The sequence below is a fragment of the Haliotis rufescens genome, unplaced genomic scaffold (genome assembly GCF_023055435.1).
Source record: "Haliotis rufescens isolate VD_foot unplaced genomic scaffold, xgHalRufe1.0.p SCAF_13, whole genome shotgun sequence".
In the NCBI taxonomy this organism is placed as follows: domain Eukaryota; kingdom Metazoa; phylum Mollusca; class Gastropoda; order Lepetellida; family Haliotidae; genus Haliotis; species Haliotis rufescens.
The window spans coordinates 18,917,002-19,205,359 of NW_025963813.1; the positions used below are offsets into that span (position 1 = coordinate 18,917,002).

Sequence of the window (288,358 nt, forward strand, 5' to 3'; positions counted from 1 at the left end):
ATGGGAGTGATTTTTCTCTCACATTGTTATCGCCCCTGTATCCATGACTACAAAATGGCGGCAACTGACCATGCTGAGTAATATTCACTCTAGTTTGTAAAAAAAGGATCTGCATGTACAATCAGTGTCAATCAGTGTCAAATCAGTGTCAAACACTTTCGGTACCAATATATCGCAAAAAGTATTGCAATACAGACACCTGTATCTCGTTATATTGTAATACAATTATTTTGCCAATACACAGCCCTAACATTAAGTAATTCAAAATTACTGGCACAAATTTATCACAAAATAATCAATACTGATAAAATCAAATTTGTTCTTTCACAAGTATCACAAATCCATTTTATTATCATAAGATGCTGTACACTGTCACCTGTAGTGACGTTTGTGCAGAACACAAAGAGAGTTCTGTAAAGACACATGCTTGTTTGCCAGTGTTTGATGTTCTTTATGGGGTGTGGCTTTTGTTTTCTTGTACAACCTCAACAATGATGGTAGCAAAGTCCACAATTTCATCTTTCACAATTTTCGTAATGAGAGACAGATTCTCTAAAATCTGAAAAATTGAATAGAAGTGCAAACACTGCCATATTATGACATTCATGTATATCAATGATTATTTTCATGAAGAAAATTAAACTATATATGCTGTGAGAAAACCTACTTCCTTGACTAGAAATATACAAACCAACATCATCCCTTCCAAAGTGTAAAATGACTTGTCAATATATGATGTAAGTAATTTTATACTTTTAATGTTGCTTAAAAGATATACAAAAAGATTTTAAATTCCTATAGTCTGAAAGTTTCTTACTTACTTACTTACTTACTTTGGAGATTTAACGTGCGCTTTCCGACTGATGCGTATTTCGCACACGGGCCCGGCCAGGCCATTTAATGTGTTTCCGAAAGGGGCGAAGGTGGTCTGTGCAACCCAAGAGGGGGGTTTTAGGGGTTGCTTATATAGAATTTGGAAATTTTGAGATTTGGAATAGATGCCGATGGGATTGGGGAGGAGAACTAAGGGAGCTGGGTATGGTGGATGTTTGTTTGTTTATGTGATTTTGATTTGGTGAGTTATTGTGTTTTTAGATGCGTTTTATTAGTTCCGTTTTGATTAAGAATACGCCTAAGGCCTTGAAGTTTTCTAGTTTATTTTGTGGGTTTAGTATTGCTTCTAGAGTTAGAGCCTTGTTTAGATTGAGGGTGGTTTGTAATGCGGTTCGATGTGTTAGGTAGTGTGTGCAGTGGATGAGTGCGTGTTCTGGGGTTTCTGGTTGTTTGCAGTGTGGGCAGTTACCTGTAGTGTGTTTTTTAATTTTTTTTAGGTGGTTATTTAGGTTGGTGTGTCCTGTTTGGAGTTTAGTGATTACTCTGTCGATTTTTTTGGATGGATGGAGAATTTTTGGTTTGGTTAGTGGTTTGCTGAGCACTTTTTTGATTTGGCTATTTGAGTTTAGATATAGGTTATGCCATTTTTTGGTGATTTTTTGCTTGTTTACACTTTTAATTTCTGATTTTGAGATGGGTAAGTTTAAGCTTATTTCTGGGATTTTGAGGGATAGTTTAGCTGCTTTATCGGCGTTTTCATTACCGTATAAAGTTTCTCAAATTAAGACTCTTTATCAGTGCTCTGTTGACATCACGTTTAATGCGTTCATACATCCAGCTTTGAATGGCAAGGGACAGATTCAGTGAAAGGGCTTGTTTTGTTTGGAGAACAGTCATGAGGGGCACCTGTCTAACAACATCACCATTTTCAGTGTTTAATGTAGATAAGAATTGTAATCCTCATCGACCTCAGTATAAAGACAATGACATTTAATTGGAACAGTATTGCAATAGTTTAAAAAAGAAGTGTGATACTAGTGCACTAGCTGTAACACAAACAAGGTGTGTTGTTGATAGAACAGCTGGTAAAGTACTTACAAGGTTGGTGGTTATAAGTATTTTCAGTACATCTATGAAACAATTAAGTCTAGCATGGTATCAGTGTCAACTATTCAAATGCACTCAGCCTATGGACAAGTAGATTGTCCAATCCCTAGAGCGAGTACTCACAGTGTCCGTGGTTGACATGTCCATGATGAAAGCAGAGGCGGTGATCACTGCTGTCCCCAGCAGCAGCATGTCACTCAGCATCTCACTCACCCTAGGGAATACAACCACATTGTATGAGTGCATATCTTACATGGTTCATACACTCACCCTAGGGAATACAACCATATTGTATGAGTGCATATCTTACATGGTTCATACACTCACCCTAGGGAATACAACCATATTGTATGAGTGCATATCTTACATGGTTCATACACTCACTCTACTGAAAACAACCATATTGTATGAGTGCATATCTTACATGGTTCATACACTCACCCTAGGGAATACAACCATATTGTATGAGTGCATGTCTTACATGGTTCATACACTCACCCTAGGGAATACAACCATATTGTATGAGTGCATATCTTACATGGTTCATACACTCACCCTAGGGAATACAACCATATTGTATGAGTGCATGTCTTACATGGTTCATACACTCACCCTAGGGAATACAACCATATTGTATGAGTGCATATCTTACATGGTTCATACACTCACCCTAGGGAATACAACCATATTGAATGAGTGCATATCTTACATGGTTCATACACTCACCATAGGGAAAACAACCATATTGTATGAGTGCATATCTTACATGGTTCATACACTCACTCTAGGGAATACAACCATATTGTATGAGTGCATATCTTACATGGTTCATACACTCACTCTAGGGAATACAACCATATAGTATGAGTGCATATCTTACATGGTTCATACACTCACCCTAGGGAATACAACCATATTGTATGAGTGCATATCTTACATGGTTCATACACTCACCATAGGGAAAACAACCATATTGTATGAGTGCATATCTTACATGGTTCATACACTCACCCTAGGGAATACAACCATATAGTATGAGTGCATATCTTACATGGTTCATACACTCACCCTAGGGAATACAACCATATTGTATGCGTGCATATCTAATACGGGTCATACACTAACCCTAGGGAAAACAACCATATTGTATGAGTGCATATCTTACATGGTTCATACACTCACTCTAGGGAATACAACCACATTGTATGAGTGCATATCTTACATGGTTCATACACTCACTCTAGGGAATACAACCATATAGTATGAGTGCATATCTTACATCGTTCATACACTCACTCTAGGGAATACAACCATATTGTATGAGTGCATATCTTACATGGTTCATACACTCACCATAGGGAAAACAACCATATTGTATGAGTGCATATCTTACATGGTTCATACACTCACTCTAGGGAATACAACCATATTGTATGAGTGCATATCTTACATAGTTCATACACTCACCCTAGGGAATACAACCATATTGTATGAGTGCATATCTTACATGGTTCATACACTCACCCTGGGGAATACAACCATATTGTATGAGTGCATATCTTACATGGTTCATACACTCACCATAGGGAAAACAACCATATTGTATGAGTGCATATCTTACATGGTTCATATACTCACTCTAGGGAATACAACCATATTGTATGAGTGCATATCTTACATTGTTCATACACTCACTCTAAGGAATACAACCATATTGAATGAGTGCATATCTTACATGGTTCATACACTCACCATAGGGAAAACAACCATATTGTATGAGTGCATATCTTACATCGTTCATACACTCACTCTAGGGAATACAACCATATTGTATGAGTGCATATCTTACATGGTTCATACACTCACCATAGGGAAAACAACCATATTGTATGAGTGCATATCTTACATGGTTCATACACTCACTCTAGGGAATACAACCATATTGTATGAGTGCATATCTTACATAGTTCATACACTCACCCTAGGGAATACAACCATATTGTATGAGTGCATATCTTACATGGTTCATACACTCACCCTGGGGAATACAACCATATTGTATGAGTGCATATCTTACATGGTTCATACACTCACCATAGGGAAAACAACCATATTGTATGAGTGCATATCTTACATGGTTCATATACTCACTCTAGGGAATACAACCATATTGTATGAGTGCATATCTTACATTGTTCATACACTCACTCTAAGGAATACAACCATATTGAATGAGTGCATATCTTACATGGTTCATACACTCACCATAGGGAAAACAACCATATTGTATGAGTGCATATCTTACATGGTTCATACACTCACTCTAGGGAATACAACCATATTGTATGAGTGCATATCTTACATGGTTCATACACTCACTCTAGGGAATACAACCATATAGTATGAGTGCATATATTACATGGTACATACACTCACCCTAGGGAATACAACCATATTGTATGAGTGCATATCTTACATGGTTCATACACTCACCCTAGGGAAAACAACCATATTGTATGAGTGCATATCTTACATGGTTCATACACTCACCCTAGGGAATACAACCATATTGTATGCGTGCATATCTAATATGGGTCATACACTAACCCTAGGGAAAACAACCATATTGTATGAGTGCATATCTTACATGGTTCATACACTCACTCTAGGGAATACAACCACATTGTATGAGTGCATATCTTACATGGTTCATACACTCACTCTAGGGAATACAACCATATAGTATGAGTGCATATCTTACATCGTTCATACACTCACCCTAGGGAATACAACCATATTGTATGAGTGCATATCTTACATGGTTCACATACTCACTCTAGGGAATACAACCATATTGTATGAGTGCATATCTTACATTGTTCATACACTCACTCTAAGGAATACAACCATATAGTATGAGTGCATATCTTACATGGTTCATACACTCACCCTAGGGAATACAACCATATTGTATGAGTGCATATCTTACATGGTTCATACACTCACTCTAGGGAATACAACCATATTGTATGAGTGCATATCTTACATGGTTCATACACTCACCATAGGGAAAACAACCATATTGTATGAGTGCATATCTTACATGGTTCATACACTCACCCTAATGAAAACAACCATATTGTATGAGTGCATATCTTACATGGTTCATACACTCACTCTAGGGAATACAACCATATTGTATGAGTGCATGTCTTACATGGTTCATACACTCACCCTAGGGAATACAACCATATTGTATGAGTGCATATCTTACATGGTTCATACACTCACCCTAGGGAATACAACCATATTGTATGAGTGCATATCTTACATGGTTCATATACTCACTCTAGGGAATACAACCATATTGTATAAGTGCATATCTTACATTGTTCATAAACTCACTCTAAGGAATACAACCATATAGTATGAGTGCATATCTTACATGGTTCATACACTCACCCTAGGGAAAACAACCATATTGTATGAGTGCATATCTTACATGGTTCATACACTCACTCTAGGGAATACAACCATATTGTATGAGTGCATATCTTACATGGTTCATACACTCACCCTAGGGAATACAACCATATTGTATGAGTGCATATCTTACATGGTTCATACACTCACCATAGGGAAAACAACCATATTGTATGAGTGCATATCTTACATGGTTCATACACTCACCCTAATGAAAACAACCATATTGTATGAGTGCATATCTTACATGGTTCATACACTCACTCTAGGGAATACAACCATATTGTATGAGTGCATGTCTTACATGGTTCATACACTCACCCTAGGGAATACAACCATATTGTATGAGTGCATATCTTACATGGTTCATACACTCACCCTAGGGAATACAACCATATTGTATGAGTGCATATCTTACATGGTTCATATACTCACTCTAGGGAATACAACCATATTGTATAAGTGCATATCTTACATTGTTCATAAACTCACTCTAAGGAATACAACCATATAGTATGAGTGCATATCTTACATGGTTCATACACTCACCCTAGGGAAAACAACCATATTGTATGAGTGCATATCTTACATGGTTCATACACTCACTCTAGGGAATACAACCATATTGTATGAGTGCATATCTTACATGGTTCATACACTCACCCTAGGGAATACAACCATATTGTATGAGTGCATATCTTACATGGTTCATACACTCACTCTAGGGAATACAACCATATTGTATGAGTGCATATCTTACATGGTTCATACACTCACCATAGGGAAAACAACCATATTGTATGAGTGCATATCTTACATGGTTCATATACTCACTCTAGGGAATACAACCATATTGTATGAGTGCATATCTTACATTGTTCATACACTCACTCTAAGGAATACAACCATATTGAATGAGTGCATATCTTACATGGTTCATACACTCACCATAGGGAAAACAACCATATTGTATGAGTGCATATCTTACATGGTTCATACACTCACTCTAGGGAATACAACCATATTGTATGAGTGCATATTTACATGGTTCATACACTCACTCTAGGGAATACAACCATATAGTATGAGTGCATATCTTACATGGTACATACACTCACCCTAGGGAATACAACCATATTGTATGAGTGCATATCTTACATGGTTCATACACTCACCCTAGGGAAAACAACCATATTGTATGAGTGCATATCTTACATGGTTCATACACTCACTCTAGGGAATACAACCATATTGTATGAGTGCATGTCTTACATGGTTCATACACTCACCCTAGGGAATACAACCATATTGTATGAGTGCATATCTTACATGGTTCATACACTCACCCTAGGGAATACAACCATATTGTATGAGTGCATATCTTACATGGTTCATATACTCACTCTAGGGAATACAACCATATTGTATAAGTGCATATCTTACATTGTTCATAAACTCACTCTAAGGAATACAACCATATAGTATGAGTGCATATCTTACATGGTTCATACACTCACCCTAGGGAAAACAACCATATTGTATGAGTGCATATCTTACATGGTTCATACACTCACTCTAGGGAATACAACCATATTGTATGAGTGCATATCTTACATGGTTCATACACTCACCCTAGGGAATACAACCATATTGTATGAGTGCATATCTTACATGGTTCATACACTCACTCTAGGGAATACAACCATATTGTATGAGTGCATATCTTACATGGTTCATACACTCACCATAGGGAAAACAACCATATTGTATGAGTGCATATCTTACATGGTTCATATACTCACTCTAGGGAATACAACCATATTGTATGAGTGCATATCTTACATTGTTCATACACTCACTCTAAGGAATACAACCATATTGAATGAGTGCATATCTTACATGGTTCATACACTCACCATAGGGAAAACAACCATATTGTATGAGTGCATATCTTACATGGTTCATACACTCACTCTAGGGAATACAACCATATTGTATGAGTGCATATTTACATGGTTCATACACTCACTCTAGGGAATACAACCATATAGTATGAGTGCATATCTTACATGGTACATACACTCACCCTAGGGAATACAACCATATTGTATGAGTGCATATCTTACATGGTTCATACACTCACCCTAGGGAAAACAACCATATTGTATGAGTGCATATCTTACATGGTTCATACATTTACCCTAATGAAAACAACCATATTGTATGAGTGCATATCTTACATGGTTCATACACTCACCCTAGGGAATACAACCATATTGTATGCGTGCATATCTAATATGGGTCATACACTAACCCTAGGGAAAACAACCATATTGTATGAGTGCATATCTTACATGGTTCATACACTCACTCTAGGGAATACAACCATATAGTATGAGTGCATATCTTACATGGTTCATACACTCACCCTAGGGAATACAACCATATTGTATGAGTGCATATCTTACATGGTTCATACACTCACCCTAGGGAATACAACCATATTGTATGAGTGCATATCTTACATGGTTCATACACTCACCCTAGGGAATACAACCATATTGTATGAGTGCATATCTTACATGGTTCATACACTCACCATAGGGAAAACAACCATATTGTATGAGTGCATATCTTACATGGTTCATACACTCACCATAGGGAATACAACCATATTGTATGAGTGCATATCTTACATGGTTCATACACTCACTCTAGGGAATACAACCATATTGTATGAGTGCATATCTTACATGGTTCATACACTCACCCTAGGGAATACAACCATATTGTATGAGTGCATATCTTCCATGGTTCATACACTCACTCTAGAGAATACAACCATATAGTATGAGTGCATATCTTACATGGTTCATACACTCACTCTAGGGAATACAACCATATTGTATGAGTGCATATCTTACATGGTTCATACACTCACTCTAGGGAATACAACCATATTGTATGAGTGCATATCTTACATGGTTCATACACTCACTCTAGGGAATACAACCATATAGTATGAGTGCATATCTTACATCGTTCATACACTCACCCTAGGGAAAACAACCATATTGTATGAGTGCATGTCTTACATGATTCATACACTCATTCTAGGGAATACAACCATATAGTATGAGTGCATATCTTACATGGTTCATACACTCACCATAGGGAAAACAACCATATTGTATGAGTGCATATCTTACATGGTTCATACACTCACTCTAGGGAATACAACCATATTGTATGAGTGCATATCTTACATGGTTCATACACTCACCCTAGGGAAAACAACCATATTGTATGAGTGCATATCTTACATGGTTCATACACTCACCCTAATGAAAACAACCATATTGTATGAGTGCATATCTTACATGGTTCATACACTCACTCTAGGGAATACAACCATATTGTATGAGTGCATATCTTACATGGTTCATACACTCACTCTAAGGAATACAACCATATTGTATGAGTGCATATCTTACATGGTTCATACACTCACCATAGGGAAAACAACCATATTGTATGAGTGCATATCTTACATGGTTCATACACTCACCCTAATGAAAACAACCATATTGTATGAGTGCATATCTTACATGGTTCATACACTCACTCTAGGGAATACAACCATATTGTATGAGTGCATGTCTTACATGGTTCATACACTCACCCTAGGGAATACAACCATATTGTATGAGTGCATATCTTACATGGTTCATACACTCACCCTAGGGAATACAACCATATTGTATGAGTGCATATCTTACATGGTTCATATACTCACTCTAGGGAATACAACCATATTGTATAAGTGCATATCTTACATTGTTCATAAACTCACTCTAAGGAATACAACCATATAGTATGAGTGCATATCTTACATGGTTCATACACTCACCCTAGGGAAAACAACCATATTGTATGAGTGCATATCTTACATGGTTCATACACTCACTCTAGGGAATACAACCATATTGTATGAGTGCATATCTTACATGGTTCATACACTCACCCTAGGGAATACAACCATATTGTATGAGTGCATATCTTACATGGTTCATACACTCACTCTAGGGAATACAACCATATTGTATGAGTGCATATCTTACATGGTTCATACACTCACCATAGGGAAAACAACCATATTGTATGAGTGCATATCTTACATGGTTCATATACTCACTCTAGGGAATACAACCATATTGTATGAGTGCATATCTTACATTGTTCATACACTCACTCTAAGGAATACAACCATATTGAATGAGTGCATATCTTACATGGTTCATACACTCACCATAGGGAAAACAACCATATTGTATGAGTGCATATCTTACATGGTTCATACACTCACTCTAGGGAATACAACCATATTGTATGAGTGCATATTTACATGGTTCATACACTCACTCTAGGGAATACAACCATATAGTATGAGTGCATATCTTACATGGTACATACACTCACCCTAGGGAATACAACCATATTGTATGAGTGCATATCTTACATGGTTCATACACTCACCCTAGGGAAAACAACCATATTGTATGAGTGCATATCTTACATGGTTCATACATTTACCCTAATGAAAACAACCATATTGTATGAGTGCATATCTTACATGGTTCATACACTCACCCTAGGGAATACAACCATATTGTATGCGTGCATATCTAATATGGGTCATACACTAACCCTAGGGAAAACAACCATATTGTATGAGTGCATATCTTACATGGTTCATACACTCACTCTAGGGAATACAACCATATAGTATGAGTGCATATCTTACATGGTTCATACACTCACCCTAGGGAATACAACCATATTGTATGAGTGCATATCTTACATGGTTCATACACTCACCCTAGGGAATACAACCATATTGTATGAGTGCATATCTTACATGGTTCATACACTCACCCTAGGGAATACAACCATATTGTATGAGTGCATATCTTACATGGTTCATACACTCACCATAGGGAAAACAACCATATTGTATGAGTGCATATCTTACATGGTTCATACACTCACCATAGGGAATACAACCATATTGTATGAGTGCATATCTTACATGGTTCATACACTCACTCTAGGGAATACAACCATATTGTATGAGTGCATATCTTACATGGTTCATACACTCACCCTAGGGAATACAACCATATTGTATGAGTGCATATCTTCCATGGTTCATACACTCACTCTAGAGAATACAACCATATAGTATGAGTGCATATCTTACATGGTTCATACACTCACTCTAGGGAATACAACCATATTGTATGAGTGCATATCTTACATGGTTCATACACTCACTCTAGGGAATACAACCATATTGTATGAGTGCATATCTTACATGGTTCATACACTCACTCTAGGGAATACAACCATATAGTATGAGTGCATATCTTACATCGTTCATACACTCACCCTAGGGAAAACAACCATATTGTATGAGTGCATGTCTTACATGATTCATACACTCATTCTAGGGAATACAACCATATAGTATGAGTGCATATCTTACATGGTTCATACACTCACCATAGGGAAAACAACCATATTGTATGAGTGCATATCTTACATGGTTCATACACTCACTCTAGGGAATACAACCATATTGTATGAGTGCATATCTTACATGGTTCATACACTCACCCTAGGGAAAACAACCATATTGTATGAGTGCATATCTTACATGGTTCATACACTCACCCTAATGAAAACAACCATATTGTATGAGTGCATATCTTACATGGTTCATACACTCACTCTAGGGAATACAACCATATAGTATGAGTGCATATCTTACATGGTTCATACACTCACTCTAGGGAATACAACCATATTGTATGAGTGCATATCTTACATGGTTCATACACTCACTCTAGGGAATACAACCATATAGTATGAGTGCATATCTTACATTGTTCATACACTCACCCGAGGGAATACAACCATATTGTATGAGTGCATATCTTACATGGTTCATACACTCACCATAGGGAAAACAACCATATTGTATGAGTGCATATCTTACATGGTTCATATACTCACTCTAGGGAATACAACCATATTGTATGAGTGCATATCTTACATTGTTCATACACTCACTCTAAGGAATACAACCATATTGAATGAGTGCATATCTTACATGGTTCATACACTCACCATAGGGAAAACAACCATATTGTATGAGTGCATATCTTACATGGTTCATACACTCACTCTAGGGAATACAACCATATTGTATGAGTGCATATTTACATGGTTCATACACTCACTCTAGGGAATACAACCATATAGTATGAGTGCATATCTTACATGGTACATACACTCACCCTAGGGAATACAACCATATTGTATGAGTGCATATCTTACATGGTTCATACACTCACCCTAGGGAAAACAACCATATTGTATGAGTGCATATCTTACATGGTTCATACATTTACCCTAATGAAAACAACCATATTGTATGAGTGCATATCTTACATGGTTCATACACTCACCCTAGGGAATACAACCATATTGTATGCGTGCATATCTAATATGGGTCATACACTAACCCTAGGGAAAACAACCATATTGTATGAGTGCATATCTTACATGGTTCATACACTCACTCTAGGGAATACAACCATATAGTATGAGTGCATATCTTACATGGTTCATACACTCACCCTAGGGAATACAACCATATTGTATGAGTGCATATCTTACATGGTTCATACACTCACCCTAGGGAATACAACCATATTGTATGAGTGCATATCTTACATGGTTCATACACTCACCCTAGGGAATACAACCATATTGTATGAGTGCATATCTTACATGGTTCATACACTCACCATAGGGAAAACAACCATATTGTATGAGTGCATATCTTACATGGTTCATACACTCACCATAGGGAATACAACCATATTGTATGAGTGCATATCTTACATGGTTCATACACTCACTCTAGGGAATACAACCATATTGTATGAGTGCATATCTTACATGGTTCATACACTCACCCTAGGGAATACAACCATATTGTATGAGTGCATATCTTCCATGGTTCATACACTCACTCTAGAGAATACAACCATATAGTATGAGTGCATATCTTACATGGTTCATACACTCACTCTAGGGAATACAACCATATTGTATGAGTGCATATCTTACATGGTTCATACACTCACTCTAGGGAATACAACCATATTGTATGAGTGCATATCTTACATGGTTCATACACTCACTCTAGGGAATACAACCATATAGTATGAGTGCATATCTTACATCGTTCATACACTCACCCTAGGGAAAACAACCATATTGTATGAGTGCATGTCTTACATGATTCATACACTCATTCTAGGGAATACAACCATATAGTATGAGTGCATATCTTACATGGTTCATACACTCACCATAGGGAAAACAACCATATTGTATGAGTGCATATCTTACATGGTTCATACACTCACTCTAGGGAATACAACCATATTGTATGAGTGCATATCTTACATGGTTCATACACTCACCCTAGGGAAAACAACCATATTGTATGAGTGCATATCTTACATGGTTCATACACCCACCCTAATGAAAACAACCATATTGTATGAGTGCATATCTTACATGGTTCATACACTCACTCTAGGGAATACAACCATATAGTATGAGTGCATATCTTACATGGTTCATACACTCACTCTAGGGAATACAACCATATTGTATGAGTGCATATCTTACATGGTTCATACACTCACTCTAGGGAATACAACCATATAGTATGAGTGCATATCTTACATTGTTCATACACTCACCCGAGGGAAAACAACGATATTGTATGAGTGCATATCTTACATGGTTCATACACTCACCATAGGGAAAACAACCATATTGTATGAGTGCATATCTTACATGGTTCATACACTCATTCTAGGGAATACAACCATATAGTATGAGTGCATAACTTACATGGTTCATACACTCACCCTAATGAAAACAACGATACTGTATGAGTGCATATCTTACATGGTTCATACACTCATTCTAGGGAATACAACCATATAGTATGAGTGCATAACTTACATGGTTCATACACTCACCCTAGGGAAAACAACGATATTGTATGAGTGCATATCTTACATGGTTCATACACTCACCCTAGGGAAAACAACCATATTGTATGAGTGCATATCTTACATGGTTCATACACTCATTCTAGGGAATACAACCATATAGTATGAGTGCATATATTACATGGTCCATACACTCACTCTAGGAAATACAACCATATTGTATGAGTGCATATTTACATGGTTCATACACTCACTCTAGGGAATACAACCATATAGTATGAGTGCATAACTTACATGGTTCATACACTCACCCTAATGAAAACAACGATACTGTATGAGTGCATATCTTACATGGTTCATACACTCATTCTAGGGAATACAACCATATAGTATGAGTGCATAACTTACATGGTTCATACACTCACCCTAGGGAAAACAACGATATTGTATGAGTGCATATTTTACATGGTTCATACACTCACCCTAGGGAAAACAACCATATTGTATGAGTGCATATCTTACATGGTTCATACACTCATTCTAGGGAATACAACCATATAGTATGAGTGCATATATTACATGGTTCATACACTCACTCTAGGAAATACAACCATATTGTATGAGTGCATATTTACATGGTTCATACACTCACTCTAGGGAATACAACCATATAGTATGAGTGCATATCTTACATGGTTCATACACTCACCCTAGGGAATACGACCATATTGTATGCGTGCATATCTAACATGGTTCATACAGATATGGAACACTACAATTCAAGGCCTTTTCATGGCTTTTCAAGTCTCAAATTCAAGGTTGGTTGTTGGTTGGTTTGTTGTTTAACGCCGCACTCAGCAATATTCCAGCTATATGACGGCGGTCTGTAAATAATCGAGTCTTGACCAGACAATCCAGTGGTTAATATCATGAGCATCGATCCACGCAATTGGGATCGATGGCATGCATCAACCAAGTCAGCGAGCCTGACCACCCGATCCCGTTAGTCGCCTTTTACGACAAGCATAGTCACCCTTTACAGCAAGCATGGGTTGCTGAAAACCTATTCTACCCCGGAATCTTCACGGGTCCTCAATTTCAAGGCCTGATTAGTTGGATTATTAGCGTCAGTCTGTCAGTATTTCATTAAATCCAGCATACTGTATATTAGTCATAAAACCAAACAGTCCTAAGAACCCAAAAGTAGGATGAATTTTCAAATAAGATTGATTTTTACAACCAACAAATAAGATTCAGGATTAGATCTTATCGTTCATGCCTTGCGGGAGGATGGTTTTGAGATCGAATATCCATTTAAGTTCAATGGACCGGCGTCTAGCCGTGCTCTGGGCTGACTCAGGGTCTGTTTTGAGCTGTTGTATGATTTGGTAGTGTAGGTCTCTGGTTGAGTGTCCTACAGAATTGAAGTGTTTGGCAACAGGTTTGTCCCTTTGGTGATTTATATCTGCAAAGTGTTCTTTGAGTCTGATACAGAAGTGTCGTTTGGTCTCACCTACATATTGTTTGCCACATTTGGTGCAGTTAAGCAGATAGATTATGTTTCTGCTTTTGCAAGTGAAATGCGGATGGCATTTATATTTTTTGCCTGTTGTGTGGCTATTGAAGGTGTTGACCGATTTCATGTTTGTGCAGATTTTGCAAGCCTGTTTGTGACAGCTATCATCTAAATTGGGCATCGTTCGGCCACTAATTTGTGGTTTAAGTGGAGGATATGTAATTGCCGCTTTCATGAGGATATCTCTGAGGGTGCGGTTTTTCCTGTATGCTGTGATGTGTGGGACTCGGAAAGTGTCTTTGCAGGTGTCTGATCCTAGGAGTAGGTGCCAGGATTTTTTAATCATGGAGCTAACCTTGAGTGCAGTGGGGTTGTAATCTGTAATAAAGATCACTGGTTTAGTGTCTTTAGGGGGTGTCTGTTTGGGTGTTAAGAGGGATTTTCTCTCTTTGGCGTTTGCTTTTGTTTCATTGTCCAAGAGAATTTTCTTTGGATAACCTCTGTTGAGGTAATACTTTACTAGATTGTTGCTGTGGAACTCATATTGTGATTGCGAGCTGCATATCTTTTTGAGTCGGAGGAATTGACTGTATGGTCCCTTGACTTTGATGTGTCGTGGGTGGCAGGAGGTGTATAGCAGATAGGAGTGTGTATCTGTAGGTTTGCAATATAGGTCAAAATCCAATTGATTTGTTTTTGATTGAATATGACCCATGTGTCTAGGAAAGCTACTTTTTCTCTAGAGAATTCGGCAGTGAATTTAATTGTGGGATGTGATTGGTTCATTTCTTTGATGAAAGATTCTAACCTAGTGTAGCCTAGAGTCCAAATAAGGAAGATGTCGTCTATGAATCTGACGTAGAGGTTGGGGCTATCAGTGGTTTTGTTGAGAAGTTTTCCTTCTAGTTCTCCCATAAAAATGTTTGCGTATGATGGGGCTAATTTGGTACCCATAGCTGTGCCTCCGATTTGCACAAAATGTTCATTGTTGAAAACAAAATTGTTTTTGTATAGAACAAGTCTAAGTAAAGAGAGTAAGCTAGTGGGGCTAATGGACCAGTCAGGTTTGTGGCGTCTAATGGCCTGAGCTACTGCACGGAGGCCTTCCGTGTTGGGTATGTTAGTGTAGAGGGATGTGACGTCCATGGTGACCAGAATGATGTCACTATTGGGTGGTAGGTGGGTTGAACCTACGGTTTGGATGAAATGAGTGGTGTCCCTCATGTAACTGGGATAGTGTTTGACGAACTCTTTTATGTGTTCGTCAACGAAGCTGCTGATCAATTCAGTGGTGGTGCCGTTTCCGCTTATGATTGGGCGGCCCGGTACTTTGCCAGGTGTTAGGTTTTTATGTATTTTGGGCAGGAGGTAGAACCGACCCAGTTTGGGGTCTTTGGGTAACAGTCCATTGAATATTTTGTAAGTAATCTCTTCTTTGGTGAAGATTTTGGTGAGAAGTTGTGTTATCTCATTAGCGAAATCCATGGTTGGGTCATGGTCTGTTTTAAGATAAAAGTTGGTGTCAGTGAGTTGAGTGTGGCCTCTTGTATGTAATCAGTAGTGTTGAGAATAACGACTGCTGATCCTTTATCGGCTTTTTTTATGACGATTTCTGGGTTGTTTTTGAGACTATTGATTGCCGTTCTCTGTGCACGTGTGAGACTGTTGCGTGTGAACGGGATGGTGTTCATTTTGAGAAATTGGTGTTTAACTGATTTGATAAAGGCATCGAGCGTCAGGTCTATGCCTGGGTTAGGGGTCCAGGTGCTTCGTGGGCCAAACTTACGCTCTAGATCATTGAAGTTATCAACTGTGTCTGTTTTGTTTGTCTCATGGAAGAAGTGAGAGATTCTCATTCTCCGAAAAAAGGCTTTGAGATCTGTGTATATTTTGCTAAGATCCGTATCTAAGGGTGTAGGGCTAAATGTAAGGCCCTTGCTAAGAACACTAAGTTCTGTCTCATTACATTGATAATCAGACAGATTGACCACAAAGGCATTTTTGTAAAGTTCAGGATTTTTATTTGAACTGTTATTGTTAAGATTCAAATATGACAATTGATTGCTAATGTCTGTGTTGTTATTGTAGCTCACATTGAGGGCATTGGCAAGCTGCCGTAGGACCTTTTCCAGTTGGAAATTTCCTGACTGGTTCCGGGTCTTCCTTTTGAAGGTCTGTCTTGATTTGTTGTTGAACCGATTCAGGGGCCTGACGTGTCTGGGCTCCTGGCGGCGTGGACCCCATGGCGGTTGCGTGGAGTGGTGGTGGGTGCCATGAAGAGTTTAGGATCGTATGGGTTCCTCTCGTTGAACTCTGTTTTGAGTTCATTGAATCGTTTATCCAGTTTCGTGTGCCAATTTGTAGACTCCCGGGTGGAGATTGTTTGGCACGCGGCAAGTATAGTATCCAGTGACGTTTTGTCCGCATCCTTCTGGAGTTTGTTTCTCTCCATAGTGGCCTGATCTCTCAACTCACAGATGTTTACTTGTAGTTGAGAGATGTGCGTTTCCATTAATTTCAAGGCGCATGTTTTTGCCGCCTCGCTCCTGATTTTAGCCAATTCTTGATTGTAATTGGTTTGGTGTTGCAGGATGAATGGTCTGAACGACCTAGGTATCAGACATTTTTCCTTGCATGCGATTGTAAATTCCAGTTGCATGTTGTTACGGGCGATTTTGCTCGTGAGATTCCTGTATGTCTTGTAAGGACTGACTAGATTGTCGGGTAAGTCCACCGCTTTTGCGATGTTCTCAGTTGATTTGGATTCGATTGTTCCAAACTCAACTCTCTTCCTCTTACTAGATGGTTCGACTTGAACCACTGTAGTAATGGAGCAGCTCTCTAAGCTGCTAAAGGAGGAAGAAGGAGTTATTTCAGCCATAGCTCTTAGGTGATAGAGAGATGTGTGAAATAATAAATGGTTTTGGGCTAAAACCCAAGAGCAATCTTTGTGACGTCATAGTGATGAATGTCACTGTTATTAGACCTGTGACGTCACAACTCATGAGTTGGTTGTGACGTCATGTTCTGATTAGTTTATCAGAAGCGGGTTTGTGAAGAGGGAGGCTGTGTGATTTAATGCTGTCATTCCAGAAAAGAAAACAGAATAGGTGAGTGGGTTGGGGAAATCCAGGATTAGATCTTATCGTTCATGCCTTGCGGGGGGATGGTTTTGAGATCGAATATCCATTTAAGTTCAATGGACCGGTGTCTAGCCGTGCTCTGGGCTGACTCAGGGTCTGTTTTGAGCTGTTGTATGATTTGGTAGTGTAGGTCTCTGGTTGAGTGTCCTACAGAATTGAAGTGTTTGGCAACAGGTTTGTCCCTTTGGTGATTTATATCTGCAAAGTGTTCTTTGAGTCTGATACAGAAGTGTCGTTTGGTCTCACCTACATATTGTTTGCCACATTTGGTGCAGTTAAGCAGATAGATTATGTTTCTGCTTTTGCAAGTGAAATGTGGATGGCATTTATATTTTTTGCCTGTTGTGTGGCTATTGAAGGTGTTGACCGATTTCATGTTTGTGCAGATTTTGCAAGCCTGTTTGTGACAGCTATCATCTAAATTGGGCATCGTTCGGCCACTAATTTGTGGTTTAAGTGGAGGATATGTAATTGCCGCTTTCATGAGGATATCTCTGAGGGTGCGGTTTTTCCTGTATGCTGTGATGTGTGGGACTCGGAAAGTGTCTTTGCAGGTGTCTGATCCTAGGAGTAGGTGCCAGGATTTTTTAATCATGGAGCTAACCTTGAGTGCAGTGGGGTTGTAATCTGTAATAAAGATCACTGGTTTAGTGTCTTTAGGGGGTGTCTGTTTGGGTGTTAAGAGGGATTTTCTCTCTTTGGCGTTTGCTTTTGTTTCATTGTCCAAGAGAATTTTCTTTGGATAACCTCTGTTGAGGTAATACTTTACTAGATTGTTGCTGTGGAACTCATATTGTGATTGCGAGCTGCATATCTTTTTGAGTCGGAGGAATTGACTGTATGGTCCCTTGACTTTGATGTGTCGTGGGTGGCAGGAGGTGTATAGCAGATAGGAGTGTGTATCTGTAGGTTTGCAATATAGGTCAAAATCCAATTGATTTGTTTTTTGATTGAATATGACCCATGTGTCTAGGAAAGCTACTTTTTCTCTAGAGAATTCGGCAGTGAATTTAATTGTGGGATGTGATTGGTTCATTTCTTTGATGAAAGATTCTAACCTAGTGTAGCCTAGAGTCCAAATAAGGAAGATGTCGTCTATGAATCTGACGTAGAGGTTGGGGCTATCAGTGGTTTTGTTGAGAAGTTTTCCAATGTATGGGTACATAACTATTAGACCTGTGAAGATTCGGGTTAGAATAGGTCTTCAGCAACCCATGCTTGCCGTAAAAAGGCAACTTTGTTTGTTGTAAGACACAACTAAAGGCTTGGGTGGTCTGGCTCGCTGACTTGGCTGATGCATGTCATCGTATCCCAATTCTGTAAATCAATGCTCACAATGTCAGTCACTGGATTGTCTGGTCCAGTCTTGACTACTTACAGACTGACGTCATATAGCTGGAATACTGCTGAGTGCGGCGTAAACAACCAACAAACAAGCATAACTATTAATACTTTTAGAAACAAGTTAATGTCATTTTGTACAAATTCAAGGCTTTTCAAGTTATTTTGGTGATTTTCAAGGCCTTTCAAGTTTGACACAAAAAATAAACGCTTTTCAACAGGGACCTTAATAATCAAGACCTTTTCAAGCTGTGCGAACCTTGTCTTAACAAGCTCTTGGACAAGTTTCTTCATGACAGGTTGAAATACATTTTTAAACTAACATATTCAATTTGATTACAACTGAAGCAGAATTCAAAAGCACTTTGCAAGTCAATATAGTTGGGATAATTGAAACCTTGCTATGTCAAAGGATAGGACAAAACTAGATTGTTTTAGGGTAATTTCCGTACATAAGGCTCACAGGCCAAGCAAATGTGAAAACTCCAATTTTCTTTCTCTCCACCTCCATCCCCAGTACGATATAACAGGTCTTATGGTTTCGTTAGGTTTGTTTGTTGTTTTATGCTGCACTCAGCAATATTCCAGCTATATGACGGCGGTCTGTAAATAATCGAGTCTTGACCAGACAATCCAGTGATTGATATCATGAGCATTGATCCACGCAATTGGGTTGCTGAAGACCTATTCTAACCCGGATCTTCACGGGTCTTATGGTACATACTTTTATATAAAGACAGTTGCATATAAATCAACCAGCTATGATTCTTTCATATGAACTAAAGAAATGACTATGTGAGCGTTGTATTACTATCAGTTAACATTATAGTTGTTCCGAATATAATTATATGTGTGGTGTTATTTCTGATTATACTCTATATGGACAAAAAACAAAGATTGTAACATTAACAAATCACTTCAAACCTGACAGAAGCAAACACTTCCTTTGACAGACATTGATTTGTCATTCACCTGATGATGAAATGGTTAAATACCATTACTTAGGCGAAGTACCACCCAACTATCTTGCACATATCAACATGTCGATCCTAGTGGTTGTTCACCACTGTGGTCTTATATGACTATGATAAAGAAGTTTCCAGTTCTTGAGGTGTAAAACTGAATAACACAAAGCAACAAGATTCTGCAGCTCACCTGACTTAGGAAGAAATAAGTATTATCATGTTTAAAATCGGATCAGAATTTCTTTGGAAATAATTTGTGACATCACAGCTGACATCAACAAAGTTTCAGCTCCATGGGCCTTGGAGTTTCAGTTGGAAAGTAAGAAATGCAGTAACTCGAAAAAACAGAGGTACCAGCAGGTCAAAAGGTCACAGCTTGGTCATACAAAAATCAGATAATATGCTTTCAGTCAGGAGAGCTGAAGAAATATATCAAATATTACTCAGTATGTAAAAATATGTTTGCTGTAAAATTGAAACAGCACTAATGTGGTTTTGAACGTTCCACTTGCTACTGGCTAGCATATTTTCTTTCAGTCTTTTATGTACTTCTTGTAAATCAAGAGAACAGAGACTATTCCTGCCTACTCTGTGATACCCTGTCGGTGAGGATGTCTGTATTTTCATTGCTTAGATACATCAAAGTTTGCCATTGGTTTCAGATGGCAAAGTTTCAATGCACCTTGTAAGACATACCATATTTAGTTCTGAAAAAATTCAATTAGATAATTTCATAACCCCTGCTTTCTTGATAGAATTATTCATTAGCACTGACACTTGGGGGCAGACTAATCTAACCTGTTCTGTAGTTGTGTATTCTCTGAAGTGCATACAGTCTTGAATAGCTTGTCACATATTTCCGACCTCTTCAAGTTAAACAAATACAAAAGTTTGATGGCTGTTGAGTGATACAACTTTACATCTGTTCCTTTGTCATTATGCCCTGAAATGAAAATAGGCATAAACAATAAAAGTGTCAAGTACTGTTATGATAGAACTAACAGTTTTTGTCCACTAGTCCTCATATTGATAACACACAGCAAAACCCTTAAAAATGGCAAATTCTAGTAGTCCTTATGATACCTTTACTATTGAGTGAGTAAGTTTGATTTTACGACGCATTAAGCAATATTCCAGCAATATCACGACGGGGTACACCAGAAACAGGCTTCACGCATTGTACTCATATCAGGAATCGAACCCAGGTCTTCGGCGTGACGAGGAACGCTTTAACAACTAGTCTACCCGACTGCCCCTCTTAACTATTGGGCAGTTTAACAAATGTTATATTTGGGATAGTAAAGTACAGATTCCTGTACTTTTTTGGGTTGAGTGCCATCTGGGATTCAAACCCACACTTCCACCCACCTAATCGCCAGCACACAAACTCAGCAATCTAACCCACTTAGCCACTGAGGCTTCCACAATAATGAAAGTCCGACAACTTGCACTGTGTATTAATATTGGGCAGTTTGGCAGTTTCTATGACTGTATTGACAATAATATGAACCTACACATAATGGGTAAATAATATGTGAAGATGAAGAAAGAAAAAGAAAACAAGAGCAGCGCTTTACTTTTGCATGCAAACAACTTTAACCACTTGTAAGATAAGGAAGCATCTTCACTTGGTAATTGGTGTAACAGCAGACTTATGGCGACTGGGTGGTTACAATGTGAGACCTGGCTGTATGTGCATCAATGTAACAGGACATTCGTAACAAATGTAATAGTGCTAGTACCGAAAACAAAATAAGACAATAGTCCAAGGATAGGCTTTGGAAAATGCACATTGGATGACACTCTTTTGTCAACATGCCATTAGTTCCTATGATGGCTTTAAGCAATATATTTTGATTTATTATCTTAAATCTATTGTTGCTACATCTGATTTCAACACTTAATCATTATATTCAATCAGAATAAAACAAAAAAAACAAAAAAACACAGTGTCTAAAAGTCTTGTTAATGTCCAGTATAATAGGGTTTCACTGGGAACAGTCCAGATTAATGGTGTACAATCAGGGAGTAACAATTACAAAACATTGTACCAAAATGGTCAAAGCTTCTATTGATTTTAAACATTCTATAATGAAAAGACCTGAAAACACCATAATAGTTCAATAAAATGTGCACAAACAATGCCTTAACTGCACTAATAAACAGGAATTTCAGCTTAATATTTCATGTACCTTTCCTAACACCTTTAGGCCATGAGAATATTTATGAACAAAAGTTGAAGTCTAGGACATATTTCCATAAGCCAAGTCTAAATCCACCACCAACCCTAAATTATGAAGAATTAAGTTACAATGTCTGGTAGAAATTAAGAAGATGCTTTTATAAACAAATTCCTATTTATGAATTTTCACTGGGAACAGTCCAGATTAATGGGGTTTCGCTGGGAATAGTCCAGATTAATGAGGTTTCACTGGGTACAGTCCAGATTGATGAGGTTTCACTGGGAATAGTCCAGATTAATGAGGTTTCACTGGGAACAGTCCAGATTGATGGGGTTTCATTGGGAACAGTCCAGATTAATGGGGTTTCACTGGGAACAGTCCAGATTGATGGGGTTTCACTGGGAACAGTCCAGATTGATGGGGTTTCATTGGGAACAGTCCAGATTGATAGGGTTTCATTGGGAACAGTCCAGATTGATGAGGTTTCACTGGGAATAGTCGTGATTAATGAGGTTTCACTGGGAATAGTCCAGATTAATGAGGTTTCACTGGGAACAGTCCAGATTGATGGGGTTTCACTGGGAACAGTCCAGATTGATGGGGTTTCACTGGGAACAGTCCAGATTGATGGGGTTTCACTGGGAACAGTCCAGATTGATTGGGTTTTATTGGGAACAGTCCAGATTAATGGGGTTTCATTGGGAACAGTCCAGATTGATGGGGTTTTACTGGGAACAGTCCAGATTGATGGGGTTTCATTGGGAACAGTCCAGATTGATGGGGTTTCATTGGGAACACTCCAGGTTGATGGGGTTTCACTGGGAACAGTCCAGATTAATGAGGTTTCACTGGGAACAGTTCAGATTGATGAGGTTTCACTGGGAACAGTCCAGATTAATAAGGTTTCACTGGGAACAGTCCAGATTAATGAGGTTTCACTGGGAACAGTCCAGATTGATGAAGTTCACTGGGAAAAGTCCAGATTGATGAGGTTTCACTAGATAAAGTCTATATTATTGGGGTTTCAATGGGAACAGTCCAGATTGATGAGGTTTCACTAGATAAAGTCTATATTATTGGGGTTTCACTGGGAACAGTTCAGATTGATGAGGTTTCACTGGGAACAGTCCAGATTAATGAGGTTTCACTGGGAACAGTCCAGATTAATGAGGTTTCACTGGGAACAGTCCAGATTGATGAAGTTCACTGGATAAAGTCCAGATTGATGAGGTTTCACTAGATAAAGTCTATATTATTGGGGTTTCACTGGGAACAGTCCAGATTGATGAGGTTTAACTAGATAAAGTCTATATTATTGGGGTTTCACTGGGAACAGTCCAGATTGATGAGGTTTCACTGGGAACAGTCCAGATTAATGAGGTTTCACTGGGAACAGTCCAGATTGATGAAGTTCACTGGGAAAAGTCTAGATTGATGAGGTTTCACTGGGAACAGTCCAGATTAATGAGGTTTCACTGGGAACAGTTCAGATTGATGAGGTTTCACTGGGAACAGTCCAGATTAATAAGGTTTCACTGGGAACAGTCCAGATTAATGAGGTTTCACTGGGAACAGTCCAGATTGATGAAGTTCACTGGGAAAAGTCCAGATTGATGAGGTTTCACTAGATAAAGTCTATATCATTTGGGTTTCACTGGGAACAGTCCAGATTGATGAGGTTTAACTAGATAAAGTCTATATTATTGGGGTTTTACTGGGAACAGTCCAGATTGATGAGGTTTCACTAGATAAAGTCTATATCATTTGGGTTTCACTGGGAACAGTCCAGATTGATGAGGTTTAACTAGATAAAGTCTATATTATTGGGGTTTCACTGGGAACAGTCCAGATTGATGAGGTTTCAATGGGAAAAGTCCAGATTGATGAGGTTTCACTAGATAAAGTCTATATTATTGGGGTTTCACTGGGAACAGTCCAGATTGATGAGGTTTCACTGGGAATAGTCCAGATTAATGAGGTTTCACTGGGAACAGTCAAGATTGATGAGGTTTCACTGGGAACAGTCCAGATTGATGAGGTTTCACTAGATAAAGTCTATATTATTGGGGTTTCACTGGGAACAGTCCAGATTGATGAGGTTTCACTAGATAAAGTCTATATTATTGGGGTTTCACTGGGAACAGTCCAGATTGATGAGGTTTCACTAGATAAAGTCTATATCATTGGGGTTTCACTGGGAACAGTCCAGATTGATGAGGTTTCACTGGGAATAGTCCAGATTAATCAGGTTTCACTGGGAACAGTCCAGATTGATGAAGTTCACTGGGAAAAGCCCAGATTGATGAGGTTTCACTAGATAAAGTCTATATTATTGGGGTTTCACTGGGAACAGTCCAGATTGATGAGGTTTCACTAGATAAAGTCTATATTTTTGGGGTTTCACTGGGAACAGTCCAGATTGATGAGGTTTCACTAGATAAAGTCTATATCATTTGGGTTTCACTGGGAACAGTCCAGATTGATGAGGTTTAACTAGATAAAGTCTATATTATTGGGGTTTCACTGGGAACAGTCCAGATTGATGAGGTTTCAATGGGAAAAGTCCAGATTGATGAGGTTTCATTAGATAAAGTCTATATTATTGGGGTTTCACTGGGAACAGTCCAGATTGATGAGGTTTCACTGGGAATAGTCCAGATTAATGAGGTTTCACTGGGAACAGTCAAGATTGATGAGGTTTCACTGGGAACAGTCCAGATTGATGAGGTTTCACTAGATAAAGTCTATATTATTGGGGTTTCACTGGTAACAGTCCAGATTGATGAGGTTTCACTAGATAGAGTCTATATTATTGGGGTTTCACTGGGAACAGTCCAGATTGATGAGGTTTCAATGGGAACAGTCCAGATTGATGAGGTTTCACTTGGAACAATCTAGATTAAAGGGGTTTCACTGGGAACTGTTCAGGTTAATGGGTTTCACTGGGAACTGTCCACATTGATGGGGTTAGCTTCATCTGTGTCTCACGCACCTATAATTTCCAGTAGAGTCTCCACATACTGCAAGGGTGACAGAACTGCAAGTTTGAACTCAAGAGTTTTCAGAATGCGTAATTCTGATTGAAGAATACTGCCTGCAGTGTAGTTATGGCCAAGTTCACATAAGAATCTACGGGCTCTGTTAACTGATATTATCTGAAATGAAAGAGGAGTAGTTTAATGTGTGATTAAACAACACATAAGTTTCTTCTTTATGGAAGCAGCACAAAAGACAATCAGAGGTAAACAAAACAATCTACTATTTACCTATGGAAGGAATTGATACACAGGTTAAAAAGCAAGGACAAGAATGACATTTTCAAATTGTGTATGTTACTATCCATACAGACCTTCACTGGGTTGATCTGTTGACAGAACCACGAGGATGACTTTTGGGTGTCATCTTGAAAACTGGAAGTCTGAGACTCAGTCTAATAAAATGAAGTCTGGGCTTGCATACTAACTAAAGCATAACATTCTGAGAATATGGATGTTTTTTATAATCATACTTTTGATGTTGATAAGAACAAAATGTCAACATTTCAAAGATGTGATTTTCATACTGTATTTCGGCCATATTGCATACATGAGGAGACTGCCCCATGGCCTAGTGGTAGGGCATCTGCCCGTAGAGTGGAAGGGGTTTGATCCCTGTCCATGTCATACTAAAAGATGTTAAAAGATGGTACTTGTTGTTACCATGCCTGCCACTCAGCATTAAGGGGATAAAACAAGGACTGGTCAGCTTGGAGTCGGTATACTGTGTTTTCAAGTAAAACTGCGGATTTAGGATCTCAATGTGCTAGATAATAAAAGGTCAGACTAGCACACACACGCACGCCGCAATACAAGTGCAATAATCTTTAACATGACGTTAAACCACACTTCACCTAACCATATGTGCCGAAACAAACATTTACAATAAGAAGTTGCACATCTTCAGGACAAAACAATGCGTTTTCTGGCTGATTAACAAAATGCGGACGCCACAAAGACTTCATTGACATGTCTTAGTATTCTTCAAATCACTGATGATGACACTCTTGAATTCCATGAGTCTGTCTGTATAACTGTATTTGAGCAAAATGAATTGGAAAGATGTTTTTATTCTCATTTCTTCCAAGATGAATGTACTTCTACTGATAAGTGTGCTGTTATTTTTGTTGAGAGCCGTCACAGCCATTATAACTTGACAATAACTTAGTTCATATTACATCAAATATCATATGTTGTTAAAAAATACAGATAATTAGGCAATTTTAATTAGAAGTATAGAAGCTAAATTCCTGCATTTGTTTTAGAAATAGGGAAACTTCAAAGCGGTAACGTTTTTTTAAATGTAAATTGCAGCCATCAATCCTAAAAATCAAATTTGAGTTTCTACAAATGAGGTAATACAGATTCTTATATTTTAGTATTATTAGCAATTTAATAGTTTTGCAAGCATTATTCATAACTATTACCATTTTAATGCTGTCCAGAAAATTACAAATTAGAACCAATACAACTTATTTATAAACATGACCCGATATTATACAGCCATTTATTGTCTGTTATTATATTTTAGTCCATGATTATCTGCTGCATCACTCATTCTAACTAATTACTATAAATATGCCATTAACAGAATCCTGATACATGACAACTAAAGTTCAGCAGTGAAAACAAAATCCTAACAGAAGACATCCTTAGGTGTCTGGTTAGTACGAATCAAGCAGCCATACTGATGTTAACTAATTTTTATACAGTTGCGCCTTTTTTCATATTTTATAATACATCTGTTAAACCTAGCAGTGAATGGGTACCCAGTAGAATGCGATGGTTATGTGACTGGTAACCTTCTAGCACCTCACAGGCAGCATGGGTTGTATACTCCCTAGGGAGATGAGAAAGAAAATTGAATGTACACGGATGCAGTAATAATGGGTGTTGGTGCTTTGACCGTCAATGGATGGCCCATGCACATTACAAATATCCATTTCTTATCATATTATTATTAATAAGGCACCAACAAAAACATGTCTGCATTTTAAAGCACACAAAAACACAGTACCCTGTGGTGGGATGTGAGTTTGCTTGCAATCTGACAACAAGAGGTAATCCGAAGAGCTTGCTGCTTGATGATCCTCTCTAAGATCTTGTCCCAGTCCGACCTCTTGGTTTGGCTGTCTGATGTAAGGACATGATTATACAGCTCCTCAATGTGTCTGGTCATGAACCTGGGCACACAAAGAACACACAGCATGAACATGGTGAGATGCAGGTGGTACTCCTGCAGGAATTCTGCAGGTTTCACTTCCAAAAGACTATAGTACTCACTGTAGTGCTTTCCTTACATATACAGACAAGCGTAAAGACTTTACAGTCAAACTGTATATTATTTCAAAGTAGCTTTGGCTACTATAGCTTATCTAGTACAAACAGAGCTGTATCATTTCTGTGCATACGATAACTTGTCCAGCAAAAAAAATTGGTGAAGCACCAGACTAATTATATTTCACTGTAACTCATGAACTAACTCATGAACCAAACAAATAAACTGTCACAACTAACATTGTACTTGTAGCATTCTAACACATTGTTGTCTCCACAATATTAAGATTTGAATATCAAAACTATGATTTATTTAACTAGAAAAAATATATTGAAAAAACATTGAAGTACTGTTATTATCATTCTTTTTCATACTTTACTTCAGAATGGATTTAAATGGCAACTGGTTAGTTAAACAAATGTGCCAGCTGGTGGATAATGTTGACAATGTACCCCAATGGTATGGATTATTGCTTATGGTACCAACTACTGAATTTGCTTGGCCAAGGGTCGAGGCAGCTGTGAAGGTTGTCTCGCCAAACAACTATACGCCATAATCTCTACACTTAGTTAAAACAACAAAAGCAAACTACCCACTTAGTGAAATAGTTCAGGAGTAGGGATTAGATAGAGAGGAACAAACTGAGAGCGATGAAGCTAAGAAGGATGCCCATATGTTAACTTGAAGTTGGTTTCTTTACAAGTAACTATATTCATATAACAACTTGATAAGATAAAGTTTAGAGTATCTTTGAAAAAAAATACAAACATACATGACCATATATTTCATATAAGAGATTAAATGAGGTGAGTCAACCAATTAAAAGTAAGTAATCGAATTAAAAAGATATTAAAGTAACACTGGTATAAATATGTAACATTCCCCTTGCCACTCTTAAAACAAGAATTGCAGGTAGATCAGCTATCTATCAGAGATCTCCTAAAGCTAAGAGAAGCAATAATGAAGGCCAAAATAACTCTATTTCTGAAAGATGGCCAGCTACTCGAAGGTATCTAAACAGATCAGCCAATTTCTTTCAATTTATGAAAATAAAAAATGAATTCATATCAATACGAAAAAACAAATCTTATCAAAAACATAAATCTTTTTTATACGAAAAATACCAATAGATATGTATGTACCCTACTCACACACGATTCCCAAAGAGTGGCACGGATCAACCAAAATTGCTTAGGCAGCAGATGACCTCTTAATTCTCTCAACACTACCGTCAAACCCAATTGTCACCAACCGAGCCCCTGCTGTTGAATCCATTTTATCATAACTTTTTGTTCAGCAATGAAAAGAAAATACTCAAGTTCCTTAATTTCTACAAACTAGCGACTTTGGGTTTTTAATTAATTATAAACAAAAACAATCTGGATCGTCCTATCATTGATTGGATGAAATGGACACAATAATGGCAACAGCGGTAAACTCCACATGCAGCATGATCCCATATTACGAGTATTACAAATTACAATCTTTTGTTTTATTTAACTCGATTTTCTAGAATTATTTACATTGATAAAATTTTGTAAAATTATTCTCATATATAATCAGGATGATTTTTTGTCGATAAAGGAAATATAAATATTAACTCAGTTTAATATAATAATGTTAATATAAAAATCTTCTGACTCATGAAAAAACCATTCTATTTTAATCATTCAGTTTTCATGTTGTTAGACTAGTCCACTTCAGGATAAAGGGAACAGGCAGCTGCCCAGCTTTATGGTTTTTGACTCTGATGATTTTGTCATGTACAGAATTTGGGAGGATACCGCTGTGGTTGTGAACTAGCTGACATAGTAATACACCACGTGGGAACGCGGTTTCATAGTTCAAATGCAGTAGAACATGAGTTCCACGTCTTTACAAACTGTCCTTTACATTATTTAAATTATGCCAAAACATGAAAACTGTTTTTGGATTTTAGAAACAATATTTTATAATGTAGCTACGTAGCTACGTGGGAACGCGGTTTCATAGTCCAAATGCAGTAGAATATGAGTTCCACGTCTTTACGAACTGTCCTTTACATTATTTAAATTTATGCCAAAACATGAAAACTGTTTTTGGATTTTAGAAAAAATATTTTATATTGTAGCTACAAATTTTGAATATATTTTAAGGTATTTTATTTTACCTGCTTTTTATTATCAATTATTTTAGAAGTCTCTCCATTCCACATGGCTCAAATCACATCTTATTGTATTTGATTTGTATTCTATCTGAGGTGAGACCGGAATATATTATGTCTGACTGTGATATGCTTGAATACTGCTTATAACATTCAGTTACTGTGCTTTCTGAAAACATGCAGAATAAGTGCTTGAAATATTTATCTATTTATCTATTCTTATTTTGCTTTATTAGTCTAAACATTACAGTAAAACTGAATCTACTTTCAATCACATTTTAGCATTAAAATAATTGTTCTAAATAACCTCAATATTTTATTTTTAGAAATAGCAAAAGCTTCGCATCTGGGAAACATTTTCTGCAAATTTCATTGTTCCCACACACATATATACTCAATAGTTCTTCTTCACCGCTTTAATTATTTGTTTCACTGAAAGAGCTCACCTATTGAATATTTCCACTGCTAAAAGCTTTACTTGAGCTGACATTTTCATCCTGTCACATGCCTTGTAGAGCAAATCAACATGCTTGAAACTCTTAAAGCAATCCTACAACAAACATCAGTACATCAAGCTTGACATATTAGTAAATGAGTATAAATTGTAATATTTTCACCTAAGATATCCTTCTAGTCAAGTAATGTAGGGAATGCAAAAGGTTTTAAGTACCATTGGGCACCCTGGTCAGACCCTCAGCACACTCGCCACTTGAAATAGAATCACAAATATCATGATTATTAATTATAGAAGATAACTGCATGTGTGTTAATACTTATAAAATAAAAACAAGCCATCAGGCGATAAGGAATACTAGTAAGAGTAATGATAAGAATTGAAAAGTACGCTTTTTAAGAAATATCCATTTTGTGATGAACATTATCATTGAGTTTTGATCACGTGGTTACAATCTGGTTGGGATCAGTAGTCAGGTATTAGCACACATAAGCTATCTTTGTTAAATAATAAATGTGATATTTCATTATTCGAGGATGAGGACAATAGTCATAAGAAGTTATCTGGATCTGGTGGTTTGGTTTGGTGACGGCATGTCACCTGACAGTGTGGGTGTTCATCAGGACCATGTGCAGAAAGGTAACCTTATCGGCTCGGTATGATTCAGAAGCCATTCCCCTCCATCCATATAGAGTATTGTAGGTTAGTATTTAATTTTTTTTTGTATTTTATTGATTAACGCTGCACTCAGCAATTAGTTAGTTGGCCACCAGTGGAAAAGAGGCTTAGTTTAGATTTTTGTTCCCACATTTTCCTGTATACCGCCGTCATAAAGAAGCTGGAATATTTAGTCAGGGGTGAAAAACAAGATTTTCGTTCCCACATTTTCCTGTATACCTTAAACCTTTGCTATTGCATAAAGGAGGTATCTGTTCACAATTTTCATTGGGTAGTAAGCTTGCAAGTGTGTGTGGAGTTTTCAGGAAGTAAAAAATTGCATAAATTGAAGGGAAAATGCATAATTTGACAAAATTGGCTGTAACATTTTTATTAAGTCATTAAACTATCCAAATTATGTCTTTGATTACAGGTAATGTGTTCGCTTATCTCAATTTGGCAAACATTTTGTTTCATATAACTGTTATTCTAATTCACAGTGGAAACATTGATAAAAATAATGTTTTTTTACTTCATTTTCAAATCGTGTGAGTAGGTTAAACACTAATTCCATTGAATTGTGACAATAAAAAAACCACTATAACTGGGTATCAAAATCTGCCTGAACCATTGTACTATCCTATACACAAAACAAAATGAAAATATATTACATAGGGGCTGAGATATTGTATACAATACACACCAAAAAAACCAATTTGGACGAAAATTGCTTATTGAGATATGGTGGTAGATTATGTTGATGTAGTGGATGAGTGGGATAATTGCAACAATGCTTAAAAACACCAAACAAGTAAACTCATAAAGAAAAATGATGTTTCAAGTTTTTCTGTGAACATCTACGATTTCAAGATGGCCGACATTTTGACCTGTTTTCAAAATCAAGATCTAATATATAGTTCTTCAACATGGTCATGTAATATATCATATGAAAGCTTTTTTCATTGTCTTTTCAATGATGTACATTATTCACTGACTTCTGTGGTAAATTGATCCCCAACAATGAATAAAAATAAAAATTGAAAGCTAATTTCTCTAGCGACTTCAACCAATACCCAAATTTAGATTTAAATTAAATCGACATATTTTCAATGCAGATATACTGCACTTTTTTGTGAGCATTTCACTAGTTTATCATTTGAGTGAAGAAACAAACATGAGAATACTTGAAGTATAATAAAATGTATTAAAAATAAAATATGAAATAATGTCACCTCTAGTGCCCTTCATCTGGAGAGGTAGGTAAGTTGTTTCTGTTTAGGCATGACATAGCACAACTGCATCCAAGGGAACATCCCATGTTGTTCTTGGCACAGCCACACCTGGATGAGGAGCATCTGCCTGTTGTGCATTTACAGGTGAGCTTTCGTTTCTGGGTCATTGGGATGGGTTCTATGACAGACGTCCATCTATACTCTTCTGGTGGTGGAATGTCAGCCTTTCCTTTGTGTGCAGAACACCACGTGATGCAAATGTGCTGACATCTGAGTAGAGGTTGTGTGGTGGGAGTATCACAACTGCATCCATGGGAACATCCCATGATGTTCTTGGCGCAGCTACACCTGGATGAGGAGCATCTGCCTGTTGTGCATTTACGGGTGAGCAATTCTAGACACAGTGCTGGCTTTCGTTTCTGGGTCTTTGGGATGGGTTCTATGACCTCCTCAGTAGACGACCACCTATACTCTTCTGGTGGTGGAATGTCAGCCTTTCCTTTGTGTGCAGAACACCACGTGATGCACTGGTGCTGACATCTGAGTAGAATTTGTGTGGTGGGAGTTCCTCAAGGTCTCCAACTCTGTGGAACATGTCAGCTGTAAGTGTATTAATGCTAGTTGCAGTCGATGCTGGATTGTACACTTTGATGACAAATGGTTCTGTCTTTTTTATGTTGAAGGCACCAGTTTCTTGGTTTCTGTTGGTTGCAACATATATGGTTGGGCGATAAATATGTTCCAGGTCGACTTCTTGCCAAAACCACTGAACTGGCTATTTGTTCATGGCTACAACCATGACCGCATGGAATGCTGGTATAGCTGCTACAACATCTGGAGTGAGAGATTGATGTACATTATCAACTTGTATCAATAACACATCAGTGCCTCGGTTGTGAATGACAATGTGGTCGTACACATTGCATGAGGCATCCATGACATTCATCATCATTCGTGTATCTGCCTCTTCATGTGTTTAAAGTAGATTTGGTATTGCTGCAGATTGGTCTAAGGAAGATATTACATCATCAACTGGTATGAATCGAGGTGACAAGCTTTTGTTACAGTTCATTAGAGTTTGTTAGAGTATAACATAAAAAGGACAGAATCATTTGGAGGTTGGTTGGTGTTGCTAGAGAAATTAGCTTTCGATTTATCATTTGTTTTATTGTTGGGGATAAGATTACCACATAAGTCAGTGAATAAGGTACATCATTGAAAGGACAATGTAAAAAGCTTTCATATGATATATAACATGACCATGACTATATTAGATCTTGATTTTGAAAACAGGTTAAAATGTCGGCCATCTTGAAATTCAAGATGGCCGTCGCAGATGTTCACAGAAAAACTTGAAACATCATTTTTCTTTATGAGTTTTCTAGTTTGGTGTTTTTAAGCATTGTTGCAATTATCCCACTCATCCACTACATCAACATAATCTACCACCATATCTCAATAAGCAATTTTCGTCAAAATTGTTTTTTTGGGGGTGGGGTAACATTGTATACAATATCTCAGCCCCGATGTAATATATTTTCATTTTGTTTTGTGAAAAGGATAGTACAATGGTTCCGGCAGATTTTGATACCAGTTATAGTGGTTTTTATTGTCACAATTCAATGGAATTAGTGTTTTACCTACTCACATGATTTGAAAATGAAGTAAAAAAACATTATTTTTATCAATGTTTCCACTGAGAATTAGAATAACAGTTATATGAAACAAAATGTTTGCCAAATTGAGATAAGCGAACACAATCAAAGACATAATTTGGATAGTTTAATGACTTAATAAAAATGTTACAGCCAATTTTGTCAAATTATGCATTTTCCCTTCAATTTATGCAATTTTGACTTCCTGAAAATTCACGCACACACTTGCAAGCTTACTACCCAATGAAAATTTTGTACAGATACCTCCTTTATGCAATAGCAAAGGTTTAAGGTATACAGGAAAATGTGGGAACGAAAATCTTGTTTTTCACCCCTGGCCAACTGACTAAATATTCCAGCTTCTTTATGACGGCGGTCTGTAAATAATCGAGTCTGGACCAGACAATCTAGTGATTGATATCGTGAGCATTGATCCACGCAATTGGTATACGATGACATGTATCAACCAAGTCAGCAAGCCTGACCACATCATCCCGTCAATTGTCTCTTATGACAAGCATAGTCGTCTTTTATGACAAGCATGGGTTGCTGAAGACTATTCTGACCTGGATCTTCACTGGTGAGTATTTCACTTATACCTTTGTGTTGCCATTCAGTCTCTCTGAGTTCATGGCACTGAGATCAAGAAGCCATTGTTCCAAGAGTTCAGGTGTGACACCACTCTCCTTGTGGTTGAAGAAGGGCTCCTGGGGGGTTCCAAATATTCCCACATCATTCTGAAACATTTCGCATGTGTACATTGAACATTCAAGTTTTATCGTTTTTTCCATTATTTCAGTTCCATATGAAAAGAGAAAAAACTCCAAAATAGGAACATATATATCCCTTCCCCATGCTAGTACTGAACCTGAAGTGAGGTTTCAAGTTTGGGATTTCAAGTCAAATCCTCAAATTTAACTTGTCTTCTAATTGTACAATTGTTCTTATTGTTTTGTAGGGTTTCAAGTGACAGTAAGACAACAAGAATAGTCCAAGACAAGGTCCTGAATTCAAATTGTCTTTTTACAGCCCCATCAGACAACTCCAAAACTATTCATGTAATGATGTTTTTACTCATTGTTTTCTTATTTAAGTTGCTGTTCTCCAGTTTTCAAATCATCTTTTTCCCCTAAAAAAGACTAGTTGGATACAGCAAAACTATGACATTTACAGCATTGTTTTCCATTTCTCTTTATCTTATGTAACAATCTGATTCCTAATAAGCCTATCCTTAAACATATATATTTATACAGTGTTCAAAATTAAGGGGGGTCCTGGGGTCCTTGAGATCGCCCCTATGTTATTTGAATCAAGGTACCCCCTAAATCTTTAACTTCTATCATTTGGGTTATGACAGGGACTCCTTGACTTTCAGGTTTAATTACATATTGAATTTATCTGAAAGACAGGATATGAAAAAACAATGTACAACCACATAGCATAGACTTGTTGTAAGGATATGCATTTCTAGGAGTAACAGGGGCACAGGTGGCCCAGTCATCTTTGGTGTCACAATTTGCTATACAGAGTTGTGTCCCTTTGGCAGGCCACAAACCTGTGATTGTGGGTTAGACTCTTTGTTTGCCCTGATTATGTTTCTTGGTTTGTCAGCACCATACCCATGCTTGTGGGTTTCACCAAAGTGGTAGACATCCGACATGCATCACTTCGGGCATTCCTCCCACATTAAGCTGACACCCTGTGATATGACTGGAACACTGTTCACAGTGGCGTTAAACCTCACTTACTCCATGCAAACACTTGATCACTGTCACTGAATTACAGCAATTACTACAAGCTTTGGCCAGCATTGTATTACAATACTGTAATCTTGTATTGTATTCTTAGGTCATCTTACTTGTGTGTTTGACTTAGGTATATGCCAAGTGTATATTCTGTAATATCTTCATAAAATGATTTCAAGTAATAAATGTATATGTATCAGGTATACAGTTATACTAAAATGTAGTATTTCTTAATTCATAATATATAATAACATGCTCATATTCCATACATGCTAGTGTAACTGTATATAGACTTATAAATGTAAATGATAGAAAATTAGTCAAAGGACATACTATGGACAGACATAAAAACATTGCATGCCCAAGCATATTTAGACCTTTGGTCCTACTAAGCAGTGATTTGTGTAGAATTTCAAAACAAGTTCTTCTGGCAGACATACTGGGAATCATTCAGTATTTGATAGCATATAAACTGGGATTTTTATTTAAGTTCTCATTTTCTTGGAATTTGAGGTATTTTAAAATTGCATTCATTGTTTCAACGCAATATTGTCAAACTACTGTAAGTATGAAATTTTTTATTGGTACTTATAATTATACTAACCTACACTGGTAAGTTTCTAATTCCGGTTTTGGTAGGTGGACTTGCGGACTAATATAGGCCAGGGCTCGATGTAGCTATATAATACATGCACAAGTGCAACTTATTGAAAAGTGCAACCTAATATTTATATCAACATGCACTGAGTACATGTAAAAAAAATAATTTGTGTATGACTAACCCTTACTTGTCCACACAAGATCGATCTTTGAATACATCCAATACCTTTTATTTACCAAACTACATAATATATCTCAGTGTTAATAGATATGTGTAAAAATCCTGCTTTCTCAGGTTTGATGTCTATCAAACTGTGGGTTTAAAGCTTATATGCACATTCTTTTTACATCACAGCAATGCGTCATTTTTTTTTATGTGACACTGGCAGCAGAACAGCCTATGTTCCAACGTAGATCAATTTATGGGACTAGGGTGCAAGGTTTTGTTTGATGCAACTTAGTTTTCATGTCAACATTCACCTGGTGCAAGTGAGATCAAATTCCTCAAATTGAGTCCTGTAGGCCCTGAAAATGGCTTCATACCTCAGGTAAGTCAAAAATAATAATGCTTGGGCACCTATTGGAGAAATATTCTGATAAAAGAGCAAACCAAACACAATACTCATCGTTCATCAGGAACTTCACTACCTGTGGTTTACATGCCATGTTTTCTTTTTCTTAGTCTTCACCCAAAAAGCATGTCAAGGCGATATTTTCCAAAAGTTCTATAATAGAAAACATGATAATTATAAACTTAAAATACATCACTCAGTGAAATGAGTCACTAGTCCAAACACAGGTCTAGGGAAATATCTTAGCTTTGCTAATAAGTCTACAAACCAGTCTGAGATACAGTTTTTCTTATTAACAAGAATACCAGTATTTAGGGCTGGGATGGATAACTCGGGTACTCGGGTTGGGTGGGTACTGAGTAGGACCCAGGTACCCGCAGGTCTAACTAGACCCATGGTTAGTCAAGTGATAAAGTGTTTAATGAATAGTATTGGATACACTATAACTTCATGGTTACACCAATGTTTGCTTTTCTTTCTTATTATTTCTTATGCATGCATTCCTTGTGACTTTTATATGTTTGAATAAAGACAAAGCTTCAACCAACTTCAGTGTATGTATGACCATATTGTTTCATACGTGTGTCTGAATACTTTTTGCCAGGGCTCCGGTAAAACATTTCCAAGCAGACATTTTGTACCCAATTCTTGAGACTTATAGCAGGTACCTAGGTATAGTCGGGTAACAGGGGAGTCAGGTACCCGGGTAGTAAATTTGGACTCCGCCCTGCCCTACTAGTGTAGAAATAAAACTAAAAGTCAGTTAATAATAACCCATTTGGCTAAAATATATTATAAATGATACTGCAAGACAAGTTTGGAACAGCAGATCAAACAAATATTTCGAATGTTACGTTTTAGTTTAATCTCTCTTTATATATTCTTCGTACGAATATGTGCACACTCTCAATAAAATATCATTAAGAAAGATGGGCTGCTTCAGAGAAACCAGTCAAGCAAGTTGGATGCTTGACCAGCTGTTGACACGGCAGGCTCAACTGTGACGTAAAGCATAAGTAAAACATGCTGTCAACAGGACAAAAGATACAGATTACTGAACATATTCAAAACCCAGGAAGAATTTCCGCATGCGTGATATAAAATAATATTGAATACGATTACTAGTAAGACACAAGCACATGGATCATCACAAACTTATACCAAAACTAGCACAAGCAGACGACAAGCACCTGTCTCAGTAGTGTGTTATTATTTGCAATTGATTACTCTCTTCAAATCAATATAGGAAGTCTATTACTGAAACGTTACGTTAAATGAGATACAGAACTTCTTTATTTCTGCTCTAAATAACTTTCCCTCATTACGGTGGAAAATATATCTCTAATTTGAGTACAAATCATTTCCGTGCACAGACTGCTCCCAAACAAACGGATACGGAAATCGTCTGGACATGCGCACATCCATTTACTAATATTTTTCATTTACAAAATATATGTCAAATATAGTTTGTTAATTTGAGATTCTTTAATGACCACCACACATTTAGCAGTTGGAAGGAAGGTAATTCTCATGTGAATGTATTCATTAATTAACCGGACTGTGTAGGTAGTATAGATCTGAGGAGCTTTCCTTCCTCATACTCACGAAGATTGGGAACCTAACCGTAACGACTAGGCCTAAGTGATGGCCAGGTTTCCATCATATATGAAACAGTAGATGTCATCACGTACTAATTGTCTAGTGCTTTATATCTATAATGCCTCTCAAAATGTTCACTGATCTTGCTTGAGGAAAACGACTTTATAGGGTAAAGTCTTGTCCTTTGAGTTTGATTCGATCTGGGCGAATCAAAGTAAGAAATAATTTAGTTCTCATGTTAGGGATGGTTTAGTTATCTAAGTTAAAGGAATAACCTAATGTCCGAAACGTGATGAAACTTGTAATTTGTTGATATTTTGAATTTGAGCTATTTATGTTTATGTTCATGATAAGTCACGAGGTTTGGTGAGATATGAAGAGTGTCTTTAGTATAAATTAGTGGCAACACTCTGAATGAGTCCAAACAACTCCCACTGTAGACATGATAAACACGAGAGTCATTGAAAGTTTGAAACGTGTTCATAAAATGTGAATGTTATAACATATTTTTGACAGTTTTATGGAACCAAAAAACTCTGTTTTGCTTTATATTTTCATCATAACATGGGCACCAAAATTCTGAGTCAAGACAGACTGTCCTGAGTGATGTACAGTATTTCACGTGAACCCAATTTTGACAGGCCAGATGTGTGCACTGTCAGTCACATCTCCTGTTATAGTGCAACAAATCACGACCAATGTGCCTGTTTGAAAACAGGTGTTGTTTGAAAATTAGGCACTCGTCCACAACTACTGTCTGCTCTGTAACATATTTTAGGGTCACAGATTTTGCACAGATGATGATACATAAGTTTTCAGCATGAAAAGCCATACTTGTCCTTGGGGTATCATGATTGGCATCCTTGTTATTTTTGTGATGGAAGCAGTTAACACCTTTTCTGTCCTTCCTCTGAAATACATGAGTATTTCATTGTCTGTGTGTTGTTATTCCAAAATATAGAGGTAGTATTGTATCGTGACCTGTGTGTATCGAGATGTGTATTGTTACATCCTGAGTTCCTTTAGGTTTGCTGGTATAGTATTTAAATGTTGGGACACTCTACATTTAATACTATTACAGTAAACTTCATTGATAATGAACATGTTTTCAATGAATTGACGGATGTAATGAACTGTTTTTTTTTATCCTGGCCATTTCCTGTATACGCTTATAATGAACTACGGTTATCATGAACATGCTTTAAATGAACTGACAGATATAATGAACTGGCTTTTTTGGTCCCGGCCATTTGCTGTACATATGCTTATACAAACTATGGTTACAGGCCACAAAGTTAAAAAAAATTCAAAGGAGCCACTTGGCTCCTAAATTTTTTTTTCAAGGAGCCAAATAGAATTTCAAGGAGCCAAGACAAAATGTAAGGAGCCAAAAGTAATGAATTGTAATTTAACTGAGCCTCTGCATAAAAAAAAATAAAAAAATCCATTAGTTTGAATAATCAGTTTTGTATCATGAACAACAACTGTTGACGTGTTGTTGAAGCTTTTGAGTTTTTCAGACAAACAAGCTTTAGAACATTGTGTCAGTAACATCATCTGACAGTTTACCGGTGCCAGTTGCAGGTTTTGGTTCATCGAACGTGTAGACAGACGACGAAACTTCCGTGTCAGCTTCGCCATTCAAAGCATTCCGTATTATCTTGAGTATACTGCGCATTTATTTTTAAAAAAAGCACAGCTGTGTAGAAGGGGGTGCGCATTATACACGAAATAATGAGTTTTGATGTTTTTCCCCCATGGAAAGACATTACTGTAAGCACGTAACACCGGAAATACCATGTCAACAAATCCATACTGAAGTACGCAAATAAATCATGTAATTACACTGTCTGACTATAAAAAGTGTTCTTTGTATATCTGGACTTATGTTAGTAACTTATTTCATTAATTTTATTCAAAATTACTTTTAATATTATTTTAATTTATTTCGGCGAAATCGTGTGTGAAGCGATCAGAAGATCTAACTAACGGTTATTAAGAGAAACCACGGTCAGATTACCGCTATTGACGCCTTGAAACGAACTTTAGTTGACAGAGAATGGATACATTTGTCATAAATGTCATACTTTGACTCGTTAAAAGTCATATTTGTTTTTGTTGGACGATTCTATGTCAACACGTAATTCACGCGATCACGTGCACGGGAGCCTTGACGGTGACCGGTCAGACTGTGTGTTCCATGTAAAACCATGTAATACCCGGTAATAGCAATCAGCTGCTTCGCTTAGGGTTATTATTATTTCAAATATGTTTAGTAAAAGCTGCATCTAAATTAACAAGATATTGGAATATATTATTCCTGATAAAAAGAAGAAGTTTCGGATACATTTTTTGCCGATCCTTGCATTAAAACCCTGTAAATTTATATCATTGGGTGTGACTTGACTGAATCACCGGTAAATTCCAAGAAATTGTGTGTACAGCTGATTGCTGTGTCCGGCTTAGTTTACGAGAAGATACACATGGTAATCTTAATCCCTGGATATAAAACAATGCCCAGCAGAACAAAAAAATACAATTTAAACGGTAAATCAACATGTCTGGTGATTTTTTATCTCAAATTTCGAATTTGTACTGACCAAGTTTCTCATCACCCGTTCATTCGCTAAAGGGGTAGATATATCTAGTCACGTCAAAATAGTATATATTTGTATGGACCTACCTATAATATCATTCATTTATTAAATCTATCACATTTCACAATGTCTGAAATACGCATTCCATATCAATTTATCATTTTTTTATCACTAAATCAAAAAATTATTCACTATTTCCCGCGATGTTATTGAAAATATAATTCTCGGACACACATTTCAACAACGGGTCCACATCGAACATCTCAAAGAGCAAAATAAAGACGTTTTAAACAAATCTTTTATATATTATACAAAGTAATAAATAAATTCAACAAAAATATATCTAAAAGTAATCAAACTTACATCTAAGTTATTATTTCCATCTTTTCGTGCGATCGCGTGTAATGTAAGTCAAATGACATCTCGGCTTTCGTCGCCTTAAATTCTCGGCTCGGACACGATGTTTAATGCAAAAATATATGCATGAAAAATCTGTCACAGCTTGTAACCTAGCACGATACATTCACGAAGTTCCATATTTTTAATATATATCGTGATTTCCTGCCTTTTAGTTCAGAATAACATGATTTAACAAAAATCTTTCGCCAACTTCTGAAATTTATCAAACACGAGCTTGGTATCACCGCTGAAATTTGATTGGCTGCCTGAGGTCATGTGCTCAAAATTGACCAATCACGAAACTTGTAGCAGATTTCGGCAAGAAAGCGTCATTAGAAACCAATTTTATTCTAATGAAATCGCTTGTTATAACTACGGAAAAAAAACAGGCGATGTTACGAAATCTCTCTCAGCCAATTTATTGTACCATTTTACAAGTAGTTAGACATGTAGACAGTGATGGTAATTTCCAATATTACTTGCCTCCGGACAAATTAAAGTAAGTGATTTTGTTGCCCAACCTCGTATTTCTACTTGCCCCGAGAGTCGGGAAATGGCAAATTTCCACCCCTGTTCCCCCCTCCCAAAATACTGAATCCGCTAGAGAGGGGTGCGCACTATACTAAAGAAAATACGGTATTCATCATTTGCCGATTGACAACGATTTGTTGTTGTTTTGACTTGCGCAAATATAGAAAAATACTTCGTGTTTTTGAACGGCGAAAAGACCGCCTTAGCTGTCACCTGGGCGGATGTCGTACAGCGCATGCGTGGGTACTAAACTCTTAACATCGTTAGTGCATTACTTAATAACGGTAAGTGCTTCCTTCATTCCAGGTATGGAGCTTCATATCGAAAGCGAAAACAGAACACATGGCCAACAGTGATCTTGTCGATGTTATTATGTTCTGATATCGATTTTTTTCACTGAAGTTACCGCACTTATATTAAAAACGATCTTTTTTAATATCTTATGACAAGAGATATTTAGTCGCCAAACTTAATTAAAGACAAGGAGCCAGTTGGCGACTGACATGAAAATACCAGTCGCAAAATACAAAACTAGATCGCCATGGCGACCAATTTAGTCGCAACTTTGTGGCCTGGGTTATAATGAATACGCTTATAACAAACTAACAGATGTAAGAAACTGTTGTCTTTTGTCCTAGCCATTTGCAGTATATATGCTTATTATGAACTATGTTATAATGAATTAAAATTAGTGGTCCCTTTGAGTTCATTATAACCATAGTTTATTGTACTTTTCAGCAATAGCTCTGTCAATCCTTATGGCAATGACCGTTTGGCTTTCCTGCTTTATTTCGAACATCAGGAAGTGACCTTTTATTTCCTGGGCAGACAATTATCAACAATGATCAAAGGGGCTTTGAATGTTGCTGCTTTATGGCTTTTGTCATTTCATTATACATGTAGTAAGTACACTTGAGCGGAAATGTTCCTTTTGAGGTCAGGGCAGAGCCAAGAGTGTTTTCAGTGTAAGTAATTCAAAATCTGAAAAAAATCTGCATTTTACTGTGCACCCTTTGTTTATCAGTGTTTGAAATTATTGTTAGAAAGTTAAAGTCAGGGAATATCTGCGTCTTCATAAATATTTAGTATGAGCCATGTCCATCTTCACTGAGGAAAAAGACAGGTTTGGAATGGACAAAGCCATGAAGGAGATATGGTATTTGGGCTTCCAAGGCCATTAGAAGTCATTGATTGAAATAATGAAAGAAAGTTAAACAGGAAACATGGTTAAATTAAGTGGGTACTGGAGAGTTTTGTTTACTGCTGGTTTGTTTAATCTGGAGAACCCTAAAGTCTTTCATTTTGACATGATAGGATTATCAATATCATAGTTATGACTATGATGATTTGACTTTCTTCAGGAAATCCGATATAACTCTGTAAAACATGCGCTAGTGCAACTTTATTGATAAATGCAGCCTATTATTTGTTACTACATCTCAAAATTTTTGAGCCCAGATTGCTGAATGGATAGATAATGAACAGTTGCTGCCTTGCTACTGTTTTCTATGTTCCTTCCCATGTGTTATATGTGTTATCCTACATACCATTCAGATCCATGGATTGGGGGGGGGGCTGAAGGTGCATGTTTGCTTGCTCAGACGGCAGTAGGGGAACTGGGGGATTCTGTGGTATCAGCATCCTGAAGAGATAAGATGGGCATGCATAGAGAGTCAACCCTCCTGCTCCATGGGTACCCCAGGATAATGTTGTTTAACGCTCAGTCCTGCCATGTCTTGGCAGCCTGTAAATAATCCAATCTCAAGCAGGTAATGGGTGGTTGATAGCATGACAGCATCAACATTTCAGGGACCATGCAGACCATCTCTTTAATTTTTCCAAACTTCCGTCCCCTTGCTTTTGCAGGCCTACCCAAAGTACATATTCTTGGACTGTTTCCTTATCTACAGATGTGTGCAACAAGGGTAGAATAGGTCGTCAGCAACCCATGCTTGCCATAACAGGTGACTGTGCTTGTCGTAAGAGCCGACTAACCATGCTAACAGGATCGGGCAGTCAAGCTCACTGAATCGGTTGATGCATGTCATCGTATCCCAATTGCATAGATTGATGCTCATGATATCAATCACTGGACTGTCTGGCCCAGACCTGACTATTTACAGACCGCTGTCATTTAGCTGGAATATTGCTGTGTGCAGATTTAGACAACAAACAAACGACAAAATGTGTGTGCTAATACATGTACATATAATCATGAGATAATTTTCAACTGTTTCAGATAACGTTGAGATTTTGTTGTCATTGACTGGATCTACAGTACAGCAGCAGTATTGCAAGTACAAACGCTTACCAGCATGTCTCATTAACAAATACCTTGGCCAAGTCTCCTATGAAGGTTCAGCATTCTATGCTAGATCAAATGAAAACCAAAAACTTTTATATCATCGTAGTCTTCATTGGAGCTACCAGTTTATCATTATGGCTCTTCAACTATCCAACAACCAGCTTTCGTGTTATTGTCACCAAAACTCACAAACAAATCAACAATATCAAAAATCTGCCGTCAAACATGCAGAAAAAGTCCATGCAAGAACTAAGCGTGGACCCTGTGTATCTGAATGCATTGGGATTCTCGGATGACACAGTGCTGATAGGACACAGAGGGTCGGGACAGAAGTCTCTGCCCGTCATAGCCACCAGTGTGGAGCCGGGTAGGATGGAGAAGACTGTGTACTTTATAAACTCTGTCAGGAAGTACATGGAGACCAGACATCTCGTACTTGTGGATCTCGGAGTTTCCAAGACCGAGAAAGCCATGGTGAGAAGAATATGAAAATATGAGATGTCAAATAAGTTATTTGTTGTATTTTGCTATTGTAGAATCCCCAAATGATAAGGGGACATGGGTGGCCCATTTGTCTAAGGTGCCGCAGTTCGCTGTGCAGAGTTGAATTTCTAAGGCACGCCAGAAAGTTGTGGTCGTGGGTTTGAATCCTGGTTCACTCCAGTTATATTTCCAGGTTTGTCAGCACCATACTTGGTCTCATGGGCTTCACCAAAGTGGTAAACGTCCGAGACCTGCATCATTTTGGGTTTTCCTATTCCTTTGGTGGCTCTATGCATGGAGGATGAAGGGTTTCACAGATTCTTTAGCATGTTTAGTGTTTCCCAGTTGGCTGTAAATAGCATAACATCTAAGTGCCTTTTAGCCCATTTGTTTTGTGCCCCACAATATCCAATCTTCAGTCTCTGAAATTAAAAAAACAAATGATTCAGTGTTATGATTCACATGCAAAAATATAGAATGTGAACTTTATGTAATGAAAGTAATGAAAGTACTATATTCATTATATATACTATATACTATATCATTATTGGGATATGAATCGTATAGCACCCATAGTATCTGGATAGGTACAGGATATGAATTGTATCGCACCCATAGTACAGTGTTTCTGGATACGTATTGTATTGCGACCCTACCGTAACGTTACACCTCTAGTGGACATGCTGTTGATAGTCGCCTATGCTGAACATGATGCTGCTTCTTTGATGATGATATTCAGGATGTCTGCCATTTCAGTTACGAAGGAACTGTAACAGCACATGGAACTGTAGAATCAACATTTTGAACTATGAGAAATATCCCTCACATGTGCAGTACCTGGACATAAAGAGTTACCGGCCTATATGTATTCAGGTGAGTTACCCATGCTTTTGGTCAGTAGGGGTGTTGGCCAGCACTCTAATCAGTAACATGACAATTGTGACCATTGATTAGTGATAAGATCCTGACTGATTTCCTTGTGGTAATGCCGTAAAGTATTACATTAACTTTACTTTACATTAACTAATTATGTAGTTTTGCCAGTGTCAGCTGATGCATGTGTGACTCTTCTTGACATTTTGAAACACTTAGGGTATACACAGGAGTTTTCAGATTTGCAGATGTTATTGAGCATTTGATGACTGGAAATGTCCTTTGGAACAGACAGCACTAGCCAGAGGTTTCTCATGTTAACATTTCCAGGTGTCTAATACTCATTAACACCCACAAATCTATAAACACTTAATGTTTACAGACAGACTTAATTTTTATAGTGAAATACTAAAGTTACTAATAATTTTCCACAGAAGAAATATGAGATAAACATGACATCACATCCTGGAATGATGACATGGCTATGTCATGCTGGAACTCTATCCTGGCTGTGTCATGCCGGAACGCTGTCATGCTGGAATGCTGTCATGGCTGTGTCATGCTGGAATGCTGTCATGGCTGTGTCATGCTGGAATGCTGTCATGGCTGTGTCATGCTGTCATGGCTGTGTAATGCTGTCATGGCTGTGTAATGCTGTCATGGCTGTCATGGCTGTGTCATGTTGTAATGCTGTCATGGCTGCGTAATGCTGGAATGCTGTCATGGCTGTGTCATGCTTTGACATCATGATACAGTGGCTGACGCCTGTGCTTCAGTGATAAATGAACCTGCAAGGTTAGCAGAATGGGGTAGATCACAACTACATCAAAGTTGTCTTGATAAATGTTGATCAAACCGGATGTTTATGTAATGTGTTATCCCTTTCACCAACCCAAACTTTTCAAATTTGGGATGGAGGAAAACAAGAGACGTTTTCATAGGAAAGTCAGAAAGAAATCCAGGATCCAATCATTTCACAACATTTTCGGTCAGATTGCTGCACACACTCCCATCCATTTTACAATGAGACTTTGTTTGCTTGCATTTATTTGCCTGTATTTTCTTCTGCAGGAACTGCTGACTGAGTACGGAGCTGTCATGTGGGTTGACACATCTCTCTACTTCACCAACAGCAAGATCAACGAAAGTCTTGCCCTGGCACAAGCCTCAGGGATAGCTGCATGGACAATACAAGACCCCACATCTTCTTTAACTCACCCAAAAATGTTTCAGTTCTTCAAAACAAAACCTGATGAATTTTATTTCCACCGAGCTGTAGAATCCAGCCATCTTGTAATATACAACACAGAGACTATCCACCGAGAACTGATGCTTCCCTGGGTGAAGTGTGCGTTGTTGGAAGAATGTATTAGTCCTACCGGTGCTCAGAACGTAGGCTGCAACTATCTGAGAAAACCCTTATTTAAATATTCAGGCTGCCACCATTATGATATGTCAGCCCTTAATGTTATTTTAGGACTATTGTTTGATTTCGAAGTGTCGAAATATTCTTCATCGGAGAAGATCTTTGGAACTGTCAGTAAAGACGGCATGAATTACACAACGCCTCAGTTTAAGCTGAGGTCAGTGAGTTGATTTTTTAACCATGCTGACTTTTTAGATTTACAGCATGTTCAACTGACAGTGGGAAGATGTTCCTGTGAATAGAGCATGTTGTAGGAAATTATCAAAAGTATTTCTGGAAGCGTCACCCACAACTATAGATGTACATAATGACTTCTTGCTCTTTCTCTCCATGTTTCAACACAATTTGCTTTCATGGAAGGATGAAATATTCTATTTAGTTTTATAGTTGTTTCTGTGATCTGTGATAAGACAACTTTATGATTTCAAATCAAGCCTATCCTGTTTCCAGGCCATACTGATCAAAGTACAGAGGCTTGTTTAGGGAAGAGACCCTATTTTGCCATGGTCACCTCATGTCATTATCCCCATATTGGTTTTCTTTGGTGTGTACCTGGTATATAGAATCACGAAAAACGTCTGTTAGCTTGATTATTTGTTGAACATGTTGCAGGCAGAGAGTTCTTAGCATTTGACTGTAGTGTCATGCACTGGGGGACATGGGTTCCATCAAATAGTTACACACAAGGATGTTGTGAAACAGTGATGAGCAGAGGAGTGTAGGTACTTGTTTGTGTGGCAAGAAAATACTGACGAACATTAGGAACCATTTACATGATCTATTCATAAGCACAAAGTATTAGTCATTTGATCAAAGTACTGTATGTGAACCCAAAAAAGGACAATTATGTATTCTTAGTCTTGTTAATGAGGGTTATTAATAACCAGACCTTTGTTTTAAAATGGAAACAATACTGTTTGTATATTTTTGTATTGAGGAGTGAGGAGGCACAATCTTGACAATTCAATAAGGGCAAGTGAGGATTTGTGTATCTAGCCATTCATCCATACAGCTATATATTGTTTGTTTTTTACGCCACACTCCCCACACTCAGCCATATTCCAACTACCGGTACATGTTTATGATGGCAGTCTGTAGATAACTGAGTCTGCACTAGACCATCCAGTATTGAAATCATGAACATCGATCTATGCAATTGGGATACGATGGCATGTATCAACCCAGTCAGCGAGTCTGGAAACTTTACCAGCTGTCAACAATCAAATCATGCAGATATTCTCAGCTTGGGTATAGTTATTGCCTGATGTGTGGTGCATGCGTCAGGTCAGTCCACGCTGTCAGGGTACACTGATGTACTGATTCAGTGGCAGGAGAGAGGCTGACAAATATCAGCACATTAGTTGATATGTTGTTGTCATTGATTGAAACAAGAGGATCTTTTGTTTATGGTAGTGTCTGTAAATGCATTCTCCATTATCCAGTGTATTATATCACCATTTTCTACAGCAGGTTCATTTCGAGTCTGGTTTGAATGACACAATGCTAAAATTATTATATTACCACTCATACTACACTGGTCTTCATAATTAAAAAAAGTGTTGATATTGCCACTTCTCAACTCACCTTGGTCCTTAAGTCTCAAATACAACTGGGAACTTTGTGTAGCACAAGGACTTCCCTCCCAGGTCTTATACTCAGGATAGCATTTCCCAGCTAAAAGTGCATAAAACATGTAAAAAACAGTTTTCTGATTTGATTAAACATACAGAGATCTCTTGTATAAGGGTGCATTTTGAATGTTGATCTCATTTTCAGAAGTGGCATTTTGATTGGTTGTTGATTTCAAGCTCCCGAGCGACAGAATTTGTGCTAGGTTAGTGATAAGAAAGATAGAAATGTGGCTTCCCGAACATAGTTATGGTGATGAATGGATCCCCGGTTTTCATCAGTATAGAATGAAGGAATGATACACTGGGTAAGGAGCTTGTAGATCTGCAATAACACATATTTTTGTATTTTTGTATGTAGACTTAAGTTTTCACCTGTATGTTATGCTCACTTCATGGCCCTTGTGTTTATTAATATGATGTAGAACATATCTAGATACAAAAGCAAAAGTTTGTACACAGAAGTTTTGATATGGAAATGATGTTTAATTTATTCAGATTGAATTAGTACACATTGTATTCATAATATTTAAAATAGTTTGATAATTATCTGTTTTGTGTAATCAAAGTTTGAGACACTAACATCAAAATGACAGGAATATTGTTTTATGAAAATGGGAGAAGTATTGACATCGTAATGTAGCACCCATTGATTGAATATCCTGACTTGCGTACTTGGATTCAAACCACTGACAATGTGAAATTGAATGCAGTCCACATGAACCACAGAGCAGGCTGACAAAGTGAAGGTTGCGGAATCTCAATTCAAAACAACGCCAATTCAATGCCTTGGGCCACAATTATCTACAGGACGGAGGAAGGGTGTTGGCATACATGCGAGCAGTGTTTGAAATAAAAGAAATGCTTACAGGACCCACAGACTTATAAGCTTCAGGCCCTGACTAAATGTTCCCGCTTCCTGAGGCAAGGGAGTAATTGACTATAAAAGTCCAGTTTCCACACTTGCCGAACGAGGCTGGAGTTATGTTTTGGCTGGACTTATGAGTCTATGCAAGGTCCAATCAAAATTGCGTAACGAAATCAACATTTGGTTCGTAAACTGTCGTGGCAGATTTCGGTTGATTGCTGGATTTGCAAAACATGTGTACCGTCAACTGGGGGTTTCCACATATTTTCCAAATCTTTTCATGTTTTTAATCAAGGTGCTCATGTGATTTGATGCACTTCATGAAGTAAGACCCGTTTATGACAATATAGAATTTGATTATCGATTAGATCATCTTGAAGTGATATTAGAGGTGGAATCTGAATGGTCAATAGGAGGGGCATAAAAGGGACATAACACTAGTAGCCATGGTGGTGCTATGATTGAGCCAAGAAATTCCAGCCTTGAAAACAAATAATATTCATGAAACATTCGTATTACTTGCTACATTAAACACAATGTACAAAAACTTTAATTTCACTGATTGTGTCTGATGGGATCACAGGTCACTGCTGGTGACAGACACTCAAGTGAGTAGGAAAACCAAACCAAAAACACATTAAAAGCCTCCATCTTATTGAGCCATAAGGAACCATACAAATCTGAAACGAGGGTGCCACCGCGTAATCTGAAGGTGGTTATTTCGAACACTGCTTGCGAGTAGCCATTCGTTTGTGTCAGTAGTGAATCACATTAGAAACACTGTTGTTTTGAGCATTCCCTTAATACTTTTGATCATTGCATATGAGAGGCTGCATAATCTTAAGTTATTTTCTGAGAATCAGGTTTGTTTAAACTCTTGATGACTAAGTTTTTTTTTAACCTGAAGTATTTTGACCATGTAGTACACTGGAATCAAACTGTATAATTTGTAAAAAGACTCATATGTTATCAACATTTATACACTTCAATGTTTATTAGATGTTGTGTCATCATGATCAACTTATCATCCTGAGCAAAATAAATATTAACAAATCAAAATGTATTTTGTCAGTGTGATCATTGTGATGTAAAATACTGGTTTTGAGTAATAACTACTACATGGGACAATCAAACCCAATGCAGTCAAACCTAGTGTGTCGTTAATAGTCAATTGTATCTCTACAAATTCCACATCTGATTCAAACCCCTACCACCATGACAACCTCTGTTCAGTCTTTTCCTCATTTCTGAACTATAAAGCTTCAATGGTCAGAGGGCTAGGACCCGTTCCTCCTTCGGAATCCCTATCGGGCGAGATGGTCAGAGGGGAACTGGAGACCCGTTCCTCCTTCAAATCCCCATGGGGCGAGATGGTCAGAGGGGTACTGCGGACTATTCCTCCTTCGGAATCCCTATCGGGCGAGATGGTCAGAGGGCTAGGACCCGTTCCTCCCTCGGAATCCCTATCGGGCGAGATGGTCAGAGAGGAACTGGAGACCCGTTCCTCCTTCAAATCCCCATGGGGCGAGATGATCAGAGGGGAACTGGGGACCCGTTCCTCCTTCGGAATCCCTATCGGGCGAGATGGTCAGAGGGCTAGGACCCGTTCCTCCCTCAGAATCTCCTGGTGAGATGGTCAGAGGGGAACTGGGGACCTGTTCCTCCTTCGAATCCCCATGGGGTGAGATGGTCAGAGGGGTACTGCGGACTATTCCTCCTTCGGAATCCCTACAGGGCGACATGGTCAGAGGGGTACTGGAGACCCGTTCCTCCTTCGGAATCCCTATCGGGCGAGATGGTCAGAGGGGAACTGGAGACCCGTTCCTCCTTCAAATCCCTATGGGGCGAGATGGTCAGAGGGGTACTGCGGACTATTCCTCCTTCGGAATCCCTATCGGGCGAGATGGTCAGAGGGCTAGGACCCGTTCCTCCCTCGGAATCCCTATCGGGCGAGATGGTCAGAGAGGAACTGGAGACCCGTTCCTCCTTCAAATCCCCATGGGGCGAGATGGTCAGAGGGGAACTGGGGACCCGTTCCTCCTTCGGAATCCCTATCGGGCGAGATGGTCAGAGGGCTAGGACCCGTTCCTCCCTCAGAATCTCCTGGTGAGATGGTCAGAGGGGAACTGGGGACCTGTTCCTCCTTCGAATCCCCATGGGGTGAGATGGTCAGAGGGGTACTGCGGACTATTCCTCCTTCGGAATCCCTACAGGGCGACATGGTCAGAGGGGTACTGGAGACCCGTTCCTCCTTCGGAATCCCCACAGGGCGACATGGTCAGAGGGGAACTGGAGACCCATTCCTCCTTTGGAATCCCTATCGGGCGACATGGTCAGAGGGGTACTGGAGACCCATTTCCTTCGGAATCCCTATGGGGCGAGATGGTCAGAGAGGAACTGGGGACCCGTTCCTCCTTCGGAATCCCCATGGGGCGAGATGGTCAGAGGGGAACTGGAGACCCGTTCCTCCTTCGGAATCCCTATGGGGCGAGATGGTCAGAGGGGAACTGGAGACCTGTTCCTCCTTCGGAATCCCCATGTGGCGAGATGGTCAGAGGGGAACTGGAGACCCGTTCCTCCTTCGGAATCCCTATGGGGCGAGATGGTCAGAGGGGAACTGGAGACCTGTTCCTCCTTCGGAATCCCCATGGGGCGAGATGGTCAGAGGGGTACTGCGGACTATTCCTCCTTTGGAATCCCTACAGGGCGACATGGTCAGAGGGGTACTGGAGACCCGTTCCTCCTTCGGAATCCCCACAGGGCGACATGGTCAGAGGGGTACTGGAGACCCGTTCCTCCTTCGGAATCCCCACAGGGCGACATGGTCAGAGGGGTACTGGAGACCCGTTCCTCCTTCGGAATCCCTATCGGGCGAGATGGTCAGAGGGGTACTGGAGACCCATTTCCTTCGGAATCCCTATGGGGCGAGATGGTCAGAGAGGAACTGGGGACCCGTTCCTCCTTCGGAATCCCCATGGGGCGAGATGGTCAGAGGGGAACTGGAGACCCGTTCCTCCTTCGGAATCCCTATGGGGCGAGATGGTCAGAGGGGAACTGGAGACCTGTTCCTCCTTCGGAATCCCCATGGGGCGAGATGGTCAGAGGGGTACTGGAGACCCGTTCCTCCTTCGGAATCCCTATCGGGCGAAATGGTCAGAGAGGAACTGGGGACCTGTTCCTCCTTCGAATCCCATTGGGGCGAGATGGTCAGAGGGGAACTGGGGACCTGTTCCTCCTTCGAATCCCCACAGGGCGAGATGGTCAGAGGGGTACTGGGGACCTGTTCCTCCTTTCGGAATCCCCATTGGGCGAGATGGTCAGAGGGGAACTGGAGACCTGTTCCTCCTTCGGAATCCCCATGGGGCGAGATGGTCAGAGGGGTACTGGAGACCTATTCCTCCCCAGACAATGACAAGACATGCTGATCTGTAAGACTGCCCGGTATTACTGGTACACATGGTAAATTGTGATACAACCTTCAACAATGAGCATACTGGGTATGTGATACAATCTAAATAGGTTAGTATACTGGAGAAAATATGAAAATTTATCATTTAACTTAAGCATTTATCCATGACATAAGCTTATGACATAAAAACATGTATGTCATACCCCAATGACATAAGTATGCAAATTAGATATGCAAATTAGATAACCGGAAGAGCGAGCGGTTTGATTTGAAACTATATATTAAAAGTGAGGTTACACCAGAGATATAATCAGATTACACAGAATCGTTGTTGTTACCGTTATTAAAGTTTCAATTATTCTGCAAAAGTCTGTTCAAGTATTTTGTTTAAAATAATCCGAGGAACTTTTTTTCTCAGCGAATTGTTTATTTTGGTTTACATGGCTATGGAAAACATGTATCACTGTGCACGATCTATACGTAAGATTTTGACAAGTTGCTGATATTAATGTTTAATGCAATTATTCCTTAATTTGGAAGCAAAAATGTGAAAATGATGAATCCTCTATATATTTCGTTTTTTTTATCAATAATGAATTAACTTGAAATCTTCCTGGTAGAGCTAATTTAGAGAAAAATATTTCCAGTTAATTGTCACAGTGTTACCTCCCTTGATAAAGTGTTACTATGGTTACAAATGGTGGCCGATCCTCTTGACTACGATATTGTTCCTAACAAAGCCAACGTATGCTGCTATTTTGCTATTATGTAAAACAATGAAAGATAGTTCTGAAGTGGAAGTTTTGTTTGTTTAATGCTGCACTCAGCAATATTCCAGCTATATCACTGCGGTCTGTAAATAACCAAGTCTGGACCAGACAATCCAGTGATTGTCATCATGAGCATAGATCTACACAATTGGGACACGACATACATCAACCAAGTCAGCTAGTCTGACCACCCAATTCCGTTAGTCGCCCCTTACGACAACCATAGTCGCCATTTACGGCAAGCATGGGTTGCTGAAGACCTATTTCACCCCGGATCTTCACGGGTCCATCACCTGGAGAGGTATCAGACAATTTGAACAGATCTTGCACACCTAAGGGAGGCAACTCTGGCACACTTACCCAGCATGGTTGGAGTAAGATCACATAAAACAAACAAACATAATCATGATAAAATTCAACCTTTAATACTGTCAACATATATCACAACAATTCATACAGTGTGCACCAGATGCTATAAAATGTAACAAAAAAAAGAATTGTGGAGGAAAAAGGTACTGCCACTACAATTTACAGACAAAGCCATTATTCATTCTCAACAAATAATGTAAGCCACCAATCCATTACATGTGTTGGTCTATCTTTGTTTACACTGCATATATATACATATATATATATATTGGTCTGTCTTGGTTTACACTGTCTATGTATGTGCGTGCGTGCGTTTGTACGTACGTACGTACGTATGTATGTATGTATGTTGATAGCACGTCAACCATATCATACAATGAACTGTAAGTTGAACACAGCGATAAAATATTCCATGTTCTACACAATCAATGTTGCCTCACAATGAAAAATAAGTTCAGCAGTAAATGCACTTCACAGATCTGACCACCATTGGGAATCAAACCAAGGTATGTGTCTCAACCAGCACTTCCCACAGGGCTATCCTACGTCTCGACTGTAAAATGGCACGTAACAAGATTCTCATGTCATAAAAAGCATTTTAACATAAAATAACATCTACTGGAAAATACAGGCACTCAAGGACTCTTGGAATAGAATTGACCTGCAGACAAAGCAGACTACACGGAATAAGTGAAGTTAAGTATTGTGCAAGAGAGATTCAAATTAGCCAGTCACTTGTGGGTACTTCTTGATCTTTGATATAAATAATTGTCTCAAGTTTCTCTATCTTTCTCCATCTATAAGAAATCTTATGAGGTTACACCAAACTCACTAAGAATTTTTAAACCCACTGAGATACAATTCTTTTCTACCATCAGAACTGCCAGAAAATAGTTGTACAAACTACAGTATATTCAAGTTTGAAAAGAAGTATAAAGACATGTAGAGAATATATTGAAATTCAGTTTATCTCTGCAGCCGTTGTAATATGCAGCTATCAGCCGATTCGTCTCGCATCAAAACACGGGCTGTGTACTCGCGGGCAGATGGTCACGTAGTACACTGATCACTGTGTCGGATTAACAAGACTGAAGAATGAGTAATTTCGGTAATTCGTTGTAAATTAGGTGTGTTGGAGTCGGAGTGCGAGACTGTCGGATCAACAGGTCTAAATAGCACTGATTTAATTGGTTCCCATCATTAATGTCGGATAAGGCCGATTGTGGGATTAACAAGTGTCAGATTAACGAGACTTGACTGTACACGACACCTACACTTGGATGGTTTCAAGCACAGGGACACACCATCACACAGAATAATAAGTGAAGAACTATCGAAAATATATCAAGTATCTGCAGTTCCAGCCTAGTGGAGGGTTGATATAACAAAAGTACTGATGAACATTGTGCCACAACCATAGAAAAAGATATTCTGGGTAAGAATGTAAGTCCCCAGCAACCTGTGCTGGTCATAAGATGTGACTAACAGGATCAGTTGGTCAGGCTTACGAACTTGGTTTATGCATGTCATCGTATCCTAATTTGGGATCAATGTCATGATGTCTGGTCATATAGCTAGAATATTGCTAAGTGTGGCATTAAACTAACAAAAAACAAACATAAATTAAGATCAATTGAAACAATATTTCGAGAAAAGATGGTTTCACAGAATTCAGTTTTTGAGTTATGTCCCTTGCTGCAATTTTCATGTTGTTGAATAAACCACTCAGTACCCATTCATTTGGTGCTCATCACCAATTGATTGCTAAAATGGCAGTAGGTCATGCCACTGATGGTATGGATTGCTAGTCAGTATCAGTCAGTCAGGTTTGGTAAATTCTGTGAACTACAAATTAAAAGCAGACCTAGGAATGAATACCCCCAGCGGTGTGGAAATGTAATGTCAGGTTTGACCGACTTAGTATGTCGCCAATCAAATTTTAGCTATTGATTCATGTTAGGTGTTGATTCCCAAGTTAATACATGAAGATTTACCCAGAAATCATCAGTTCTGAAATAAACAGTGAAAACAGTAAATAACCACACCAGATCAATAAATAATAAACAAACAATATTGATAAACAGGATAAGGTTTACAACCATAAAAGGCAATGGATCTAGTATATAGGATCAGCAATAAATAACAGGCCCTATTCACAAATCACTCACAAATGTCTAGAAAGGGAGATAAAGGTCGCCTTGTGCCTAGGCAAGTAAATGAGGACTCAAATTACTCTCAACTTCCAAATAAGTGTATTCTACCCCAATGTTGCTAACAACATCGAATAACACTCTGGTTGTTTCATACCGTTTATAAAAAGATAAAAAAGAGGTTAGTTGATATTTTACGAATGCTTCAATTAGCTGCCACAAACAATAATCAGAAAGGAGGTGACAATATGTACTGGCACATCACAATAAGAAGTTGACAATTCTTGAGAAACCAAACTAGAGACATACACACACACAGACACTGGTATTTATTTTGACAGTATTCGTCATAATTCATTCCTTAATCTCATTGAAATTCATTTTTTTTAAAAATATATTTACAGAAATTTGCTGTTCAGGTGGATAGTAGTCAATGTTAATCAATGATATTCAAGGTGTGAAATCTGTTTAAAATTCTCCTGATTTAATACAAGTAAAGCATCTAGTACCTGTAGTCCCAACCAAGGAATAAAATATTCATGGAAATATATTGCAGTTCAAAAGCTGAAATATATTGAGCCTGTTAAAATGAAGACAACTGCCTTCAATTCTGTACATTTTGACAGTTTACTCGCTCAAGGACAAGACAGCCCAACCCTTGGCCAGCACAGACATCAACAGTACTTCCACGCAGGCTCACCAAGTGGCTGATCTTTGACACATGTGGTAAACAGGCACCTGTTTATCACATTTAATAACCAGCTGTTACAGACTGTTTGGTAATCTACCTATGCATTGATGTGCAGCTAATGTTCTCCAACCTTTGAATGCAATGACTTAGTCTGTGCCAACACCTGTGTGTAGCCCAGCTCTGTATATCACATGCACCACAATAGGAAGCTTGAAAGACATGGGTGAAGCCAGCATGGCTAGTAGTGCTTGTTCCATACATGGGCATGCTTGCTTCTGTTGTGGAAAAGGCCATTTCTTTGATCAGTCCGAGTAACAACATGGTCGTGTACCTCTAGTTGTCTACACAAGCTTGACTCTGGTCATCTGTAAAGAGTGAGTGGGTGAGTTTCAACAGTGGCATGATGTGGGTGTCGCCCTGAATTGATGCTGGTCTCAAATGTTTACATTTTCCCCAGGGAAGGGAGTTAACGGACTATAAAATTCCAGTTTCCACGCTCGCCGAACTAGGCTGAAATAATGGAATTATATTTTGGCTGGACTAACGAGTCTATGCAAAGTCCAATCAAAATCGTGTAACGAAATCGACATCCAGTTCGTAAACTGCTGTGCAGATTTCATTTGATTGCTGGATTTGCAAAGCATGTGAACCGCCAACTCAGCATCAACAGAAATTTTCCAAATCTTTTCATGTTTTTAATCAAGCTTAAGTGATTTGATGCTCTCATTGAATCTTATCGATCAATAGGAGGGACATAGAAGGGACATAACTTGTAATAACCACTAGTGGTGTTACGATTGAGTCAAGAAATTCGAGCCCAGTTCGGCAAGCAGGCCTCAAAGTTTAAATTTTTACCAAGTAGCCATATGGCTACAAGTAGTTGTTCCCGGGTAACCAGTGGTAAAATCAACAAGACAAGCCAATAGTGTAGGTAGCCAATCGCATTTGAAATTATCTTTTATCAAATAACTATTACATGCACAAGTCATAGCACTAGTCTTGGAATTGTATATTAGTGGAAACTGTATTTGAGTTTTGTTATTTGTGACTCGAACAATGATGCAATTTATGTTACTGGGTAACATAGGTATATCCTTGCTCAGACAAATTGACCATTTTAGTCGTAACTTTGTGGCCGGGCAAGGGTGGAAACTGGACTTATACAGACAGTTAACTCCCTTGCCTCGGGTAATTGATCTGTTTACCACTTTGGTGAAAAAATGGGCACAGGGAGACACTGACAAACCTAGACACATAATCTGAATCGGGAATCGAACCCATGATCATCCGTTTTTGAAATAGAATATCTTCATTCAATTAAAAAGAAAAAACACATTAGGATCAACAGTGTCATCATTTGAGGAACATGTCTGCAAAGTTAAAAAGTCTGCAGTTTACAGATAACATTTGCTCATCAATGTCCGGCAATATGATCAAAATCTGTCACTAATCAAGTCTGGACTGGACTGGACTTGACAATCCAGTGATTGATATTATGAGCACCGTCTTGGTTTGACAACCAAGTCACTGACCCTAACAACTTGTCCATTGTTGCTTTGTACGACAAGGAAAGACTGCTGATGTCAATTCTAACCCTGAATCACCATAGGGACTTTGGCTAACCACACCCTTTGGAATTGCCATAGAGAGATGTTATAAGCTTTCTTGCACTTTGGGAAGAGGTGAGCTAAATCTTGAAGCCTGAATACTGTGACAATCCTCACCTGACTTGTGGCCAGCCAGGCCTAACATTCTGTTGATGACCTCCCACAGACATGATGGCTTGGGGAACTGGTTGTCGACGAGGTTCACCAGGTAGTAGTTGTTGCTGATGTCCTCCAGCACCTTGTGTGACTGGGACTCAGGCGAGTACAGCTTGCCCCATGTCTCCAACCACAGCCCAAATGCTTCGTCCTGGGAACAGAGATGCTTTGGTCAGGCAATGCTCAAATGTAACAAAACAATTCCTGTTGATGCCTTCTTCAAACTTCCTTTTTCGAACAACTATCCAATGATTTCAGCAAATACAGCATTTTTGAAGTAGCGAGTATGAAAATGGTATTGTACAAATACTACAACTAACAAAGTGAGTGAGTGAGTGAGTGAGTGAGTGAGTGAGTGAGTGAGAGTGAGTCTTACGCCACTTTTAGCAATATTCCAGCAATACCACAGCAGGGGACACAACATTGTACCCATGTCGGGAATTAAATCCAGGTCTTTTGCGAGGGAACGCTTTAACCACTAGGCTACCCCACCACCCCATATTGCATTAACAAACTTAAAAGGGCAGGTGAAAGTGTAAAGGCAGAGAACAGATCAAATTCACAGCTGTACTACACACACCCATATTCAGCCCTACTAAATACTAAATGGATAACAAACTTCATGACAAGACAGGATGGATGGCATACATGATGGAAAGGACAAATAAATCACAACAAGGGCTCTGGTCACCCAGGTGAGCTAAAACGTGAAGGGAACCAAATCCCACCATCTTTGTGCATCACCTGTCAGTGTTAAGTTCACATTGCACAACCTCTTAATTTGGTTTGACTGTAGGCATTAAAGTGGGACTGTGTGTCAGCTGTTATGTCTTAATGTGTAGAGATTATGTAAGTGGCAAAGAGTTGGAGTGAAAGGCTTTGTTGTATGTGTTGATTGAGTGGGGAAAAGACTGTGACCTGATGATCAGGGCAGACATTGAGAAATCTATCTAATGCAGTTTAGATGAGTTGGGTTGTGATTGTTTCCCAACATTGTGGCGTGAGTTATCACTTTCATGTTAATATTTTCAAGTTTATGTTCTTTTAATTGAACGTTCAATCTTGTGTATGTATTATTTGTATAGTGCATGTATCTGTGTGCATTGATAGGATATTATGCAGATGTAGGAAAGACTTCCGCCCATATCCCCACCCCCCCAAAGTTATTTAAGTATGCATTGCCGCTCAATCCTTTTAATCATATGTATTTTTTAGGGGGCTGCGGTCGGGAGTTTTACCCAGATGTATGGATATTTGTGCAGTCATATGTATGGCATAGATATACGTAAGATCTCTCACACAAATGAACTATAAGTTAATGTGTTGATGGTCGTCATTGTACTTCTGTAAACTCATCACCAACATTGTAGAATGAAGTGGGAAGTAGAAATCGAAGTTAGAAGTTGTAAGCACAATTGGTATAGGCGGGGTTATTTTGAGTATGTTCATGCCCATTTGAATAACTTAAGAATGAATAAGCATTCTAAGCCTTTAATTGTAGGTTGACTGGTTGTTGTTGTTTGATGTTCAACACTGCACTCAGCGATACTCCAGCTATATGACAGCGGTCTGTAAATAACCGAGTCTGGACCAGACAATCTAGTGATTGATATCATGAGCATCGGCCCACACTACTGGGATACGATGTCATCCACCAAGTCAGCGAGCCTGACCACCCGATCCCGTTATGACAAGCATGGTCGCCTTTTATGGCAAGCATGGGTTGCTGAAGACCGGTTCTACCCCGTATCTTCACTGGGTAAAGTGTACTGAGATGTATACATAGGATTATACAGTGTCAGGGGACCAGAGGGAACCTGTACAGGGAGTAAGGCAGCTGGACTGTGGCAGAAGGCTGACCAAGTAACTGAGAACCTGAACTAACCAGGATGACAGCGGGATAGAGCAGACGTGATAGAGAGTTGGACATATGTCTGTGGACATGGTAATGTCAGAGCTGAAATGACTTTGTAAGTCTTGAGGGTGACTGTGACGTTCTATAGTATACATGTGTGGGGGTCATGTTCAATGTTTTGGATGTTCAAGGAAAAATGCCGAGTGAGAATTATTTATCGTACAATAAAACACTGCAGGGAGAATAAACCTGGGAAATGTCAGACAAGTTCATTTTACGAACAGGTGGGTAAGTTTGGTATTTCCTTGCTTTCTTAAAATCCTCACCTCAATTATCTGTACCTTTTCCCCTAATACCGATTGTCATATCTCTCCTACTTTTTGATGCAATCATTCGATCACTGCGTTTATCTGCTTAGCCCAGCTACATCCATGGGGAACAACTTAATAGACACTTCTCTCTAAAAATTAACTTCATCCAATATATGACGTCGTCAGGTTGCGAGTGCATATTCAAATCTCCAGAAATGACGTCATGATAGAACCCAGGATGAGACTAGGTCGACGTGAATATTTTGTTATGTAAATTGGGTTGGGGTAAATCGCTAAGGTTAGCTAATATATTAATTATGAATTTTGTATCTAGCTTTGTTGTTTCTCCCTGTTGTGACAGTCAGCCATTGGACTTTTTCTCCCTACTCAGTACCTTCCATGTCTTGAACGCAATGGGATCCACGACGGTGGGCTGCACAATCTCTCTCCCCGGGAACACCCCCCATGTCACAGCGATCGGCTCCGACTCGTGACAGTTGGTGTAATTCTCATCACCCTGAAAATAAACATTACCCATCGTTGTCATACAAAGGACTGATAAGAGCTTTAGAATTATATTCAGTTGAACAATTCAACATGTTCAAAGCTATTCTAGACCAGCACAGTGCAGCGAGTGACACACTGTACAACATCACAGGCAAGAAACTGCAAATTTGTCTGTAATGCAGGGTCAACCACATCTGTCTTCAACAATGGACTTCTCTACTTAGGATAACTTTTAGCTAACTTTAAACAAACAGCCTATTATCTAGTTTACTGTTCCAAAACAGTTGTCAGTAGGGGTTTTCTGTACCACGCGTCTGTGTGTACTTTAGGGAATGAAACATGATATGTGTAGTGTCCAGTAAGGGCTATGAACATGTTTAATTAAAAGGAGGCCCAGTGTTCTAAGATGCAGCAATTCTATGTCCAGAGTTGCATCCCTTTGCTATGCCAGGATTATGGATTCAAATCCAAGATTTGTCGTTATTATGATCTTGTGTCACTTCAAGGTGTAAGTTGACATCCATATGTGGACACTTTATTCATACAGGTTCTGTTATGACATGGAATGGGATGTCCTCAGATCTTTGTTTAGTGGTAGCGATGATGTTAATAACATTGTCACTGATACTCCAGCTTCTCGACTTCCACTTCCAGATGAAATATTGTACCTTTTTGTTGAGGATATGGAAGTTGACCATGGGGTACTCGGGGAGGATCTGCTTCAAGGCTTGGACATTCGCACTCGACGTGAAGAACTCAACATACGCCTGGCAAGTAGAACGTGTATACAGTAAACATCTACGTGGTATTTGTTCATACAAGACTATAGTCAATACATAGAAAATCTCAACCTCACATCTGTTCCTTTATATGTATGCTATACATCCCACATTCACATTACAAAAAGCAGTAGCCCCAGGAATTAAATATCAACAGGTGATTAAAATAACAAACATTTGTGCCACAGCATTTTAGACATCTTAATCAACCTAGATCAGTTTGAACAGGCATGAGGGTGAGATTATTCCTAATCACGCTTCATTACTCATGAAATATTATCATGTTTTTAGTATTAATGTGCTCAAGCAGATATACAGTTTGAATTTGTTAACTTCTATCACAACAAAATAATATTGGCAGCAACCTTTTTTCAAATTGAAACTTGCAAGCCTATTCTTAGACAATCAACCATACACAAGAGCATGCACAATAGGTTGATAATAAGTATAGTATAGTCCATGGTTAGCTGTGGAAACCATGCATCCCTGTTGGAATGTGAGGAGCCAGGACAAACTACCTGTTTACTGTTACACTTCATGCTGCCTCTGGAACCAGGTACCATGTGGCCAGAATTACTTGAACAAGGTCAAGGCCATCACAGGTATTTCATATGCTATGTTCTTTATCAATTTGATTTACACTTGAACAAAGATTTGTTTTCATTTTTGCTGTGACATGTTGCATACAATCTGCTACTGAAAGGAATACGTTCCATCAACAGTTCATTGGCTCCCAATATTGAGTCATTTCAGGAAGTCACTTCTTGCTACACAAAGTCATATTTTCAGGTCTTTTCAAGAAGAAGCTCATAATTCAGATTTTTTTCAAGTCTGCAGATATTCCAGCCAGTGGTAGGCAACTGAATATTTGATTATGACATCCTCACTGACCAGTAAATACAGTAATATCGTACTTTATCAATGACATAGTTGAACTTATATCATAATTGAAGTGACATCATTATCAACCAACTGAAAGTTTATTTCATAATTGAACAGTGATATTACACTTGAACTACATCATATATGAAAGGTTTATATCATAATTCAAGGAAACGTCCTAATTAAAGAGTGTTTTACTGGAACAGTGATGTTGTGATGTTGAAGACGAATCTAATCAGCCATCAACATTTCTTGAGCCAATATTGTTTTATCATGACAGAGTTAACTCAGCCTTGTCATCATCAGCACATGTGTCTGAAACCACTGGCAGTGAAGGGAAAATAAACACAAGATAAACACTGAATCCACTTTCATTTTTGAATAAGCCTTCAATTTCAGTAATTCAAATATGGCATTACTTCCTTCAAGTATTAATATCAGTTCCCCAAGAAGACTTTGGAGGGTAGTAGTCCAAAGTAACCATGGTTACCAGTGCTGTTTAGGACAACCCACAATTCAAAACTGGAATTTCCCCTTCAGCGACATGGTCAGCTTGAGATGCTGAAGAGACTAGTGTTAGATGATAAACTAATAGAACACATTCCTTCAAGCCTTTCTTAAAATATGTTGGTTTGCCCATTACCTTATGCAATTTGAGTCAGTAGACATTATATTTACTTCATTGTCAATCTTTTTCAAATGTTAACATGCTTAATTTGTACATTGATAATTTATTAGAATATGTTCATGCAAAGGAAACCACAATAAAATTTGAAAGAGGGAGGGTGGAGAACGTCACATTTTAAGAAACTGTCAGGTTTAAAAACAACTGTTCTGCAGTTGACATTTTTTAATGGACAGCTCAGCATGGCCAGGTAAGGGAAAACAAACCATATGTTAATTTGGGCATCATCTAGTTATTGAAAGTAAAGGCACAAGTACACACAGCTGGGTTTGACAAATGTACTTTCCAGGCAGACAAACAAACACAGCCACTGTCTCACTGCTAATTTTCTAGATGTAAGAAATCATTACATTTAGTTTTCACACATTCATTTTCACCACCTTCATTCTGCCAAAGGTGAAGAAAATAAGATTACTGACATTTACTTGATAACATTACTGGTTAATGTCTTATAGAATTTTGTCTTGTGTTGCAGTATATTTGTCAAACCCTTGTGACAGCTACAAAATTAAGGATTAGTGAATATTTGTTTTCTAATTAATCAGACAAATGTTTTAATTAAAAGTAAATTGCTGAGTTCTACAGCCATCACATGTTTAAGTATTTTTACATGTGTTATAACTGGGGTGGGCGCCATGCCCAAGCAATACCTGGCTCAGGTCTAGAGGGCTAGCTCCAACTGTTCAACTGTCAGCAAGATTGACTAGCCGATATTGAACACGATGCCCAGCCAGCCGCTGACCATAGCTAGCAAGATGAAATATAGGATCAATTCAACACAATTCAACATTGGATGTTGTAACTGTTCATTGAAATCATTTCAAAGGTTTGCTTTCTAATATGACAGTACACTGTAAGTCCTACACAAGGCCAAGGGGGTGGAGGAGGGTTGCAAGTTGTGGGATCATTTGGTGGGTTAACAACAGATCCAATTACACCATACAAAATATAGAGATATGCTTTTTGTGTGCTACCAAATAAATATTCCCCCAAAATATGCATGATCCCTTTTTTGTTCAGTTTATACAGAAACATTCTTGGAAGTATGTGCTACTGAAGACATAAGCTATTAAGTTCAAAGTTTTTGTCAGTTCAAGGTCCATGAACTGAAGTTTCTCAAACATACTGACCGGCAAACATGTTGCCGCACTACGATGCTGCCTCTCTGTCCGACAGTTCCATTATGTTGGCGAGAGACTGAATGTTAACGGTGGATCAAGCAATCTCGCAGCTATATCACAGAGGCCAAACTAGTGGTCGACAGCATGTCTTAATTCCCACCCTGTTCATGACACACAATCACCCTGGTGCACCATTGTTGACACCACGCCATCCTTGTTGACAAGCTGCTAGGGACTGGTCTGTCTCGACTCACGATGGTGAGATTTGTGGATGAGACACGCCAGAGTATACTAACACAAATGTGACTATTAATTCCACACTCAATAATAGCTATCATTCATTTCAAAAGTTATTGCAGACTCTGTGGAAATGTCCTTGAAATTCAGTGGAAACTTCATGGAAGCTCACAGACAGAATTAGTCCCCATACCACCAGCTCATTGTAAGATTGGAGTTATAGATTGGGTGATTTCAATGCTTCACCTGGCTAATTGTGTGCCACCAAAACCAACAGAGAATTGTTGTTCATGCTATCAACCTTTTGATCTGTCTGAAGCAGACTCAATCAACTCCAAGCTGCTGTGACGTTACTGGCATATTGTTGCCTGCAACGTTAACATTCAATCACTTCCATCTCTGAATCTGTGATCCTCCAAATGGCCCCAATACATGCAACCATCAACATTGTGAATCACCCATCTGCAAGGTCTGATCATCAGCCTCGAATTCAACACGCAGCATGTGGAACCAAACCTTGTTGTACAGTGAGTGGTGTAATCCAATAATAATAAGTACATTTGTATTGAGCTACAGGATTAACAAAACAGGCATAATGTAATGAACACAGTTCATGTCAGGTAGTAGTATTTACGGAACAGGAGTGTTTTCAGTCCACTCTTGAAAGATGTGGTAGACAAGTTCTATATGAGGTATTGTTCTTAAAACCTAAAACTTCACAAATGTGAAATCAAACATGCACCCAGTCTAACTATTTTCAGTTATGAAAAATACTTCAAATATGGCCGGCCAACAGGGTAAGGGAAGTAACTCTTCAACTTGAAATTACTTTTTCAATGTCGTTTCCCCACCATAATTTGTTTTCCCCAACTTGATAGTATATTTTTGGGACCACGTTTTCCATATTTTGTTTTCTGGAAAACCAAATAATTAGAAAAAACCACGTTACTGCCACACAGCAATGATGAGGAGCCTGGAGCTGTGGCCTGTGGCTTCCTTGTTGAAGTCCAGGAAGCCATGAGCATGATGAGATCATCAGACCTTGCAGAGGCAAATCTGGACTGATAATGTAATGATACAAACTAGGGGTTGATACAATACACTGGACCATAATGAGATTAGGTTTTGATTTCTTTTTAAATATCTGTTATAATTCAGGAAATACAAACAAAAAATCAGACTGAGGAACCACATTAGGACATCAGGAACCAAAATCATTAATCAGTATAATAGATACCCTAACACTGTTTGAATGAAGAGATAATTAAGAATAAATAATTCAGGTTGGGAATACGATGTACTGTCCCAAAATCAAGGGCAGAGTGTTTCGTTTTGGCAAGAATATTATCTCAGTGCACCAGTGAATCATTTCAACCTCAGCAGCAACCGATGAACAAGTACTAATTACTGATGCATGCAACTGTGAGAGTTAGTGTGATAGGCATGAAAATATAATGTGATGAAGGCAGTTGGTAAACAGTGACATTTAACATGTAAATTCTTATGCCTAATACCAGGATATGAAACCATGCAAGAAGATAAATACTGACAGCACAGATGACCCTTACATTTACCCACAAGGGTATTATCTTACTGACACAAAGCTTAGAACTTAACCAAGACATCTACACTTAAGAATAAATTTCTAATTGGCTCTAGTATACCATTCAAATGATACAAACTTACAGAACCAACTGTTAGTGTTAATTTCTTTCCATTTTAATTTCCCAACACCCTTAATTTCAACAGGGCTGTAACGATACACTTTGTCGTGACAGACACGTTGCATGCAAGGTTGGTATGATACATAGAAAGTCAATACTTGTAACATCAAGGCACTGTGTTTCATCATCAAGGGAAACTAGAGAAGGGAGGTAACCCAACAGGCATGAAATAAAGTCTTCAAAGGTCAGTTTCACAAAGCCATGTCGTCGCTATGTTTACCATGAACCTATGTTAAAGTATGGAAGTAATGACAGTAATAGCAGTATGGCTGATTGGAAATGTGCCCGTGGTTCAAATAATTGCCCACACCCTCAGCTACTACATGTGAACCAAAGGGTATGTGTACAAATATTGACTGGTACCAATATACACTGATGGAAGGAAATATAGAACCAAATAAAAGGAGGAAGAAATTTTATTTGCAGAGGTTGACCAGAGAAGGTCATGCAAATAGTGACACAAAAGATGATTTCACCCTGTATCTGTTGATCTTTACTTAAATGCAGCTAATTCTGGTCAGCTATACTACTAAAAAGTCAAGGATGATCGTGTTCTTTCATACTACTGTAGTTAATCTGCCATGGCATGACACATGAACTATAGTAATATGGAAGAACTGGGTGATCTGTAACTCTTATAGTGTAGGGTATATTGGTACGTGTTGCCTTATTTCTTCCCATCAGTATATAACTATCACCTCACAATACCTGTGCTGTGGTCATAGACAACGAATCGTTACAACCCAACTTGGCTCTGGCATTACCCAAAGGCCTCATGGAGTATGTATGGCTCACCTTCTGGAATATATAGCCATTGGATGTCCCCCACCCGACCTTGGGATCCTCGGAGGGAGAGCCGTTGACGCTAGGTTGGGAGTTGATGGTGAGGACGCCCAGTCGGTTGATCTCGCCGAGTTCCTTGGCAATCAAAGATGTTTCTGGGGAGAGTTCTTCATCATCCCATGGGACTTTTGTCACCTGAAGCAACACATGTACTATTTGTTACCATGAGGTGAGGTGAGGTGAGGTGAGGTGAGGTGAGGTGAGGTGAGGTGAGGTGAGGTGCATTTATACATCTCCAGGGCTCACATTTTGGTAAAACAACACTAACCCCTGGATCCAATCCTGTGGTTATCGCGATCACAAATTACCCGCCCTTGATTTTCATCAGCCAATTTGATTTGCTATGCTTTTAAGTCTAACATACCAATCAGAATGCTAGTTACAAACCAGCCTTAATATTGGGATGGCGATATAAACATGGCAGCTAGTCCCATTTATTTCAATAGAGTTTCAAGAAATCCAACATTGTGGTAAATTTGAGACAGTATTGTTCCGTGACCGAGGCCTTGCGGGATTCTCGCAACATTTCTGTGCATGACGCAATCAAAATACAACAACGCGTCTGGCTGGGCGCACTAAGCTTTTCACCTTCACTTACCTCAATGTAATTTTAATTTGAAAGGTCATGTATTATAAGTAAACATTGCAGTCAAACATCAGCATGTTCTTTAAACCAAATGTGTCCGCCATGTTTGAGATTACTATAGCGATATTTTTTACCAATCATAGGCAAGCTTACAATTAACGACAGCAGGACTGCACTGAATATTATTTTCCGACCAATCAGATTTATTGTTTCCAAATGGATACTGTCATAGCTAGCAGTGACAAGCATGGCGTCTGCTAAACCGAAGAAGCAAAATTTTTTGTGTCATCATTGGGTAAAAAACAAAAGAATGCTTTAATAGGGATGATGCCCTCAAAACTTGTCATAAGATCTGACCAATTTAATTAGTTGCAATACAATGTAATATGGATTTTTGTGTCACAATATAATCAACGATACGAATCACATCTCAACAAACTGATGCAGGAAAGTACTGAAAGTGTCATGACATCATGTGAGTAGAATCATATCCCATGTGAATTGTATAGAAATAATGGTATTCACATGCCTCTTCTAATACCTGAATGATAAAATGCATCTGTACTAAACAATATGTGTTACACGCCAAGCCCCCTATGTTGCCCTGACCAGTCATAAGCACGTAAACAGCTACACAACCTGTCACAGCTACACAACCTGTCACAGCTACACTGCCTCACCTTAATTCCATTCTTGTTTGGTTCCCCAGTGATGTAGCTAGTGAAGACATCCCACACATCCTGCTCACATGTCAGCTCCTCCCCCCACATCTTCATCAGTTCGTCCCTAGACGAGCTGCTCTTCAGGTAAAACAGATGGTAGTACTTCAGATCACCAAACGATGCAGCAGATGAATTGCCCCATCTGCCATTTGGAAACTCATCCCAGTTTGACGTACGATACACATAACTGTTAGGTCTACACCTCCAGAAAATTGGCCGAATTTCTTCCTTGCACCGAGCATGATTTGCTGTCAGTTTCCATGGTAATGGCTTCCTGACTTCTTCCTTCCACAGCCCGAGTCTCTTGAGAATGTCTATTGTTGCCACTTCTCTGTTGAGGGTGTAGAAGTGGAGGCCAAAGATGTTTCCAGTCTGTAGTAAGACTTTGGACATTTCAACTGCATGGTGAATGCCGAAGTTTCGAATAGCCTCGTCATTGTCTTTGATAGGGTTAATAGCATCAATAATCTCTTGAGGGACTTCCAGCTTGGACAGTTTCACGATGTGCCGGAGGGACTGGTAGGCCTGAATATATGGATGTCAGTCAGTGAATAGCTTTTTGTTACCAGAGCAACATTAGTGAGTATATTGTTACAATGCTTTTCATGAATATAACAGCAAGGGAACCAAAAATTGGCTCAGCATACAGTGGGCCATGGGACCTATGTCATTATGTGGACCATGGCTCAGCATACAGTGGATCACGGGATCCATGTCATTTTGTGGACCATGGTTCAGCATACAGTGGACCACGGGATCCATGTCATTATGTGGACCACGTTTAAGCATACAGTGGACCACGGGATCCATGTCATTATGAGGACCATGGCTCAGCATACAGTGGACCACGAGATCCATGTCATTATGTGGACCACGTTTAAGCATACAGTTGACCACGGGATCCATGTCATTATGAGGACCATGGCTCAGCATACAGTGGACCACGGGATCCATGTCATTATGTGGACCACGTTTAAGCATACAGTGGACCACGGGATCCATGTCATTATGTTGACCACGTTTAAGCATACAGTGGACCACGGGATCCATGTCATTATGTGGACCACGGTTCAGCATACAGTGGACCACGGGATCCATGTCATTTTGTGGACCATGGTTCAGTATACAGTGGATCACGGGATCCATGTCATTATGTGGACCATGGCTCAGCATACAGTGCGCCACTTTCACCAGTTCATTCCCTGAATCAATTTTTCTACTCAGTAAGTAGGAGTAGGGTAGGGAAGGGTTTAATGTTGCATTGAACAGTACTTCAGTCATATCACAGCATGTCAGCTTACTGTGGGAGGAAAGCCCGAAATGATGCGGGTCATTCATGTTTAACACATAGGCTGCCCATGAATCCTCTATTTCTCCAGGGCTCACATGTCAGTAAATTGGGCTGGCGATATCAGCAACATAGCGGCCAGTCCCATTGATTATGATAGAGTTTGCAAGTAATACAACGTTGAAATACTGACTGACACACACAAAAAATCCCTAGAAACAATCTTTTTGATGGAAAGGATGTCTTTATGTTCATTAAAACTGGAGGTGTCTTTGGTTTCTAGGCAATACAAATTACCTCCCTTACCCATTTTCTTTTTTCTTATCTTGACGTTTAATTACTTAGTAAAATTTCATGAAAATCATGGACAGGCAATTTAAGATTGTGAAAACCTGGTGAATGGATTCAGGGGTTAGTTTAGGTTCACCGAAATGCTCACAGACAAGGATCATAATGACAGTGATTCTTGGATTCTAAACAACATCCAGCTGATCGTGTCACAAACAATATTCTCTTGTATCTTGACTCACCTGGATGGGCAGGACTCCTGGCAGGATGGGACAGTTTATGCCAATTTCACGACAGTCTTGGAAAAACGCGAGGAATGTTTCTGCTTTAAAGAAGAGTTGTGTGATGATGAAATCAGCTCCGGCATCAACCTTCTCCTTCAAGTGGCGGAGATCGTCCTTGTAGGAAGTACACTCCGGATGCCCCTGGGGGTAGCCTGTTAACAGTGGGTAGAATTCAGCAAGGGGGATAACTTCTGGGAAACATTACTAGCTGACTCAATACAAACACTCCCCGACTCACTACAAACACTACCTCACTCACTACAAACACTACCCGACTCACCACAAACACTACCTGACTCACCACAAACACTGCCTGACTCACCACAAACACTACCTGACTCACCACAAACACTACCTGACTCACCACAAACACAACCTGAGTCACCACAAACACTACCTGACTCACCACAAACACTACCTGACTCACCACAAACACTACCTGACTCACCACAAACACTACCTGACTCACTACAAACACTACCTGACTCACCACAAACACTACCTGACTCACCACAAACACTACCTGAGTAACCACAAACACTACCTGACTCACCACAAACACTACCTGACTCACTACAAACACTACCTGACTCACTACAAACACTACCTGACTCACCACAAACACTACCTGAGTCACCACAAACACTACCTGACTCACCACAAACACTGCCTGACTCACTACAAACACTACCTGACTCACCACAAACACTACCTGAGTAACCACAAACACTACCTGACTCACCACAAACACTACCTGACTCACTACAAACACTACCTGACTCACTACAAACACTACCTGACTCACCACAAACACTACCTGAGTCACCACAAACACTACCTGACTCACCACAAACACTACCTGACTCACTACAAACACTACCTGACTCACCACAAACACTACCTGACTCACCACAAACACAATCTGACTAACCACAAACACTACCTGACTCACCACAAACACTGCCTGACTCACCACAAACACAACCTGACTCACCACAAACACAACCTGACTTACCACAAACACTGCCTGACTCACCACAAACACAACCTGACTCACCACAAACACTGCCCGACTCACCACAAACACTGCCCGACCCACCACAAACACAACCTGACTCACCACAAACACAACCTGACTCACCACAAACACTGCCCGACCAACCATAAACACCACTGCCTCACTCTCATCAATATTCCAGCTATTTGACAGTGGCCTATAAATAATCAAACAATCAGACAATCTGATTATAGATATTTAAGTGCAACTATCCACGCCAACAGGGCACATTGACATGCCATCAACTAAGTAAAAACAGTATCACAAACCAAATACGATAGCAGGATAGCATATATATATATATATATATATATATATATATATATATATATATATACACACTGGTAAAATCACTAAAACAAATGATTTAGCATTTTTGTTCAAATGTGTACAAGTAGAGTTATGTCCCTTTCATCATGTATTTATACAAATCACATAATCAGATACATATAATGCTTATCCCTAGATCAAACCCTTCTATTGATTTGTATGATTTTTTGCCCATGTACTGAAACATAAGGTGTTAATAACATGAATCAAATTCAGTATGATGTTATTGTCAAGATTAAATCTTCAAGAAACACAAGAGGTGTTAATTAGAATTCTGAATAAAACTGAGAACATATTCGTGAGAATTTTCAAAATGAACTATATTTAATGTGAAACACTGGACGCCTACCTGCAACACAGACAACGAAGTGATCTCCATATTCCCTCTTGATGAGGCGGACGAGGTCGACAGCATAGTTGAGCCCTCCTTCAACTGGCTGCCAGTCGTCCTCCTCTGTCGGGGGGTCTGAAATATCGGGGATTAATCATACTCAGGAAACCTTTATTACATTATCTGATATGTTCACATGTCTGACATATAGCCTTTATTCTTACAACAATGTGAAGGTTTTCAACTAATAACCTAACCAATTGCACATGTAGGGCTGAAAAAAATGAAAACTTTTATCCATCAGTAAATACTTTCTCAATGATGAATATTCAGTGTCAATATCCCCTTTACCCATTGTTTACCCGCTATTCCAAAAGTAAATCAGGTTGGGCCCAAGATTTGCTCCTGTTCAAATGTTAAAAAAACCTTTTAAATCATCCCTTTTGTTATGGGCATGCATAAAATCCTTACTCCTACATTACTATGGTAAGCCCCAAACAAGCAACCAAGAAGAAAATACCAGTCATTAATCGTAACAATTTCAAAACAATTTCCTCATTTCTTAAACTTGCCATTCCAGTGGACCAAAGAAGTCCATTAACCTTTACAAGGCTGACAAAAACATATTCACTGTTGCCATAACAGTAGTCAATGCCAGAGACTGTCACATTTTCATTCATCCCCATAAATACATGTAAAAAATATTTCATGACCCTCAACACCCCCGTTCCTTATTATGAATTACTAGTCCCTAAATAATGTTTGAACATTTTTTATGTTTTTATTTGAAAAGAAATAACTGACATTTCTTAATGCCCTACCCCCCAACTGTTCTGACAAATTTGGCAACCCCACTCTTTCGCGGTTTCATATTTTTATGCCCCGCCCCAACTCTAATCCCCACAATAAATTACCACTCCCTTATCCCAGTTGGAGCACCAGCCTACCTCCTCTCAGTGCCAGGATGTTCCTGATGCCAAGGTCCTTGGCCTTCTGAAGGTTGGACTTGATGGTGTCAATGGTCATGTTGCAACACGTCATGTGGAGCATGGTCTCGATGCCGCAGTAGTTGAGCATCGTGCCGGCCATACACGTGGAGCTGGTGGGCTTCTCTGTGTTGGAGGGGTCTCCAGCCGGATGCCAGGTGATGTCACAGAACAGCGGCTTGCCCTGACCCATCCTCTCAAACCTGGAACAAGGGTAGAAATTAACATTTTAGTCCAATAGTCCTTACAATGACAACATAGCAAAACCCTAAAAATGGCACATTTCTACTTGTCCTTACGATACCTTAACTGTTGGCCAGTTTGGTAAGGACCACAGGACTAGTGCCAATTTCTAATGCTGTGGAACCATCTCAACTATGTCAGCATCTTTCCCAATCGTATAATGTATTCTACCAGGTATATGCATAGAGGTTATGAAACAAGCATGTGTGCCACACTGAATTTATGAAACAAGTGTCAGAATTCTTGTATTTTCCAAGCGAGGCAATACATGAATTCTTACACAGGTTTCGTAAAATCAGTATGACACACATTTGAGTGTAATAATTTCTTTATTACCCATTATTTCTTAATCCTCTTCAGCACTCTTTTGGGAAAATGCATTGATCAAGATTGCCATCTTAGAAAACCAGAAATGTCGAATGACATCAACAATTTACAGCTAATTTTTTACTGCAGAGTGTGGCATTTAACAACAAACACTATTCGGGCTAGTAGAATTTCTAGGTTAATTTCGATCCCGTCAAATATTTGTATAATCCTAAAATCTCAGAAAATAATATGTATAATAAAACTTCAAAGATGTTCATCATAAACCCAATTAGAATAAACCTTTGATGAATAAAGCAAAAAATTGGTTAAACATATCATTTCTTGATCATGTTGTTTAGGGATCCACATCAGCATGTCTTCAGAACGTGCCAGTCATTGATAAACTACTTGTTTAGGATCCCAAGGAAGTGTAAAGAACCATGTAAGTTAAAGATCGAACCCTAACGGCGCCTGGTGTATTTACAACAGTGGCACAGAACACAATCCAACTGCATCACACAATTGGTGAGTCATGCAGTATAAATGCGGGCTACGAAGAGTTCTGGCGCGTTTTTTTCAAAATATTTTCCACAAGATAATGTTTTATGAAATGTAAATGTAGGGATGTGTTTCAAGTAGGGGAATATCCTAGTAACCCTCCATTCCTTAGAAGTATTGAGTCTCGGCTCCATTATATTTAAGGAATGGAGTCACTCGGAAATTCCCCTCGACATTGAATTCTCTCTTTTGTAATAGTACTATGATAGCATGAGGACGACTTTAACCTCTGTAGATTTCCATGCATTATTTGTCATGTCAAAGTCCAACACAGCCCAGATGCACCAGATTACCGAGGGAGGTTGCTATTTCCTTGTATAATGCCTATTAGTAGCCGGTGTAAGGTGGCTTTGATTGAACATATTAACTTATTGATATTATGCCATTGGCCCATGGATAAATACATGCTTTGTTTGATACATTGTTACGACCCTACATTCCTGTCAATATTGGTATTAAACAACACGTTGAATACTAAATGAAGTTATAAAACATTATCAACAGAGTGAGCAACAGTCACAGTCCAGCTATTTTGCAGTCTTCTCATGCATTGCATCAATGTGTTTCGTCTTGCAGAGTTGTCCCCCCTTATTGTGCTTTGCCAAAATTTATCAAATGTAAATACATTTGTGAAAACAGGTGTTTTTTTGTCTTCAGAAAACCTCAGCAGATGCCAACCTATGGTCTTTCCAGGTCCTTGTTTTAAATTATTCTTAAATTGGAATGTTTACATGTACAACAAAACACAAAATAACCTCTCTTCTGTTATACCTGCTTTTAGCCTTTTCGTTTAGGCTAATATTAATGAGTCCTTCAAACCCTCATATCACATGGTAATTGGATGTTCAATGTGTGCCTGCTACCAAGCATGCCAAATTGGACATCACTGAAATACCAGCAGTTTGATACATATAAAAGTAATGAGTGATCCTTGTCCGCATTTAATATAGCGAGACATGTATATGTGGACATATTAGATTTTATAGTCACGTCAGGTACTCTGCACACTGGCGGAAACATGACATACATAACAGCTCACAACAAGGCAGAATGTGAGCAGGGCTCACTAACTACCCAGACTGAGTCCAACATATTTCAAAGTTCAAACCATGAACAAGCAATATTTTATCGAACCCACTTATCGAAATCAAACTTTGCACTGCACCTCTCCTATTGGTATAAAATCTGTACCCCCAATTTGAAGAAAATCCATGAAGTAGATTTAAAGTAAGAGGTCGCACAAATGTTGAAATAAAAAAATATTCAACTTCAAAACATGAAAAAAATAATTTTTTTAAGAAAAACACACATATCAAAATCAAATTTTGCACTTCCCCCACCTATGAGTAAAGAAAGTCTACCCTAAATTTAAAAAAAAGAATCCATCCAGTAGTTTTCAAGTTATAGGTCACACAAATGTTTCAATAAAAATATTCAAAGTGAAAAATAAAAAATAGCTCAGGAAATCCAAATATTGAATCAAACTACACACTGCACCTCTCCTATTGCTAAAGAAATTGTTCACCAAGTTTAAAAAAAATCTATAGAGTAGTTTTCAAGTTAAAGGCAGCACACACAAAATGTCCCCGGATGGGAGGATGTAATTCCTTGAGGGGGGTGGCAGGGTGGGGGTGGGGGTTGTGGTAAACAACACTTGGAACCTGTACAATCTTCGACTGTGACCTGACCTATCTCTTAATATGACCTGTCTGGAATTTCCTGCTTTTGATTTCATGGAGGTTACATCACTGGTTAAGCAGCTGAAGTTAAGTTTGTGAGGATATTGTTTACTCGAATTGCTATCACTCCATACTATCATGGAAATTAAAGTCTACAGTCTTGATGTTATTGTTTGCTGATTAGGTTGAAAATTTCAACTTCAAAGAGAACAACATGGTTTTGGCATTTCTAAAATTTGTACATGTTGTATACAAAGGGTACCATAAATCATGAAATAACTGTCACCAAATTAATATGACACAGAATGTGTCAGGAGATTAATGTGAGTGGATATAAAAAACATGTTGTTCACTGCCTACTTTCAAAGTGGCCTGGATGTTCTTTGTGGTCAAATCTACAGCCATCAAGCATGTCAAGTGAGGGAGGTGTCGTTGTTTCGTGTCGGCTGGTTCAAGTAAGAGTAATTAGATTCATAGTCTTATTGGACTGGAAACAAACCTCCGATAAAGTATCAATGCATTTGGTAAGGAATGTTTTAGATGAAAGATGCCTTTCTTGTAACTTCCAGGACTTCAGATAACTTTTTTAGACTCATGTTATCATTTACTTTCGGTATTGATAATTTTAAACCTCATTAAAGTCAGACCTTAGTTTTCGTTACCGCTTAAAAAGATCGGAAGACATCCCATTAGGGGTCACGTCAGAACGACCTTTCATCCGACCAATCAGGGTTAGAAACTAAGTTTTTGTCCACTAGTCCTTATAATGATAACATATAGCAAAACCCTTAAAATGGGCCAATTTCTACTAGTCCTTAGGATACCTTTACTATTGGGCAGTTTGGTAAGGAGTACAGGACTAGTGCCAATTTCTGATGCTGCCAATCAGAGCGTCGCTTACTAGATTATGAAAGTGACAGTCTGAATGTGATTTCTAATCATGCAACCTTGAAAACTATATTCCAAACGATAGTTACGGGTTTAACGACTGAATTCATACAAGCTAGCCCATCTATTAGCCATTCCAGAATGTTCTTTTGTTCAGGTTTCAAATTTGCAATCGAGAATTTGTCAAAATATGTTTTGAAGCGTAGTCGCCAATTTGAATTTGTGCCATAAAGCACGAGAAAGCTGCCTTCTGATTGGTCATTCCATTGGTCAGTCAAAGTTCGCTCAAGGTCGGTCTGACGTAACCCGTCATGGGATGTCCTCAGATCTTTGTTTAGCGGTAGCAAGAACTAAGATCTGATTTTAATGAGATTGGATAATTTATTGATCCCGATGAGCTAAGAACAAATAGAAGTAGGCCTTCAATATGCTAATTACAAAATTGTAAAAATAAATATAAAGTAGGGGTCATTTTCTGGTGCACAAGAAGACAGTATTATTCAAGCCTAATAATAACTGAGTGAAAAAAACAAAAATCACCTTCCAATAAGATTGACTGCTCCATTGGCTGTTCTGGGTGGGAAATATTCAAGTGAGAAAAAGTGATCTCCAGAACCAATCCTGCGGTTGATGCGGTCAATCAGTCTGTGGTACCGAGGGGTCCAGTGAAGTGGGGTGGGGCACCGTGACGACCCTGGAGATACTCCCCCTTCGGAAGATCCAGACGAAGAGCTGTCAGATGTACTGCTCGCATTGGCACACAGCTTCTCGATCTCAGGCATGACTCAATTGAACTGAAAACAAAAAGACAGAAAATATAACTCACTCTAGCCACCAGTCCAGATTAATGCTTAGTCTCCGAAAATATATTTTTTTGACAGAAACAAGCAACTACATCATAATCCTTTTAAGTTTTTAATCAAGGTGCCCATGTGACTTGATGCACTTCACAAAGTAAGACCCGTTTATCACAATATAGATTTTTATTATTGATCAAATCATCATGACAATCAAGCAAATGCAAGTGATACGAGAGGTGGAATCTGATTGGTCAATAGGAGGGACATAGAAGGGACATAAGTTGCAATAGCCACTGGTTGAGCACAGAAATTCCAGCCTAGTTCAACAAGGGTTGAAACTGTTCTTTTACAGTCAGTTAATTCCCTTGCCTCAGGAAGATGACTTTAAAAGTCACTAGCATTTGAATAGCAGGCAGGTGGCTATTTTGAATACTGACCTTAACTATTATGAAGTTTGGTAAGTATTATACACAAGGCTAGTATGATTATCTAATCCCCATGAACATAATGTTGAGGTTCAGATTACACTTAATTCCACGATATTTCTGTTCATTTGTTTGCTGTTTAATGGTGCACTCAGCAATACAATGGCTGAAAATAATCTAGTCTGGACCAGACAAACCAGTGATCGACATGATGAGCAAGCATCTCCACCATTGGGGCGATTCTGTCAGCAAGTTCATTAGCTCTTCCTTTTGTCACAACCAGCGGTGCCACTAATAAAGTCGGCACCTTATTTTAGAGTTGGTTTGATAATCAGAACCACATCAATTATGTTTTTTTAAACCAAAGTCTAAGCTGTAACTTATTGATGACAAACATTCAGACCAGGCCACATTCTGTTTCAATGTTTGAGAATGGCCTAACAAATCCCTTCCATTGACAAACAACTTCTCTATTGGGATTTACCAACTGACAAAATCAATTTTTTGTGTGTTCAAAGCAGCACTTTACTCAGCAGATTTCACAACAAAAGCCTTCCGTGTATACATTCGTAACACAGCAACAAGCTCCTTCAACAGGAAATATATCCAGCAGGAAAACGATCAGTTATGTTATCAAGAGACCAGTTGAACTGACAATAAAGGGCAACAAACTGTATCAGATTGAATCCATGCTGGGACAGGAACGTATCCCAATGTTTGTCACAAACCCGTCACACAGATGCCAAGGTGTGCCATAGGGCACTAACACAGTTACAGATGCCTTAAGGTACCAGGAACTTATTTCCACCATGCTAATGACACAACAAAACAAGGAATTCTGAACCCTGCGTCAGTTACTGAGTCTGGACCAGACAAGCCAGTGCATGTTAACTGTATTTTATTTGTACTTTGCATCTGTTTACAGAAAACTTCTGTTGTAAATTAACCTGAATTTAACAACACACATACATATACATTTGTTTTTGTCTCCTGCATTTCATTTTCATGATTAAATAAATTCTACCCTATTAGCAGCATTCAAAATAAAGAAACAATTCTCCTTGATAAGAGTCAAGGTTTTTTTTTATACAATTCCTTTGCTTAAAAAAAAAGAGTTAAAAAAATCTTGCGTTTCTCGGACCCTTTAGTCTCAAAGACTGGCTCAACTTCCGTTTCATACTAAATTTTACATTTAGTACTCAAGTTTTATGTTCAATTTTGGCACAAAGTCTGTGCTATAGCTAATGCATTACGTTGACTCCAAACAAAGAGTTAGTTTGCCACATGATATCGGACCAAAAAGGAAAAAAAGCATTGGGAAAACTGACAAATTCCCATTATTCACTTGCCACCCAACAGTTGCTGTGAAGTTAACATGTAATCAACCGCTGTATTTTGGAATAAAACTGAAAGTTTTCTGACAAACAGTTTGTTTACTTTGAAATTTTAAATCAAAACAATGATAAACATTATTTATAAATCCTGACCCATTGTCATCACCCATATCAGTTTGATGATTACTAAGTGATGACTAATCAGAACTTGAGATAATTATTTGAAAACCACAATTGTGAAATACAGGAACAAATTAAACAAATTATCTGTTTGAGTGCCATATATTTCCGCTACTGTAGTAGTAATTTGTGAATAAGAATGCGATAAACATCATGGGAGTGTCTCTAGTAAGTCCTATTTACATATTAACATGCAACAGCAGATTACCTTTACTTACACTAGCAACGATTCAAACAGATCAGATTCATGATTTGCATATACATATTACTTCAGTAATTTCAGAGTTAGCTAATTGCCACTGCCCAATATACCACTTTAAGGTGTTTGCTATATGTTATCATTATAAGAACTAGTGGACTAAAAAGGTTAGTTCCCACCGCTGGCTTAGTCTTGTGGTGTAAGTATTTGACAGTTATCAGCTGATCTGACAGCAGACTCGTGTCTTTATTATGGCAACATAGAGACTAGATCATCACTGAAATGTTTTGATATTTCTGCATTTGCAACAAAATACATATACAGTTTGATAAAAATGTTTTATATACGTCGGAGGTCAAGAACTAGCTTATACCTGTAGGCCCTAATATATGCACAAGAGCATCCTTTGTTTTAAAAGACTCTGCACATTGTCAAAACGATAAAGTCTAAATAATGCTATAAATATGCAATCACGGTCCCTGCACGTGTTAGGTTAATTTTTCAAGGACACATGAACATTCGTCTAACGAATAAAATTACCTGCACTTGCACTTAATACATTTTTCGAGGCATAGACAACTTAGAAATCAATTGCAACGTGAAGTCACTGTCACCCACCGATTGACAACTAACGAAGAGGCTGTGTGTGGGGCCTCAGCCGTATTTATGCTATCAGAAACCAATCAAAATTGAGCATTCTAGGTCAACCTTGCGGACAACCTGTATACTAAGGGGAGACTACTGGAAAAAATACGTGGTTCTAATAGTTTGACGAGATGAGATTGTGTGACATTGACAGTTTGGGTCAACGTAAACTTTCTGTAAACAGTTCGTGGTTGTAGGTCGCTTGTAAATTTCCGTCACTGACAATACTGATGATAAACTTGTGTTTTATTCTAAAAGACTGGAAAATAAACCATAACGGCTTCACTGTATTTTAGAACATATTTATTGAAGAAAATGGGAAAAATATGATACAGTCTAAAGACCAATCTCACCGCCCCAAACCAACCCTGTGATACATGACCAGTACCTTAAGACTTAACGTTTCTTCACAAGAACATTGATAGCTCAATAAAACTTGATAGATTTCATAATGTCATTCTAAAAACGTTCAGGTTTAAGTAACAAACCTTAGCAACTTCATTCAAATCAGATACTAAGATATCTGATTTAAATGAGATTGACAAATTTAGTACAACGTATGGTTACATCAGTGGTTTCTACTTTTTGTTCTATTTTTGCTGTTGTTTCATCGAAAAAGACTGAAAATGTAACCTTTCACTAACTCTCTTTAAAATCCCGTTTTCATCGAATTTTGGGAAAAGAAAACGATGGGAAATAAGATGCCCATTGATAAAAAGACCACCGCGTCGATATTTCAACATTATGTATTTCATTCTCTACACGTGTTCTCGCCGCGCAAATATTTTGCCGCAGCGGGTAAAAGAAACATCACTTTCACTCTGTTTGTCACTCGTGAATCAACCCATATGCTTGTCTCCCCTGTGAAGATCCTGGTTAGAATTGATCTTCAGCAACATATGCATGCTTGTCGTAAGAGGCGACTATGCTTGTCATAAGAACAACGGGATCGGATGGTCAGGCTCGCTCTCTTGGTTGATGCGTGTCATCGTATCCCAATTGCGTTGATCGATGCTTATAATATCAGTCACTGGATTGTTTGGTCCAGACTCGATAATTTACAGACTGCCGTCATATAGCTGGGATATGGGTGCGTTTAACAACAAACAAACAAAATACTATATATGTATATACGAAAACGGATAGAGCGAAAGCGAGATTTTCTCGAGGGAAATAACACGCGCATGTACACTGTACCTATTATGACTGTAACGCTGCATATTGATCACGACATAGATATATACACAGGTGTGCTTGTCTCATGCATGGGATGCGCTACATGGATATGTAAACGCACCGGCAACACGAAGCAGCCGAAGGCGGTTTATATCATGCAACAGAGCAGAGTACATATATCACATTACATAAACAGGCAACCTTACAACACCATACCAACAGTAATTCAAAGGGGATTGGTAATCCTAGTTGATAACAGCCCTCGGTGCATGCGCCTTTCACTTCAATCAGCTATTCAACAATCGACTTGCTTCTGAAAGGTGTTTACGTACACACCCCGCTAGGGCTGGGAACTCGGGTACTCGAGTCGGGTGGGTATACTGAGTAGGACCCCGGACCCGTGGTTAGTCATGTGATATATTTTTTTATGACATTAACAATAAATTTTCATAGCTACATTCCTTCTGATTTTTATATGTTTTAGTAAAGACAATTTAAAGCTTCAGTCAACTTCATTATATGCACGATGAGATCGTTTTATACTATATATATATATACTTTTGCCAGTAAGAAACTCCCCACCTCGAGTGGGTACCCGGGTAGCAAATTTAGACTCGCCCAAGCCTCACACCCCGCCCCCTATAATAAAAGACTAGTCCCCTAGGCACCGTTATGATGGCTTTCTTAATAGCGAGCGCAGACTGAGCCGTTATACGATGTGTTTATAATTACTCCATCCACTGTTTGACTAAATGGTAACCAATCTGACTATACCTTGCATACTGACGTGGCCTAAATGTAACAAACATGTCACTATGCTGTCAGTACTCCGAAAGCCAGAGCATACATGCATTGATTTACATACAGTGAGGCAAATACCGACCTTGCCCTTGATGTACATAATTGAACATTGTCACCACGTGGTGTTTACGTGCCGCACGAGTCGGAGTCACGGTTGGTTACTATAATTACGAATTTACGTGGTATCCGAGGCGTGATGGCTATTTGGAACGGCCTATCTTATGACAAGGGGTGCGATTCGCCTGGTGCTTGGAATTATTGTTCAGTTTGTTTACTTATTCAAAAAGTGCAGCAAAATCTGCATCACATGTATATTTTCCTTGACAGTGTATTTTTGTCTAAAATATCCCTAAATATAAACAACCTTATGGTGTCAAGTATGGGGGTGTCTCTGATACTGCAAGGTGTCAAGTATGGGGGTGTCTGTGATACTGCAAGATGTCTGCAACTGCAATTAAGGTGTCAAGTATGGGGGTGTCTGTGATACTGCAATGTGTCTGTGATACTGCAAGGTGTCAAGTATGAGGGTGTCTGTGATACTGCAAGATGTCTGCAACTGCAAGGTGTCAAGTATTGGAGTGTCTGTGATACTACAGGCTGTCAGGTATGAGGGTGTCTGTGATACTGCAAGCTAGGTGTCTGTGATACTACAGGCTGTCAGGTATGAGGGTGTCTGTGATACTGCAAGCTAGGTGTCTGTGATACTGCGTGGTGTCAAAGTATGAGGGTGTCTGTGATATTGCAACATGTCTGCAACTGCAAGGTCTTGTATGGGGGTGTCTTTAATATCGCAAGGTGTCAAGTATGAGGGTGTCTGTGATACTGCAAGGTGTCTAGTATGAGGGTGTCTGAGATATTGCAAGGTGTCTAGTATGAGGGTGTCTGTGATACTGCAAGGTGTCTAGTATGAGGGTGTCTGTGATACTGCAAGATGTCAAGTATGAGGGGGTCTTTAATTCTGCAAGGTGTCAAGTATGAGGGGGTCTTTAATTCTGCAAGGTGTCAAGTATGGGGATGTCTGTGATACTGCAAAATGTTAAGTATGGGGGTGGCTGTGATATTGCAAGACGTCTGTAACTGTAAGGTGTCAAGTATTGGATTGTCTGTGATACTGCAAGATGTCAAGTATGAGGGGGTCTTTAATTCTGCAAGGCGTCAAGTATCGGGGTGGCTGTGATATTGCAAGACGTCTGTAACTGCAAGGTGTCAAGTATTGGATTGTCTGTGATACTGCAAGATGTCTGCAACTGCAAGATGTCAAGTATGGGGGTGTCTGTGATATTGCAAGACGTCTGTAACTGTAAGGTGTCAAGTATTTGATTGTCTGTGATACTGCAAGGTGTTAAAGTTTGGGGATGTCTGTGATACTGCAAGATGTCTGCAACTGCAAGATGTCAAGTATGGGGGTGTCTGTGATATTGCAAGACGTCTGTAACTGTAAGGTGTCAAGTATTGGATTGTCTGTGATACTGCAAGGCGGTAAAGTTTGGGGATGTCTGTGATACTGCAAGATGTCTGCAACTGCAAGATGTCAAGTATGGGGGTGTCTGTGATACTGCAACATGTCAAGTATGAGGTTGTCTGTGATACTGCAAGATGTCAAGTAAGAGGGGGTCTTTAATTCTGCAAGGTGTCAAGTATGGGGGTGTCTGTGATACTGCAACATGTAAAGTATGAGGTTGTCTGTGATACTGGAAGATGTCAAGTATGAGGGGGTCTTTAATTCTGCAAGGTGTCAAGTATGGGGGTGGCTGTGATATTGCAAGACGTCTGTAACTGTAAGGTGTCAAGTATTGGATTGTCTGTGATACTGCAAGATGTCTGCAACTGCAAGATGTCAAGTATGGGGGTGTCTGTGATATTGCAAGACGTCTGGAACTGCAAGATGTCAAGTATGGGGGTGTCTGTGATACTGCAAGATGTCAAGTATGGGGGTGTCTGTGATATTGCAAGACGTCTGCAACTGCAAGATATCAAGTGTGGGGGTGTCTGTGATACTGCAAGGTGTTAAAGTTTGGGGATTTCTGTGATACTGCAAGATGTCTGCAACTGCAAGATGTCAAGTATGGGGGTGTCTGTGACATTGCAAGACGTCTGCAACTGCAAGATATCAAGCATGGGGTCTTCTGTGATACTGCAAGGTGTTAAAGTTTAGGGGTGTCTGTGATACTGCAAGATGTCTGCAACTGCAAGATGTCAAGTATGGGGGTGTCTGTGATACTGCAAGATGTCAAGTATGAGGTTGTCTGTGATACTGCAAGATGTCAAGTATGAGGGTGCCTGTGATACTGCAAGATGTCAAGTATGAGGGTGTCTGTGATACTGCAAGATGTCAAGTATGAGGGTGTCTGTGATACTGCAAGGTGTCTAGTATGAGGGTGTCTGTGATACTGCAAGGTGTCAAGTATGAGGGTGTCTGTGATACTGCAAGGTGTCAAGTATGAGGGTGTCTGTGATACTGCAACATGTCAAGTATGAGGTTGTCTGTGATACTGCAAGATGTCAAGTATGAGGGGGTCTTTAATTCTGCAAGGTGTCAAGTATGGGGATGTCTGTGATACTGCAAGATGTCAAGTATGGGGGTGTCTTTGATACTGCAAGATGTCAGGTATGGAGGTGTCTGTGATATTGCAAGACGTCTGAAACTGCAAGATGTCAAGTATGGGGGCTTCTGTGATACTGCAAGGTGTTAAAGTTTAGGGATGTCTGTGATACTGCAAGATGTCCGCAACTGCAAGATGTCTGCAACTGCAAGATGTCAAGTATGGGGGTGTCTGTGATACTGCAAGATGTCAAGTATGGGGGTGCCTGTGATACTGCAAGATGTCAAGTATGAGGGTGTCTGTGATATTGCAAGATGTCAAGTATGAGGGTGTCTGTGATACTGCAAGATGTCAAGTATTAGGTTGTCTGTGATACTGCAACATGTCAAGTATGAGGGTGTCTGTGATACTGCAAGATGTCAAGTATGAGGGTGTCTGTGATACTGCAAGATGTCAAGTATGAGGGTGTCTGTGATACTGCAAGATGTCAAGTATGAGGGTGCCTGTGATACTGCAAGATGTCAAGCATGAGAATGTCTGCGATACTGCAAGATGTCAAGTATGAGGCTACAGCGAAGCTCCTCCCATATAGCGGGGTCTGCATCATGAAAGCTATCGAATATATTCCCACACCATTGTTGGTGTAATTAATCCAACTGCTGAGGACCTTAGCGTCCGTAACGTCTCATGTAGGCGACGTTCCTCCGTGGAAGTCCAAGTCAAGTAGGACAGTATTCGTAGTGTTATGTTTAGTGTTCCAACGCCCTGGAACGTCCTTGAGTCGTCAGTCCAGACATTCAATCATACTACTCAACGTTTGACAGGGGCAATCAGATATGTCAGATAGATTTAAATACACACGTGACATAGAAAGATAAAAATTTCCCCTATCAAATATGAGCAGCTGCTGTCTGGTCTTGGTCTTGAAAGCGGGAATGCAGGTTCGGTAGCTTATACGGTATACTGACATACACTATTCATGCAGACCTTTGTGTTTGCGGTCTCTTTTTTCGATGAATACATCAATGTAATGCTGCATTAAATCTTTGAAAGGCATTTAGACACACATAAGGAAGATTATTTATGGATGTCAACTTCTTTATTATGAGGAACGATGTGTTCCTCATAATAAAGAAGTTGACATCCATAAATTCATTCCCTAATGCTGCATTGTATTGTAAAAGGTCGACTGTACAACGGTCGTAGTGACACAGCTGTAATATTGCTAGTTGTGGCGTCCAGGCAACGATGCACACAGCTCATGTTTGATTGAGAGTGCCGTATTTCCATCAACAGACGTATGTTCAGCATCTGGCGTTTATCGGAGACCCGTTGTATATTAGAGACCTGGCATTAATTAGATACCCGGTGTATATTTCTTGGCGGGGCGGTCGGGTAGCCCAGTGGTTAAAGCGTTCGCTCGTAACGCCGAAGACCCGGGTTCGATTCCCGACGTGGGTACGATGTGTGAAGCCCATTTCGTGTGTCCCCCGCCGTGATATTGCTGGAATATTGCTGAAAGCAGCGTAAAACCATACTCACTATTTCTTGACGGCTCCATGAACGGCTACCGACACATTTTGACCTTCTCTCCACGTTTCTCTGCACTGATGATTTCTTTACATTATCGTCGTGTCTTGACCTGCGGTGTGCAGGACACTATAGTGCTCAAAAGAAGTTAAGGATAACCCGACATAACAGATTAAGCTGATGGCATGACAGATTAACTATAGGAACATGAAAGAATCGGGCAATGGATGCATAAGAAAAGGGAAGCACAAGGTGTAACATGGGTATCATCAGAATATGATGGCGGTGTATTAGGGTGCTAACAAAGAAAGGCAAGATGGGTGTGTAGTGAAACAAATGAGCGTCTCCGATGGCTTGATCAATAATGGATCATGCCCCTATGATTAGTAAAATATTTGTCTTTAGGGCGTGGTATGTTCCAAATCAACCTGCCAATGACAATTTGAGGTAGTCGTGTCCACTCCTCTTGCAGCGCCTGGCCCAGTTCGGCTGACGTAGCGGGTGGCCTATGACGTCGGCGTACACGTCTCACGATCATGCGCCTGCCGTTTTCCATGGCCATTGCATTCTGGGGACGTTTTGCTGCTGGGGGAGGTCAGGAACACATGGTGGGAACGAGCGTTATCCTCTTGAAAGACAAAACATTGACCAACATGGCGCGCAAACGGTACATTTATTGGCGCCAGTATGTTGTCTTGGTTGACCCTTGCATGGACAATATGCAGTGGCGTTCTGGCAGTCGTGTTGATCCCGAATCGTATAATCACAGACTCGCCCCCTAAATCTGTCATGTCGCCTTACCGTGACGTTCGCACGACGTCAGTTTGGACGACCCCAGACACGTCTTCACCAATCCATGAGTTCAGACTGAATTTGAAAACATTACACGAGACCATCGACGATTCCTCCAGTTCCTACGTATAGGATATAAACCGCCTCCGCGGGCTATCCGTGAACATAATGCAGTCCGGCAAAGTCCGTAGGCCCAAGGGCTTTTCCTGCGCTGGAAATCATTATTTTCACGGATAGCAATAGGTGAAGGTTTATATCTGACTTATGAACCGACAGATATGAAGATGCTTTTTTGTTTACATGACATAACTTTAATTCTGAAATTTCATTTGTAGCACTCGAAAGTTCTCAGTCAAAAGCGCACAGCTCGAGAATCCCGTGGGAAGAGGGATTTTCGGAGAAAAGAACAACCTGTTGTAACAATGGTCATGCATCACTGGAGGTTTATAATCTCTACATGCCAATGGCGTCTGGCTAGAATGTGTTGATTTATTAACGGTGGTACAACACGTGATCCCCGAGCATGCAGAATAGCTACATGCACATCTGAACTGCGGTTGCCTGGCGCAAGTGAACAGCAATTGGATTTGTCGTTTCCTGAAACCTGGTTTCTGTCCAAGGACGTCCTGTGCCGGGCCGATCATGAACATTTTGTGACCGCACAAACCTGTTCCAAAGTCTTCAAAACACTGACAAAAAACTGAACAAACTGGCTACGCACCTATCGCCGAGTTTGAGTGAGTGAGTTAAGTTTTAAGTCACATCGGCAATATTTCAGCCATATCGTGACTATCAATGGTTAAGTATAATACATATAATGAAGCTTATGTAAAAACCTGTCAACGAGGGACAGTAAAAGAACTAGACATATCACAGAAATAAATGTAAAACTAGTATTTAATCATAAAATCAATAGCACTATACAAAACATGACAGTAAAAACGGGCTATAGATCGCCAGCAACTGAAGGTAGACCACCATGCTAGGGTCCATGGGGACTTACAGTACTTTTGCTACCTGCATGGACCCCAGCCGGATTTACATCATCCCTTCAGCTGTTGGCGATTATTGACAAATCTAGCCACAATTTAAAGGAACATATATGCTGCGATTAAAAAGGTGGCTTTGAAAGTCACGGTCTTACGTATCCTCTCAGGGGGACAATAATTTTACACTACTTTAACCCCCTTTGAGGATCCAGCCATCGCCGAGTTTGAAGCTTATCCATCAGCCTCAGGCTTTCGTTGTAGAAGACGCATTCCCAATCTGATCACATATAGTGGGTGTTATTGTGGCAAGTGAAAATCAACAATACTTGTGGCTCAGATCGATTTGCCGACCTTTCAGTGAAGTCAAGGATGCCCCTACCCGTGCACGGAGGAATTGGATGGTCCGTTGCAGTGTTTCGGCTGTGTTGGGAAGTACATTTTTTAAAGTTGATCTTTCTTCTGACGAACCCTGCGTTTATTGGAACTCGGCTTCACAGAAGAAATGCGATGTATGCAGTGAACAGAGTATAGATGTGTCACCTGTGTTGATCATTTCTAATATATCGTTGTGAGTTTGTTCGTTTTTAGAACGTGACAAGCTGACGCATGCAAATCTAAATACACAAATGTTTAAACGTTCAACATCTTGGCTATGTACGCTGCTGGAGAATAGTTTCTTGCTACAGTCCCCTTAAGCATTCCGATTTTGTTTGTTGTTTAACACCACACTCAGAAATATTCCAGCTGTACGACGGCGTGTTCAAATTTGGGTTAGAGTATATCTTTCGTTATTAAGAAAGGCACCCGGGTGTTCGTTGTAAAGCCACACTCAGCAGTATTCCAGCAATATGAAGCGGTCTATCCAGTCGATTATGAACCAGACAATCCAGTGATAGACATCATGAGCTTCGATCCACGCAATTGGGATACGAAGACATGCTTCAACCAAGTCAGCGAGCCTGACAATGTCACACAATGCCATTGAGACAGCATGGGCTGCTGATGACCAGTTCTAACCCGGGCACGACAACGACCGCTTCAGCTACACTATCACGCACAAGACGCACAATGTGATCATCCGATTTGTTTTGTTTCTGGTTATACGCCGTACTCAGCAATATTCCAGCCTTATATCGAGTCTGGACCAGACAAACAAGGGATTGATATTATTAACAACGTTCCACACCATCGGCGTACAATGACATACAATCAACCAAGTCGCTGAGTCTGACCACCTGATTCATTTAGCCAGCCATGACAAGCAAGCACAGCTTTCCGAGGACAGACTATCTCAAGGTCTGTCCTCTTACATGGGGTTGTAAGGGGTGGGGCTGGGGTAGGGGGGAGCAGTACTAACATAGTAGCCACATTAACGCATGCGGTACTCGAACGCGGTTTCCGCGTGCCCTAGTCACTGGACCTACCAACACGATAATTGGAAATGGAAGCAATATATTACGAGTTTGTAAATAAGTCTCGGTCATAGGGTCATTGTTAATAAACAGTGAACACTTCAGCAATGGGGAGACAATCACACAGACATTATGTTGGATAGATGACATTAACTCACGCCCACGCGTCATACTGATAATGGAGTGAGTTGGGTTTCACGCCGCTTTTATAACAGGATTCCAGTTATATCAGGACTGACAGCTTAATGTGAGAGGAAAGCCCGAAGTGGTGCAGGTTTCGGTCGGTTACCAATATCGATCTACCCAATTGGGATACGATGACATGCATCAACAAAGTCAGCGAGCCTGACCACCCGATCCCGTTAGTCGCCTCTTACAAGCATGGTCGTCTTTTACGGCAAGCAAAGCCCGAGGTGATGCAGGTCTTACACCAACATTAACATCAGATCTTTGTGTTCTCTGTCGACTCTCTGCCTGCCCCTCACGTAAAATATATTGAAGATGTAAACGCCTTTTATTAACAGAACCACCTAGTACTTACTGTGAAATCATTCGTCTTTACAATTTGTTTGGTTGTTTAACGCCGCACTCAGCAGTATTCCAGCGATATGATGGCGGTCTGTAAATAATCGACTCTGGACCAGACAATCCAGTGATTGACATCACTTGCCTCGATCCACGCAACTGGGATAGAACATGCATCAACCTAGTAAGCGAGTCTGACCACCTGATCCTGTTTGTCGCCTCTCACAAGCACGGGTGGCTGAAAATCAATTTTAACCGATCTACACGGGTCCGTCTTTACAAATCATGGGTACACAGTAATCGACATTTCCAACACGACGGGTTTTACGTACTATATTGGAGCTCTGCCGGCTAACTGAATTATGGGCTCGGTATAAGTGCCTAATCCTATTGCCTCTATTCTGCTATCGAAGCTCACCTCGAGTAATAGGTCTGTCGGAAAACTACTCACGTTTCGACGTTCATTCATACAGATAACATTTCATTCACAGGCCTGGACCAATCAGATCGCCGCAGTTGGTGTGACCAACCCCGGGGGCGGATGACAGTGACCCACAATTCACATTCTCCGCGTTATCTTACCTGGGGTCAAGGAACTGAGTTCACATAGCGACCTGGTTATCGACCGGATGACACACGGGCGCCAATGCTGGAATGTCACTCTGAGCCGCACTGGCTGCGGTTGAAAATATTTATTGTTACACGCCACACTCGGCAATATTCCAGCTATCTGACGGCGGTCAGGCAATCCAGTGATTGATATGAGCATCGATCTACGCAATTGGGATACGATGACATGCATCAACCAAGACGGCGAGCCTGACCACCCTATACCGTAAGTAGCCTCTTACGACAAGCATGGGTTGCTGAGTGAGTATGGTTTTACGTCGCTTTTAGCAATATTCCAGCACTATCACTGCGGGGGGCACCAGAAATGGGCTTCACACATGGTGCCAATGTGAGGAAACGAACCCGGGTATTCAGCATGACGGACGAACGAACGCTTTAACCACAAGGCTACCCACACCGCCCCCATGGGTTGTTGAAGTCCAATTCTAACCTGGACCTTCACGGGTCTTTGACTTAAGATGACCATTATGGCCTTTACAAAGTGTTGAGTAGTATATTTCAAGCAACACACTGAGCATAGGCAGAATACGTTCCTCCGTTTATTGTCAAATGGTTCATCAAATAGCATCCTATTTAATGTCTTCCTTTATGTCTTGGTCGATGATCTGCTGATGCTGTCTATTCAAATCCCTGTACATGACCGTCATGGAGCGAAGGACACGAGATATGGCGACGATGAAGATCAGCATTATCACAACCAGAGATACCAAGGGAATGATGGAAGCCATCACTACGGTCAGTATGAGGTCTTCTGTCACTTCTGAACCGGGAATGTCCTTCTCAGCTACTATTCTTGAAGTTGTGTCCTCGGGAGCAACTGGGCTTTCGTGTGTAATGAGATTGGTGAGATGAGTTTGCCGGGATGTAGGTATGTCTACCCTTGCAGTCATGATATCTGAAACAAAGAAGTCTCTTTAAGACTCTAAATTGTTTTCAGTAGTGTGGGCGATTGCATGTTATATGCCACAGTCAGTTATTGTACATATGCACGTACGGCCTGTAAATAGTCTGTGCCTTGGCCAGGTTTGGTGTGGTTTGGTTTTACGCCGCAATCAGCAATATTCCAGCTATATGACGGCGGTCTGTCAATAATCGAGTCTGGACCAGACAATCCAGTGATTGACAAATGAGCATCGATCTACGCAATTGGGATCCATGACATGTGTCAACCAAGTCAGCGAGCCTGACCACCCTATCCCGTTAGTCGCCTTTTACTACAAGCATAGTCGCCTTTCACGACAAGCATGGGCTGTTGAAGGCCTATTCTACCCCGGATCTTCACGGGTCCCTCTGCCAGGAAGACTAATGGTTGACAGCAGGACCAACAATCTACGCCCTTAAACCTGAGTCGTTACCTTCTGGACTACGGAAGTCTCACTCACGTTTGTTCTTGTATGTGTCTTTTTCCTCATATGGGCCCAAATGACGCCTCCGGCGGACTGGGTCTTCACACGAATCCTTCAATGCAGAACAGAGCCATGCCAAGACATACCTTAAGCAAATGTAACGTTCGAGGAGACGTATTTACCTCGCTTTGAACAGTATACCAGTTCCACCAGGGCGTGTGTTTTGAACATTAAAAACCGAAAATGTCGAAGGTCATTAATGTTGATTATTTTTGTGAAAGGCGGTTACATGGGTCCGATGGTGACAAAGGGAGACAATCTGGGATAATCAATGATTCGAACCTATTGTAGGACAACTCAGGCATATAGGGTAAGGAAAGCAACTCGCGTGCCGGGACCTGCTGAAGGTGATTCAGAGGGAATCACGGAATGGTCACCGAGACAATGGAGGGGGTCATCAGAAATCCTGCACATATTTTGGGAGGGTCATCAAAAACAGGACATATTATTATAAAGTGCTTCTTGCATTTTGTCTTTTCAGGGAGGGTCATGAAAAAAGGAAAAAACGTTAACTTTACATTTAGATGTTATAAGGAGCTTACCGTCCGTTCAATATTTTTTCGCATTATTTAGCGATGTGCGCGTGTCTGCTGGTCCGGTTTTGTGGTGCTATCTTTCAGAGATACCAGTCACAGTTTAACATGGATACTGAACCGACCAGTCCTTATCTCCATAATGCCGAGTGCAAGGCACGTTAAAAACAAATACCATCTTTTAATCGAACCCCCCGACCTCCCGCCCTCGGGACAGACTACACCAACTAAACCACCGAGGCGTTCCTGTGCCAACATGGAGACAATTATGGCTTCACAGACTGGAAATACCTTACAAGACAAAGGAAGGGCTTACCCCGTCGCAGTTCTTACAGATGACAAATATACATTCAAAGCTCAAGGGCAGGGACCATCCCATGCGAAAGAATCGGAAGATCGGGCTGACGGAGACCTTCCCCGTGGTTGTGAAACCATTGTATCGGTCAAATATTGTTCCATCTCCACATCTGAAACAAAAGTTCTTCCCTGTAAGTTTGTTTTTTGTTTAACGCCGCACTATTCAAGCTATATATAACAGCGAATCCAAGTTTGGGCCAGGGAGCACAGTGGTCGGAAGCATGATCAACAAGGAGGTGATCGGGGTACGATGGGTTGCTGTCGCCCAAGTCAAACCGTCGAGCATGAGGCAAAGTGGATAGACTCTGTCAGGGTATCTCCTGTGGGTGAGGTGGTGAAATCGGGTTTAACGTCGCGTCCAAGATTATTACACTTATATAGCGACCTGCATGCACGTGTGTGGCTAGTCCGGACTGATGCCGATTTATAGTGCTAGCACATTGAGATACCATGCCGCAGTTTAACATGAATACCCCACTCAGACACATTATACTGACTCCGAGCCGACCAGTCCTTGTTTTAGCCCCTTAATGCCGAGAGCCAGACAGTTTAACAACAAGTACCATCTTTTGGTATGACGCGGCCGGGGATCGAACCTCGGAACTTCCGCTCTCTGGACGGACGCCCTACCACTAGACCACGGAGGCGGTCCTATCTTCTGTGGAATTGCTATATCGCCTAACTAGGGGTTGGCGTGAAGTACTTGGGGCATTTCGTATCGAACAATACTTATGTATCGATATATCGAAAACGTACACAGAACACAATATTCCCTCGATAGATAACCATTTAGGGTGTAGATGGCATGAAACGATAGGGAGTATAAAACATATATAGTGCATCCTTATTTCCGATTCGGAACTGCCTGTTAATGATCATAATCGAAATACAAAAAAATCAGATGTTGCTCTGAAACGTTTCGCTCACTCGTAACGAGAATACAGTAGCTTCGACACGTTTTAGAAAGCTCACTAGGCCTCATGACTAAAGGTTTCATTACTATGTTTAAACAGGTGTGGATATAGAGATACAGAAATGGTTTCAAAAGATTACAAGCTCAGATTTCCTGTCCCACCACATGCGCGAGTGATGTATATCACATCAAGTGTTTTAGCTAAGTTTCGCACTCTTTCTCATAAAAATAATGCGAAAACTAATGTTGACCAGTTGCTGCTATACTGTGACCATTGTGATGAATTTGTTGCCGAGTAAGACGACCATTTTGGTACTAGTCTGTTCACATTAAAAGCATTAACATTAATTCATTCCCAGTATTACCATAACATCCTTCTCGTCAGAATCAAATGAACTAATGTCCCCCACAACATATTCAACAGTAAAAGAATGTACATACAAAATTAAATTAAATTAAAATTAAAAATATTATGTATTACGTCTCATATTGAATGATTGCACATCACAATTAGACCCACAGATAGATTAGAATAAATGCATTGTACTCTGGACCACAAGGCCTCCAATACTGAAATAAAGAATACTGAAAACATAATTTTGAATCTTGAAAATAGAATCATGAATCTTGAATCTGTAGAGGGTTTGAGAGTCCGGCATACAATGGAGTGTCGTATCGGTGTGAAAGAACAGATTTTAATGAGATTGTACGTGCAAAGTAAAACGGTAAGTACTGGGCAATTCTCAACGTTATCCCTCTTATGACATCCAAACGAGTAAATGAAGAGCATTCTTGAAGAGATTACAAGAACTTATCTACCACTTGTGGAGTTTGAACACCTTCCGATTCCAAGCAGTTGTCAACGACAGTCCACAAGTCAATGGAAAACTACCCAGTGGCTTTCTATTTATATCAAGCTAATACTTGTGACGATGGTTGATAAACATAGGTTTGGCTGACAAACACTCCGGGTTCGAGGCAATCCAAAACAGTATCAAAACAGGCCTGAACAACTTTTTAAATGTATCTTGATGCCATCGTTAAGTTTCCCAGGCACAGACTAACACTGTACACTTAAATATGTTTTGCATATGTGCATAGACGTTAAATCGGGAATTTTCACATAATATCGCGGGTGTTCCTCAATCAGCGGGGCGATGGAGTAGCAACATGGTAAAGCGTTCGCTCTGACGCCGAAGTCCCGGGTTCGATTCCCCACATGGGTACAAATATGTGTTGTCCATTTCTGGTGTCCCCACAATTATAATGCTGGAATGTTGCTTAAAGCGGCGTAAAACCATACTCACTCCTCAATCAGCATGGTAACAAGTAATTCCAATAATCCAACTTATCAGTGGTGGTAGTATTGCACTGTCCCAACGCTAGTTTTTGGAATGATCAAACGCAAGTACTATCGAATAGTCCTAACGCTGTTAGTGTCAAACTGGGTCAACGGTAGTACTAATACTACCCTGACAGTACCACTAAACTGAAATGTTACGTATTATCGAACTACCCTAGCACCAGTACCAACGAAATAAATATCCTTGCGCTTCAGCGCCACCAGCCTTCAGGACGATACCGCAAGGTTTTGTTCGTTTGTTGTTTAACGCCACACTCAGCAATATTCCAGCTTACGGCGGTCTGTAAATAATCGAGTCAGTGCAAGACAGTCTAGTGATTGACATCATGATCATTGACCTACGCAAATGGGATACGATGACATGCATCAACCAAATCAGCGAGCCTGACCACCCGATTCCGTTAGTCGCCTCTTACGTCAAGCATAGTCGCCTCTTACGTCAAGCATAGTCGCCTCTTACGTCAAGCATAGTCGCCTCTTACGTCAAGCATGGTCGCCTTTGTCGGCAAGCATGGGTTGCTGAAGACCTATTTAAACACATCTGTGACGTCATTCTATTGTTTGAACGCTCCATTATTTCCAGGAATGGAAAGTTGCATGTCAGCTGTACATTATCTTGAAGCAGCATTTGAATTTTTCAAATATTTTCAACTTCAGAATATTTTTTCAAAGTGTAAATGTAGGGATGAGTTTTAAGTAGGGGAATATCCTCGTAACTCTCCATTCCTTAAAAATAATGTACCTCGGCCCCTGCGGGGCCTCTGCTCCATTATTTTTAAGGAATGGAGAGTTACTCGGACATTCCCCTCTACTTCTACCCCGGATCTCCACGGGTGAGGTCAATAGGAACATGACCAGGCTGATGGTCAACGTTGTTGTACTGACAAGTGGACTTGTAGTTTTGAAACGATCCCCAAATAAACCTTATGCTCCTTTGTAATAACTCCGAACTGGGATATCAGCCAAGTTAATGCGAAGTTGTACTCGGAATAGTCTGTCTCCCAGACCCTTGAGAATAAATTACAAAAGAGAGAGTCCAAATCAAGTCTAGAAGTCTAGATAGCTTTGGGTTCCATTTAGATTTTATTTTATTTTGCTTTGTTTTGTATATATATATATACTATCAAATAAGATAACTATTTCTGGAACTTAATTTCAGTCTATACTCGGGGTTGAAAATGGGAGTTTTGAGCTTATAAAACTATAAAATGAGATGGATTACTTACCCTCCATTCAGCACCACGTACGTCTCCTTGCCACTGATGGCTTTACAGGATACAGCATGGAAGCTTGTTTCAGCCGGAAAGTTCCCTGGAGAAAAGCAGCGTTTATGATAAGTACTGAAATCAGAGAGCTAGGATTAACACCCAATCTCAGTGGGGCGACGGGGTAGCTTGGTGGTCAAAGCCCCAAGACCTGGGTTCGATTCCCCCCATGGGTACAATGTGTGACATCCATTGCTGGTGTCCCCCGCCGTGATAGTGCTGGATAATTGCTTAAGGTGGCATAAAACCATAGTCATCCGATCTCGTTACATTCAGATCTCTTACTCTGATAGGATACCTCTGGCACAGGTCGTGTCAGCTGAATATGCTCATCAGCCCATAAGCATCAAGGCTTCTAAATTGAGTGATTTTACATCTGAATAATATCGAGGAAGTCCAAATACGAAACATGACCGCCCGATTATACCATGGGTATTAAATACGCCCTGTCATTTGTGGTTGGTTGGTTTGTTGTTCAACGCCGCACTCAGCAATATTTCAGCGATATGTGGGCTGTCTGTAAATAATCAAGTCTGGACCAGACAACCCAGTGATTAATATCATGAGCATCGATCCACGCAATTGGGATCGATGGCATGCATCAACCAAGTCAGCGAGCTTGACCACCCGATCCCGTTAGTCCCTTTTTACGACAAGCATTGTCACCTTTTACGGCAAGCATGGGTTGCTGAAGACCTTTTCTACCCCGGAATCTTCATGGGTCTGTCACTTGTGAGCGTCATGACATCTACATGTTCACGGCTGAACTATGAATGTATCTTTGTTCTGTGACGAATTTCGTTGGCGTTGAACGAAATTTTCGAATCGAGGCGGTGAGGAAATGAAGCCGAAATATTTTAGAAAGCTTTTAACTGATTGGCTGAAGAACCCGTCGTTCTCCATTTTGATTGGGCGGTCAAAGTTCACCTGAAGCGACCTTCTATGGATCTTCCCAGATCTTGACGCAAAGATGTATCGTATCGGAATTAATGATCTGGTCAGCACCAAACAGTATTTAAGTTCATCTACCATGGTGCCAAAGTGGTAGTGTTGGAGACTTTGAAACCTACGACCTTTTCCAACACAACATCATCGAATACAGGCACCACGAATTTTAAGGATCGCGAATGGAGCGGTTTGTTAAGAATTTCCTTTTCTCAGCCAAATGTCCATTCACCCCAAGCTTGAGAGTAACTCACAATTAAGATACCCTGTGAACATTTACAGACGGACTGACAACCCAAGTTTGCATTAGCTGATAGCTGTACCCACCGATGAGTCTCGCTTTCAGCCTGACGAGCCGGCCGATATGGTAATTGCCTCTCAGTCTCTGGCCGGTGATGTCTGCAACAAACAGGTCCACGCCCGACTTGCTAAGTGGCCCCATGTTGCTCATCAACTGTTTTACCGGCTTCTTGCTTTAAACACAAACACACGCGCAGATTGACGTGATTTTACGCATGTAACTTTAAAATCTCTGTCGGCCAAATATATTTTCACCGTCGAATGAGATTGTGTATGAAAATTGGATGTTTTTTCAGCAACAGTTCTAAAACCAGATATGTTATCAATCAAAACTATGAGTCTAAAATATATATTTTTCTAAAATCCACTTGCAACAATATATTTGTTAAGAAAGACAAAAACAATTCAACAGTCCGAAGCATACTTAGTTTTAAAGCATTTTCTGGGACAAATCAATCAGATTATAATCAGATCTTAGTTCTCGCTATCGCTAAACAAAGATCTGAGGACATCCCATTACGGATCACGTCAGAACGACCTTTCATCCGACCAATCAAAGCGTCGCTTACCAGACCATGAAAGTGACAGTCAGAATGTGTTTTCTTATCATGCAACCTCGAAAACGTTAACGCGGGGTATTCCGAACGACTGATGAACGGAGGAGGCGTTGCACAGTACTAGGGAAGGACTGCCAAACAAACGCAACCATATATTAGACATTCCGGAATGTTCGTTCAGTTTCCAAAATTTTATTCGAGAACTGTGTCAACATATTTTTCAAGCGTAGTCTGAAATGGAAGTCGCCAGGTTGAAACGAGTGCAGGAAGCTCGAGAAAGCTGCTTTCTAATTGGCTGATGTCGACTTCTTGTTTGTTATTTCAGTGGTCGTTCAACATTCGCGAAAGGTCGTTCTGATGTGTGTAATTGGATGTTCTCAGACCTTTGTTTAGCGGCAGCGTGAACTTAGATCTGACACAAATTATCCCAGTTAAACTCGACTAGTAGTATAGGTAATGATGGTTCTGGACCACTTCCACTGGAGCCGGATTTATATACCTATACTGCTACTACAGGGTGAATTTTTTATGCCAAAATGATTATGCGATTCAACGATAGTCATAAGATTAAGTTAAATTGACTCCCACCTGGAGTCTATGATATGAATTTTTATAGGTAATGATGGTTCTGGACCACTACCACTGGAGCCAGATTTGTATTAAACGAAATATCAATACTAATTAATAATGAATAAAATTTACTATAGCCCACGAGGATATTGGAAAGGTGTAGGAGCAATAAAAAAATTAGCCACCGCGGCTAAGGTATCTAAAGATGTGGCCAAGGATTGGTTAAAGAAACAAGCGATGTGGCAGATATATTTACCGGCACCGCGTTATATACCGAGGAAGAAGTTTGATATTTTTACAACGAATGAAGTTCATCAGGCTGACCTCTTGTTTCTTCCCCACGATAAGGTAAAACGCAAAACGTATAAATACGCTTTAACGGTAGTGGATGTGGCTAGTCGATACAAAGAGTCTGAGCCATTAACCTCGAAAGAATCAACGGAGGTAGCTAATGCACTGAGTCGCATATATAAACGCGGACCGCTAAAATGGCCTAAGCTATTTCAAGTAGATCCCGGTCGCGAGTTTATGGGATCGGTAACTAAACTGTTAACAAAGAACGATGTCGAAATCGTCCGTGGTGAAAGAGAGGCCCACCGCAGTCAAGCTATCATCGAAAGATTTAACAGGACATTAGCGGAACGTTTGTTTGGCTATCAGTATGGGATCGAAATGAAATCCGAGCGATTGAGATCGACCGAATGGGTGACACGATTATCAGCCGTTGTATCAGCGCTGAATAATGAAGTTACGAGATTAATAGGGAAGAAACCATCCAATTTTCCGTTTTATCATTAAGAAATTCATTCCAAGCGTTTGCGGTATCGTTCATTTGTATAAATTTTGTAACAATATAAATTAAACCACTCTTAAAACTCATAATATCCCCTCTCCAATCGTTACTCGAAAGTTCCCAGTCTTTATACCAATGATGAGTTTTTAGAAAATAATCATACATTCTTATGTAAAGTTTGCTGGTATGCAACAACTTAAACGCATTAAATGGACCTTTGTTAACTTCTTTAAATAAATCATCGCTTTCTTCTTTGACGGTTATTTCCCCTGTGTAAGGAACACCTAGACCATGGTTTGCTCCTTTAATACGCCAATCTTTACTCGTAGAAATATTAAATTCATTACAAATACGCTCATACGCGGACCTATTGTACGGATTATTTGTGGAATTCCACGCTCGATCCTGCGGTAATGGAGCACTAATTTCTTTAAGTATACGTCTAATCTGATAATACACGTGAAATAATAAAACAGACTTATTTAGCATAAATCCTGGGGCAATAACAGATACGCCACATCCCGTTGTTGCACACCATATGGCAAAGTTTAACTGATTCTGCCAAAATTGCATAGGATTGTGAAACCAATTGTGCACCATTTTATCGCTAGTTGCCGTGACCCTGTAATTTTCAAAGATATCGGGGAATTTAACAAAAAATTCAGCACCAGAGGCAGTTACTATAATCGATTGATTAGTAATGTATCTCGATTTCATATTTAAGTTATGATATAGTATCATTGTATATTTAATATGTATGTTACACTCCCGGGAATAACAAATGGTCAGTCTATTGAACTGCTTCATACTATCGATAACTCGGATGGACAACTCGAAGTCGCCCTATGTGATGTAACGTATTACCCACTGTGGACCAATATAAGTGCTGCGAGAGATAATAATGAGATACATATAATAGGTGACAACAATGGTATTGATAAATTCATTACTATACCTGATGGGTATTACAGCGTATGCTCACTCAATGATGAAATTTTTAAGCCTAATGGAGCTAGTCTCACACAAAATGAGTCGAATGGGACAGTGAAAGTCGACTCCCATACTTAGAAGTTACACTTGGATTTCATCATAGAATAGGAATTATAAATTCTAACAAACCACGACAGGGAATTAAATTACCCGATTTAGTTCCCTATAAAGAGTTGTTCATCCATCTTGATCAAATAAGCACGACGGATAATATTCAACTAGAAAGTCCTTCAACTCTACTCAGAAGTGTTCCAGTGAAAAATGAAAAATATAATAGCGGTAGAACGGAATCATTCTCGACATTACAATATAAAAAATTGAAGCGTGGTATTATTTCAGACCTCAAAATTTCTGTATTAGATGTAAAACATCAACCTGTACATATAGGATACTTAAGTGTAACACTCCATATTAAAAATAATGGTTGATGCATCAGGCCCTGGAACAGTAAGACAATGTAATACAATTGCGCTTTCCGATCTCGGAGACACGGAAGGATTTGGTAAACCCGGCACCGATGGTAAGTTATACGCTTTACACTTACACGATAATGTATACAAGCGGAAAGAAGTCACATTCACGGGTAATCTAGGAGATTTAAGCGATGTCGATGTTAGTAGACTCCTTAAAAACACTTCGTACAATATTACTCGCAACGACGATAATAAATGGACTATGGTTGAAGCAAACATCGAGTGGCTACTGAATATCGTCATTACCCCACCTTATGTGATGATGGGTAAGGGACATAATTTAACTAAGATAATAAATAGTGGCATCGTACTCGCGGCTTATATCCCATCAAAACGAAAAAGTGTGTTAGTTACCCCCCTGCCTGAAAACCCAGGTCATATGATATATAGTCGTCCGGCCTTAAAAAATGTTACTTTAAATTTGGTTACTGAATTCGAAGATATTAAAGATAACTTGAATGCAATACCTAATCTTTCTACGCTTATTATTGAAGTCTTGTTCGGAGATGCACCGGAAGATGCCTTCGATATATTACCAGGTCTATCGATTAAATGGCAAAAGAAACACCAACGTCAACGTTGCAGTATTATTCATATCGGAGCATCGCCCGTTGCAACCCTCGAGGGGGTCCAAATTATTAAAAGTGACAGTATTTCTCTTTCTAAGATATTCTTGCCGTATAATATACATTTGATAAGATTGATGTATAGTCTCAAAACATTTAAGCAAGACCAATTAAAGACTATTATATGATCGTAATATACACTATGAGTTTATATCCGGCGCTCGGTGAAGCATTTGAAAAGATGGAAACTGTTGATGGATTTCGATTACATCAAATAAGCGACATAAAACATCGAATAGAGAAGGATAGGGAGTTGAGACTTGGATTGTATAAAAAGTATCGCAGAGCCGTGAATGCTCTGGACGGAGTTGACACCCTGCTTTTGGTATCTGGCATGGGACTCGGTGTAGCGGGTATCGGTTTACTATCAACTATAATCGCCGCGCCTATCGTGCTCGGCATGGAAATAACCGCTGGAGTCTCGGGACTGGCAGGAATAGCGATAAAATTCATTTCTCGTAGGTTACAAAAGAAAGCATTAAAACACGATAGTATTCGGATACTCGCCGAAGCAAAGTTGAACAGCATTGAGGATCATATTTTGACAGCAATGGCTGACTGTAAGATATCCGAGGATGAGTTTCGTTTAGTGCTGTCGGAGCTCAACAAATACAATAAAATGAAGCAGGAGATTCGATCAAAATCTCGTCAGACCAGTGGTATTAGCGAAGACGATAAAAAAAAGTTCATAGAAGAGGGGAGGCAACAAGCGCGTCAATTATTCCGTGCCAAAACCAAAGAACTGGTTGGAGATTAAAAATAGATTGTTTACTATCGTGTGATTACATTTAGACAAATGCTAACATAAATATATAATAATGGAGAAAGCTATTCAATGGAAAGAATTACCACAAGGTTTTTATTATATCAGTGATGTCAAACCAACCAAATACGGTTATCAATTGTTTCTTATCAATTTACAAAAAGAGTGTAGTTATATAGTCTGGTCTCCTAGTAAAATGAACGAAGAACTTAATAAAAATGTTGAATATCGCTTTATCGATAAAAATAATAAAGAATATTTTTATTACCATTTAGACTCATCTAAAGCAATGATTGGCCCCAGGTATTGGTAGTGGTCCAGAACCATCATTACCTATAAAAATTTATATCATAGACTCCAGGTGGGAGTCAATTTAACTTAATCTTATGACTATCGTTGAATCGCATAATCATTTTGGCATAAAAAATTCACCCTGTAGTAGCAGTATAGGTATATAAATCCGGCTCCAGTGGAAGTGGTCCAGAACCATCATTACCTATACTACTCGACTCATTGCAATCTTCAACCAACATGAGTTTTTGTTGAACGGTGCTTTTCACAGTAACTCGGTTCCAAGATGTCAGCAAGGTGGAAAGCCCGAATTGATGCAGGTCGCAGACGTTTACCCCTTTGTTGACCCCCACCCCCCAACACACGCACAGGGTATGGTGCTGACAAACCCAAGAAATATAATTGAGACGAACCGGGATTCGAACCCACGTTCATAGTTTTCTGGCGTGCCCGAGGGACGTTCTCTGTACATTGAATGGATGCGCCTTACACGACCGGGGGCAATCACCATGAATACAGATGTCTACGTCCAATTTTCTTAGAGTTTAGTGACAGTGTTAACTCACTAATGATAAAAATAATAATAATAATAATAATAATACATTTATATTGCGCATATTTCCGCACAACTCAGGGGCATGCTCAAAGACATGCTGTTACCCCGGTCACTGGATCAGGGTGCACTCAACAATAGCACCAGGTCTCGATCGCATTTTGGTAAACCTACATCATAAATATTCATTGTTGCCATTTGATGCCACTGCCAATCTCCGCAAATGGTATGGTCTATTTCTGGCCTTCCTCTATATCTCCCAGGCTCGCTACACTAACCCCCGGATCCAGGCATTCCCCTGGTTTTTTGCAACCGAAAATTACCCGCCCTTGATTTTCATCAACATTTTACCAACCAATGAAACGTCCACATATGGAAGAGGGTAAGGGAGGTAATTACTGAGAAACCAAAGCCACCGCCAGTTTTAATGGTCATGAAGACATCCGGAAAAATGGTTTGAGTGCTTTCTTTAGCGTGTCAAGCAGTTTGTTAACATTGCATTTCTCGCCAACTCGATGATATTGAATGAGACTGGCCAACCAAACAATGAGACTGGCTTGTATGTTTTGGTGTGGTTTGGTTTGTTGTTTAACGCCGCACTCAGCAATATTCCAGCTATATGACGGCGGTCTGTAAATAATCGAGTCTGGACCAGACAATCCAGTGATTGACATCATGAGCATCGATCCACGCAATTTGGATCGATGACACGCATCAACCAATTCAGCGAGCCTGACCACCCGACCCCGTTACTCGCCTCTTACGACAAGCAGAGTCGCATTTTACAGCAAGCTTGGGTTGCTGAAGACCCCGGATCTTCACGGGGCGACTGGCTTGTAACTCGCAATCTTATTGGTACGTTGGACCTTGCAGCGTAGCCAAACAAACTGGCAAATGGAAATTAAGGGCGGGTAATTAGCGATTGCGAGAACTACGGGAATGGATCAAGGGGTTAGTGTAGGTGTACCGACATGCGGCCCGGGGCATAGAGAGGATTGCTGAGGAGACCTAAGGGTTTCCGTCGATAAAGCAGTGCAAGATAAATCCTGACCACCTCTGGTCCTGGTGCCATCGGATTAAATAATGGACTCGGCATGTGAAATACCCACCTCTCAGCCAGGCTAGATACGATGAGATTCTCCGGGGTATCGGCATCCACCTGCGGTTGATAGTTGCAAGTGACCACGTTAGTTGGGATACCCGTGCTCACCAACCCATTCGACGTAGGGACATACACCCTCAAGGTATAGGATTCCCTCTCATTTTGCTGGAAGAGATTCAAATAAATGTGTCCATTTTTGAGTGAACGCCACAGGCCAGCTATGTGACGGTCACAAAATAATTGAAATCGACCAGTCAGACAGACCAGTGGTTGATAGCTTGAGGGTTACATACAGTCGAACACCATGGTCTAGAGCTCGATGGTCTCGAGCTATACCTATAACTATTTTATACCCGGATGTTTCGAACTGGATGTGTTGAATTCCCGGTTGTCTGTCTAAATTCATTGTCCCAAGAATAAGAAAATAACTTGGCCTGATAATAATAATAAGTCCTTTTGTATGGCGCCAAACTCCATAACAGCTCGTGTGCTCGCTTACATGATTACCCCAGTCAATGGATCAGTGAGCACGTAATTTTCATGCTCAGCTCCCTGGGGAGTATACAAGCCAAGCTGCCCGTGAGGCGCTAGACGGTTAACCGCAACGTTACCATCTCATCCTACCGGGTACCCACTCACTGCTGGGTTAACATTTCGAACTTGCCCAAGGAGACACCACATGTGGTACTTGTGCTTCAGTGTGGAGCAGGACCGAAGCCCAAGAAATAATCAGAAGTCAAGCTGCTGAACGTGGTCACCCATCCATCTACTCTCCGAGACTGACGTTGCTTAACTTCACCTGATTAGTAATCTGTGCGCTGTGCACAGGACCACGTGCAACCACGTAAGACGATTACAATTTGTTACAAACACAACAACGTTACAGCTTGGTCCGTACTTTTTTAACACCGCACTCGGCAATATTCCATTTATATGACGGCGGTCTGTAAATAAGCCAGTCTGGGCCAGACAATCGAGTGATTGATATGGGCATCGATCTACCAATTGGGATATTACATGCATCAACCAAGCCTTCGAGCCTGACCACCCGATCCCGTTATTCGCCTCTTAGGACAAGCATTGGTTGCTGAAGGCCAATTCTAACCCGGATCTTAACATGTTGGACAAACGGAGTCAGAAGAATGACATACGCGGCGTTCTTGTTCACGCACTGATGAGCAGTCTTCGCTCTCACCAATAAAATGACCTTAATGGAGAATTACGTTCGGAGGGGATGCAGCATGCATGAACATACCTCAAAAGAACAAACATCCCTTGGATCGTACGTTTCGAAATGGACATCAATGTACCACGTATGAGTGTTCAAACGAATGAAATCGAAGCCAAAGCGACCATTGCAGACGGCGTATGGGTAGGTTTCGGGGACATCCGTTACAATCGTCACCCGGACATCTCCACGAGCTTCTGCCGGGCAATTATACTTGACTAAAAAACAACGATAACGATATTCAGTAACTCACTGATATTACTAGCACTAGTTGGCCTCAAAGCAATTCTACACAAAAGATTCCAAAAACGGATAAATTATATATATGCCAGTTGTTTAAGCTCAACATTTCATGACTCGTGACGGTAACTAAAGCCAGGCATATTTTTATTAAATTGAAATTTCCCGCTGTTTCAATCATATGTATAGCTCTTCGAAATTTCGAGGTTACTCCTTTATTTTCGCAATTTCGAAATGAGGAGTTAAATAATTGAAATTACGGTTAAATATTCGAAGTAACGAGAACATACTTGAAATTTCGACAAAAATGAAATAGAAATAACGAGAAAAACACCCAAAACTTCGATTTAGATAAATATAAGTGTGTCATCAATGTTGCAATATTTGGCTTTCGTACAATCTAATCTAATATTCTCAGATTACAATTGAGTTTATTTGTCAGTATTGCAAAATGGTGATTTTATCTATGAAGACAGGTATCGCATCTTACCTTTAATTTGGTAGTGTCCACCTATCTGGCCCTCCGACAGACCTAACTGAAGCACATACAATGAAATACAACTGCATTCTCATACCTCAAGTCGTACCGCAAAGTCGTACAACTCTTAATATTCCGAGCACTACACAACGGGAAGATAACTGTCTGAAATCACTCCTTGGAAAATGGCCAAATTGAATATTTTTATTTGTTTTACGCCGTACTGAGCAATATTACAGATATATTATGGCGGTCTGTAAATAATCGAGTCTGGATCGGACAACTTAGTGATTGACATGAGCATGTATCTACGCAATTTGGATATAATGACATGCATGAACCAAGTCTCCACCGTTGGATCAAGTTAGTCGCCTCTTACAAGCATGGGTTTAGAGGGGCGGGGGGATTGGAAAACATATTTGATTACAAAATTCATTCATTTATATAAGTAAACAAGATTGAATCACCTTTTATGTTATTTAATCATACTAAAAATTGTTCAAATAATTCCAAAGACAGTAAATTATCTTGTCAGCATATTCAGCTCATCTTCCCGAGGCAAGGGAGTTAACTGACTTAAGTCCTGTTTCCACCCTTGCCGATCCAACTTGGAATTTCTGGGCTCGATCGTAGCGCCACCAGTACGGGTTATGTGCCTTCAATGTTCCTCCTATTGCCCAATAAGATCCCATCTCTCATATCACTTGCAATTTTTTCAAACAATATGGCGGCGCCCAGTCGGGACGATCTGATCGATAATCAAAATCTATAATGTAATAAAACGGGTTTTACCCCGCGAAGTGCATCAAATCACTTGAGCAACTTGATTAAAAACTTGAAAATATTAGCAAAATATCTGTCGACGTCCAGTTGACGTTACACATGCAGTCGACCAAATTCTGCACGATGAAATCCATGTTCACGAACCGGATGTCTAGTTCGTTAGGCGAACTTGAATGGACTATGCATTGACTCCTAAGTCCAGCAAAATGTAACTCCGTAATTCCAGCCCAGTTCGGCAAGGGAGGAAACTGGTCAGTTAAAGATGTCTTGACAGGGGACTGTGGCATCACTTGATGTTGCTTTTGTCCAGTTAAATGCAATGTTTTGACCAATTTTATCATACATATGGCTTATTTTTTATAATTTCATTATACCATATGCTTTTCCCCAAAAGACCCATCACTACCAGTGGTGAAACAAATCATAAAAAGCTTAAATAAGAGTAACCACCCTTTGAATATTGAGAAAAGAACTGTCTGGCCCCTTCTCCTGGTCACCTGTGCATGAGGCCAAGTAGCAGACGACATGAAGAGCAGACAGGAGATCGGTTGAAAAGAATTTGTAAGCTTGATTTGCACCATGTCTTTTTTCTGTTGTCATTGGTGTAACATTGTTATCTATAACATGTGCACTAATTCAACAGTGAGTATGGTAATACGCCGCTTTTAGCAATATTCCAGCAATATCACGGCGGGGGACACCAGAAATGGGCTTTACAACTAAGATCTACTACTCAACATTTGCTAAAGACCAAAATAATCTTTTGTCAAAGGTGTGGTCTTAAGCAAATGTTGAGTCGTATACTTACAAAAAGAGAAAAAGCCACGTAACTCCCCACAATTCCTGTTTGAAACTCCTGCCGTAAAGCTCAGAAAGCTGCTTCCTAATTGGCTCATGTCAACTTCTTGTGAGTCATTCCACTGGTCGGTCAAAGTTGGCGAAAGGCTATTCCGACCTGTGAAGGATGTTCTCGGATCTTCGTGCAAAGGTACGGAACACTAAGATCTGACTTTAATGAGATTGGATTTCTCGGCACTGCTATTCAGCTATCGATATGTGCGATAGTCCAATCATATTTTGCACAGGAAAGTGGGCTTGATGTGGCAATGGTGGAAATTAGACTATGACGCTCTTGCCTCGGGAAGATACTATGTTACAGAATATAGTGACAGCTGTAAGCTATTTCTGCTTATAAATAGAGCTTTCGTCGCAAATAGGTTCATTCGTAAAGATTTCACTTCCATAGTAACAGTATCTAAACGAAGGCAGATAACGGGCCTGCTAACCATTCAACCCAACAGGGTATGGCCAGAAGGACTAACGTCCCGAAATCAGGGTTACCCACGGATGGACCAGAAGATGTTATCTATGCTTAATAGTTGGCTGGTTGGTTTGTTGTTTAACGCCGCACTCAGCAATATTCCAGCTATATGACGGCGGTCTGTAAATTATCGAGTCTGGACCAGACAATCCAGTGATTAATATCATGAGCATCGATCCACGCAATTGGGATAGATGACATGGATCAACCAAGGCGAGCCTGACCACCCAATCCCGTTAGTCGCCTCTTACGACAAACATAGTCGCCTTTTACGGCAAGCATGGGTTGCTGAAGACCTAATCTAACCCGAATCTCACGGGTCCAATGCTTAATACCTCAAACGGAGTACACTATGAAAGTTGTGATATTTTCAATAGTTGACAACGAGTTGGCAGAACATGCTATGCAAATCCTGCAATCAAATAAAATCTGCATTACAGTTTACGAACCGGATCTCGTTGCGCGATTTTGATTTGATTATGCATAGACTCGTTAGTCCAGCCACAATGTCACTCCATAATACCAGCCTAGTTCGGCAAGGCAACTTTTGTAGTCAGTTAACTCCCTTGCCTCGGGTAGATGGGCCATTCCGGGCCCCGGATAGGTTAGAAGTAAAACGGACCGTAAAACATCTGCGCAAATAGCTACCACGGGGATATGTGTCCCAGCTGTAACGCAAAAGAAAAGTCAAAATGCTCGACAACAGCAAATACTGCGACGAGTGTTTTATCTAATCAGAAATGTGCAGTTTATATCACATCATGGCGAATGGCCAAGCTACGTAAATGCGTCAACAATTTCATCTTACCAGACTAAGTACAAGGAGAGTCGGGCCAACGAGCTCTGAAACAAGGAAACCACTAATGTTATACACACACCCAATGGTATACCAACCGTTATATACCCAGCTATATACCCAGTTAAACACCACAAATGTTATACACCACCAATATTTGGACCAGACAAAGATATTAGCATGTGTAAAGTCGCAAACAAGCTTCATTTTAAAGAGTGAGGTGAGGTGAGGTGAGGTGAGGTGAGGTGAGGTGAGGTGAAATGGGGTTTTAACGTCGCGTCCAAGATTATTGCACTTATATAGCGACGTATTTTAAAGAGTGATTATTCACAAGGACTTTAATATGCTCTCCTGTGTCAACACAAATAATGCTAGTGTCATCGCCGGGCGTGGGACAGGAATCGACACGAATTGACTGCTTGAAATACGATTTCATTCCGACAATTACATCAATTATATCGGTAAAGCTTTCAAAAGTTTTATGGAAGACACGTTAAGAACATTTCCATCACTGGCAAAATTCTTGTCCGATGCAATTCCCTATTTCGACTTGTATATTTCTCCGTGTTTTTTCGGGTTAACAATTGACTTGACTTTGCATGCGTTTGTGACGGGTGCCACCTGTTGGGCAGGATGCGCTCAATTTTCCAGAACACAATTTTTTGGCAGTGATTCAAAAACAGTTATGATATAATCAGAATCGCACAATTGACTGCTTTTAGCAGAGCTTTCTTGTGAATATGGAAATTGTTTTGTTGCTTTTATTTATCTAATCCACCTAACAGAAAGAACGCAGATACCAGAACAATGACGTGTATTGGTGTTCAAATTCACTCAAAGTCTCTTCCCTGACGTACAAGTTAAATATATACACCTTACCAGATTGCGTGTCTATTTGTATATGGATATTGTCATTATAAAAATATGTATAAGGTCATGTAAGGGCAATAACATTATTTGTCTTTATCATAAAACTAACTTTGCATTCAGATTAATGTCTCGTTTATTCAGTAATATTACAAAAGTCAAAGTTGGTTTCTTCCTTCGATTGTGTAATATACGTCTAGGTTAGACCACGAGGACCCAGTGTCTTATCTTTGAAATGGTTAATTAGTTGAAATGCATGTCCCGGGGCAAGTATTCTCTTCATTTTGGGCCAAACTCGAGCACTTTTATCAAGCGCCTTAATATTACTTGCCCATGTTGATGGGCCTATTTTGAGCAAACATAGCCCTCATCAAGATAATCGTAATTTTGTTTCCATCTGTTCGTTTCGTTAAACGTAAAGCTACCAAATCACAAGTACTGAACAAATACTAGAATGCATAGAGGAAAACTGTATAAAAAATGCATAAAATATATTTCGCAGTTCATAAAGGGATAAGCAATTAGTCCTGATGTAACTAAGTATTTAGTTGTTAATTTCGCACAATTATGAAACATCCTAATTATTAAACACTTATGAATATATTTCATGACCATAGGTCACAATTATAGGGACTTTGAAGCCTGGAAACAATCAAATACGTTCAGATTTTACTCACCTGCAAGTCGGTCCATGGCCGGTGATGTGAGACTTGCGTCGTTTCTCACGTGCGAGGAGAATGTATTTTCACGTGATTTTCGTTTGCCGCATGCGCACTTGCACCTGGGTTTGCCATGTTGTTGACCAGTGTAGAAGTTACAGTTAAGTTCACAGCAATTCCCCCCCCCCCCCCCCCCCTGGATTTTTTCTAGAAACAGTTTTATTTCAATCATGAAAATACAAGTTGGGGACAAGTAATACTTGTGCCTTGGATATCCACATGGAACACTTTTGGGGAATTTTCAGTGAAAGGCGGCCAAACGGCCGTACATTTATAGGTGCCACAGCGTCAGTTGGTTGGGGGCTCGAATCCCGGAAAAGCCCCGAATATGATCCTTGGTCTTCCATGACCATACCCACAGGATTCATTAATGTGGTATACCCGTGAAGATCCGGGGTAGAATAGGTCTTCCGCAACCCATGCTTGCCGTAAAAGGCGACTATGCTTGTCGTTAGGGGCGACTAACGGGATCGGGTGGTCAGGCTCGCTGACTTAGTTGATGCATGTCCTCGTATCACAACTGCGTGGATCGATGCTCATGATGTCAATCACTGGATTGTCTGGTCCAGACTCGATTATTTACAGACCGCCGTCATATATAGCTGGGATATTGTTAAACAAGGTAGCAGAGCATAACAAGGATAATCCTGGCGTAGATAAGGTGTGTGTGAATATTGGCGGCGACGGCACAAAAGTTGGTAGGATTTCTAATTTTGTTATCTTCACATTTCACATTGTAGAGTCTGGCAAGACACTGTCATCTTTAAATCTGAGAGAAGGAGAGAGAGACAGAGAGAGAGAGAGAGAGAGAGAGAGAGAGAGAGAGCTATGGAAGCTTGTATATTGGGAATAGACAGGGATAAGGTCAAACATGAACAGAGTTGCATCTCATTGTATCTCAACCAACCCAAAGTGTTAAAACGTTAATTTGAGTGAACTTTCAGTTTCTAGGGTATATTGCAAAATATGGTTGACACTTTTACACATTTTACATAATATTCCTATTATACATCAATATATGACGAGGATATTAAATTATTGCATACCAAATTATGCATTCTTGAACTATTGTAATACAAAACAATGTGTTCCTTTCGTTATCCAAACGAACTACAGCGTATTTATATCTTCACAGAAGGTATCTACACGTGGGTTCGAACCTATGCTGAACAGCAACAAGGTCGGACTATAGTTAAACACAAATTCACCCTTGTGAAGTAACCGTAATAAGTCGTGCAGGAGTTATCGCCGATGGCAGCAGGAGGACATTTTACAACGCTTTATTTGGTTTGTGTCGTTGTACAAGAGCTATGTCCCTTGTATTCTTGGTTATAGCATTGTACCCCGACGTTCGTGTTATCAACAACTGGTTTTCTCGGACAGACGCGACAACTCACCGGCCGCCGTAATCGGAATGCTAAATAACTAAGGCTCAGAGATCAATGTACCCTAAGGTTCATGTGTGATGTCATTGGTAAGTCGTAACAAGGTACAGGTATCGCCCTAATCAGATGATATGGCTCTGATCCCAAATTCAAGCTTGTGCTGTGTCTGGTGTTTACAATCAGGACAAGCCCCGTCTTCAGCAATGAGAAAACTAATGTGAGGATTTAAAACTTTATTAGAGATGAACATCTCCAGCTTCCGTTTCTCCGAATGTTGGAACTATTTGTGCAGTACACCTCTGAAAGCAGAAAAGATCTGTGAATAATTGGCAGGTACCCTTCCTCTGGTACAGGGCCCCGTTCCACAAAGCGATCTTAGAGCTACGATCATCGTAAGCCTATGTTAAAGTATGGGAGTTACGATCATCTTAGCGCTAATATCGCTTTGTGGAACGGGGCCCTGGGCGTATCTGGACGGCGTGGTTGCCCCTGTCCACAACAACTGGACCTGGTCTGCTATCATTTGTTTGCTTGGCTTGTGTTCATTATAAGGATGTTATTTCTTTTATAACTTAGACTTAAAACAACAGGCACTCATTGAATGTAAAAGTCAGCATTCGTATCAGATCATCATGATTGAAGGATTTATGTATAGCTGCTAAGACACTTTTTTAAATGCATTTAATTCTGGGGTGCGTTGTTGGGCGTAACAACGTACACACATATTATAAAGAAAGCCGTATGTCATCATTTTGTATCAATTTCTACTTTTGTTATTTTTAAGTGTAACGATGAATTTGAGGGGATAAAGAGTTACAGAAAACATGTTATACCTGTACTTTCAGCCGGTTGTGGTGAGGATGATGGGGAGGAAGTTGGTGTGACTGCCGCCGCTGCTGCCGTGAGACATGGGGTAGGGGATCGGGATGGGGATGCCGTGTTTGCTGTGGTGGGAGTGGTGACTGCTGTGGCTGCAACAGCTGCTACACTTACTACAGCCGCACGCCTCGGTGTAGACGGCCAGACACACTGATAACACAAACAGTCATCTTTACAACACAAACAGGCGAGGAACATGTTATGCATTTGTTTTAAAGCTTTTTTAGTCATTTCGTCATATGGACAATGTCCACTGCACAATTTTCATACTAAACTCGCAACCCTTCGCGTATACGTATTTTATCAAATACACAAAAGAAAACCCGCAGCCGCACGCCTCCGCGACTAGACACAATGACTAGTGACAATATTTGATAATGAACATCAAATTAATTTGTTTAGGCTTTTAGGAATGTGAGTACTTTTTAAAGTTTCCCATAAAATAGATTAAAAGTGGAATACATGTAGCTGTGAAAACAACCGTGATCAATGCATCGAGAGAGAGAGAGAGAGAGAGAGAGAGAGAGAGAGAAAGAGAGAGAGAGAGAGAGAGAGAAAGAGAGAGAGAGAGAGAGAGAGAGAGAGAGAGAGAGAGACTGTTATCTATAAGATGAACGATAAGATGAACGATAACGATAAGTATTGGGGAACAAATTACAATTCTGATATTGTTCTTTAAACAAATTATGGTGAAATGCCTGCTTATATTAAATAACTGATAGTTGTACGCCGCATTCAGCAATATTCCAGCAACATCACGGCGGGGGACACCAGACATGGGCTTCACACATAAAAGTTTAAAAAAAAATATATTTAAAGAATAAAACCACGTGGAAGGATTCTTTGAGTGCTGACTGAGCACCTGTTTCAGTTTTTTTAATATATAATATCGCTAAAATAAAATATTTTCCATATGATAAAATCAACCGAGAGGTATAGTTTCCTTTGCTTCTCAGTTTAGGACTGGGACAAACGTTGCAAGATGTATATAATTTATCATATCACTAAATATTTCTACTTACCAAGAAGAAGAACGGAAATAAGAAACAGTTTCATTTTCATTCAGATGTCAGCTCAAACTCAAAACAATGGACAACTTGTCGTATTTTGTAAGCTGTAAAATGTCTGTATATATATAGTCAGAAATATGTGACATTTGTTAAAAATATAACTAGTTTTTACGTTGAGTCATTTTCATGTAGACACACGCGTGCACAAATGATATGGGTAAGTGAAGCGACCGCACTCCCTGCTGTTTTAATCAGATTAGCGTCGTATGGGTTCTGTATTTCTCCATGAGAAGCGACACCCTGTTGTCTATGTTGGCGAATGACGGCACTAACATGACCAGCGTATATTGTCGTCGAAACTATAAATATGCTAGGTTTTTCCAGTAAAAATCAAACTCACATCTAACTTGAAAAATGAAATTCGCATTGGGATTGTGTCTTATTTTGGGTAAGAATTTGTTATTTCGTTAGTGTTTAATGTTACTTAACTGACACATAATAAGGCCATGTATTCATATACCCACACTGTGGCCAGAGAACCAAATATTTTAACCTCGCTGTCCACGTAATCATTCGATAACTGTTAATTCCAGGCTACATACACATTCTTATACATCATTTTGATATACATGTATGATGTATTACCAGGGTCACAGTGGCCAAGCTGTGCAGAGTTACGTCCCTTAGGTGTGCCAGAAACCTGTGATTGTGGGTTCGAATCCCGGTTCGACCTAATTGTGTTTCTAGGTTTGATAGCACCATTCCCTTGCTCGTGAGTTTCACCACAGAGACAACATATATATCAAGAAGAAAACATTTATTTACAAATTCTTTGTCTGTGTCATGTTCCTCGCCTGTTTGTGTTGTAAAGATGACTGTTTGTGTTATCAGTGTGTCTGGCCGTCTACACCGAGGCGTGCGGCTGTAGTAAGTGTAGCAGCTGTTGCAGCCACAGCAGTCACCACTCCCACCACAGCAAACACGGCATCCCCATCCCGATCCCCTACCCCATGTCTCACGGCAGCAGCGGCGGCAGTCACACCAACTTCCTTCCCATCATCCTCACCACAACGGGATAAAAGTACAGGTAATATATACACCCTTCTCCCCTTGATCTAATCAGTCGGTTGTTACATTAAATTGTCTCACAATTCGCTGTCCAAAGTTGTGTCCCTTGGGCATGTCAGGAATCTATGATGTGTTCGAATCATCGATTATGTTTCTAGGTTTGTCAGCTCTGTACCCGCGCTCGTTGGTTTCACCTAAGACCTGCATCACTTCTGGCTTTCCTTCCACATTAGGCTGGCACGCCGTGACACAACTGGAATACTGTTCAAAGCGGCGTTAAACCAAACTCACTCACTCACGTTATAACAAAAGTGTTAATTTTGTACATGACCTGACATCCTGAGTTGACTTGACACCTTGATGTTAATTCTTTTTCTTCTTTCAGATTAATGCCGTACCGTTACGAAGAACAACCGCCACTCTTGTCAAATAAACGTTTGAAGCGAGCACTTTAGTGTTCTGTTGTTTGTAGACTCGTGTACTGTACTGCTGTCAAAAGACGTTGCTGTTGCAGTCTTGGACTGGTCTGTTGTCACTGAGGAATCCCAATGGCATCCTCTGATTGCCCCGGTGCGTGTGTACTGGTGAAGATATCTGTAAATAGAGAGGCGAAGGTTGAGGCGGTTTTGTCACTCGTCATGCCGAAGGTCCGTGGTCGATTCCCCACATGGGTACAATGTGTGGGGAGCCCATTCTGGTGTCTCCCATTGCTGGAATATTGCTATAAGCTGCTGTAAATAACCCAACTCACTCACTGACTCACTACATCAACCATAGATGGGGCTGAGGGTAGTGTAATCGTGGTCTGGGTGCCACAGCACTGGTGGGGCGGTCGGGTAGCCTAGTGGTTTAAGCGTTCGCACGTCACGTCGAAGACCCGGGTTCTAATCCCGACATGGGTACAATGTGTGAAGCCCATTCTGGTGTTCCCCGCCGTGATATTGCTGGAATATTGCTAAAAGCGGCGTAAAACCACACTCACTCACTCACAGCACTGGACTCTGACAATGCAACACACCCACAGAAGGATGGGCAGTGTAGAATACATAAGAACATCCATAGATGAATCTCACAATAAACATATAGAGACAGTCACAACTAGAATGATAAATTAGTAATGTCTTGGAGTTCTGTCTAAGAAGCATTCTGGTATATATGGAGAGTTTGTCCTCCGTCGTCCAACCCGAGCTACCAGTTGCAACAGAGGGCAACCTCGAGCTCTTGGACAGTGGTAACAGCTGCCAGAGAACCGCTCCGATGAAAGGAAGTGTTCACAGACACTGATTGATGACTGTTTGAAGTGAGACACATCTGTGAAGTCATGGTATTGTTTGAGCGCTTAATTATTTTTAGGGAATGGAGAGTTGATTGTGTTCTCTGCCGCTGTTGCACGTGCTCCGTCGCGAGCTGATCTTAACAATGCATGTTTTATTGATGTCTTAAGAATGGTGTGTCAAAGTGTAAGAGTAGAGATGTGTATTAAGTAGGGGAGTACCCTCGTATATCCGACGCTACGTAATGTAGAGATGTCGGGATTGCCCTCTGGGTCGTGGCAGTTAGTTAAGCGCTCTAAAACAAGAGGTGTCTACTCATCTACAGCGGGACCACATCAACTTTCTAAACACAGTAGGTTTTTCTCCTGAATAACAGATGATTACAGAAATAAAGAGAAGTATGGAGTGAGGATGGTGATGGATGAATAAGAAAAAGGGAGGTGTGACATGACAAGTAACAGAACACGTTTAGTACACAACATGTAAGCGTGCAAACAACAAAGGAAGACGACAAGGGTGTGTAGTAAAAAAAAAAGTTTAATAATAATGTGTCATGCCCCCACGATTGGTGAAACATTCGTTTATACGGCGTGGCATAGTCCGAAACAATCTATCAAATGACAATTTAGTGTCTAACATGTCCCAGACGATCTCTATGGGGAAAAGTCAGGACTCATTGCTCGCTATTGCATTACGTTAGCTGGTGGTGGGAATCAGTGGCGTTCTGACAGTGATAGTCATCATTACAGCCCCATCCCCAAATCTGTCATGTTGCCTTCCGTTGAAGTTTAAGTGAGCTTAGTATGAAATACTGTTCAAAGCGGCATTTAAGTGACTGAACAAATCAATGACTCTTGTGGGATCACCCCAATGCGTTTGAGCCCTGTCTCCCTGACGGTATTCCGAACACGCCATATTGGTAACTTCTAGCTAAGGTATTGTGTGGTGACAATAAAAGCAAGGCTTCGCTGATACTGTGTCGATCTGTTTGGCATCGGCCACGCTGATTCATTCGCAAAACAGACATGAATATAGACTGTTTGAAGCGGCAATAAAATGCAAATCCCCTAACAACTGTCGTCTTCTGACAACACGTATTTCATTTATTCAAATGAAGTGAGTGAGTAAGTGAGTATGGTTTTACGCCGCTTTTAGCAATATTCCAGCAATATCACGGCGGGGGACACCAGAAATGAGCTTCACACATTGTACCCATGTAAGGAATCGAACCCGGGTCTTCGGCGTGACGAGCCAACGCTTTAACCACTAGGCTACCCAACCGCCCCTATTCAAATGAAGTGCTTCATGAAGAAAAGTTGAACTTGTTCAGAAAAGGTTTGCAGTTCCCTATGCGAGTGGATTCTAAAGGGTGTATGGGTGTAAATCCTATATGTATATAGGCGTGACTCCTATGGATGAAGGGTGTAAATCCTATATGTGTATAGGTGTGACTCCTATGGGTGTAGGGTGTAAATCTTATATGTGTATAGGTGTGACTCCTATTGGTGTAGGATGTACATCCTATATGTGTATAGGTGTGACTCCTATTGGTGTAGGGTGTAAATCCTATGTGTATAGGTGTGACTCCTATGGATGAAGGGTGTTAATTCTGTATGTTTATAGGTGTGACTCCTATGGGTGTAGGGTGTAAATCCTATGTGTGTATAGGTGTGACTCCTATTGATGAAGGGTGTTAATCCTATATGTTTAAAGGTGTGACTCCTATGGGTGAAGGGTGTAAATCCTATATGTGTATAGGTGTCACTCCTATGGGTGTAGAGTGTAAATCTTATATGTGTATAGGTGTGAATCCTAAGGGTGTAGGGTGTACATCCTATGTGTGTATAGGTGTGACTCCTATTGGTGTAGGGTGTAAATCTTATATGTGTATAGGTGTGAGTCCTATGGATGAAGGTTGTAAATCCTATATGTGTATAGGTGTGACTCCTATGGATGAAGGGTGTAAATCCTATATGTATATAGGTGTGATTTTATGGGTGTAGGGTGTACATCTTATATGTGTATAGGTGTGACTCCAATAGGTGTAGGGTGTACATTCTATGTGTGTATAGGTGTGACTCCTATGGATGAAGGGTGTAAATACTATATGTATATATATGTGACTCCTATGGATGAAGGGTGTAAATCCTATATGTGCATAGGTGTGACTCCTATGGGTGTAGGGTGTAAATCCTATATGTGTATAGGTGTGACTCCTATGGGTGTAGGGTGTAAATCTTATATGTGTATAGGTGTGACTCCTATTGGTGTAGGGTGTACATCCTATATGTGTATAGGTGTGACTCCTATTGGTGTAGGGTGTAAATCCTATGTGTATAGGTGTGACTCCAATGGATGAAGGGTGTTAATCCTGTATGTTTATAGGTGTGACTCCTATGGGTGTAGGGTGTAAATCCTATGTGTGTATAGGTGTGACTCCTATTGATGAAGGGTGTTAATTCTATATGTTTAAAGGTGTGACTCCTATGGGTGAAGGGTGTAAATCCTATATGTGTATAGGTGTCACTCCTATGGGTGTAGAGTGTAAATCTTATATGTGTATAGGTGTGAATCCTAAGGGTGTAGGGTGTACATCCTATGTGTGTATAGGTGTGACTCCTATTGGTGTAGGGTGTAAATCTTATATGTGTATAGGTGTGAGTCCTATGGATGAAGGTTGTAAATCCTATATGTGTATAGGTGTGACTCCTATGGATGAAGGGTGTAAATCCTATATGTATATAGGTGTGATTTTATGGGTGTAGGGTGTACATCTTATATGTGTATAGGTGTGACTCCAATGGGTGTAGGGTGTACATTCTATGTGTGTATAGGTGTGACTCCTATGGATGAAGGGTGTAAATCCTATATGTATATATATGTGACTCCTATGGATGAAGGGTGTAAATCCTATATGTGCATAGGTGTGACTCCTATGGGTGTAGGGTGTAAATCTTATATGTTTATAGGTGTGAGTCCTATGGATGAAGGTTGTAAATCCTATATGTGTATAGGTTTGACTCATATGGGTAAAGGGTGTAAATCTTATATGTGTATAGGTGTGACTCCTATGAGTGTAGGGTGGAAATCTTATATGTTTATAGGTGTGAGTCCTATGGGTGTAGGGTTTACATACTATGCGTGTATAGGTGTGACTCCTATGAATGAAGGGTGTAAATCCTATATGTATATAGTTGTGACTTCTATGGATGAAGGGTGTACATCCTATATGTATATAGGTGTGATTCCTATGGGTGTAGGGTGTACATCCTATATGTATATATGTGTGACTCCTATGGGTGTAGGGTGTACATCCTATATGTATATATGTGTGACTCCTATGGGTGTAGGGTGTACATCCTATATGTATATAGGTGTGACTCCTATGGGTGTAGGGTGTACATCCTATATGTATATATGTGTGACTCCTATGGGTGTGGGGGGCACGGGTGGCCCAGTCGTCTAAGGCGCCGCGATTCGCTACACAGAGTTGCGTCCCTTTGGACACGCCAGAAACCTATGATTGGTGGTTCGAATCCCGGTTCGCCCCGATTTTGTGTCTAGGTTTGTCAGCACCATACCCGTGCTCGTGGGTTTCACCGAAGTGGTAAACGTCTGAGACTAGCATCACTTCGGGCTTTCCTCCCACATTAAGCTGACACGCCGTGATATAACTGGAATACTGTTAAAAGCGGCGTTAAACCCAACTCACTCACCTATGGGTGTAGGGTGTGAACCCTAAGGGTGTAGGGTGTAAACTGATTACGTGCGTTTGATTACAAAAAGAACTGGTGAATTGAGTGAACTAGCACAACCTAGCACATATTATGAAACACGCTTTAGTCTGACAAATTAATATGCTAATCAAAACTATGACGGGTTAGAAGTGTTTTATTGCATGACAAAGCTGACAGTGTACCTTTTCCATATCATGCACGTGTAACGACAATAAAGTTCAACATAACACCAAATAAAGATTCTGAATCAACATACAAGTTCCATTATTGCTTGATTCTAAAGAATTCATATGAAAAAATAGAAGTTAATCTGGACGCATATCAAATTACATATATACAGTAAATGCCCAGGTAGTCATTCATTTAAGTTCTTTTATTCATAATTGAATAAATCAATAAAAATGATTAGTTTTAACGATGACATCACTTCGAGGCTCCGAGCTAGAGTACCGCACCCAGGGTTCAGTAGGGATGTGTATCTCTGTCGGTGTTCAGTACAAGATTACCACCAAGTGAGGGGCACCTGTGGCCATGTCATCCCTGTCAGTGTTCAGTACAGGATTACCACCAGGTAAGGGGCACCTGTGGCCAAGTCGTCCCTGTCAGTGTTTCAGTACAAGATTACCACCAAGTGAGGGGCACCTGTGGCCAAGTCATCCCTGTCGGTGTTCAGTACAGCATTACCACCAAGTAAGGGGAACCTGTGGCCCAGTGGTCCCTGTCAGTGTTCAGTACAGGATTGCCACCAAGTGAGGGGCACCTGTGGCCTAGTCATCCCTGTCAGTGTTCAGTACAAGATTACCACCAAGTGAGGGGCACCTGTGGCCCAGTGGTCCCTGTCAGTGTTCAGTACAAGATTACCACCAAGTGAGGGGCATCTGTGACCTAGTCGTCCCTGTCAGTGTTCAGTACAGGATTACCACCAAGTGAGGGGCACCTGAGGCCCAGTCGTCTCTGTCAGTGTTCATTACAGGATTACCACCAAGTGAGGGGCACCTGTGGCCAAGTCGTCTCTGTCGGTGTTCAGTACAGGATTACCACCAAGTGAGGGGCACCTGAGGCCCAGTCGTCTCTGTCAGTGTTCAGTACAGGACTACCACCAAGTGAGGGGCACCTGAGGCCCAGTCGTCTCTGTCAGTGTTCAGTACAGGATTATCACCAAGTGAGGGGCACCTGTGGCCAAGTCGTCTCTGTCGGTGTTCAGTACAGGATTATCACCAAGTGAAAGGCACCTGAGGCCCAGTCATCTCTGTCGGTGTTCATTACAGGATTACCACCAAGTGAGGGGCACCTGTGGCCAAGTCGTCTCTGTCGGTGTTCAGTACAGGATTACCACCAAGTGAGGGGCACCTGTGACCTAGTCGTCTCTGTCAGTGTTCAGTACAGGATTATCACCAAGTGAGGGGCACCTGTGACCTAGTCATCCCTGTCGGTGTTCAGTACAAGATTATCACCAAGTGAGGAGCACCTGTGGCCTAATGATCCCTGTCAGTGTTCAGTACAAGATTACCACCAAGTGAGGGGCACCTGTTGCCTAGTCATCCCTGTCGGTGTTCAGTACGAGATTACCACCAAGTGAGGAGTACCTGTGGCCTAGTCATCCCTGTCGGTGTTCAGAACGAGATTACCACCAAGTGAGGAGCACCTGTGGCCTAGTCATCCCTGTCGGTGTTCATTACAAGATTACCACCAAGTGAGGGGCACCTGTGGCCATGTCATCCCTGTCAGTGTTCAGTACAGGATTACCACCAGGTAAGGGGCACCTGTGGCCAAGTCGTCCCTGTCAGTGTTTCAGTACAAGATTACCACCAAGTGAGGGGCACCTGTGGCCAAGTCATCCCTGTCGGTGTTCAGTACAGCATTACCACCAAGTAAGGGGAACCTGTGGCCCAGTGGTCCCTGTCAGTGTTCAGTACAGGATTGCCACCAAGTGAGGGGCACCTGTGGCCTAGTCATCCCTGTCAGTGTTCAGTACAAGATTACCACCAAGTGAGGGGCACCTGTGGCCCAGTGGTCCCTGTCAGTGTTCAGTACAAGATTACCACCAAGTGAGGGGCATCTGTGACCTAGTCGTCCCTGTCAGTGTTCAGTACAGGATTACCACCAAGTGAGGGGCACCTGAGGCCCAGTCGTCTCTGTCAGTGTTCATTACAGGATTACCACCAAGTGAGGGGCACCTGTGGCCAAGTCGTCTCTGTCGGTGTTCAGTACAGGATTACCACCAAGTGAGGGGCACCTGAGGCCCAGTCGTCTCTGTCAGTGTTCAGTACAGGACTACCACCAAGTGAGGGGCACCTGAGGCCCAGTCGTCTCTGTCAGTGTTCAGTACAGGATTATCACCAAGTGAGGGGCACCTGTGGCCAAGTCGTCTCTGTCGGTGTTCAGTACAGGATTATCACCAAGTGAAAGGCACCTGAGGCCCAGTCATCTCTGTCGGTGTTCATTACAGGATTACCACCAAGTGAGGGGCACCTGTGGCCAAGTCGTCTCTGTCGGTGTTCAGTACAGGATTACCACCAAGTGAGGGGCACCTGTGACCTAGTCGTCTCTGTCAGTGTTCAGTACAGGATTATCACCAAGTGAGGGGCACCTGTGACCTAGTCATCCCTGTCGGTGTTCAGTACAAGATTATCACCAAGTGAGGAGCACCTGTGGCCTAATGATCCCTGTCAGTGTTCAGTACAAGATTACCACCAAGTGAGGGGCACCTGTTGCCTAGTCATCCCTGTCGGTGTTCAGTACGAGATTACCACCAAGTGAGGAGTACCTGTGGCCTAGTCATCCCTGTCGGTGTTCAGAACGAGATTACCACCAAGTGAGGAGCACCTGTGGCCTAGTCATCCCTGTCGGTGTTCATTACAAGATTACCACCAAGTGAGGGGCACCTGTGACCTAGTCGTCCCTGTCAGTGTTCATTACAAGATTACCACCAAGTGAGGGGCACCTGTGGCCCAGTCGTCTCTGTCAGTGTTCATTACAAGATTATCACCAAGTGAGGGGCACCTGTGGCCCAGTCGTCTCTGTCAGTGTTCATTACAAGATTATCACCAAGTGAGGGGCACCTGTGGCCCAGTCGTCTCTGTCGGTGTTCATTACAGGATTATCACCAAGTGAGGGGCACCTGTGGCCTAGTCTTCCCTGTCAGTGTTCAGTACAAGATTATCACCAAGTGAGGGGCACCTGTGTCCCAGTCGTCCCTGTCGGTGTTCATTACAAGATTATCACCAAGTGAGGGGCACCTGTGGCCCAGTCGTCTCTGTCGGTGTTCATTACAGGATTATCACCAAGTGAGGGGCACCTGTGGCCTAGTCTTCCCTGTCAGTGTTCAGTACAAGATTATCACCAAGTGAGGGGCACCTGTGTCCCAGTCGTCCCTGTCGGTGTTCATTACAAGATTATCACCAAGTGAGGGGCACCTGTGGCCTAGTCGTCCGTGGCGACGCAACTCCTACCCTCGGTTCGCCTTAATTGTTATTCTAGGTTTGTATGTGGTAATTGCGGACTTTCCTCCCACATGAAGTTGACACTCCGTGATATAACTGAATTACTGGTTGAAGCGGTGTTAAATCAAACTCCCTCCCTCCATCATATCAGATGTATTGGGCATTGTAATTACCGTCATCATTGTATAGAGCTGTGTCACGACCAGTATCTAAGGACACGACTATAATTAAACTAAAAGTTACGTTTGATTGGTGCAACACAGAGGAAGAAGAAGAAGAAGAAGAATTATGTTGTAGTGAATTTATTCAATATCGGACGTCTGTTTACACGCGCTCTCGAGGGTGGGGAGCTTCAACTACAATTACAATTACAAACGTAATAAAGCCTGTCCGTCACATCTTCAAAAATGTGAGAATAATTTGAACTGTAAGATATCTACGCGATAAATCGCAGAGAACAATGAAGAACGAATAAATCATTGTTCTATCATGACGTCATTTCTGGAGATTCGAACATGAGCTGGCAACTTGAGGACGTCGTAAATTGGACCAGTTTTTTTTTAGAGGGAAGTGTCTAGTAAGTTGTTTCCCATAGATGTTGCTGGGCAACGTAGGTAAACGCAATGGCCGAACGATCGTTTCCAATAGTGGGGCAGATATGACAATTTGTATTGGAAGAAAAGGTTGGAAGAAAGATAATCGACGTAAAAATTGTGAGATAATGCAGGAAAGACCAAATGTAACCCACCTGTTCATAACACGAACTTGTCCGACATTGCCGTGATCGGATTCTATTCAGGGAGTCATCATTATTTAAATACGTATAATTATTTTTAAAGCGTGTCCTTTCTACTAATATCCTCAAAGAGGCTGTAGCAATGTTGATGTTTCATGTAAGGAATAAACGATGCACACCTCATAGTTTGTTCTCCCTGCAGTGTGTTATTGAACTATAAACAACGACCACGAGTAATTTTTTCTTAAATAGATTTTGATTACCGATCAGATCGTCTTGTATCTGGTGTTTAGTGTCATTTTAATCATTTTCTTAATCAACATTCATACATACCTTTACCAAACCACTCATGTGCTATTTTCTAGTTTCATAAAAAGCCAAAGCTTTTATGTGGCGTTGGGATATTTTTAGTTTCCAAACTTTCAATTTCAATTAACGTACACAAATAATATCGGGAAAATTCCTAATTTTTATCAGTTTCTTATGTAGAGATCACCCTTGACGAATGAATGGGTGTATATATTACCTGTTCTTTTATCCGGTTGTGGTGAGGATGATGGGGAGGAAGTTGGTGTGACTGCCGCCGCTGCTGCCGTGAGACATGGGGTAGGGGATGGGGATGGGAATGCCGTGCTTGCTGTGGTGGGAGTGGTGGCTGCTGTGGCTGCAACAGCAGGCATTAGAGAAAGCAGCAAAGCAGGCTGAAAGAAAACGTTGTAATTATAACATAACATACTCAATGGTATTGAATCAGGCATGTCTAGTTTAAATGTTGATCGCGAGAAGTTCATCAATACAGTACAGTAAACTACGGTTATAACGAACACGCTTATAACGAACTGACGGATATAACGCACTTACTTTTTTGGTCCCGACTATTTGCTGTAGTTATGCTGCATATATGCTTATAACGAACTACGGTTATAACGAACTAAAATAAGTAGTCCCTTTGAGTTCGTTATAACCGTACTTTACTGTATATACACGATGCACAGAGATGCTTCCCCGGCCCTGCAGTGATGTGGGGTGTGTTCTCCACCAGCAAAGTATATACTCCCTTTTCGTTATGCTTGACTGCCTCAGATGTGTTATTCCGACAATTTTATTGACACAAATAGGTCTTCATTAGCTAAGATCTTTGCTAAATCAGTAAGACTTCCCTTTTGGTCGTTACTTGATGTTTTTGCGCTAGCGCGGATTCTGGTAGACTTGATTGAATGAATCAGCAGTCAGGGTTATGTCAGCTATATTACCGAGGCCTCCATATGATCGAAAATGGACGAAGAAAACCAGTGGTTGATATGATGAACAGCGTCACACACTGCCAGGCACGTAACACACTTAACCGAGTCATCGAACCCAGTCACCCTGTCGTCATTGTCGTCGTCTCTACAAAGAATCTATTTCAGACCCGACATGCTCACAGGTGTCAGGTGCTTAAGTACCACGGCGGCCAAAATTCGGTTTTTGAAAAGATTCAACGGGATACAGATGGAGAAAAACAGTTCTGCTAAAATAGAAAAATAGTGCAAAAGTAAAAAGTTTACTTACCGAAGAGTAAAACAACAACTGCTACACACTTCATGTCAGTTCGATGTCGTGGTTGTAGATGTAGACATTAGAGGAGACGTGCAAGAAGTGACGTGAAGAGTTCTGCTCTGTCGATTTTATATAAATAATTCATAAAGTGACGTTGAAGCATTGGTAGGAGCTTATCCCAGCAGGTCACGTCTCTCACGTGGAGAGAAGCCACTAGAAGGAAGATCATCACAGTTGCACCTGGTCATCCCGTGGAGAGAAGCCACTAGAAGGAAGATCATCACAGTTGCACCTGGTCATCCCGTGGAGAGAAGCGCGAGAGTGGTGGATTAAACCGGTGCAGGAAGCGATTCCTTGGAATAGGTTTTGCTGGTCTAAATGACGACAACCGTGCTCATGGCATGTTTCATCGATTGTCCACTAACATACCAAGGGAAAAAAGTAACTGTGCGTTTATAAGTTTAATAAAAATGAATTGATTTTGAAATTAAATAATACATCTTTCAATTCATATTCATGGAGACGTTGAAGGTCGTGATTCACAACTTGAACGTGCATGTGAATGCACGGCACACATTTTGGATGTTTGTGTGTTTATTAAGAGTATGATTCTCACACACATGGATTTTTTAAATGTGAACTTACACAATGTTTATTTGGCTGTCAGGTGTTCATAATAACACTTTTGTTTAACCGTAAAGAACTCTTACGCTAAGCCAATTGCTGAAAATCAACGCCTACGCGCCGTGAGTATGATGCAAACGATAATGGTGGAAAACCAAGTTGCCAGACATTTCAATGTTCATCGAAGCTAACTAACTGCTGTTCACTGTAACACTCATAACTTGCCACGGGCAAGTTGTCCACCCCAAAAAGACAATCATATTCAGTTAGTGCATCTACAGAATCGTTACCAAACTGCCACATTGACAGCTCGGACAATTCGTAGGTTGAGGCCAATTAGTAGCTGAAGCGAACACAACATCCGATCCCGACGTTCAGCGATAGGCCCAATTTTGCTTCCACGTCATCGTCCGGCACGCCTAGCTTTGTGTAGACAGCTTCTGGGGGTCAGAAGAAAAGACTTGGACAGTATACTGTTCACAGACGGGTCCAGATTTCATGTGGACAACTCTGATTGTTGCGCAAGGAGAACGTTTAGAGGCGCTTGCTTTACTCAACATCGTCAGTTTGGGGGTGGAAGTGTAATGGTATGGGGTGGCATTACAACCCATGGGAGAACACAGCTCATATATGTTTATTGCAATTTGAATGGTGTACAGTACCGGGACGACATCGTTCGAGATCATGTTCTACCCCTTGTGCAAATGCAGGGTTGCAAGGTCACGTTGCAGCAGGATAATGCTAGCCCACATTTTGCACGTGTTGTGACATACTTTCTGATGAAGAAACATTGCTGTTCTGCCATGGCTGTCTGTTTCTCCAGTCCTCTCTCCCATAGACAATGTCTGGGATAAGACTTTATGACGCCTACGACAGGAACAGAACCAGTCGGTAGAGCCCTCAGTTGGGTCAATCTTTGGTTGATATTTCAAGCAACACCCACAGGCTGTATAAAACAATCTGTTGTCTTCAATAAACCACCGCGGCCTCGGCTGTAGCAACACAAATGGGGGTCACACCCGATACTGACATTGTTAATTGAGTCATTGCACCAGCCCTCTTTTAGGACTTGTCGCTCTGTCTCTTGTAACCAGGTATGGGTTTTGTCAATGGATTTTAAATGAAAACATTGATAAGACAAAAGACTAAATAGTATAATTTTATCAGTTTATCTTTAAAATATTGGGTCAAGCCACGCCCATTTTGGTCGTTGTCAGTTCGTCTTTAATATACTGGGTCAAGACACGCCCTCTTTGGTCGTCAGTTCGTTTCAAATATATTGGGTCAAGATGTGTAGATAATTCAAAATGTGATCAAACTACGCCAACCTTAGATATTTAAACATAGAAAATCCGTTCAACTCATATACATTTTGATTGTTGATGTCAAGTGTCTGAGAGATGATGTGATGAAATGACGTCACGTTGGCCGTCTGCAAGATAATGAAATAAACAACACCAATTATGTCCGGTAATGTCATACAATTAAGTGTAATAAGTGTGTGAGAACCTTTACGTTCGTCTGGAATCTAGACACCAAGAAAAGTCTTCACACATTGTACACGTGTGCCATCCAACCAGCGTGACAAGCCACTACTTTAACCACCAGACTCCCCTACCGCCCCGCAGATTGATGACATATCCCTTGATGTTCTAATAGGCATAGTAAGGAGCCGCGCCGTATGATGATAGCGATGACAACAACATGTGATTAAGAGTGAGTGATTGAGTGAGTGAGTATGGTTTTACGCCGCTTTTAGCAATATTCCAGCAATATAAAGGTGGGGAAACCAGAAATGAGCTTCACACGTTGTACCCATGTCGGGAATAGAACCCAGGTCTTCGGCGTGTCGAGCGAACGTTTTAACCACTAGGCTACCCGACCGCCCTTGTATGTGATTAGAATGGATCATTTACTACCATATACTGTTGGTTCAACTAGACCTTCACTGAAAAACTGTTAGATTTTAGAGGGTAACACAGTATGATAATTGCCATGATGATTAGTATAGTGAACGGGATGGAGGTGGTGGTGACAATAATTTAAAATATATTTATATTTTAAAATATATATACAAAAAATATATTTATGTATTTTACACGTCCAACGTTTTCCTAGTTGATGCTTCCTGTTTAATCTGTCAATGAAAACACCACACACACGTTTTTCTGCCCCAGACCTCACATTGTACAGCTGTGTTAATCACCCGCCTGTGGCGTCAGTGTGTTGCTCTGCCTATATATAATACTTTGTGACACTGTCACTACATCCAGTTGGTTTCATCCCGTCTCATCATCTCCTCAGTTCAAGTGACCATAATGAAATTCCTGGCTGTCCTAGTTCTTGTGCTTGGTAAGTTTCACGACCTGATGTGGCGCGTGTCCATGATTGACTTTGTTTAATGTTAATACATATTCCATGGGAACCAATAACGGAAACAGACTACCGGTTTTAGAGCTGGCTTGTCACACCGACGAATCCCAATATCGGTGAAACATCTCAAATCTCAAAATCGGCAAAATATGTGAAATCTGTTCTTGGTGTTTACTGAGCAAATGAATATGGATCTGATGTTAATAAGCTGCATCCGGACGGAATACTGACCGAACAATAGTATCCGACAGTGTCATCTTAGACCACAGTCATTAAAGATTGAATTTTACTCTTTGAAGGCTTACAATCAACATCATCCACTCGATCAGAGAACTATATGACAGCCACATCTGTCTATTCATAACAAACACAATATCGCCAGGGATGACTTCATCCTTGGGACACATTATGTTTGAAGTTTTTGTCTTTTCAGCTTGCTTTGCTGTCTTCTCGGAAGCCTGCGGTTGTTGTAAGAAATGTTGTCACAGCAGCCACCACTCCCACCACAGCAAACACGGCATCCCCATCCCCATCCCCTACCCCATGTCTCACGGCAGCAGCGGCGGCAGTCACACCAACTTCCTCCCCATCATCCTCACCACAACCGGATAAAAGAATAGGTAATATATAAATCAATTCATTCAAAAAGTCAACTATGTTCCTGATATTATATGTGTACGTATTAATGGGGGTTTAATATGTGCTTGAAATTGAAGGTTGGAAACAGAAAGTACCCCAAAGACATGCGAAAGTTAACCTTTTACCAAAATTGCTCATGGTTTGGACACTTAATATGTTTATATCATTGAAAGAAAGAGTGAATGTTGATTTATGCCGCAGTCTGTAAAACTGTTGAGAGCATGAACAAATGTTCCATGCCGTCAGCCACGCCCAGTTCCAGAGGAAAAGGACCTGCACATTTGTCACCGTCGTTTTTCTACTTCAGATGTTTGCTGCAGAGATACTTCCAACAACCACATTACAACCTCAGCTCGTGTCTAATAAACCTTGGATGTCACAATTTAAGTGTTGCTTATTTTTGAAAAAGGTTAACTTTATGTTGATTGTAAGAAGCATCATTACACTGTGTTCAGCGCAAACTGCTGACAATGGGGAACCAGCGGTGTCCGAGTCGTCACAGGCGCCGCAAATCGCTGTGCGGAGTTGTGTCCCTTGGGCGTGTCAGAAACCATTGATGGTTGGTTCGAATCCCTGTTCTCTCTGATGATGTTGGTAATGATTGTCACCACCATGGCCGTGCTCGTCGGTTTCAACAAAGTGAATTTCCTACGTCCAGCTCACACACCGTGTTATAACTGAAATACTGTCCAAAACGGCTTTAAACCCAACTCCGTCACTGTTATTGTCTTCGAACCCACACTTTCAGAGTGGGGCATCTAATCGCCAGCACGCAAAGTCACCGATCTTTGTTTTGCAAAACAGTTGGGGTCAGTTTTAAAGTTTCGGCCCCAAAGATTTCTTTTGAAGTTGCCTCAGCATAGGTAGTTGCTACTGAGCTTTAAAGGAATGTTGATGAGTTTTCACAGCAATGCATACACGACGAATACGGTACTCCTTTATCATGTAAATATTGACTTAATTTCTTACATAACACTAAAATGTAAAACGATATATAGACTGATTATGTGTTCATATTCCGGGTTAGAATTGGTCCGGGCTATCATTAAGAAGGCAGACAATTTGAAATGTGTTACTTCAGACCGAACACACAGTTACTCAACAACAAAAAGTTACCATGATCATATCAATTTATCGATAACTGAAAATAATAGATAAGGTGATATGGCTACAACAAGCCCCTTGTAAAGACAGACCGATACAACTGTGCTTTGAGGCTGTTATTGAGGCGTATTGGAATCAAAGAGAAAATCACACATTTTTTTCAATTTCAATCTGCGGTACATCCCTAATGGTTGCACATTATCAGATATATCACTGTAACTCGAGTAAGGAACGCACAAATTGCTATGCAGAATTTGAATTTGAAATTTTGATTTCTTTTCAAACCTTATGTTACCTAATGTCCTGGTGAATTCACAATGCCATCAACAATATCAACTCGATCGATATCGATATATTGGTGTTGATTTAGGAGACAACTACATTTAGGTTACCAGCATCAAATTTACTTTGTCACTTCATGGTTCGATGACCAGATATGTTCTTGAAGAAGAGACCCCAGGAGTGGGTGGTACACAGGTGCCCATGAACAAACACACATATTTCTCCTTTCATATAATACAAATTGATTAAATTGTTGTGCATGCTTGTAAAGCCTATCTTATGACAACATTATGAAAGTGGTACTCATAAATACTGACACACAAATTCGTCCGTGAGAATCGGTATATATTAAAACACTGCACATTGTGAGCACGGCTTTGAACATTCACCGGAATTTGTTTTGTTTATTTATCCTTAGAAAGAAAGCGCCGACCTTGCTTAAAGGGAGGCTATGCTTCAGCCGATTGGCCATTTTCAGTCTATATTTAGACGTTGTCATTTCTGGAGTGACTCTCAGACATCAAGACTATGGAATAAGGGGTAGCATTAACAGCTTGTATGTATACATGTAAACAGACAATAAGCAGACAAGCAACTATAGCGTCACACTTTAATTATTATCAGGGTGGAAGAGCTCTAAGTTAAGTAAGTAACTCCCACACTAAAAGTCATAACAGTGGCAATATCCAAAAGATCGTGTTTATCTTCAAAATAACTGCATTCATGCAGGTCAAGGGGAGAAGAGTGGGTGCATGATGTAAGAACAGAGAGCTGTACAAGATGATGGACAGAGGGATGGAGAGTGTTATTCACACATGTCACAGCTATGTGAAACATCTGAACAGTAATCATAATGACACATTCTCGAATCTGATTGGTGAATCACAGACCGTGTTCAAAATATTCCTATTTTTGTGTCATGATAATTTCAAAACCGGATTCATCTGTTCAATGGGTGGAGGTTTAATATTTATTTGCCAGGTATTGGCGTTTGTGCTCCACTGATTGCACATAACATGCTAAACATAATTTTTATAAATTAGCGTCATGAAAGTTGCCTTCCTGTTAACGCTGCGGCCGAACGATCGCATCCGAAAGTGGGAGAGATATCACAATCGATATTGAGAGAAAAGCTACAGATGATCGACGTGAGGATCGTGAGAATATGCGGGAAATACCAAACATAACCCACCTGTTCGTAAAATGGACTTGTCCGACATTGCCGAGAGACTGTACATTATGTTGATATCGCATTTAAGAAATAAACGGTGAGTGGTGTATTCTCCCTGCAGTGTTTTATCGTACGATAAACAACTCCCACTCGTCGATTATTTCTTAATTAATCCGCAGCCACGCCTCTCATTGTCTTTTCTAACAAAGAATTCACGTTCGTTTCGCCAAGGTAGAATACAGACAAACATGGCGTCGTTACTCGTTTCATGTGTCCTTTCATTGAGACTTTTCAGGCGATGGGTTTTAATTTGAAATGAAGCTATGGGTATATAGCTGGAATATGGGGATGTTATGGTCTGCTAGACAAAGTAATGAACGCCTACTTCATGTATATAAGGATTGACCAGTGGATTAACATAATTCTCACAGTTATAGATCTGTAGCCCCCACTGTCAACTGAAGTTTCTGTTTAACTGGAGTTCATCTGTCAAGGGAAGGGTTGAATATCTTCTTATGCCGGTTTCAGCAATATAACGGAGGAACACCAAACGAAGGCTTCACGAATCATTCCAGTGTAAGGATATTTTCTGATAAACAAAGAGAATTTGTTAAGAAGAGGTCTACCCAATAAACATAATCATGGCAACGAGAATAATGTACACGTTTTACACGTCCAAAACAAGCTTTCACTGATTAAGATCATGCTCGTGATAACAATAAGTCTGGTAGATAAGTGAGTGAAAAAGATTTTGATCACTTTTAACCATATTCTAGTAATATCACGCCTTCATACAAATGTAGAGAATGTCCTTTGATGAACATGTTTATTGAGATGTTTCTAAGGCTTCAGACCTGCTCCAGAATAAACAACACCACTAGCAAAAACAATGTTGGGAATAGGAATGATAAGTCAATGCAAAAATTCTAGAGCCTAAAAGACAGCTTGATCATGTAACTTCCTCAGGGAGCTGAGAATGTATATTGAGTGGAGTAATGATTGTGAGCGCAATGAGCATGCTTTGGTGGACATGGACATTGATATTTATTGTAGTGGTTTAGGCTTTTAGAATTATAATGATGAGTAAGTGACTGAGTTTGGTTTTAACGCAACCTTGAACATAATTTCAGTTATATCAAGGTAATGCGTGTCAGCTTGCTTTGGAAGAACAGCCCAAAGTGATGCAGGTCTTAGATCGTAACCACTTTAGTGAAACTCCATAGCACGGGTATGGTGCTGACAAACCTACAAACATAATCAGGGCGAACAGGGATTGGAGTACACAATCATAGCTATCTTGTGCGCCTCAGAGACACAACTCTGCACATCGAATTGTGGAACCTGGGACGAGGTGTCCTCCCATTAGTTAGACGTCCCAATAGTTAGACAGCTTATAACAACACTTTAAACGGTTGAGTGCACACTAATCCTTAGGCTTGTCACCTCAGACTTTAAAATGGAATAGTCCAGATAAGATCTGACAAACAAAGCCAAGTACCTTTAAATAGATACTTTACTATTATACTTAACATTTAATAACTTTTACAGTTTATTTATCCCAGACGAAGCAAGTGTCCACAAGCATCTAAATACTCAATAGCAGACTTGTCACCCTGCTGCAGCTGATTTTTGAGGCTTACCAGGCGGTTCTCTGTCTCTCTGTAGATTCTCTTGCGGCAGCGTGGTGCCGCACCAAAGTTCAATTGCATCACCTTAGTCCTTTCACTGAACTCGACTTTCTGGATGACTTCAATGAATCTGTAGATGTTAGGGTGAACATGTGGCAGTAGGTAGTTCAGTCGGCTGTGGAATCCCTCAGGGTTGTTGTTGGTTCTGGGTCCATCAGTTCCGAAATGGTTCCACATCTCCAATGTGTGCAGGTTTGCCTCTCGCGGTTTCTGTTGTAAATATATCCATCTAATATCAACTGCTTACTTCCACGCCGAGAGGTGATGTACTCTACTTTCCTTAGACCAGCCATATCGATTCCGATAATGACACGTACCCCAAGATCATTTTTATTTGTTTGATGAGTAGATAATCTAAACTCGACTCCTTCAGCTGATCATACAGTAAGACAATTAAGCTACTCCATAGTTTACATAGTTAATCTCATGCCTATTGAACCTGTGCTGAGAGTAAGGTAATTTAGGATAATTAAATGAAATTGTAACATACATACTCCCTAAACTGTGAGTCCCCTATCCCCACTCAGTACTTTAATCTAATTAGGACTGATCCATTTCACCTGTAGGTATATTCCGTCTTTGCCCAAATAAAAATGTCTAACAATCGGGACGTCTAACTAATGGGACGTCTAACTAATGGGATATAACCTGGGACGACTGGGACATCCGTGTCCCCTATCGTGATGAAGATGTTGATGGTGATGATGATGATTGTGATATATGGACATTAATTACACGTTCACCAAACAAATGAATGCCATATTTGAGGTTCCCTATTAATCTGTCAATCAGAACACCACATACACGTTTTGCAACACTCTGTTAGCCCCTACCCTTGAGACAACTATACATTCACCGATAAGCTGTTTAGCAGATCGTCACACAGAAAGTATAATGATGGGATAATTATGATGGTGATGACAACCACTTAAACATATTGATGTTTATTACACGTTCAACGCAACACAGCTGCATATCCTGGTTGGTGCTTCCTGTTTAATCTGTCAATGAAAACACCACACACACGTTTTTCTGCCCAAGACCTAACTTCGTACAGCTGTGCTAATCTCCCGCCTGTGGCGTCAGTGTGTTGCTTTGCCTATATATAATACTTAGTCACACTGTCACTACATTCAGTTGGTTTCATCCCGTCACATCCTCTCCTCAGTTCAAGTGACCATAATGAAATTCCTGGCTGTCCTAGTTCTTGTGCTTGGTAAGTTTCACGACCAACCACACAGGTTAATGTGGCGCTTGTCCGTGGATCGTTCTGATACAAAACGGTGGGTTTCTTTGGCTTTTCCGGCACATGGGTACGGTGAGGTTACCAGTATCTTAAACGTCACGACGAGTTCTGTTAACAACATGAGTGCAATGCGTGAAGTGAGTGAGTGAGTGAGTGAGTTGGTCTTGAACAGTATTCCAGTTATATCAGCTTAATGTGGGAGGAAAGCATGAAGTGATGCAGGTCTCAGACGTTTACCATTTTGGTGAAACCCACGAACACGTGTATAGTGCTGACAAACCTAGAAACATGAACGGGGCGAACCCGGATTCGAAGCCACAATCATAGGTTTATGACATGTCCCGGGGACGCAACTCTGTACAGCGAATTGTGGCGCACTGGTGTGTGGTACGGCTGGAATATGGTTTAAAGCGCCCAGCATGCCCTATTTATAATAGCCGTATCTATCTGTTATTGGAATGTGTGTGTATTATTTATTCGAAAATGTGGTTAAAATAAATTTCTTGCATATCATGACCCCCTCCTAAAATTGCCTTTGCCCCTACATTGTTCCTATCATACTTCTAAGCACTGTTAAGAAACTTTCAAATTTTTGCACTCTGAATTGCAGGGTGCGTGGCCAAAATCTATCATGTGTTACATCAGAGTCAAGAAACAGATCTGTACCTGTCACCTCATTGGGATTTTAGAAAAAAAATAAATATGCTTCAGACTGTTGAAAACAAAGAAATTGTCATCCACAACAAATACATTGTTGCAGGATGTTATTCAAAAATATTTTTTAGGCTCAAAGGCTCTTCGGCAACGTGGATAGTGGTTCATGAGGTCAACAACTGATGTGGCTCTCTGTACTCCCACATCTGAAACGTATCGCCATGAAGACAATGCTCAGATGTCTATACGCCATGTCCACTGGGAATTGTAACATTCGCTGCGACTTATTCCGTGCTGAGGACACGTTTCATTCTTGTTGTTTAAGCCTTCTTTGCTGTCTTCTCGGAAGTAGATTTTGTAGCGGGTTATATATGATTTTACAACAAGTCTAGAAAGATAGGCCACGAATGTTGTTTACTGAGCAAGTGAATATAAATCTGATGTTAATAAGCTGCATCCAGACTGAATACTGACCGATACTGACCATAGTATCCGACAGTGTCACCTTAGACCAGTCATTAAAGATTGAATTTTAATCTTTGAAGGCTTATAATCAACATCATCCACTCGATCAGAGAACTATATGACACCCACATCTGTCTATTCATAACAAACACAATATCGCCAGGGATGACTTCATCCTTGGGACACATTATGTTTGAAGTTTTTGTCTTTTCAGCTTGCTTTGCTGTCTTCTCGGAAGCCTGCGGTTGTTGTAAGAAATGTTGTCACAGCAGCCACCACTCCCACCACAGCAAACACGGCATCCCCATCCCCATCCCCTACCCCATGTCTCACGGCAGCAGCGGCGGCAGTCACACCAACTTCCTCCCCATCATCCTCACCACAACCGGCTAATCTGACTATGTGGGTAAGTCACGTATTCTTAATTCTGAACGATAGGCGGTTACAACTACTTCGCAGTGAACCCTGAGGACATTGTGTAGCCACATAGAAAATAGGTCTCAATTGCTCGTGTACATGTGTGAGTGAATTGAATTGGAGTGGCTGAGAGTGAGAGTATGCATGAGAGTGCGTGTGCTTGTGCAAGTGTGCTGAGCATTTAGATCCATTCGGTTTATTCCGGAACCTGCTTGATAACTTGAGCAGCAATGGAGTGGTGATTTTGCACTGTACTTCACCGTGAACCGTATATCGACTGACCGCTCCGCATATTGTTCGTACAAAGTGTGAGGCGATTTGGAAGAAAGCTTCTTTTTATTGTTAATAGCAAAAATATCACATTATAGTTTGATATATTGTTTATCGTCTAGTAAAACTCTGCAGGGAGAATAAACCATAAGGAGCACAGCCTCGAGTGGTTTATTCTCCCTGCAGTGTTTTATGGTACGATAAACAACGACTACGAGTCGATTAGTTCTCATTGATTATGTACAGCCTCTTAAGGATGTTACTAAAATGTACAATGTACAAACTTTAAATATTTTTACCCAGATTTAAATAATGATGATTCCCTGAATGGAATCCGACCTCGGCAATGTTGGACAAGTTCATTTTACGAACAGGTGGATCAAGTTTTGTATTTCCTGCATATTCTCACAATCCTCACGTCGATTATCTGCACCTTTTCTCCTAATACCGATTGTCATATATCGCCCACTTTTGGATGCGATCTTTCGGCCACTGCGTTTATCTACGTAGCCCAGATATATCTTTCGAGAACAACTTATTGGGCACTTCCCCTTAAAAAATAACGTCGTCGAATATATGACGTCATCAAGTTGCGAGCGCATATTCGAATCTCCAGAAATGACGTCATGAACAATTTTTTATCGTGAAATAAACCACGCTTCGTTCTTCATCTTACATCATATGATAGTCACGCGAACGAGTAAATAAAGTTTCAGTATAGATGGATTAGATACCGCCAATGCTTGCCGAGAGGAACAATGGAACTGAGCGAAAATGAGAGCACGGGAGTGGATTTGTAAGAGTAAGGTGAAACACTGCTTTCAGAATCTGGTAGCAAATAATGAGTTAGCACCAAGAATCTGTTTATTGGGAATCGAACCAGCTGCAGGTTATTCAGGGGGATGAGCTACCACACTAACCACGCTTCTGGCCAACATACTACGTACATAGTGTATGTATTAATGTCAATGTGACTGTCAACCACGCGCACATACTAAGTGGCATAATACAAAACGGACATTGCTTTTATTGTGCCTTACACATAGGACTCACGTTAGGTTTAAGTTCCTGACATGGGGTCGTTTTGTCGTTTTGTCCTTTTGGCAAAATAAATAAGATAAGATAAAGCGCGACAATGCGACAATGCAACAAATGGCCAAAGTGTGATGTTTCTTTTAACATATCTAGTCGTTTAGTCCAGATGGACTGGGCAATCGGCCCTTATACAGTAATATGACCAACTGCAATATGGATGGTACAATGAAAATGTGACGGTATATGTCTCTGTTTTGTTGTGTTGCAGGTATTTGAAGGATGTGCGTTTCTCTACATTCCAAGATCCAGTCGGACACGTGTTGACCTGTGCGCTATATCAATAAATGTGGTTGTTCGCTATTATTGTGGTTTTGATCATTTTTATTAAATAGAAAAGGTCAGCTCCAGAGAATAACCAGTCTCGATCATCCGCCGAAACAGATTTCATTTGGCGTAAAAGGGAAAAAAAGCGGTGAAAATTATATGAATGGATCACTGAAAACAGTGATGACACCAGGCGTCTCGAAATGGATAAGCATGTCATGTCGGTAGCACCCACCAGGTAAACACAATCTTCTCGAGGGAAGGGAGTTAAGTGACTATAAAAGTCACCCTTGCCGAACTAGACTTGAATTATGGAGTTATATTTCGGCTGGACTATAACGAGGCTATGCATAGTCCAATCAAAATCGAGTAACGAAATCGACTTCCGGTTCAAAAACTTCCGTGCAGATTTCGGTCGATTGCAGGATTTGCAAAGTATGTGTACTGCCAACTCGGCGTCAACAGATATTTTCCAAATCTTTTAATGTTTTCAATCAAGGTGTTCACGTGATTTTATGGACTTCGCGAAGTAAGACCCGTTTTATCATTATATAGATTTTGATTTTCGATCAAATCGTCTTGACTGGGCGCCACCATTTTGCTTGAAGCAAATGCAAGTAACGTGAGGAGGGACATAGAAGGGACATAACTCGTAAAAGCCACTGGTGGCGCTACGATTGAGCCCAGGTATTCCAGCCTTGTTTGTGAGTGCGTATTTTAGTAATGGTCCTGTTGTTTTAGCTACATTATCTTGCGACTAAATACATAATGACTAACATACTATCCAGTTATTTTTAGATTTACTATTATTGTTTGTAATGATATGTGATGTTTAATAACTGCATAATTCTGCTTGCTCGGTATTTTTCTTCAGCTGAGAAGATCTGTGAATGGTTGGCATTCATTGTACATGCTATGCATTGTTGTAAAACACTGTCGTTGATTGGTGTAGACATTGTTTCTCTGGCGATACATCTGGTGTTGATACATCTGAACGATACTGATGCGGAGTAAGTCAAATAGCACAGCGGAGTTTTGGGATTCATTTTGGAAATCGAATCTGTGTCTTCGGCATGACGAGCTAACGCACTCACCATTAGGCATTTAGGCACCACTCATAGTGAATGCATGCAGGTTGTGTTGCATGAAAACCATGGCAACCAATACTGATTCTGAAAAAAATAACCCATAGAACAATTCACAGAGTGCACCTATTGAGTTTATTGACATACACTCAATGGCGAACATGTGACGTGTGCTAGGAGGCCATCACTGCTCACCTGAAACAAAGAAAAACAACACATTGTTTGTTGTTTGTTTATTGTTTAACGCCGCACTCAGCAATATTCCATCTATATGACGGCGGTCTTTAAATAATACAGTCACGACCAGACAACCCAGTGATTGACATCATGAGTACCAATCTACACAGTTGGGATACGATACATACATTAACCAAGCCTCTTACGACAAGCATGGGTGGCTAAAGACCAATTATACCCGGATCTACATGGGTCGGTTAAACAACACAAAAAGGTGTTATGATAAGGTAATGAGTGCGGTTGTGTTAAAACCTATTTAAAGGGAATTTCAATTATATCACAACAGTTCATATTAATTTTAGTTGGCGAAACACCAAGGTTTTGAAGGTCGTTGACGTTTACTAAACGTAAGTATTGTTTTGGTCTATGAAAGAAGTGATACACATAAGGAAGAGAATATTTGGATGTCAACTTCTTTATCATGAGGAACACAACGTTTCCATCCGATGAAGGAGTAAGCATATACTCCGAAACGTTGTGTTCCTCATGATAAAGAAGTTGACATCCATATATTCTCTTCCTCTTGTAAGTATTGTTCTATGATTATAACAGAATCAGCGGATCCTAGAACGTCTAAGGGGCGCAACTCTTGACGGCTAATTCTGGGTACTATACAGGTGAGCCAACCGGTTCTCCAACAACTTATAAGGGTATAGCTTAGATAATACTTCAAATGGACAATCGTAATGCAGCATCCTTTCACAATGTGAGTGGTGAGCGGTTAGGTTTGTAAGGCTGATCCGAAAAGTATTCAAGATCAGCCACACTGATGTGTGTAGAAGGACAGCGCATAAAGTGACGTAATTTGATAACATTATCCAGCATTGATAAACTGCTGACAGAAGATGGCCCTAATAATAATAATCACAATCGGACAGAATATTGGAACTACAACCGGTGGATCTCGGCAGCTTAGGGGCGAGGTTCTGAGGTGACGGCGGTCTGTAAATAATCGAGTCTGGACCAGACAATCCATTGACTGACACCATGAGCGTCGATCAGCGCAATTGGGATACGATGACATGCATCAACCAAGTCGGTGAGCCTGACAACCCAATTCCGTTAATCGACTTTTAGGACAAGCATGGGTTGCTGAAGACCTATTATAACCCTGATCGTCACGGTTCTGCTCATCCTTGTAATACATGTAGCAGGTCATTGATAATCTAATGCGGACTTCGATGTCAGACTTACTGCGATTTCATCAGCCGGCTGTGGTGAGGATGATGGGAAGGAAGTTGGTATGACTGCTGCCGCTGCTGCTGCCTCCGCCCACGGGGTAGGGGATGGGCATAGGGATGCCGTGTCGACTGTGATGGGAGGAGGTGTGACTGTTTTGACAACAACAGGCATCCGAGAAGTCAGCAAAGCAAGCTGGGAGAAAATATTGAAATTAATAAATAAACATAGATGCTCTGACCGCCTCCGTGGTCTGGGGGTAGAGCGCCAGCCCAGAGAGCGGAAGGTCCGGGGTTCGATCCCCGGCCGCGTTGTTACCCTCCCTAACATTAAGGGGCTGAAACAAGAGGGGCTGGTCGGTTCGGAGTTAGTTAACTGTGTCTGAATAGGATATTCAGGTTAAACTGCGGCATGGTAGCTCGGTGGTCAACACTACTGCCTAGAAGTTCATTCCCCTTACACGCGTTGAGAACGCGTGTAACACGCATGTGACACGGGACCAGGTTTCAGTTGAATTTGACAAATGTATCAAATGAACAGTGAGATGTGAATCTTCAGTTAATGAGGAGCCATTGACCTGTGTTCACCAGACCATAAAAACAAGGTCGGCCCGTCTTAATTAGTGTTCGGTTGCTGGACTTTTATGGCATGGCCCATACAACGAGGGTCCAGTCCAGCCATTGGGACCAGCCGACAGTACAACAGTAGTGAATTTGGATGCGAGTTTATTGCCAGGGTAGATAGAATTTGAGATCTTCACAATCACCGGGTGTGACCATGTACACAGAATCTCGTTAGGGTTTGTGATGTTAACATTTGTCCAATGACCATAATGAGTATTGCAAGGGATACCAAAGGTAACAGTTTATTATTAGAGGAAATTGGTTGTGGGTAATCCTTTCACGTTGATGGAAGGAAGCCACTCAACCAGGTGGTGACATTGGTTTGCGCAAGGCTCGGAATCGCGAAAAGATCACTAGAGATATTGATGGTGGCTGGACATGCAGGATACATCATTTCCAGTGTATGCAGGGACCTCGTCTTTGGTTCACTCGGTATTTGAAACTTTGATATACAAGGCTACGGCCACCACGCCATTCACAGGTGCATATGTCTATTTACAATGACATTGTTTGGCGTTCCCAGTATTTATATACCATCTCACTGATTACTTGTTAACTGGTCACTGAAAGTGCTTTAATTATTTAAATTTCAGTGAACTGAGTTTATTCACATGCTAGCTTTCATAGATTCAAGCTTAGCTATATATTGGATGAAGTTTAATACCTTTGGACTACATGTAACATGGCTGCGTTTACATTTCTTATACAGGTGCTCGACTGCCTCAGTAGTTCATGATCAATTACATTTCTTATTGTGTAAACAAATCAGTCACGTTTGCAACAATGGGTTAATAAGTTGATAAATTTGGACTGCAATTACCGATTAACCACTTAAGACAAAGAGACAGGGAGTTGATATATAACCAAAGTTATGGTCATGTTGAGACGCTTGACGCTGGAGTAAATGACAGCAACTAATTTGAACAGTAATATTATACAATACGTCATTACCCATAACCGTGCGAGAGACAATTCCCAGCTATATATTGTCAATCGCTTTTGGCATGTTTAAGAATAAACTCACTTTAAGGCACTTGGCAAGTCAAAACTGGTCGCCCTGATTATGTTTTTAGGTTTGACAACAATTATGCTCGTGGATTTCAAAAATAGAAATTATTTGTTACCTAGATGTTATTACAATAAGTGAATATGTGCACAGTTTGTTTAATAGTGCAAAAAAGAGGTGTTAAAAGCGATCAAAGTTTTCTTTTATTGAACACAATATTTTCACTGTATTGATGTAAATAATCTAGCCTTCTGCCCATGTAACTTAAACATAAGTAAGGGTAAGATTTATGGATGAACAACTTCTTTATTACAATTAAGAGCGACGTTTCGGTGTAGGTTCTAACACCGCTATCAAGCAAGTTTACCAACACCGAAACGTCGCTCTTAATTGTAATAAAGAAGTTGTTCATCCATAAATCTTATCCTTACTTAGTACTGCAGCTTCTACACGCCTATCAAAGAAGTAACTTAAACATATATATGTATGATCTTCGTATGCCACTGTCTGTAGTCTGAAAAGCAAATAAAGATGTGTCTTATGACCTCTATTATCCCTGCTGACGCTATCATAATGTTCAATTTCAGTCTGCCACACCAAGCGTGAATAAGCGTGATACAAGTGTTGATAAACGACACTGACGCAAGCGTTATACAAGTGTTGATAAACCACACTGACGCAACTAAGCAAAAAAATAATCGTCATACAAGTGTTGATAAACCACACTGACGCAAGCGTTACACAAGTGTTGATAAACCAAACTGACGCAAGCATTATACAAGTGTTGATAAACCACACTGACGCAATTAAGGAAAGAAATATTTGGTGTGGGCAAATACCTGGCTTGTAGACATGAAACATTCTAGTTAATTGTGGCTTGGCTACACATACATCACAAAACCCCAATGACAGATGAATTGGTGCCTTGATATGCAACAAGAAAGATTCTTGTTTATTTCCAGGCCATCCTGATCATCTTTTACTTCTACTACATGCATGTTTGGAGGCGAGATCAAAGGTACCACCCAGCATTTATTAGACAACAGACCGAACCACCACCCCACCCCGTCGGTAGGGAGTATATAATCGGTGCGCACATAACTGTGTCCAGTCTACCGCGGGGTTTGATGCGGTGTCAGTGTCGAATGATTTCGTGATAGCTGTGAAACAAAATAGTTGTATATCGTATTTCAGTGTTACTAACTATCCCCTTATTTGCCAAAAGAAAACGGATATTACCAACAGTAAGTAAGCAAACTGAAAGATCCACTGACTGCAACATTCATTATATAAACTATATACTTATACATATACTTAGATAAAATCTTTATATAATCCATACAATAAATAATGTTTATTAATTAAGATATGGACGGGTGTAGGGAACAGTCCCTTTGAATATTAATGATTTAAACACAAATTTATGTACAATTTGACAGGTTATGATAATATGAATATCACAATTCACCAACACTTGCCAAGTTCACTGAAATCTCACGAGTTGAAAGTTGTCCAATACTCAGCAGGATCATTTGGGCAATTGTAAAAATCACAACCCCTAATGTGAAACTGTCCACATGGTCACACCCAGTGATTGTTAAGATAACAAATCCTTGCAACAGTCATACAACATGACAGTCTATATTCATTTCCAGTATCCACCAATAAATAGTGGGTAATGTCAGAATAACACCCTCTGAAAAGATACGTCAAGCCCCCCACCAAATATCCTCTCGTTAACTAAAAAGTTGCAATTGGGTGTGGGGAAATGTCCAGTATTGAATGTCAAGAGAACTATTTTTGTCGTAACGAGTTACGGTTCTTTTCCGAATACCCTTGTGGACCTTCTATTATAAGAAATATATCTTTTTCTTGACCTTTCAATTCAAGTGTTTATATGCTACAACGTTTAAATGTATCTCACTTTACAGTTTCAAAAGGTATTGAAACATGTTACTGGGTCCAACGTATTAAAATTTCCACACGCTGCGCTTGTTACAATAACATCCATATGTTATCATCATCAATTATAGCTTAGACGTCGACTTAACAGTCTTGTATTTCGTCTACACGCACGCACACACGCAACCCCGCACCCGCACCCGCACACACACTCGCACACACGCCTGGAACGTCATGGAACGTCTGAAAACGACGGGTTTACCGTTACACAGTGATTCGGAGGGGTGTGTGTGTGTGATGTTTTTGTGCTACAGAATCAAAGTACCGTTGTGCTACATGTATATATTAGATGTTGCGATGATGTGTGATTCCTTAATCTGTACGATGTATAGTTTAAGTATATACACTTGAAACTAGACACATGTAAACTATAATAATGACAGAAAGATGAATAAACGCAGGTCGGGTCAGTATAATTTCATTGGTTAATTGTAAGTTGCCATTTTGTGAACAGTTTTTGAAAAGATGAAAAAACTGATGGCTTAGAAAAAAGACTAGCAATTAACACTATATCCATTGATAACCGTGATGCAATCGCGTTACTCAATACAATCCACAAAGAACAATATATAGGGCGCCTTTTAAGTATTTATTCCATATTTTATATAAATAATTTATTTATGGGTACCAAAGAATGAATTTATATCACAAACATGGTTTTATTATACCATGATATGTTTATTGATACCGCAAATCGAATTTTAGATATCAATAACAGAATTTATCAAATAATGTACTTTATCATCTAAAAAATCGAAGAAGGTATGATATCTATAGCCTTCGTCTCCGTGACCTTATGCACATTTTATAACAGTTCGTGTAGATAGGTACAGTATGTTAACATTTACATATATAGTCATGTTCGGTCGATGTATCTACATATGTGTAAGGACAAGCTTCTTCCCTTTATTTAATCAGTTTTCCGCTTGGCTCTGAATGTGGAACACAGATTTTAGAATTACATATGTATCTTGTTATAATTGTATTTTTATGCGATTTGAATATTTATATTTACTATTGTACTTACGCTTTATATTTACATGTCACCATGTATGACCATTATTGATTGTTAGTTAAACACAATTGACAAATACTCAAAAACAAATGACTACTACTAATAATGTACGTTGAAAATAATATATTGTTAATGCCAAAATGATGTATCAAGGATCAAGTAGAAGATATATTGACAGTAGCGCTGGGAAACTATTCAACAAGCCCATGGAAACAAAAGTGCTTTAGTTCAATGTTTACCTCTCCTGCCGGCCATCTTATACACAACCCCGCGGTAGTCTACAGGTCTCTTCCTGTGGTACGGTAATTAGTAGAACCCTCTCCCTCAAGTGTATCTTCCATGATATAACCTACTCTCATTAATTAAATGCTGCTCTTTTCCAGCGTCACGGCTATGGAGCTGAGACAAAGAGACCCAACCATCATAAAGTAATTAGGGTCCAATAAAACCAATGCCCCGCCAAACCTCATAAACATAATCACTGAAAGTCGTACTGCAGACATTTAATGTCAAATCAGAATAAAACCCATTTGAATGGCAATAACATTTACTGGGATCGTGTATTCTCTTGACACCATCGCAAAACACCATGTAGAAGCCACACCAGTACTCATATTTTCCTGCAAAATCACACATCTAAAAATGAGACATCAGCAAATTAAAAAAATAACATGTGTATTAGCATTTTTCGTCTCTCATTGTTACCACCACCAAGTTCAGCTTAACATGGGTCCTCCTTTGGTCAAAAGTTTGTTCCCCCTCTAATGAGTGTGTCAAGCGTTGCACGCGAGTGACGAACGGGGTGCACACCCGTGCGTAACGCGGTGCCCATGCTTGTAAGGGGAATGAACTTCTTGGCAGTAGTATAGCACTATAACATTAGTCCGGACAAACACTCACACACATACGCACACACACATGTGCAATAAATCTTGAACGCGACGTTAAACCCCATTTCATCTCTTTTTATAATGTGTAAAGGGCGAATTCTTCAGTTTGTTGTAAAAAGGGACATACAGCAATGTTCCAGCTATATGACGGCTGTCTGTAAATAACCGAGCCTGGACCAGACAATCCAGTGACTGACACCATGAGCGCCAATCTACGCAATTGGGATACGATGACATGCTTCAACCAAGTCAGATCACCAGATCCCGTTAGTCACCCCTTACGACAAGCATGGGTTGCTAAAGACCTATTCTAACCCGGATCAGAGGCCATATACTCTGCCCGGATATACACCGGTTGAATTCTTCAGTGTCTTGTTGAAGACAATATAGGTGTAGTGTATAGGTGGGGCTTTTAGAAATATTCTAGTAATGCCACGGCGAGGGACGCCAAAACTTGTCCTCACTTGTAACTGGGAATTCACCCTTTACAACTATTCTATAAAACGGCTCCATGTGGGTATGATATGCAGCTCAACACTTACCCATCAGAAGAACAGCACAAACAAAGAACTTCATCACGTGAAAGAATCGGTTGGGGCAATATCCTTCAGTTGATCGGGCAAGTACCATCTATTACAGCGCTATGATTTCGTTATTCAGCATGTATTTATATATATGCAGTGGAGAGGATGAACACTGCACAAATACTAGTATCAGCTGTATGCAGCACCCCCGGGGAGAAGGGTCTTGGAAGTTGGTTGTCAGCACATGGGGAGAAACGCGTGGGGAACGTTTGATGACCAGGAAGCGTCCGCTATGACGTGCCGTGCAGGCTGCAGTGTATGCTTGCATAAAACTAGTAAACTGCGCACATGTATTTATATGTCATATTTAACGCATAAAAGGCACACGTTTTAGGATGTTAAAAAATAATTAAAAATAAGCAAATCATTTAATTCCCCTTTGTCATTATTCATAAGTGACACATCAAATTCAGTATTAATATGCACTGCAGATGTTGACAACATCAATCAGTTTCAAGGCATTATGTCAAAGGAATATTCTGAGCGAGTGTGTGATTAGGTGTGTGTGTGGGTGAGTGTGTGGGTGTGTGAGTGAATGGGTGAGTGAGTGAGTAAGTGGAGTTGATGGAGTTGTGGGCAACCATTAAAAAGAGGCTTATTTAAGGAGTAACCCCTCCCCACAGTAGAACAAAGCATAATCACATTTTTTTTTACAAGATGTCATTTGTGCATTAGAAAATGATAGTAGGAGTAAATGTGGATGTACAGCGCCTTCCAGCGCCCTATGAATGAGCCTAGTGTTATGCTAATAGACATGCATAACGTTACAATGAGAACGGAGTCATTATGCATGCATGTCAAGAATGCGGCCTTTGTTAAAATGTCATAGTTGAGAAATTCTTTAGGAATGCCAGCTATGTGGAATTCTTTAGAAATGCCAGCTATTTGGAATTCTTTAGGAATGCTAGCTATGTGGAATGTAGTCGGGGTTGATATCTTAACATGAATAAACCTGATTGAATGAATGAATATTGTTTTATGCCGCATCAGCAATTTTCCAGCTATTCACGGCAAGAACCAGTTAAAAATTTCAAACATGTATTTATAAAGAACAACCATAAAAGTATGATATCAAAGATAATAAACCAAAACCAATCATTTTAAATGTTAATTATAGACATGATGCCAAAAGGTTATCTAACCAATCGGCTCACTTTTCCCTTTCAACAGCCAATGAGTTTCAAACTTATTTCTTGATATAATGCATGCGTACATTCGTTTGCCCTTCCATTTTCAACTGTCGAGTTGAGTTGGGAAAACGTCTATGTGTGTGTGTGTGTGTGGTGTGTGTGGTGTGTGTGTGTGTGTGTGTGTGTGTGTGTGTGTGTGTGTGTGTGTGTGTGTGTGTGTGTGTGTGTGTGTGTGTGTGTGTGTGGTGTGTGTCTTGTGTAAAAGGTGCCCTTTTACAATATGGCACGTACCAATCGTTGTTGTGAACGAAGCCTTAAGTGAAACCAAGAGCAACTTCCTTCTTGTCTCTGTCATCAACAGAATAAAAAGAAGGGTTGCTTCTTGCAAGTTTCATTTACATTCAAGTATTGCTGCTGGTCGGACATCACTGTAAGAAAACATGAAGACGAATAGGAAAAATCAGAGACGTTCAGTGGAAATCTTCGAGTCGGGTGACCTATTCACAGGAAGGGGTGTTCCTCCACTGGTAAAGAAAAGAAAACGTACCAAATCCAAATCAATCAAAAACCCAAACCACCATGAGAGAAATGGAGACAACTCTGATGAACTGCTGTAGTGCTTTGTTGTCGAAATACATCTTCAGTCACACATAGTGTGTGAACATGACTCTTTTTCTGACGACATGAACGCCTGTATGAAGGAGTGTGTATAAAATAAGTGTTGCAGCTGTTTCATAGGACAGATGACAATTCTGACTCATGATGAATGGGAGGGTATCTTGCAAGGGATGTGGTAAAACATTGTCCAGAAAGGATGCTCTGTTCAGACACAAGAGGCTTATTCATAGCAGGAAAGATGTGAATAGTCTACCCATAAGGCAGGTACCACTATCAGAATCTCGTATGGCATCATCTACACCGTCGCTGCCGCCGCCACCCCCACCATCGTCTTCATCCCTTCCAGAGTCATCGACCCTGGTATTTCCACAAAAGCCAACACTTCCGACACAAAAGCCAACACTTCTATCGCCACCGCCATCACTCGTAACACCATCACCACCTTTCACATTCAACATTCCTTCAAATTCAGTGACAGTAGGTCCGTCCGGCTGTGGTAAGTCTATGTTTGTCTATAAGATACTTCAGAGAGGACGGATCAATCCACGACCAAACAATATCATATGGTGTTACACTGTGTGCAAACCCCTTTACCATACCATTCTTAAAACTCTACCCCAAGTACAGTTTGTGAAAGGGATACCTTACAACGATGAGAACTTTGATGCCAGTAACCAGAACATGATGGTGTTGGATGATTTTTTATTTGAGGCCAAGAATGACAAGCGGATTTCCCGACTGTTTACTCAAACCTCACACCACAAAAATGTCATTATCTTCTTGTTATTGCAAAACCTGTTCCCGAGAGGCAAGGAATCACGTGACATTGCTTTGAATGCCCATTACGTGACACTTTTCAATTCACCCGTGGATAGACAGCAGGTGAAATGTTTTGGCAGAAGAAAATTTCCTGAAGACATCAGTAAATTTATGACTCTTTATGAAAAGGCTGTTGAAACTCTTTATGGACATTTGACAGTACATCTTAAACCTGGCACGAGTGAGAAGAACAGATTGCATGCCAGTATATTGAAACATGGTCAATCATGACTCTGAGTGTGGTTCACATCAGCAGGAGTTAAAAGGGAGCTCTCCATCAACAGAGCAGCAAATGGTCCAAGAACTTCCATCCAAGCAGTACACACCAGATGAAAGATCTTACGATCTTGACGAGGAGACAGCATCCACTTCCAGTGAGGACTTGGGACCTTTCACCACGGCCACTGCATGCGCTGACTGTGGCATCTTGATAGATAACATGCATGATTTACAGAAACATATCAAAACATGGTGCCCCCAAAACGAGTTTAAGTCTAAGAGAAAACGTGTACGATACGATGATGATGATAGTGACGAAGAGCTGCCCATGCAGAAAGGGGGTGTTGATGTTAATACTAAATCTAAATGGCATGACCTCGATGCAAAGGAGTGGCAAAACGTGTGTTTACAGCGTATATGCAATAGGGTGTATGACAGGAACATACACGACATGAAGCTCAAGAAGAAATACTACAGGCAACAAGGAAAATCGGAGGAATGGGTCAAAAGAAAACTACATACTGTGTGGTAAAATGATTTGGCAAACACGTTGAACTGTGCCATTGAGTTTACCCGTTATTTTGCAGAGGCACCCTTGTTCCAACCCATCCTAGACAGCTTGACGGAGATGGATCCGAGCACTGAACAAACGGTCATCAAAGACAAGATCCAACGTTTCATGAAACCCATCATGAACGATATTCTGACTCGCGTAGACATGACTGAAGCAGACAGTGACATGGAATCTGATGCTTCTCAAGTGGAGGATGAACTGAGTGAACAAGAATGATGAAAACCCCTCACTTCAAGTGTCACGCCTTTAGTTGACCTCTGTCAGTCTCAGCGATCACATATAAACCTCAATGATAATGCCGAGTTACAATAAAACAGGACTTGTTCACATAGTGAAAACATACACCAAGAAATTGCACATCACTGAACCGAAACAGCGTCATCCCACTGACACCAGAAGCTCAACACTAAAGAAACACCTCGTCTATATATGAGGAGTCCAGCCAAATATGGACCTCCAGGACGAAAATCCCTATCTGCGTGATGACACTTGCAATCTTTCTCATCAGACTATGCCATGTAACTATCCCTGTACTTTATCCACTTTATAAATCTGGAAATAAACACAGAATTGACATCTATGGGCTCTGTCATCATTGAAAGATAGTTATGTACAGTGAATCATTCATATGTGTTGGTTGATAGGCCATTTGACACAGACACCACGACACACACACAAGACACAGACACAGACAAACCACACACACCAACCACGCACATACACATACCACACACACACCACACAACACATACACCACACACACACACACCACACACCACATACACCACACCACACCACACCACACACACACACACCACACCACACCACACACACTCACCACACACCACACACACCACACACACCACAATACATCACACCGCACCACACCACACATCACACCACACCACACCACACCACACCACACACACACACACACACACACACACACACACACCACACCACACCACACCACACCACACCACACCACACACCACCCCTCCCCACACACACACTACACACACCACACACACACACGTACATCCACTTTACCTTAAACACATATTGGGTGGAGGTAACAGTGTCTCGACTATCGTGGCCAAAGGAGTAACAAGCAATTCCTCTTATCATTTACATGAAAGTATTTTTATTCGAGTACATATCGCTACAACACTGTTCGAGTGTTATATTCTATTGCTTGTAGGTTTTCATTGATGAGCGTAGTAAACTTCGAGTACTTTCTTCTTCTTTTCATCGTCTTTAAGCCCATTGTTGATAGCCTAAATATGTAATTTTAAATTGTTCGTGGAGATCATACAGGCAGTGTTCGTTTATTCATTGTCCGGTCATTCATGAATCTGATTTGTGCACGGATGAAAGGTTTCAGACGTAACATCATTTTCCATTCGCCCTGAGTAAGCGTTTTACCTTTTATTGCTGGTTTCTCAGAAACTGTCTGACGTCAAGTACGGTGCGATTTTCGCTACGACAAACGACAGCTCGTGTTGAATAGGATAAGACAAACTGAGTGTTCGATCACTGTGAAGAAGCGTAGATAGACTGTAGACTGAGGGTTGGTTCAATAGGAGGTCGTCAAAAAAAAGTTCACTGTCTATTTGCTGTGAAGTTTTATTTTTCAAACTCGAAATAGTAACCGCACTAACGACAGTCAAAATGGTGATTGCTAACATCAGTAAACCAACCAGAGTTCCGACTACAGCGTCCTCCCTGTGAAAGGGTCTGATACATATGCCTCTTCTGCGTTCGTCAGCGACTTGACGATTAACCTCAGATCTCGCCAATAGATCTCGGACGCAATTTCCATCGGGAGATGACTTGTTGTACAATTTTCGTTCAGTTACAAAAAACAGGATGTAAACATGAACTTCAAACGGAAGACAGCGAATATTGCTTCCACTCTAAGTCAAGAACCAAACTGGACTGATCGTTCACTTTTAAACATAGTATATTTCAATGTTCGACAGTCACTGTAGTAAGTTTACTTTACAACGAAACGATTGAACACGTACTTAACGACCCATCAGCTGTATAGTGGATGCGTTCATGTGAACAAGCTGCTTTTTAATGAAACAGGAAATATAAAATAATCCAAAGATGTGAAAGAAAACTATTGCTTCTAACCCCAAGCGCGAATCAGTGACTCGTGACTAAATAACAAGAGAGGCTTGTGGACGTTTAAGTATGGTATATATAATAGATATTGTTGATGATTCCCCGAGACGTCGTGGAAACTGTGTGCTAATGTTCACCATGTGCTACATTCCGCCAGCTGTGGTTATGGTGTACTTAACATTTGAATCTAACATTGTTGTCGACACGCGTTTCCTTGTTGCAATACAATTGTAGTGATTCCTTTCATATTTTTTCTACTACTAGCGTAACATGGTCGTTGAGATAGGAGGGTCAGTATTGCATGTTATGGAAAGGGAAGATGATAGACAAATACTTAGATAACTGCTCGATCTCTTCATCAGCTTATGACGAGTTTTACGTTTTCTTCACGTACATAGCTTTTGTTGAATATATCTGTGTAGTGAAACTGGGGATACACATTCGCGATATTCTATAATAAATCAGGTGCGTTAGAACATTGCAGACATTCTACAACATTCCATAAAAGACCAGACATGTTATAACAGAGCAGACTTTCCATACCCATTCTCAACATTCTGAGAATAACAGAGCAGACGTATCATACGATTCTTGACATCCTACAACATTCCAGACCTGCCAATACTCATTCTCAACATTCCATAACAGAGCAGACGTACCATACGATTCCAGACATTCTACAACATTTCAAACATTCCATAATAGACCAGACGTGCCATACCATTCCCCACATTCCAGACATTCCTATTACCACAAAGGGAGGTTTTGGGCTTTGTTCTGACCATATACTGGTTTTCTTACTACTACTTTAAAGTAGAGATTTTTTTTTATAAAACTATACTATTTTCTATTCATACAGATGTTGGATGAGTTAAACATTATTTTCAGAGTACATACTAACGTATTATCTCTAAACAGGGTACTGTAACTTAAACATGGGTTACCATGCGAGAGACCGATATTCGTTTCTACATAAATACCTGTTAAGATAAACTAAGGATATCTAAGAACGATAAGCAATGAGGACAAAACAATCAGAGCGTGATAAACACACCTATTTTATTCATATAAACACTCGTTCTAATTGCAACATTTTTACAACGCGTTTTCTTAACTCTGTTACCCAAAAGGGAGTTTTGAAGTAAACATCTCGATAGTCTTTGCACTAGTATCGACACAAAGTAATAGATGGCGTGGAACTTAAATTCAAATCATCGTGAACCAATTTTAACTAGTTTCCAATCACATGATCATCATTGACTTCAGATAAAGCCAAGTTAAAATATTGATTGACTTTATCTTGTTCGGACAAGTCACGACAAGTGTGAACTTGTTCTCCTTCTCCGTCTAACATACAACCAAAACAGAATTCAATACACGACGCTTGATGATTTTACTGTGTTCAAGTGTACAACACAATGTCAGCAAGGATTCAATGTACTGGATGACATCGCCAGCTTCCACTTGATCTACTAGAACTTTCTGTGGGCGGATTTTCTTGACGATGACCCGTTTGCTTGCTTTCACGTCGTCATGGAACTTGATTTTCGCATCTTGCACGTGAAGGTCTCTGCCTTGAAACCATTGGGATGACTGCACAATGACTGTTTCGTTGAGCTGGTCCGCTTCACGCAACACATATTTCCACGTGTAAAAGGTGGCCTTTTCAATGGTCTTTCTGTACAATGCAACATATATTTTCTGACATGAGTGAGTGAGTGAGTTGGGTTTAATGCCGCTTTTAACATTATTCCAGTTATATCGCGGCGTGTCAGCTTAATGTGGGAGGAAAGCCCGAAGTGATGCAGGTCTCAGACGTTTACCACTTCGGTGAAACCCACGAGCACGGGTATGGTGCTGACAAACCTAGAAACATAATCGGGGAGAACCGGGATTGAACCCACAATCATAGGTTTCTGGCGCGTCCAGGGGACGCAACTCTGCACAGCGAATCGCGGCGCCTTAGACGACTGGGCCACCCGTGCCCCTTTTCTGACATGATAATGTCTCTGACTTCCATTAATATTTTCCCTAATAAATTCTCTCCTCTCCATTTCGATTGAAATACAATGTTCGAGTCATGTAGAGAAAGTCCAACACCCCATCGCCTATCATAAGGACTAGCCTCTACTAGAATTCTAGGGTAAGAGTTGATCAGAATGTCTTTTAAGTAAGCAGACTGATGATATTTTGCAAGAGATACTTTTCGCACTACATCACAGCTAACACTGTCCCACTTCAATTGGTTAAACTGTCTCACACGTTTACCCAATCGTTTCTGCTCTGCAGGTGATGAACATTTTAATATCTCCTCGGCTGTGTCCCCATCTTCAAACGTTACTGCTTTGCAATACATGTAATATTGTTCAGGACAGTTAAATTCTTTATCATCGATATGAATGGCAGTAGCATAGCTTTGACAAAATGGAGAGAACTTGGAATAAAACAATACGAACCTATCTGCTATCAGTGTTGCCATGATGAGACGTTCACACACACATAGACGTTTCCCCAACTCAACTCGACAGTTGAAAATGGAAGGACAAACGAATGTACGCATGCATTATATCTAGAAATAAGTTTGAAACTTATTGGCTGTTGAAAGGGAAAAGTGAGCCGATTGGTTAGATAACCTTTTGGCATCATGTCTATAGTAAACATTTAAAATGATTGGTTCTGGTTTATTATCTTTGATATTATACTTTTATGGTTCTTTATTAATACATGTTTGAAATTTTTAACTGGTTCTTGTCGTGAATAGCTGGAAAATTGCTGATGCGGCGTAAAGCAATATTCATTAATTCATTGTGGCTTATTCATGTGAAGATATCAACCCCGACTACATTCCACATAGCTAGCATTCCTAAAGAATTCCACATAGCCTGCATTGCTAAAGAATTCCTCAACTATGACATTTTAACAAAGGCCGCATTCTTGACATTCTTAACAAAGACCGCATTCTTGACATTCTTAACATGCATGCATAATGACTCCGTTCTCATTGTGACATCATGCATGTCTATTAGCATAACACTAGGCTCATTCATAGGGCGTCTTCCCACGGATGGCGCTGGAAGGCGCTGAACATCCACAATTACTCCTACTAATGATGGTTGTGATTTCTTTTGGTGGCAGACATCTTTTGGTAGTAAAATGCACATCTGTATGATTAAATTAAGTAAATCAAATAAATATCTCTAAACAAGCCAGTTTGCATATTGCAATGCTCATTTTATAAACAAAATCAGTGCGCTGACTTAGGAAACCTAAAATAGAACAAATAAACAAGTAGCAAAATGCTCTAAGTCGAGTTATCGGCCAAAATGTGTCAAAAACAGGAAATAATCACTCAATTTTCATTTTCAAATTATTACAAAACTAAAGATAATGTAACCTCCATATTAACAATCATGTTGTGTGACATCTCAAAATCTGCCTGAGTGTTTTAGGAGCTTATGAAAAAATTCCACAATTAGTATAGGTATAATATAATGTATGAAATTAAAATTAACTAACTGTGATCCCACCCCCGCATCCTGTTAAAAACAAAAGCAAATATATAATTGCATATTTAAAAATTACAATGACTCCACTAACATTCTTGTACACCAAATTGTTTTATTTGAACACATGAATCGTTTAAGTATCTTACATATATGACCTTGAGAAATTTGATTTATCCAATATGGCGGACAAAATGGCCTCCAAGATGGCCGCCAATACAGGAAAATTTCGTCTTCACATCGGAATGTATGAGAAATGTAAATGTCAAAACTTAGGTTTCGACCAGGATCTCCATCTATCGTGTTATTGTCATATATAAGATAATTTTCGCCTATGTTATGTACTATAATTGCTGATCATATTGACTTATTTTGAAGTGTCAGTGTGAAGTATTTATATGCAGTTGCTTCAATATTTTCAGTAACTCGTTACCAATTCCATTATTTTTCTCCACTACAGTAAGAAACATTTAGTCACTGCCACCACTGTCGCGGAAGCCGTGTTCCGTATGTGGCAGTCCAGATCTGTCACTGCAGATGAGATGAGTGATATTGTTGTCTGAAACATAGCTCTCAACATGTGTTGCTTGAAAGCATCTTCTTGTGGGAATTTTGTAGCTGTCTTGTCAGTGTTGGAAGCATGGACACAGCCTTGGTCATCCAGGGTGTTCAAAAGTATAGCAGGAGGACGAGTTTAGGGACACTTCTAGGGGGTTCAATCCAAATTGACAAGTTCTTCAACATTTCAACATGTGTCAGCAATATTGAGAAAGCTGAATTTATAACCAGACATCACCATAAGAATATCACGTTTCACAATGTTCTAGATCCAGAGAATACCCAGTCTTGATTATCTAAAAAAATTCGTAATTGTTTTGTTGTTCTGAGTGGTTGTTGTCAGCACAATGCTAAACAATGCATGTGGAATCCCGTTAACGGACATGTTTTTATACCCATCCTTTGGTAGTGAAATGTGTGGGGTTTGCATAAAGTCATTTTTTGCATGGTATGCATTCTTTTCTGTAGCAGTTGCATTTTTGTGACTTGATGCCATACATGTACTACAATATTGCAAACAAAACTTTACTTGTTTGAAAAATACACTAAAATATTGGAGTCACAGGAACATTTGTTGTTGAGTATATATTGAATTGTAATTTGGCTCTTGTCACAAATCAAAAGTAGAACTAAGGATACACAGCACACATTATTACAAACGAAAAAGAAAAATACTTTAGGTTGATTACATTTATTACAGTCAACAATATTCACATCCGGTTAAGTCAGCATAGTTCACAAAATCAGGTGTCCCATTCAAAAGTCAGTGATGGATGTACCAATTTAGGGATCGCGAGTAGGAGCAATCACACTAAGGCCTGAAAACATGAAAAATGACTAACTACTAGGTGACAACTATCATGTATTTTCAATACATCAAACCAAATCAAGTGTGTGAGGAATCAACAATTCTGGCTTGGCCAGAGGCTAGCCCAATGACAAAAGAATTAGTTTCCTTTTAATAAAAAATATCATATCCCTACCTTTAAAAAAATGAGATTGAATGTAAGACATTGCTCATTTCGATATATAGTTAACATTTTAAAATGTCAGATTCTGTCAGCATTGATATTCAAAACATAAATACCGAGCACTAAGAACAGGAACTGAACCTAATGATTTGAACAAAATATGATTTCAACATAAATAAAAACATTCATGCAAAGGTTCAGCTCCCTCGGCCAAATATGTTTTTGAGAAAATGTACGATCACCTTTGGTGAGAACAAGCACTTCACTGATCTAATATTAGGTTTCTGAGGAGATTAAGTTTACAATGTGATGACATGCATTTGAGAGAATTTAGGAGCATGGGGAAAATATAAATGGAAATAAAGTTTCAAAACATAAAATATCCTGAAAAACGGAACCTCTGTCTCCAGCACTACTTGCTACACACATATCAAATTTCATTACATTTTATAACAGAAAGGGCTGAATAATAGTCATAAGAAGTCCCACTACTAACTACACATAAACCAAATTTCATTCTTTTTTTTTAAATGGCCCTAAACAGATTTTTCAATACGTGTGCCCTGGTGCTTATATTGAAAATCGGATTCGAACCTCTTGAACAAAATGGGGTGAGAGCAATACTTAGAATGTGAAGTTCCAGCTTAGCTGTCACGTGGTTTCTGAGGAGAAGATGATTACGACAGGCGACGAACGATGGACGCCAACCGATCACGCTTAAGCTCACTTGACTTTCAGTTAGGTGAGCTAAAGTCATATGCTACATGTAAATTTAATCAGTAATCCCTTGTAAACAAACAATCATTGCATTCCCACCTTGATAGTCGACCAAGAAAGTTGAGTCTATCTGGCCTCCATATTCCACTCAGAGTTAACACTGGTTCAAACACGTAGAATACATCCGGGTGCTGATCAAACATCCCCCCTGTGAGAGTCGATCCACTTCGCATGTACGTAAGTATTATAAGGTTTGTCCGGGGAATTTGGCCATTCCAACTGTGTAGCTTTCGAAATGTATCCATCCAAGACTCTGGGCTAGTTTCTGAAATTGTTGGAGAAAGTGCGCGATATAGTATTGCGTAAGATGTGACTGAAGCCAGATTTAAGATGTTCCCAAATCTTCTCAAATGGGGCAACTGCCGTTGTTCCAAATGACACATACGAATATGAAGTAAATATTTGTATTATATACTTCAGTGAGAAAGACTGAGTTTTCTAAAGTTGAAGGAATGAGTAGTATTTCATCCAAATGGTGACGGGACACAATTATACCTTAATAACACCGTTTGTTTAGACTATAAAATGCTGCCATAGGAGGAGAGTACAATAACTAGATTAACACATATTTTATTTAAAAGTAATTTGAGAGCATGTATTTGAATAAACTATCTCTTACAAGGCTATAGATCGCCAGCAACTGAAGCTATATCACCATACGAGGGACCATGGGAACTTACTGTACTTTTGCAACGTTAATGGATGAAACATTCAAAAAGGTTATCTCTTGTGATTGAAATATTCAACACAGTCAAGCAGGACGTGTAATTTATTTGTACCTACTTGGGTGTCCCACTTCTTTTGCATTTGATTTCTGATGTAATATCTAATCGCCGATTTTATATCGCTGTATGGCATGACAAGTGGTATCACAGATTTGTTGAGTGCTGCTTTTGTTGCAGCATCAGCCATTGCGTTCCCCATGAATTCCAACATGGCTGGGTAACCAACAAAAAACAAAAAACAATGTGACCAGTAGCAAGATCATTATACAGTTCAATAACTCCAATAAAAAGTGCATGTTTGCAACATTGATTTTGTATTGCCCGAAAACGATAAAGAGGGTCCGAAAATTTAATAAATTTGTTCATGTTTTGATATTGCTGTTGATACGATCTTTTATTCGGCTGTACAAATGGATCAATTATCTGGTAATGTTGATGAAAGATGAGTTCTGGAGCTAATGGCAGTGGCACAGGTAACTGCGTTACCATCCTTGGATCCATTTGTAACATAAGTATAATCAACAACAAAAGTTCCTGTGACACCAATAATTAGTGTATTTTGTCAAACAAGTAAAGTTTGTTTTTCAATATTGTAGTACATGTATGGAATCAAGTCACAAAAACGCAACTGCTACAGAAAAGAATGCATACCATGCAAAAATTGACTTTAATGCAAGCCACTCAGAATAGCAACAAAAATTACGCAATTATTCAACCTTACGAAATGCCACGCCTGTCCGAAAATGAGAGTCTGCGAGCCATTGGTATGCTTGAAGCAGGATCGAGTCAACGTGATGTAAGAAGACAATTTAACGTCCACAGAACTACCATTTGGTGTTTATGGCAACATAGGCAAGAGACGAATGCAGTCAGAGACCATCCTCGGAGTGGCAGGCCACGCGTAGCCAATATTCAACAAGACAACTGGATTCGAACAACACACCTACGAAATCGATTCCAGCCAGCTACAGTGACTGCAAAGAAGCATCCCTGGCCTTCGACGAATATCTTCACAAACCGCACGTCGTCGCCTCAGATGGGCAGGGACTGTGACCAGAAGACCCGCCAGACGTCCCATTTTGACAGGAAACCACCGTCAACGCTGGACGGCCATGCAGTGGGGACAAGTTCTATTTACTGACGAGTCTCGTTTTCACCTCAGCCACAGCGATGGACGGATTCGAGTGTACTGACATCGAGGTGATGTCATTGTGTCATGGAAGAAGATCGGTTCTGGGGCGGCAGCGTTATGGTATGGGGTGGGATTACAGCAATACAGAGGACCCGTTTGATAGTGGTAGAGGGAAATCTCAATTGACAGCGCTACCGCGACGAGATCATCGACCCTGTTCTATCGTTTTTGCGTCGTCATGGCCTAGGCATTACCTTTCAACATGACAACGCCCGGCCTCATATTGCTCGACTTGTTCAGGATTCCCTTCAACAAAACAACGTGAATGTCTTCCCCTCGCTCCCCTAATCTCCTACTTTTTATGAAATCACGCATTTTCTGAAGTCAGTATGGCATATTAAACTGTAAATTAGGAGTCTTATCTGTCGCAAACCGAAACTGTTTCAGATTTGGTAAAAACTTTGCATTAAATCTTATTCAATGTCACAGTACCTTTTGTTTTTCAGTATATAATATGTGTTTCTTAATCTATTATTTGCTAAATAAGTTGATTTGTTTCTTTAATTTAGTTAATGTTTGATTATTTTAGCAGCAGAAATATCAAATTGTATTCTTATTCCAAGGTGGAATAAGGGATGACCTTTTACTGTAGATTTATTAAAATAAATATGTTTAAAAACACAGTCATAATATTTATCATATTATGCTGGATTGGACTTAGTAGAAAGTATTTAGTATTTAGAAATATCTTGCAAAAATAATTTAACACAACGTTGTTTCAAGGGTGGCTCATCAGTCTCCACATAAAAACTTGGAATCGACGGATTCGGAAGGCTCCAATGCAAAGCCTCAGTCCTTGGTGATGAATAGAATCTAATAATTTGAAATTGCTTTCACAAGCCCCACCATATTATGATTCAGCCGTAATGAAGTTTACAACGGGTCAGTGCTCTGTACAGTTGGAGAAGGGTTTTCTGGGGGGGGAAAATCAAATTTTCTTGATTTAAATAAAACTGTTTTCTCTCCCCCTACCTATCCCCCTACCCCCTGATCAGGACACAGGCATGGGCGTTCGTGAATTATTTTTGTAACGTAACTTTGCCACGATTGGCAGTTTATGTTGTTTAAATGGACGTCATGCTTTAGCATTTGGTTTTACATTCGTCAGTTATTACATTCGTCAGAAAATAATTGTACAGGGTCAGTAATCCCCCAAAAACATACCAGGCGCTAATTTATTGATGCATGTATTCAAAAGTAATACCACTTCGTCTCTTTATTTCCATCTTGTTGAAGGGGGAACATCTAAAGGAGTCACGGGTTTAAGGTTGTAGGAAAATGGTCATTTCCGCAGAGATCCTCGTGGACGGGCCATTCAAATTCGTTCAGTAAATCTGAATCGGTAAATGATATATCAATGGCAAAGTAAGTACTTAATATGTATTCAAGCCATCATCATATCTACCAGTATATAAGTCGTTCGAAAATATATCTTACCAAAGCTGTATATTGTGTAAAATTCGCCGTATTTTAGCCAAGTTCAGATGTGGAATTTTACCATGGTTTGTTGAGCCAGGCAGATATTCCAAGCCTCCTATACCACTATCGGAGAGTTTATGTAAATAATGCAATTTGGTGGAAGATGAATGTCATATTTTACTACAAGCTTTAATTCAATATGGGACTGAAGAAAGGGCAAAAGTGAATAAATAAGTGTTGGTTGGAACGATTTTTAATTTTTCAACTTTTCGGGTAAATTATTTAACAGATTGAACGCCTTGATTCTTTATTTTTGGCGCAATTTCCTCCTCTGACATGTCCGCCAAGGAACGAATCTCCTCACAAACAACGTCACGAGAAGGGTTCAGTGTTCTGTGCTAGGAAAACAACAATCTCAATTTTGGCAAATGGATTGATTGATAATAGACTTTGTCTCCAGGCACATTCAGTCAGAAGAGATCCAGAACTTCTTTAAAATATCCTTGTATTGCTTTGGAAAGATATTTTAATTGACTGGTTGATCTGAAGCTTCGTGTATAAGAAATCGAGCCCAGGAATCAAGATTTGTGTCAGCCTCATCAATGAACTTGTATATAAATGACTTCTTTTCTAACCAGAGTAATTGTGAGCCATGATGAAAAAATGTATTCTGCATCCCCGCTCCCCTCCCACAATGGAATATAAAAAAAGGTGATGTTTATAGCACCGGATCTCTAACATGCAAACTCCAGGGATACAGGGGTGGTAAACTCCAGTATATACAACATGAAAAATAGCTCTATGTATCCACTCAAATAAAATGCCAGGCTGGTTCTGACTATGACAAGAAATTGGAGACCTACAGAACTCAGAGGTCGACATCACCAGATTGGCCCATGAACCACCGCCTTCTGGCAAATGTATATTATGTAATTTCCATTAAGAACATGCATACCAAACATTCAAATAATGCAAAATAATTTCAGCAGGGCATAGCGTGACCAGACAATTGATAGAATCCCACTAATTCTACCACCCGTCTAGTTGAAGGGGAGCACAATATCCTCCCATTTGCTTCAACCTCACCGTCAGGCACGCCTAGCTTGGTGTAGACAGCAGCAGATGATCGTGCAAGGGTCTCCAGGCGTCCAGTGAACGTTTAAGCTACGCTTGCATTAGTCATTTGATGGAAGTGAAATACTCACAACTCATCATTGTTCATGGCAATAGAAAGGCCGTACGTTACCGTGACGACCTCGTTCCCGATCATCTTCAAACCGATTTAATCCTGCATATGACTGCGTTTTTCATCCCCTATATGAGGAACTTTATCAGAGGAAATCATCTCTTATTCCCCCTCTTAGAATAAGAATAAAACCTGCCATTTCTGCTGCATCTCTAAACCTTGATAATACTTCTCCTTATCTTCTTTTATCTTCGCCTCCTTGGCAACAGATAAAGCCAGAGGTAGACCTGACTTTAACAACACTAAAAAAAATCACAAACCAATTCACTAATTTATAAACAAGAATACAACCAACCACGAGATAAATATGACACATACAAATCTATATTTAGTTATGGATCTGAGGATGGTAACACAGTTGCTAGCACTACAATCATTGGACCTAGAACTATCTCGTCCAGGTTACCACCTGACAGTTCCGTTTTCAACGCAGAATCAAATGCCATCTTAACATCTCTTAAATAAATATATTCAAAATCAATCTAAGCATAAGGAGTTCATCATATTTTCCGACTCTCTTTCGTGTCGTCAGGCTATCAATAATTTGTCATGAAGGCATCCACTTTTAATCGTTTGTTTGTTATTTAACGCCGCACTCAGCAATATTCCAGCTATATGACGGCGGTCTGTAAATGATCGAGTCCAGACAATCCTGTGATTGATATCATGACCATCGATCCATGCAATTGGGATCGATGACATGCATCAACCAAGTCAGCGAGCAAGACCACCGGATCCCGTTGGTCGCCTTTTGCGACAAGCATAGTCCCCTTTTACGGCACGCATGGGTTGCTGAAGACCTATTCTACCCAAGAATCTTCACGGGTCACTTTTAATCGACGTTGTTGAATTATATAATGATCTTGCTACTGTTGTTAAATTTTATAATGATCTTGCTACTGGCCAATACGACATCGTTTTCTGTGGGTTACCCAGCCATGTTGGAATAACTGGTAATACAATGGCTGATGAAGCTGCAAAAGCAGTGCTCAACAAATCGGTGACACCACTTCTACTTCCATACAGTGATATTAAACCTGTCATTAGATCTTACATCAACAATCTTATGCAAAAGAAGTGGGACACCCAAGTAGGTATCAATAAATTACATGAAATGAAACAAACTATCGGTTACACCCACTTGGGTTGTTAGTCCAGATTTAAAGAGGTCGTAATGCGGCGATGTCGTATTGGCAACAGCAGATATACACATGAACATTTATTGAAAGGTGAGGATCCTCCATTTTGTATCCCTTGTGATGAGACAATCACGGTCAAGCATGTCCTGCTTGACTGTGTTGATTGTGCCATCACAAGGGATAAATATTTCAAATCTTCATCTGTCAAGGATCTTTTTAATAATATTTGTTCTCTTTTAATCATTGTTTTTTTTAAAGAAATATAATTGTTGGAACATTTTTTATTAATCTGTTTTGTACAATAAATAAATGTTGTTTTAAATTTTGTATATTAAATAAGCAACTGAGATTGTCAGTGGCTGTTTCCTCGAAGGGGGGTTAAAGCACTGTAAAATTATTGTACCCCAGAGAGGGTACGTAAGTTCCATATCACTCAAAGTATATTTAGGCCTACCACGATTTTAATCGTAGTATATTTGTTAGTTTTAATTAATGGCTGAACGTGCATACATTCGCCAGCGACTGAAGGGATGGTGTAAACCCTGCTGGGGTCCATGTAGGTAGCAAAGGTACTATAAGTCCCCTTGGTCCCCAGTGTGGTAATCAGTTGCTATGTGATTTTAAGCCCGTTTTTACAATGTATTGTTCTGTTCAGTAATAGCTTTTATGGTCACATACTAGTTTTAAAAATAGACATATGTGATAAGGCTAGTAATTGTACTGTCCATTGCTGACAGGTTTTTATATAGAATAAATTAATCTTTTCTAAATGTATTAATTGTTTTAGTCAGGATATGGCTGATGTGACTTTAAATATTGACTCACTCAGGTGAGTATCCAGTTAGATTATATATAGTTAAATGGGGTTTCACAGTTTTTCATTAAAATAAAATATAATTAATTACAATATTATTTATTTTATTCTATCTAATCCATGTGCATTGTTAACATTCCCCTTCTGGCATAAGTTAAATTGTATTACTTATATTATTGTGTATGAACTCGTAGTGGCTGGACATCTAATAATCACGCAAGGATACAAAATCAAAGATTTAATTTCGCAAAATCAAGAATTAACCTGCTTGAACAACAGTGGGCAAACGGCGCAAACACAGCCTGGTTTCAGCGATATGAGTGCGGCACGTGCATAACGGATGTCGAACCTGTACACACCATACAGTGTTGAAAACGAGCACAATGTACATCAAGGCTTTCTTGGCTCCTGCTGGTAGGGTGGTTTGAATGTTCGCTCCATGCTTCAAGCAGGTTTCGGAATCAAACCGTGGGTCTGTCAGCAGCCGTTCGGCTGCAAATTTGTATGTCACGTTCGGTCACCTGGTGGTCTGCCACTCCGAGATGTGCTCCTTGGTACAATACCTGTAGCTCCACCCCTTGATTATGCATTGGGAAATATCTGACAGATAACATCAAAGAGAAGGCACAGTTCGACTACATTACGTGCCTTCAACTGAGTATGATATCTATCGACAGCATTCGACCACCGAGGACAGGTTTCTGTGAGGATATTGGAGTCATAAAGATCATGGAACTATTGCTACCAACCCTTGGCTGTCATTTATGGCAAGAAGAGATTAAATAGTGGAATAGAAATAATGATTTGCCTCCTGTTTTACCAAGAAAGGAACTTGTTCACTGAAGTTTTTAAGTCTCCTGAAAATAATGACATATCTCGAAGACGTGACCGAAAGATAGCCTGTCTTGTAAAAAGTGTAAATGTTACAGTCGTATCTATACGGCGACTTACCTGTGTTGGTGTGATTGTTTAGCCTGGTAGTGCATCAGTCTTTGCTGCTTGAATGATTTCTTTGATAGGCATTTAGAAGTTGGAGTACTTAGTAAGGATAAGAATTTATGGATGAACAACGTCTTTATTACAATTAAGAGCGACGTTTCGGTGTAGGTTCTAAGTCACTTGCTTGATAACGGTGTTAGAACCTACACTGAAACGTCGCTCTTAATTGTAATAAAGAAGTTGTTTATCCATAAATTCTTATTCTTACTTTGCTTGAATGATATAAGCGGATTTTTACTTTGAAAGTATAAAAATAATTCAATACAATAGTCATTATTTGACGTTAAAAACTTTTCAGTTTTGCCAATTTCTTGTGGTGATTGCTCTACAAAGAGATGCTGAAGATAAACTTACCAAAATGATTACGTGAAGACCGGTTTTGAACACTCGTTAGTATGTCTTGAGGTCGACTAAAAGAGATCCTCTCTGCAATAAACAACGTAGTATCGAACACATTTTGACAAATCAGTGACACACACTGACTTGAACCACAACAAAAATGAAACAAAACCCCTTAAATTAATTTCAGTACGTTTACAACTAGAAAGTCATCTTTCAGATAGTCACATACTGATACTTTATGACGCTTTATGGACAATCATATATTGTTGAGGTGAACAAATAAAATTTGTATTTTACAGAAGTAAATCCTTGGTGAAAGGTTATGTTGCATCACTAGGGGACTACTTGATAATGTTCTTACAGTTGTGTTGCAAATTGAGGAGGCTATTATGTTTTTGAGCTATTTATTTTTCTACTTTAAACTTCTCATGATAAAAGTATTATAATGCTTTTAAACGCTTCAAACGACAATTTGTGTTTCCTCATGACGGGTACATGTATTCTCTTTTGGGGCCAAAACAATGTGAATGAAAAACATATTTTTTAAATAACAAGAAAACAAACAAAGTAAAATTTATTTACAATATGAAATTCTTTTCACTTTTATCAGCCAAAATTTATTACTATGCTCACACTGCAGATAATCACGAGTTAAACGAGTCATGATCAGATGCACACAAAACCCACATGGAGTCAGCAACAATATTCCTTTTAACAATTCTCTTTTCTAGAAACAGCTCTATCTGTTAATCTATACTGAAAGTCAATATAATTAATTTGGACAGATGCATGTCCAAAGAATGATTATATCTAATTTATGATGCCATTTTTCACACAATAGTGAAGGATCTGCTGATATATTACATTTGTCACAGAATGTTCTGGAACCCTTGTTTGGAGCCAGCAAAGTGGAATATTTTGGTTGGTAATGTTTAAGGTGCTATTAGTTTCCATATTTGGGGAATCTTTAGCAGCATTCTGTTATATTCCAATACTGAGGTAAGTTAAGTTTTCATTATTATCATTAAATGGTACAAGTGCATGCTCATTGCAGATATCATTTATATGATGTATCCCGTTTTGAACCAATTTCCAAACCGGTGGCTTAACCAAACTGGTTCTGAGAATAATTCATCAATATTGTGAGAATTAACATCCTAGAACGGGTTATCTGTTCTCAAAACTTTGTCAATGTTTTTTTCTGGAAGAATTATATTTTGTCTTGTAAATAATTTCTAAGGAATGAACATTTTAGTGCGTGCGTAAATACAGAATTTCACATCAATCATTCTGAGTCCTTGCTGTTATTTTATTATCTAAGTAGATCATTTTTTGCCTTTCTTATGATGTTATAACCTACAGTATTTATTGAGTTCACATGGATTATAAGGTAGGTAAGGCTGAAATGATTAAGTAATGAACGAGAAGTAATGACTGTTTAATTTTTGTCTGTTAACTTGAAAACCGTGAAACCGATAAGATGGTATATATGTTCAAGCTCATAATTTGACTTGCAGCGACGTTTCGGTGTACATTTTGTGTCTCATGCTGAGTGACTTTGCGGTGACGTGGCTCAGGATCAAACCGCCGATCTTCCGCTCTCCAGTCAGACACACAATCCACCAGACCACTGAGGCGGTTCTTTGTATGGCGGGTGCTAACGATAGGACAGGACGTGTTTACCTTTTTTGCGAACACCTGATGTCATTGATTTTAAGTGATCCATTCATAAAATTGTCACCTCTAGTTTGTCTTTTGCGCCCAAAGAGATAATCAAGACTGTTTTTCTGTGGTGTTAACATTTGATAATTTATTATTCTTAGTACTACCTAGATTTAATAAATAAAGTGAAACTGTCAGTTGTAATTTTATTTGCTGAATTAAAAATAGCTATTGATGTTGGTATGTTTCTGGGGCTTTATATTTTGGCAAAGGGGCGACGGGCTTACTACCACAACGAAACACAAAGGTTTGTGTTGACTGTTGATAACATTTTACCCGTTCGAATGAAAAGCAATGATAGTCCAATCCCTGCCATGATCAGCAAAACCGGGCAGATATTCCATAATTTGATTCTTGACGTTTTGGATGTGCTGAAATAAAAAACAAATAGAACTAGGACAAGCATAAATTATATTCATTGCAACAACCTCGTGCAACTATCTTCTCATATGCACATTTCAATCAATCAATCTTTATTTCGTACTCAAGAGGCCACAGGCCTTTAGTACATAATACAATTCAACATAATTAATCATTACAATAGAACATCAAATTGAAATAAATTATCTCCCACATATATACGATCTGATAAGATAGTGATACTCGTCTTCTATTTCATTTAAGTTACACATGTAACATTTTCTTTGTTCTCGGGTGTGTGTGTGTATATATCTGCCTGTTTCAAAATGTAGATCATGCGACATGCTACGAAACCGTGCCAATGCTTTTCTATATTGTGGTATGGTAATATCAACGAGATAGCATTCTCTATAAATGTAAGATGTAAAAAGTTTATGTTAAAAGTGTTTATTTGATAATGCTAATGAAACATTCCATAATTGTAAATAAATATATTTTAGTCTTTGTTTCAGTGACTGGATAAACGCAGCTGTATTGTTGACCCGTTGATCATACCAAACATTACCAAAACCAGATTCAAATAAGAGTTCTCTAACACCAGTTGCCCAGTTTCTTTTACCATTTGAATCAAACAACAATAACATATTATAACCCTTTTTTTAACTATACAAAGGCATATTTAAAATTCCTAACCAATATTTGATAACTTTGATATATGCAAAAAATATACAGTGGATAGCGACAGCAATCACCATAAACCATAAGCCCGGGTGTATTAACTTTTACACCTAAATAATTCTTACATGCATACAAGTGAATCTTTTCTAAAGCATCTACTTTTGAGAGTCCCCAAATCTCTGCACCATACAAAAAAAATTGGACTTATTTTTACATAAAATCTTTTGAAAGTGTATTATAATCAAAGTTTAGACCACATGCATTTCGTTGTATACCAATGAATACCTTTTGAGCTTGTAAGGGTGCTTGGCTTACATGATGTGTCCATGAAAGACGGTTAGTAAAATGCACTCCTAAATATTTATAAAAACTTGTTATCTCCAATTGGTTACCTCTATAGTACCTTTTTTCATATTTTGATAAATTACCGCCATTTTTAAATACAACATTTTTTTGTTTTATTTCTATTTACATTCAATTTCCATTCATCACAATACTTTTCTAACTCATTAATTTGTGACTGTAGACCTTAAATAGTACTTGAAAATAGTGCAATATCGTCTGCAAACAAATGTAAAAACAATTGTATTTCTTCTGGGTGTAGTTAAATTCCACAGGGACAATTATTATATATTTGCATTGCAAATTCATTGATGAAAAACGAAAATAGGAACGGGCTTAAGATACAACCCTGTCGTACTCCTCAATGACTTGGAAATGTAGGAGAAATAACTTGGTTATTTCTAACACAGACTTTTATATTTTCATAAATGCAACATAACAATTTATTCATTTTAGAACTTAATTCAAGAGTCTTAAAAAGATTCCAAAGTTTATTTCTTTGCACAGAGTCAAATGCTTTAGAAAAATCTACAAGAACTACATAAAACTTTCCACCCTTATTATTAAGGTATCTTTGTATTAAACAATGTAATATAAATATGTTGTCCACACGGTACTATATCCTTCTCTGAATCCAGCTTGTGACTCATCAATTTTGTTTATTGTACTAGCCCAATACACCAATCTTTTATTAATAATAAAAGTAAAAATCTTGCTAAAAATGCTCAAAATAGTTATACCCCTATAATTATCAGTGTTGTTTATATCCCCGCTCTTATGGAGAGGTACAATTATTCCCCACGACCATGAATTCGGAAAGGTTCCGTTTTCTAAAATGACATTAAATATAAGTTCAAGATATGGTACTGACAGGTCTGCTGAATGTTTGAAAAATTCAGGCATTGAATTATCAATGCCAGATGATTTATTGCACTTAAGTTGTCGGATGCTTTCTCAAATTTCTTCTCTCGTAATTGGGGAATCAAGGTTATCATTCTGATGTGACGTATCATACATATTTTTGAAATGACAATGCCAGTCATCAATACTTATGTGATTTGTGGTTTTTAATTCTGACCAAAACAGTTTTGAATTATTTATATTTCTCTTTAACCTTTGTTTCCTCTCCATTAAATATTTATTTTGTTTATATTTACCATGGCAGTATATTTTTTTCTAGCGGCATGATATTCTTTTAGGTAACTCTCATTTTTTGCAATTTCTCAATCTATTTAAATGTTTACATCTTTCTTTTTTAAGCAATTCACACTCAAACCATGGATTTCTTTTCACCCTTTCTCTCACTCGACTTACTTTTCGTTTCATATCACTAGCGGCTACACATAGAGCATCTGCAATAGCATTAACACTTTTGTTTATATCAGAAAATACAAAATCGACACATTTATCTAGAAGCTTTTGGATATCGCCTGTAAGTAAATTATCTCTGAATGTGTTTAACATAATATCAACCCAAACAAACTTACAGCTATTATTTGCGCTTGCGCTATTATTAGGTGAAGTTCGGGTTCTATTACAACTCCTTAGCTTAATGCAAAGGGGTAGGTTGTCAGATTCGGTTCCAGATTAAATTTTAAAATCAACTATTTAATCAAATAAGCGAGGCGAAGGTGTATATTCAAATGTATTCACATCTATAAACGAGTTTAATATCTACCTATATACCACTTTATAGTGTCTCAGTACATCGTATGTAAATAAAACTGGTCCGTTAAAGTCAAACACTTTTACTGTATTTTCTTAAGAAAATCTCTGTCAGAAGTGTTGGGTCCGACTTTGCCCGGGCTATCAAATTCAACTTAAACCTCACAGATGTATATTCAAATGTATTCACATCTATAAACGAGTATAATATCTACCTATATACCACTTTATAGTGTCTCAGTACATCGTATGTAAATAAAACTAGTCCGTTAAAGTCAAACACTTTTACTGTATTTTCTTAAGAAAAATCCCTGTCAGAAGTGTTGGGTCCGACTTGGCCCGGGCTATCAAATTCAACTTAAACCTCTCAGGTGTATATTCAAATGTATTCACATCTATAAACGAGTATAATATCTACCTATATACCACTTTAAAGTGTCTCAGTTCGCTGTATTTAAAGAAAACAAGGTGCTCAAAGTGAAGCCCTTTTCCCTCTACATTCTCAACATAGTCTCTATCAAAAGTGTTTGGCTTGTGTTGGGTCCGACTTGGCCCGGGTTGTCAAAATCAACTTTAAACTCACAGATGTATCATCAAATGTGTTTATATCTATACCTTGTTTTTCTTTAAATACCATGTACTGTGACGGGAACATAAACATTATAATGATGATGATAGTTGTTTATGATGAGGATGATCATCATATTTTAACGTCTATGGTGTGATTAACAAGGAGGCCTTTCATGATTGAATTTAATCGTGCACTAATGCACATATTTATTTATCTGAAGATCCTCTTGTGAAGCATGTCAAGACTGAAAACAAGTCATTCAATGGATTTTCCTAAACGACCCATTGATGCAGTACTGAATATCAATGTTAATGTTTATTTTGTTGATGGTGCTGGACGGTACAGAAATGAGTGTCAATCAAGCGAAGTGCCACATCAAATCGACCCAGAACCAGTCACTTGCCACTCGAAAACGTCAATGTGTGATTTTGTGTCAAAGTTGATGTCCAGCTTGACACAAACACAGAATCTTTGGCATGGTTCGATCCTCTTGTTACCGTAATGTGTGGTTTTGACTCCGAGTCCATCAATGGTACGACCCAGAATATGCAGAGGGCGTCGTGGGAAATGATAATTACATATAAAATTCTTTGGAATACGCCCACATACAGAGTCAGACGTATCCAAGCGAACAAACCTGATATGGTCATTTTTGATAAATCCAATGAAACCATTGTATGACCGATTTATCTGTTTCTTTCGAAACTAATGAGATTCAGGAGAAACAAGGCAAAGACAGTATGAGGACCGTACTAACGAAATGTCAAGCTAGCTTCCCAAGTTGTTATACTCGCCATTCATGACAAGAAAAATCCTTTTCCTGACGCTTAAAATAGTGTTTATATTAATTAAAATGCACACATTTCCAAATATTCGAAATATTCCAGTGTCCATACGTCCACTATCCTTGAAGGATAATGATGACGTAGACGACAAAAACGACAACGAAAACAACGATGTGCTGGATTGACTTTCAGAAAGCATATGATTCTGTCTGTTTGGGAATGTTTGGACATGTTGTAGAAATTTACGTCAGTGTCCACATCGTCCACTATCCTGGAAGGTGTATCTTGCCACATATGTTAGCGGGTAAAAACACAAAACCAAATAAAGACATGACACATGTGTATGCATACAATTTGGAATAATATGGACAGTTTACAATCCTAGACACATTCCACATTAAGCCATGTGAGATCATGTTTTCACTGCTGTTTTATGTATGAGAACACAAGAAAGTACGTATTTGTCAGTCATTCAAATCTCGGGTTCAGCAAAAGTTTTCGTATCTATTTTTAGTAAAAATCGTTAGGAGATTTGCGATCAGGGTGTTAGTTGTCAATTTTAGGTGCTTAAAATGCACTTTAATGAATCCTTGGAGTCTTTAACTTTGAGAAACGTTGTAATGTTATCAATACAAAAATCAGTAAAAGGTAAAGCATATATTTTGTGACCGGAACTAGCATGTTCGAGGTAAAGCTTACGTTTTGTGTACCATCAAAAGCATGACAGTGGTGACATTTCTTTAAAACATGACAAAATCACTATCATCCACAACATGAGAGATTTTTACCACGAATGTGTGTACCGAACTCTCGAACCTATGCTCCGATCACGACCGCCTCACCATAAATAAACATATAGATTTGGACCTGTGAAGATCAGGGTTAGAACAGATCTTCAGCAACCAATGCTTGTATTAAAAGGTGACTATGGTTGTCGTTAGAGGCGACTAACGGGATCGGGTTGGTTGTCAGGCTCGCTGACTTAGTTGATTGGATGCATGTCATCTTATCCCAATTGTGTGGATTGATGCTCGTGATGTCAATCACTGGATTGTCAGGTCCAGACTTGATTATTTGCATGACCTCCGTCGTATAGCTGGCATATTGCTGAGTGTGGCGTTAAACAAAAACAACAACAAACAAACAAACAAACAAACAAAACATATAAATTTAACCGCTTATTTCAAATTCGAGATAAAAATACATAGCGCCATCTCGAACTCCCAATCTGACTTTACAATAGAACTGTGTACCATGATATCGAAGTTTTAATTTGCCACCGTGACAGCTTTAAGAAATCTTAATTAGAATTTTACTTAACTGTAAACAATTCTCCTCGATACAGGTTGAGGAATCCGTAATGAATTCAAAGAAGTGATCATTTGCAACATTGTCATACTTAGTTTCATCCACAGAAACTACGGACCTTTTTCGCAAAACTAAAATTCAACTCAATCCTTCACTTGTTTTTCTGTCACAATGTTTATTGATTATTACCTGCGAAATACATTTAAATTAGTCATCGAGATACATTTCAATTAGCCACATCCTACACCTGTTGTATTCTGAATTGATCGTCTATGCAATCGTATTTCTATGGATCTATAATATACAATCTGTTACTCAGTTTTATTTCGCTTATTGACTTTCTACATAGGTGAACAGGGACATTTATTTTACATGCAAACAACATGTTATTCAGGAAAATATAATAACATGATAGGGGTTTGTGAACACACAAAACAATATTTATTCAAAAACCTCTTCCTTTAAAAAAACATATATATTAACACACACAAATGGTTTTTACAAACAATAGTTGATTTTATGCTTCCAAACAAACCACACGCAAGCTATTGTTGAATTTTAAAATATAGCCAAGGTAAATGTATCCACACTCATATTTAATCACAAATATCGTTCTGTTCTATATAAATGTAACAAGTGAACTAACCATTTCAGTGGATCTCAACATGGACAAAACTGTTGGAGATGTTCAATGAGTAAATGTTTATGAAATGAAGTAAAAGCGTAGATTCTTTCTTTTGGTAAATACATGTAGCTGTACATCTTATAGATGTTCCAAAGAAAATAATATAATATCTACCTATATACCACTTTATAGTGTCTCAGATCGCGGTATGTAAAGAAAACTTGGTGCTCAAAGTAAAGCCCTTTTCCCTCTACATTGATGATACATCTGTGTGTTTAAAGTTGATTTTGACAACCCGGGCCAAGTCGGAACCCACCACAAGCCAAACACTTTTGATAGAGACTATGTTGAGAATGTAGAGGGAAAGGGCTTCACTTTGAGCACCTTGTTTTCTTTAAATACGATGTACTGTGACATTATAAAGTGGTTTATAGGTAGATAAAATACTAAGCTACAGATATAAACACATTTGATGATACACCTGAGAGGTTTAAAGTTGATTTGACAGCCCGGGCCAAGTCGGACCGAGCACAAGCTAAACACTTCTAATAGAGACTATGTTGAGAATGTAGAGGGAAAAGGGCTTCACTTTGAGCACCTTGTTTTCTTTAAAAACCGCGATCTGAGACACAGAGAAGTGATATTTAGGTAGATATAATACTTGGACACTCGCCCTGAGCAGACGTGTCCTTCCCAGCTCTCACAACTCATTAGCAATTATGAGAGACTTCGCTAAGTCTCTGCCGAGGGAGCTTGTCTCCATCCTGGAGCCCTTGCTGGCTTACCGGTTGGGGACTACTCCCTCAGGACTTCCTACAAGTCCAACACCTCTACCCTCTCCATCTCCTTTGACTTAGGTCAAAGGAAGAGGCCTCTGGTCAAAGCTCCGGCCAAGACCAAGCCTAAGGAGAAACCCACCCCGGCCCCTACTCCTGCTGCACCACGCACGGTACAGAAGGCCAGTCCACCCAAGCTAAAGAAGACTCCACCAGTTTCTGTCATGGAGATCGAGGAGAGCCTTCCCACTACCCCTCCGCCCCCAACAGCAGCATTGAAACTCGCTCCCCTCGAATCCAGAGGGGAGGAACCCTTTCGCACGCCCGAGGGGACAGGACATTGGAGGATGAAGAGAAAGAGGAAAAGCATCTTCTCCCCCGACGCTTCCCCCCTCCCATCTCCAACAGCCAACAAGCCCATCGAGTGCAAGTCCACGGAAACTCAGGCCGCCACAACACCAGGCCCCTTCCTCATCACCAGCCAAGTCCAGACTGACCCGGTCCAGGAACCAGTTGTTGAGGAGGATGTCCGTGTGGAACTTAAACAGCAGGCCAGCCTCATCCTGGAGCAGCACAAGATTCATCCGAACCCCTGCTACCAGAACGACAGCGGCAAGGTGTACCCAAGCAACCGCCCCAAGTTAGTATAAGTGCTTCCCCGTATGCGAGATACGCTAAATGTAATTTATTACATGCGGAAAGCGCACGTTAAATCTCCGATAAGAAGAAGAAGAAGAAGAAGAAGAAGAAGAAGAAGAAGAAGATATAATACTAATCTATAGGTGTGAATCCATTTCATGTTACATCTGTGAGGTTTAAGTTGATTTTGACAGCCCGGGCCAAGTCGGACCGAACACTTGTGAGACTGTTGAGAGTATGGGGAGAAGAGGTCTACTTTAACCAACGTGTCTGCTTTATACATGATGAACAGTGACATTATTAAGTGGTATTTATATAGATATAGTGCTATCCTATAAATATACACGCACGCTATGCCGACAGATGGAAATTTGTATCGCGATAGCTAGAAGTATTTGATACGTTTCAAATCTTATTTCGTTTAACGATTGCTCTTTTACATGTTACCTAGATCAGCGACGCTTACACACAGCTCCACTTTCTGGATTTCAAGCGATTTACTCCGAAATACCTAATTATGTTTCACGGTTTTGGTTGGTGATTGTTCAGTAATGTCATGTGTGTATGTTGCATCAATAATATGTAGGTATGATCGCCGATAATGAAGTAATTAGCCAATAACACTTTGGCCCGTCTTGGCCCGGCCCGGCCCGACTTTTAGGCAATGCCGTTGAAAACATAGACGATTCCGACTTGCCACTTGTTATTCATGCCAGAGAACCTCTTTATGAACTGTTGCTGGATACTAGTAAAAACTTCACGTCAGTGATTTTCTACAATGCAGTGATTAAGAGTGTGTTGGAATCAACAAACAGCAAAACAGTGGAAGACAGTTATATTTTAGAATTTCTGGACAAAGTTTTGTCCTGTGTTTCTGGCGCAATGGACCAGCTTGAACTCCAACTCCATTAGTATTCAGTAAAATGAATAAAATTCTTTTTACATAGTTATTCTGTTCACCAATGTTATGGTTTTAATGGTGCTGAAAATGTCACTGTCGCCTTTATCATGCTGAAGAGCAAGAGGTCCCAGATTCGAACCCCGTTAGTGTTATTTAGAATAAAGCTTTATTACCCCGAGGGGAATTTGGATTATATTTGAAGTGAAAAGAGTATGCATACACTGATTACGAACAATACCATTTTAGACCAACACATATATCTGCACTAGTACATAGCACTCCATGCAAACTTACATAACACTCCATGCATACAAAGATACACACAGAACATACATGCATAACATAAAGCAACAAAGTATGCACTATTAAAGAAGATAAAATATGAATTAACACAAGCACATAAGAATTAAACAATGATTAAGAGACAGGTTGACTTGGTTCATCATTTAAAAATATAATACTAACGGGAACAAATGAAGATTTGGCTCTATTTGATTTAAAACAAGGTACACGATATCTTCTTCCAGATGGTAAAACGTCATAACAAGGGTATAAAAAGTGATTTGGTTGGTCTAAAATTCTATTTGTAAGCTGTAAAACACGTTGATTGTAAAGAGAGTCCAGACTGTTGAATTTGCATCCTGAGATTTTTGCTAGTCACTGTGGTTATTTTAGTTATTTAACCTAAGGGCTGATATTAGTACAGGTCCTAAAAGTGTTGTCGCAAGCATAGCCTGCAGTTCACAACCCTGTGCACTAAACAGAACCCGCTCATCAGTTGGTAAATGAACAGATGACGGAAACAGTACTGAAGTATATATCTTCCACTGAAACACGAGTTGAAAAACTTGCGGCGTCACCTTTGGCAAGATCTTGTTCATGCATGCCTCTGTCCACAAACAGTAAATGGGTACCAAAGAGTTAATGTGGTAATGGTAATGTGAATTCGTAATCTTCTAGCGCCTGACAGGCAGCTTTGGTTGCATATTTCACATGTAGCTGGGAAGTTCTGGAATGCAAAATATACGGACCTCTGATCGGGGCAAGAAACTCCATGAGCACGCACAGATATATGCTCTATATACGTTGTAAATATACTTTATAATATACTTGGCAGTGAGCGACTGAGGATTCTCGATGACAGAAAAGTGATATGTCACTGCAACCATGATAAGGAGAACGACTGCCGTTCAAGTTTACAGTGCAGACCTGATAGAAATCAACTAGCAAAGTGTGTTTCAACTAGCAATGTGACGTATTGTTACTGAAGACAGTTGGAAGAGCGTGGGAAGGCACGGCGTCGGCGGGCGAGCATGGTGTCTAGCGGCGATTTCCTCCCAGAAGTCTCTTCGCTAGGGCCTCATCCTTGGGGTTGGGCGTCTTGACGAGGTTCTTGGTGAGGAGGGCGGCGCAGTGAGCGACGAAGTGCTTGTTGGCCCTGACGTCGCAGTCCAAGAAGAAGTGGGAGAGATCTTGGTAGCTGTAGATCTCGTGCTCGAAAGCCTCTGTTCCCAGCAGCTGCGTCAGCTTGAAGGGGGCTCCGGAGGTGTCGGATGAGGGCATCAGCTCTGTTGTGCCGGTGGAGGTGGGTTGTATTGGGCGTGTTGGGAGCCTTGTAATACCGAATGACGTTGTGAGCTTCCTCCAGAAGCTGGGTTCTGAGGGTCTTATCCTCGACCTGGACCGGGGTGGTCTGGGTCTGGCCGTGGCTAAGGGAGGGGGGCTCTGGTGGACTGGTCTGGATGCAGCTGTCGCTCAGGGAGGGCGGCAAGGTCTGGCAATCCGTGGACGCAGTGGTGGTGGGTGGTCGGGAGGCTGGTTCGGGAGATGGGATTTCTCCCCTCTTCCTCTTCTTTCTCCCGTGTCCGGTGCCCTCGGGCGAACGGAAGGGCTCTTCCCCTCTGGATTCGAGTGGAGCGAGTTCCAACGCAGCTGCCGAGGGAGGCGGGGTGGTGGGAAGGGAGGCCTCTATCTCCATGTCCAGGACTGGAGGAAGGGTCTTCTTTTCCCGTGTGGGCCTCTTCTTCTGCGCCGGGCGGGGTGCAGGAGGGTCAGGGGCCGGGGTGCGGGCCATCTGAGGCTTGGTCTTGGCCGGGGGTTTGACCAGGGGCCTCTTCCTTTGACCGAGGTCAAAGGTGATGGAGAGCGTGGACGATTGTGACTTATAGGAAGTCTTGAGGGAGTAGTCCCCAACCCGGTAAGCCAACAAAGGCTCCAGGATGGAGACAAGCTCCCTCGGTAACGACATTGAGAGGTCTCTCATTGTCAGCTTGGTAGTTTGGAGAGCTTGGGAGGACGTGTGCGCAGGGCGAGAGTCCAAGCCAAGATGTGTGTGCTCTCCGTGGGAAGTATGGCTATATAGCCCCTTTTTTCCGGGGGGAAATTAGGCTAGGGGGGAAATTCCACTCTCTGACACCGGCTGGCTTAACGACTGTATTAAGTTAGTGTATGGATAACTGGGGTTATAGGCACGGACGTCGGAGAGGACGGCTCGTGTTGGAAATTTCGATCCCGATCCGAAAGTTGGGGTGTTTGTTTACTAGGGCATTGTTATGTTGTATAGATTTGTTTGGGAGGTTCTAAAATCGGTCTATAAGGTCGGCTTTGATGATGAATTGTGTTATTGCGTTGAAGATGGGGATAGGGTTGGAAGGGTTGAAAAGTAGTGTGAGGTTTTGTTTATAGTTAGGAGGGATAGCGTGATAAAGTTCGGAGTGAAGGGTGCAATATAAAGGACAGCTGTTAAAAATATGATACAAGTCTTCTGGTTGATTACAATATGTACATTTCCCGTCCGGGTGTCTGCCTTGTTTGTGTAGATTGTGGTTGAGGTTGGTATTTCCGCTGATGATTCTTGATATTATATTGTCCAAGTGGTTAGAGCTGTTAAAGTTGCGGCATTTGAGATTGTATTGCGTAAAATATGTTTTGAGCCATTGCGAGTTGGTGTTTTGGATTATATTGTTGTAGTTTTGAAGTTTTATAGACTTTTTAAATTTGTTTTTTATCTCTGCTTTGGAGGTGTGGAAATAGATTTCTAATGAGGGCTGTTGGGTGGCTATCTTTGCTGCGAGGTGTGCTGTGTTATTGCCTGGTATATTTGTATTTTTGTTGATGTTGGTTTTTTAGGGTTTTTTTTTTTTTTGGGGGGGGGGGGGGGGGGGGGGGGAATAGTTGTTTAGTGATGGTTCGGGAGGGGGTGATGATTTCCGGGTCTAGTCCAAAATTTGGGGGTATTATATTTATGTTTTGTGTAGTGGGGAGGCCTGGAAATTCTTTGGGATCGGGTGTGGAGAAAGTGGAAGTGGACGGGAGTGGGGAGGGGAGGTCCATGGGGGGCGAGTATGTAGTGTCCATAATTTGGGAGAGGGGTGGGGGGGGGGGGGGGGGGGGGGACGGTGGTAGGGGTAGGTGGGTATATACAAGATAATGGGTGATATACAAACAATCAATCAATGAAATAATTTACAGTTGGATGAGAATTGATGAGTATTTACAGTGTATTTACATGGTTTATACGTTGAAGTACAAACATTGCATTGGGGAACATGAAAGTGGGAGGATAAATATAAGTTTTGATGAAGTAGGGGAGATAAGGTAGCAACTTATCTATGCTTTGGTTCTTTTTATCGAGAGTCCGTGGGGTGGGCTTGGCCATGGGTGTGAGGCGTTCGGTTGCATTGGCGGCCGGCCGGCCGGCTTACAATGCATGTCGGAATCCCTGTATTTGGGCTTGTGTGTTATGGTGACGTTCGAAATCCCAGTTTGCGATGGTGGGTGCTGTGATCTTGGTTGTAACGACGTTTGAGGTGAGTTAATGACTGGAGATGGCCTAGTGTAACGAAAGTTTACACTCGCCACAACCGGAACAGGAAGTTACCTTGGTTCATACGGGTGTTTTTACATCCGGGGTTTTGGAAAGGGATACTTAAGCTCGTGCGTGTCGCACGAGCGGCAGTCAGCGTCTGGCTCCGGGGACAGGCTTGCCGGAATCTGTGCACCCGTGCGTTCGGTATGGTAAGATAATTGTATTAGTAGTAGTTTGTTGTTTTTATTTGCCCAGTCACACCATTTTACTTTTTGTTGTTGTTTAGGTTATCATGTTTGTTATAATGGGATAGATTTAGCAGTAGTTTAAGAATATTTTCTGCTGGAATTTGTGTGCAAGTGTTGGTTAGGCTAAAGAGTTTTCAAAACTTTGGACCAGGTGTGTCGACCGAGTGTGTTAGATATGTTTGAGGACTGTGACTAGTGAAAGCGTTCAACGCCTCCATGTCTATCGTTCGATATTAGTACGTCCATTGGTTTGTAACCAATTGTGTCTGAACTTGAACAAACACATGTATACTGGTCGATAATACTTCCATTGGTTTGTAGCCAGTTGTGTCTGAACTTGATCAAACACATGTATACTGGTCGATAATACTTTCATTGGTTTGTAGCCAGTTTTGTCTGAACTTGAAATACATGTATACCGGTCGATAAGTACGTCCATTGGTTTACAACCAGATTGTGTCCGAATTTGAAACACAGGTATATCGTTCGATATTAGTATTTCCATTGGTTTGTAACCAGTTGTGTCTGAACTTGAAACACATGTATACTGGTCGATAATACTTCCATTGGTTTGTAACCAGTTGTGTCTGAACTTGAAACACATGTATACTGGTCGATAATACTTCCATTGGTTTGTAACCAGATTGTGTCCGAACTTGAAACACGGGTATATCGTTCGATATTAGTATTTCCATTAGTTTGTAACCAGTTGTGACCGAACTAGGAACACATGTATATCGTTTGCAAATACTTAAAATTGTAATAAATCAGTATGTGGAACAATTTTGTAGTTTGTCCCTTATTTTGGATTTAAGCATTAAGCACTCAGAGTGTCACCCAAAATTTGGAGAACCTCTTGTTTAAATTTTGTAAGCGTAACAAGAGTTATGCAAACTCTTGAGGCGGGAATGAGGCTGTGGAAGTAAATCGCTTACCAATTGGCGTCGTCGGCAGGATTTATTTGATCGGCACTTTGTTTATGGAGAGTTTTGCTTTTTGTCAGTAACATTAGTATCTAGTTAGTTAGTTAGGTATTTTAGTTAATTTAGTTAGTTGGTGTGACTTGGCATGTAGGTACAAATTAATACTTAGTTCATCAGTGTGTACAGATTCACGGTAAGCCATTATCCTTTTTTGCATTACATTTTTACTAACTTTATTTAAGGCACCACATTAATTTCATTATTTTTCTTTAGCTTTAAGTGATAATTATGTCTGCTAGGTAATTCTAGGTCTGTGTATGTTAGTATTTGTTAGTCTTTAGTTTATCAGAGTTAGTAATATGGCTTTGCTTCCGGAAGTTTTCACTGGTGAGAAACTAGAGTGGCCAGATTGGATTCGAACGTTTGAGATGTATGCAGAACTCAATAGTTGGAATAATAAGCACATGGCTGGTATGATAGGAGTCCGTTTGGGAGGTAGGGCTCGGAAAATTTATTTTGATTTGTCCGAGGAGACTCGTACTAGTTATGGGTTGGTGGTTCAATCCTTGACTAGCAAGTTTCGACCTAAAGGTACTCAGGCTTTAAGGCTGGTGGAATTTCAGACGCGTGTTAGGCGTTCGGGAGAGACATATCTCGATTTTGCTGTGGAACTTCGTCGACTTTGTGAGGTAGCTTTTCCTCAGGTTGATTCGTTAGCTAGACAGGCTGTGTGCATTAGTGAGTTTGTCAATAAGGTGGAACATCGGGATTTGAGATTGAAAATGAGACATCAGAATTTTGAGACTTTGGATGATGCTGTAACATTTGCATTAGAATGGGAAGCAATAGAGTTAGCCGATTCGGGTAGCTGTAGTTTGGTACAGGCTTCTATGGAGGTACAAAAAGGGTCTACGGATAGTAAGTCTTTGGAAGATTTAGTTAAAGGATTGAGTGATCAACTGGGGCAGCTGAAGGCAGAGTTGTCGGCCATTAAGAACCGCAAGAGTGTCTGATACTGGTTATTTAACCAGAGCTGGTCGGCAAGTTTGTGCCAATCCAAGGTTTGCGGATTATGTATCATAGTTTTATGGGTAGCTTAGTCATGATCTCTTTTATGGCTAATTAAATAGATTTGTGCACTTGGACATATGAATCTGATATTCCATGAGAGTTTGTGGAGGGGGACGCCTTTCGTGTGGAAGAAGGGACGCCTTGTGAATGTGAAAGTGTGATTGTTATCTGAGAGGGAATGTCAACTCATGTGCCAAGTACGCTGGTTAAATTTTGTTGGCCTGTGTTTGGATTCACTCTGTAATCATAAGTGTGTATGCATTCTCGAGTTGTTGATATGTTGCTCCGGGTTTAATATGTTTTGCTAGAGTTCTGATATGTTCTGATATGTTCTGATATGTTCTGAGATGTTCTGATATGTTTTGATATGTTCTGATATGTTTTGATATGTTCTGATATGTTCTGATATATTCTGATATGTTTTGATATGTTTTTTTCAAGCACTAATGTTTGCTTGATTCGTTGTTCAAAACTCTGCTTGCTTGAGACTTGGTTGGCTTAGGATTCCGTTGCTCGCGATTCCGTTTGTTCGAGTATGTTGGCTCCAAATCCTGTTTGCTTGAAACTCTGTTGCTCGAGATTCCGTTTGTTCGAGTATGTTGGTTCGAAATCCTGGTGGCTTGAAATTCCGTTGTTCGAGATTCCGTTTGTTCGAGATTTAGTTTGCTCGATATGCGATATGCGGTGTGCTCGAGATTTCAAGTGCTCGTTTTTGGTTGTAAGCTAGAGTTAAGGTAGGTATATTTAGATTTTATTTTAGTAATAGGAATGTTTATATAAATTAGGGTTAGGGTTACTTAGCAGACGTATTGTTTGGTGCCTTCTCTTTCTCAATATATATATTTCTTAAAATTTCATATCAATTTTGCTTTAAATTCCCATATTGTTAAAATCTTTATTGTAACCATTTCCGTGCCCGGAGCCTGCAACTCAATTTTTTTTGTTCCATATTACTGTACTGTATGTTGGTTTTGTTTTGGGTGGACTGTGGCTTGGTGTCAGAAGTGATTTAGAATAATGTGTGTGTAATATATCTACACCTTTGTATTTACAATTATTTATCGGTATGGTCTGTATGGCAAAGGATTGTACCATATGTAGGATTGCGGAAGAGGTTCTTTCTGACCAGCACGAGGGTGGACGCCCGGAGGCCGTCCTTTGTCCATGGAGGGGGGTGATGTAACGGAAGTTTACACTCGCCACAACCGGAACAGGAAGTTACCTTGGTTCATACGGGTGTTTTTAACATCCGGGTTTTTGGAAAGGGATACTTAAGCTCGTGCGTGCCGCACGAGCGGCAGTCAGCGTCTGGCTCCGGGGACAGGCTTGCCGGAATCTGTGCACCCGTGCGTTCGGTATGGTAAGATAATTGTATGAGTAGTAGTTTGTTGTTTTTATTTGCCCAGTCACACCATTTTACTTTTTTGTTTGTTTTGGTTATCGTGTTTGTTATAATGGGATAGATTTAGCAGTAGTTTAAGAATATTTTCTGCTGGAATTTGTGTGCAAGTGTTGGTTAGGCTAAAGAGTTTTCAAAACTTTGGACCCGGTGTGTCGACCGAGTGTGTTAGATATGTTTGAGGACTGTGACTAGTGAAAGCGTTTAACGCCTCCATGTCTATCGTTCGATATTAGTACGTCCATTGATTTGTAACCAGTTGTGTCCGAACTTGAAACACATGTATATTGGTCGATAAGTACGTCCATTGGTTTGTAACCAATTGTGTCTGAACTTGAAACACATGTATCCTAGTAGTATAGGTAATAGGGGTTTTGGCTCACCTCCACTGGAGCCGGATTTATATACCTATACTGCTACTACAGGTGGCATTTTTTATGCCAAAATGATTATGCGATTCAACGATAGTCATGGGTCATATTAAAAGAAACATCAATATTAATTAATAATGAATAAAATTTACTATAGCCCACGAGGATATTGGAAAGGTGTAGGAGCAATACAAAAATTAGCCACCGCGTCTAATGTATCTAAAGATGTGGCCAAGGATTGGTTAAAGAAACAAGCGATGTGGCAAATATACTTACCGGCACTGCGTTATATACCGAGGAAGAAGTTTTTTACAACGAATGAAGTTCATCAGGCTGACCTCTTGTTTCTTCCCCACGATAAGGTAAAACGCAAAACGTATAAATACGCTTTAACGGTAGTGGATGTGGCTAGTCGATACAAAGACGCTGAGCCATTAACCTCGAAAGATTCAACAGAAGTAGCTAATGCACTGAGCCCCATATATAAACGTGGACCACTAAAATGGCCTAAGCTATTTCAAGTAGATCCCGGTCGCGAGTTTATGGGCTCAATAACTAAACTGTTAACAAAGCCAATGTCGAAATCAGGCGTGGTGAAAGAGAGACCCACCGTAGTCAAGCTATCGTTGAAAGATTTAACCGGACATTAGCGGAACGTTTGTTTGGCTATCAGTATGGGATCGAAATGAAATCTGAGCGATTGAGATCAACCGAATGGGTGACACGATTATCAGCTGTTGTATCAGCGCTGAATAATGAAGTAACGAGATTAATAGGGAAGAAACCATCCGATGCTATTAAAATGAAATCCGTGACTTCCGAATCTTCAGCACCGAGGAGAGGCAAAGAACGAAAACTTCCGGATAGAGTAAGGGTAAGATATTTATACCAGCCCGGTGAACTCGAAGGAGGCCTACGTCGCGCAACCGATCCAATTTGGTCCCTTAAGACATATAACATTAGTCGATTGGTTATGAAAGAAGGAGAGCCTATTCTTTATTATCTTCAAGATGGACCGGGCAGGGCATTTGTACGAGAAGAGTTGTTCATAGTTCCCAATGGTACAGTATTACCGCCCTAAGTAACCATAAGCATAGGTAGTTACACCATCATTATCAATCCATCTCTTTGTATCTAAGGGGGGTAATGATGTCTTGTTCATTCTTAATCCATATATCCTATGATTGTAACTTCTTGAAGAGTTCATCTCGTGTTTGAACGTTCTACCGTTGAATAATGCTTCTTTATACCGTTCGTGTTTGATATGCTTTTTTACCACATACTTCTTAACACCCTTAGCCTTTCTTATCTCTCCATTATCGGACTTCTTTATAGAAGGTCTTAATACTAAATACTCCGCTATAGGAGTCCCAGCACATTCATCCTTCATCTTACCTAAAACCTTTTTATTTACTACGCTGTGCAGTGGATTATCTTTTGGGTAATCGCTCGTGTCGTACATATCTATTTTTTCTGCCATATCTTTATACACATCCTCAGTTTGTATTTCCATCATCAAAGAATCTGTTTCGGTATATAACACCTTGCATCTATCGCCGTATTGCTTCTTAAGTTCGTTGTAATAAAAGTCATACATTAAGTGTTTTGACAAGTCGAGAATACTCATACCGACGTACACTGGTCTGTTGAATTTTATATTACTCTTCTGCATATGCAACGCGGCTAAGTTGTTATCGAATATCTTGCTTCTGTTAAAAGCCAGACTGGCTATAAGTTTCCTGAGTCTTTCTTCCTCATTAGATCTGACTAATTTAACATCAACACGCTTCCTTAGATTCTCCATGGTTTTACCAAATACTGAGTTATTCATGAGCTAATATAGGTTCTTTTCGAAATCGCGGGTAGCTATCTTTCTTAAATCTGTGTTCAACCTTATATAGGGCTCCACACAAGGGCTTTGATCAAACTTTAGAACTCTGTGTATTTTCCTAAGTTTCATACCTAACGATAGATATAACTGGAGATTTCTGTAGTGAACTATATATTTTGTCTTATCCATCAAATTTGGTACGAGTTTTTCTACGTTAGCTAACCTACTATTACCCATCAAGGAGCGTTTATATTCCGACATCCAATCTTTATTAACCATTAATCTTTCGGGAGCTAGCGGATAACTGTTATGATCTTTATGTAACAAATTTGGATATTCCAAGTCAACTTCTAGTATGTACCCTTTATTTCGCTTCGATATTATGGATATCATTCTCATCGACCCACTCAAAACCACCCGTGGGTAAAGGTTGACTCATAGCCCATCCGTACAAATTGTTGGCGTCGAGATATAATATGTGTGTGTCGAGTTTACTCGGATCATATCCTTCCACTAATTTATTATTAGCCTTAGAGTACCTTTTCGCTACCATCGATATACCCCCTCTTAATCCTTTCTCAATAAACAAGTGCATATCGTAATCTGTGAGTAGTTTTAGTTCTACGCCGGTCTTCTTCAACAATGCATCCCACGATAGTCCGGGACTGGAATAGTACCATGCCGGGTCCAAGACGTATTGTTTTAAACATGTCTTTCTAAATATCTCGAATATATCGGCGAGTAACAGTACATCAGTTTTTAAGTACAGATCGTGATAATCACCTAAATTCATACAACCTAATTTATCCCAGACCGTCAGAGCGTGTTCATAATCGGCATCGGTTATTTTAGTTTCTGTTAAGTTACTATAGACTGATTCAAGGGGTGGTAATTTAGTTTCGTCGAATATAGACCAATCATCCATATATTCGTAAGGATATACACCTTTTCTCAGCAACAAATGACGAGTTATCTTATCGGTATATTGATTTGTTATCGCAAAGTCATCGGGATTGTTCGCATTAGCTAAATTGTCCAGGGAAGATAACAGAAAATGTACGGAGTCTATGAATCTAAGTCCATTATATAATTACTTTGCTTTATTCTGGCTTTCCCATCCTTGTCCCTATAATGTATAGTTTTAGTCAACGAGAACGATATGTATTTTTCCATATTATTAGGAATGCACGTTAAACCGCCGTTGGTCTTTGAGATAGCTTGCATGATAAGATGTGAGTCGTATCCCCTAAGGTTATGAAACACAACGGGGATGGGTATTGTTCATTTTTAGTTTCAAGTTACACTCGTTATGCGCGGCCTCCCGATAATTACCCGTGACGTGGCAATGATCTCTTACGGAATCCCCATTCAGGGGTTTATTACAAACATGACAACTAGTTGACTTCTTATAGGCCCTCCAATCATCCCTCGTCATACACATGGGTTTCTTACGCGATAAATTTTCCCTGATTATTCTCTCTTTGTTTTGTAGATATTCTATGAACTTTCCCGCTGCATCGGGACCCCTGTTAATCACGGGCGGGTTTGTTTTCCCATCATACCTTACAACTATATATCCAAACCCACAAGGAATATGTTCTTGAGTTTTGTACGTATTACTGCGTTCATTTTTTTCTATGGGTTTCATAAGCGCTTCGAAGTCGGCGTAAATTATGTACGGTACTGGCATTTGATTACAATAATGTTCAAATTTTAATATATTTTTTCCCTCTTTAGGCATATCGATCCTGATAGCAGTCTGTCCAACACCTCTACAGTCTTCTTTATGCGCTTCTAATAGATCCTGTCTGCTGTACCCATGTAGGCATCTTTCGCAGAAATATTTCTTTCCCTTATATTTAGTTTGATCGTATAATAGCCTGTTTAAACTCTTTATCCATGTATAATGATATTTTCCATCTTTTTCGATCAGAAATGAATTGATTCTGGGGATATGTTCCGGAGCGGAGCTTATCCTGTGTACAACAATTCCTTTAGAATGTCTGAAAACATTTATAGCTAAATTATTTTGCTTTTCCACCTTATCAATTTGTGATATTGGTGTAGGTTCGTCTATACCATCGAAGTTGAGTCCATCGTTTTGGGGATAGCTAGAAGGTCTATCCAGATTTTTGTCTACGGGGAACAATGCAGATCTTATCATCATTCTTAAACAGTCATCGGATTTATTTTTTACGTTAATTATGGCTTTTTTCTTCTTATGATACGGGGGTAAATCTATATAGGATCCACCTTTGAAGGGCATATAATTTGCTATATCTAAATATAAACTATCGTTTTTATCCACACCCCAACCCGAACCTCTATTAGTCCAGCCTTCTAAAGTTTCCTGTATCCTCTGAATTGATGTATCTAATGATGCGTTTATAGTATCGGATTCGGTTATAACTTTTTGATTGCTTGGGAAATATGGTTCGGTATATTCAGTGCTATCGTCTGTGCTACTTTTACTCAATGACATTTTAATCGTCAGCTGGTATTTTATACTATGTAAATCATCTAACTCCTCGTTAATTTTGCTGGATATGATGGGCTTAACATCATTAACATCCATGTTGGAATTAATATCTATCTTCCAACCTCTTAGATATTTACCAACGCCGGCGGATGTGGGTACAAATATTAATCTTGTTGTTTTTTCTCAACATTATTAGGAACATCATCAACATCATTATTATCTAGTAAAGCGATCAATTCAGCTCTTCTCATTCGAGAATAACCTCTCAGCCCACTGTTTTTTGCTTGAGCTTTGAGTTATCTAACAGTCTGGGGTTTGTTGTATTCCAAACCGAGTAAATCGATCAATTCAGCTTTTCTCATTCGAGAATATCCATGTAGACCACGTTGCTTTGCCATAGCCTTCAACTCTCTGACAAAAACCATTGTGGTTTAATGGTATATGCAAAATGATTCATTTGTCTAATTGGTTGTTTTTCATATATCTAAATACGTATTCTCCCCAACCTATTCCTCTCATTGATGTAATCTCTCTTCCTAGCATAAATAATCTGGTTCCTGACCCTATCAGCACCGTGTTTCTTACATAAATAATAACGACCTTTGACCCCTATCCCACATACAGAACATGTATAGTTTACATTTCCCCGCCTGATGTAATAAGAGTGTATTCCACAGTAAATACCAACAGAGTGTTGGTTACATTGAATTTTTTTACCCATGAGTGTAAATCTGCACAGATTCATGGTTTATACATCTATCATATCATTTGTCTAAATGCAAATCAAATCACATCTCCACTTGGCTATTTATAGTTATTTATTTATTGATTAGCTGTCACTCTGGTTTATGCGTAGTTATTGTGTAGCTGAAAATTCCAACAGCTGGTAACCCAATTATCACGAATATGACCTCACGGTTGTTTTGTCCCTTTGACGGAGTATAAAACTGACTCATTGTTGGTCTCGGTATTGGGTCAAGTTTTTTCCCATAAACGAGGAAGTATTTGTGCATGGCAGATTCGACATCCTTAAACGTTTGAATTGAATGTCCTTCCTTACGCAGTTCTTCATGAATAAAATCTAAGCTCTCCATTCTCTGCCGCGCCCATTGTGACTGAGCTTTTTCGAGTTGTTCTAAAGCTTTATTATGTCTTTTACGCTCCTCTTCAACTTCTTTAGCGTTTGATTCCATCATACTAGAAAATAAAAAATTACTCCCCGAAAAAGCTAGAGCATTAACAATAGCACGACTTATGTTCTGAACGGGCTCCCTGTTAACGTCGGTAGAAGTCAAAATAATCGTAAATGCTAGTCGGACAGTTCCCAGAACTAACACATCGTGTGCGCCGAGAATAGGAAAGCGAACCAGAAGCGTTTGATTCTGATCGATGGTACTAGGGTTATTAGTTATAGTTACAGACTGACAAATTGCTTTGACCCCAAATGGATGCCGAAGTCTACATTGTGGGTTTAACTTGCGTCCGTATTGGGAAGACATTGTTATATTGAAAATATGTACCCTATGTTAAATATAAAAATGGATGATATTAATCTAGATGATTTTGATAACCCGAGTACAATCGAAGAGGGTACTGATGAAACCAGCTTTGGTGGCAAGAAACTTAAGATGAACATTTACAATCAACCGTCAATGATTATTACGATACCTTTAAAGATGATAGTCCTATTGTTCGTGACTATTCAAAGTTTTTAGATAGATAGAAAAGGAATATTGCGACTGTGTGGCTCTCCGGATATTGATCTTATGAATTCTCGTACTCGTAAGCCCCTAGCCTTGTCTACGATAGTCGGTAAACACGGTATCAGCACTGTTCGTGATAAATTAGGTTTTGTAGACTACTCACGACTTTCCACGAAGACTACTAAGGTTCTTCGGACTGTGCGTGATGAACTCGGTAACATAGATAATTTGGAAGCTTCCTCGAAGGTGGCCTCGGACGGACTCGGAGAAATCTTCGATACCTATTATGATAATTCCACGTTACAGGTACCATCCTCGGAGTTCAGTATTAGGGAATTACGAGGTCTTGACAAGGCAATGCAAACAATGCGGGGAGAACTCATCAATAATATAGCCAAGATATCCGAAATCGACAAGCATATAGCTTACGAGAAAACAAAACTTGAACAGGCGGGCGATGAGTTCAGAAGACGCCGCGTAGCGGAAAGATTGCGTAACTTACAAGAAAAACGATCGGCCCGGCTCGAAGCGGCTTCCAGTAATAGAAAGGCACTTTGTTCACAAATCAGTCGAATTCGAGAAACTATCCTCATCGATCAAGTCCTCAACGCTGACACTACACTGGCCGATAAAATTAAAACATTGTTCAGAGAACAGGGAATAACAACAATTGCCAGTATTTTAACCGCGTTGGGATTTATTATATCGACTTTGACTCTCGCATTAACCGGTGGCACAGGTGGTACAGGTGGATCACCGCCTAGTGATAGGGATGGTATAAAAGAGTGGATAAAAAAGCATTTAAAAGCATTAGGTTCAGCACTGGGAAAGCTCGCTGAGAAAGCCGCGTCTGCACTTCCCGGTATAATAGGGAGTATTGTTTCCTGGCTCTTGAATTTATTAGCTAAGACCACCACTTGGCTTAGTCAAAACTTCTTGGGCACTGATCGTAGCAATTGCAGTGCTGTTGTACGTATCGGCTAAGAACTATTTAACCAAATCATGAGTAAACCAGCCGCGACTAATACAACTGCTGTTTTTTCATCTACAATATGCGGTGGTACTTGTGGTTGTGCGTCAGTAGATGTTTTAGCGATAGTAGATAACTGTGGCTTGACTATTCCCGTTTCGCCTGTGATTGTTTGCGTTATTAATTCGACGTTAATATCTGAATTTATACCGGGTTTTTGTTGATCGGTAGCAATAACAATTTTATTATAATAACCTATCACTTGACCGATCTTAAGTTCCATATTACTCGGAGACATGTATAGTCCCGGCGCATAAACGTAGTCCACTTTTGATTGAGCGTACTGTAATACATCTTGATAAGGCTTTATAGACCATGGTATGTCAACTGGTGAATTAATAGCATCCTCCACATTTGCGACAAACTGTTTTTGCGCATCGAGCGCCATCCCAGTACCAATAATGGAGGTTCGTGTTTGCGATTGTGCACCGAGAATTGCCCATACATAAGATCTTATTTATACATTAACTCTTACAAATCCTGGGTTAATAAAATTATTTTCCATTTTATCATTAAGAAATTCATTCCAAGCGTCTGTTGTATCGTTTGGATGCACAAACTTTGTAACAGTATAAGGCAAGCCACTCTTAAAAATCATAATATCTTCCCTCCAATCATTATTAAAAAGTTGCCAGTTGTGATACCAATTATGAGTTTTTAAGAAAATATTATGTAATCTTACATAAAGTTTGCTTCTATGAGACCACCTAAGTGGATCTACTGTTTTCTTTACCATTTCTTTAGCTAAAAGGGAAAAGCGTTGTGAGTGAATATAGTGAATCCAGCCATACTGGTGACTGCAGTCAAATTTGCAGTCAAATATATCCATAACTCCTCCAAATGTATATCGCTGTCTCTGGGGGGATTCGGGCAGATTCCATGTACCCCATGTTTGTCGTAGGAGCAGATCAATGGAACTCGAGTGGCTACAATGTGTGACCTGGCTGATCTTGCCCTGCCAGACTGGATCGTGGCTCAGTGATGTTGAACTGCTGGTTGGTGGTAATTTATTTCAGGCCGGAATACTGCTGACTGCGTTGAACATCAGAACACTTATTTGTTTACACATTTGTCAACGCTACAACGGTACATTGTGACAGACTGAGGGAGAGAAAATGAAAGAGATCAAGTTAAAACTGTTGCGCCCCTGAACTGTACGAGGACTCTTCTGATGTCCTTTGTCTAAAAAACAGCATAATATCTATGCTCTGACAGAGGGACCCATAACACAAAAACATACTGAATGAATTTCAGATTGATTGAGAGTGATTATTTCAACAGCATAAGAATGTTACTTCAGTTCTTCCTTCGGGTTCAAAGGGGTGTATGTCTTGTCCATACCAGCTGATGGCACTGCACCTCTGATCTCGGTGCTCGGGATTGTAGTGCATGACCCACGTGTTGGGGTAGTGACTATGGTGATGATTCGGGCTAAATGGTTTTAGAAGTTGGAAACTTTGTTTTAGGAAGTTTCGACACAATGATCGAAAGAAGACAGAATACTGTTCACACTTCAAAAGTGTATTATTACTTTGCAATATCGGCACCTCCTTGTCATTATCGAAAACGTCCTTGTTCAAAACATATTGACTGTTAATACAACGTGTATCCTTAAAACTCTCTATCAATTTTTAGACTCTTTGACAGATCCACAAGTTCATTTCTACTATTGGCTGGTAAATAACCAAGCATTTGGTAAACAGGTTTACAATTAGCGTCTATGACACGGGTCTGTTCAAAGTCGAACTCTTGTCGCCATTTAAGAGATATCGATGTTGAATTTCCTTCTCGAATGCAAACTTGACAGGGTTCTCCAGTTGAAGAGTTGGTTTTGGACTGCACGAATCTTTCCGTGTCACGTGTATATACCAGTCCCACAAATGAAAACAAATCTTTCACTGTTTTTGCTGGATAGGCTACTAAATCTTCATACAAGAGCAGTTTAGTTCTGTCAGGGTGAGATTTCATCAGCCTCTTTGTAACCTCTAGGTCTTTCCGAACCCTCAAACAGTGAATCTTGGAGTACGAATCAAGGTTGTTCCAATTTCTATTGACTCCCATCTGAGACCTGATAGTAGGCCGCGGGTCTCTCACCAAGTGTACGACTTTCAACGATGGATTTGATTTCATCATTGTCTCCACTGCTTCCATTTGTAAACGTATTGTTTTGACAACAGACACGTTTGACTGCGAGCATTGGTTTTGTAAGATTGACAAGCACTGCAACATTCCAAGGACACCCGGATTGGCCTTTAAACACTTCAGATAAGGTTTTGTGTTTTCACTGTATTTGAAGTGATCTTGACTTAGCGTGGCTATGTCTATCTTGTCTGGGCGACATCTGAGGAACGCCTCGGCAATGTCTATTGCTAGTTCTGCAAAACTGTCTGAACTTGTTATCCGCCTGGAATTAAATGATGTCTTTTTACTAGCGAGTACTTACATTGTGACATGTTTGTACTTGTATATTTTAATGTAACATAAAAGGAACAATAATTATTACAATTATTACCACACACACACACACATACCACACACACACACACACCAACAAACACCAAATAAATCCCCTCAAGTGTGAATGGGATCGACAACTCTTTGTGAACAGTAAAGTGCCTGCTGTATCTGTGATGGAGAGGTGTTTGGGGTGGTCACAGGTTTGCCCAATGACAAAAGAATTAATTTCCCCAACCTTTATAAAATATTGAGATTAAATGTAACACGCACGCACGCCCACGCACGCACGCGCTGTGTTAAAAAGTTAAAAAAAATATATGAAACAGTCTTTATATGAACAGGTGTCACATACATTTATAAATATATCCATTACACAAAAAAACGACACTGTAGCTCACCTGGATATGTCGTCAACAATTTGAAATGTCAAAAACGACAGACACAAAACAGCTTCTGTCAGCATTGATATTCAAAACATGTCTGCAAAATACTGAGGACTAAAACAGGGACTATACCAAATGATTTGAACAAAATATGATTTCATGATCATCATAAAGAGAAACATTCACGCCAAGGTTTAGCTCCCTCAGCCAAATATGTTATTTGAGATAATTTAGGAGCACCTTTCAGCTTCACTGGACTGCTTTAACGAAACTATGCTTATTTTGAATTAATTATTTAGGAAGACAGAACAAGAACAAATGGCCTGTAGGTAACCTGCTGTTATTTGTTTTCAAAAGCGGGAACTAAACAAACGCATCTGTTTATACTGTCATTAGCCTATCTCACCTTTCGATAATGTTTGATGCAAATGAAACAAGGCATGTTTTATTCTTAATTCATTAAAGATCCGCTCTCTGTCACATTAATCTCTTTATATGTAGACGTTATAAACAAGCTGTACTGTCTATACTGTAAGAAAGAAATAGTTACTTACAGGCCATGAAGAGAAGAAGGACGATTCCCAAGACAGTTCTCATTTTGTGGCCGTGTTGTGCTGTGTCGCGGGTTGTGTTGTGTTGTGTCATTCTGTGTTGTGCTGTGTCGTATGTGTTGTGTCGTACTATGCTGTGTCGCGCGTTGTGTTGTGCTGTGTTGTGGTCCATTCGTCTAAGGCGTCGCAATTCGCTCTGCATTGTTGCGCCCTTTTGACACCGCCCCCCCCCCCCCCCCACACACACACACACACACATACACACAAATATCATAGCGGGTTCGAATCCCGGGTCGCCCCGGTTGTGTATTAGGTTTGTTAGTACGATGTTACCAAAGTGGTAAAAGTCTGAGACCTGCATCACTTCGGACTTTTCCTCCCATATTAAGCTGACACGCCGTGATACAAATGGAATACTGTTCAAAGCGGCGTTAAACCCAACTTACGCACTCACAATACATTTTGATCAGAAAAGGCCGGAAGAAATCCCACTGACTTCACGAGGCGAAACCGATTTTTCAATATGTCCTAACGCATATTTTGAAGTCGGATTCGAACCTCTTGAACAAAATGGGGTCTTATCGTTGGTGAGAACAACAATGTGAAGTTGCAGATAAACGGCATAAGCTCATTTCACTCTCAGTCAGGTGAGCTAAAGACATGCTTACACGTTCACATAATTTGTAACACCTTAGTTGACCGCGTGTAATCATACAACCATTCCATTCCCACCTTGATGGTCGATCAAAATAGCTGAGAAGTCTAAAATGTGATCTCCAAATCCAATTCAAACTATGAATCGGTTCAAAAACGTAGAATACATCCGGGTGCTGATCAAACATCCCCCCTGTGAGAGTCGATCCACTTCGCATGTACGTAAGTATTATAAGGTTTGTCCGGGGAATTTGGCCATTCCAAGTGTGTAGCTTTCGAAATGTATCCATCGAAAACTCTGGGCTAGTTTCTGAAATTGCAGAACAAATTTAAAGTACACAATATAGGATTGCGTTATAGATGATGAAGCTAGATTACATATATAGTCCCATTGCGTCTTATAAGGGGCAACCGCCGCTCTTCCAAATGATAAATGCTATACGGGTATCATTGGCAGGCTGCATTAGCTCTGTCGCCTATAGTCACATTGCTTTTGTCGTTAGTGCATTTTCACACTAAATAATAATATTAGCCTGCAATGAAGTGACTCTTCAAGGCGTTTTTAAACCACGTGGATTGTGTGTTCATCCATGTTATATACAGTTTGATACAATTTGTTTGTTTGTTTGTTTGCTGTTTAACGCCGCACTCAGCAATGTTCAAGCTATATGACGGCGGTCTGTAAATGATCGAGTCTGGACCAGACAATCCAGTGATTGACATCATGAGCATCGATCCATGCAATTGGGATACGATGACTTGCATCAACCAGGCCAGCGAGTCTGACCACACGATCCCGTTAGTCACCACTTACGACAAGACCTATTCTACCCCGGATCTTCACGGGTCGGATACAGTTTGGACCTGTGTAATTAACATGCCTTTCCAAGCTACGTTCTTGTGCTAAAGCTGGGTTAAATGATGTTCTGTACTCAGAGATGTTAACCTGAGTTATATGGCAAGAGAAGGCATAGTTCGGCTACAGAACATGCCTCCAAATTGCACTGGCGTAGGAATGACATTGCAGCTACCGACCAGCCAGGAAGGTTTCTGTCAGGATATTGGAATGACACAGCTCGTGGAATTATTCCTCTTGGTTGTCATAGATGCCAAGAAGGGATTTAATAATAATATATTATTTCCAGCAGAAACTGCAAAAAATAGTTTGTCTTTCAAAACTATGTGTTGAAGTTGCATTTATATTTACCTGTGTTTGTGAGATTGTTTTGCTCATCAGTTTGACGTTACAGTTGTATTTGTACGGAGACTTACCTGTGCTGGTGAGATTGTTTTGCCTGGTTGTTGCATCAGTCTTTGCTGCTTGAGTGATATAAGAGGATTTTGACTGTGGGATTCCGCCTGAACTCGAATTCATCTTTTCAGTATGTTATTTCACGCGATGGTGATGGTTGGTGAACTTACCAGTGTTGTGCTTTGACTCCCAGTCTAGAACACTCTTTGATATCTCTAGGGGTCGACTGAAGGAGATCAATTCTGCAACAAACAGCGTACATGTAGTATCTTACACATTTTGACGAATCAGTGACATTCTTCAAATGGGAAGAAACTGTGACATTGTCCATGCCAAACAGATATCATAGCACTGTGAACCACAAAAAAAAACTTAATCATTTTATTTAACTTCAGTATGTTCACAACTGAAATTTCATCTTTCAGATTGTCACATATTGCCATAATTCTAAAACTTTCTGACGCATCTTTTAATGCATTCGTGACCAACTCGTGTTATTCCGGGAAAAGCCGAATAGCGACTCGTGCCCCTCTCATGGCCATTTTTGCAAACGGGGTTCCGTCTTAGCGCAAACGTGCATACCTAAAATAATTGTCAACTCGTCGCGTTATGGTTCACATATTTTCCCCCATATATTGTATATATTTCAGATGCCATTTAAAGCACATCTGGACATGCGGAATTATACAGTATGATTGAACACATTTAACTGTGCCTTGGGTATATTTTTAGATGCAAGACATATGTAAAATCAAAACATATTTCTGAGGGATTCTTTGAAATCATACGCGCAATCTGATCGGTTTGTCGTATTTTCGCACATAACATTCATCGATAGGGGGACGAGTCTTCTTGCAGGTTATGGAAAGAGGCGAGTTGTGGCGAATGCTTTTAATGATGGACAGCCATATATTGTAAGATAAACAAATCACATCTTTACTTTACAGAAGTAAAACCTTTGTGAAAAATAGAGACATTATTTCATAATGCTCTTTTATTGTTATTGTAATTTGATAAGGGAATTATGTTTTTGAGCTATTTCTTTGCCTACTTTAAACATATCACTATTAAAAGCTTCAAATTCCAAATTGTTTCTCTTAATGATGGCTACATGTATTCCTTTTTGTGAATGTGAATAAAAAATATATGTTTTTTTAATTAGGAGAAAACAATTATACATCAAATATAGGAAAATCTATTTTCAATCTGAAGATGTCTTTTTCCTAAATTCAGCCAAAACTTTTTACAATGCTCACATCGCAGATATACATGAGTTAAAATATCATGCTCATGATCAGATTCACACAAAAACTATATAGAGTCAGCAACAAGATTCCTTTAAAGAAATCTTTTTTTTGTAGAAACAGCTCTATCTATTAATCTGTACTGAAAGTCAATATAATTAATTTTGACAGACGCATTTCCAAGGAATGATTATATCAAAGTTATGATGCCATTTTTCACACAACAGTGGAGGATCTGCTGATATATAACGTTTATCACAGAATGTTCTGGAGCTTTGTTTGGAGCCAGAAAAATGGGATTAATATCGTTTTGGCGAAACCGCATTATCGGTTGTTCGAGAAGGGAGCTAACTCCGTTTGCCTAATCGAAAGTTTGAGGTGGGCCCACATTTGAAACTAAACACACTTGTTGTTGAGAATATGTACTACGTAAACAAACCCGCATTACGAACTGCTATTTTGTCTATTTAAAATAAGTTTTTATGACTTATAATTGGATTAGAATGCACAAATGCGAAGACACTACAGCAGAAATCACTTCTACGAACATTGCAAAACTAGGTCGTGGGGTCATTAATATTCATGAGTTATTCCTTTTATGGAACAAGTTTTCGGAAAAGTTTGAGGTAATAGGCTTGTATCATGTCCGAGTTCAGTTCAGGTGTAGGCATAATTTCAGGCTTATATCGCCACCAACACTTAGATTGAAATCAGTTTAGATTAGATTGATGTGTTATGCTGGAAAAGCAGAATGAGTGGTGTTGCCTCTGTAAATTTAGTTTGAAGTAGATCTAAGTTTCTTGCTTTGTAACTACTTTTGCAAAACTATTATGCGTTATTCAAACTGAAAAGACTTTGTGTGCTTTTCGTAGAATTAACGTCACACTAAATATTTTACAAAGACGTTTCCCACCAATATTACAAAATGAAATACTATATAATGCTACACACCCATGCAAAGTAATGACAAATGTGAGCTCACTGAATGACTTTGTCAACCCAATGAAGCCCAGCGATTTACAAATGTGGGCCCACCTGTTTCGATCACTTTATGACGGAAGAAGTGGGCCTACATTTTAGAAAATGGTTATACACAAGCCAAGCTAATGAAGCTTAGTGATTTATAAATGTGGTCCCTCCTGTAGCATTCACTATGACGGAAGAACGTCTACCCACTACCCAGATAGCAGTCAGACGTTGGGCCAACGTTGGGCCAACGTTATCACTTACGTTGGGCCAACGTTGGCTATCAACGTTGGCCCAACGTCATTTTGACCGGCGGCCCAACGTTGGGCCAACGTTGGCCGAACATCGTTGGTCCAACGTTGACCCAACGTTGGGCCAACGATGTTCAGCCAACGTTGGCCCAACGTTGGGCCGCCGGTCAGAATGACGTTGGGCCAACGTTGATAGCCAACATTGGCCCAACGTTGATGGCCAACGTTGGATTACGTCTGTTTTATTCCTCACTATACCTCCCAGGCAGCCTGAAATGTTTGTACCAAGGTAGTTAAGACATCAGGTAACAAGCAATATACATTCTGCAAGTTAGATTCACTCTGAACTCTTTCCATGAAAGAACATGCCAATGAAATGCGCTCTCTTCTGGCAGGGTACCTCAGCATACATAGATTGAAATAGGGCCAAGAAAAAATTCAAAATGTTTCAAATTACACGTGCAATTTCGTGCTATAATATTTACTTTCCAAAACCATTTTCAAGACTATGTGCAAATTGTTCACAAATGTTTCAACACTATTAAAAGATAAATGATTTTCCCACAAGTTTCCAAATTAAAAACCATCAGACAATAAGCCTGCCACAAATTGAAGCGTTTAATTTTTCTTGGCCTTACCCCATACATTCAGCATTAGGGCAACGCTGAGACAAGCAAAATAGTCCATGCATAGGATGTCCTATGATCAATATACTTGATCTATTAAAAAATATGATAACAGCAACAAAATGACAATAGAATTCTGGTTTCGGTGACCTTTATTTATTTGTTACATGACAAATCAGAACTTGGGCTGAGTGGTTGAGGAGCCTTTTCAATCCTCAGATGTCAGAAGAACTTAACACAGGGATGATCTTCAACTGTATCCACGGTCCGTGTGCCTTGGTAACTGAATAAAACAATGACACAATTATAATAATGATAAGGCAAGGGACATTTTTTACATACAAAATGGTTGCCTTCCCCTAAATAATAATTTGATGTATGAAAAAAAGTCTCAGCAGTGCTACTTCCACCCATCCAAGTCATAAAACTGTTAAAAACTGCTAAAACTGGGAAGGTAGCATAGACAGTAATACCATGATGCTCTTGAATCATAGATAGGCAGAAAAGCTATTAACACTAAATGAACAAGAGTAAAGACTCATTCATTTTCCAAAGTTTAAAACATAGAAAAAGCATAATTATCAAAATCAAACTTTGCACTGCACATCAAGTTATAGGTCTCACAAATGTTGAAGAAAATAATTCTAAGTTCAAAACATGAAACAAATCATATTTTTTTCTGAAAATACACATATCAAAATCAACATTTTCACTGTACCTCTTTTATTACTATAGAAAGTGTTTCTTAAATTTGGAAAGAATCCATGCAGCAGTTCTCAAGTTAAAGGTCACACAATGTTGATATAAAAAAACAAACATTTTAAGTTCAAAACATGTACAAAAATTATATTGTTTAATAAAATACACATATCAAAATCAACCTTTGCTGTGCATCCCATTTTTTAATATAAAAGTGTTCGTTAAATTTGGACAGAATCCATGTTCTCTAGTAGATCTCAAGTTACAGGTAGCACAATTGTTGAAATAAAAAATATTTTAAGTTCAAATCATAACAAAAGCTATATTTTCTTAGAAAATACACTAATCAAAACCAAACTTCACACTGCACCTCTCCTGTGGGTGTAGAAACTGTACCCATAATTGGAAAAGAATCCATGAAGTAGTGTTCAAGTGATAGGTCGCACAAAGGTTGAAATAAAAAGAAATATTTGAAGTCAAAAACATTTAAAGAATCTTATTTTTTTCAGAAAATATACATATCAAAATCAAACTTTACTTTGCACTGCACTCACACACAAAAATGTCTTTGGAAGGAAGGACGGACAGATAAACTTGATCACCCGCCCTTTTAGATTGGGGGTGTAATTAAATAAGAATCATCTAAATTTTTATTATTGAAGATGTTTGAAATATATTATTGCATCATGTATACCTTTCTGGCTGTGATGTGATGTAAACAAATATGCTTCCACATTACTGTAAACTCCACCTGAAAGAAAAATAGAAATCTCAAAGTATCACATTCTCAAATAAATCAGTAGAGATAAATCTGATTTACTAACAGTATGATGTGAGTGGTGTTATTTTTGGCAAATAGTTTTATCAGCCAATAGAAATCAACTGTAATTATTCAAAAGCAATAACTTTACCTTTCTGCTGTACCTCACAAACTTGTGATCAAGTAAAAAATAATGCAAAATAGCATGCATATGTTGGCAAAGTTTCTAAAATCTGATGTGAAAAATAAACAAATAAATGAAAATTATATATTGCCAAATAAAGAGTTCCAACGTTGGAAGCATGAATGTTGAATAAGATTATGAATTGACCTTCCAATAAGTAATAGAAGTGTTAACACTGGTATTAAATTAAAATCGTGATTTTAGATTCTATTTTATTTTAAAAATATAAATATGAATATTTTCCATATAAATATGCCATGATATCTAAGTTCTAACATTTACAAAGATAGTAACGTTGGAAAAATTAACAAAATGCGATATCGGAGACAACACCAGATGAAGCTGAAACAGCTCTGTAAATATTTATTGAAATATATTATTCTCAATCGGAAATGATTTCATGACTATTTCGTACCCAATCTTATCCAATACGTTCCCTTCGTTCTAACCATTACTCCCCCGCGGTATGCACAAATAAAAAAGCGATTATGCCATTATCAATCCCTTTCAAATAACAACAAACACAATCCCACGGCCACTGATTTGTGATCGAAAACTGAACTCGCGATGTTGCCGACAACAGGGAAAAGCTCCGTACACTGATCAGTAGGAGTCTGCATGGTATTATTTTATCATGTACACGGAATGCTTTGAGTTTTGGAAGCCTCGTTCTGAATTGTTCAGTTTAGTTGATCTTTTTGACCGTAAAATTTCACAAGCGAGAACGAAATTGACCTTTTCAGTTGAGTTTGCTTGTTATTTTTAAACTTCCACGAGAATAGAAACAACCAGTATTCATTTACAAATACCACAGTCAGTGTTTGTTTAGGTAGTCATGTGGTCGCTCGCTGTCCGGTGACCACCAACTGTTAGAAACAGCTGAGATCGACACTCCATCTGAACTTACGCGACACGGTGCACATTTCTTTGCACTAACTTGTCCTCACGATCACGACAAACTTTATGACACGGACAAGCGCGACTTTTTTGGGGGTATGCTAGTAATAGTAAGCTATATATTTGCAAGCAATCAGAGTGACATATTCCTATTTGGCTTCGGGTCATGAAGTTTGTGGTGTTTTCAATTTCTGGAAAATAATTACTCGTGTTGATATTTCTGAATGAACAATGGTTGTTTTATTCTCGGGTACTGTTTGTACATCATATTAGATATTGATTAAACACTTACCTCCATATATTCGAGGAAAACAGTATTCCGATGATCGAACGTGTGCTTGTGTCTCGTCGTCTGCTCGTTGAGAGGCGCAAAAAACGCAGCGCCCTCTTAGTGAAGCTGTCAATTACGAGTAGCGCCCCTTGGAAATAATTTCCGAAATGCGACCTAACGTTGTAACAACGTTGGGCCAACGTATAAAATCCGACCGCGACACTGCCAACCATTGCCGACGTTGGGCCAACGTCTGAATGCTATCTGGGTAGGCGATATACAAATGTGGGCCCCATTGTTCCGATCACCATATATGACGGGAACAATGTGGGCCCACATTTTAGAAAATGGGTATCAGCACTAAAACAATCTAAGAAGATTTACGGATGGAAAGATAAATATATCATGCATTCAAAAATTTATTTAAGAATATGTTTTACCTTAGGGATAAGCTGGGCATTAAATAGCTGGACCAACAACGTACAGCGTGACTGACGCCATTTCTCGCAAATACGAACACAACGGTAATAGCTCCCGTTTGAAATTAGAGTGACCTCCCTTTCCCAATATGAACAATAAATATATTGTTTTGAGGTTAGTTGTTTTCAAATCATTGAATGATGCAAATCCATGCTCATTGCAGATACCAGCCATATTATGCATACCATTTTGAACAAATTTTTAATCAGCAGATTATGATTTCTAAACCGGTGGCTCAACCACGCTGGTTCTGAGAATAATTCATTAATATCGTGAGAATTAACAGCATGATCCCTGTAACTAGTCGCCCATGTGAAAACATCACTCCAGAACGGCTTATCTATTTAAAACAAATTGTCAGTGTTTGCTCCTGGAAGAATTATTTTTGTGTGTGAATGGGTTATTTGATCCTTTTTGCCCAACTGAATCTGTTTCGCCAATGTCCATGTCATATTAGATGAGATCAATTTAGGTTTTACTATGTGGAGTTTAGTTGGCCTGTCACGGGCTTGGGGTTTCCCATTAGATTCTTCAACAATATGCTTCATCCTTGGGTAATTACAGTTGTGGCAACGTTTCGGTTGCCATTGTGTTTCTAGTGCGGTGTGACTTTCCGCTGAATGACCACCGACCTTCTGCTAGCCGGTCAAACACTCGATACACTAGACCACGGAGGTGGATGAGCGAAGAAAGATGACACCAGGCCAGTATGTGTAATACACCAGGTTGAATTCATCATTAATATATTTACCCAGTTTAAAACATTAGGTCCATTCCATATTGATATCATATTTGCGGCGTCAAACAACCAAAAAACAGCTCATTTTGTTACGCAAAGTGTGTGTGTGTGTGTGTGTGTGTGTGTGTGTGTGTGTGTGTGTGTGTGTGTGTTTGTGTTTGTGTACTCGCATTTGTGACATCCTGAGGACCAAGAACAAGTAGAACACCAACGTTGTGAGGACGTTTTCAAACTAGAGGACTTGCACCCCAGTCCTCGGATTGACATTGCAGATTTGGCATCAGTGAGAGCCCACATGTATGTAGCATAAGTTTTATGACAGTCCTCGGATTGGGGTATTTTAAGACTTTCGTTACACACCCTCCATGCGCTAAACACACTTTACTCGCTCGAAAATGTGTACAGAGATGTGCTTAACCCCTCAGCCAATCATATTTGCTTCCTGTATCTAGAGCCAATCAGAGACGATCTTACTACCATCCAATCAATTGTGTCGAAAGACAACATTACTAACACTTAAAACACATCTGTGACGTCATTCCCTTGTTTGAACGCTCCATTATTTTACAGGAATGGAGAGTTGCTTGTTGTTTTTTACATTAATTTATTTATGAATAGTAGTTGTATGCATCAGCGTAGGACCGCCTCAGGATTACAGGACCGCTCAGGATTACAGGACCGCTCCTGGCTTCTGATTGGTCGAGAGGATCACGTGACCTCTGTGACGTCACTTCCGGTCACGTGACCTGCGCATGCGCGCGGGGCATGATGGGACTTGCGCGCGCCTCAAAGAGGGCGGCACATCCGTTTCCGGTGGCGTGCGCCTTCAAGATGGCGGCACATCCGTTTCCGGTGGCGTGCGCATTCAAGAGGGCGGCACGTCCGTGTCCGGTGGCGTGCGCCCCTCCAAGAGGGGCGTCGCCTCCGTGTCCGGGGAGGATTGGGAAAACCCGGAGAAGCGCACGTAAAAGGTGAACAGGATCGACATTGAAAGAAGCGCGTCAAAAATCTTTTGTTGTTGTTGTTGTTCTAAACATAGAAAAGGTGGTGGTGGTGAAGGGAGGGTGGTGGTGAAGGGAGGAAGGTGGGAGGAGGAGGAGGAGGGAGGGAGGAAAAAAGGAGACGGGTTCATGGTGTGGGTTGGAGGGTCGTCAAAGCAAAGGATGATAGTTGTCTTTTGTGTGAGATGGCGATCCTGTTTTGTTTTTCTTCATCCTACAGACAACACAACACTACTATTGGTTCAACTTTTTTTAATCCCCTGCTCACATGAACCAACACAACAAAACAAAAGTCACAGGATTAGGGGCGTCCCTGTGACTTTTGTGAACATGAACTTTTGCCACTTTGATAGTGAACGTATGTACATTCCTAAAACGCAGTGAACGTATGTACACTCCTCAATCAGGAATGTTGACAGTCAGGTGATCGTAGGTTCAGTGAACAAGTGTCAGGTCAATAAGGGCAGAAAGGTTGGTTCTTTTGATGTAGGGTACGCGTCTGGGCACTCAGTCGAAAGGCAGGCATCTCATCCACAGGAACGGAGGTAGACTCTTTGGTATGAAACCATGCTAATACCGTGGCATCATTCTTCAGTCCAACGTATCTAACACTTGATTAAAAGTCCACCCACGCACGCGATAGGTCAGCATGTAGAGACAGTACACCCCACACAACGTGCTGTATCCATGTTGTAAGGGGCGTGTATTCCACCGTTGTTGAATCTGACCCATGCGATTCAAAGTCTCTTTAAACAGGGGTAATGAATACAGTCCATAGCTATCCATCATTTCCACGGATCCAGGAGCTGGACGATAGATGCTCACCCAGTGTGTGCCAGGTTGATCGCTTAAATCTGTGTTGATCACATAGGCTTTGGGGTAAAAGGTGTCATCCTGTTGCCATCCCAGTCTGGCAAAGTCATCTCTGGCCAGGGTGCCCCGTTAGATGGCATGAAGTGGTTCGTCATCAGCCACGAGGGCTTCTAAATCCAAGGTGCTCAACCCGAGTGGTTCATCCATGGTTCCTTGTAGGAGGAGAAAAAGTGTTGCATGACCGTCTGTCGCTGCTCTTTTTATACCATCATCGCATTCCGGAAACGATCTATTTCCAGAACATTTTTCGTATTCCTCATAGCAGATGAGGGTGACTGGGTCCTCGAGAGCTTGTCCAAACTGGATTTCCAAACCCAACTTGCCAGTGTGTCGAGGGCAGTTGATGCCTTCATCAGCGCCAAGGTCTGGGGTGAGATCCACCACCCACAAGGTGTAACCTTGAGTAAAGGCCTTGGGAGTCAGTTCGCAGGTCTCAGGTCGCCATAGCTGCCCCATGTTTTGGAACAGATTCATGTAGACTTGTTTCAAATGGGCGCTGTTGTTGCTGAAGTCGATTTTCATTTCAGTGCCATGGACTTCCTGGCTGTTGACTTTGAGCTTCATCATGGTGACATGATTGTGTTTGAAGTTGTACGGATTCTTCTGTCCACCAGTCCCAGGACCACGCGTTTTGGTAATTGGTCACCGATGAGGTGATCCTTGTGAAAGTCCCTACCGCCTCTCGGGATGTCATTGTCAGTCACATGCACACGTGAAAGGGGATACTTGGCAGTCACCCCAGCGTTCAGACTGGACACGTGTGTTTCTCGGACAGCAGGATCGATGTTGAGCTGACGGACATAGAATTCGGCTTTGGTCAGCGCTAGTTTGTAGACACCATCAGCAGCACACATGAAGAAGAACTCATCGGGACTTCGTAGCAATTCCAGTTTCATAGGGACACCATCCAGCAGATAACGGTCTTGAAGAAACAGGTCACAGTGTAGACGGCCTGTAAGTTCCACTTCTTTGGTGGGTACGATAAGATCGCGTCGCGTTCTGACACCTGTGTTTCTTGTGTTCACATCTGCATCAGGATTGAAGACGTCCATTTTACCAGCATCGTTGGTGAACCATCCAGGACATCATGTTGCTTTCTGCATTAGTAGCGGCGTCTGAAGTGAAGTGTCACGATGGCTTTCCCCATTTGAAATGGCACGGGTCGCCCTGTGTCGTCCATGATATAGAGTTTAATACCGTCAAAGGAACCATGACACAACCCAAGGTAGTGAATATGCTGAGGGCTTTTAATCACCACACTGTCTTGCATCATCTTCTTTGACACAGGCACGTAGATCAGCAAGGGAGCCATCGTATTGCCCACAATTTGATCTTCGACCAGGTTGGTGTAAATGTACACAGTATCAAATCCTGACAGACGATGTGCTTTTGTGTCACCTGTGATTTCCACATAGCCACCGGTCATGGGAGTAGCCCCCACTTGCCAATGGGCCAAGGCAGTCAAGGGTACGGGCGTCTCTGTGTAGGTTTTATAGTCCTCCTCACCGAGGAGCAGTAGTTGAACAAATCCGAGCATTCTCGAGAGTGGACTTGGCATGATCACTTCCGTGGAATAGAGTGGTCCACCAGTATTTCCCATGAGAGGATGATTGATTGCTACTTCTTGAGGGGCTTGGAATCGCACCTTACCATCTTCAAGCATGTCAAATCGAAGACTATCTGTGGGATACTTGACATCAATGACAAACCGTCTCCCATCACTTTGGACGCTGTCTGAGGGCTGTTCTTTCAAGACATACGTAATGTGTTCCTGAATCAAACGGTTGAGGGTTTTCACCAAATCTTCAGATGAATAGACGCCTTTCTCGATAGGAATCTTCTTGCTTTCATAATGGACGACACCATACTGTGGGTGTGGTATAGCGCTCCCCGCGCTTTCATACACAAGGGTGTCTTTTTTCAGTTTGAGGTTCAGCGCAAACCAGTCAAAGGGTGGGGCGACATTGTACCATGTCATCGGAAAGTGAACTTCGCTGACGCCCACCACACACTGTTGATGGTCCAGATGCAGAGGATAAGGCAACTTGATTTCATACGCATCGACGGTGTTGTTTGGATAGATGTCCATGGAGGCATCACTGGGCAGGGTCATGTAAAAGTCTTGTTTCGAAAAAAAGGTGGCAGCCATGATGACGTGAGTTAGGGTAGAAAACTCTGGGTGGATGAGGTATCAAGTTGAAGTCTTCTGGTGGACGGGGTCGTCGTGGGTATGCCTGGTGAGGTGGCCAAGGTGGGTGGTGGAAGTATGTATCCCAAACAACTGGAGAGCAGGGCTGTCCACAACTGTTTCTCTCCATGATCCAAGGCCAACTGTACCATGCTCATGATGATCACGCCATATATCACAATGATCTGAGCAAAAACACGACTTCACTGCGGGGTAACGTCATGCCAAAACAACACCAAGGTGAGTGTCGGCACTGGTGATGACGAGGTGCAGCAGCAAGGGGTGGTTCATCGGTACCCACGGATGCTGAGAGGCTTCTCTGCAGAGGTAATGACGGTGGTGGTGGTGGTGGCGGTTCTGTCATCGCGTGTGTCCACCCTCTGAATGAGTCTGAGAGACGGCAAGCTCCTTATTTTATCTGTAAATGATCTGCAGGGATCCACAAATTAAAACTGGCAGGGTAGCCAGTCCATTTCACCAAGACCTCTTCTTGACCCTGTTTCGGTCCTGGACGTCTTTTCAACACGGGATCCACGGCATACACATCGTCTGTTTTCAAGATGGGTTGTATTTCTTCAGGGTAAAAAGTTCCTTGGAGGACTTCACCATGATCATCTTTGATCCGATACACAGGAGGTGTTCTCCCAGTCACCAACCGATCCACCGTAAACAGTTCAGTGGTCCAATTGGGGAGATAACCTTTCTCAAAGGTGCTTTTGGTTTTGTTCAGACGTACACGGGTGCCTGGCAGTAAAAGAGAGGGGGATCTTGTCTTGGGGGACGACAGTCTTTGTGTTGTTATTTTCTTTTTGCGCTGAAGCCGTTGTTGTTGTTGTTTTTCCTCCATGTAGTCTAACACCCGAATTTCTGACAGGGGATCTCCTGGGAGGACTTCCACAGGTCGCTGGCCAATGGTCCGATGCACACAACGGTTGTACGACTTGATCAACTGGGGTAAGACTTTCAAATAGTGTCTGGTCCCATGCTGTGTAAAGTATCGCCACATTTTATTTTTCAGAGTCCTTTGAAACCGTTCCACCACGGCTGCTTTCGTTTCAGGATTTTGACTAGTGTAGAAATGAATGCCATGCTTCGTCATGAGAGCCTGGAAAGGACGGTTGACAAATTCTCTGCCTTTGTCTGTTTGCAATTGAGCAGGGAGTCGATCTTTGGCTTGTTGCATCAGCAAGGTTTGAAAACCTTCGGTCAAAGCAGAACTGCTCTTGGCCTTCAGGGGTTGCACCCATGCCATCTTTGAAAACACATCGATCACGCACAGCAGATATTTGAATCCTTCGGTGTCGTCTTGAAAGTCAATCATGTCACTCAAGTCTGCTTGCCACAGTTCATCGACCCCTCCCACACGATAGTGGTCTCTCGGAAAGGAGCATCTAGCTGGTTTGTGCAAGGTGTAGGTACTTTTGGTTTGCAACCAACGCTTGATTTGACTTTGCGATGGCATGGTTTTCTTCTTGCTTTTACTGGTTCTTGCATCTTGAGCGTGGATGCGTGCTGCTTTCCACAAAGGTTGCCAGCCTCCAAAACTTGCAGGATGTTCAGGATAAAAGTAAGTTTTTTCCAAGCAGGCCATCCAAAGGGAAGTAGGAAATCCTTTGTTTTGTTTCCCTGCAGCAGCAGCAGAGGGAAGAATGCGCTGTCGCGTCTTGGTCTGTCGCTTCATTTCTCTCAGACTGATGCCACTTCCTACATGAATGGACTTTTTATAGAGAAGGGGAGAGATTTATTTTTTCTTAGGTGGTGCTAAAGGGTATCCACGAACCTCGCCTGTTGATGACTCGCCTGTTTGGTATCAGATGGAGGTGGAGTCATCAACCATGGGGTTGACATCACATCTTTTTCTTCCTTCACTGGTGGATCCAGTTGCCACGAAGGAGGTGGGGGTGGCATCTCATCTTCTTCTTCTTCTTCCGCTTGTGGATCCAGCTGCCGCCTCCTTCTTCTTCTTCTCTCTTTATGACTTTGCGGGGAGAACGTGGGGAGGGAGAACTGGGTTATGGGTGTTTCTGGTGCGGCATGAGGATGGTGTTGCTGCTGCTGCTGCTTCTGCATCCATTGCCATCGTTGAGGATTTCCAATTATTTCATGAGGGACATGACTGTTGGCCAAATGGTGACTCAAAATGGTCCAACCTGCAGGTCCCTCTTTGGTTTTCCGGTGACGCACTAAATCGTTGATCAAGTCCACCATGTGTGTGCCAGGGACAGGATTCCCTTCCTTGGTCAGGGTTCCCTCTGGAGTCCAACTCAAGTCGGGATTGTTTTGAATCCTTGTCATCAAATTCATGGCTTTACTGGACATGGCTTTAGGAACACTCATGACCACTTCGTCTATCACTTGTTGAGGAGGGGCAGGTCTACCTGTGGGGTCCATTGTTGATGGTGATGACGGTGGTAGTGGTGGTGTCACTTTGGGTTGTAGTGGTTTTATGGTGTTGTTGTTGCTGTTGTTGTTGTTGTGCTGTTGGCGCTGCAACTCTAGCATGTGTTGCAACAGTTGGTTGTATTCTTGTTCCCACATGTGAAAAGGCTGGTGTGACCTCTGCATCAATGTGTCCATCTCTTCCAAATTTTGGAGACGTTTCTTTTCCAAGAGAGGGGCATGAAGTGTCTGACGATGACGTTGTTTGGTGGCCTGTAGACTGTGTCTTCAGACACCAACACCATCTTGCGTGCGTACTTCATGGTGGCACACCACACACTGATCCCAACCTTCCTGGTGTCAGACCATTTATTACTTTCCTCCAAACAAAGAGGCTAGGGCAGAACCAATAAGAGGTATGAGTCCTCCTAATAATCCTCCTCCATGTTGAAGAAGTTTACGTTTCTTGCTTAGAGGTACTTGTTTTTTCATGAGCGTATTCAAGACTTTACCGTGTCGTTGCAAGTTTTGACGTTGCGTCGTGGTCATGGGAATATTGCCTGCATACAAGTTCACCACACATTCACAAAGGGCACGGATGAGATCAGTAGGAGCATGTTTGAGTTGGCTTTGCGCATCGCTGGAGCGGCAGCACACAAATGACACAGAGCGTGTTTCTGTTTCCTGAGGCACTGAGACATCTTTCTTGCATGGAGGTGTTAGCCTGAATGAGTGACCTGATCTGCAGCTTCTCTCTTTTATCAGGCAGTGGCAGGAGGGAGTTGCAACTGTTGATCTGCCTTCTCGGACTTTCTTTGGATCCGCATGTGCACCAATCGTCTGAGAGCATCAGCTTGATATGCTTTCATGACATTTTCATGAGCCTTTACTTTTGGCTTAGTAGTCATCGTTGTTGTTGTTGTAGGTTGGTGGCGCCTGGTGTTACCCTGTTTGAGGAGTGGTGCTTGAAGATAATGTTGCTATTGCAACAGAATGCGTGTCAAGACCCCTCCAAGTGTTCAACTACCACTGCGTTGCATCAGGTAGTCAAGACGTTCATCCATAGGCAGACGTGGATTGACAATTTTAGTCAGGGTATCATTATGTCTCTGCAACCACGTCTTATGTTGAGCTTTCAATGGGATGTGTCCTGCTCTCAGGTTCCGCACGACAATCGCAAACCACTGCAAAAGAAGATTTCTTCCTTTGACGGCAAGGGTTGTCGCATCCCTGCGCGGAAAAATAGACGGTCTCTTGTCTTTTTTCTTCCTTTGTGGGGGCTCCTGCTGCTGCAGACGTTGAAAGCGTTGAAGATCGAGTGGGGGTGAGGGTGCTGATAAGGAAGGCCATTGTTGTTCCTGACGATGCTTGTTCAAGGGTACCATCGAAGAGTAAGACGGACCTGGCGTGGACTTCTGCTGCTGCTGCTGCTGCTGCTGCTGTTGCAGAGGTTGAAAGCGTTGAAGATCATGTGGTGACGAGGGTGGAGAAGGTGCTGATGATGTTGAAGGACGTGGTGATGGCTGCTGCTGACGATGTATGTTCACGGGTACCATTGAAGAGGGAGACGATCCTGGAGGTGATGGAGTCTTGTGAAATACAGAGGTCACAAGTCCCTGTAGCGATGAGGGGGAGACCATACTGTCATAGATATCATTCACCATCTCTTTGTCTTTGTTCTTTCCCTTCGTAGGATGAACCTGTTTCCGTCTTTGCCCCATGATGGATGTAGGTCAACTGAAGGAAGGTCTGAGGGTTCAGCTCCTTTTATGAAAGTCTCTTCATCTCATAGGATCGGCACATACACGAGGGGTAATTCGGATCTCGAAAACAGGCGGGCGCGTACGCGATGGTCTTGCAACGTGGTGGGCTTCAAGTCCAAGAACAGGTAAGTGTAAGGCTCTCGGGTAGCGTCTTCATAGGCTTCACGCAGAAAAGAAACTTTGCCTGGAAACACCTGGCGAGCCAGACTGTCGATCTGCGATGCATCTCTCGGATTTTTAAAGAGGACCATGTAGTGAGCATTCAGACTGATGGTGCGATGTTGCGGCGATTGAGCAAACAAGTTCTGAGTGAGATACAGCACAGATGTGTTTCGGTGATGACTTTTCTTGGTGAACCATCGCAGCACTTCAGTTTCTTCTTCTTTCGTATTGTCCCCCAGCAAATCATCGATGACCAGCCAATGTGGGGCCACCCCTTTTTCGGGCAAGGCACGATCCGCTTCTTTCATGCTGTGGACAAACTCAAGAGCGACCCCTAAGCGGTCTGCCATCTCTTCCAGTTCATGATGAAGCGGTTGCCATTCGCTGTACACCCACACGATGCGATGGGGTGACGTATCCAACACCTCGGGGCGATGCATCTGCTCCATACATGATTTCACAAAGGAACTTTTTCCTGATCCCGTGGGTCCCGCAATGAACATCGTAAAAGGATGGCGTAGGGTCAAAGGGCTGGTCATGACCTCGTCATCATCATGTGATGCCATCCTGTGTTCTGGCTGACTGACACCAGGCAATTGATCCTTTCAAGTATGACCTTTCTCTTTTATCTGTTATTTTTTTCTTCCTATCTCTCCCATGACCCATACAATTTCTTATGAAAAAAAGAAACACAACGGTCGGTCCGATTTAGAAAACCGGGGCTCAGATCAAGTGTGGGAACGAACCCATCAGCACGATGCGTTTTCGACCAATCAGGAAGCAGGGTGTCAGTGCCTCTCCTATAAAAAGAGCGAGGCCACGCACACCGTCACAGTCGAGCACTGAAGGAGAGATCAACCATGTCGTCTCGATGCAGCTGTCTGACGTGCCAGACCAACAGTCAACAATGCCAGCGGAGGATGAAAGTCTATTCGTGGACAATAGTGGGCTACCCACGGGGTGAATGGAAGACGATCCTATCGCAGAGCCCACACTGGTTTAAGAACAAGTCTGAGGCTATGTCAGCATTACAACAAACTATTCAACGCGGAATTGACATACCCGACTGTTGGGGTGGTCCGTATTATTATCTAGTATCGAGATCAAGGAAAGTAATGTAATCAAGGAGACAACCCTTGTCCAGCTTGTTTCAAGTTTGTTTTCCAACGGCCCTTTTCAGGGCCACCCATCTCTCCCGAAAGAACGCTTTCCTCCTTTGCTTTGACGACCCCTCCAACCCCCACACCGTGAACCCACCTCCTCCCTCCCTCCCTTCACCACCACCACCACCTTTTCTATGTTTAGAACAACAACAACAACAACAACAACAAAAGATTTTTGACGCTCTTCTTTCAATGTCGATCCTGTTCACCTTTTACGTGCGCTTCTCCGGGTTTTCCCCCATCCTCCCCGGACACGGAGGCGACGCCCCTCTTGGAGGGGCGCACGCCACCGGACACGGACGTGCCGCCCTCTTGAATGCGCACGCCACCGGAAACGGATGTGCCGCCCTCTTGAATTCGCGCGCCACCGGAAACGGATGTGCCGCCCTCTTGGAGGCGCGCGCAAGTCCCATCATGCCCCGCGCACATGCGCAGGTCACGTGACCGGAAGTGGCGTCACAGAGGTCACGTGATCCTCTCGACCAATCAGAAGCCAGGAGCGGTCCTGTAATCCTGAGGCGGTCCTACGCTGTTGCATACAACTACTATGAATATTTTCATTTTTTTCGAAAACACGTGTCGCCAGCGGGGTTCGAACCAGCATCGTTAGATTTGAAAACGTGTTATTGTCAACCTCAGCTACTGCGGCACATGAAGGCATGATGTGAAATTAACTATTAATGGTTTCATAATTTTGCATAATGCTTAAAAGCTCAAAATAATATGTATATATTGTGTGTTAGAGCAGGTTACCCACAACAATGTTTATATTTATAGCAGTTAGATAAACCTTTGACGAGAAAAAACAAATAAGGAAACATAAATATCGCTTGTTCGGGGCTTTATATTTCCAATTATACCCATGAGCATGTATTAACAATGTGCAAGCGATTGATCAATACTAGTTTAGGACCCAACAAAATTATGAAGAGCCGTGTACCATGCATTGTAAATGTCAACTCGCCACGGAGCTTGGCGCACGTGCAACAGCGGCAGAGAACGCATTCCTCGTGCATCGCGCAAGGTCCACTCACGCAGTATAAATACAGACAACAAAGAGTTCTGGTTTATTTTTCAAATATTTTCAACTACAGAATATTTTGTCAAAGTGTAAAAGTAGGGATGAGTTTTAAGTAGGGGAATATCCTCGTAACTCTCCATTCCTTAAAAATAATGGGCCTGGCCCCTGAGGGGCCTCTGCTCCATTATTTTTAAGGAATGGAGAGTTACTCGGACATTCCCCTCTACATTATGATGAAGACAATTACGACCTCGCTGTACGGAGCTGATCCCCCCCCCCCCGCGTATTAAGTCCTCCATTTGCCGCCAAAATTAAGTTTGTGTTTTTATCTTTTTTGGAGCGATTTCAAAGACAATGAGTGATGTACCATCAACTTTATTGCTATTTGGTTCCCACTCAGATTTCATAAAATGCCTAGAATATTGCTCTAGTAGATAACTTGAGGTGTCGGATTTAGCCGTTTTATGGTTTGATTGCATTGTGTTTTACAATATCACCGAGGCATTGCGTTGCTATCACTATTGTCTCAAGTATCCTCGTGTCATGGAAGTTCGATCACTTACGAAAAGTCGCTGAATATTCATAGTAACATTCATATAGATCTAGATATCTAATCTTTTTTTCAAATATCTTACCTGTGAACTTTTTTATTTATGACAAACATTTCCAAAATCCACGTATTTTCCATTGAAATTGACACTCGGGGCATGGCCGCCCTCTCACTGTCAACAGAAGTGGCCCAGAAAGCTACGTCACAAAAGTTCGATCATTTGATTGGTTGGCTTGTCGCATAACCGGGATAACGTGTATGGACGATCTCTTGTTTCAAAATCCGAATTAGAACAGTCCGCAGTTGTTTTATGACATCTTTGACCATCAAACGTTCATTTTATGTTTTAATATTGAAAAAAAAAACCGATGAAAAGTCACAAATATCCAGATTATTTACAAGGTTGATGCAGGGAGTTATTCTTCAGGCTCATCATGACAGGGGCACCAAAACTCAGAATGTCGACGCACAACACGAACTGGCGTGCAGAAACGTAAATGTGTCCAGTGCTGACATGTAGGGTGGGTACATTGTGCCCAGGTTGTTATGATCAGGGAGACATTAGCTCGAACCTCATCAGGTACAAATTTGCTACATTTGCAGCAGAGTTCGTCATCACTTGTCACATCACTATCAAAACTATCGTCCTGATGCGCGTTGGACCGTGAAGTTCCAGTACTTGCATTCTTTGCAGTGACAGTAGTTGTTTTTTTGAAAAGATTTACTTGGTTTAGGTGCTTGTTTTCTTTTTTTGGGTGCCGATTTCACAGTCTGGTGGGAAATAATTTTATTCAGAATGACGTCTTCGGTGATGGCCTTGCCCCCGACAACAGCGCTCAGAACGTTTCTCTTTTTAGTAGGCACAGCTTTCTTGAAAAGTACAGTCGACTTGTCTTTAAAGAATCCTGCTACATCATTGCCCTCAGTAGGTGAAGTGGCAACCTTGTCTCCAACTGGCACACATGAATCAATAACACCAGCAAAGGTTCAGACGACTTAAAAACTGTTGATGGCGCAAAGTTGATATTGGCGGTGGTAGACTTGTCAAATGGATAGACTCCACATTTCCTAAAAGAGGATTGCAGATTTGTTGGTGTAAGCGACAGGTTATAAGCTCTACAGCCAAGTTCACAAACAGAATGTTTATCAACAGAACTTGTGGCATTTTCCCGCATATACGTATGACGGAGGTTGTTGTAAATTTTAGCAAAAGGTCCAAAGCAACCAACATCCATTGGCTGTAAAACATGAGACGTGTGTGCAGGCAGTACAAACAAAATAATGTGATGTCGATGTGCCCATTCGATGAGTGGAATATATACGTGGGATCTATGACCATCACACACAATAAGAAGTGGACCATCTGCAGACGCGGCGACAGCTTGCTTCAGGAAATGCTCTGTCAGATAGTGCTGAAAAATCTCCGTGTTTGACCAGCCAGAGTCGCTTACAGTGCCTGCTGCTCCAGGGGTACTTCCTGAAAGGAGTTCTTCCCGAATCCTCTTGCCCCTGAATACAAAATACGGTGATATAGAACTACCAGACGCATTGCCGCAACCTTTAACAGTTGTAGTACTTGATCTTGATGTTGTGACAGCAGCTGGAGTACTCTGACTCGATGTAACAACTGATGGTGGGGTATGATGCTCCATAAGTCCCTTCTCGTCAACATTATAAATGCGATGAGGGCATGTCTTCAGGTTGTACTTATCCATGATGTGCCCAAGCTCATTAAAATAATGAGTGATCGTCTCCTCTGAGGTAGCTTTTGCTCTCTGTATCTCAAGGGATCGTGGCTTCTTCACTGACAGATCAGGCCATCGCTTCATAAACCCATAGAACCACTGAAGTGATAGGGGTTGTTCATCCTTTGACTTCTTTCCAACATATATTGCTAGGTCTGTGGCAATAGTAGTAACTTCAGCCCTTGTATAGCCATACCCAAAATTTGCCATGGCTTCAATATGTGAAACAAGTCCCTGTTCTTCTTCCATGGACAATAGTGGTTCTCTACCAGTGGTACTACATTCAATAGAAATCTTCCCACTAATCCTGTCATGCAGTGTAGCAAATGGAACAGCACAGGTAGTGGCAGCTTTCCTAATTGCCATTCCATCTAAAACAGCATTATATGCCTTGTCTAGGGCTGCAGACAAATATTGCCTATATTGACCTCTTCTGGTTGGTTCACCATTGGTCAAAACCTGCAAAAATAAAGGTTTATTTTATATATCACCAAAACTCCAGAGACAGAAGTTCTCAAAAAGCATAACGGTTTCAATAAGAAATGACCCTAATTTGTTTCCATAGTTTTAAATTTTGGCGACCACATCACGTGTCTCATCACGTGACATTTACACCATGAACGTAAACAAGCAGACGACAGGTGTGCCGTCGATTTACAACGTGTGCATTTATTACAATTGACATTTTATTTGAGCTGATCAAGTTACATTAGTGATCTCGGTAAAAAGTAGTTGTTTGCTGAATATGAGCTATTACTTACGTTTGGTAACTTGACACGAAGCATTTTCCGGTCCAAGCGAACGAAAGTGGTGTTGTCAGAAGATCAAAGCTGCAGGTACCGTAATTTCTCGTTACATTTCGCGAGAATTATCATTCAAAATGGTTGATCGAACCTGCACGTTGATGCTTATTTTAGAAACTCCCCGGCGAGCTTCCACGTGCATTTGTATGAAAGTGATTGTTGAGTTATCAGTGATTGTTGAGTTATCAGTAATTATTAAGCCTGCATCATATACCAGCTGTTCAGGGACTGGAAAGCACTAAGTCGAAATGCCTTCATGTTCCTTGTACAAATTTAACCTATTTATAAAATTCGCCTCCCAATATGCACGTCGGTCTATATAATTCTTGGAAATATCATTACAAGTAGGATGTTTTATATTGTAGAAAGAAAACCCTTTACCAAATGTTATGTACCTCACATGGCATGCATTTGCAGATGTTTGGGTGTATCTATCTACATGCACATTTTGGCATTATAAACATGGGAAACCTCAAGTGTGATCGAGGGCCTAATCCTGTAGCATGTCATTGTGTGGTATACATGTGGAAACCTTGAGGGTAGATAGGTAGATGTTATCAAGTAATCAGAGAGCTGATTTGTCAGTTACATGACATTGTATTTGCAATGTGGTTGCTGTTAACCCTATTATAACTACAGTCAAGTCCCTTTAATCCAACAGTCGACTTCTTCCGACACAAATGATGGGAACCGATTACATCAGTGTTGATTAACAGTTCACACACTCCGACCCCGACCCACCTAATTTGCAACGGATTGCTAAAATCACCCATAAATCAGTCTTGTTAATCCAACGGTGTCTGCCCGCCCTCAATCTGCAAACACATCTGAATCATGTGTAGACTCACTGCAACTGTAATCAGTCAATAACTCTTTACTAGTTTTGATCTTCTTAAGCGCTTTATCTGTAAACACATCCGCATCGTGCATAGACTCACTGCCAATAAGCTGTAAGTTCATAATCTTGTGGTCTGTTTAAATTAATTTTATTTTTGCTTTGTGCATTTGGTGTATTTTTTACTCTTTCTGAATAACTCATTTATATCATAAAGCGTATTTCTACTAATGTATTTCTGTATGCCTCGTTCATATCATAAAACAGTGTGCATTCACGGCTAATCCATCGATTTGGCGATTGCTGTACCAACAGCAGAATTACGACTTTCTCGGGAATATCTGAGCGTTCCCGGTCCGTAACCGTGTGACTGACCGTGTGTTCACAGCCCTGTATTTTGACGCTAGACGAATCGACAAGTGGCTGCAAATTGCAACCAAATGTCCTTATTTCAGTACATGGAAAAAGTTTCAGTAAATTTCTGTTATAACCATGATAACGCGAAGAGAGGGAATCAAAACATTCAAAATAGATCTTTCCCATCGAGTGTGAGTGAATATTGCTTAACGCCGCATCAGCAATTTTGCAGCTATTCGCGGCCTTTCCCATCGACTGATTGTACCAGTTATCGTCATCATCTAAAAAACATGTGCCACATGATCATGCGCACCTCTTCAGTTATGCAAATTACATTTTTCATGCAGTTTTTGTGGTTTACAGATGGTAGAACAAGAAACATGTTTAATGACTAGATGATGTGCTGATAATGTCAATATATGTAATAAGTCATCCAGACAATAGTACATATGAACACGCCTTGATTATGTTAGTGTGATAAATGCGCAGTAAGTAGTGGCTCTATTTTCATTAAAATGTGGAATATTACATTATATTTGCAATATCATTATCAATGAATGAAGGAATAAACAATATGAATAATTGAATTTATAATTTTATTACATCATGCATGTATCGTTATCTATCGTGTAGTTGTGACTGTCCAATTTTAGATCATGACCGTTGATAATACTAAATTTAGTTTATCCGACATAGTCGTTAATCCTACATAATCATATCGGATTAACGGGACTTGACTGTATTGTACATTTGTGAAAATGTGATATCTGGGGTCACGGTTGGACCAGTCGCCTAAGGCGCCACAACTTCCTATTACATCCCTTTCCTGCCTGGAACAACTGGTCATGTGATTGAATCCCAGATTCATCCTGAATATGTTCTGTCAGAACCAGAACCATGCTCGTGTGTTTCAATAAAGTGGCAAACATTGGAACCTGCACGACTTTAAGCTTTCCTCCCACATCAAGTTGACCACACTGATATGAATGTTACCCTGTTGAAATGGCTTTAAAGCCCACTCACTCACCATGCTCCCTGTGAATGTCTAGGGAAATATCTTTTAATTTAGGATAAACTTAATTTCTATATGTATTTGAGTTGATAAATATACATATTTACTGTAGGGTCTACTATCATGCGATTAACCAGATATCTCTCTTGTAAGATCCAACTTTCTCCATTTTTAGATGCCACTAACTCGGAGGTCACAAGATAGTGACTCTGTCACACCTCATCAAGATGCTGTTGAGCATTGTATGACCGGAGTGGACAAAGAAGACTTCACTGTTCGCTTCATTAGCCAATATAAAGGTATGGTATCCTGATTAACACCAAAACTTGAATTCCCTACTTTAGTTTATATGAAGAGAAATGTTGCAATTTCAAAATATAATATTGATGCTGCACACAAGTATGTAAATTCTGTAAATATAAGCCAATTTTACCAAAAAAATACAACTCTGTTTTTTATTTTTTGACCTAATTGTAAAATTTCTTCCACTACTAGGACAAGGCGTGTTTACAACAAAACACTTCCAGATGGGTGACTTTCTGTTGGAGTACATAGGGCAAACCTTGTCTGCTGTTGAGGGGGAAGAACGCTTGACTTGGCCTGATGTGGGCAGTTTCTTATTTTTTGTGAACAAGAATTTGTGGTAATTTGTTTTTTTTGGATCACCAGAATTTCTAAATAAATTTGAGTAGCAACGCTGAAAAATAAAATATGTTGAATGTTTTGGTTAGTTTTACATCCAAACCAAAAATATACACCTACAGGATTTTGGTTAATTTTAACATTTGTTTATGAATGTAAAAACATTTGGTTATGAATGTAATCAATTCACTTTGTGAGTTTTTATCTGATTCGGATTTCATTGGCCGATACTTCAATTTCAGTATTGATGCAACTGACAGCAGATGCTATGGTAAATTCGTGAATGACAGCATGACAAAAAGGAGAGCCAATGCCTTTATGAAGCCCCTTTACCTTCGAGACAAAACGCATTTGTGTTTGTTTGCCAAGAGGGATATTTCACCAAACGAAGAAGTCACATACTATTATGGACCCACAGATGAACAGATGTACTGGAGATTGGTAAGCTATTTTTAAAAACCTAAGTGATGTGTTTATCTGTCATCTGTGTATGTGGGGAATGCCTTTTATATGAGCGTGGCTCATGTCAAGGGTGAAAGTGAGGGGTTACACAACATTCTGCTGTTGCCATAACAAAAAATAATTGTCCTATTTTGATGAAGCTTAACATATTATAATGTATAGGCCAGTGTCCCAAGCTGATTAGGTTTTTAGGGTTAAAGGTGAAGATGACAGTTAAGTGTATTGTGAAACATTGGTTATATTAGTCACTTTCTCAGGTACTTGACAGTTGCTTCTACTATCACGAGACTTTATATTTGGATGCATCGTAATGAGGCCTAACCTAAGTGTTAATTTAGGTATAGTTAATGCCACATTGATATTTGACTAAATGTTTAAGTCATCGAAATGAAGAGATGGTAAATTTATGTTTTAAAGTGAAAAGTCAGTCAAGAATGGCACAGTGGGTTGAGTGTTATTTTCAAACAATTATCATTATCAATTAGGATACCCCCTCTCTTGTCGTTTGTCTGCAGTAGTACCTTCCTTTGAATACTGAAAACCCTTCTATGTACATTTCTATTGAAACCCTGCTCATACAACATGTACAAGGCTATATCAACCAAATCGGGTTACAGAACATTTTTAAGGAATAGGTGTCCCTTACATCAAGTTTTGATTGAAAATGGATGGTTCTTATGATAGATTACCTGTAGGACAATACACATGATACATGGGTTTCATTATTCTCAACATTTGACACATATAAAAAAGAATGGCTGCGTGACAAGATTGTTTTAAGTTCTTTTATGTGTTGATGTTATTAGCTGTTGGCTTGAAAGGCCTAAAATAGCTGTAAAGTACATTATAAAACTGTAAAGTGCATTGTGAGCAGAAAAGGTTTGTCAAGGGCTCTCTCAGTTATTGTGGTGTCCATCAACACTTTTCTAGTGTAATCCAGCTTTTCATTTTTATGGCTGTTGGTCCTTAGGTCCATTAACTTTTGAATCTGGATTTCAAACATGGTCTCAGGACAACAGTTGCTCTCATTAGACTAAAGATTTGATAATACTTACAGATAAACTATTTCAGTTTTGATCTAGTGGATGATTAAGACACAACTTGCATTAGAGAAGAACTTGTGGAAAGCACTGCTTCTGTCAGTAATTGTTTATTCAATATATTGTTACAGGACAAACAGCCAGAACAGTTTTATAACGCAGGTAACATGGACATGACAAATGAAAATTGTACATAATTTAAATTTTATCCATTTGCTTTAAATTTTGTTGTTTGTTGGAATTGATCTTCCAATGTTGCAGGCGGAAAATCTTTGCATGAATCCTTGTTATTGTTGTCACCTTAGTAATTTTGTTTGGTTGTGTGAAGTTTGTTGTTATTGTCTCACCGTGCTAACAAGTATGATACATCCAGGTTAACTTGGTTATTCTGCTGCATGTTCTAAATATGAAACAAATTTAGTTAGAGGACAGTGGTAGAAACTAACATTTTTAGCCCACTAGTCCTTATAATGATAACATATAGCAAAACCCTTAAAAATGGCAAATTGGGCAGTTTGGCAAGGACTAGGGGACTAGTGCCAATTTCTCACTCATTGCCATTCGGAATTTGAAATGCTAATTTAACAAGCTGAAATGAAACCTTTATTTACAAGTTATACCTCTTCAAAACTGCTGCAAATAGTACTGGAGTGTGCATGCACCTCTTTCAGCATGAATTTTTTATATGAGACCAATAAACGTGTTAAATCTATATGTACATGGTTCGCATGAACCTTGATAAGTACTTAAATTTCAGTGTCAGTCTACTGATAAGGAACTGTTAAAATATTATTTACAAATTGGTCCTCTCTTTAATGGTTGTTAGTTTTTAATAGTGATATTTATAACTCAGCACCTTAAGATATACGTGCATATTTTATTGTATGGAAACATTCCACATTTCAGAAACCCCCGAAAGACCTCCAGTTGAAAGACCACCGACCAGTCCAGTTCATATGTCTATCGGTACTTCAGTAGAAACCCCCGACAGACCTGTTGAGAGACCACCGATCAGTCCACTTCATACGTCCATCAGTACTTCAGGAGAGACCCCTGACAGACCTCCAGTTGAAAGACCACCGATCAGTCCAGTTCATACGTCCATCAGTACTTCAGGAGAGACCCCCGACAGACCTGTTGAGACCCCCGACAGACCTGTTGAGAGACCACCGATCAGTCCAGTTCATACGTCCATCAGTACTTCAGTAGAAACCCCTGACAGACCTCCAGTTGAAAGACCACCGATCAGTCCAGTTCATACGTCCATCAGTACTTCAGTAGAGACCCCGACAGACCTGTTGAAAGACAGCCAATCAGTCCAGTTCATACGTCCATCGGTACTTCAGTAGAAACCCCTGACAGACCTCCAGTTGAAAGACCATCGATCAGTCCAGTTCATTCGTCCATCAGTACTTCAGGAGAGACCCCCGACAGACCTGTTGAAAGACAGCCAATCAGTCCAGTTCATACGTCCATCGGTACTTCAGTAGAAACCCCTGACAGACCTCCAGTTGAAAGACCACTGATTAGTCCAGTTCATTCGTCCATCGGTACTTCAGTAGAAACCCCCGACAAATCTCCAGTTGAAAGACCACCATGCGCTCCAGTTCATACCTCTGTCGGTACTTCAATATGCTGTTCTGCATCACTCAACCTGCTTCAAGACGCAGCCAGACCAGGTCCTATTGACACACGTAAGTTGACTATACTATACACACATAACTCCAGTTATCATCTGGTATTTTATCATTTTAGCTCTTCTGTCCCGCAGCGGTAGCCATAAACCTTTCACTTTTCTACTTCTGAAACCGCTTGATAGATTGAGGTGAAATTGTGTGTGTATCTTTGTCACCACAAGGGGGTTCAACTTTATTCAAGACATGAAAATGACAATTTCCATATGACAATCTTTGATTTTCTGCAGAAAAAACCCCTTAGCCCTGGTGATTTGTTGAAGACATTTGCACCACTTTTGCAGATTAATTTCATAATTAGGCTCTGAATATAGGCCACATCGACTTTCAAGTCTTCCTAATTGACCAAGTGTCTCTAATACCTGTTAATATAAACTGAATTGAACCACACTTTGCCTTTAGGTTTTGTGTGTCATTGTCCATGTATATTCGACCATCTATATATTAAATGTCTGATGTCATTTGATTAGTTCAATTTGAAGCTGGGCTAACTTTTAACATGGCCTTTGGGCTTATTATTGCAATGTGTGTGTTTACTCCAAACCATTTATTTAAGTGTGCATTCTAATCATGTCTTCTGATTAGCTGAATTTGAAATAAGGCCTACTTCTAGAAATAGGGACATAATGGGATCAAACTTGGCCTTTGGGTTTATAATGACAATGCCTCTGTGTATACCTAACAATATTTCCATATTGATTTGGTCAAATGTCATTTGCTCATGTTGCTTGGCTGAATTATAAATGACTCCGACTCTTATAAATTGGACCAACTTTGGCTTTAGGTTTAACATGTTTAATATTTCATTGTCTCTCTATTTTCCCGACCATATGCATACAGATTATTTAGGTAAACTGTCATTTGATTGGCTAATTTGAAACAGGACTAACTTCTACCAATGGGGACCAAATTGAAGCATACTTGGCCTTTTATCATAACAATGTGTTCATCTAAATGTTTGCATACTTGTGCATGGTTAGCTGCATAGCCTTTGGGACTATTTTCCTTTTTTAAATGGGTTTAATGAGGAATATGTATTGCATTTTGCACATTAACATACACTTGTGCTCTATGCTGTTTTGAAATAATTTCCATTCCAGAAACTTCTGACATGGGCGTGGCATCTCCAGTGGTTCATACCACTATCCAGCCTTCTTTATGCTGTTTGGAGGCATGTTTAGAGTCTTCAGATTCTGATGTCATCACACGAAACATAAGGAAGACTATACCTTTGATACAGTCTGCTAGTGAAACTTGCATTTCCAATTCTATGTCTGAAGACGATGACTTGTCTGATGTGTTTCTGATGTTAAATGCTCAGCCTACGTCAAATAGCAAGCAGGAAGTTTGTGTGAGTATTGCACAGTACAACAGACACTAAAGTCAATTCAAACCCCAAACAGTCTGTGACTGTGTCAAAATCCACAAACACTTCAACTAAACGTGTTTGGGATAAAGTGAGTGCATGTGTGTATTGCCAAAGAGTCTATGCTAAGTTACCACGACACATGGAACAAAAACATAAGGATGAAATTGAAGTTGCTGCCATCTTAAGTTTCCCACGGAAATCTGCAGAGCGCAAGTTAAAATGGCAGAATCTCAGAAACAGGGGAAACTTTCACCATAACACAGAAGTTTTAGTCAGTGGCCAGGGGAGTATTATACCAGTGAAACGCCCTCCAGCAGATAGTGATGTTAGTGCTGGGGATTATCTGCCTTGTGAAAACTGTTTTGCATTTCTACGCAGAAAAGACCTTTGGAGACATGTTGCGACATGCAAATCCAAAGCTAATCAAGGTGGAATAGGGTCTTTTGGATAGAGGCAAATGCTGTGTTCAAACAAAACATACTAGATTCCATGACATATGATTCTGTGTCCATTGTTGTAAGGAAAGATGACTTAATTGTTCAGTTTGGATCCAGACTTTTCAGAACATGTGCAAACAATTCTCATCAATACCCGTATGTGAGGCAAAAAATGAGAGAGTTGGGAAGATTCTTGCTGAAAATGCGGGAGATTAATAAAGCAGTTACTGGACTTTCTGACTGTATGAAACCCACAATGTTCAAGGATGTTGTTCAAGCTGTGCAACACACTGCGAAGTTCAATGCAGAAAAGGGCTCTTATGACATACCATTATTGGCCTTGAAACTAGGACACTCCCTAAAAAAGTGTGCCAAGATTGTCAAAGCGTCTGCTCTAATTGTAGATGACAAGATGAAAAGAAAAGAGGCCGAGGGTTTCTTTGACCTGTGTGAAAGTGAATGGAACAGTGCTGTTTCTAGCTTAGCTTTGCAGACTCTGCATGTTAGGAAGTTTAACAATCCAAAGAGAATACACCTAGCAGAAGATGTCAAGAAGGTCAACCAATTTCTAAAGGAGAAAGGTGATCTGATCTTCAAATCACTTGAGTCGTTTCCGTGTCAAGATACATGGAGAGCTTTAGCAGAAGTTGTACTTGCTCAGCTTGTGCTTTTCAATAGGAGAAGGGGAGGGGAAACCGAAACGAATGGAGTTGAGTCAGTACACTGACAGAATGATGGCTGATGACAGGTTGCAAGAAGAAGTGGCACAATCTCTCTCATCGTTTGAACGCGAACTGACACGCATGATATCTCGAGTAGAAATTCGGGGGGAAAAGAGGAAGACCTGTTGCTGTGCTTCTGCCAGATCATCACAAGGAAAAAATAGAATGTTTGAACAAACATCGAGATGCTTGCAAGATAAATAAAGAAAACAAGTATCTCTTTGCTCGTTGTGGTGAGAGTCGGTCACCCATAAGAAGTACTGATGTGTTGAGGAAGTTTAGTATTCAATGCAACGCAAAATCACCTGAGCTTTTGACTTCCACATCACTCAGGAAACATGTGGCCACTGTATCCCAGATACTGAATTTGAAGGACAATGAGTTGGACACTTTAGCAAACTTTCTGGGGCATGATATCAGGATCCACCGAGAGTACTGCCGTCTAACAGAAAATACCATCCAGATAGCAAAGGTCAGCAAAATCTGAATTGAACTCGAGAAGGGGACAATTCAAAACTTTGCCGGAAAATCATTAGAAGAGATACAGATGGATGTTGATGGTGAATATTCAATTCATAATTTTAAATTTCATCTTTAATTTGCATGATTGATGTTCGCAAATGACCGTTCTATATTTTTGTTTATCAAACTTTGCACAGATATTAGGGTAGCCATTTTTGTTTGACTTTTTAAACCAAGGAAGGGTTCATTCCCACAACATAACTTGTGAACCATTTGTGAACTGTCAGATGTTTCCACACTTATCAATCATGTGGTCAACTGGTGACATTACGGGTGCCAGCCTACTACTTGGAGTAACAAATGATTGATACTTTTCTGGAAAACCCCAGTGTATGTGATCCATTGCTCCCAGTGATCTTCTCAAACTAACACCACCCTACTTTCCTCAATTATCATGATTAGTGGTTAACTACTACCACAACTCGTACATCTCATATCTATTTACATTAGATGGCTAAGGTACCAGTCAGTTAGCAGCATTATATTAATCAGTTATTATTCAGAGCTGTTGACTTTTTAGAACAAGTCCCAGAATGCACACACTAGAACATATGGTTTGCTGTTTCAGAGGCAGTAGAGACTGAGGTTGATGAGACACAGGACATGGACATTAAACATGTTGAGGACTTTAAAACAACTGTCCCAGAGAGTGACAGTCCTGCAAATGGTGGCACACCCACCCAAGAGTGGAGAGGTATACCTCTTAGATATATCTATCATATCTTCATGTAGTCTTGTGTGTCTTAGCATAATTTATCTTGTCAAGATTTTGGTTTCCACAAATCCTCCAAAGGCGTCAACCTTCCATGCGAGATGTTTGGTTCAGTTTTGGGTGTTTTGTATGAAAATTTGTGATGCAGAACTAGCTCCAATAAGAGACAATTTTAGAGTGTTCTTGTTTGAAATTAAAGCACCTATAACTAAAAGTTTTTTTTTTACTTTGCAGACATGTTTAGAACATTAACTGCTCACAATTGTGATTTGCTGCTTTCACAGTTTTTGTCTTACACCTGTCAAATTGTAAACAGGTGCAGATGGGAATGGCGGGATGATTTTAAAATCTACTACAGGAAGCTCCCAAAGCTCCAATCCTACATCAGTCACAGACGTAATGTGTACTTGTGACGGCTCTGCCGTCTCTTGTACGCGAGACGGGTGCGGACGGCAGTACTCAGTGCATGTACAGTTTTTTTCAGTTATGATTTTTCTGTTCAAGGTAATGGTACAACATGTGGAACAAGAAAAAAGAAACGAGTCTGTCAAGCTGTAAAGTGACAAAAATGGTCAAAAGAAGAGAGAGAAGCTATTGAAAGACAATTGGGAAAATTCTACTTTTTGAAATCACTGCCAGGAAAACTCAACTGTGAAATGGCAAGGCAAAACGAACCTGTTCTCCTGCAACAGCCTTGGAAGCAGATTAAGTATTACATAAAGAATCACAAGTAAATGTGTCAAACTGTTTGTCCCTGAGAGTTTACGTTGTAATTATGAAGCGCCCTTTGACTCAAAAAAAGGTCTTTAGCAACAGTAATGTCATTATCATTGTCTGCTTTGTGAGGTTACGGTCCTTTCTTTTAGACATCAAAGTGAGCTTGGGTTTTGTTATGGCCCTTTGTCCGTCCATCCGTCTGTAAGCTGTTCACAAAACTTCTTCGCACTAACTACTGGGTATATGTTGCCGGGCAACAATGAAGTGTGTTTTTTATTGTCCTCTCATGTTGCAGTACATTGTAAACTCAATTTTCATTGGCCAAGGTATGTGTAACCACCAACCAATAAATCATTTACAATTACTGAATTGTAAACATGGGAGTACTGTTTTACAGCAATAAAACTACTGTATTCGACGTAATAAGCGCCCAGGGCGCTCACAAAATTAGGAATAGGGGGCTCTTATTAGAATATTATTTTGGTGAAAAAACAGAGTTGAAAGATAATGTTTATGTATGACAGATGTATTTTTCCAGAATTAAATTGGCCATAATTAAGGATGCATATAACACACAAGTGTGTATCATACGCGAATAAATAAGTCTTGTGTACACTGATCAGTTGGAAGGGGTGCTAATTGGGATTGTTCACTTGCCAATATATTAACAAATATCGCCCTGGGCGCTTATTGGAGAGGGGCGCTTATTACGTTGAATACGGTATTTGTGTTCAGTTTATGAGCAAACCCTGGCTGTTTTTGATGATATTTATTTATTATTTATTTATATAGCTTGGACCAAAGAGTTACTTTTACCAAATTTTACCAAAATGTTATAGTTATATTTGGGATATTACATTCTCGTTAAAGGACATATTATATGACTTCTTCTAGGGTTGCATCAAAACTGGGGTTCACACCCACAGTACTCAATGGCAGCGATCTGTACCACTTTGCCACATTAAGAAGCAAGTTCAGCAATTGGTAGTCTGGAACACTTAAACCAGTCTTATAGATGTAATTGGCACGGATGGGACACGACCCCTATTACAACATATATGCTAGAATCTCTACAGATGTTTATGATAAAGTGGAAGCTTGCAAGAAAAGGACCTGGCGAGTTAGGCAGGGGATATAGAAACACGTTCATTTGTCTGATGTTGCTATTGCTTTCACAGAAATGTAAATTCTGCAATTCTGTAACTCTGTGCTGAATTCGTCTGGGACTGAACTACTGTGTGTATCACTATGATCATTTGGGTACATGTTCTCGGCGTAACTAGCTACAGTAAAGTAGGGGCGGTCGGGTAGCCTAGTGGTTTAAGTGTTTGCTCGTCACGCCAAAGACCTGGGTTCAATACCCCACATGGGTAAATGTGTGAAGCCCATTTCTGGTGTCCCCCCGCCGTGATGTTGCTGGAATATTGCTAAAAGCGGCTTAAAACCGTATTCACTCACTCACTCTCTACACTAAAGTAGGGTTTCGATTTGAAAAATTCAAAATGTCCACTATGGCAACAGTCATAAATATGAAGTATAGCCTGCAAACTCCAAAACTACTGCATATATTATGTTTTTTCATATTTTAGGAATATGTTCATGATCAAACTTCTGGTACATGTATTTTCTTTAAAAACAATCATGACAGATTACGAATAATTCATCATGTTAAAAGGTCAAAGGATATTTCACTTCAGATTCAGATGAGGTGGACACCATGAAAAACAAGGTGATTGCTGTAGCTAGTAGGTGTATTGTTGAATTTTAATGATGCTGTGTACCAAGCTTCATTGACAGGACATGATTGTTTATTTTTAGTCCCTTAACCATGTTAACAGTATTAATTTTAAAAACTTAACCAATTTCGAATTGGATCATCTTCCTTCAATCAAATCTAGTTACAGCATTGAGTCTGAATTTTTATAAAATAAAGGTGAGCATCAGTGCCCCAGTTACTATTTAGTTATATTTAGCAGTTATTACAGATAATTTTGTGAAGTAAGGCATATCCCTTCATTTTGCAAGAAACCCAATAAGGTGGACAAGTCCATTTCCCACTGAATGGAGTTTGATGAGTGTCCTGATTTAATTAAATCTGTTTCATCTGCATTTCTTCAAGCCATTATCTTTTATTATGTTTGCTCATATGTCAAGTACATACAAATATGAGGAGAATTGGCATAAGACATGCTTTAGAGCAAATGGCTCTTTTTGGTTTTGACACTTCGTCTAATGTATCTTGTTACATTTATCATTGTTTATGATAATGGGTTTCCTTTGAATTTTATTGATGATTTTGTCGTTCCATTTGTATCAATGTCCATTTCTTTCTCAATTTTTGTGGCAATGTGTTAACATGTGTAAGTTAGTACACATTGCTGTATTATGGTTAGAAGTTGGATTTAGGTATAATGTGCCAGTGTGTGTACATAGCGGACGACTTTAATACATTAACATTAATGAGGTCATCTACCTTGTTTTACTTGCAAACAGATGCTCCAACGCTTTCAAATAGCATATAACATACAGCCAGCTACATAGTACTTGAGCATATTGGTGTACTGCAAAATGTTAAATTGTTATTTGAATGTTAGTCATGAATGAAAACTCAAAAGCCCTGATGCTCCATGAAATCGGATAATTGAAACAGCTGAATGTTTCATGAAAGACTCACTGATGTCCTCATCAAGGCACAGCTCAAAATAGCACTCACTTTAGGTCTCGTTTGTGATATCCAACAAGGACCTCACGATGAAGTTATTGAACATCGAAGTAATATCACCCCAAGGTCCGTGCCTCACCATCAAAATAGTACACACAAACACACACACCAAGGTCATCAGTTGAGTTTCTTCAAGCCATTTATCTTTATAAGAGCCAATAGCTCTTTTTGTTTTGAAACTAAATATAATGTTTTGTTAGGTTTGGGTAAGATTTCACAATGTTCTTTTGTTTTTGTTAGTGATGTAGACAGCTGTCTTTTTCATACTGGCTTTAGACCGCAAAGACCACTTTACTGTTTTTACGTATTAGGATACCTTGTTTCCAACTGATGCAATTCAGAAACTGTTTTTGTGTGGTTCTTCAGGTTGTTTTTTTTAATATTGTTACTTTGTTGACATCTCTGCCCACCCTTAATTTTAAAAAAAATGTTTACATAAAATTAAACCTTCAGCAATAAATTCTTTTTTTATTTTGCTAAATCCATGAAGATTTCAGCAATCTAAAAATTGATATTTTTATTTTACCTGCAGATATATTTCTTTATGAACATGATCAAATAACTTTCAATATGTGTTGAGATTTTCGACCATTGACTCTGAGAAAAAAAACAAAATAACTGCCTTAAATATAAGAGGAGTGACAGTAAGTATCACCTTATGAGTGCATAGCGATATGTTTAACACAATAGGCTCTTATTGAGAGAAATGACTGATCTGAAAGGTGATTTTACCAAATTTCATCATGAAAAGTTGCATATCTATTCCAGAATAGCCTGTTGTCATGGCTGTGATAGACAGGATTTTTATGTGATGACATAAAACTTCATGATGCCTTTTTTCTGTATTTAACAGGATTGTATGGAAATTATCAATATTTTATATTATACTCGCGTGATAATGTTTTCAAATAGTGTCCCATCCCTGCCATTGAGGTAATTCAGGAGTGGTTAGCTGGCCTAAAGGGACAACATTTTGCTTTTTGTCATAATGGAGAAACTCCAATTTTTATGTATTTTTAGAACTTGTTTAAGGATTTTCATTTGAAATAAAACAAATTTATCAAGATGCTGCATTATATATTTTGGGGGCATGCAACATTAATCTACGACAATTGCAAAAGTGGAGACAAGTTACCAGAGACGGAGATCAGTTTTCCTCTTTTCTCATGAATACATCGTTGGTATATGTATAATATGTAATATTAACACTAACAATTTGATGGGTTCGAATCTCGGTTCACCCGGATTATGTTTCTATGTTTGTCAGCACCATACATGGGTTTCACCAAAGTAGTAAACGTCCTGCATCACTTCAAGCTTACCTCTCACATTAAGCAGACATGCCGTGGTATAAAGGGAACACTGTTAAAAGCGGCATTAAACCCAACTCACTCACTCACTCCCTTGCTCAAAACATTTGCCAGATGACTTTAGTTTCCACTTTGGGCTATCCAACAGTTGTTCGCTGCTGGACTTTTGGATTTTGACAATCAATCACAATCAATTATCAAATATGAGATTTGGATATTGAATATGATTTACCATATGGATATTAAAAACAAGTTCTTTTTAGGAAAATAGTGTTAAAAACAGATTTTGTAAGGAAAAACATTTCCATAAGATGACTTCTAAGCTCACCTTGACCTTTTGGCCCAAGTGAGCCAATGTCATGGATTGTTTGTTCATTGTTACTTGATTTAAAAACAACTTTGAAACCACTTAACCTGTGAAGGTGAAACTAAGTGAGTACATATTCCTCTCCTATACTGAAAAAGTGTGAAGACCCACCTGATGTTTTTCATATTACTTTTGTTAATCATGTTATGCCATGACACATTGATGATAGTAATTTAAAAGGATCGGGTGGCTTTTAACCCTTTTTGAGTCGTATAGGATGACACCATGATCTGTTCAAATAACGTTGATCCAAATTTCAATACCCCATATTGAATACAGCTATATTTAGCAATTAGTCTAATTTTGAAGTAAAAAGTATGTAGCAAGTGTGCAGTTGGTCTTATCAGGTCGTATGGTAGGCCAGTCTCTAGATTATCAACCCCATTGTAATCTTTTCACTTTGACTTTTCCCACATGTTATATGCAAGTAGAGGACAGAAGTGCTAATAAATTTTGAATGGCTGTATTTCTTGTTAATGCTACAGACATTTGGTCATTACTGGACAGGCTTATTCCACACACCAAGGTTATATTACACATCCTCATTATGATGACTATGCTTGTCGTAAGAGAAGACTAACAGGATCGGGTGGTCGCGGACTTGGTTGATACATGTCATCGATCCCAATTGCGTGGATCGATGCTCATGATATTAATGACTGGATTGTCTGGTCCAGACTTGATTATTTTCAGACCGCCGTCATATAGCTGGAATATTGCTGAGTGCGGCGTTAAACAAAAAAATATTCATCCAACATCCATCCTCATTATGAAGGCATTGTTATACACCACAAGGGCACACGTAATCCGGGTACTCACAATGAATACTTTGAGGTATTAATCAGAAGAGCTAACACACCGCCTTGCTTATAACACATCCAAGTCCTCGAGATGAAGGCATTCTCATACATCGCAAGGACACATACTCAGGTCCACGCTTATCACACATCCAGGTCCTAGTAATTAAGGCATCGCAATACATCTTAAGGACATACACACTCCATTCCTCGCTGATCACACATCCAGGTCCTAATGAAGGCATCGCCATACATCTTAAGGGCATACACACTCGGGCCCTCACTAATCACACATCCAGGTCCTCATAATGAAGGCATCGCCATACATCTTAAGGGCATACACACTCTGGTCCTTGTACTGAAGGCATCGCTATACATCTTTAGGGCATACACACTCTGGTCCTCATGATGAAGGCATCGCCATACTTCTTAAGGACATACACACTCTGGTCCTTGTATTGAAGGTATCGCAATACTTCTTTAGGGCATACACACTCAGGTCCTTGTAATGAAGGTATTGCTATACATCTTTAGGGCATACAAACTCAGGTCCTTGTACTGAAGGTATCGCTATACATCTTAAGGGCATACACACTCAGGTCCTCACATTTCACACACATGTCCTCGTAATGAAAGCATCGCCATACATCTTAAGAGCATACACACACGGGTCCTCACTAATCACACACTCAGCTCCTCGTACTGAAGGCATTGCAATACATCTTTAGGGCATACACACTCTAGTCCTCGCTAATCACACTTCCAGGTCCTCGTACTGAAGGCATCGGATTACATCTTAAGGGCACACACCAAGGTGTTCGCGATGAAGACATTTCTGACAGATCAGAATAGTAGAACACATGGTTATTTTCGCTACGTGTCTGATAACTTTCGATTTTTAGGAAGAAGACCACACATGGAGGATAATTCCAAGTTTTTTTAGCTGACCTGTTTTTACGTTAGCACAATGAGGACATATACATATCCATTATTAATATACATTGCGAGGACCAACGAAATGCATTATGGGAATGGTCCTCACAAGTAAGTCCTCATTTGTCATGCAGGTCTAGAAAAACGCTATCTCAAGACCAATTTACCTTAGGAATAAAACTAAGTGATGAAGTTACTTGTGGACTTGGATAGATTCAAATTACAAACAATCATGCATCTAGCACCACTGGAACTAAGGGTCCTCATTACGAGAGAGAGAGAGATAATTGGTAATGCCCAAGATTTAATAAATATAATGAATGACCAAGATTTCATAAATATAATGAATGACCAAGATTTCATAAATATAATGAAACTGACAGCTTTAATTTTATTTGCTGTATTCGAAATAGTTATTGATGTTCGTATGTTTCTGGGGCTTTTTTTTTTGGCAAAGTTGCGACAGACCATAACGAAACCCAAAGGTTTGTGTTGACTGTTGATAACATTTTACCCGTTCGAATGAGAAGCAAGGATAGTCCAATCCTTGCCAAAATCAGCCCACAAATGTAAATAGCAAATTAAATGTACATATACCTATTCTCTCTTCAAACAACAATTTATACTCGAAGAATATCTAATATCTGTCACAAAAAACAACAACTACGAGTATCGCTAGCGCAGTTCAGAGCATGTTATGATTTAAAGATCTATAAAGGTATAGATATCAAAAGTCTAACAATATCTGTACATCTTGTAACCTCAATGTTGTAGAAAATGAATATCATTTTATGCTTGTGTGTAAACTTTATCTTCAATTAAGAAAGAAGTATATTCCAAAGAAGTTTACATCTTATCCAAATGTCAGTTTGTTTTGCATACTCATGTCAACCTCAAATATTACTTTATTACAAAATATTGCAGTGTACATACATCATGCATTGTTAGTTAGAAGAAACACGCATACCTTGTAAATACGTTGAACTAGAGGCCTATGGCCTTTTAGTTTGCCATGAATAAACAATTTAGAAATGTAGACCACGTGACCTTGTACCTGACTCAAAGAATAGTCAATAATATATTATGTTGGAAGTATGTGTTCAGAAATCATCTTTTCATGTGCTGAGCGAAACGCATCAGATCACATGCCCGTGAATGCCGTTATATCTGTACCAAAATGAAAATGACATGTCAATAAACCAGCACGACGCAGCACATGCAACACAGTGCGAACAGCATGACGTGACGCGCTTTCTGTGGGAGAACTGTAGACGCGATGCATTCCTCAACCACCTTAGTAATGAACAATATTTTAATACAGAGACATTCAAAAAGGCAGTTGAACATGATATTGATTACAGTGTTGAACTATTACAATTAGCTGTTAGTGAATCGCTTGTCAAGACAGGTTTTCATCCTACTACTGGAAAAAGAACCAAGATAAGTAACCAGCACCCACAATGGTTCGACAAGAGCTGCCACAGTGCTAAAAAGAACAAATATAAAACGTTAAACCATTTTAGAAAGACAAATAATACTGAATATTATACAGTTTATATGTCTTTGAAGAATCATTTTAGAAGTTTGTGCAAACAGAAGAAAAAGGACTTTGAGAATAAGATTATGGAGGATATTTCTTAAGCAGCCCAAGACAAAGATTTTAAATATTCTGGAAACTAATTAAAAAACTGTGTGGATCTTACCAACAATTAAGGCAAGAAATATCAGGAGAAGAATGGCTGACCTATTTTAAGAGACTTTTAAATCCAGAGATAGAATCAGATGCTGAGTTTAACGAATATGTCAAGAATAACATTCTAGATCATAATTTTGCTAATTGGTTGAAATGTGCACAGTGTGATGACTTAATAGGAGGTGTAATAACTGAAGAAGAAATTAAACATGCATTGAAAAAATTGAAAACTGGGAAATCTCCAGGAACTGATGGTCTCCCACCTGAAATATTTAAAGAATCTTGTCATATCATAATGCCTTATTTATTAATACTTTTTAATGAAGTATTAAAGAAGGGATATTTTCCACAGGCTTGGAATAATGGGCTTAATACCACTCTCTTTAAGCAATGAAGTAGAACTGAGCCAAGTAATTATAGAGGTATCACCCTCCTAAATATTATGGGGAAAAATCTTTACATCAGTAATTAATGAAACTCTTACTCTTTGGTTTGAACTTCAAAATTGCATATCCGAATCAGAGTTTGGTTTTAGAGAGGGTCATTCCACTATTGATAATATATTTGTTCTCCATTCACTGGCACATAAATATTTAAGGAAAAAAGGAGGTAAATTTTACTGTTTGTTCATTGATTTTAAGAAAGCTTTTGATATGGTTGATAGGACAAAATTACTGTATTTAGGTTTGACACAGTGCATCCATGGAAATGTACTTAATGTACTTAAATGTATGTATAGCAACGTTAAAGCTGCTGTGAAGCTAAGTTCTTCACATTTTACTGATTTATATCCATCTCATGCGGTATTAGACAAGGATGTATGCTTTCACCGCTACTGTTTTTGATGTACATAGACGAACTAGTAAATGTTATGAAGAGTGATGACGCTCGTGGTATCTTTATTGATTGTGATATTGATGAAATATTTATGCTCTTATTTGCAGATGATGTGTCCATACTTGATTCTATTATAAATCTGGGGCGGTCGGGTAGCCTAGTGGTTAAAGTGTTCGCTCGTCACGCCGAAGACCCGGGTTCGATTCCCGACATGGGCACAATGTGTGAAGCCCATTTCTGGTGTCCCCCGCCGTGATATTGCTGGAATATTGCTAAAAGCGGCGTAAAACCATACTCACTCACTCACTATTATAAATCTGCAAAACAAAATAACTAGTTTAGAAAGATACTGCTATAAATGGGGACTAACAGTAAATATTCATAAGAGTAAAGTTATGGTATTTAAAAATGGAGGGCCTCTATCACAACATGAAAAATGGTTTATTAATGGTGAACAGCTTGAAGTGGTGTCATACTATACATATCTTGGTATTTTAATTTCATGTAGAAATATGTTTACTAAATCATGTGTTACTTTAGCTAAACAGGCAAACAAAGCTCTAGTGCCAATTAAAAGAATGATGGTTAAATATCCAGACGTAAACGTTGATACATACTTTAACATTTTTGATTGTAAAATTTTACCCATTTTGCTATATGGTGCGGAAATATGGTGTACAGAAGTAAGAAAAAGCATTGAAATTATACATACTAAATTTTGTAAATATACTTTGAAAATAGGATACAAATCTTCAAATGCTGCTGTATTAGGTGAACTTGGAAGAACGAGAATGTATGAACATGGTGTTGTCAGAATAATTAAGTATTGGATTAAACTATTAAGAATGCCTCTGGGTAAATATCCCAAACATTGCTATTTCATGCTATGTAAATATGATGAATTAGGCTATAAAAATTGGGTCTCATTTGTAAGATATACATTGTTTAGTTACGGTTTCGGTTATGTATGGTTGATGCAAGATGTCGGAGACTGTGATGTTTTTATTTATACTTTTAAGGAAAGAACAAGAGATTTGTATATGCAAGAATGGTCAGATTGTATATCTAATTCACCAAGGCTAAATTTATATTGCACTTACAAATCCTTACTACAACCTGAAAAATATCTATCATCGATTAAGACTGTAAATTTAAGAAGATCTTTAACAAAATTTAGATGTTGTTCAAATGATTTTAAAATACATAAATATAGCATGTCTAGTGACCATGGCTTTGCTGACAGTCTATGTACTTTCTGTAAAGAAGACTTAGATGATGAATACTATGCACTATTTATACGTCCAGCTTATACTAGCTTCAGGAGAAGATATTTGCCCTCGTATTACTATCAAAATCATACCCTGCACAAGTTTGTATTGTTACTCAGAACAAATGACGACAACATTTTATTTCAGTTAGCTTTTTTTTTAGATAAAATGTTTAAACTTAGAAATTCTAAAGCCAATATCAACTGAAGCGCTCTGTCATAATATGTCAAATATTATCCATGGCCAGACTATACGAAATAAATTCTGTTCTGTTCTGTTCTGTATTCAGAAATACATCAACGATTATTCACTTTAACAGTTTGTATTAGTCTTCTCCATCTGGTGTGTAACAGCTGTGCTATTGTTGTCGCACCTATCACCCTCGTTTTAATGCGTGTACAGACAATATATATACATCGGCTGAAAATGAGTTAAGTCCGTGTAAAAGTGGATAAATTAATTAAATCCCAATATTGCCTCTCGTGTGGTATAGGAACTATAATTAATTAAGTCCAGTTTATTCCTTACACTAAGGTGGTAGAATATTGGTTCATGCGGACTACCAGTATACCATAAAAAAACAGCGACATATTGGTGATGGCTACATCATGCCACTGGATGGCCAGCTACTCTGAACACTAAGAATGTCATTCTGGTCACAACCATCAAGCAGACCAGTCAAAACTAGACCTTGATGTCTTCTAAAGCGACATGTAGAAGCGTGCTGGAGATGAAGTGATTCCAGTTACAAGAATAAACCAGGAAGAGGTTTCTGGAAAGGATTATGTTTTATTGTGTCCTTTTTATGAGACTGTGTTTTATCAAATATGCGACATCGCCTTACTCCGTTTATTTAAATTTTATCATTATTGGCCCAGATTTAATAAATATAATGAAACTGTCAGCTGTAATTTTATTTACTGAATTCACTACCATGACGAAACCCAAAGGTTTGGGTTGACTGTTGATAACATTTTACCCGTTCGAATGAGAAGCAATGATACTCCAATCCCTGCCATAATCAGCCCACAGAGATGACTGCATTTGATTCTTGACACTTTGGATGTGCTGAATTTAGAAACAAACATAACATTTACGATGAGATAAAAACATATATTTATAGCAATAACTTCGTGCAACTATCGTCGCACATGCAAATATATGTGAGACTCAGAATTACAAGTGTTTGAGAATAGTTGATAGAGCTGCCTATTTTTTATATTTAACGTATATGTATATAGATTGATTTATATTAAATTTGTTATATTAACATACTGACAAATCTAATTTAGCGTTCACATGAAAAGGTTGTTTTATATCGAATGTTATATTAGGGTACTAACAGATTTAATTGGAGATACATATAGTATTAAGAGGTTGGAATTTAAATAAACTCTTGTTGTACAGCATTTAAGACAAATACACTCATACACTGTGAGATGTTATTATCAGCCCTGAACATAATAGTTCAGAAGTCCATGCTCAGCTTCACAACACAAGCTACCGATGTTACACACTAATGTTAGAGGTTGTCAAAGAAACATGGATACATTGGATACATTCGTCACCAATTATATCTCAGCATAAAATTAACCAGAAACCGATCATGTCACAATGGTCTGCAAAGCATTGTGATGCACAGTGGCGATATCCCTAAGCCATATCTCCTTTGGAAGCCAGTTTGGAATGATGAAAGGCGTTTTGCACACAACAAATGAAACGGAAAGTCGGATGAAATGTGATATGGGATGTTACCCGAAACGATCTAAGTTAAATAGAAGGATTCACCTGCACCAAACATGCCAACCTCTTTATAGGTTATCCTTCTGTGTTATATCGGGGACTTGACTTTGGTTTGGCTTATTGTCTACTGGTAACTCCTCCTTTATGTTGTTTCAAAATAGAATTTGAATCCCGTTTATGTTAATATTTTTTATTTATCATTAAAAGATTGGCTTCATAAACAAGATAAAATTCAGTAGTTTGGTTAATATTGGTTGACCCATTCGCAACTTTAGACTGCCACAAACTAGCTGATATTTCGGTAAATACATTGGCTGACCACCTGTTCATCGTTTTCACTGCCCGTCCAGAAATCGGCTAGCCCACACCCCAGCTGTTTGGCCTGTGTCTGACGCTGACGTACATCATATGTAAGCGGATCCTATACTCCCTGAAGTTGCAGTATATTCTTACTTGGACACAAATATTTGCAACTTAGGTTATCATTAAAGACACTTTCAGACATTCGTAGGAACACAATAACAAACTTACATGGAACAGACCAATTCAACGCCTGTAATCCTGTTGAAGTGTACCAGTTTAAAGGATCCCGACAATAGTCGGTACATACGTCACTCGCCAGTTTGAATGTACTCCGTGTAAAATTCGATAAATTAATTAAATCCTTCATTTGCCGCTCGTGTTGTATAGGAGCTAAAATTAGATTTAACACGAATGCGGTTTAATATCAGATAAGCCAACTTCGCGTGTCGGGCCAGCCAACGAAAACAAACTTGATTATTGTAATGGACGGGTCAAATTTCTGAAAGAGACGGTTGTGTTTTTGTGAACGAGTTCCTGTTGGTGTTGTCAGTAAAACAGACAGGTTTGTTTTTGTTTCCGATACTTAAACAGTTAACGGCATCAACGGTATGACACGATTTGAATGTTGACCACGTGGACAACACGACAGAGATCTGCTCATCCATAGGGATACGGCCGGGCCCGACTTACGTCACCATCGGTGGACATTAAACCTGTCAACAATGTGTCGACTTTGACATGGAGTATTTCAGGTCTGCACAACATTATAAACTTCATCAGCGATTTCGACATCGTCCACTTATCAGAAAATTGGTCACGTGAAAAACATAATACTGATTTTACCCTTCCAGGATATAAATGCTTTCATTTACCCAGTATTAATCTATTACAGTTTGGACGCGCCTCAGGAGGTATAATATTGTTTATAAGAGATAACATTTATAAATATATCAAATGTGTCCGGTACTTTGAAAATGCTATTTTTACACTGTTTGACAATAATTTGTTCTCATGTGAAAAACATTTATTTTGTATCTTCCCATATGTCCAACCCAAAGAATCAAGATGGAATGACGCTAAGCGTTCGAAAAATGAAATTGACCTCCTCTTAGACTCTTATATTGATTTTACAGCTAACTTTCCACCAGTTGAAACTATACTTTGTTGTGATTAAAATTCTAGAACTGGACGACTTGATGATTATACTGATGATAATTTCAGACATTTAACAGATGATGATGATTTAATAACGGAACTTGTGTCAGATGGTTTTGACAGATCTAGGTTCTCCTCTGACCAGCAAACTAACAGATTTGGAAAATCTGTAATTGGTGCGTGTCGATTATTGAAATTTGCACATTCTAAATGGTCGATGAGATACTGACAAAGAAAAAGGCGATTATATACTGAACCAAATTAAAAACTTCACAATCCTAAAATTTTAACATTTTGACCATTTATCATTGTGGGCCCTTATTGTGTACTTAAACAGTAATGACCACGTATTGTCTTCAGATAACACCCGTTTTTGTGCAGGTGAATCGATCAAAATCATGTGCACAGCACTATAGTGGCAAAAGTGGTTTTTTCACGTGCAACTGGTCACGTGGCCATAATACCGAACGTGTTTTCAGCCATACTTTTAGCAGTCATTAACAAAAAAAGGAAAATACGGCCATTTGTCATGCCACGCCTTTCAAATGTGCAACGTGAACGTGCCATCGGCATGTTGCAGACGGGAACGTCCGTAGCTGAAGTCGCAAGGACGATGGGTTGTAGTCGACGGACTGTTTATGATTTAAAGACGCGTCTACAGCAAACGGGTACCACCGCTGATCGCCCACGGCAAGGTCGACCACGTGTGATGTCACATGCAGAAACTGTTCGAAACCGTCTGAGAACTGCTCACCTTCAAGCACGACGGCCATACTGCGGGCCGATTCTGACTCAATTACACAGACGTCAACGTCAATTGTGGGCACAGCGACACTTACGATGGACACAGAGGAATTGGAATCAAGTCGTCTTCAGTGATGAATCCCGATTTAATCTTCGATTTGCTGATGGTAGGGCGAGGGTGTGGAGGCGCCGTCATGAACGTTACGCCCAGTGTTGTGTACAGGAAGTTGACAGATTTCGAGGCGGAAGTGTCATGGTGTGGGGTGCTTTCTGTGGCAATGCACGTTCCAGGCTTCTTGTCATCCGTGGCAACCTCAACGCTGCTGCTTACCGCGACCTGGTACTGGCACCAGAACTTCTGCCTTTTTATGGCAGCACATGGACCCGGTTTGATATTCCAACACGACAACGCCAGACCCCACACAGCAATTCTGACAAGGAATTTCCTTCAGAATGCGGGTGTCAACGTCATGTACTGGCCGTCAAGGTCTCCCGACCTCAATTCCATCGAACACGTCTGGGATGCTCTTGGCAGAAGTCTGCGCACTCTCCAGAACCAACTACAGAATTTGCAAGATCTTGGCACCATTTTGCAGCAACAAGGGCGTCGTCTTCCCAATCATGTGTTCACAAGCATCACAAGGTCCATGCGGAGGCGTTGTGTGGCAGTTGTCAACGCACATGGTGGCCATAAACGCTACTAAACTTGTTAGCATCAGATTCTCATGCTTGGGACTTATGATTTAAACTGTTGATGTTATTACCGAATACCGTAGGTGCTTGGAACAAATAATGGTTACCACCGTTAATTAAAATCCTTCGGACATTGATTAAAAATTACCTTCTCTGATACATTTGTCCGTTGTATATCATATATGGGATTACTTTTAAAAAATTGAAGTTTTTAATTTGACTCAGTATACATTTGTTGGACATAATGGATGTAGTGTAATTGATTGATGTGATAGTTAATATTTAAGGTGTAAGATTTCTTTCAGTCTGAAGCAGAAAGAGGAAAACCATTTTATGTCATTAATAAATACTTGAAACGAGCTTCTGAAACTCTGGGTATGTCTCAACAAGCTGAAAAATGTATGTTGATGGGTTGAATACCTTTTCTAGATTGCTAGTCCCATGCTTGCCATAAAAGGCGACAGTGCTTGTCGTAAGAGCCGACTAACGGGATCGGGTGGTCAGGCTCGCTGACTTGGTTGATGCATGTCATCGATCCCAATTGCGTGGATCGATGTTCATGATATCAATCAATGGATTGTCTGGTCCAGACCGGATTATTTACAGACCGCAGTCATATAGCTGGAATATTGCTTAGTGCGACGTAAAACAACCAACTCTCGTTAAGAAATAAACATAACATAATTTCATTGTTACAAAATACAAGCAACGGCAACTTTCGCATACATTTAGATACAGAGATAAACGTTGAGAATAGGCCTGCGTTGTGCGAACGATCCGAAATCCTTAGTCTCTCCGGAATCATTATCTTCGAACCATCAAGCAGAAACGTCAAGGATTAAAGCCTGCGTTTCTTGAGGAGACGTCGGAAAATGCCTCACACAGCCAGCAGTCAGTGGGTACCCAGTGGGGATTGGAAGGAGTCTGGGAGAAAGTTACCAATGGGAAGAGGTGAAAGACTTATCGTTCTCCATGCTGGCTGTGCTTGTCTGGATTTTCTCCCAGACTGTTACCTAGTCTTTCGAGCCAAGGACAAGGATCACAACAGAAATGAACGTCAAGGTATTTCTGGAGTGTGTGAAACATAAATTGGTCCCTGCTTTCCCTGCAAAGTCCCTTATTATCATGGACCATATCACAGTATGCAGGATCCCCGACGTATAATAGCCTTTAAAGAAGATATGGTGACGTGGCTGCAACGGATGAATATGACCGTTCCTTCAGGGCTACAAATCCACAACTCCAAGGAATCATCAAATCGAACAAACCTCAGCATGTGTATATGTTTGACAATTACATCAAAGGTCCCCTTACCACTGTCCAAATTGGTTGGGTATCGTCAAATGTGACTTTGGACGATTAAACACAACGTTTAAATTGCTGGTTGTTGTAAAGCTGGTAAATAAATCCCTTGTTCGGGTGACAGTGGAGATATGGCAGCGAGAGAGTCAGGATACTGGTCACGTGATCGACTTCAGCATGCAAGAGTCCCACCAAAAGTTGTGTCCATCAGCAGTGTCAATTTATCCCGACGACGAGGGCTGTGACATGAGCGAGTCAGATTGCGATTAAAATCATCACGAGACGACCCTCAAAAGCTGTACCCTGTACCGTTGTCTAGCACACGCAGTGCGTGTTTATGCTGTTCCTCCTACCGTTGTGCTCCCCTCCGTTCAAGATGTCAACTTGTAGACATAACATGATAGTTTCTTCAACTTTTCCAGTGATGGGAATTAATTACAGATCTTGTCGGGTACAGGGCACTTATTGCCGTGTACCGTATTGGCATTTAATAGACTATTCCCGATTGTGTTTTGCAATTCATTGTTCTCATTGGAAGCCAAACGGACTGAATACATTAATTGTTTCTATAAATCCTTGACAAGTGTATACATTATATGTGAAGCCGCAAAACATCCAGATAAAGGTGACATGTAAAACATCGAGCGTGGGCCGGACAAAGTCGTCGTCAGGTTATAATGACAGGTATTAACCAAAGCCCGCACACCCGCACAACCTATCACCAGTGTGGGCCGTACCAAAGCGTAAAATACATGACCCATTCTGACTCAGGATCCTCAGTGGAGAGCATACTTCATGCCGATGCGAGTAGGGACAAACGTCGCATTCCGTTTTTGTAACGACGCGTCAGGCATTCACCACATCTACCGAGCAGAGTTAATGCTGATCTTCAGACAAAGAACATGGGGCGAATCCTGGTAGAGTTTTGGGGCGCAACAAAACTATTTCTATCGTCCATTTTGTCGCCGTCAGTGTCAAAATGTACCGTTGTACCGTTCACAAATGAATAAGCGAATGAGTGTTCTGACGTTCAACGCAGTCAGTATTTCGGCCTGAAATGAATTAACTCCAACCAGCAGTTCAATCCTCTCCAGTCCGAAGAAGATCCGGGGTAGAATAGGTCTTCAACCCATGCTTGCCATAAGAGGCGACTAACGCAATCGGGTGGTTAGGCTCACTGACTTGGTTGATGCATGTCATCAATCCCAACTGCGTGGATCGATGCTCATCACTGGATTGTCTGGTCCAGAATCGATTATTTTCAGACCGCCGTCATATAGCTGGAATATTGCCGAGTGCGGTGTAAAACCAACCAATCAATCCACTCCCCTATCCACTCTGGCAGGGCAAGATCAACCAGGTCACATTGAAACCATTGATCCGATTCAATGACAGCAAGGGTTACTGGGAATCTTTGCAAAAGGCGACGGCGAATAATTCTTGGAGAGATTCTAAAACATATTTGGAAAAACAATTTGACCGCAGTGTGGCTGGAATCACAACCTTCACTAACAGAAATATCCCCGAGGAAGTTCCGGGTCAGGAAACGTCTCTCGTCACTCATGCTTGTTGTAGCATAAGATTAGCCCTCAGCCACTGGTTTGCCTGGGCAAGAATGTATTATTTGTAGTTGTAGGCCGATGTGATTTAACCGACTACGGTGTAAGGCAACAATCTGCTCATTAACCATTGTAACCAGTTCACCTGCACATTGTATTTGACTAACGGATTTATCTACAGTGCAGTACATGTCCGTCTGAAAATATTTTCACGAAACCAGCACAAAGTTTGCAAGTATTTGAAGTATATTCGAAACTGTTCCAATGAATGTTTTTTCTTATGGGCTGTACTTCATGATTTGGGGCGCCGAAGGTGATGTGTGAGGGTTATGTTTAGAATGTTAATGTTCGTGTGGATGGTCTGCCATGTGTCCACATGTGTCCGCTTTCTGTTGAGTTTTGTTGTCCATAATTTTTGGCAGGGTAAATAAGGCTTCGAGCCAAAAGGCTTGAAGCCCTATTGAATGCGTTCTTGTATGTCTTTTGAGTGTATGTGCATTGAACTGCCAACGGTGGTTCTGCCACTGATGGGGGTTCGGAGTGTATTGGCGAGTGGTTGGGAGGGGAATGTGGTCTCAAACACTGTCGCATATGTCGACATGTTTGTGGTCTGTTTAGGCCTTTTGATTGGTTTGGTTTGTTGTTTAACGCCGCACTCGGCAATATTACAGCTATATGACGGCGGTCTAAATAATCGAGTCTGGACCAGACAATCCAGTGATTGATATCATGAGCATCGATCCACCCAATTTGGGATCCATGACATGTGTCAACCAAGTCAGCGAGCCTGACCACTCTATCCCGTTAGTCGCCTTTTACGATAAGCATGGGTTGCTGAAGACCTATTCTACCCCGGATTTTCACGGGTCTTTGGCCTTTTGAAGCAGAGAGCACATTCGTAGACAGAAAAATGTTTCCTATAGTGGTGTTGTGGTTACAGTTGAAAATGCCAATTCAAAATGCGTGGTGGTTTCTCTTGAGCATGATGTCTTGTTGTATATTAGTTGGCGGTATACTTGATACTTTAGGTTTTAGTTTAGTTTGTTTACTGTTTCAGCGGTGGCTGGCGAGGGGCGATGCGTTTGCTTTGTTATTTAACACCACTCACAGCCTGACGGCAATCGTAACGTCTTTCGGTATGACGCGGGAGGGGACAGAACCCACGTCCTTCCACTCTCCGGGAGACACGATACCACTATACCACGCAGACGGTATACCATCAATACAGCATTCGTCCGGGTAAATGAAACAAACTAACCGTTCACCTGATTTATTGGATGTTTCTGAATCGACTCAACAGATACAAGGTTGTAAATACAAATATCAGCAGCACAACGCCAGATGTCCCAAGCACTGCCAGTTTAACGTTGCGTGTGAAGATCTTCGACTCCCATTGGTGGACGACCGTTAGGCGGCGAGGGCCATCGTGGTTTGCATTCTTTTCTCCTATTGGCATCTTGCCAAATATAGGTCTCCGGCGATCTTCGGGCCGGGGCCTGCGGACATCTTCGGGCCGGGGCCTGCGGACATCTTCGGGCAGGGCCCCGTGGACATCTTCGGGCAGGGGCCTGCGGACATCTTCGGGCAGGGGCCTGCGGACATCTTCGGGCTTCGGTTTCAAATCCGTCTCCGCATCAGTGTGCACGAACGTTGAGTCTTGAAGGACGTAGAACTCGGCTGCTACCATCTGCAGTTCACCTGAAGATGGAAGTGAATAAGGCCAGGATGAACAAAGCCAAGACGTTTCTTTGTCGCCCATTTATCAATGCAGGTGGTCGAGAATTATCAATCAAGTCAGCGAGCCTGACCACCCGGTCGCCTCTTACGACAAGCATGGGTTGCAGACCAATTCTAACCCGAATCTTCACTGGTATTTAATACAACTGGGTCGAGCTGCATGCAATATATATCGTCCATAATTCCATGAACAAATAACACTGCTGAGTACTATTTCTTTACATATGTTTTGATAATACTACTCAGGTTATAAAACTAAAGACAATTAAGACGTTAATATATACTCGACAACAAAAGTTCCTGCGACACCAATATTTTAGTGTATTTTTCAAACAAGTTTAGTTTTCAATATTGTAGTACATGTGTGGAATCAAGTCACAAAAATGCAACTGCTACAGAAAAGAATGCATATCATGCAATAGTTGACTTTTATGCAAGCCCCATGCATTTCACTACCCAAGAATGGGCATAAAAACATGTGCGTTAACGGGATTCCATATGCATTGTTTAGCATGGTGCTGACAGCCACTCAGAAAAACAACAAAATTACGCAATTTTTCAACATTACGAAATGCCACGCCTGTACGAAAATGAGCGTCTGCGAACCATTGGTATGCTTGAAGCAGGATCGAGTCAACGTGATATTGCAAGACAATTTAACGTCCACAGAAACACCATTTGGTGGCATCGTTGGCAACAGACGAATGCAGTCAGAGACCATCCTCGGAGTGGATAATAATCGACATGCCAACTGGATTCGAATTACACCTACGAAATCGATTCCAGCCAGCAACAGTGACTGCAAGAAGCATCCCTGGCCTTCGTCGAATATCTTCACAAACCGTACGTCGTCGCCTCAGATGTGCAGGGATTGTCGCCAGAAGACTTGCCAGACGTCCCATTTTGACAGGAAACCACCGTCAAGCAATTCTACAGTGGTGCAGACAGCATCTCCGCTGGTCGGCCATGCAATGGCGACAAGTTCTTTTCACTGAAGAGTCGTTTTCACCTCAGCCACAGCGATGGACTGATTCGAGTGTGCCGACGTCGATGTGAACGTTACGTCAATCATTGTGTCATGGCAGAAGATCGGTTCGGGGTCGGCAGCGTTATGGTATGGGGTGGGATTACAGCAAGACAGAGGACCCGTTTGATAGTGGTAGAGGGAAATCTCAATGGACAGCGCTACTGCGGCGAAGATGTGTTGCTTGCATCGCAACCAGAGGCGGACAAACGCTGTTGATTTGTAAATTGACACGTTCGTGTTTTTTATGAAATCACGCATTTTCTAAAGTCAGTATGGCAAATTAAACCATTTGAACACTTACAGGAGTCTCATCTGTTGCAAACCGAAATTGTTTCACATATGGTAAAAAACATAACTTTGCACTAAATCTTATTCAATGTCACAGGAACGTTTGTTCAGTATATTTTCATGTTCATTCCTATTGTTTTGGCCAGCACGTACGTGCAGTGAAGACTGAACACACAAATATCCCCTGAAATATTCATGAGCCACAAAGTTTGTGTTCAGAAAAGCTTGCCATGCAATATACGGCGCGTGTTCAAAACATTTATCTGCATCCAGTTGGGGTACATGCGCAATTAGGTCAATACTGCTTCCATTTAATGCCTTTAATTTATTCTGGCATCTGTTGTAACCGATTATAAAAGCCACCTGTTCCACTACTTGACGAGAATCGATGCACGATATAAGACCAGCCATATCTACGTTGTGGTCAAACTTGCAGTACGAAATGTGAAACCAGTGAAAGACTTACCCTGGGGGTTTAAGTCCGATCCTTCTATCTCCGTGTCTCCGGTTGTGGCGTGCACAAACTTGGGAGGTTCAGCGTCACGCTTAAGTCGGGGGAGGTTAGAATCCTCAACTTCACACGTTGACTGGAGATGACGATACAATTAGTTAAATAAACTTACTCATCAACTCCCACGCATTTTCATTTCGGATAACGATCTCACGATCACTCTACTGGAAGTCTTACGTATTATGTATCAAAAATATTTGTTATTCCAATACATCGCAAGAAAATACAACGGGGACCTATCTGTTGGACTTACTGCCATGAAAAACGACTAGAACCCGAATGGTTCGGCTAACACTTCGACAACTTAAGACGCGACTGGCAATGTAGAAAAATAGGAAAATATCAAGTGTTCTTTATGGTGAATTCTTTTCGCCTGGATCCCGGAAATTTCGCCTTCAACATCACGAAAACACCTAATAAGAGCTACAGACCAATGCAAACATAACAAAAAAGGAAAAGTATCTGTCATGTCAATACAGTCTCCATGGTCCCAACGTGCACCTACCCCAATACAGTCTTCTTTGCAGGTCACGAAGCTACACTTAAATCCCACACTCTTCTTTGGGTGCAGACGGAAGACACGGAACGGCGGGCTGACCCCGACCATCTTTATCATCTGGAAACCTTTCTTCCGATCAAACGGGAACCCTGTACCACATCTGCAGACAACCAGGGCATGCCACACATAAGTTATAAGGCAGAACACTATGAGAAAGATGCACATAATTGACGGTTACTGCTGTGATAGTATTAAAGCATGGGTTGCTGAAGATCTAACGGGTCCATGCATGTCATCTTATCCTAATTGCGTAGATCGATGTTCATGATACCACTATATTGTCCGGTCCAAATTCGGTTATTTATAGACCACAGTCAGAGCTGAAGGGGAGCTGGCATTTTATCGAAAAAGAATTGTCACCGAAAAGCCTTGAAAAATAATAATTACACTTCAGAGTGCTGAGAAGTAAAGAAATTGCCTACCACAAATTACATTGCTGCAACGTGTTTCTTTTTTAAGAAATCAGGCTTATATATTTAAATAAAACAAAGAACCTGTTGCTGAAAAATATCGAATCGATAAAAAATCCAGCCACCTCGCCTCTGACGACAGGCATTGCCGCCCCTTACCGTAAACAGATTGCTGAAGACCTATTCTAACCCACATCTTCAATGACCGACATATCTGTCCTTTCGACTTACCCATCAGCTAATATGGCGGAAGACTGCCTCTCATCAGGCGTGACGACGTCACATCGCACTGGCATGAATCCAAGATCCTTCTCTTCCTTCGAAGCTAAGGGATGTCCATTAATGATGGAACTCGCATATTGAATGGTACATTAACAGTATTGCAAATGACATGGTATTATTGCTATTCCGTGCCTCTTCAACCTAATCTACAAAACGCATGCCATGACAGATTAAATATGAAAGAATCGTTTGTTCTTAACGTCTAGTATATTATGGATTGTTGCTCCTCACGAAGAAACTTACATTATCAGCCTGACAAGTTTTATATGCAACTGACCAGACAATCCAAAAAATCAAAGTCATATTTGAACACTATTTGATATGTGCAACGTGTAATCGAACAACTTCATCCCAACAGTTAATTCAGACATACCAGATGCTTTTCACCAAATGATATTCAACTCACGTGACATGGTGACCTTTAACCTGACAATTAGGCCAACCTCGGCCGACTTCAGCTTCTGGCCTTCCATGCCGACGAGTTCGACAGTGTAATTGGAGTTGCTGACCATGCCCTCATGGGTGTCCACTACTTTCGGGGGATGCTTCCTGCAAGAGGCAACACGTACTTAGAGGTTATCACACTTGTGTTTGGGGATGGTAAATATCCTGTATTAGGAATAAACATTGTATTGAGGGAGCCTCTGCGAGCTAAACAGTGTATTCCTGATACAGGATATTTTCCATCGCCAAACACAAAAGTGATAACCTATCATATGTCAATCTTCAATTCTGTGCTCGAAAACTTCGTCTCTCACAAACATTACAAGTTTTCCTGGAATGTGTGCATGAATATATATTACGTCAGAAGGTAAGTGATGTGTCCGTCGGACAGTGACAACAGTCAGTATAGTTCCATCTCAAACCCGTTTCTTTTAGAGAGGCGTAACAGACAAATTGCCTACACTTACATTTCGCAGCCATCAATCGCTATGTCCACTTGAGTAACTGCCCTTTATCAAGTCTATGAGGCGCCCCGTTTGTCTAGAGTGTCTGTCCTATCATAACGTCACGAAGTGCAGTCAGCTGTACACAGCGACAAAGCGAAACAAGGTAACAATTTGTACATATTTCGGTCAAATCCAACTTAATTTGGAGTAAGATATGGAAACTGATTCTGCTGCTGTCGCAAGGCTCGTGTCCTCGTTTAATAGTTTCGCGATTTATATCTCCAAAGTTGACCAAAAAAAAGTAAAGTGCCTTAGCTACGTCAGTTAGATACTGATATTCTGTATATCATACTATTCTTTTGATAATGATAGCAATTATTCAGATTCTATCGCCGAATGACATGGACAACGAAATGTTTGTAAAACACGTCGTCCATACTAGACATTTGATATTTGCATCTATCCGCATATGACCCCAACGGATATCGTTTTTATCCGTTGGCTTTATCCTGCCGAGAAACCTACCCATTATGAGATAATTATCAAGTGGTAGACTTTCCTGGAATCGTAAATATGAATTGCATTCGTGAATTACATGAAACACGCGATGTGTTCATACAAAACCGGAAGTCGGAAGGTCGCCATTTCCTCGCTGGACAGTAAAACTTGTGATGTCATCGATACAACTCCTAAAATCGCCCAATGAAGCTAAATTTTGACACAAAACTGCGTTGTATAAATTAATGTGTTCACGCTGAAAAGAACCCTTTTTTACTCTTCTCTACTGCACCAGAAGACACCAAAAGTAAAGTATTGTATGTTGTTGAACGCCGCACTCAGCAAAATTCCAGCTATATGACGGCGATCTGTAATTAATCGGGTCTGGACCAGAAAATCCAGTGATTGACATGAACATCGGTCTACACAATTGGGACACACCATGCATCAACCAATTCAGCGAGTCTGACCACCCAATCCCGTTAGTAGTCTTACGGCAAACATGGGTTGCTGAAGACCTATTCCACCTCGAACTTTCATTGGTTAAAAGTTAATATTGAAATTATTCAGTGTCGTATATGAATACTAAAACGATTGTGGTATTGACCCCTTCGGTACATGACAAAAGTTAGAAAGGGGTAAAAACTTGCCTAATTCATGCTCATGTGCTCGGGTTTAATCAGTTTTTAACTGTCGAGCGAGAAAATATACTCAGTAACAAAAGTTTAGCAACACCCAAATCTTGAGCATTATTTGAAAATGTGAAAATATCTGAAACGGACTAATGCACTGACTTCACGGAGAACATATCGAACCAACACACCAAGTTACGCTGATTTTTAGTGACATCTTCATTTACACGTGCATTGCATGTGATTTTATTGACATTGGGACTCCCGTGAATCTCGTCACATGAATCGCTATAAAACCTCGATGAAACGTTAGTGGCACTCATTGTTGAAAGGAAAACACTGGACGCTACACGATTGAAATTATGGGTCGACACACAGGAATGCCTGAAAATGCCAGCCATGAAGACATGCTCCCATTGAACACGCCGGGGATATCCCTGGGAGACGTTTAAGAAAGAACCATCCTAACGTCAACAACATTCTTGACCTTGGCCTTGCCCTCCAACAAGCATGGGCAACCATCCCTCTTGGTGAGATCAGGAAGCCCATTAGAGGAATGCGTAAACGCTGTGTGGCGGTACAACAGGCCGGTGGGCGTCACACTCGCTACTGAGGGATAGCAACAGTCATGTGTGAAAATGGTCAACAAACCCCCCATGTCCTTGTGTGATTTTTCCTTATTTCTCCTATTGCTGTCACAACTGTGTCGTACATTCATGAATGTCACATTGAACAACACAATGGTCAAGATAATAAAAACCCAATTTCTGTTGAGTTTTCTTACTTTGTGTATTTCAATACGGTGTTGCTAAACTTTTGTTACTGAGTATAGTTGATACCTTCCGGTTTGGCATGGACAGCGCTTACCTCTGCGCGAAAGCAATGTTTCCATTATATTCGTTCTCATTTCTGGAAGCATATGACTTGAAACGTTCACACAGACTCATGCCCATATTATACTGAGTCAAATTAAAAACTTCACATTTTAAAAAGTAATCCCAGATATGATATACAACGGACAAATGTATCAGAAGGTAATTTTTAATCATTAATGGCCAAAGAAGGATTTTAATTAACGGTGGTAACCATAATTTGTTCCAAGCACCTACGGTATTCGGTAATAACATCAACAGTTAAAATCATAAGTCCCAAGCACGAGAATCTGATGGCACACAAGTTCAGTAGCGTTTATGGCCACCATGTGCGTTGACAACTGCCACACAACGCCTCCGCAAGGACCTTGTGATGCTTGTGAACAAATGATTGGGAAGACGCTATTGTTGCTGCAAAATGGTGCCAAGATCTTGCAAATTCTGTGGTTGGTTGTGGAGAGTGCGCAGACGTGTTCGATGGAATTGAGGTCGGGAGACCTTGACGGCCAGTACATGACGTTGACTCCCGCATACTGAAGGAAATTCCTTGTCAAAATTTCTGTGTGGGGTCTGGCAGTGTCGTGTTGGAAGATCAAACCGGGTCCATGTGCTGCCATAAAAGGCAGAAGTTCTGGTGCCAGTACCTGGTCGCGGTAAGCAGCAGCGTTGAGGTTGCCAAGAATGACAAGAAGCCTGGAACGTGCATTGCCACAGAAATCACCCCACACCATGACACTTCCGCCTCGAAATCTGTCAACTTCCTGTACACAACACTTGGCGTAACGTTCATGACGGCGCCTCCACACCCTCGCCCTACCATCAGCAAATCGAAGATTAAATCGGGATTCATCACTGAAGACTCGATTCCAATTCCTCTGTGTCCATCGTAAGTGTCGCTGTGCCCACAATTGACGTTGACGTCTGTGTAATTGAGTCAGAATCGGCCCACAGTATGGCCGTCGTGCTTGAGGGTGAGTAGTTCTCAGACGGTTTCCAACAGTTTGCGCACTCAGTCTACCCCTAAACAGTTCATGTCTTGTTGATGTAGCCGTCAAAAAGCGGTTACGGAGGTGACGTAAGACAATCTGACGATCCTCTGCATGTGACATCACACGTGGTCGACCTTGCCGTGGGCGATCAGCGGTGGTACCCGTTTGCTGTAGACGCGTCTGTAAATCATAAACAGTCCGTCGACTACAACCCATCGTCCATGCGACTTCAGCTACGGACGTTCCCGTCTGCAACATGCCGATGGCACGTTCACGTTGCACATTTGAAAGGCGTGGCATGACAAATGGCCGTAAAGACTTTTGTTTTCTTGTGTTTTTCTTTTTTGTTAATGACTGCTAAAAGTATGGCTGAAAACACGTGCGGTATTATGGTCACGTGACCAGTTGCACGTGAAAAACCACTTTTGCCACTATAGTGCTGTGCACATGATTTTGATCGATTCACCTGCACAAAAACGGGTGTTATACGTGGCCACTACTGTTTAAATACACAATACGGGCCCACAATGATAACTGGTCAAAATGTTAAAATTTTAGGATTGTGAAGTTTTTAATTTGGTTCAGTATATTTCAAAGCTACTCACACGTCAATAAGAGGGACGCTTTCCTCTTTCTCTTCCTTGTAAGTCTCGAAGTTGCATTCCATCAGAAACTTCTCATCTTCATCACTCTCGAAGACTGGGCTTCCACGACGAGACAGGACCTCGATACTATAGATATGTCGGTGAGGCATTTTCTAGAAATACAGGAAATGCCGTGATTGTGTACTATGGATAAATCAGTCTAAAAGAATATTATCGTTTTCAGCTCACCTGACTGAAAGTCAAGTGAGATTACGTCGTTGCCTTTTTGTCCGTCTTGCGTCTCAAACCTAAAGACCAATGAAGCTGAAATTCCACATGCGTCTTCCGAACAATGCTGTATTTACGAGGTTCGTATCTGAGTTACCAAAGTAGGCATTGTGGGGGAAAAAGGGTATTTATGGCAATTAAAGTCATAGCCGTCATATTTTTGGCATTTGTATCATTTTAAAACACGTCCCATTTATGGCGATATTTTAAGTTTTGACCTTGTTTTGACATGCTCTTACATATTTCAAATAAACCATTCTATTTTAGTTTTTTTAAATATCCATGGCGAAAGCAACTTTTTCTTTGTTGATGTTCTCGGTTGACTACACATCCGGATCTTTATTTTAATGACGGAACTTTCGTAAAAAACGTCTTACAAAGTGATAATATGGACATTTTGATGTAAATTTTAATATATACAAGTATAATTTTTTTCAGTATTTGGTGGTTAGGGATTTCATGTCAGAACTAAATTTGTTATATACATGCAATATTGACATCAACCAAGAAAGTGCGTAAAAAAATAAAATGAGTATGGTTTTACGCCGCTTTTGGCAATATTCCAGCAACTAGACGGCTCGATATCTGACTAACCATGAGCAAATCTTTTCTGAAAAAATGTCCTCGTATCGTATATCGTGCATTATTACCTCTCCATTGATATCCGAGGTATCGTATGGGCAAATCGACCGGGACAGAAAGACGACTTGTGTACATTGCAAAATATCAAGAAAGGTGTCACAATCAGTTCGTAAAATGTACTTAAAACGTTGTGTAGCATCAACTCTCAAATTCGAAAACGGCGACATTATTTTTCATCCCGAGGCAAGAAGTCCAGTTTCCAAGCTTAACTAGGATGGAATTATGGAGTTACAATTTGGCTGGACTAACGAGCCTATGCATAGTCCAATCAAAATCCCGTGACGAAATCGACATCCGGTTCATAAACATGGCAACCGCCGTGCCGAATTAGTTCAATGCCGGATTTGCAGAGCATGTGTATCGTCAACTGGGCGCCGACAGATATTCTCTAAATCTTTTAAAGTTTAAATCAAGGTGCTTTAGTGATTTGATGCACTTCGCGAGGATTTTGTTTTGTTTGTTCCCTAACAATGACGGCTGCCTGTAAATAAACGAGTCTGGACCGGACAATCCAGTGATTGGCATCATGAGCATCGATCAACGCAAGTGGGATACGATGACATGCATTATCCAAGTCCGAGCCTGACCACCCGATCCCGTCAGTCACCTCTTACGACAAGCATAGTCGCCTATTAGGGCAAGCACGGGTTGCTGAAGACCTATTCAATCCCGGATCTTAATGGTTCTTCGCGAGGTCAAACCCGTTTTATAACAAAAAAGATCTTTATTATCGTCTTAACTGGGAGCCGTAATTTACTATGAAGCAAATGCAAGATATATGAGAGGTGGAATCTGATCAGTATGGGGATAAAGTAGGGACAATTCGTAATAGCAACTGGTGGCGCTGGAATCTAGCCCAGAAATTCCAGCCTAGTTTGGCAAGTGTGGAACTGGACTTAAGTAGTCAGTGAACTCCCTTGCCTGGGGAAGATGCATATTTTAGCACTATCAATCATACGTACCGTCATGACGCATTTGTCGCCCCTTCCGGTAAATGCGACATCGAGGCTCCACGTCGCCTTGGCAACATCTTGTTTGAACGCACAGCTCTTGCCATTGCGCATGAATGCCGAGACGCGGATGCTGTCCCCGAAGTAGTTTATCTTGGCGGTGTTGTCCTTCAGTCTCCCGCACGTTATGTTAACTAGAACAGTAGGCCCGAGAAGATCCGGGTTTGAATTGGTCTTCAATTGGCAACCCATGCTTACCATAAGAGGCGACTAACTCGCTGACTTGGTGCTTGTCATCGTATCCCAATTGCGTGGGTCGATGATCAGGTTGTCAATCACTGGATTGTCTGGCCCAGACTCCATTGACAGACCGCTGTCATATAGCCGAGTGCGGCGATAAACGACAAACTCTGAACAATAAAAAAACTTCGTTGAACGCATGTCAACCAAAGGTCCATGTTTCAATTATCGGGCTGGTGCTTGGACTTCAGTGACCAGCTAACTGAAACTTTCTTTGGGACATGACTAAGATCTAAATTGATAGTTAACATGTCATAGACGACTGTTATAGAAGCCTGTTCCAGATCACATACTATCAAATTATATAATGCAAATAACTGCAGTTATCACATGTGAAACAAAGGCTATTGCATATCCACCAATCACTGCCCGACATATGCTTTAATTTTAAATTGTCTTTGTTTATCGCCGCACTCCGCAATATTCCAGCTCTATGACGTGTCCGTAAAAAATCAGACAATCCAGTAATTGACATGAGCATCCATCCACGCAATTGGAATACGTTGAAAACGTAGTAGTCGAGCCCGATCACCCGATCCCGTTTGTCACTTCTTACAAGCATGGGTTGCTGAAGATATACTAACCCGGATCTTAATGGGTCACATATGTAACAATGCTTCCTGTTATGTGAACGAGTCGCAATAAGTACGCGATAACACTTCATGGATATGAAATTCTGTCGACTGAAAATATTCAAGTTTAAAATATTCAACATTTCGCGCGTTAATACCATAAAACAAAGCTGCGCTGCTGCGACTAAATTCGTTTGCGCAGTCGCGCGCAGCAGTTTTGAAGTATTCCAGCCATATGTCACGGTCATCAGTAAACAATCTAGTCTGGACCAGGCGATTCAGTTTCTGAAAAGCATGCCCAAATATCCACAACGTTGGGTTGTGATGACAGAGCAATGTCAATCCTCGCTAACCCATTCCCATTTTTTGTCAGCTCACGAGCACGGGGCATTGGGGACCATTCCTGGCCCAGGTTCCGTACTGGGTTTCGACAACGAGCAATGGCGAGTGTCACCTGGTGAAGCACATGGGTAATGATGTACTACTTACCCTGGCCGGGCTCCAGACGCTGACAGGACAAGGAGCCAAATCCAACCTGAAATAGAAATATCAATTTGCCGGTTTACGCCAATTTTTTTATCCAAATTGGAAAAGTCACATAGACAAAGTTATTAATGAATACAGTTGTATTAGAGTCAATGTGTTCCCGTACTCACCGACAGAAGAAGGAAAATAACCGACCTCATTGTTTGACAGTCCAAGGTCACCCTGAAAATATAAAACAGTTAATGTCACCGATAGGCCCGATTTAATTTTCTAACGCCGCACTCAGCAATATTACAACTGTATGGCGGCGGTCTGTAAATAATAGAGTCTGGACCAGAAAATCCAGTGACTGACATTAGCATCAATAAGGGTACGATGAATTGAAACAGCACGAATCTTCACGGAAAAGGCGTGCACGCTAGTACGTATTTTGGGTCAACTTTTTTAAATAGCAGATTTACGTTTTAATGGTCATCTGTACTGTTTTGCGTCACAATATTTGTCACGGTTGTCCGTAAACATCTAGTCTGAGCCAGGCAAACCCTTTTCTGAAAGCATGACCGACAATCCTCGCCGTCGGGTTGAAATGACAGTTAAATTTATTAAAAATAGAATTACGAGTTTGACATTTAATATAAATCGCTTGATGTGGATAAAGTGTGTGTGTAGGGGTGGGGAGGTGAGGGCACAGCAAACTATGACGAGTCCCAAGACCCCCACCCCATAATATAAACCAATGCCTTAGTAGGACGTTATGAATTCAAGAATCAGCTGCTGTATATTGATGACCATGCAGTGGATATCGGATGTTGAAAGTCGTGCAGTACAAAGCTACGATGTGACAGCAACACTATAGCTGTAACTTGTGAGTAACTTTCACTCACTCTGCTGGGAAAATACAACGCCCCTGTTGAACACAAAGTCTCTCTGGCAGTTGGGAGACTCAAGACAATTTTTACAACTCGCGTTATGAGCAACGAAAAATATCTTTCACTCTTGTATGGGCGCGTTTGTCTCACCTGTGCTGGATCAAGCCGACTGCACAACTATTTTGCGCAACAGGGGTAATACACGAGCCTTTGCAGGGATGTTCCGTTTAGGCGCTGCAATAACGTGGCCGTGAACTCTTCGGCACATTGTCCAACTATTATAAGTCCAAGTAGACTATTAAAGCGTGTGGTGGTTTTGCTACTTATGACAAATCTAGAAACTAAGCAAACCTTCATTATGGGCAAGGTGTAAATTGGCCTAGTTGCCTGAACACCTATAAAACTTTTAAAGATCAATCAAAATCCAAGTAAACTGTTACAATTTCAAGTAAAGTAGAATGTTATTGTACCTGTCATCAGAGAGTTTAGTTGATGGTCGAAGTGTGGCTGAATATTGCCGATGCGACTTTCGATATTTTCCTGTCAATCCCGTGAAGATTCCTGTTTAAGATTTGTCTTCAGCAACCCATGCTTGTCGTAAAAGGAGACCAACCGATGTCTCATCATTTCACATCTTAGTTCTCGTTACCGCTACGCAAAGATGTCCTGAGGACATCCCATTATGGGTCTACCTCTTGCTTCAATGGGACAAACATTTGAGCGAAACCATTTGAACAGCTTTGTCAAAATAGTTTTCAAAGCTTGTCTGGATTGGAAGTTGTCGGTTTGAAACTTATGCAGTCTAGCTCCTGAAAGCTGCTTTCTGATTGGCTAATGACGACTTCTTGTTAGTCATTTCAGTGGTCGGTCAAAGTTCGCGAAAGGTCGTTCTGACATGACCCGTCATGGGATGACCTCAGATCTGTGTGCAGCCGTAGCGAGAACTAAGATCTGAGTAAATGAGATTACAAACGGGAAAGGTAAGTCTGGTTTGCTGATGCAGGTAAGTGTATCCTAACTGCGTAGATAAATTCTCATTATGTCAATCACTGGATTGACTGGGCCATTATGTACAGAGCGCCGCCATATAGCTGGAATACTTTTGAGTCCGGCGTTCAACAACAAACACACTTAAACAAAACTTTCCTCTCCGTTAGAAATACCATTAACATTCATTATCGAATTTGGCAAGTGGCGGACTGAAATTGTTTTAGGCTTGTGTGCAATTTACTGCCATTTTCTGTGACTGGTGTGTTTGTTATCACCTTACATACCTATCTTGAGGTGAGGCATGGAAATTTTGAGCCTCTATTTAGTCAAGTCCAACATGGGATTGCTTTCCAATTCAACACTGTAGATAATGAAAACCTCGTACCTATCGCTCATTCCCCAAACACACATCACTCTCTGTCCCAGATTTGGGAACATCCAAACAAAAACACGGAATCACTTCATTAATCCCATTCACACTTAGAAGCATTCGCCAAAACGAAACCCATGATGTTTTTATGAAAGCTTTGTTTTGATTGGTAAATTTCGAAAGCACGATCTTCACGGAACCACCACCAAAATCCAACGACAACCACAGCATCGCGTCATGGAAGCTTTACGAGGTAAGTCTTCATCCAGCCACGACAACATGAATCTGACAAAGGACATCTATATACAACCGCTTACATGCTTAGGAGTACGACGTTACCTATCCTCCAATGTCTGTCCATTATTATAACTGTTTATTGTGATGGATGCAATTAAAATCGTGTTGATATATGAAGATAGACAAGTCCTTTGGAAAATGAGGTACAACCGTAACCAAAACCAAAACACGTGCGCCATTTGTGTATGTTTTACTTTCGTAGCTCATACAAATCTTACGAATTATGGTTGGTTTGTTGTTTAACGCCGCACTCAGCAATATTCCAGCTATATGACGGTGTTTTGTAAATAATCGAGTCTGGACAAGACAATTCAGTGATTGACTCATCCTCACTACCCCACCATGCCACATCCTCGCCACCTCGCCATCCCACCATGCCACATCCTCACCATCCCACCATGCCACATCCCACCACCCCACCATGCCACATCCCACCACCCCACCATGCCACATCCCAACATCCCACCATGCCACATCCCACCATGCCACATCCCACCACCTCACCATGCCACATCCCACCACCCCACCATGCCACATCCCACATCCCACCATGCCACATCCCACATCCCACCATGCCACATCCCACATCCCACCATGCCTCATCCCACCACGCCACATCCCACCACATCACCATGCCACATCCTCGCCACCCCTGCATGCCACATCCCACCACATCACCATGCCACATCCTCGCCACCCCTGCATGCCACATCCCACCATCCCACCATGCCACATCCCACCATGCCACATCCCACCACACCACATCCCACCACCCCACCATGCCACATGCCACATCCCACCACACCACATCCCACCACCCCACATCCCACCACCCCACCATGCCACACCCCACCATGCCACATTCCACCATGCCACATCCCACCACCCCACCATGCCACATCCCACCACCCCACCATGCCACATCCCACCATGCCACATCCCACCACACCACATCCCACCACACCACATCCCACCACCCCACCACACCACATCCCACCATGCCACATCCCACCACACCACATCCCACCACCCCACCATGCCACATCCCACCATGCCACATCAAACCACCCCACCATGCCACATCCCACCATGCCACATCCCAACACCCCACCATGCCACATCCCACCATGCCACATCCCACCACGCCACATCCTCGCCAACCCCACCATGCCACATCCTCCCCTCCCCTGCATGCCACATCCCCAACCACCCCACCATGCCACATCCCACCATGCCACATCCCACCACCCCACCATGCTGCATACCACCACGTCACTATGCCACATCCTCACCACCCCACCATGCCACATCCCACCGTTCCACCATGCCACATCCCACCATGCCACATCCCACCATGCCAGATCCCACCACCCCACCATGTCACATCCCACCATTCAACATCCCACCACCCCACCATGCCCCATCCCACCACCCCACCATGCTGCATACCACCACCCCACCATGTCACATCCCACCATTCAACATCCCACCACCCCACCATGCCACATCCCACCATGCCAGATCCCACCACCCCACCATGTCACATCCCACCATGCTGCATACCACCATCCCACCATGTCACATCCAACCATTCAACATCCCACATCCCCACCGTCCCACCATGCCACATCCCCACCGTCCCACTATGCCACATCCCACCACCCCACCATGCCACATCCCACCACCCCACCATGACACATCCCACCATGCCACATCCCACCACACCACATCCCACCACCCCATGCCAAATTCCCACCGTGCCACATCACCACCGTCTTACCATTCAACATCCCACCACCCCACCATGCCACATCCCACAACCCCAACATGCCACATCCACACCACCCCACCATACCAAATTCCCACCGTGCCACATCGCCACCGTCTTACCATACAACATCCCACCACCCCACCATGCCACATCCCACCACCCCAACATGCCACATCCTCACCACCCCACCATGCCAAAGTCCCACCGTGCCACATCACCGTCTTACCATTCAACATCCCACCACCCCACCATGACACATCCCACCATGCCACATCCACCACCCCACCATGGCACATTCCCACCGTGCCACATCACCACCACCCCACCATGCCACATCCCACCATGGCACATCCCCATCTTGCCACATCCCACCATGCCACATCCTCACCACCCCACATCCCACCAGATCACTATGCCAAATCCTCACCATCCCACCATGCCACATCCCATCACCCCACCACGCCACATCCTCACCACCCAAACATGCCACATCCCACCACCCCAACTTGCCACATTCTCACAACCCCACCATACCACATCCCACAACCCCACCATACCACATCCTCACCACCCCACATCCCACCAGATCACTATGCCACATTCTCACCACCCCACCATGCCACATCCTAACCACACAAACATGCCACATCCTCACCACACAAACATGCAACATCCTCACCACCCCACCATGCCACATCCTCACCACCCCATCATGCCACATCCCAACCCCATCATGCCACATCCTCACCGACCCACCATGCCACATCCCTCCACCCCACTGTGCCACATCCTCACCAACCCACCGTGCCACATCCTCACCACCCCATCATGCCACATCCCACAAACCCATCATGCCACATCCTCACCAACCCACCGTGCCACATCCCTCCACCCCACCGTGCCACATCCTCACCACCCCACAACCCCACCATGCCACATCCTCACCAACCCACCGTGCAACATCCTCACCACCCCACCGTGCAACATCCTCACCACCCCACCGTGCCACATCCTCACCACCCCACCGTGCCACATCCTCACCACCCCACCATGCCACATCCCCACCACCCGACCATGCCACATCCCACCACCCCATCATGCCACATCCCACCACCCCACCATGCCACATCCCACCACCCCATCATGTCACATCCCACAAACCCATCATGCCACATCCTCACCAACCCACCGTGCCACATCCTCCCCACCTCACCGTGCCACATCCTCACCACCCCACAACCCCACCATGCCACATCCTCACCAACCCACCATGCCACATCCCACCACCCCACCATGCCACATCCTCACCACCCCACATCCTCATCACCCCACAACCCCACATCCTCACCACCCCACAACCCCACATCCTCACCACCCCACAACCCCACATCCTCACCACCCCACATCCCACCAGATCACCATGCCACATCCTCACCATCCAACCATGCCACATCCTCACCACCCCACCATGCCACATCCTCGCCACCCCATGATGCCACATCCTCACCACCCCACCCCACCATGCCACATCCAACTACCCCACCATGCCACATCCAACTACCCCACCATGCCACATCCAACTACCCCACCATGCCACATCCAACTACCCCACCATGCCACATCCAACCACCCCACCATGCCACATCCAACCACCCCACCATGCCACATCCAACCACCCCACCATGCCACAACCCCACGATGCCACATCCCACGATGCCATATCCCACCACGCCATATCCCACCACGTCACCATGCCACTTCTCACCACCCCACCATGCCACATCCTCACCACCCACCACGCAACCTTGCCAATCCCCACCGCGCCACCCCGCACCACACCAGATTCCACGACATGACACCGTTATACCACAACTCACTCCATGGTACATCCGACACCCTGCCACGTAACAGTGGGTAGCACAGTGGTTATAGCGTTCGCTCGTCACGTCGAAGATCAGGGTTCGATTCACGACATGGGTTCAATGTGTGAAACCAATTTCTGGTGTCCCCCCGCCGTAATATTGCTAGAATATTGCTCAAAGCGGCGTAAATTATCCACTCAACTCGCCTATCCACCCACTCGCCCACCATGCACTCGCCAATCATGCACTAGCCACCTGACGGCCCCGCCAGAACCCGTGTTAACCCACTCGCTGTGCTTGTTGTAAGCACAATCGTTCCTCATCTGTTTCCTCACCAATGTTTTACCCTCAGTGACGTCGTATGTACACTACTTTTAAGAAGTTGGAAAAAAAACCACCCGACAAAAGTTAATCTGTCATGGCTTGTGGGTATTGCAACACATACCCTTCAAATTGTGGGTGCTCAAACCCAGGGGGTTGATTTTGATTGGGTATCCACAATTTTTAGAGGGTATTCAAATTTGTTTTATCCACCTTTTTCTTGACATTTGGGTATTTTAATGTGAAAACATGTTATAAACCCTGTAAGTCATTTAAAACTTTGTGAATAGTAGTATACCCGTCTGCGACTGCTTGAGGCGCCTTCTCTGGGAAGCCATTTTTGTTTTCAAAACCTGGCATTGTAAGGAAGGCGTTGTTTCTTTAATCACCAATCAGCGACTGTTCAAGAACATGAATATTGACTTGGCACGGGGTGCTTTTTCATTGGCATCTATCAGTATGTTTGTCGCTTTTCCGAATCTAACTGTCGGTAAGTGAACTTCGATCGGCTGGAACACAATAATTTTATCCAACAGTTGTGACATACGCAACCGTTTTGATGTAATCGTTGTAATATACACATTAATTTTATTTCAAGAGTGTATTTTTGGGGGCGTATTTGATACGCTAGGGATTAATTTGTCTGCGTATTTCAGTTAAGCTGCGTATTTGCGTTAAATACGCACTAAATTATCTCGAGTTCTGGTATAATTACCGTGTCATATTTTCATTTGCAGGTGTTCTCACACTGACGGTCGTCGCCTTGACCTTGGTAGGTTCACAATTCAAGGCCACATTGCATGACATGTTTATGGCTCGAATGCAAGACCAAGGACTCCTTTTTGTTATGTGATTTTGCTATCCTTTCTTCAGTTGGCTATGGTGTTGTAATAATTCCATGTCTTAGATTCCACACAAGATATTGATGAATTTTGTCAATTTTAAAGAAACATGTTTGTGAATGTATCGGCGTAAACACGTTAACCGTTGTTTCTAAGAAACAAGGCCCAGAAACGTGTTGAAACTGTTCTAAGGTAGCTGCAGCGGTCGGGTAGCCTTGTGGTTAAAGGTTCAAGCGTTCGCTCATCACAACGAAGACCCGGGTTCGAGTGCCCACATGGGTACTAAGTTTGAAGCCCATTTCTGGTGTTCCCCAACGTGATATTGATGGATTATTGCTAAAAGCGGCGTAAAACCGCACTGATTCGCTCAAGGTTGCAGACCGCCTCCGTGGTCTAGTGGTAGAGCATCCGCCCGGAGAGCGGAAGGTCCGGGGTTTGATCCCCGGCCGCGTCATACCAAAAGACGTTAAAAGATGGTACTTATTGTTAAACTGTCTGGCTCTCGGCATTAAGGGGCTAAAACAAGGACTGATCGGCTCGGAGTCAGTATACTGTGTCAGAGTGGGTTATTCATGTTAAACTGCGGCGTGGTATCTCATGGCATCTCACTATACATCGGCATCAGTCCATCACTAGTACAAGCACGTGCATGCACGTCGCCATATAAGTGCAATAATCTTGGACGCGACGTTTAACCCCATTTCACCTCACCGCACCTCAGAGGTGCAGAGTTGCGTCCCTTGAGCACGCCAGAAACCTTTGATTGTGGGTTGGAATCCCGGTTCGCCCCGATTGTTTCTCGGTTTGTCAGCATCATACCCGTGCTCGTGAGTTTCTGAGACCTGCATCACTTCGGGCTTTCCACATTTAGCTGACACGCCGTGATATAACTGTAATACTGTTAAAAGCGGCATTAAACCCAACTCACTCACTGGTATTGAGGGGATAAAACAAGGACTGGTCGGCCTGGAGTCGGTAATTTCAGTCGTGTATCCATGTTGGGCTGGAATGTATCTCAGTGGGTTTGCCCATAAACCGGCGTAAGCAGACACACACATGTATACACGTCGCACTATGAGTACAATATTCTTCAACCGCATTTCACCTCACCTCACCACCGTTCCTTCCATACCAAGCCTTGACGTAACTGAAATACTGTTTAAAGGAGGGTGAAAACGAACTCATGCCAGTTGCATGAGGGGCCACGGGTGGCCCAGTCGGAGTTGCGTCCCTTGGACACCCCTGAAACCTATGATTGTGGGTTCGAATCCCGGTTCGCCCCGGTTATGTTTCTGGGTTTGTCAGCACGCTACCCATGCTCGTGGGTTTCACCGAGGTGGTAAACGTCTGAGACCTGCATCACTTCGGGCTTTCCTCACACATTAAGCTGACACGCCACTCACTCACCCAGTTGCATGAAGCCACTTTGATCAGCACCCCCACGAAACATAGGTATATTACTCAAAACATGACGTTTGTGTCCAATATTTATATTACTTTACGAATATAACAAACATGTAGTTTTTTTCTTTTCCTTTGTTTGGAAGGAAGGGCTGGTATTACGAAGAAACTTAACTATTGCGTGAAGAAACACACAACTGAAACTAGTCTTATATCACCAACCACACTGAAGACTGTTAAGTTTGGCAAATTAAACTTACACAATGTTCGTCGGTATTATCAACCAAATGCCAAAATTATCTAAATGTTTTGATCTTATAGATTGTGCAGGAAAGCTATGGTCGACTAGACTACATATCCAGTGGTGAGTATAAACGGCTCGATCCCCCGGGGGGAAGGGGGCGTTAAACCAAAAACAAAAAGACGTTAAAAGCTGGTACTTCTTGTTACCCTGCCTGGCACTGGGATTTAAAGGGCTAAAACAAGAACTGATCGGCTTGGAGTCGGTATACTGTGTCTGGGATATCCATATTAAACTGCGGCATGGTATCTCAGTGGGCTCGCACTATAAAATGGGCATCAGTCCGGACTAGCGCACACGCATACGCTCACGCACTCGCACTCCCACTCACGTCGCTATATAAGTGCAATAATCTTGCACGCGACGTTAAACACCATTTCACCTCACCTTTACGAAGTGTTAAACGTCAGGGACCTGCATCACTTCGGGCTTTCCTTCCACATTAAGCTGACACCCGTGATACAAGTGGACAGTTGCCCCCCTAGATTTTTTTTTATAGAAAACCGTTCAAAGAAACTATGCCAACCATTTTAATGATCAGACACAGGTCCTCTTGAACTAACCGTTATTTAATTAACGACCGTGGTTAACTGTAATATTGTTTCTTTGAAAGTAAGTCATTCTTGCCCCATCTTAAAAAAAACATATCTCCATAGTGTCGTCCACATGTCCCGAAAATGGCGACAACGTTGCCAATCTTAGCGTGTTGACGGATCTGGTGGATGCTCAGCCGTATGCCGTGTGCCAAGGTCGACGTACATTCCTGTTCTTCAAAGTCGGCGCCGGGAAATGGGGACTACGTGGTCACCTTACGGGCGACCCATTGAAGGTGTGCGTCTTCAATGTAAGTATAAGAGAATAATGGCACATCTTCTCCAGGCAAGGGAGTAATATTCCAGCTGTATGACGGCTGTCTGTAATAATCTACTCTTGCTCAGACAATCCAGTGATAATATCATGAACATCTATCTACGCAAATTTGGAGACGATAACATGCCTAAACAAAGTCAGCGACCACCTGGTCCTGTTTTTCGCCTCTTGCGACAAGCATGGGTTGCTGACGGGTCAGATCGGCTAGCGCTGAGTTCAAATCCCAGCCCAGCCCAAATCAACCGTGCTCGCGAGTTTCACTGAAGTGATAATGTCTTGGGCCTGCATTTGTTTGTTTTTCCTTTCCAAATTAAGCTGGTAGAACTCCTACACATCTTCAACCGGCATGAACCAGATTCGTTCATCTTATTGCAGAGAAAGGATGACAGTAGAACGTATGTTCTCCACGTGTACGTCCCTCTCACGGGCGGCATCATTATCAGCGGGGAGGCACCGAAGGTCATCACCTGCACCTACGACAACTTCGGCGAGCGCGAAAGCCCGAAATCGACATTTTCAAACAGGTAGGTAATTCAGTGAGCATTGAAACAAGATTTTAATTTCAAAAGGGCGGAACGTGATAGTCTGATAATATCGTTCGTAGTAAATTACGATATCCAAGTTTTTTTGACGTAATATCGACGCTTAGAAAGGCCAATGCCTATATAACGACATGTTTGCAGAGCTAAATTGGCAGTCCAAGCGAGTTTGATTCAACTGTCACAACCTTGACTGTCTGATTTTTCAGTTTTTGTTTCAGTCTTAGTTATTTCTTATCCTTTTCTACGTGAAAACAATTCCTCAGTGTCACAAGACATTTCAGGGTCTACACTTGGATTGGAGACTGGGGCCCCGACTGTGGACCACCCCTTTAAGCTGACAGGACTTGATATAATGAGAACATTGTTCAAAGACGTTCAGTGTTAGCTTCTTGGAATGTATGCTGCATCATATTTCCTTTTCACCAATATAATGCCTTATCTTCTGTAGCAAGCAGCCACTGGAGGGAATTCTGTCCAACAAAGGGAAGGAAGCCAATTCGACAATTGACATGTACCTTTCTGATGTCCAAAACAAGAGACTTGTTGGCAAAATTCGAATGGGACGATATATTCAACTACAAGCAGAGCTTCTCGGTGGGTTATGTGTATTCGAATCTTTCGTCATCAGTATGAAATTCAGTTAGTCCTCGTGAGGCTCAGAGCCAGCGGCTTTAGTCGAGGAATTTCCTGCTCACTCGTGTCATACTGCGACAAGCCGCTTGATGCCTTTTTTATTTCAAGTAGCGGCACTGGCAATTGCCGATGGGGGTGATTGGTTCTATGTGACGCGGATATGGTCCAGTTTCATTCCTATTGACAAGAATTGGGGACATTTGAAATTGATATAATAATCATCGATCCACGCAATCGGGATACGATGACATCCATCAACCAACACAGCAAGCCTGACCACCCGATTCCGTTCGTCGCCTCTAATAACAAGCATAGTCGTGTATGGGTTGCTGAAGACCTATTCTAACCGGAAGGTTCACGAGTCCCCTGTGGGTGTGACAACCGGCGAAATGGGCACGGCTGGTCACGTTGGTCCCACTGATCATTAGCTGGTTTGCCTGGTTTATAGGCAGTGATAACAATAATTGTGATTCCCATGTTGGTTCAATAACTTTGTCACCTGTGCACACCTTGCACCTTCACCGCGAGCCAGAACCTCCTACTCATCTGGGCTTTGATATGGCCTGCTATGCATTGATCAATAACTCAGATCATTTTCTCTCAACAGGAAACTATACCGACGAAGTTGGCCTACAGGCAATAGGGTGCTATGTCAAGGGAAGGTTTTCCAATTACTACGTTCTTATAGCAGGGTGAGTGATCTTTTCTTGAGCCTGTGTGATTAATGTCAATGGTCGACTGCTTACAGGCCAACCAGTGGCCCGTCTTGTTTAGAAGTCCCACGCACCCGACCCGTGGAGATCCGGGCTAGAATAGGTCTTCAGCAACCAATTTTTTTCACTTTTCTGCACACTTAACATTTAATACCGGCTAGCATAAAGTTATAGCAGTAGTTTTAGCAGAATATTGCATGACATGTCTTCATTGTCTAATAATCGTCCTTATTATGATCCATGGTTTGACAGTTCAGTACCAGTGTTCATTGCAACGTCAAGGGCCTGTCACTTCAGGCTTGTCTTGTCTAAGCTTAAACATCGTGAGGTACTTGAAGTAACACGCGACCATGCCTGACCATGATTGACCATGATTGAAATTGTGTTGCTTTTAGCTGCGGTGACGGGATGATTATCAAGAAGACCGATGGCTTTACCACCAAAGGCCGGAGGACCGCAAGCCCTTACTTCAAGGCTTTTAAATTGGTCGGGACTCAAACATTGGACTTCCGCTGTACCTTTGTAATCTGTGCCAAAAATTGCGATGGGGTGAGTTATTTCCCTTTCACACGACTCAAGTTCTCTTGCTAGGCTCACCAATCTCATTAAAATCAGATCTAAGTTCTCGCTGCCGCTAAACAAAGATCTGAGGACATCCCATTACGGGTCACGTCAGAAAGACCTTTCGCGAACTTTGACCTACCACTGAAATGACTGACAAGAAGTCAACATTGGCCAATTAGAAAGCAGCTTGCTCGAGCTTTACGGCACTCGTTTCAACCTGGCGACTTCAGATTACGCTTGGAAAATATGTTGACACGGTTCTCGATTAAAATTTTGAAAACTGAACAAACGAATATTCCGGAATGTCTAATATATGGTTGCGATTGCATGGCAGTGCTTCCCACGTACTGTGCAACGCCTTTTCCGTTTAAATGTTTATCTGTTTATCGTTGGATTGCCTGGTCCAGAATCGATTATTTACAGACCGCCGTCATATAGCTGGAATATTGCAAGTGCGGCGTCAACTTTCATGTAAGCTGAACACTTTATAACGGTTTCTGAGAGACGGTTTCGTGTCAACAGATCTAGTGATCCTCTTATTGTGCCCCGTACCTTGCACACTTAGCGCAGCCTGACAACCTTTTATTGAAAGGAATTTTAAATACCTGTAAATGTGATATTTTTTTCCAGAGTTCGTGTAACTACGTAGAAGATCCATTGATGGCGAAGAAAGGTTTGTAAAAACGTGACGTTAAATAATTTCATCATCAATGTCCTAGCACACTGTGTTCAACCGTTCTCTTTATTGTCATATCAGTCGGTTCAGGGTCTGAATTTGTGTCGTGTGAGTCGAGCGGGTGATCAAGGCTGTGTGTGACGTGGCTGATGGCTTGTCATTGCGCCCCAATAGTGTGAACAAATGTTTATGGGTACAGTCAGCAGTTTGCCTGGCCCAGATACCATTCTACCTTAATTATGACATGGCGAGAACAATGCTGGCTCACTTGGTGTCACGCATGCCTATTCAGTATCCCCGTGACCGCCTCCGTCGTCAAGTGCCAGAGCGTCCTCCCTGAGAGTGCAAGGTCCTGGGTTCGATCACCTGCCGTGTCATACTAAAAGATATTAAAAGATTGTACCGCTAGTAATCATGATACTGTTTGAGTGGGGTATTCGTGTTAAACTGTGGCATGGTACATCGGTGGGCTAGCTTAATGCAATCGGCATAAGTCTTTGCACGCACGCACGCACAAACGCACGCACGCACGCACGTCGCTATTTAAGTGCAGTAATCTTGGACGTGGCGTTAAACCCATTTCCCCTCACCATTATCCCCGTCCGTTCGTGTGATCCATGAATATCCGGGTTAGGATACGTCTTCATTAACCCATGCTTGTGTAAAAGGCGACTATTCTTGTCGGGCGGTCAGGCTCGCTGACGTGGGATACGATAACATGCATCAATCGATGTTCATATTATCAATCACTGGGTTGTCTGGTCCAAATTAGATTATTTACAGACCGCCGTCATATAGCTGAAGTATTGCTGAGTGCGGCGTTAAATAACAAACTATAATTTTGTTAATTGGGTAGATAGAAGCATAGGACTTTGTTGTACTGTGTTTTCCCAAATTTGAAGTGATGTCACCACTGTGGAAATGCATTAAAACATTAAGGTTCATTCTTTTTTTTCAACAGTCTGAAGCATAATTGTTTTTCAGGAGTTTTCGGTGGGGGGTGGGGGTGGGGGGGCATCCACCCTCTCACCGCACCCCACCTCACGCGGGTATGATGCTGACAAACCTTGAAGCAGCGAATTACGGTGTCTTAGACGGCTGTACCACCCGTTCCCACTACTAGAAACTACGATCTGGTATATGATATGTTGCATTCTAGAAATGCAAACACTTATCTTGTTTCAACTATTTTCCTTTACAGGCGGCACAAAATGACTCGAACCAGGAACGTTATCCACCGTTGTTCTTTGACCGACGCCTTCGTGCAAGTTGGAATATCATCTTACGGCTCCTTGTTGCTAACCGTCTGTTCCATGCTGTCGTTGTTGCAATCCTTCTTTGTTTGTGTAGTCGCCCACTTGTTAAGCGAACGCATAGAAAAAAAATAAAAAAACGTGTGTGGTACAAATCGTGCTTAGTTTGTGTTTCCAGTTTGAAAGTGCTTCTCACTTTGAACAGTTTAGGCAGTCTTGTAATTTGGTGCCTGTGTGAGCCGTCAGATGACTACTGTACCCTTTTTACCAAGAAAACACGGGTGGCCCATTTGAATTACCGGCTTTGTTCGTTGTGGAGGGTTGCCTCCCTTGATTGAATCAGGATCAAATGACCGTGTTTTTTTATCCTTGGTCTGTCTGCAACATACCCTTGGTGGTACATTGGCCTGCGTAACGTTAACTCACACGCCCAGGTATAACTATAATATTGTTCCGTAAGTTGCATCAAAACCTGCATGACCACCTGCATGACCACCAATGCTGCAGTGGCGCATTGGCCAAGACAGTTTTACATTCCATGGTCTTGCATTTTGGTTCCTCCGAAGCATAGGAAACAAACTTGGATCGTCATTACGTTGACCTGGGTTCGAATCCCGACGTGTTGAATTTGTGAAATGCAATAGACAACTCTTCGAAGCACATGAACGTATGTGCGTGACACGGGCCTTCCAATAAGAGTTGAACTGTGTGGAGTTTCGGCCCTTTTTGCACGCCAGGAACCTATGATCGTAGATTTCAATCTTCTCCCCCAATTTGTTTTATAGGTTTGTCATCACCATATATACACGTGCATCACTTAGGGCTTTTCTCCCACGGTAAGCTGACACAACCACAACGTGATATAACTGGAATACTATTCAGAGCGGCGTAAAGAGCCAACTTCCAAGAGTTGAAACAGTCTGTTCAGCTCACCTTGCCCCAGTGAGGAGCTTACACTGGACTGGTTTGTTTGTTGTTTAACGCGCACTCAGCAATATTCCAGCTATTTGACGGCGGTCTTTAAATAATCGAGTCGTCACCAGACAATCCAGTGACATCATGAGCATCGATCCACGCAAATGCGGATACGATTGACGCCTGACCAACCGATCCCGTCAGTTGCCTCTTACGACAAGAATAGTCACCTTTTACAGCAAGCAGTGGACAGTGACAGCAGCCAATATAGTTCCAACTGAAATATGTTTCTTATACAGTGGCGAAACAACATAAGCAAAACAACTATTCCCTACACAACTTGTTTTTAATTGCATTTCGCGGCAATCCATCGGTCTGTCCGCTAGAGTAACTGCCCTTTGTCTAAGGGAAGCTACTCTAACCCTAGTACATGAGACTTCACGGCCACGATCAGATGTTATTGACTGTCTGTCCTGTCACAACGTTAAGAAGTGCAGTCAGATGTACACACGGCGACAAAACGAAAAAAGGTAACCATTCGAACATATTTCGGCCAAATCCAACTTTTTATATTTGCGCAAAAGGTTCCAAGCCGCAGAGGTCTACAAGCACAGATATGGCTGAAGATCCCGCTTGGCTAGGCCTAGTGCCCTCGCAATTTTTTTTCGCAATTTATATCTCCAAAGTTGCCCAAACTTGTAAAATGCCGTAGCTACGTCACAGTTAGACACATATTTTTTTGTATATTAGACTGTACTTGTGATAATGATAGCAATGATCCCAGCAGTTTCTCCAAATTCCCGATGGTTAATTCTGACTCGATCGCCAAATGACAAAGGCGACGCAAACACTGAAAGTAGTCCCTACTTGACCTTTGATATTTGCATCTCTCTCCGCATATGACCGCAACGGATTAATAGAATACTAAACGAGCTCCCGTGTAATACCAATTTTATGAAACGAGTGAATAGTTGTGGTATCTGACGAGCGAAAGCGAGTCAGATACCACAACTATTCATGAGTTTCATAAAATTGGTTTTACACGAGAGCGAGTTTAGTATTTTATTTATTACTTGTCATTTATAATGTTTTTAGAATTATACTGTTGAGTGTGAATAGGCTGACACCTACACGATCCATGGCATAATCCAATTGAGTTTAACAGAATAATACTTCAAACACGTCAAAAGTTGAAACGTATGAATTTAATATCATACAATGGTCCACCTTTAGAATTCAGGCGTTCATCCCACAAAATTACCGTAGTGCTATCGCTATCACAACTCACATAATTTAACTTAGACTAACGACTGTCGTTGCGCTAGAGTACGATCGCCTTGTGGAACGGGGCCTTCCACCTCAAAGTTTACAATCACGTCACAATACCCGATGACGTAATTTGTTGAATTTTGTTGCAAGATCCATCGGCGAAACAATGCCATGTGACGTCAGCCTAGCAACAAGGTTGCTGGGGTCATCGAGTGTGCATAAGCTCCTCCCAGTGGTGTATCATCTCTACACAAATGTCGTTGAATAAGCCAAGGGATGTTGAGAGCTTTCAATATTTGTTCGAGAAACGTGTTCCGAGAGTACATAAGCACGCGTTGTGGTATTACACAATGTGTAATAAAGCTGTATGTTTATTAAACGGGTGATCTCTTCACGGGCAAGTAATAAATCGTTTTTATCCGTTGGCTTTATCCTGCCGAGAACCCCGCCCGTTATATGATAAAAACTTTTTTTATTCAATACAAATTTCACAACACCATGTGCAACAAATGGCCAGTGTACAGTTTTGTTCAAATTGACAGATAACTGGTCAACTTGACTTCTCGCATTGTACCAATGTAGGGAATCGAACCTTAATTCAAATTGGTCTTCGGCGTGACGAGCGATCGCTTTAACCTCGAGGAGACCTCACTGCCCTCACCGCTGTGACAATAGTGTTATGACCCCTGACTTAACCTCAGTTAAAGTCTATTTCAAACACGGACTTTCTGTGGAGTTCTGTTTTTCGAAATATTCTAAAAGTAAAAGACTTTTATGTTGTAGTGTATGCGAATCTTGCTAATTTACTACAATAAAAGAAAATGCGGTTAATGCATATATACAAACTAAACGAGATAGCACATTTGATTATCAGGTTATCTAACATATTTATCTGAAACAAATTGTTGAAAAAATATTAGCTATAGGAGGCAAATGGCGGTGAGAATTATAGGAATGGATCACTGAATATCATCAAAAAAATAAATAATGGATGGCAGGCATTATGGGAAATATCGCTTGCTCGCACTATCGCTTTAACGCTTTCTCTCATAACTGATAAACCACAGTCATGTGAGGGAATCGGGTGTTCTTTAACTTCTTTTAATAGTTTATATTTAAAGTATTGCCATGACCCGCAACGCGCTGACGGCGTGATTAAGAAATAAACGACGAGTGGGAATAAGGGGCGCAGCCCCGAGTGGTTTATTCTTCCTGCAGTGTACTTCGTGGTCGTTTATTTCATATATGAGATATCAACATCATGTACAGTCTGTTTAAGGATGATGATAAAATGTACAAGCATTAATTTTTTTTACCAGTATCTTAATAATGATGACTCATTGACATATCTCTCCCGCTTTTGGGTGCATCTTTGGCCATCGCGTGTATCTGTGTTGCCCAGCTGCATCTATGGTGAACAACTCAAAAGACACTCCCCTCTCATGATAGAACAATGATTTCCTTCTTCATTGTTCTTTGCGAGTTATCGCGTAGCTATCGTATATAGTCCCATAAAACTCCTATGTAGGGCCATAAATCAATCAATCGCTTTTTACGCAGAAACCCGTGTGTGTGTGTGTGTGTGTGTGTGTGTGTTTATGTGTTTATGTTGTGTTCGTTTCCAAGTAAGGGTCAATGATACTAAATAGGCATTTCAACAAAATGGGTAATAATTTCAAGTATCTACCTTCAACCCTAATCATGAAAAAAACATTTTCCATGGTTCAACGATACCTGCCTGTTTTGAATCAAAGTATTAAAATGAAGAAGATATTGAGCAAATACAAAATTATCAACAGCCAAAGACAACCCAAAAATCTTAGAAAGAAAGTTCTAAATTTGATTCTGTTGTCATCCCTCCACAGGTTTCTAAGTGCGGTGACAAACGTTGCCTTACTTGCAGCAATATAATTGAAGGCTGTTGAGTCCAAATTACAAAGGACACTAAATCTACTGTAAAACAGGATATGACTTGTTATACTAGAAATGTTACTTGATTGTTTGCAGATATATATATATATAGCAAGTGGACGGGACCAAAAAACAGTACGTTACATCCATCAGTTCGTAATAAGCGTGATCGTTATGAACATAGCTAGTATACTGTACAACTGTTTCATTGAAATGTATTATTTCACTTGAAATATTATCAAGTCCGTGACAAATACTAGACTGGTTCCCTGCCCTGTGCTTCGCCTCATGCAGCGAGCAGGGGCTTGTGGTGTGGCGAGGAGCGCAAGCACTCTGAGGTTAGCAAACCAGTCACGAAGACCATTCAGCTTTTCACGGGACGAGATGGTCACGAAGAACTTGTTCCTTCATGAAGCATTCGTCACCACTTGTATCTTTCCGTAAACTACAAGAAGGCTCGTCCTCAGCTGGGCCATGTTCCACAAAGCGAACGTAGCGCTACGACTGTCGTAAGCTAATGTAGAAGTTGCGCAACGATCGCCTCGTGGAACGGGGCCCGTCAACTTGCGATGTGAGAGACGGTGTTCGTATCGCCAAACCTCTCTTGACTTTGACCTGGATCCTGTCTACTTATAATAGTAAAGCGGTAAGCTTGCGTCGCGTACCAATAGTATAACCAGTTTAGTCCCCTCTCGACACGGCAAGCCAATCAGAATGCGCGTCACGTGTGCCCAAATGTAACGGAATAAGCCGAGTGGAGCCGTAAGCTGGGCCCCGTCTCCAATATCAATATAAGCTGGGCCCCGTCTCCAATATCACAATATAGGAGCCGGTACAGGCCAATGAGACGATGGCTGTGAGCGCCTTCGAAATATTAAACATACACTATGTTATGTTATTTTTCATTCGTCGCTATTTTTAGACGAACCGCTACCCTTCTACAAAAGCCTCCACTGAGAAACGTCACAAACTACTTTAAGTCATTTTGTTAGATGTGCCACCATCGGGTGCAGGAAAGACCTTCAAACTTTAAATTGTAATTCATTGTAGGAAATTAAATTTCCAAAATTATTTTCTTCATATATTTTACGTACATGATATCGATATGTAAGAGAAATGATAGTAAACATAGTCTAGCGTATTCTTTGCGTGAACATTTCGCAGGTTTTCGAATACACCCCCAAATTGTGCTATGCGAGAAAAATATTTATTATACACTTGTCAGAAAACTGAGCGAATAAAATATTCTCAAGTATTTGAATGAGATACGCATGTAGGAAGTTTATATATGTCGACATATGTAGAACCACCCATACAGTATAAATGTCGCATTGAAAATATTCCTAACTTTGTCTTTCCATTCCATGACGTCGAAAAAGTTTATTTTAAGAGGGTTGGTGTTCCATTTAAGGAATAAAGAATAACTTGTAATAAATATGATGTGACTCTTCTGACAAAATAGAAATGTGTTGTACAACTCGTATGTGGTTGCAATATATTTATTGGATGATTACGTTTAAAATGATAAAACCTCTGTTGAAAATATTGAAATTGGAATAGAATAGCAATTAACCATGGCCGATGATGATATTTTCTAGCTATATATTTTTAAACAACATTCAAATGCAATACAATTATTAATACCAACGAAATAAGTCAATGTCCATTACTCAACAAATGGGCAGAATCATAATGGATGGTTTCTATTCATTTACCCAGTCATTCTTCCCCGCCCTTAAGGAAGTATACGGGAGAGGTTAATTTTATAGCATGTAAGTCGACATGTTGGTTTCTTTGAAATTTCAAGCCACACAGTTACCGAAACGAAACATACAAATCATGTGAAATGTGCGTGAAATGATGATGTTTATCTTTTCCAGCTATAAGAGATACTTCAAAATCGTCTTGCTATTCTGAGACTTAGTCACTTTTCGTAATGCTGATAACCCATGAAATTAGTGCATTTTGTTTTCAAAAGAGCTAAAAATGATCCCATTTCGCTAAAGTTAACCGGTCTATATTTTGTAAGAATAAACTATTGCGCATTGAGCGATTATCTCCTTTAGCTATAGGCGTAGTATAGAAGTGATAAATCACGCACTGACCTTGCATTGCTGTACATCGTATCTTATTCAAGCTGTATCACTGAGAGTGAGTGATTATCTCCCTTACCTAAACAGCTCAATTGCGCACTACCTTTGCAATGTATCGTATGTTATTCAGGCAGCCATCGAGAAACGTTCAAGGAAGGAATTTAGGCCAAGCATGTCACGCGCACTCAATTTTCACACTGCTATTGCAACATATTGTTCAACACGAAGAAATACCAGGCTTCTATAAAGTATGACTTTGTTCAATAAACAACACATGTAAAACAACGGGTTTGATATGAGAAATTTTTTATTAGTTGTCTTCGTAATCACATGTATGGCGCTTGCTGTGCATAGTTGAGCACAGCATTGTTTTAAATACTTCACTGTATGTAATGTATGGTACATACCGTTTCATGCGGCGGTTTACGTTTCTGCATGGTTTATTGCTTTGACAAAACATTTTTTAACTTCCAGCAGAGATCATACACCCGTATATGTTCTTTGCTCCTAGATACATAGGAAATCAACAGGTTGGTCTGTAGTTTGCAATTATTTTCCAAAAAGATAATACGGTTGCATGATATCTTCACGATGTTTGGGTTGAACATAGTAACATTCTTCTAAACAAATTTCAAATCTAAGCCGGAAGCAATCACAACACCAACCCAGTTAACCAAACGGAACCATACACAAGAGTGAGTGAGGGAGTTGGGTTTAACGCCGTTGAATAGTATTCCGTGTCAGCTTGATGTTGGAGGAAAGTCTGAAGTGATGCTGGTCACCACTTTGGTGAAACCAACGAGCAAGGGTTTTGTGCTGACAACAAAATCGGGGCGAACCGAGATTCAAACACACTGTCATAGGTTTCTGGCGTGCCCAAAGGACACAACTCTGCATAGCGAATTGCAACGCCTTCGGCGACTGGGCCAACCATGCCTCCGTAAAAAACTGTAAGAAACAATTAAACAACAAAGATGTTTTAGATGAGATATGTATTGCGGAACATTCCATGAAGAAACAGTGGCAATATTACACAATCACAAACTACAAAATACATGCACAATAAACGACAATTAAAAAACACAGGAACATTCAACATTCAAAGGAGGTACATTATAACAATTTTATTTAAAAAACAAGTGTATTATAATGATATGGAAACAATATGCGAATTGAGCAAAACTATGGTAATGTTGTACATACATGTACAAGGAATTTGTTTGTAATTGTTGATATGTTAACAGATCTTGGATGTTGTTTCTGGATAACTGTTGGTAAACTTATTAAGAACCTGCTCCTTTTAACAGAGTGTACCAAATTCTTTATCATGATTGGGGATTATTTGTGATTCTCTTGCTTGGTTGTATTATGTAAGACAGTGCTAATGTTTTTCATCTTCTGAGACATCACATGTTTCACAGAGACGTTGTTCAAATGGGGTTGGTGTTTTTGTATATCTACAATTTTTTCAATTTTTAGTTTGTGATTACTTAAACGACGTTTTGAGAAAAGTGACCTATGGCCTTTGTTTTTACAATATGTAAGATAATTCTCAATATTTATAAATAACGTGACCAAACTGTATGTTCCTAACTTGCTGCTAGATAAATGGGAATCCATTAATGATTGCGTGAATTTTTACATTTGAACTGAAGTATATTTAGAGTGGATTCATTACATTTTTTGTGTTTACTATTATAAAAGTTTGCTTTATTTAACCCAACCAACATTTTGACCAGAAATATTGATATTTGCTGCAAAAGCATGCTTTAGAATGACATTTGTTGTGTTATCTATATAGGATTTTTTTATTGGTACTAATAGTGGGTATATATCAAGTTTTGCCTGACAGGCCCAGTTTTCTTGCCTGGGTTTTCTTTGTGCTGACCAATTAAAGACACTATATTTCTTTTATTGTGCTTTCCAAAGATACTACATTAATAACAACCAATTTGTACTTTACACCAATTCTTTCCTCCCATAGCTTACACTTCCTTCCTCTGCACATAACATTATATTGCGGGGAGCTATTGATGATCCGCAGCTATCTCTACGTGTCACTTCTAACTTTGTACAACGTTGTAGCTGAGTGACAGCGGTATGAAGGTGACATTCCGTTTCAAAGTGTTACAAATAAAACTATAGTAGTAATGTAGTCTAAGATTGCACCTGGGTGCGTCCAGGTGTCGATTTTCTTTAAACATGGATGGTATTTAGTAACTATTTACATAAATCAAACCTGTGTAAGTGATTATGTTGATAATTTTCAAGATCGTTGTAAAGATGGTATGGGGTCTTATGGTATGCGTTCTTAGAAAACTGCTTTCCATATTACTGAACATGACAGACATGGGCATCATCCTCAAAAGGAGTTATCTCTGTGGCATCGAACCTTTTATTAATGCATTACAACTATCCCCAAACAATCAGAGAGAAGAGGTTCTCTTACCTCGTCTCGGGCATTGTTGTCTTGCATATCTCAATATTTAGCATAATAAATAGAGGTTATCACGCGAGTGTGTTTGTGGATGGTAAATATCCTGCATTAGGAATAAACATTGTATTTAGCGAGCCTTGGCGAGCTAAATACATAGTGTTTATTCCTAATACAGGATATTAACCATCCCCAAACACACAAGCGTGATAACCTCTTTATCATATAATGTCATTCTTTAATTCTGTGCTTGAGAATCGCTTTCCCTCTCTCACAAACATTACCGAAACATTGCGAGTTTTCCTGGAATGCGCGCATTAATATTTATTACGTCACAGGGTAAGTGATGTGTCAGTCGGGCAATGGCAGTAGCCAATATAGTTCCAACTAAAATCTGTTTCTTATAAATCTTATACAGTGGCGAAGCAACATATACGCAAAACAACAATTGTTTTTAATTGCCTTTCGTGGCAATCCATCGGTCTGTCAGCTAGAGTAACTGCCCTTTGTCAAAGGGAAGCTACTCTAACCCTAGTTTATGAGACGTCACGGCCACGGTCAGACGTTGTTGACAGTCGGTCTGTCCTGTCATGACGTTCAGAAGTGTAGTCAGATGTTCACACAGCGACAAAACGAAACAAGGTAACAATTCAAACATATTTCGGCCAAATCCAACTATTTTAATTTGTGGAGAAGGTTTCAAGCCGCAGAGGTGAACACACTCTCCTACCCAGAGTTCCATGCGGCCGGCAGCCAGCTAGCATAGTACCTCTGCCACAGGCCAGCGCCATGTGACGATTCGTCACATCTTTCAAAGTCCATTCAAGATATTGCATATGCTTTTCATCCGTTTCATGTTTGACAAGTTTACACATTTTCATAAACAAATGTCAAAGAACGGTTACGGTTCATTAAGAAAGTATCCTAAAACGTGAACATCTACTTGTTTCTGCGTAGTTATCCTTTGTTTACATTGGTTGTACGGCTCCACGTGCTGTCATCGAAGCCAAACAGAGAGCTAGCGATACGGTCACTTTGAGGTATACATATATTTTATCATGCAACTCACTGTCGCAGCTGTAGTAGCATATTTATATAATTATGCAAAACAATATGTAAAGCGACCCCAAATACTTGCATTAGTCCGTTCTATACTGATTTCTGAAAAAGCGCGTTTGTTTACAAACAAGAGAAAAGTCCGGTCACGTGATATGTAAATTAGCCTGTGGCAGTGGTGTTATTCTGAGTCACCACTGCGACGGAGTGTGAGGTGAACAAGCACAGATATGGCTACTGATCCCGCTTGGCTAGGCCTCGTACCCTCGCAAAATTGTTTCGAAATTTATATCTCCAAAGTTGCCAAAACTTATAAAATGCCTTAGCTACGTCACAGTTAGACACTGATTTTCAGTGTATTAGACTGTTCTTTTGATAATGATAGCAATTATCCCTGTGGTTTATCCAGATTCCCGATGGTTAATTCTGACTCGATCGCCGAATGACGAGGGCGACGCCATGTTTGTTTATAAACAGTGAAAGTAGTCCCTACTTGACCTTTGATATTTGCATCTCTATCCGCATATGACCCCAACGGATATCGTTTTTATCCGTTGGCTTTATCCTGTTGAGAAACCTACCCATTATATGATAAATAGAGATTACTACACGAGTGTCTGTCAGATACCATTGATCTTACAACGAGTTGTTTCAAAACGTATCTAACGAGCGAAAGCGAGTTAGATACGCTTTGTAACAACGAGTTGTAAGATCAATGGTATCTGACAGGCACGAGTGCAGTAATCTGTTTCTTACACACCCTAAAATCGCACCTTTTTAGCATCGAACCGATGAATTTTGTCTATTCTCATGATTGCAGTAGCGCATTAATACATAACACCACTGTCATAAGTGACGTCATCCTATGTGCTGCTTACTTCTCATAAATAATGTGACCCTACACAAAAAGGTTTCCGTCATATCTGTGGATTATCAAGGCGATGATGAAAATGCAAACTAGACAAAAACAAAGAACACGCTGGGTGCGAAGTTGAAAGTGTACACCTCAAAGAAATTACCAAAAATGTACAACAATGTTTACTTCCGTATGACATCACTACCGGTGACCGACATTTACAAAATGGCGTGTTCACTGACAACAGTACGCGGGATTTCCAGAGGAGGATTTTCGTTGATTGAGGGATCGTATACACATACATGTTTCACGTAAGTTATCAGAAACATTCTGACAATCTGCGTACTGTTATTTGTTTACCATGTTTTCCAATGTAACAAAGAGAATTGGTCAGAAATGCAGATAACTACCGTCATCGTTGTGCGTGATTTAGCGTCAGTCATGGCGTCACACAGGACGGAAACTTTTACGGCTTTAATTTACCACATCATTGTTATGTGTATATGTGTATTTCTATAATTAGTGCAACAATACTCTTCCCATGAATAATCTTAAACGCGTGATCGAGCCAATGTATGCAACACTTAGACGAATGCTACAGTGTAAAATCTGAATTTTGCTTTGTTTACATTTCAGCAAGTACAGTTTTCCAAGCACAGTTTTCGTTTCCATACCTAGACTCTAATTTATTTCGCATGATTTCATCTAGATAATTTGCATTGGTGACAAAGACCATTTATCCATTGTTTCGAAAATGTATGAGGAATTCAGGGATGCTTGTATAGCAGCTGAGTTTGAAATATACCTGATCGAATAGGCGTCTAATAACCGGCAATAGCCCTGTTGTTCACGACAGACGTGGGTGAACATTCGACTGAAGCACGAGCACTTATGAATGACTTACACTCAGGAAAGTAGTCCGTCATCATCTGACCTCAGGTCATCACCATGGAGTAGCCAATCACGGGCCTGAAATTCGATCTCACACATATGTTTGATACCAGTTATCTCAAATGGGTTTCTCACCCACAGGTGTGTAAGAAAAACATTTCTGCGCATTGTACAGTTCTTTATTAACTGCATTGTCAAAAATATGTGACTCAACGTAAGGTAATGATGTAACACTGTCCAGATTAAAGAAATATCGTATACAACACTATATATATATATATATATAATCAGAAACAGCAGGATACAATGATCGTGTGTGCTTTCATTCAACATTGTTCAAGGACCTTCACTTCCAAGAAATTACCTAATATGTTCAACAACGTTGGCGTATGACATCACTACCGGGTACCGACTTTTACAAAATGGCGTGTTCACTGTCAACAGTACGCGGGATTTTAAGATGGGACTTTCGTTGATTCGGGAATCGTGCATGCATAAATGTGACATGTAAATAATCAGAAACATTCCGACAATTAGTGTACTGTTATTTGTTGTGATATTTTTCATTGAAACCAACGGAAATAGTCAGAAATTCCGATAAATACCGTTGTCGTTGTGCGTGATTTTGCGTCAGTCATGGCGTCACACAGGACGGAAATTTTGACAATTTCTGTTGAAAATATCAACCATTGCAATGTATCTATTTTTAGTTCCCTAATTCTTCATACGATTCTCTTCCCATGCATATTCTGAAATTGTTGTGCCAATGTATTCAATGAATAGACGAATGGATAGTTCAAAATAGGAGAAAAATGCTACACTGTGTAAAATCTGAATTTTGCTTTGTTTACATTTCAAACAAGTGTAGTTTTTCGAGCACAGCGTTCGTTTTCACACCTAATTTATTTTGATTGAATTCATCTACCCACTTTGTATTGGTGACAAGGACCATGTGTCATTTGATTCTACTCTGTATGAGGAATTCAAGGATGTATGTATCGCAGCTGAGTATAAAATATATATATATATATATATATATATATATATATATATATATATATATATATATAAACTTATCAATTTCTTGTCCAAACAAACAGGAGATTATCAAAGGTAGATACATGTTGTGGCCTAGATCTACGTATAATATCATATCGAACATTGACAAATATCCAAAGTAGGCGAAAAAATGTATGAAAGATATGCAAAATCTACAAAATAATTATAACTGTAAACAGCAGGATACAATGATCGTGTGTGCTTTCATTCAACATTGTTCAAGGACCTTCACTTCCAAGAAATTACCTAATATGTTCAACAACGTTGGCGTATGACATCACTACCGGGTACCGACTTTTACAAAATGGCGTGTTCACTGTCAACAGTACGCGGGATTTTAAGATGGGACTTTCGTTGATTCGGGAATCGTGCATGCATAAATGTGACATGTAAATAATCAGAAACATTCCGACAATTAGTGTACTGTTATTTGTTGTGATATTTTTCATTGAAACCAACGGAAATAGTCAGAAATTCCGATAAATACCGTTGTCGTTGTGCGTGATTTTGCGTCAGTCATGGCGTCACACAGGACGGAAATTTTGACAATTTCTGTTGAAAATATCAACCATTGCAATGTATCTATTTTTAGTTCCCTAATTCTTCATACGATTCTCTTCCCATGCATATTCTGAAATTGTTGTGCCAATGTATTCAATGAATAGACGAATGGATAGTTCAAAATAGGAGAAAAATGCTACACTGTGTAAAATCTGAATTTTGCTTTGTTTACATTTCAAACAAGTGTAGTTTTTCGAGCACAGCGTTCGTTTTCACACCTAATTTATTTTGATTGAATTCATCTACCCACTTTGTATTGGTGACAAGGACCATGTGTCATTTGATTCTACTCTGTATGAGGAATTCAAGGATGTATGTATCGCAGCTGAGTATAAAATATATATATATATATATATATATATATATATATATATATATATATATATATATATAAACTTATCAATTTCTTGTCCAAACAAACAGGAGATTATCAAAGGTAGATACATGTTGTGGCCTAGATCTACGTATAATATCATATCGAACATTGACAAATATCCAAAGTAGGCGAAAAAATGTATGAAAGATATGCAAAATCTACAAAATAATTATAACTGTAAACAGCAGGATACAATGATCGTGTGTGCTTTCATTCAACATTGTTCAAGGACCTTCACTTCCAAGAAATTACCTAATATGTTCAACAACGTTGGCGTATGACATCACTACCGGGTACCGACTTTTACAAAATGGCGTGTTCACTGTCAACAGTACGCGGGATTTTAAGATGGGACTTTCGTTGATTCGGGAATCGTGCATGCATAAATGTGACATGTAAATAATCAGAAACATTCCGACAATTAGTGTACTGTTATTTGTTGTGATATTTTTCATTGAAACCAACGGAAATAGTCAGAAATTCCGATAAATACCGTTGTCGTTGTGCGTGATTTTGCGTCAGTCATGGCGTCACACAGGACGGAAATTTTGACAATTTCTGTTGAAAATATCAACCATTGCAATGTATCTATTTTTAGTTCCCTAATTCTTCATACGATTCTCTTCCCATGCATATTCTGAAATTGTTGTGCCAATGTATTCAATGAATAGACGAATGGATAGTTCAAAATAGGAGAAAAATGCTACACTGTGTAAAATCTGAATTTTGCTTTGTTTACATTTCAAACAAGTGTAGTTTTTCGAGCACAGCGTTCGTTTTCACACCTAATTTATTTTGATTGAATTCATCTACCCACTTTGTATTGGTGACAAGGACCATGTGTCATTTGATTCTACTCTGTATGAGGAATTCAAGGATGTATGTATCGCAGCTGAGTATAAAATATATATATATATATATATATATATATATATATATATATATATATATATATATAAACTTATCAATTTCTTGTCCAAACAAACAGGAGATTATCAAAGGTAGATACATGTTGTGGCCTAGATCTACGTATAATATCATATCGAACATTGACAAATATCCAAAGTAGGCGAAAAAATGTATGAAAGATATGCAAAATCTACAAAATAATTATAACTGTAAACAGCAGGATAAAATGATCGTGTGTGCTTTCATTCAACATTGTTCAAGGACCTTCACTTCCAAGAAATTACCTAATATGTTCAACAACGTTGGCGTATGACATCACTACCGGGTACCGACTTTTACAAAATGGCGTGTTCACTGTCAACAGTACGCGGGATTTTAAGATGGGACTTTCGTTGATTCGGGAATCGTGCATGCATAAATGTGACATGTAAATAATCAGAAACATTCCGACAATTAGTGTACTGTTATTTGTTGTGATATTTTTCATTGAAACCAACGGAAATAGTCAGAAATTCCGATAAATACCGTTGTCGTTGTGCGTGATTTTGCGTCAGTCATGGCGTCACACAGGACGGAAATTTTGACAATTTCTGTTGAAAATATCAACCATTGCAATGTATCTATTTTTAGTTCCCTAATTCTTCATACGATTCTCTTCCCATGCATATTCTGAAATTGTTGTGCCAATGTATTCAATGAATAGACGAATGGATAGTTCAAAATAGGAGAAAAATGCTACACTGTGTAAAATCTGAATTTTGCTTTGTTTACATTTCAAACAAGTGTAGTTTTTCGAGCACAGCGTTCGTTTTCACACCTAATTTATTTTGATTGAATTCATCTACCCACTTTGTATTGGTGACAAGGACCATGTGTCATTTGATTCTACTCTGTATGAGGAATTCAAGGATGTATGTATCGCAGCTGAGTATAAAATATATATATATATATATATATATATATATATATATATATATATATAAACTTATCAATTTCTTGTCCAAACAAACAGGAGATTATCAAAGGTAGATACATGTTGTGGCCTAGATCTACGTATAATATCATATCGAACATTGACAAATATCCAAAGTAGGCGAAAAAATGTATGAAAGATATGCAAAATCTACAAAATAATTATAACTGTAAACAGCAGGATACAATGATCGTGTGTGCTTTCATTCAACATTGTTCAAGGACCTTCACTTCCAAGAAATTACCTAATATGTTCAACAACGTTGGCGTATGACATCACTACCGGGTACCG

At 40.4% G+C, this 288,358-nt stretch overlaps 10 protein-coding genes, 7 long non-coding RNA genes and 1 pseudogene across 22 annotated transcripts; 9 read left to right on the top strand and 9 right to left on the bottom strand.

The window, feature by feature from the left end:
* Nucleotides 1-299: 299 nt before the first annotated feature.
* Nucleotides 300-38,230, bottom strand: LOC124132253 (cyclin N-terminal domain-containing protein 1-like). Of its 3 annotated transcripts, none has more exons than XM_046496093.2 (9): nucleotides 38,204-38,230; nucleotides 37,119-37,195; nucleotides 34,725-34,862; nucleotides 30,574-30,677; nucleotides 27,724-27,889; nucleotides 25,664-25,826; nucleotides 21,287-21,431; nucleotides 2,065-2,155; nucleotides 300-559 (listed from the first exon to the last, which is right to left on the bottom strand). In XM_046496093.2, the coding sequence occupies exons 2-9, from the start codon at nucleotides 37,134-37,136 to the stop codon at nucleotides 452-454; spliced, it is 933 nt and encodes a 310-aa protein (XP_046352049.2). In that variant the 5' UTR covers nucleotides 37,137-37,195; nucleotides 38,204-38,230; the 3' UTR covers nucleotides 300-451. The 3 variants fall into 3 exon arrangements, with proteins under 3 accessions (XP_046352049.2, XP_046352050.2, XP_048250252.1); XM_046496094.2 differs by lacking the exon at nucleotides 38,204-38,230 and adding an exon at nucleotides 38,165-38,198; XM_048394295.1 differs by lacking the exon at nucleotides 38,204-38,230 and having other exon boundaries at nucleotides 37,119-37,494.
* Nucleotides 38,231-38,437: 207 nt separating this feature from the next.
* Nucleotides 38,438-50,810, top strand: LOC124132254. The gene is made up of 4 exons (XM_046496095.2): nucleotides 38,438-38,563; nucleotides 44,408-44,947; nucleotides 45,713-45,829; nucleotides 46,901-50,810. The coding sequence occupies exons 2-4, from the start codon at nucleotides 44,519-44,521 to the stop codon at nucleotides 47,423-47,425; spliced, it is 1,071 nt and encodes a 356-aa protein (XP_046352051.1). The 5' UTR covers nucleotides 38,438-38,563; nucleotides 44,408-44,518; the 3' UTR covers nucleotides 47,426-50,810.
* Nucleotides 50,811-52,080: 1,270 nt separating this feature from the next.
* Nucleotides 52,081-53,163, top strand: LOC124132295 (fibril-forming collagen alpha chain-like). The gene has a single exon (XM_046496148.2). The coding sequence runs from the start codon at nucleotides 52,081-52,083 to the stop codon at nucleotides 53,161-53,163; it is 1,083 nt and encodes a 360-aa protein (XP_046352104.2).
* A 1,170-nt stretch (nucleotides 53,164-54,333) lies between these two features.
* Nucleotides 54,334-82,493, bottom strand: LOC124132255 (methylenetetrahydrofolate reductase-like). Of its 2 annotated transcripts, none has more exons than XM_046496097.2 (11): nucleotides 82,372-82,493; nucleotides 77,937-78,190; nucleotides 73,681-73,922; nucleotides 72,752-72,868; nucleotides 70,974-71,167; nucleotides 69,114-69,680; nucleotides 67,800-67,982; nucleotides 62,245-62,343; nucleotides 61,464-61,586; nucleotides 58,865-59,054; nucleotides 54,334-57,505 (listed from the first exon to the last, which is right to left on the bottom strand). In XM_046496097.2, exons 2-11 carry the CDS (start codon nucleotides 78,176-78,178, stop codon nucleotides 57,474-57,476), a joined length of 1,989 nt encoding a protein of 662 aa, XP_046352053.2. In that variant the 5' UTR covers nucleotides 78,179-78,190; nucleotides 82,372-82,493; the 3' UTR covers nucleotides 54,334-57,473. The 2 variants fall into 2 exon arrangements, with proteins under 2 accessions (XP_046352053.2, XP_046352052.2); XM_046496096.2 differs by lacking the exon at nucleotides 82,372-82,493 and adding an exon at nucleotides 80,875-80,971.
* A 9,401-nt stretch (nucleotides 82,494-91,894) lies between these two features.
* On the bottom strand, nucleotides 91,895-111,652 carry LOC124132256 (vitelline envelope sperm lysin receptor-like). Its single transcript, XM_046496098.2, has 10 exons — nucleotides 111,568-111,652; nucleotides 110,036-110,070; nucleotides 107,136-107,181; nucleotides 106,433-106,623; nucleotides 105,185-105,342; nucleotides 98,487-98,632; nucleotides 97,176-97,260; nucleotides 93,633-93,783; nucleotides 92,760-92,835; nucleotides 91,895-92,272 (listed from the first exon to the last, which is right to left on the bottom strand). The coding sequence occupies exons 1-10, from the start codon at nucleotides 111,581-111,583 to the stop codon at nucleotides 91,947-91,949; spliced, it is 1,230 nt and encodes a 409-aa protein (XP_046352054.2). The 5' UTR covers nucleotides 111,584-111,652; the 3' UTR covers nucleotides 91,895-91,946.
* Nucleotides 111,653-113,214: 1,562 nt separating this feature from the next.
* Nucleotides 113,215-114,978, bottom strand: LOC124132307. Its single transcript, XR_006860779.1, has 3 exons — nucleotides 114,896-114,978; nucleotides 113,828-114,023; nucleotides 113,215-113,293 (listed from the first exon to the last, which is right to left on the bottom strand). It is a non-coding gene; the product is annotated as an uncharacterized LOC124132307 (long non-coding RNA).
* A 306-nt stretch (nucleotides 114,979-115,284) lies between these two features.
* Nucleotides 115,285-116,398, top strand: LOC124132308. Its single transcript, XR_006860780.1, has 3 exons — nucleotides 115,285-115,331; nucleotides 115,775-115,970; nucleotides 116,337-116,398. It is a non-coding gene; the product is annotated as an uncharacterized LOC124132308 (long non-coding RNA).
* Nucleotides 116,399-129,578: 13,180 nt separating this feature from the next.
* LOC125378797 lies at nucleotides 129,579-130,696 on the top strand. Its single transcript, XR_007220509.1, has 3 exons — nucleotides 129,579-129,656; nucleotides 130,111-130,297; nucleotides 130,624-130,696. It is a non-coding gene; the product is annotated as an uncharacterized LOC125378797 (long non-coding RNA).
* Nucleotides 130,697-135,705: 5,009 nt separating this feature from the next.
* LOC124132309 lies at nucleotides 135,706-139,009 on the top strand. Its single transcript, XR_006860781.2, has 3 exons — nucleotides 135,706-135,777; nucleotides 137,141-137,332; nucleotides 138,917-139,009. It is a non-coding gene; the product is annotated as an uncharacterized LOC124132309 (long non-coding RNA).
* Nucleotides 139,010-140,175: 1,166 nt separating this feature from the next.
* Nucleotides 140,176-147,598, bottom strand: LOC124132311. The gene is made up of 3 exons (XR_006860782.2): nucleotides 147,512-147,598; nucleotides 141,489-141,668; nucleotides 140,176-140,252 (listed from the first exon to the last, which is right to left on the bottom strand). It is a non-coding gene; the product is annotated as an uncharacterized LOC124132311 (long non-coding RNA).
* Nucleotides 147,599-178,460: 30,862 nt separating this feature from the next.
* On the bottom strand, nucleotides 178,461-179,348 carry LOC125378868 (proteoglycan 4-like). The gene has a single exon (XM_048394851.1). The coding sequence runs from the start codon at nucleotides 179,346-179,348 to the stop codon at nucleotides 178,461-178,463; it is 888 nt and encodes a 295-aa protein (XP_048250808.1).
* A 13,612-nt stretch (nucleotides 179,349-192,960) lies between these two features.
* On the bottom strand, nucleotides 192,961-240,820 carry LOC124132257 (carbohydrate sulfotransferase 5-like). Its single transcript, XM_046496099.2, has 5 exons — nucleotides 240,748-240,820; nucleotides 239,453-239,541; nucleotides 197,431-197,502; nucleotides 196,087-196,318; nucleotides 192,961-194,367 (listed from the first exon to the last, which is right to left on the bottom strand). The coding sequence occupies exons 2-5, from the start codon at nucleotides 239,490-239,492 to the stop codon at nucleotides 193,575-193,577; spliced, it is 1,137 nt and encodes a 378-aa protein (XP_046352055.2). The 5' UTR covers nucleotides 239,493-239,541; nucleotides 240,748-240,820; the 3' UTR covers nucleotides 192,961-193,574.
* LOC124145763 lies at nucleotides 200,485-203,425 on the bottom strand. Its single transcript, XR_007220371.1, has 3 exons — nucleotides 203,180-203,425; nucleotides 201,741-201,797; nucleotides 200,485-200,630 (listed from the first exon to the last, which is right to left on the bottom strand). It is a non-coding gene; the product is annotated as an uncharacterized LOC124145763 (long non-coding RNA).
* LOC124132258 lies at nucleotides 217,800-225,453 on the top strand. Of its 2 annotated transcripts, none has more exons than XM_046496101.2 (7): nucleotides 217,800-218,058; nucleotides 220,405-220,528; nucleotides 220,725-220,872; nucleotides 221,114-221,312; nucleotides 222,505-222,535; nucleotides 223,280-224,067; nucleotides 225,168-225,453. In XM_046496101.2, exons 2-6 carry the CDS (start codon nucleotides 220,405-220,407, stop codon nucleotides 223,720-223,722), a joined length of 945 nt encoding a protein of 314 aa, XP_046352057.2. In that variant the 5' UTR covers nucleotides 217,800-218,058; the 3' UTR covers nucleotides 223,723-224,067; nucleotides 225,168-225,453. The 2 variants fall into 2 exon arrangements, with proteins under 2 accessions (XP_046352057.2, XP_046352058.2); XM_046496102.2 differs by lacking the exon at nucleotides 217,800-218,058 and adding an exon at nucleotides 219,663-219,705.
* LOC124132259 lies at nucleotides 225,926-226,913 on the top strand (annotated as a pseudogene).
* On the top strand, nucleotides 227,140-229,001 carry LOC125378606. The gene is made up of 3 exons (XR_007220372.1): nucleotides 227,140-227,155; nucleotides 227,686-227,811; nucleotides 228,334-229,001. It is a non-coding gene; the product is annotated as an uncharacterized LOC125378606 (long non-coding RNA).
* A 6,406-nt stretch (nucleotides 240,821-247,226) lies between the features above and the next one.
* LOC124132260 lies at nucleotides 247,227-259,566 on the bottom strand. Of its 2 annotated transcripts, none has more exons than XM_046496103.2 (10): nucleotides 259,509-259,566; nucleotides 258,660-258,711; nucleotides 258,493-258,538; nucleotides 257,144-257,325; nucleotides 255,273-255,424; nucleotides 251,193-251,335; nucleotides 250,736-250,829; nucleotides 250,041-250,194; nucleotides 249,491-249,611; nucleotides 247,227-247,670 (listed from the first exon to the last, which is right to left on the bottom strand). In XM_046496103.2, exons 2-10 carry the CDS (start codon nucleotides 258,687-258,689, stop codon nucleotides 247,243-247,245), a joined length of 1,350 nt encoding a protein of 449 aa, XP_046352059.2. In that variant the 5' UTR covers nucleotides 258,690-258,711; nucleotides 259,509-259,566; the 3' UTR covers nucleotides 247,227-247,242. The 2 variants fall into 2 exon arrangements, with proteins under 2 accessions (XP_046352059.2, XP_046352060.2); XM_046496104.2 differs by lacking the exon at nucleotides 259,509-259,566 and adding an exon at nucleotides 259,374-259,508.
* Nucleotides 259,567-260,884: 1,318 nt separating this feature from the next.
* Nucleotides 260,885-272,919, top strand: LOC124132261 (vitelline envelope sperm lysin receptor-like). The gene is made up of 10 exons (XM_046496105.2): nucleotides 260,885-260,971; nucleotides 265,707-265,741; nucleotides 267,534-267,576; nucleotides 268,170-268,357; nucleotides 268,759-268,907; nucleotides 269,374-269,519; nucleotides 270,166-270,250; nucleotides 270,667-270,820; nucleotides 271,466-271,508; nucleotides 272,713-272,919. The coding sequence occupies exons 1-10, from the start codon at nucleotides 260,956-260,958 to the stop codon at nucleotides 272,724-272,726; spliced, it is 873 nt and encodes a 290-aa protein (XP_046352061.2). The 5' UTR covers nucleotides 260,885-260,955; the 3' UTR covers nucleotides 272,727-272,919.
* Nucleotides 272,920-288,358: the final 15,439 nt, after the last annotated feature.

Coding starts and splice junctions, on each gene's coding strand:
- LOC124132254 (XM_046496095.2), top strand. CDS start 44,519: ATGAAGGTTCAGCATTCTATGCTAGATCAAATGAAAACCAAAAACTTT. Junction 44,948..45,712: donor CCAAGACCGAGAAAGCCATG/GTGAGAAGAATA, acceptor CTGCCATTTCAG/TTACGAAGGAACTGTAACAG. Junction 45,830..46,900: donor ACCGGCCTATATGTATTCAG/GTGAGTTACCCA, acceptor TTTCTTCTGCAG/GAACTGCTGACTGAGTACGG.
- LOC124132295 (XM_046496148.2), top strand. CDS start 52,081: ATGGTCAGAGGGGTACTGGAGACCCATTTCCTTCGGAATCCCTATGGG.
- LOC124132258 (XM_046496101.2), top strand. CDS start 220,405: ATGCCACTAACTCGGAGGTCACAAGATAGTGACTCTGTCACACCTCAT. Junction 220,529..220,724: donor CTTCATTAGCCAATATAAAG/GTATGGTATCCT, acceptor TTCCACTACTAG/GACAAGGCGTGTTTACAACA. Junction 220,873..221,113: donor TTTGTGAACAAGAATTTGTG/GTAATTTGTTTT, acceptor CTTCAATTTCAG/TATTGATGCAACTGACAGCA.
- LOC124132261 (XM_046496105.2), top strand. Junction 269,520..270,165: donor ACTACAAGCAGAGCTTCTCG/GTGGGTTATGTG, acceptor TTCTCTCAACAG/GAAACTATACCGACGAAGTT. Junction 270,251..270,666: donor TACTACGTTCTTATAGCAGG/GTGAGTGATCTT, acceptor TGTTGCTTTTAG/CTGCGGTGACGGGATGATTA.
- LOC124132253 (XM_046496093.2), bottom strand. Junction 21,432..25,663: donor GACTCTACTGGAAATTATAG/GTGCGTGAGACA, acceptor TTTTCATTTCAG/GGCATAATGACAAAGGAACA. Junction 2,156..21,286: donor AATACACAACTACAGAACAG/GTTAGATTAGTC, acceptor TGTATTCCCTAG/GGTGAGTGAGATGCTGAGTG.
- LOC124132255 (XM_046496097.2), bottom strand. CDS start 78,178: ATGCCTGAGATCGAGAAGCTGTGTGCCAATGCGAGCAGTACATCTGAC. Junction 73,923..77,936: donor GCAGTCAATCTTATTGGAAG/GTGATTTTTGTT, acceptor CCCTTGTTCCAG/GTTTGAGAGGATGGGTCAGG. Junction 57,506..58,864: donor CCTGGCTGGCCACAAGTCAG/GTGAGGATTGTC, acceptor CACTCTTTACAG/ATGACCAGAGTCAAGCTTGT.
- LOC124132256 (XM_046496098.2), bottom strand. Junction 105,343..106,432: donor GGGATGTTTGTTCTTTTGAG/GTATGTTCATGC, acceptor AATCTCTTCCAG/CAAAATGAGAGGGAATCCTA. Junction 98,633..105,184: donor GTATCTAGCCTGGCTGAGAG/GTGGGTATTTCA, acceptor TTGTGTTTAAAG/CAAGAAGCCGGTAAAACAGT.
- LOC124132260 (XM_046496103.2), bottom strand. CDS start 258,689: ATGAGGTCGGTTATTTTCCTTCTTCTGTCG. Junction 255,425..257,143: donor GCGACAAATGCGTCATGACG/GTACGTATGATT, acceptor CTGTATTTCTAG/AAAATGCCTCACCGACATAT. Junction 249,612..250,040: donor GCAAAGAAGACTGTATTGGG/GTAGGTGCACGT, acceptor CGTCATCTCCAG/TCAACGTGTGAAGTTGAGGA.
- LOC124132257 (XM_046496099.2), bottom strand. CDS start 239,492: ATGGCAGGGATTGGAGTATCATTGCTTCTCATTCGAACGG. Junction 196,319..197,430: donor GGAGTCAAAGCACAACACTG/GTAAGTTCACCA, acceptor CTGCAATTTCAG/AAACTAGCCCAGAGTTTTCG. Junction 194,368..196,086: donor TATTTTGATCGACCATCAAG/GTGGGAATGGAA, acceptor ATTTAATTCCAG/GCGGATAACAAGTTCAGACA.
- LOC125378868 (XM_048394851.1), bottom strand. CDS start 179,348: ATGTCGTTACCGAGGGAGCTTGTCTCCATCCTGGAGCCTTTGTTGGCT.